This window comes from Elgaria multicarinata, chromosome 4, assembly GCF_023053635.1.
Source record: "Elgaria multicarinata webbii isolate HBS135686 ecotype San Diego chromosome 4, rElgMul1.1.pri, whole genome shotgun sequence".
Lineage (NCBI taxonomy): Eukaryota > Metazoa > Chordata > Lepidosauria > Squamata > Anguidae > Elgaria > Elgaria multicarinata.
The window spans coordinates 134,439,010-134,727,367 of NC_086174.1; the positions used below are offsets into that span (position 1 = coordinate 134,439,010).

General features: G+C 43.2%; 2 protein-coding genes across 2 annotated transcripts; one reads left to right on the forward strand and one right to left on the reverse strand.

Moving 5' to 3' along the window:
* Positions 1-24,108: 24,108 nt before the first annotated feature.
* On the forward strand, positions 24,109-33,286 carry GDF7 (growth differentiation factor 7). Its single transcript, XM_063125847.1, has 2 exons — positions 24,109-24,493; positions 32,298-33,286. Exons 1-2 carry the CDS (start codon positions 24,130-24,132, stop codon positions 33,284-33,286), a joined length of 1,353 nt encoding a protein of 450 aa, XP_062981917.1. The 5' UTR covers positions 24,109-24,129.
* A 21,297-nt stretch (positions 33,287-54,583) lies between these two features.
* On the reverse strand, positions 54,584-160,621 carry LDAH (lipid droplet associated hydrolase). The gene is made up of 7 exons (XM_063125218.1): positions 160,567-160,621; positions 157,219-157,374; positions 150,154-150,288; positions 125,656-125,825; positions 85,501-85,741; positions 66,669-66,751; positions 54,584-54,932 (listed from the first exon to the last, which is right to left on the reverse strand). Exons 2-7 carry the CDS (start codon positions 157,370-157,372, stop codon positions 54,741-54,743), a joined length of 975 nt encoding a protein of 324 aa, XP_062981288.1. The 5' UTR covers positions 157,373-157,374; positions 160,567-160,621; the 3' UTR covers positions 54,584-54,740.
* Between the last annotated feature and the right edge of the window lie 127,737 nt (positions 160,622-288,358).

The window sequence follows — 288,358 nt, forward strand, 5'->3', positions numbered from 1 at the left end:
GGGGCTTCCCTCTGCAGTCTCTCCCCTCACCTGCTGGGCGTCAGCTGACTGAGTGCTCCACCTCTCCCTAACAGGTACATCTGCAGCCTGCCAGAGGCTGGGAAGGTGGGGTGTGTTTGGCTGGTGGGGGGGAAAGAAGAACAGGGACTGCTGGGGCTTCCCTCTGCAGTCTCTCCCCTCACCTGCTGGGCGTCAGCTGACTGAGTGCTCCACCTCTCCCTAACAGGTACATCTGCAGCCTGCCAGAGGCTGGGAAGGTGGGGTGTGTTTGGCTGGTGGGGGGGAAAGAAGAACAGGGACTGCTGGGGCTTCCCTCTGCAGTCTCTCCCCTCACCTGCTGGGCGTCAGCTGACTGAGTGCTCCACCTCTCCCTAACAGGTACATCTGCAGCCTGCCAGAGGCTGGGAAGGTGGGGTGTGTTTGGCTGGTGGGGGGGAAAGAAGAACAGGGACTGCTGGGGCTTCCCTCTGCAGTCTCTCCCCTCACCTGCTGGGCGTCAGCTGACTGAGTGCTCCACCTCTCCCTAACAGGTACATCTGCAGCCTGCCAGAGGCTGGGAAGGTGGGGTGTGTTTGGCTGGTGGGGGGGAAAGAAGAACAGGGACTGCTGGGGCTTCCCTCTGCAGTCTCTCCCCTCACCTGCTGGGCGTCAGCTGACTGAGTGCTCCACCTCTCCCTAACAGGTACATCTGCAGCCTGCCAGAGGCTGGGAAGGTGGGGTGTGTTTGGCTGGTGGGGGGGAAAGAAGAACAGGGACTGCTGGGGCTTCCCTCTGCAGTCTCTCCCCTCACCTGCTGGGCGTCAGCTGACTGAGTGCTCCACCTCTCCCTAACAGGTACATCTGCAGCCTGCCAGAGGCTGGGAAGGTGGGGTGTGTTTGGCTGGTGGGGGGGGAAAGAAGAACAGGGACTGCTGGGGCTTCCCTCTGCAGTCTCTCCCCTCACCTGCTGGGCGTCAGCTGACTGAGTGCTCCACCTCTCCCTAACAGGTACATCTGCAGCCTGCCAGAGGCTGGGAAGGTGGGGTGTGTTTGGCTGGTGGGGGGGAAAGAAGAACAGGGACTGCTGGGGCTTCCCTCTGCAGTCTCTCCCCTCACCTGCTGGGCGTCAGCTGACTGAGTGCTCCACCTCTCCCTAACAGGTACATCTGCAGCCTGCCAGAGGCTGGGAAGGTGGGGTGTGTTTGGCTGGTGGGGGGGAAAGAAGAACAGGGACTGCTGGGGCTTCCCTCTGCAGTCTCTCCCCTCACCTGCTGGGCGTCAGCTGACTGAGTGCTCCACCTCTCCCTAACAGGTACATCTGCAGCCTGCCAGAGGCTGGGAAGGTGGGGTGTGTTTGGCTGGTGGGGGGGAAAGAAGAACAGGGACTGCTGGGGCTTCCCTCTGCAGTCTCTCCCCTCACCTGCTGGGCGTCAGCTGACTGAGTGCTCCACCTCTCCCTAACAGGTACATCTGCAGCCTGCCAGAGGCTGGGAAGGTGGGGTGTGTTTGGCTGGTGGGGGGGAAAGAAGAACAGGGACTGCTGGGGCTTCCCTCTGCAGTCTCTCCCCTCACCTGCTGGGCGTCAGCTGACTGAGTGCTCCACCTCTCCCTAACAGGTACATCTGCAGCCTGCCAGAGGCTGGGAAGGTGGGGTGTGTTTGGCTGGTGGGGGGGAAAGAAGAACAGGGACTGCTGGGGCTTCCCTCTGCAGTCTCTCCCCTCACCTGCTGGGCGTCAGCTGACTGAGTGCTCCACCTCTCCCTAACAGGTACATCTGCAGCCTGCCAGAGGCTGGGAAGGTGGGGTGTGTTTGGCTGGTGGGGGGGAAAGAAGAACAGGGACTGCTGGGGCTTCCCTCTGCAGTCTCTCCCCTCACCTGCTGGGCGTCAGCTGACTGAGTGCTCCACCTCTCCCTAACAGGTACATCTGCAGCCTGCCAGAGGCTGGGAAGGTGGGGTGTGTTTGGCTGGTGGGGGGGAAAGAAGAACAGGGACTGCTGGGGCTTCCCTCTGCAGTCTCTCCCCTCACCTGCTGGGCGTCAGCTGACTGAGTGCTCCACCTCTCCCTAACAGGTACATCTGCAGCCTGCCAGAGGCTGGGAAGGTGGGGTGTGTTTGGCTGGTGGGGGGGAAAGAAGAACAGGGACTGCTGGGGCTTCCCTCTGCAGTCTCTCCCCTCACCTGCTGGGCGTCAGCTGACTGAGTGCTCCACCTCTCCCTAACAGGTACATCTGCAGCCTGCCAGAGGCTGGGAAGGTGGGGTGTGTTTGGCTGGTGGGGGGGAAAGAAGAACAGGGACTGCTGGGGCTTCCCTCTGCAGTCTCTCCCCTCACCTGCTGGGCGTCAGCTGACTGAGTGCTCCACCTCTCCCTAACAGGTACATCTGCAGCCTGCCAGAGGCTGGGAAGGTGGGGTGTGTTTGGCTGGTGGGGGGGAAAGAAGAACAGGGACTGCTGGGGCTTCCCTCTGCAGTCTCTCCCCTCACCTGCTGGGCGTCAGCTGACTGAGTGCTCCACCTCTCCCTAACAGGTACATCTGCAGCCTGCCAGAGGCTGGGAAGGTGGGGTGTGTTTGGCTGGTGGGGGGGAAAGAAGAACAGGGACTGCTGGGGCTTCCCTCTGCAGTCTCTCCCCTCACCTGCTGGGCGTCAGCTGACTGAGTGCTCCACCTCTCCCTAACAGGTACATCTGCAGCCTGCCAGAGGCTGGGAAGGTGGGGTGTGTTTGGCTGGTGGGGGGGAAAGAAGAACAGGGACTGCTGGGGCTTCCCTCTGCAGTCTCTCCCCTCACCTGCTGGGCGTCAGCTGACTGAGTGCTCCACCTCTCCCTAACAGGTACATCTGCAGCCTGCCAGAGGCTGGGAAGGTGGGGTGTGTTTGGCTGGTGGGGGGGAAAGAAGAACAGGGACTGCTGGGGCTTCCCTCTGCAGTCTCTCCCCTCACCTGCTGGGCGTCAGCTGACTGAGTGCTCCACCTCTCCCTAACAGGTACATCTGCAGCCTGCCAGAGGCTGGGAAGGTGGGGTGTGTTTGGCTGGTGGGGGGGAAAGAAGAACAGGGACTGCTGGGGCTTCCCTCTGCAGTCTCTCCCCTCACCTGCTGGGCGTCAGCTGACTGAGTGCTCCACCTCTCCCTAACAGGTACATCTGCAGCCTGCCAGAGGCTGCGCCTCGGCGCGCGCCTCGGCGACGCGCAGAGTGCGCACTTGGCGCCGCACTTTGCGGCGCACATAGGAGAGACCATACTACTGTACCTGCAAGATCTCCAACCAGCCAACCAGCAGCAAATTGTCAAATACATTTTAATTACTTTTTAATATGTGCCTGGGGAGCTCTGGGGGATACGGGGATGCCCACATAACTGTGGTCACGGGTAGGGGGAGGTATGGTGCTAGGGGAGGAACAGGCCAGATGAGGAGAAGAGGGGATAGATTCCTTACAGCTATTCCCTCTTCTGGTTCCTACCCCAACCGGATAGTTCCTGGTGGCCATATCAGCTTGCTCTCGGGTCTGGTGGTGCTGCTGCTGAACGCCAGGTCAGTCCAGAATAAAATCTCCCTCATCCATGATTTGATTGTGGATGAGGGGGCTGACCTGGTATGCATCACTGAGACCTGGGTGGGTGAACTGGGTGGGGTTGCTCTCACCCAGCTCTGCCCTCCTGGGTACTCGGTGCAGCACCAGCACAGACTCGAGGGCCGGGGAGGGGGGGTTGCCGTGGTCTATAGGAATACAATCTCCCTCTCTAGGCTTCCTGTTCAGTCGAGTGCTGGTCTGGAGTGTTTGTACTGTGTGTTGGGTACTCGAGACAGATTAGGGATTCTGCTGGTGTACCGTCCACCCCGCTGCCCAACAGTCTCCCTGCCTGAGCTGACGGAGGTTGTCTCGGACCTGGTGTTGAGGACCCCCAGGATGGTGGTTCTGGGGGATCTCAACTTCCATGCCGAGGCTGCTGTATCCGGAGCGGCTCAGGACTTCATGGCTGCCATGACAACCATGGGGCTGTCTCAACATGTCATCGGCCCAACACATGCAAAGGGACACACACTTGATCTGGTTTTCTCGACTGGACAGGAGGATGGTGATCTGGAAGTGGGGGGAACTAACATCTACCCCCTTGTCATGGTCGGATCACTTCCTACTGAGGTTTAGACTCTCGGCGGCCTTTCCCCTCTGCAAGGGTGGGGGGCCTATTAAAATGGTCCGCCCCCGGAGGCTAATGGACTCCGATGGATTCCAGAGGGCTCTGGGGGATTTTCCTGCTGATATGGCCGGTGCTCCTGTCGAAGCCCAGGTCGCTCTGTGGAATGCAGAGATGACTCGGGCGGTTGACACGATCGCGCCCAAGCGTCCTCTCCCTCTGAGCAGAGCCCGGTCAGCTCCTTGGTATACATCTGAGCTGAGGGCGATGAAGCAAGAGGGGAGACGGCTAGAACGCAGGTGGAGGAAAACTCGTGCTGGGTCTGATCGAACACGGGCTAGAGCTCACTATCGAGCCTACTCTGTGGCGGTGAGGGTGGCAAAGAGGCAGTTCTTTTCCACCAGCATTGCGTCTTCTCGGTGTCGTCCGGCGGAGCTTTTCCGAGTGGTTCGTGGCCTGTTACACTCTGGGCCAGGGCGTGAGATAGTTGAACCCTCGGTAGCACGCTGTGACGAGTTTGCACGGCACTTTGAAGATAAAGTCGCTCAGATTCGTCATGAATTGGACACCACACTTAATGCAGCACCACTAGTAGAGGCGTTCAGAGCGCCGTCCGGCTCAGTTTTATTGGATGAGTTTCAGTTATTGAGGCCCGAGGATGTGGACAAGGTGCTTGGCCAAGTCCGGTCGACCACCTGTGTGCTTGACCCTTGCCCCTCGTGGCTCATTACATCAAATAAGGAGGGGATCGCCGGCTGGGTCCAGGAGGTTGTAAATGCCTCCTTGAGAGAGGGAGTGGTGCCGGCCTCTTTAAAAGAGGCGGTAATTAGACCACTCCTGAAGAAGCCTAATCTGGACCCGGAAGATGTAAACAACTACAGGCCGGTGGCTAATATCCCTTTCCTGGGCAAGGTGCTTGAGCGGGTGGTTGCAGGACAACTCCAGGCACTCTTGAATGAAACGGATTATCTAGATCCATTTCAATCGGGTTTCAGGCCTGGTTTTGGAACAGAAACTGCCTTGGTCGCCCTGTGGGATGACCTCTGTCGGGAGAGAGACAGGGGGGAGTGCGACCCTGTTGGTTCTCCTGGACCTCTCAGCGGCCTTCGATACCATCGACCATGGTATCCTTCTGGATAGGTTGTCTGAACTGGGAGTTGGAGGTACTGCGTTGCAGTGGTTCCGCTCCTACTTGGATGGCCGATTCCAGAAGGTGGTGCTGGGGGATTATTGCTCTGTGCCGTGGCTCCTAAGCCATGGGGTTCCGCAGGGCTCTATTTTATCCCCTATGCTGTTTAACATATACATGAAGCCGCTGGGGGAGGTTATCCGGAGATGTGGACTGAGGTGTCATCAATATGCGGATGACACCCAGCTCTACCTTTCCTTTTCATCAAACCCAGGTGAGGCAGTGACTGTTCTGAACCAGTGCCTGGGCACGGTAATGGACTGGATGAGGGCTAACAAACTGAGACTCAATCCAGACAAGACGGAGGTACTGTTAGCGGGTGGTTCATTTGTCCGGCGAGGTGATGTTTGCCCTGTCCTGGACGGGGTTGCACTCTCCCTAAAGGATCGGGTCCGTAGTTTGGGGGTGCTCTTCGATCCAGAACTGTCACTTGAGGCACAGGTGAACTCAGTGGCAAAGAGCACCTTTTATCAGCTTAGGCTGATATACCAACTGCGCCCTTATCTGGACAGTGATAGCCTAGCTACAGTTATCCATGCTCTGATAACCTCTCGTTTGGATTACTGCAATGCGTTATACGTGGGGCTGCCTTTGAAAACGGTCCGGAAGCTTCAGCTGGTACAAAACAGGGCAGCCCGTTTACTAACAGGGACTGGCTGGCGAGATCACATTACGCCAGTCCTTTTACAACTTCATTGGCTGCCAGTCCAGGTCCGGGCCCGATTCAAAGTGCTGGTATTGACATTTAAAGCCCTAAACGGTTTGGGGCCAGGTTATTTGAAGGAACGCCTCCTCCCATATGTACCTACCCGGACCTTAAGATCATCTACAGGGGCCCTTCTCCGTGAGCCCCTGCCAAAGGAAGTGAGGCAGGTGGCTACTAGGAGGAGGGCTTTCTCCGCTGTGGCACCCCGGTTGTGGAATGAGCTCCCCAGAGAGGTCCGCCTGGCGCCTACACTGTACTCCTTTCGTCGCCAGCTGAAGACCTTTTTATTCACTCAGTATTTTAACACTTAATTTTAACTTAAATTTAAATTATACTGTTTTAACTCTGTATTTTAACCTTATATCAATTTTGCTGCATGGTTTTATCCTGGTTGTGCTTTTTATATTGTATTTTGTATTTGTATTTTTAACTTGTTGGTTGTTTTATGATGATTTTAATTTTTGTGAACCGCCCAGAGAGCTTCGGCTATTGGGCGGTATAAAAATGTAATAAATAAATAAATAAATAAATAAAGGTAGGCATGATTGGGTATTTGCCTAAGGGTCACATCTTAAAAGCCCCCTGGGCTTGCTCCTCCTCTTCATCACGGCAGCCTGCTGGTTCGCCTGCCTCTTGCTCTGGGTCAGCCAATGGTAGCATTGAGAAGGAGGAGCAAAAGGTGCTACTGCCTACTTGCTCATTGGTAGCAAGTAGTAGCAATGACGAGAGAGAGAGAGAGAGAGAGAGAGAGAGAGAGAGAGAGAGAGAGAGAGAGAGAGAGAGGGAGGGAGGGAGGGAGGGAGGGAGGGAGGGAGGGAGGGAGGGAGGGAGGGAGGGAGGGAGAGGGAGAGGGGGAGGGAGGGAGGGAGAGGGGGAGGGGGAGGGGGAGGGGGAGGGGGAGGGGGAGGGGGAGGGGGAGGGGGAGGGGGAGGGAGAGGGAGAGGGAGAGGGAGAGGGAGAGGGAGAGGGAGGGAGGGAGGGAGCAGAGCAATAGCAGCTGGTGACAATGATGCTGAGAAGCTTGATTCACTGAGGGAGCGGGTGCATAGAGGATGCCTTGCCCCAGGGCCCTCAGAAACCAGGCATGGTAGATGAGGATGATTTGGATTGGGATTGTGGTGCTGCCCAAGCCCTGCACCTCAAGTAAAGCTGTGGGGAATGGCAAAGAGCAGGGCTATGACTTGTGGTATGTGAACTGGAGCACTATGACATGGAGCACTATGACACTATAACACCATCTTTTCGGTGGTGTTTGTCATGGTAATTAAAACTCCTTGTCCAAACGGTCTAACCTGCCACTTCCACATTTTGCATCCATTTTGCAACAACAACAGCAACTCCTTCTCCAGGCTTATTGGATGATACTACCACATAATTAGTTATAAGAGGACACATCACACGTCAGAGGGTACCACGCACAGGTAAATATGATGTTTCTGGCCACGGTGACACATGCCTTAGTTACATCCCGATTGGATTACTATAATGCACGCTACAGGGGGCTGCCTTTGAAGAGTGTTCGGAAACTTCAGCTGGTTCAAAGAGCTGCAGCCAGAGTGCTGACCGGGGCTGGTTACAGGGAGCACAAAAGTCCCCTGTTACAACAGCTCCACTGGCTTCCGGTCTGTTTCCGAGCATAATTCAAAGTGCTGGTTATGACCTATAAAGCCCTGTACAGTTTGGGTCCAGGTTATCTGAAAGGCCGTATTCTCCCTTATGAGCCTGCCCAGGCTTTGAGATCTTCAGGGGAGGCCCTTCTCGCAGTCCCATGGCCATCAAAGGGACACCTGGTGGGAACGTGGGAGGGGGCCTTCTTGGTGGCTGCTCCAGGGCTGTGGAACTCCCTTCCCAGGGAAGCTAGACTGGCTCCCTCCTTGGAGTGCTTCCGGAGGCAGGCAAAAACCTTTTTGTTCCGGCAGGCCTTTGGCGAATAGTCTAGACCTCTGTTTATGCACTGGACTTTTAAACATTGTTATTTGTATTTTAAATGTTTTACTATTAAGGCACATTTAATTATATTTTAAACTTTTGTATATTTCTATTTATATGTTTTACTTGTATATGTTTTAATTTGTAAAGCTGCCTTGAGTCCTAGTATTGAGATAAAGGCAGAATACAAATAAATATAATAATAATAATAATAATAATAATAATAATAATAATAATAATACTGATTCCTTTATTGTCCCAGACTGAGCCTGAGGAACCAAGGATTTTGACCCCTATCAAAGAAGAGTTTCCCACCCATGTGGATGCCTTAGGGAGGAAAGAATTTATTGCTCAGCTGCATTTACTTACTTATAATTCTACTTTTTGTTTTTATTTGGTTTGATTTTATCATTTATTAGCTTGTCTGAGAACTTGTATGCTGAAGAACAGCATTTGTCGTCGTCGTCATCGTCATCATCATCATCATCACTATTATTACTTAGGTCAGTGGAAGCTTAATTACCATAGTTTCTTGCATTTCTCATTAAAATGTAAGTAACTGAATATTCATCTACACCTCTTTCCAAGTGGGACAATTGTTGGCTGCTTTCCAAAGAACTGGTTTAGATATTACTTTAACAGGCCCAAACACTGTTGCTTTATAGTGAGCTTCCACTTCTATCCCGACACATGTACAAACATGCATATGTCGCATGGCGTCATCATGCTGTAAATGTCTTTTGTCCCTATTCCATATCAGCGGCAGCTGCCCTTAATGATGTTGGCTGGAGCTTATGAGAAGTTCCCTACCCTTTGGATGGGAACTTGCGACTCGATGGTGAGACAATGCACCATGAAGATAAAAACTCACCAAAAGGAAGAAGCTGAGCCTACATAACGTAACATCTAGATCAACTGTAATCTTGTACCAGATAAATTTGATGGGAGAATTTGTACATTGCTACTGTATAACGTTCGTCATGGCACCTTTGTGGAAGCAATCTAGATTCTAATTTGGTACCCTCTGGTGCCATCCTTTGGGCCCAGAAATGGAAAGGATCAACTCAACGCCTTCATCAGGAAAACAAAATAAGCACATACAAATAAATAAATACACTCATAAAAATCATTCCTAAGTGGAGGCACGCATAAAATACAGTTTGGACTCCATCAGAAATTTCACTTGATTTGACCAAAAAAAGTCACATCAGAAGAGCCCCAGACACAAAGGGTGCAGTGCTATAGTCATTTACCTGGGAGTAAATTCCATTGAACTCAATGGGACTTTCTTCTGAGTAGACATGCCTAGGATTGCACTGTAGATAATCAGAGAGACCTTTCCAAAGGGCAACGGAATAGTACTCCTAGGTTGGAGAAATCCTTTTTAGGTTCAGTTCTCTTTGAAGACTGACTGGGAGGACACAAGTGATTTATCATCTGTTCTAGAGTCCTCCAGAGAACGTGTTAGTATAAAGGGAAGGAGATGGGTATAGACTTTTGGCAGCCAATGAGACCAGAGGGAAGCATGTTTGCCTATATATGATTAAGGGCAGGTGTAGGGGATTAAGGCCAAGACTGGCAAGTCCCCACATTTGTCATCCTTGGTTGGAACAAGGTTCTGATTGTTGGCAATTTTGGATGCGTAAAAAAAGAGGGGGGAGGAGAAACATACTTTGGCTATGTGGGTTCTTTTTTCCTCTCTATGTGAACTCACTAATTGAGTTACAAAATATTTTTTTTTTAAAAAAAAGAACCTACAGCTTCTCCTCTCCAATTTCTGCTATGGCAGTCTGTTGATTAGGCTTTTGAAAGAGGGTAGGTCCAAGGACGCGGTTTGCCAATGCAACAGTGTGTGCACGCACAAAGAAAAACAAATGTTTGCATGATTACCAGAAGAAGAACAGTAGATCTGTCCAAGAAGAGGAGGCGGGAAGGGAGGGGGAGCATTGCTTCAGGAACCTCCGAGCCACTACAGCATCGGAAGGTCCTGCAGCTGGCCTAGACTGGGCAGGATGGATGGAAATTCAAGAAAACCCAAAAGGGTTGCGACGAAGCTACAATGTAGAACAGATGGGGGAAATGCCGCGTTTCTGGTTTTTTTGATGGATACCGTGGGACGAAGAGGACAGAATGTTCCATTACCACGTGCATCCCTTAGAACTGAGAGGCTATGGTTGGAAGGGTGGTGGTGGTTGGCTGTCAGCATAAATCAGAAGAAACTCCACTGAAGTCCATGGGATGTGGACTGCTGAACAACCAACACACTTATGAATCAAGTCATGTACATTCGGACCCACAACGGGCTTGCTGAACTATCAGCTGCGGCGCGCCTTTAGCTCAGTCATAAAGTAGCACATGGTTTCGTCAAAGTTCCTTCCTTAGCATCTCCAGTTAAAATAGATCTCAGACAAAAGGCCCAAGTCAAATCTCTACTTGAGAACTTGCCAGAGCTACTGCCAGGGAGAGTAGACAATGCCAGGCTCAATGGACCAATGGCTTAATTCAATATAAGGTGACACTTTGGGGATTAATTTTAAAGAGCTGTTCAACAAACAAGAATGCTACTGGCCAGCATGGCTCTTATATTCATAAAAATCAGAGAATCATGGAGTTGATGGGGTCATGTAGGACATCACATCCAATTCTCTGCTCATGTAGGAAATCCAAAGCTAGAGCATTCCCAACAGATGGCTGTCCTAGCCTCTGCTGGAAGACCACCAGACACGGAAAACCCACCACTCCACTAGGTAATTAGTCCCATTGTCAAAGAACAATCTTCCCCAACCTGGTGGCCTCCAGATGTGTTGGACTGTAACTCCCATCATTCTCAGCCACCTAGTTGGGAATGATGGGAGTTGCAGTCCCACACATCTGGAGGCCACCAGTTTGGGGAAGGCTGGTCAAGAAGCTTCTCTTAATGTCAAACTAAAACCGACCCTTCTGTAACTTCAACCCATAAAGTTAGTCCTGCCTTCTGGGGCAGCAGAGGACAACCCCTTTGCCCTCTTCTGTGTGTTAGACCTTCAGATATTTGAAGAGTGCCATCATGTATCATTCAGGACAAGAGTGTGCTGAAAACCATCTTAAAGGCCAGAAAGACCCCAGACCGCAGAACTGTTGGTTTTAAATGGATACTGTTGTTTTTATACTGTTGTTTTTATGTTTTTAAATGTTGTATACTTTTAAATTTTTTACTGTTTTTAACTTTTGTAAACCGCCCAGAGAGCTTTGGCTATGGGGCAGTATATAAATGTAATAAATAAATAAATAAATAAATAAATAAATAAATAAATAAAGGATGGAGAGGGGGAAAGTGTGTGTCCACATTTTATTTATTTATTTATTACATTTCTATACCGCAAGCTGAGCGAAGGAAGATAGATGCGTTTGAACTGTGGTGTTGGAGGAAAATCCTGAGAGTGCCTTGGACTGCAAGAAGATCAAACCAGTCCATACTCCAGGAAATAAAGCCAGACTGCTCACTTGAGGGAATGGTATTAAAGGCAAAACTGAAGTCCTTTGGCCACTTAATGAGAAGACAGGATACCCTGGAGAAGAGGCTGATGCTAGGGAAAGTGGAAGGCAAAAGGAAGAGGGGCCGACCAAGGGCAAGATGGATGGATGATATTCTGGAGGTGACAGACTTGACCTTGGGGGAGCTGGGGGTGGTGACAGCCGACAGAAAGCTCTGGCATGGGCTGGTCCATGAAGTCACGAAGAGTCGGAAGCGACTGAACGAATAAACAACAACATACCACCCAATAGCCAGAGCTCTCTTGATGGTTCACAAAAATTAAAACTATTCAAAGTATAAAACAACAGTATAAAACCATTATTATTATTATTATTATTATTATTATTATTTATTTATTTATTTATATAGCGCCATCAATGTACATGGTGCTGTACAGAGTAAAACAATAAAATAGCAAGACCCTGCCGCATAGGCTTACATTCTAATAAAATCATAATAAAACAATAAGGAGGGGAAGAGAATGCAAACAGGCACAGGGTAGGGTAAACAGGCACAGGGTAGGGTAAACAGGCACAGGGTAGGGTAAAACTAACAGTATAATATAAAATACAATGTAAAAGCTCACATATTGCTTGTTAGCCACTCATGCCCCCCTTAAGATGCCAGTCAGGACCTAATCAATGGATTCTAAGCATCAGTGTGCTAGTGCAGATGTCCAAATGGAATCACAGGGATCACTCTCTACCTGCACCCACAGATGTTTCTGTGGATTGCTTCATAGAGGAGGGTTAGATATGGAGGTAAGTTATTCATCAGTGGCTGCTGATTGGAGAGCAGATGCCCCTTAAAACCTCTAAAACTCCATGCTCATTGGCGGACCACTATCATGCCCCACGTCTGTGGCTCTCTGGCTTGTTTCTAGTATCTGTGGCTTGCGGTGAGTCTGTTTGAAGCTACCTTTAATCCAGTGGCCATCCCAACACCTTGTAGCAGTCAATCCCCTACATGTAATTTGCCCAACCTGTGGAAAAAGTCATACTTGAAGTATTGCTTTGTGAGGTCTCCCAGATCACAGATGTAGGATGTCAGGGGGAAGCACAATTTAGAGCATGACATAACATGGCATAGAGCCGGAGGCGAAAAAGTGGTTCTCTTTCTTTTTGGAAAAGGACACTCTTTAGATGGAGGGGGGTAGAGGCTCAGACCCCATCCCTGCTTTGTACTAAGTTCATGGCTTGGTTGAATCACTTGCCTCTATCTATTCCATTGAGCTGACATTGTTCATAAGAGCAGCTGCCATGGGTGGAACTAGAGTAGAGCAAGTAGGGCAGGGCTAGGGTTGGACAGAGCCAACAGAAGGCACGGCAGCAAGGGTTGGAAGAGTGGCCAGGATTTGTGACACGCGCCACTTCCTAGAGGGGCCAGCTGAAGATAGCTTGCATTTGCAGTGCTTTTGGGCTGCGTTAACAGAAGCATAGCTTCCAAATCGCACAAAGCACTGGTTCCCCTCTGTTTGGCAATGGTTAGGCCTCATCTTGAGTATTGCGTCCAATTCTGGGCACCACACCTCAAGAAGGATGCAGACAAGCTGGAGGGGGTTCAGAGGAGGGCAACAAGGGCAGGATCTACACTACTGCTTTATAACATATACCAATATTGACAACTGTTGGGGCCCAGGACACATTCCAGATACTGCTTTCAAAGTGTTATAACCTACTTGGTGTAGATGATCAGGGGTCTGGAAACAAAGCCCTATGAGGCGAGACTTAAAGGACTGGGCATGTTTATCCTGGGGAAGAGAAGGCTGAGGGGAGACATGACAGCACTCTTCAAATACTTGAAAGGTGGCCACACAGAGGAGGGCCAGGATCTCTTCTCGATCCTCCCAGAGTGCAGGACATGGAATAATGGGCTCAAATTACAGGAAGCCAGATTCCGAATGGACATCAGGAAAAACTTCCTGACTGTTAGAGCAGTACAACAATGGAACCAGGTACCTAGGGAGGTAGCTGGTTCCAAGGCATTCCAAGGCACTTGGTTCCAAGGCACTCTCCCAAGGCATTCAAAATGCAGCTGGACAGCTATCTGTCAGAGATGCTTTAAGGTGGATTCCTGCATTGAGCAGGGGGTTGGACTCGATGGCCTTAGAGGCCCCTTCCAACTCTACTATTCTATGATTCTATGACTTAAGCCCCCCCCCCCGAGAACACAGAACTTCAGATAACACATTTATCTATGTTTTGCTGCGTTTCGTTCGTTATGAATGGCAAGATGAGGCCCTTCCTGATACTGTCTTGGTCAGTCCAGTCATGGTCTGAAACCACTGGTGTAGTGGAGGCAAGGCTCAGAGAGTCAAAACACCAGGAATTTTTACTTAGCCAGAACTATGATATCATCTCCCTCTGAGCTTAACTGCAACCATCTCAGTGTCTGGGGTGAGGGGATGGATTCCCCCATCAATAATGTATTGTTGTGAGCTATCCTTGTTGAAATGCAAAGGATTTGCTGTGGGGGGAGGCTTGGTCTTGGAATGCGTAATGGATATCCATTAGCTCTACAAAGACCTGCTCCTGGTAGAGAAGAAAAGTGCTAGACCCGGCTTGTTGATATGGATCAACACAGCTGCCCCGAGACCGTCCCTGGGGGGCATGGCTATGGGGAGTGTCATGAGGAGTGCCTCCATTTCAAAATCCACCACTGCACCAGTGATGTTAAATTTGTGGTGGTGGCAGAGGCAGATAAAAGAAGGCTGTTCTCTACTGAAATCCAGAGATGTGGTACCAGCGAAAAAGAGTCCATTTTATTTGAAAACAAGGCAGGTGCTTTTCATGCACCTTCTTTGACAATAAAACCAACCCTTTTTGCCACTGTGCTTCTGAATTTTGGTGGCACATATGGCAGCACTGGAGCAAGGATGTGGCTCCTAGTTGGAGCTGGGGGGGCCAATGTGTCCCCCAGCCCCCCAGGAGTTGCCCATCCCAGGGCTAGAGGCTGCTGGGTTGCATGTCCCACTCCCGGCCACTGCTCTCATTGATATTGCTGGGATTCAAAGAGGACAGGTACTGCTCTTTGTTCTACATGCGCTTTTTGCTCCTCTCTCCCGTGCTGCTTCTGAAAAAATCAGGAGCATTTTCATTCCGGGATCTAGGAACAACTTTGAACTGATCTATGTAACTACTTGGTCTTCAGGGCTGGTGTCAGACTATTTTGCGCCCTAGGCAAGGTGAGCTACTTGCACACACGCACACACCAAAATTGCCAGCTTTGATTTAGCTGTTCAAGAAGAGTTTCTGAACTATTATATTTTCCTTTTATTATGTTTTTTCTTAAAACAGCTAATTTGTATAAAACTGTGACCCTTAAAGGTCAGTACTGCGCCCCTCTGGGGTCTGCACCCTAGGCGGCTGCCTAGTTGGCCTAATGGTAGCGCTGGCCCTGTTGGTCTTCTTAATAATATGAATAATGACTAGGGGTGTGCACGGACCCCCCGCTCCGCTTCACTTGCAGATCCGCCATTTTCCGGATCGGGCCGCTCCGCCCCGCCCCGCCCACTTCCGCTCTGCTCCGCTCGGAGCTCCGGATCCGGATCCGGAGCTCCGTTTCCCCCCCCCCATAGGCTTGCATTGAAAGCTAAAAAATTATACAACTTTTTTTCTGTTCAAGTTAGAAACCTCACGTTTGGCACCATGACACCTCATGGGGGTATACACATGCATGCCAAGTTTCAAAGCAATCTCATCATCCCCTGATTTTTGGGGAATTTTTGAAAATCGGGCACCCCATTCACACCCCTTTCCATAGCTCCGTCAATTTGCACGTTAGAAACCTCAAACACACCACCATGAAAGCTTATCCAGGGATACATACGCACGCCGAGACTCAAGGCAGTCCCATCATCCCCTGATTTTTGGGGAATTTATGAAAATCCAACACCCCTTTCCATAGCTCCGTCAATTTGCACGTTAAAAAAACCCCTCAAACTCACCACCATGACAGCTTATCCAAGGCAGTCCCATCATCCCCTGTTTTTTTGGCGGGGCTTAAACCTGCAAAATTTGGAACTTCCAAAACTCCAAGTGAGCGCAGGAAGGACTTCTCCCCTGAGTCAAAGCCACACACACACAACATCCCTTCGAGGTGGGCAGGGGAGGAGGGAGGGAAGGCAGGCAGGCATGCAGCTGGCATTTCTGGGGGCATAAGGAAGTGAGCCAAGGATAAGCCAGTAATGCATATAAAATGGAATAAATCAATAAATAAACAAAGGAGGGGTGGAATTAAAAGCAGCAGTGTTGCTCAATAAACAGAAAGAAGAACTTTTAAAAAAAGGCTATATCTGTCTTTTACCAGCAATAGGGGGACGTGCCCAGGGGAGGGGGAAGCAGCTGCCAGTTCAACTCAAGACAGCCACCAACAGCTCTGAGATTAAGAAGTAAACGCTCACTTCAACTCATAACAGGCATCGCTCCACCACTAAGAAGTAAACGCTCACTTCGACTCATAATAGGCATTGCTCCACCATTTTACTCTCTTTGGAAGGCTCTAATGGCCTTCCAGTGCAGGAGAGAGTGGGGGCACATCCACGATGAGATGCCCTAGGGGAGCTCATCCCCTTGCACCACATCTTTTCAGTTGTTCCCCAAAGTTAGGGTGGGTAGCAGTGCTGTGTTTCTATCTCTTATTCTTGGCTTAGTATATGATTTCAGGTTGTGTTTGTGCATTTGGTGGGGCTACTGTTTTAAAAAACACTGGGAAAAGCCCGTTCAGATGAAGAAAGAGAAGTTTCCCAGAATCCCAAGTTACCCGTTTTGCCTATGCCCTCCTCTAACTTTGGGATCATGTGATCATGACCGGGAGCTGACTCTGCCCCTCAGCCCTTTGAAAAAGGTATTTTTCCCGCCGTTTTTTTAAAAACTTCTAGCGCGCGACCCGTACGACACAGAAAGTTGAGAGTAGTCTCAAAATGACCCCCATCCACGACTCTCTGTGCACAAGAATTTTCAGAACGATAGCTTAAAAAACAACCCAGTTATGCCCGAGTCTTTACCGCAATGCAATCCTATGGGCGAAAAGCCGAAAACGCCGTTTGAGCCGCGCGGTTGACCCGATTTTCAAAAAAATATAGCACGCGACCCGCATGACGCAGAGAGGTGAGAGTGGTCTCAAAATGACCCCCATCCACGACTCTCTGAGCACAAGAATTTCCAGAACGATAGCTTCAAAAAGAACGTAGTTATCTGCGATTATTTGCCACAATGCAATCCTATGGCGAAATGTTTTCAAGATGGCGACCGGAGCGCTCCGCCTGAACTAGGAGCTCCGAAAAATGGTCGCTTCTCTTCGCCTTGCTTCTAGGGGTCCGCGGTCCGCTCCTACTCCGCCTCTGGGTAAGGCGGAGCAGGCCAATCCGCTACTGCTTCTACGCTCCTAATCGGAGCGGATCACACCCCTAATAATGACGACACAACCAAGACAACAACAATAACTGGGCCTTATTAGGCTATCTAGGCCCATTAGGAAGGCTATTGTAATTTGTGTGTGCGGCCACTGATCCTTGCAGAGTGAGTTTTATTAAGATTTTACCTCCTTCGCCCATCTACAATGGAAGCATTTTGAAGGAATTGTCTAGGGAAAGTTTTTCTGTGTGTGTGTGTGTATGTGTGTGTGTGTGTGTGTGTGTGTGTGTGTGTGTGAGAGAGAGAGAGAGAGAGAGAGAGAGAGAGACATAGGGCTGGAAAGAAAACGTGCCTTCTCCTCCTCCCAGCTGCCCTCCCTCAGGAAGGATATTCCTCCAAAGGTCACAGACAGCCCTTTGGTCACCTCTCACCCCCTGGCGCATCAAATGACCAGGCCTTCGCGAGCCTCTATTCCAGCGAGTGCAGGAGGTGGCGTGGCCTGTTGGGAAGCTGGAGAGAACCTCGGGATGATGATAATGAAACACCTTCGGTGGCCCGTGAGAGGCTCCCTCGGTCTCCGCCGCACTCATCACAGGAAGCACGGCAGATTCTCGGCGAGATGCAAGCGGGAAACCCCGCTGCCACTCTCCCAACCCCCCCTCCCACCACTACAAGATCTCAGATTTGTGAAAGCACAGGATTTGGCAGAGCTACGAGATTTATGCTTGTTCCTTTCAAAACCCTCTCTAGGGGATGAACTCTCCAAAACCACACACAATCCTCATCCTTCTTCAACCTGGTGCCCTCCTGATGTTTTGGACATAGAATCATAGAATCATAGAATAGCAGAGTTGGAAGGGGCCTCTAAGGCCATCAAGTCCAACCCCCTGCTCAATGCAGGAATCCACCCTAAAGCATCCCTGACAGATGGTTGTCCAGCTGCCTCTTGAAGGCCTCTAGTGTGGGAGAGCTCACAACCTCCCTAGGTACCTGGTTCCATTGTTGTACTGCTCTAACAGTCAGGAAGTTTTTCCTGATGTCCAGCTGGAATCTGGCTTCCTTTAACTTGAGCCATGCTGGATCACACCAAGGGTCCATCTAGTCCAGCACTCTGTTCACACAGTGGCCAACCAGCTGTTGGTCAGGGACCAACAAAGCAGGACATGGTGCAACAGCACCCTCCCGCTCATGTTCCCCAGCAACTGGTGCACACAGGCTTACTGCCTCAGATACTGGAGACAGCACGCAACCATCAGGGCTAGTAGCCATTGATAGCCTTTGCCTCCAGGAATTTATCCAACCCCCTTTTAAAGCCATCCAGATTGGTGGCCATCACTACATCTTGTGGTAGTGAGTTCCATAATTTAACTATGCACTGTGTGAAGAAGTACTTCCTCTTGTTTGTCCTGGATCTCCCACCAATCAGTTTCATGGGATGACCCCGGGTTCTAGTATTTTGAGAGAGGGACAATTCCTAGTATGCCTGGCTGCTGTTGGCCATGCTAGCTGGGGTTGACTGGAGTTGAAGTCCAACACAACCAGAAGACACCGATTTGGGGAAGGAATGCAAAGCAGTGGAGATCTTGGGTGGGCTCCAGACCAAGTCATACTTCGAGCAGACCCACTGAAATCAATTTCACTTGATTTAGTCGGGACTAACTTCAGGTTCATTGATTTTAATGGGTCCAACCCCATCTGTCCAGCCCTGACAATTAACAGGGCTGGCTTTCTGGCTGTAATTGACATGCACAGTTGCACTTGGCAAGCGAAGCCTGTGTAAATCTTCCTGTGGCAAACCCTTTCCCGTTTGAACAGCCCCTCCCCCACTTTTGGGTACTCCGTTTATATTTGCTTCCATAGTAGTTGAATAAGTGTTGTACGGAGGAGAGGGCAGAATGTGTGTAGATTTAGGGCCTCCTGCTCCTCAAAACTATATTGATAACTATATAGCCTCAGTGGGTAGAATTGGGGGGGGAAGCAGGGGTCTTTCTGTATATGTGAAACTTGATTTTCCATTTTAAAGTAATCTTCTTCAATAACATTCTGAATTGTCTTCTGATCTACAGAAAACTACAAAGAGTCACGTGGCACCTTAAACGCACTAACTGGAGAGTAAATCCGACTGACCTAAGTGGTCTTACTTTTGAGTAAAAATGCTTTGGATTGGGCTGTAAGCCTGCATTCCTATCCCCAGTTTCCAGGGAGTAAACCCCACTGAACCCAAGGGACTTACTCTTGAGCAGACAAGCATAGAATTGCGCTTCCTTGGAAGTCTGCTCCACTGAAGTCAATGGGATTTACTTCTGAGTAAACATGCAACGCTTTGGGCCGTCAGAGATCTGCAGTGTCATGAGTAGATGTGTGGTATACTTAGATTGACCAGCCTCCTCTCCCCTTAGTTTTAACGCCTTTGCTAAAAAGTTAATCGCATTGATTTTGTTAGGAATTCCAAGGAAAGATCATTCCAGTTTGAAGTGGGGGGATCTACACTACTTCTTTAAAGCGCTTTATAACAGTTTTGACAACTGTTGGGGCCCAGGACACACTGCATATACAGGTTTCAAAACGTTTTCAAAGTGCTTTAAAGCGCTTTAAAAGCAGTAGTGTAGATCCCCAGCTCTATTTAGGGCGCAATCCCACGCATGTTTAGGGGGGGGGGGGAGACCTACAACTCCCAACATGCTCCGGCCAGCCTAAGCTGAAGTATTTGGCTTGGGAGGGCCTTCCTGTACGTGTTGACTCAAAAATGAGTTCCGCACAGTGCTCAATGGGGCGTATTCCCAAATAAAGCTGTGCTTTATTCTTATATTAATAGGCGAACCCAATGGAAAACACCTCTCCTTGAAAGAACTTCGAAGCACTACGATTTCGGAGGGAATGTTATCTCACAGTATGGGCTTACTTAAGGATGCAATCCTAGACATGTCTACTCAGAAGCAGGTCCCATTGAACTCAATGGAGACCTACTCCCAGGTAAGGAGTGCAGCGTAAGCCCCGTAACACCCAGGACTAAACCTTAATTTCTCTAAGCAAGACCCTCTGATTTCAACGGACCATTACTTGGATCATGGAGCCGAAGGCTTAGTTAACGTGGAATTAAATTACGCTGCTTATTAATTAATAATTATTAAGTGAGACTTCTTAATTAATTAATAGTTGCCACCATTCAGTATTGCTACTCCCATGGTCGAAGTTAGTGGCAAGCCAAGCACTTACGTTCTGGATCGTGGAGTAAGCTGCGGTCTGCTGGGAAGTGTAATGGTGCCCTCCAGATGTTTAGGACTACAACTCCCATCCGGCTAATCTGATGGGAATTGTAGTTCAAAAGATTTGGAGGGCACCAGGTCGGCAAAGGCTGATGCGTAAGGGGACTGAAAAGCTGACTGGCTCATTCTTAAATTGATTTGGTGCCATTGCCTTCAACGGGGCCAGACGTCCGGCCGAAACCCAAACACAATGGGGTTGTGTTTTGGGTTTTTTTGGCTATGAGATTTTGGGCTGGTATCCTGCGCTCACTCCTTTGGGACCGATTGCACTGAATGGAACGAATGCATGGGGACAAGACTACCTTAAATACTCGTTTGTGAATGGGACAAGAAGATTCATAGTCAGTATAAACCAAGTTCATACCGGAGCATGAACTCCATCAGAGAACAAGAAATGCCAGACTCGGATGTATTTTTATATCGTTCAAATCGATGGGATTCGGTTTAGGACTGAAATGTAAAAGGATTGCTTGTGTTGTATTTAATTGTTATTACATTTATATCCCATACGTTTTAAAGGGACCCAAGGTTCTCTCCACCCTGTGTGGTAGGTTACGCTGAGATTTAGTGACTGGCTCAAAGTCACCCAGTGAGTGAGCTTCATGGCTGAGTGGGGAACCGAACCCGGATCTCCAGGGTCTCAGTCCAGCGCTCTAACCATTATGCCATACTGTCTCTCCCAACATAGAATCATAGAATAGCAGAGTTGGAAGGGTCCTACAAGGCCATTGAGTCCAACCCCCTGATCCATGCAGGAATCCACCCTAAAGCATCCCTGACAGATACTTGTCCAACTGCCTCTTGAATGCCTCCAGTGTGGGAGAGCCCACAACCTCCCCAGGTAACTGGTTCCATTGCTTCTCGTCTCTCTGTGGGTGCAAGCATCTGTCAATCATTTCTCTCTCCCACTCTCTAAACTGCAGCTTTGTTGAGGGAAAGGAAGAACTCTAGCTGGCTCCCCGAAGCAGAAAGCCGGTGAAGCATAATTTTTACAAGATGACCTTTAACTCTGAAACAGCTTAATAAAAGTGCCTGGCCAAAGGAATCCATCCTTCGCCCCATCTTCCGCCCTTTGGCGCTGTCAGTCTCTACTCCATGGCCAATTATGCAGTGATCCAAGCGGAACAATTAAACACTATTAAGACGGTACAGTTCTCCGAGGTTAACCATCCAGTAACACTACATGGAAGGAAGCACCAGAGAGATCACCCATGGGATGGATTCCTTCCAAGCAGAATATTCTTAAAGGAAACTCTCCCCAGCTCCACCTCACCTTTCAGAAACGCCGACCCACTTAGGGCGCAATCCTGTGCGTGTTTGGACGTCGTTAGCGACCTGGGAGTTGTACTGCTCCCCCGCCCCTGTCTAAGGGGGCATAGGATCGCGCCCTTATGCTACCATCCCACTTACTTTACCAGGAATTCGTCCACATACAGCTTGGTGGTAAGGAATCCAGTCAGGGCGAGAAACAATAACAGTAGCAGCAAAAACACCCACAACAAAAGCCTTCCGTGACCAAGCACCTGCGGAGTGAAATGCAAACGATATCTTAAATATGTTCGTGACCAACGCACTAGATAAATGGCTGGTTATTTTGGCTGCACAACCACATTCCCTTCAGATAAATCACCGCCGATCTTGAGGGCTTGGGTGTTATTTTATTATATGTGGAGAAAACAGACATCCCCCCCCTCCTCCCCACTCCAAGGGCTGAGAAAACTGAAATAACATCCTAGTCAATATCGCGGTTTGTTATTTTAATCAGGATCCAAGGAAACATCTGACTTTTACCAAGGAAACCCTCAAGAGAAGGGAAAACATTAGCACTCAGGCAAAGGGGAGGTGGGGGGGGGTTAGACGGGACGAGGGGAGAGAGTTTTGTTTTGCTTAATATTTTTCTTTCAGGCGAGAATCTCCTCCTAACATTAGTTGAGTTAAGCGACTTTCTCCATTTGGAGGCGGTGCCCTGATGATTAGCTATCCAAGGCACCACTTGTCCTATATGCACTTACTGGGGAGGAAGTCCCATTTAACTCCCTGACACTGACTTCCAAGTAAACATGCACTGGAAACCCAAAGCAGGATGGAAAAGAGGAGTTACTTCTGAAATACTGGCTTCTTGTGGTGGAAGGCAGGATCTACACTACTGCTTTATAACGGTATTGAAGTGCACTGACAAGTGTTGGGGCCCATGACACATTCCTTATACCTTTTCCAAACCTCTTTCATAGTTTTATATCCTGCTTGGTGTAGATCCAATTTTTTTTAAAAAAAAACTATCCTAAAAGATATATTCATCAAGAAATGTGCCCCACTGAACTCAAGTGAGAGCTACTCCCTAGTAGGTATATTTATACTAAGGGTAGTTTTAACAGGGATGGGAAGATAAGAAGACACTCAGCCTGACTCTACACAGAACCCATTGAAACTAATCTTATGTGCATTGACTCAGAGTAAGTCCCATTGTGTTCAATGCAGTTTACTCCCAGGTAAGTGTGCATACAGCAACTGTTTTTAGACTTTTGCCTAAGATCTGCATAGGATCGAGCTGCTAATCTTACTGAACACATCTGTTAGGTCAAGTAGATATAGGAGTATAATCCTATACACATTCTACACACAAGATTTAGTTGCATCTTATGAAATATTATTTTTCAAAGAGATAAGTTGGCGAAAGGAGAACTGCCCAGTTCATGTGCTTAGGGGCTTTGGTATGAATTAATGTACTAATTAATATATATATATATATTACTAATTATTACAGATATAGTATATATACAGTCCTAGAGTTAGTAATGAACCATTTTTTGTTGATAGAATTAATAGTGGTAGCAAGGATTTATGGAAGTAATAGCAGGAAGACTGTGGTAATAATACCTCCACTGCTAGTAGTAGCAGCAGTGCCAGTAGTGCCACTTCTGATGTTAATACCAGGAGTAGTATTAATAGTAGTATTAATACCAGGAGTAGTTCTTGCACACACACACACACACACACACACACATTTTAGCGTGTTTATTCGGATGTAATTTACACTGAATTAAAGGGATCTCACAGCACAAGCCTGTTTACTAGGAAGCGTGTTCAAAGGGTCTTAGTAAGTGTGTTTAGGATTGTAGACGTACTCCCATGAGACTGCAATCACAGAAACATAAACAACTATGCCACTCCTACTTCGAGTACTACTACTACCACCACCACCACCACCGCTCCTGTCCGTGCTCGTAGGAGTACATTAAGCTGTCAGTGGGGTATTCTTTAAATATGTATTTATAGTTGTAGGTTTGGGTGGTTTTATGCTTGGTTTTTATCGGAAGGAAGAGAGAAAAGCGAAAGGGGGTGGGGGTGGGGAGACAAGAAAACGAATTCCCCCTCCGAGTTCAGGGAAGTTGATCAAGGCGGTGTAACTTCCTCTGGGGTGAGTCCAATTCCTGTCACCTTGGGAGAAGCGGGACCCCCGCCCACTCAGGCTCCGGGTGAAAATCCTCCCTGACATCGCTGCCTCTTCCTTCCACCACCGCGTCCCCTCGGCGTCCGGGCTCCGGCACGCTGGCGCTGGCAGCGCGCTGGCTCCGCGTGGCCGCTGGCTGGGGAGCCCCGCGCGTCAAGACCTGGCCCGCTGCTTCTCGGCTGGGTGCGATTTCCGACGGATCCAATAAAAGCATGTTGTTGTTTTGGAAAGGAAAGAAAAATGAAACGCGGGGAAGGAAGGAGATCTTGAAAAAGCAAACACATGACTCAGAGGCGTTTGTTTGCGTTTGGGGAGATGTTGCTGCTGCTGCTCCGCTGGGCTCCCCCACCCCCTCGCCTCGCCTCGCCTCGCCTCGCCCTGCGCGCACCGCGGCCCCGAAGGAGCGCCGTTGCCAAGCGGCGGCCGCTCGGCAGGGGGCGCTGCGCGGGGTCCGCACCGCCGCCGCCGCCGCCGCCGTCGTCGGCGACGATTCCACACAATGTTCAAAAGCGGCCGGGGAGTTCGCGGAGCCCTCAAAGCCCCTGCGCGAGCCGCCCGGAGCCCGCCGAGCCGGGTCTGCCGCCGCCCAGGAGCACGCCGGCAGCATGGAGCTGAGGGCGGCCGCGGCGCTCTGCCTCTGCTGCCTCTGGAGCGCCTGCCGCCTGCGCCACGGGCAGCTGGACGCCGCCGCCGTCAGGCCCCTGGCCGCGGCGGCCGCGGAAGACGCCTCCGCCGCCTCCGCCGCCGCCTCCCGGGAGCCGGAGCGCAGCCCGCGCCTCGGCCGGGCCGCCTTTCGCAACGCCACGGTCGTGCCCCACGACTACATGGTGGCGCTTTACCACCGCCTGGCCGGCAGCAAGGAGCCGATTCTGCCGCCCCCAGCAGCCGAGGAGGGCGAGGCCGGCCGAGCCGCGGAGGGGAGCCGCGCCGACACCGTCACCGGCTTCGCGGACCAGGCGCAGCCGCCAGGTGAGCCAGCCCGGCGGGGAGTCCACCTGCACCCGGCGCTCCCAGCCCCGAGGGTCCCCCCCCCCCGACCGCGCGCAATTAGCCCCGGCTTGCGCAAGGCAGTGCGCGCCGCGCGCCGCGACGGATCGGCTCCGTTTGGTCGGAGCTGGTTCGCCCCACGCCGGGGTTGCGATCCTCCCTCCCTTCACCTGGGAGTAAGCCCCACTGAACTCAATGAGGCTTCCTTCTGAGCAGACCGGTTTTAGGATTGCAGCCGTAGTCCAGTGAATTGCGGGCTCTCTGCTTTTGCGCTTTGCTCTCCAAGGGAGTGACTTGGCTAGGATGGCTAGCTTCTTTCTTTCACATCTCCCAGGGAACGTGAGAACGAATATAGGACGACAAGCGGGTAGGGAAAGAGAGAAACGACCCTCTTTTCACTCCGGGAAGGGATTTAGCCCCGTCCATGCCAAACACCATCACCAAACCCCCAGTTTTATCGGGTGCCCTAGCGCAGATTGAAGCATCGCAGTGAACCCCGGGGCCACTCAAGCAATCACCGGGATTCTTCGTCAGAGTCCTCATCTCAAGAGTCATGATCCATTCCCAAACTGGTGAGGCAGGCTCGTCCGAATTTGACATGGGCTAATTGAAAACAAACACAACTTTCGATTCACCTCTAGCAGTCCCCAACGAATCGTATAGCATTTAAAGGATCAAGTTCAAAACTACGCCCCCCCCCTATAAGTTCCTCTTCAATTTCACCGATTCCATTCTAGTCTGTCTAGTCTCTGCGACTAATTTAACGGTGTGTCCAAACCTGATTTTATATATATCAGGTTTGGATACACACACACACACACACACACAATTATTATTATTATTATTATTATTATTATTATTATTATTATTATTATTATTATTATCTCTCTTTCTCTCTCTCCCCCCTGCTTGCTCGGTGAGTGTAGGTTTATGGTCGTAAAACATTTAAAAGCAAAAACCAGTAAAAACAACGACCCTGACATATTGAGGAGGGAAATGAACCATATACTCGCAAATTGGTGTGTGGGGGGGGGATCTTAATGTGAACCCAGATCATTAAGGCTGCAATTTTATAGCTACTTTCCTGGGAGTTCGCCCCAATGAAGTCAGGGGGGTTGACTTCTGAGTAGATATGAGTAGGATTGCACTGTAAATCAGTTTTGGCTATAGAAGAAGAAACATACCCAGAGATCTCACTGGCTGGCATAAACATAATAATGTGTGATTCGATCATACCACGGCAGAGGAAAAACTGTAACGTTGGGAGCTCGTTTCTGGTAAATCCCAGCCTTTTTCTCTGGACCCAGAGGTATGTAAATCTGCGGCCGACCCCAGGGTGATATAGGGCATCATCGCTGCCTGTCACCCGAAGTTCCCGTGGCTTCAGGCGAAGCCGCCTTTCGGAGCGCTTCTTAGACAGCGCGGCGTTTGTTCCTCTGACAATCCGCTGCTTTCGAGCGAGAGCGAGAGAGCTGAGCGAAAGGAAACGGCACCAAGAAATGCAGAGGGGAAGAGAGAGGAAAGGCAAGAGAGGGTGGAAGGAGAAGGAGAAAGAGAAGGAGAAGGAGAAGAAGAAGGAGAAGGCGAAGGAGAAGAAGAAGAAGAAGAGGAAGAGGAAGAGGAAGAGGAAGCAGCAGCAGCTGCAGCGGCGGCGTTTGTGTTTGTTTTCCACGAGAAGACGAAAGGCAAGAAACACGCGAAGCCTTCTCTGTGCTGGGTTTCCTGCCTCGATCCCAGCGGGGGCAGAGCGAAGGGGGCCCCGGTCCCAGCTCCCCCTGCCGCGCCATTCCGCTCCCCTCGCGCGGTGCGGGCCGGGCTTTGGCATCCACCCAACGGGGACAGTTCAGCGCCCTGCCTTGACTCGGGAGGCCACCTGACGCAGGGAGAAGCGAGTGGAGGTGACTGGCGGGCGGGCGGGGGGGGGGGGCGGGTGGACGTGGCTGGGTGGGAAGCAGGTGTAAAGCGAAGGGAGGGAGGCAAGGAGGGAGGGAGGGAGGGGAAGGCTGCTGCGAGGCGGCCAATCCCCGAAGGCCAAGGCAGGGGCAGAACGCCGAAGAGCGCCCTCTTCCCTGGGGACCGCGAGCGCTGCCGCCTCCTGGAGCGCCTGGCTCGGCTCTCTGCGCTAGCGTGGCGGCGAGCGAGAGCTCCCAGGTGCTGTCATGCTCAGCATCTTCCGGTGCGCCCTCCTCCTTCCTGGGCTGGTGCTGCCTCTCTGGGGAGGCGGCGGGGCATCTTTGCCTGCCACTTCCCTGCCAGGGCAGTCAGGCTAACCCAGGGAAGGTCTCTCCCCACCCATACATCCCGCCTCCCCTCCCCTCCCCTCGCCTTGGCTTTTGGGATGTTTCTGGGTGGCGGTGGCACCCCTGATCTCCCGACTTTTGGAAAAGGTAGGGCAGAGGTACGGTGGTCGTTGGGGTGTTTTGGTTTGCCGTTCGGGTCATCTGGATGGCATCCATTGCCGTGGAGAGGCAGAGAGCAACGGAAACGCAGCTCGAGTTGGAGAAGCGGAGGGCGCTTCAGCCTCCCCTCTCTCGCCTTCCCCGCCACGAGCCACCCTCGAGGAGGTGTGTGAAAGGCTCGGGAGATCCTTGCTCGGCGAAACCCCCCACCGCGCTTGCTCCGGGGCTGAAACGGACCCATCTCCTTGGCTGGAAATCGACAAGCCGAGCAGAGGGTCTGCTTTGAGCGCTCGGCTCCGTTTTGGTTTCAGAGGTGATTCGGTTTGTTTGTTTTCGAGGGCCACAACGCAGCCAGAGTCAAGCGAAACGGATTTCTGAGCATGTGCTTAATTTTTCCTCTTCGAAAGCCATGGCACATAAAACAAGTGTCTAGGGCTGCCTTTCAGACACTTGGTTATTTATTTACACTACTTGGTGTGGGTCTCCTTTCCATGAATTTGCGCAAAACCACCAAGCGTCAAAAAGAAAATAGACGGGGGGCGGGAAACCACAGGGGGGGGGGGAGAGGGCACGATCCAGCCAAAGTGGAGCACTTTTACGCAAGTGCGTTTACTTCGGCCGCGCCGTGTCCACCATAGCCTACTGTCTATCGCCGGCCAAGAAGCCTCGGGCCATTAAAATGCTGCGACAAGACCTGCTTTCACCCTACTTCTAACCCTCAGTATTTTTCATCTTTCTGTAGAAATCCTCCATTAGGCTACAATACTAAACGCACTCATTGGGGAGTGAGTGGGACACAGTGGAACTTATTCCGGAGTAAAGATGGGTAGGATAGAGCTGTACAACACGACGATTTTAATCATACAAATGTTTCGGGAGGGGGCGTGATGTCTCGGGGGAGGCGGCAAGCCAATCTGTCCAAGAGTTTGCCAGAGTTTCCCTTTATTTCTAGCGGAACGAAAACCACCGCTTTTCGGGCTGATTTAGGAAGTTTACATAGAGCGACTGGACTGTGGAAAGATATAAATATCAGGTGCTTTTTAAAACCCAAGGGAGTGAAAATATCAGGTGCTTTTTTTCACACCCAAGGGAGTGAAAACCAAATGGGATCCCCATTTGGGATAAAAGGAAGAGCGAGGCTAGCGGCGGGCGGCTGCCTCCGGTCCTCTTCCGCTTTTTGCTTTCGATTGCGAACTTTTTTCCTTAAAGAAGACGAGGGAGAGAAAGCCCCGAGCTGTCAAATTCAGAGAAGCGGCCGTCGGTAATTCCAGCGCCATTGCAAAACTCTTGTTTCCGCCTGGCAATTTGGTGAAAACGGGAGAAGAGGGCTTTTGAGGGGCTGAATAACTGAATTCATGCAGTCCCGATATTCCTTGCCACCTAGTCTTAACGGATGGGTTTGGAAAAGGACCGAGAAACCATCAAATCAAGGGGTATCACGGCTTAAATTGTATTGAAATGCTGAATGGTTGCTGCCCAAGAATTGGGTGTGTGTGTGTGTGTGTGTGTGTGTTCAGTCCCTGCCTAAAGAATTTACCACTTTATCCACAACACACACACACCCTTTAATATATCAAGGGGTAAAAATAAATAAGCCCACCCACTAGTCACGCAAGGAGTGCAAGTCATTAGGACTATTACTGAGATCAGGGCAACTTGACTTTCTAGCGAGTGTGTGTTTGGAGTGTTGCACCAACACATGAATATATTTATAGACATGACCCATGTTTCCATGATAAAGGACACCAGAACCTGGCCACCAACCGGGCAGGAGTGCTGAAATGTCCCGATTGAACCAGATTCAAAGCAGGGTCAGTGAAGTTATTAAAGTTACCCTGATTTAATAGAAATAGTCGTGTTGTGACCCGATTAAAGAACCTTTAAATTGCAGGAGTTTTAGGCTGCAATCCGATGCACGCTTACTTGGGAGTAAGTCTCACTGCACTCACCCGGAGGTATGTCTCTGAGTTCAGGGAGCACAGCAGAGGTTTAATCTACTGATTTAAATACGTCTAGATTTGCAGAAGAAAAAAACAGCACTTCTGGGAGCGATGCTGTTGGAAGGAGGGGGCAGGCCAAGGGCAAATGTCCTTTTTAGAAGACGCAGGCAGGTGTGTCCACAAAAGGCACCCTCTTCACAAAGGCGTCTCCTGAGACTCTTTCTAAGATGGAATAATAACTCTGCGTCCCAATTAATGAGAGGAAGGAGACTTTTAAAGTCCATCGGATCTGTTATTTTTTAATTAATTGATTTAACTACTAAATCTTTCCAGCCCAGTAAAGGGACTGTTTGGCTCAAGAACCAGTTTATTTCCTCCGTTTTCTACTGGAAGGTAAAACCCCAAGATGTTATTCTATTTGTATTCCAGGGCAGTGAGTTTATATAATTATACATGCAGACCCCAAGACATGTGTGGCATGCATGTATAAATGTGTGTATATGCAGACAGAGTAATCGCTCTGATTCAACGAGGGAGTTAAGCAGGTGTTTATGTATCACTTGCTGAAATCAATGATATCTAAACGTGCCTGACTTTGGCTTGATCACAGACTATCATTCATGGTAGCTGTTGTGTAAAATATATCACACACGGACACACGTTTTGTGTGCGTGTGTGTACATTTTATATATATGTACGCACGCACACATATTTTGGTCCAAACCAAAAGCAGACGTCTGCTTTCGGTTTGGACCAAAATGCTGCAGACGTGGCAGCCCGATCTCCAGCGGTGCTGAAACTGCCGCGTCTCCCACGAGGAAGGACCGACGGGTCCGGTTGGAGGGCCCTCCCGGGACGGTGGTTCGAAGCCTGAGCACAGCGAAGGGTCCCGAGACGTCCGTCCGTCCGTCCGTCCGTGCCTCTGGGAGTTTCAGAGCAAACTGAAACCAGCTGAGTTCTTCAAAGGACTCCTTGCCGCCGCCTTCCCTTATCTTGGCTCCCTCTGGGACGTTTAGATTGATCGGAGAGGAAAAGCGCACCCCCGCAAACGAACAACACACACCGCGACAACCCCGAGGTCCGCGGGGCAGGCAGCTTGTGGCTGGCCTAGAAGAGACAATCCGGAAAGGGGCGTCTTGGGTTGATTCCCCCATAACTTTGCAGAAGGGCAGGGAAGAAGTCGAGGTATCCGAAGGCATTTTCACCCTGGTCGTTTCGTTTGAGTTGGGGAAAGCCCCAGGTATATTAATTACTTAATGTGCCCCGAAGAATGTGAGCATGTACAGAGGGGGTTTTTTTTTTTGTCACACAGAGAAATAGCAGAAGCCCCCTCTCCCCCCCCCCACTTGTATCTGAAGATGCTTCCACTTCGCATCTTCTATGCAGGCTGTTTTTTAAGGTGCAAAGGAACTCCCATTCTCCTCCCAGGTCAAAACCCAGCTAAGTCGGTTTGGAAGAGTAAGGAGGACAGAATCATAGAATAGTAGAGTTGGAAGGGGCCTACAAGGCCATCGAGTCCAACCCCCTGCTCAATGCAGGAATCCACCCTAAAGCACCTTTGACAGATGGTTGTCCAGCTGCCTCTTGAATGTCTCTAGTGTGGGAGAGCCCACAACCTCCCTAGGTAACTGGTTCCATTGTCCTACTGCTCTAACAGTCAGGAAGTTTTTCCTGATGTCCAGCCGGAATCTGGCTTCCTGTAACAGGACAGACCAGAGACAGTGTGGCCTAATGGTTAAGAGTGTTGAACTGGGCCTTGGGAGACCCGGGTTCCATTCCCCACTGGGCCATGAATTTCACTGAGCATGACTCAGCCTGGCCTACTTGTGAGGATAAAACGGAGTTCAGGAGGGGACGACCATGTAAACCGCCTTGAGTTCCTAATAGTGAAAACTGATTTGGCTGGCCACAGGGGAATTTGTATCCTTTCCTGTAGCCACAGTTCTTACGATCAGGACTCCCGAATGTGATATCCTATCTCCCTTTAGATGGTGCCCAATAAATAGGATTGGGATCCTGACTGAATTCCTATAATGCCTTCCTGGGAGTAAGCTCTACAGGCTTCAGTGGTGCGTAGACATGAATAGGACGGCGCTGCAACAGACATTCGCCGCCTTTGGTGGGGGATGATTCATTTTATCCAGTGTGCGTGCATGTTTGTGTGTAAGGGGGGGCGTGAGAAGGGGAGCGACCTGTCGTGTTATTCTGGTTAGGAAGCCGCATTTAACAATCCAGATCTGTTACTAACCATTCTTTCTTTTACTTGGTCTCCTCTCTTTTATTTATTTTAACTTAATTTTGTTTATTTGTCGACGTCACATCTGATTGGTTTAATTAATCCCAGGGAAAGTTCGCGTCTGGCTGGAAACATACACGGACGGGGAGGGGTTAATAATCCCCACAAGTGATTCGACAACCATCAAAAAAGAAAAAAAGACTGACTCTCCCCTTCCCCCCCCCGCGCGCACGCGCCCCACTTCCCTCCCCAAGAATATGGATGAGCGCATACACGTGAACAAAATGATCCTTGACAGATTGGGAAAATGTTTAACTTGGCTCGGAGTACGGAGCATTAAACCGGGAGGGTGGGAAGAAAGACATGAAACGATCCTCCAGAACCTGCTCAATTCAAGGGCTAAGAAATAAATACAGATGGTCAGTGTAAAGACCCTTCGGAGTTTCTTGGTTGTCTCTCTCTAATGGAAGGCAGCGCGGGCGGGGGGCGGCCTCCACGCTCCTCAATTTGAAAGGAAATGCTCTCCAGCGTTTAATCTAGAAAATGAGCCGGGCTGCAGCCTCAAAATTGCTTTTAAAATAAATAAAATCCCCCAGGACTTGAAGGCTTCCCCCCCCCCCCGTGGTGAAGAGGCAGCACTCTGCACACGCTCAAGGGCACTATTTTTAGGGTGGCTTCACACCTTCCAGGGCTGGGTTCTTGATCTGCGTTAGGACGCGTGTTCCACAGACGCCTGGCGGGCCCACACCTCGGGAGAAACAGGCATCTTGGTGGCATTGAGTTCCCACGACCAGCTCAGCCTCCCTCCTCAGAACCCGTGTGTAATGCCGAAGCACAGCGGCAGGAGTGATCAGATGGCCCCTGAGCACGCGCAGAACGCCTTTCCTTCGTTAATAAGAAGTCACCACCAGGAGTAGACGGGACGGGGCGAGTTGGGCTTCTCAAGGGGGAATGCCATGGCTTGAGCCCCGGCACCTCATGGCCATCAGGCTGCTGCCACTCGCGCATGAGAGCAGCCCGTGGAGGCCGGGGGCGCGACGGCCTTGGCAGCTGGGCACTGTCAAGAGACCGGTGACTTTAGGCGCCCTTAGACGGGGGGGGGGGGGTGCGAGCGGCGGCCAGGAGGCTCAGGCCGAGGCCGGTCCTAGGGCTGGCGCGGCGACCTCCGCCTCTCCATTCACACGTCCTCCTCCCGCCCTCCTTTCTTGCAGATGACTCTCCGCCCGAGGGCGGCCAGCGATACGTCTTCGACATCTCCAGCCTGCCCGAGCTGGACGAGGTGGTGGGCGCCGAGCTGCGGATCCTGCGGAAACCGCCCGGAAACGGGAGCTTGGCTTCGTCCCCGGAAGGCCTCCTGCACCGCCTGCTGCTCTCCACGTGCGCCGGCCAAGAGGCAGGCCGAGAGCCGGAGCTCCTGGACGCCCGGGCGGGAGACCTCGTGGACTCGGCGGGCGACGGCTCCTCTGCGGCGCCCACGTGGGAGGTGTTCGACGTCGGGGCAGCGCTGGGGCGCCGGGCGGAGGCAGGCGGGCAGCGCCAGGCGCTCTGCTTCCTCCTGAGGGTCGTCTCGGAGCAGTCCGGGCGGCTCTTGCCCCCCGGGCAGCTGGGCTTCCGCCGGGAGCCGCCCTCGCCGCCCCACGAGAGGGCCCTGCTGGTGGTGTTCTCCCGCACCAAGCGGAAGGAGAACCTCTTCAAGGCGATCCGCGAGAAGATCAAGGCCTTGAGCGCGGCGGCGCCCCGCCTCTCGCTGGAGCCGCCCGACCCGGGCCAAGCGCCCCCGGCCCAGCAGCAGCAGCAGCGGTGGCGGCGGCGGCGGCGCAGGCGGCGGCGGACTGCGCTGGCGGGGCGGGCCGCCGGCGCCCGGAGCCCGGGCAAGAGGGCCAAGAGCCGCTGCAGCCGCAAAGCCCTGCACGTCGACTTCAAGGAGCTGGGCTGGGACGACTGGATCATCGCGCCCCTGGACTACGAGGCGTACCACTGCGAGGGCGTGTGCGACTTCCCGCTGCGCTCCCACCTGGAGCCCACCAACCACGCCATCATCCAGACGCTCATGAACTCCATGGACCCCGAGGCCACCCCGCCCAGCTGCTGCGTCCCCGCCAAACTCAGCCCCATCAGCATCCTTTACATAGACTCCGGCAACAACGTGGTTTACAAACAGTACGAGGACATGGTGGTGGAGACGTGCGGCTGCAGGTAGCGCCGGGGCCGGAGACCGCTGCCCCCTCCGCCAGACGCTAAAGCCACGTCCCCTTTCTCTCCCCACACCCCCACATCCCACTCGGCCCTTGGCGTACTGTAGCCGCGCGGCGATTCCAAGTGTGCCACCGCCTTGCTCCGCTCATAGGCCTGCGCCTTCAAGGGGAAGGGGGCCCGGGTCCGCTGTGGAAAAAGGAGGTGGGTTGGATTCTGCAGTCCCTTCCCGGGTGTTGCTGCTGCAGACTTTCTCCCCCACCCAGTGATCCGGGCCTGCTGCGTCCTTCAGTAATTCTGCTTTCCAGTCTTGGGTTAAATGTTCCACCAAACGGGCACTTTAAAAAGGAAGGAAGGAAGGAAGAAAAAAAAAAGACGTCTTGGAATTACAGTCTCCAGAATACTTTGGCAAACGTTTGCTTTTTCTCACCTGTCTAGTAGGTTAGCTGAGGCGAATGGCTGTGGCAATAATCCATAGAGGTGGTGGTTCTCAAACTCCTGGATTTTCAGCAAACCATTTTACATTTGTCTACTAATCACCCCCTGCACTCCACCTCCCCCCGCCCCCCCGCCCACTAGCCACCTCCCGTACTTTGGGAGGGGTATATTCTGGAGTATATTCTAAAGGGAACAAAGTTCTCATGAGTCTGTAGGTCTCGCCAGTTTCCTGTCTGAACTGAGAGTATGCCCTGGAACCCATCACACACATAGTACGTTGTGGGGGGATGATCAGAAGTGACGTACCATGGTCTTTTAGGGAAGCCTGTCTGCCATTACTGATAAGAGTTCAGTTGAATACAGTTTGGAAACCACTGGTCTATGCCATCTCTTTCTTCCTCTCTTTTCCCACCACCTGCACTGCTCTCTTTAGCTGGGCCACAGCTAGACCTAAGGTTTATCCTGGGATCATCCAGGGTTCGCCCCTGCCTGAGCACTGGATCCCCTGTGTGTCACCTAGATGAACAGGTTTGACCCCTGGACGCTCCAGGGATAAACCTTAGGTCTAGCTATGGCCCTGGTCTCAATTCCACTCATTTTGATACTTCTTTTGGAAGACCGTTTATTACAGACTCGTAATGCCATATTGAAGGAACACTACACCAAATTAATTGCTGGCTGTGGGGATGCTGGGAGTTGGAGGGCACCGGATTGGGGGAAGGCTGGTCTAACAGCACAAGTCCATACAGATTTACTAAGAAGGGCCACTGTGTTCAGTGGTACTTGCTCCCACGTAAATGTGCTTAGAGTTGTTGCAATCCTAAGCACACAGGCTGAAATTCTGTGTGGACATAATCGTTCGTGACCATTGAATTCACTGGGACTTCTGAGTAATCATGCACAGGATCAGGCAGCATGTGAATCAACAGACCCTTCCAAATAGAATCCCCATAGTGGTTGACGGCAGGCAAAATTGGAATCAGTCTGATTTGTTTTCTGCTGTGTTTACACAGGCCTGATTTTGGGATGAAAATCCACTGGTCGTGCTTTAAATCGAGGTAGCCAAATCCCTTATTTTCAGGTCTTCTCTGTTCTCCAGATGGTGGTCCTCTTGATCTGGAAGTGTATTTCACGGCATAAGCCTTGCTCATGCTTAAGCATTCCAACTCCGTATCTGGGGTGCAGAACCTCTTCAGCTTGTGGGCCAAATTCCTTTTTGAGAAGGATCTTGGGAGCTGCATTCTAATTGTGGGTGAGGCCAAAGGCAAAAGGGGGGATGGCCAAGAAGTAATAGGATGTCTTCTAACATAAAGCTCTTATTGCCAGTAACTAAGCCTTGGAGAGACATTTCAGTCTTTTAGAATGGGGGGAAAACTCCACAAAAGCTGGAAAACTGCCCAGCAATAGGTGGCCAGGTGAAAGGAGGTTGGTACAGGAGAAGGGGGCATAGCTATTTGGGGAACCCAAGGGCCAAATTGGGTCCCCAAGAGGGCTGAATTTGGCCCCTGAAGCTGAGGTTCTGCACCCGTGCTCTATATTAACATTGCTACTTGTCAACAAGGATTGGACAGTTATGAAACACATGTACTGAGTACTCATTGACTTACAACCCCGGAACAGAATAACAGTGAATTGTAGAATTTTCTCTCTCAACTTTGAAAGTAATTTCCTTTTTTCAAAACGGTGATCTTCAGCACCAGATTTTGATTGAAATCTGGCTAAAAAAATATTGCTTTGTGGGACAGATTGCTGCCAGTGGGCCATTCCTGCTTCTTTGCCAATGTCAGATGAATAATTATTGTCAGTCTGTGCCCAGGGAGAGATTAAAGAGCTCTTGAGGCTGAGGACCAAAAGGAACTCTCCCCGTGCCCCTGCCCCAATCAAGACAAAATTATATAACTACTAGAGAAATGTCCATTGTTATCACTAATGGAGGCAGGGAGGGAAAGTTTGCTTACTGCAAAACCATCTGGGGTTTATATAGTGCATTTCTGAGTACTTGTTGCAACCGGCCACACATACAGCATTCTTGTCTGAGCTACCCACTATTAGTGGTAGATGGCAAATTTTGTGCTCTCATTGCAACAGTGTCCAAGTGCAGTAAGTGAATAGGCGGACATTCACTTACATGGGCAAAAGTCAAGGGGTGCACTCAGGGACACCATGGTGGGGGGCGGTGGTTGTTAAACTGTGCTCATTTCCCTCCAGGGCCTCCTCAACCACTGATAATCTAGCCTGCCCCTTTTTCTGCCTTTTTTGTTTCTTGGTTATGTTCGCACAGCCTTCTCCAAACTAGCTAGGGATAACGGGAGTTGTAGTTCAAGACCACTGGTGGGCAATAGATTGTGTAAGGCTGTGCTGGAGTATAATGGAATGTTAGTCAATAGCTTTTATCTATACCTGCATAGGTGTTACAGAAAACTCAAACCCATAGCTACATTTATTACATTTACTATTAAGAGGAATGTTTTATGTTAGGGGCGAGCAAACTTTAGGCTTGTTGGGTTTTTTCTTTTCTTTTTCTTTATTAGAACCTTGAGGCACACCAACTGGAGTCAGGTGCAAAATAGGGGTTCAGGTGGGCAGACATAGTCTAAGAATTAAGGAAGAGGACACCTCTGAGCACATGCTCAGCCCAGGAATTTGTGATCAGTATGGCCATTTTCTTCACCTTCTCCAGGTCTGTGATATATTTTTGGAGGGGTGGAGCCCAAAACTGCACCCAGCATTCCTAGGCCTAGTCTACACCAAGCAGGATGTAGCACTATGAAAGTGGTATATAGAACGCAGGAGCCACACCACTGCTTTGTAGCGCACTGAAGTGCACTGACAACTGTTGGGGCCCATTGACACAGACCATATACCGCTCTCATACCATTATATCCTGCTTGGTGTGGCTTCTGCCTTTTATGTACCGCTTTCATAGTGCAATATCCTGCTTGGTGTAGATTAGGCCCTAGTGTGCTTGCACCATAAATGTGTATGAATGGTTTGTGATACTGGTAGTTTTATTTTCAGTTCCTTTCCTAATGGACCCCAACATAGAATTTGCCTAACTAGCACCACTGATATTAGTGGGGGTTGCTCTGGGGCGGGGGGAATGATTGTGGACTGCAAGTCAGCTTGAGTCCCACTATCATTCTCCCACATCAAGTAATGAAAAGCATGGATCCAAATCCCCAATATTTTTCTCAGTACTGTAAGAAAAATTTTGTTGGCTTCTCATGGTTTTGACAAGTTACTATCTTACAAAGAGATCCTTTTCTATGGAGGGTTGATTTTGAAAATGATTCGATTGCCAATACCTAATTCTGTAGCAGTGGTGAAGTTGGAGGTCTGTGGGCTTCATTGGTAACTCAATGGGTGACTAGTGAGAGCCCCCATGTCCATCACTCTGCACTTTCATAAAGGTATTAATTTTGAAACATACCCTTTCAGTAGGGCAAATTCTGTTCAAACCTGCTTCAACCAGGCGATTGAGTTTCACAGCGCCATCTTGGCTTTGTAGAATAAAAGAACAGCACTACTAGGCCACATGGCTGCAGCCAGGTTGGAAAGTTTATCAAAGGCTACAGTCCTGCACATTCTTGTCAGAAGTAAGTTCCATTGAAATGAATGGGAATAACTCCAAAATAACTAACCTGTGGATTTGGAGCGACCATTTGATTAAATAGCTGTTGATATATCCCATCTTCTGTAAATTCAGTGCTCTCCCCTTTTGAAAACTAATTTGCGGTGTGTCCCATTAGAGATCACCATAGCTCAGTGGCAGAGCACACATGCTCTGCACATGGAAAGTTCCAGGTTCAACCCCTGGAATGTCCAAATAAGCTGGGGGGAAACTCCTGTCTGAAATGCTGTAGAGTTGTACTCGGTCAGTGTAGAGAACACTCAGCTAGAGAGGCCAATGGACTGAGTTGGAATAAGGCAGCTTCCTGTGTTCTTTCCTGATACTTGTGGTTGTGGTAGAGGACGTGCTGCTTAACAGTGTCCAATGTATAGGTGTTGGGTTGGATCCAGAATCTACTTCCCACAGATGGAAGGGCTCCTTCCATCCATGAGAGGCTTCTGATCTAGCAGAAGAATTCCGCTGGCGGAATGGAGGAGGCTGCCATCTTCGTCAGTTTCTCCCCTTTCCCCTGCAGTCTCCTTTGCCCCACAGATGCTCCAGAGGGTTGTGGGGCTAGTGGGGAAGGTGGTGCTGGGCCTGCAGAGGGAAGTGGAATTGATGGAGACTGCCTCTTGGCAGGAGTGTTCTGGCAGTAACATTCTGAGTGGAATTCTGCTCCAGGAACGATCCTTTTCGTGGAAAAGAATCTAAATCCAACCCCTAGTCTTTTGGAGGTTTTGTTTTTGTTTTTAGAAGCTGGACACACTTTACTTCTAGCATTAACTGAAAGGGCAGACAACCTTTTACTATTCAGTTTACTAAAGCGACAGAAAATAGAAATGGGACTTTTCGAGATCAAAATGCATTAGATAGAAAAATGCTGCAATCCTTTGCTATGTTCTGCACGTACGGAGCTCCTTGGTGAAGGGAGCAGCTCTGAACATGCACCTCCTAGCAGATACCCCCTCAATTAAGAGGAAAGGGAAGCTATCCTGTGCTCCCTACGCAGGAGTGGCTGCATCTGCAAGGGGCACCGGAGTGGAGAATATCATCCTTTTGGCAAGATTCTTTACACGCACAGAGCAAAGCTTGCTTCCTTGCTGGGTTTACAGCTTCTGCTTGCAATTATGATCTCTCCCTGCTGGTTTTGGGTCTTCCAGATTCAAGCCTTGTTGATAACTCTTTGCCAGAGAAGAAGGTTTTACAGGCGGAGAAAATATTGTAGCAAGCATTTCAACTGGCGAGTCCACATGTTTGTTTTGACGTTTCAGTAGGAAGCAAGAGGAAATATAGAACACTCATGTGAAGGCAACTTTATTGACATGGGTGTTCTGTCTGTAAAGGAGAGGGAAATCAAATACCGGTAGTATTTGAATACCGGTAGTATTCAAAATATTAGGCACAAACATGAATTGTCCACAGATACCTCAGATCAGCCTTTCCCAACCTGGTGACCTCCAGATGTTTCAGTTTACAACTCCCAGCATTCCTGACCATTGGCCATGCTGGCTGGGGATGTACTCTCTATATGAGGCCAAGGAAGGTCCTTTTTAGTCCCAAATTATTTTTGTAACAGAGAGGCATGTAAAAAAATGGAGTTTGTTTGTTTGTTTATTGCTTCATGATGGTTACATCGTTATGAACCTGTTCAGTTGACATGCTAAGCCATGGTGGTTAAGCATTTTGAGCTAAACATTATGGCTTAGTGCATCATATGAACCATGGTTTAGAGTGTCATGTGAAATATTCTTAACCATGGTGGCTACATGTCCATGGTTTCAACATGCTCACTAACCATTTGCTGCAAAAAGGTTAGTGGCCTAACCATGGCTTAGCATGTTGCCTGAACAAGCCCTATGACTGCCCAAGGTCAGTAAAATTATGGTATAAGATAGCTGAGTCCTCCAGAGCTGCATTAACAGGATTCTGACATGACCCCGTTCTAGTGGAGGGAATATAACCCAGGCTTATTCAGATTCAGGTGGTCATTTTGTCTGCCAGGCAATTTCTAAGTTTGCTAGCTGGAAGCATAAACAGGCTTACTCCATCAATATAGCTCCATCGTAGGAAAACCAACAACTCTCACAGGCCCAGATATCAGAGGCAGAAATATATCAAGCAAGCACCTTCCAAAATGTACACAGGCAGGGCTGCTTAAGGCTTTATCTGATATGGAGACCTGGTTCACACATAATGCTAACCCCATGATTTATTTAACCCTTGGTTTGTTGCCCTATCCAGGGTTGTCTGGGAGGCAAACAAACTGTGGTTTGTTTTCTCAATTCCTGGGTTGATTGTTTTCCTCCTCCTTCACCTGCTCCTTCCCTATATCCTAAATGCCTTTACAGCACTGTAATACTGGCATGTAAAGTGGCCCATGGTTCTGGGCTCACACATAATGTCAACCCCTGGTTTAAACAACCCAGAAACAAACCATAGGTTCTCTTTTAGGGTTATCTCGCACATCACGACCACCCAGGATTATGTGCATTATGTGCAAACCAGGTGAGAGAAAATAATTGGAAATTGGACTGCTAAAGCATGCAGAAAACATGGTCTCTAACAAAGGGGATTCAGAAGGGGAAGCAGCCCCTGGCAAAAGCAGTTCATGCAGATGGTCCTCTGCATATGCATCTCCACATGCCTCATGTTGCTCATCCATTGCCCTACTGAGATGAGCCATTTGATATGGATGTAGATATGCTTCCTCACTTGGCAACTTGTTGTGCATGACTAGTTGCACACAACTAAAGCCTAAAGGGATTTTTTTTTTTTTACTTGATGGCTTCCGAGAATTCTATAACAAAAGTTGATTCACGCATTAGTTTGGTAAAGAACATCTTCCCCTTCTATGTAGAAGAATATATATATATATATTCTCAATATTAACCCCCAGTTATGGCAATATTATTCAAGTGGGTATAGCTAAATGGTCTGATTTTGATCTGAAGAGCTGTCTGAAGTCTCATCAGACTCTACAGGTTTTAGAGGTTTATATACGTGCATGAGATCAGTCAGGATTGAGTGAGATTATCAGTGCAATCCAGCTACCATAACAATGAATGGCAAAGCTCTCCTGGATTTTTTTTTGGATTTTTTTCAGCAAAGTTGGATTGCATCTCCCAGAATTGAAATACCTGGCTGGACAAATAATTTCTTTCTATGAAGTTGAGCCTAGTCTTTTTCACATAGAAATTTGTGTGTTGTGTCATTCAGAACACTGGAGGTTGGCTGACCTGCCAGCCTCATATCACTGGGACAAATCCTTCCCAAGTCAAATGACAGATGCACCGTATATCAGGTTGTGCACAGATAATACAGTGCATGCAATGGGGGTGGGAGAAAAGCATTGCTGGCACCCACAATTAGTACTGTTTGTATAGGAATGACTTCCTGTGGGTGAAGGGGACAGAGCCAGCAACGCTAAGCATCTCCTAAATTTGGAGAGGGGAGAGCGGCACCGAAATTAGCATCTGGTTAGTTTGTTTGATGTTGACCATTTGGTCCCAGGAATGCATAAAGTAAGCAAAGGGATGCTACTTTCAGTCACCTCTAACAGAACTGTAAAAACTTTTGGCATATGGGTCCTCTGAATCACATCCCCTATGACGCTATAATGATAGAGATTGGTTATCAGTCATTTTGAATCATAAAGTTCAGTACAGTCATTCTTTGCAGATATAAATGTAGTGGGGTTCAGTACTGGAAATGGAGCCTAGTATAGCAAAGTTAAGAGTGGACCAAGTGATTTCAGCAAGGAGGGAACAATTGTGCAAAGCTGGAAGGGGATGTTGCAAATGGTACTACAACCCATGAAGAAATATTAAATTGGACTAGCATCAATGTAATGTGGCAGAATGAGGCAATATTTAGTCCATGTGAAACATTGCAGGCAGGTTAATACCTATAATAAGAAAATGGACTGATGTTGAGGATTTAATGCTCATAAAAGGAAAGGAATTCTAGCATAATTATTTATTTTAAAGAACTGCAATGGAATTTGAGGGCAAAGGACACTGTTAAGTACATATCAATGCACGTACAACCCACCAAGGTCTGATCTCCCTCAGGAGTGCTAGATACACCTAAAAGCTGCTTCACCCTACAGCAGAGCATGGGTTTGTTAACCATCTCAGCTACCCATTCTCAAGGAGTTTGCACTTTGCAACCATCCACGCCTGGGAAGGGTAATTAGGGAACTGACCTGGCCCAAGTAGGGGTTGGTTAACAAGCCACCGTGACTTATTAATCCTTGTGTCATGTAAACTTGGTCTTTATGAATTTCCTACCTGGGTGTCATGTCAATACAGAAACATGCACTTTTATGATTTAGCCTTGCCTGTGATAAATATTACCTGCAAATTTTCTGCGGTGCCTAACTTCTTGTCAATTACGCCAAATTAAACGAACGGGAATCACCTAAGGAAAGTGCTTGGAGTGTGCCCTATGAAAACAATCTAGAGCAGCTTACCTACCTCAACCTGGTGCTCTCCAGATATGTTGGACTACAACTCCCAACATCCTCCAGCTGCTCAGGGATGCTGGGAGTTGTAGTCTAACACATCTGGAGGACACCAGGTTGGGGAAGGGTACACCAGTAGGATGACCAAATGGAAAGGAGGACAGGGCTCCTGTATCTTTAACAGTTGTGATGAAGAAGGAATTTCAGCAGGTGTCATTTGTACGCATGCAGCACCTGGTGAAATTCCTTCTCCAATACAACAGTTAAAGCTGCAGAGCCCTGCTATCTTGGCCAGATACAAAAGAGGGCAGGGCTTTTGCAGCTTTAACTTGTGATGAAGAGGGAATTTCACCAGGTACTACTTGCATACAAATGACACCTGCTGAAATTCCCTTTTCATCACAACTGTTAAAGGCCCTGTCCTCCTTTCCATATGGTCACCCTATACACCAGATAATTATGTAACTAACTCCACCTCTCCCCCCCCCCCCCCATGTACTCATTGACTTTTTGAAAGCAACAACTTTCTATGCTTTTGAAATTTGGGAGAATAAAAAAATGAGACACAGGTGTTCTGGGGGTGTGCCATTCCAAATAAGCAAACCAAAGATCCATTTGGTTCATGCAGGTCCTGGGGGTAATGGTTACAGAAGTTGTTCTGGAGTTATAGGACTGTAGCCTGTACAAAACCTTGCAGACACCTGTAACATATACAATCTTGCGTTGTTAAAGTCAACATTTTGAAGGTGATGTTTTTTTAAAGAAACAAACAAAACAAAATCTGTTAAAACATTCTCCAGCCTAATACAGTATGTAAAAATGTATGCATGAATACTGACAGTTGTGCCTCGCCCCACCTCTGCTGCTACACACACACACACACACACACACACTGGTTGGAATCCATCATAATTTTATTGACTTTGGTGGAGATACGCCTGATTTACTGTGGGATTGGAATCAGGTCCTGTGAATGTAACTTATCTCAAAATATGACCGGAGGGGAAGAGGGTGAAAATATCAAGAATTAAAAATAGTGTTGCACATCTTGACATTTTTTACATTGTTGGGTTCCAAATAGTTTAACTTTAACTTTGGTCAGACCTCAGGAATGCCCCCACAGTTAAGAACTTCTGTTTCAGGCCTTGGCACACTGCCTGACTTGTTATTATCAGTATTTTCTCCTGTGTCTTTTTATACGTTGATGGTTTCTTTCTGCAATGAGTGCAGCTACTGTTCACTTGAATAGCTATACAAGAGATAAGCATGCTTGGAAATCAAGCCATTGGTAATTAAGTTCTAAAACCCAGTATTAGGACCCAAGCTGTTAGCATCCAGATCTGAAAACTGTAGCCAATGTTTCAACTGTTATTTCTTGTGTTTTTCTTTCCTCTTTATCAAGAAACTAGATCCCATCTTTGCAGGAAACTGGCTGCATTCACATTGCTCCATATTTTTAATGACCCCTAGAGAAATGTTGTCGGAACATATTTATCCAATTGGCTAACTGAATACATTTACTGTCACTATACACTGAAGAACAAAAATAAATAAATATTTTTGCAGTTTTACCAAGAAAACAATCCTCCATGCTCACTAATCCAGGATTTAATATATACTCCTCTCACATTTTGAGAACCACATACAAAAATCTTGTTCTGTCTTTCCTATTTTTCATTCTTGAGAACTATCATTTACTGTATTTCCATGTGTGGCTGTGCATAAAAATAAATGCCTATTTTTCTGGATTAAAAAGTATTATTTGGGTCTGAGTGTGTTAAATGTTTGATGGAAGATAGCTCTGTAAGTGATGGTGTAAATGCTGTGTGTGTATGTATTCTAAAATTTAAATAGATTGTACATATTGGATTGTAAATGAACTGTAAACAAGCAATATATATTTTCTTGAACATATTATATAGTGGTATATATTTGTTAAATAAGCAATCTTGTATACTCTTAATTAACCTTTTAAATATTTTGTACAGATAAGATTATTAAATATTTTATTGATATGTGCTTCACTGTCAGTTTTCTTTGAAGATGATGATGATGATTATTGCATTTTATCAAGAACGCAGACAAGCTGCAGCATGTTCAGAGGAGGGTAACCAGGATGATCAGGGGTTTGGAAACAAAGCCCTATGAAGAGAGACTGAAACAATTGGGCATGTTTAGCCTGGAGAAGAGAAGACTGAGGGGAGACATGATAGCACTCTTCAAATACTTAAAAGGTCACACAGAGGAGGGCCAGGATGTCTTCTCTATCATCCCAGACTGCAGGACACGGAATAATGGGCTCAAGTGACAGGAAGCTAGATTCCGGCTGGACATCAGGAAAAACTTCCTGTTAGAGCAGTACGATAATGGAACCAGTTACCTAGGGAGGTTGTGGGCTCTCCCACACTAGAGGCCTTCAAGAAGCAGCTGGACAACCATCTGTCAAGTATGCTTTAGGGTGGATTCCTGCATTGAGCAGGGGGTTGGACTCAATGGCCTTGTAGGCCCCTTCTAGCTCTACTATTCTATGACTCTATAGGCCCCTAGTATTTATTTATGCAGCACTTTTCAGAATGCTTTATTATTTTTCACCAGATCTGTCTGCCCAGCAGCCTTGTGAGATGGCATACTATTTTTCACATTTTACATACAAAGGGCAGGGACTATGTAAGTCTCACCCAGGGAAGCTGTGGCTGAGTTGAGCTTCTTTGCACTCATCTCTTTCAGGGTTGGAAGTGCAGGAGATTAGCCACTAACCCAGACCGGTTGTACGGTCAGTGGACACCTCGTCCATAAGAGACAAAGATGCAAAGTTACCATGAGAGAAGATCCGTTTCTAACCCTCTCTTCCCCAGCCAAGGGCCCATCTCATTGGGTGCACTGTTACAATGCTGGGTGTGGGCCGGCACAATCACGCAATTTGTATCAGTTGGCCTTCCCCTGGCTCTCCATTTGCACGCTGCTCTCACGAGTAGCTGTGGGGGCTTTGGGAAGAATATGTTACTGGATGCTTCTGGCTAATGCAAGATGATCTTCAGTTGACATGAACTGCCTGTCTGTGTAGAATCTGAATAAGGGACGAGAACAGAATGGATCTCCATGGGGAATGTTGGTTCAGAATTGCAGCCGTTATTATTTACAGCCTTGCTTTACGCATGAGTGTGCTAGTTTGCTTATTATAAATTGTTTACTTATTCTTATGGATTAGGAATAGTTTTACATCAGAAACAAGGTCCTCTGGTTTAAATGAGGCTGACGTGTAAGTGTATATAGGGCTGTAGCCATAGTCCTATACACACACTGACGCTTTTAGTTCATTAGAACTTAATTATAACTGCATCCCTTTGCCCAGTTGAGTTTTTTGGTCAACGGACACCAATGGGATAAGCATCCCACCCCTAACTATAAGTAGTTGCAAGAGTGCACTAGATGTTTTGCCACTGTCAGAGCCAGTGGAATACATTTGGTTTCCAGAGGCTAAGGGCGGGATGACCCTTTCCTCAAACTATAGCTAAGGAAGCAGGCTAACTTAAAAGGGGTAAGGCAGGTAGATTGTAAGCCTATGCGGCAGGGTCCTGCTATTTATTGTGTTATCTGTACAGCACCATGTACATTGATGGTGCTATATAAATAATAATAATAATAATAATAATAATAATAATAATAATAATAATAATAATAATCCAGCGCTCACAGCTCTGTCTTACCGTTGCTCACTCGCTGCACAGCCTGACACCTGAGCACTGCCCACTCAAGCAAATGTGGGACTGTAGCAGTGGCACCAGCATATGTCATATGGGCATAGCCATCAATATTATTATTTATTTATATAGCCCCATCAGTGTCCATGGTGCTGTACAGAGTACCAATATTCACATGATGCCCGCTGGCCCATTCCCATTATCATGAGTACCAACATAGGGACTGTGCTTGAGGCAGAAAATCCCAATGGTGGTAAAGGTCATAATAAAACATTAAATAATTGACCATTTGCTGCCCTTTAGTAGCATCAGAAAAATCTGTCACCCAAGGAGGCCACTTGATCCTGCATTATTATAGGGATGGTGCTGAATGCCAATGTTGTGATGATGGTAATGATGATGTCTTCCTTAGAGCAAGGACAATGGCATTCTCCCTCCCCAGTTCTGCTTATACATGTGCTGCCCTGCTCCATAAATTCGGCATTAGTGCTGCTTAGAGCAACAGCCACATCTGGCAACTACACTGTCTTCGTACCATACAGCTTTCTCTTTCGGTCTTATATACTGTCTTAATCACTCTTGGTCACTAGGAAATTCTCCACGGATCCGTATTTTGTCTAAGTTCCAAGAAAGTGACTCAGGGGCTCATGGTAATTGCAAGGCTTAGCTTGACCCTGTAACACTGAGAGTAAAATGACAGTCTCCAGGGCATAGCAGGTCTTTTGTCCAAATAAAGTTTTAAGCAACTCTACTCACAAAAATCTTCTCTTTAGTTCAAGCAAAAATGTTTCTTGGTGGACAAGCTAATCTCCTAGAGGTGGGGAGGGGGGAGAAGAATCCTAGTCTGAAGTCTGTCAGCAAAATGAAATAGGCAAATGGGAACAATTGCAAATTATAAATTATCTGTTTAACGTTCCCCCTTTGGAAGGAATTCTTATTTAGTTGTTGAATAGCTCAGTTATATCTCTTGGGCACATATACCATATATTGACAGCATTCCCTGTAATCAAGTGTTCAGAAATCTGCCATTGTGAAATCTGGTTCATCTAGCTCAGAATCTACAGGTCCCCCACTATCTTGGGAATATTTTTTTTTTTTTTTTTAGTTCTGAAAAGCAAGTTTCTAGTCCCTGTGATTGCAAAGACTTGTCATACTTCCCACAGCTGCGCCCTTTTCTAGAGTTGGAAGACCTAAAGACAGTAGAGCACGTGCTGGTAACCAAAAGGCTAGACTTCTGCAATGTGCTGTACATAGGGCTACCTTTGTGCCTAGTTTGGAAACTTCAATTAGTTCAAAAAATGGCAGCCAGGTTGGTCACCAGTACATGTAGGGGTGAGCATATTACCCCAACATTAAAATCAATCCATAGGATGCCAATTAGTTTCTGGGCAAAGTACAAAGTGTTGGTAACTACCTTTAAAGCCCTACATGGTTTGGGTCCAGGTTACCTGTGGGATCACTTTCTCCCATACAGTGCGCCTCACACACTCAGGTCCTCTGGTGAGAACTTACTTCAGTCAGCCAAAACTAGGCTGACAACTGTTACCCAGAGGACCTTTTCTTCTGTCGCTCCCAGACTGTGGAATGGCCTGCCGGAGGAGATTCATCAACTTAACTCTCTCTCTCTGAATTTAAGACAGCTTTAAAGACTAGCCTTTTCCGGCAGGCCTACCCAGATGAATGTGAAACCAATAATTTTTAAGATGTGTTGATTTGTTGTACTAATGTTGTTCCCCGCCTCGATCCAAAGGGAGAGGCGGGTAAGAAATAAACATTATTTTATTTTTATCCCAGCTTTCTGCCAAAAAAGACGCTCAAGCTGTCTAACAATAACATCTGGATTAAAAACAAAATCTTAATTAAACAAAATCCTATTGATTTCTCTTAAAAATAGTCTGCACTTTTGTGGAGGTGGGGTTTATGGCTAGAGGCTATTTAGTAGTTAGGAAGGCATCTCTAAGTCCCCTTTCCCCTTCACTGAACACTGGCTGGCAGCTCCATCAGCACTACATATCCCATCCCTCCTTTTTATCCACTACAGTATTAAAATAATTTCCATGTTGTTGTTGTTAACAAGCTATCAAAATGGTTTACAATTAAAAACAATAAAAACATAAAACAATAAAAAAGAGGATTAAAAACTACACATTTTAAAAGGCTAAAACGAAAAGATTTTTATTTATTTATTGCATGTCTGTACTGCCTATGAGCCAAAGCTCTCTGGGCGGTTTACAAGACAAAGCTTAATAACATAAAGTACAATAACATAGTAAAACATAATATACAATCAGAGATTTAAAACAATAAAACTAAAATATTAACCAAGAATTAGTGCAAAGTTCTAAAAGCACATTAACATAGTTTTTTTTAAAAAACTGAAGGGCTAAAAAGCCTGGGAAAATACGAAGATACATGGTAGGTGCCAGGTGTGCTTCTCTGGGGAGGTCTTTCTAGAACTGGGGTGCCACTACTTAAAAGGCCCTCCTCACCTCATTCATGCTCAGATTGCAGCAGGACATGAACCACTTGGATAAGCTCTGTTGGGTGACACTAAGAAGATGCAACGGTAATGGAAAAGGATTCCCTATTTGCCACCCTCACCTCCAAGGCGTAGGCTCGATAATGAGCCTACATTGTCACCTTTTTGGTGCCAAGTTGAGAACGGCCTCTACTCCCAGGCATTTGATGACATATCATGGGGTATTTATGTTAGTTGTTTCTATCAGTCTTGTATCTTATTGTAAAAGTTTTAGATGTTTAAGTTATTTCAAATTTGGTATGTTAGATATTTTATATTACGTTTTTATTACCTTGTATGTATTGTGGTATGTGTTTTTTATGAACTGCCCAGAGAGTTTTGTCTATTAATAATTATAAATCATGATGATGACAACGACAATTTTACTCATGTTTGGTCGAATTTGTCCCAAGTTCTTTTCTAAAAGCCCTCTAGCCAGCATTCCTCTTGTTCCATTGCCCTCAACTCCCTGTTAAATCCGGGAGTTGACATGGCTCTACCAGGAGTGAGAAGGCACTTAGGAGCGACAGTGTCAATGGCCTGAGCCATCTCTATATTCCATTGATCAGCCAGGGCTTTGACAGTACCACTGACACCCGAGGCAGGAAAACCTCCAAGTGCATTCAGGGAACCATTCAGCTCCATCAGGAGCCTGGGGCAGACTATTCTAACTGGTCCTCCAGCCCTGCGAAGGTCCATACTGGCAGCCAGTCCAAAATTGCTGAAACCAAAATTACTCAGTGATTTGTCCATGACAATGGAGCATGAACTCCACCAGAGTGGAATACCAAATCAAGGGTGTGTTGATCTGGTATTGTTGCTGTTCCCCACCTCGATCCAGAGGGTGAAGTGGGTAATAAATAAATATAATATGATGCTGATGATGCTGATGATGTCACATACTAGTCTTTAGGATAGGTCCATGGTTGCTATGGTGGACATGAAATCCTGAGCCACTCCTCTCAGCATGAACACTGAAATCTCCAGAGCAATAAAGCTGGGATGATCCAGTGCCAGCCGCAAGATCGCCCTGACTAGCACAGGAAGGAAGACTATCGAATAGCAGACTGGACTGGACTCCCAACAGAATTACCACACTGTCCCAGCCACCTAACCACAGCAACACACACTCAAAATCAGCAGACTGCTGGATCGAGCATGTGGTTAGTGAAAGAGAATTGCTATAGGCTGCTGCCACGCAACCTCTCTGCCCCTTAGCTATAGTCATGAAATAACCTAGCGGGCTGCACTGGGTGGAACACAGTCCCCACTCTTCCCTCAGCCAGGTCTCCGTGATACAAGCTAGGCCAGCAACTTCATCCAGAACTGAATCCTAGATGAGTGATGTTTTATCCTGGTGTTATTTAATTAATTACATTTCTTTACCGCCCAATAGCCAAAGCGCTCTGGGCCGTTCACAAAAATTAAAACCACAATTACAGCATAAAACAATATAAAAGCTTAAAACTATAATATAAAAGTACAACCAGAATAAAAATTAGTAGCAATGCAGGGATTTAAAATAGTAGAGCTAAAAGACTAGAATGCTAAAATGCCTGCGAAAACAAAAAGGTCTTCACCTGGAGCTGAAAGGAGTACAATATAGGGGCAAAGAGAACCTCTCTAGAGAGTTCTTTCCACAATCGGGGTCCCACCAGAAAAGATCCTCTTCCGGGTAGCCACCTGCTTACTTCCCTTGGCAGGGGCTCCCAGAGAGGGACCCCTGAAGACGATCTTAGGGTCTGGGTAGGTACACATGGAAGAAGATAATCCTTCAGATAACCTGGCTTTAAATGTTAATACCAGCATTTGAATCGGGCCCGGAAATGGACTGGCAGCGAGCGCAACTGGAAAAGTAGTGGCAAAAAGATCGTGTTAAAGAACAGGACCTTTAGGCTAGGAGGACTACTTTTCCTGTTACCATGGCTTCTTTCAGTAGATTACAACCTGAAAGTAGAGAAGGCAAAACACTGCCCTGCTGTCCTTTCCCTGCAACAGCCAGATTGGAATCTTCCCCATATTTTCCCCTTCCAGTTATCACTTGAATAGTTGGTCCCAAACTGGTCCCATTTCACAACTCTCCATCTCATAAAGGCCGCTGTAGTGGCAATAAAACCACCTCTCAGGTGCTTAATTTAAAAGAAAATTAAAATAGGAAGCCAGGTGTATTATTGAATAAGTCATTCAAATAAAGAAATATTTTGTCTCCAACGTTTAGCATGTTTTGCAAAATTGGCTTATATCTATGAACAGTCCTATATACTCTGTATAACTTAATGTATCTGAATAATCTTATTCTTACTGAGCACAACAGTTCATTGTGCTTCAAGTCAAGATGGCAGAAGCACCCTTATGGTTAGTGTTTGAAAACGTAGGTGCATGGAGACCGAAAGATAAAATTCTGCAATTATTCCACTGAGATGACAGGGCAAAAAGGACTATAGGAAAAAATAACAAATATCACACTCTTGAAATAGGCTGCTTGGTCATTATTGCAAGTGGATATGATTTCACTGCGTTCAAATGTCAGAGTGATCAGTGCAATCTATCTGGGCAGCACGTTGTAAACTAATTGACAAACATTTTAAGGGTTGGATTTCCTTTTTCTGGTTCTATTGGTAGACAACTCTGTAACTATGAACACTCAAATATTTTCCTGCTAACCACATCTGACACAAATATCAAAGGTGTGTGTGTGTGTGTGTGTTTAAAGGGTTGAGAAACACTAGTGCCTAATGAGGTCACACTGAATAGTACCTGCAACGTGCCATTCAGCTATGTAAATATCTACCACTTCACAGAATTTTTAAAGAATATATTTAAAAATCCTTCCTTAAAATTAAAATATATCAACCTGTGAATTTTCTAGCACTCCAATTTCACCATAACTGACTAGTAACATTCTTCTTCGTGCAAACAATAAAATTTACATAGATGCGTCAGAATATTTAAGGCAGAAATGAGTCATCTGGCCGTGTTTTATTGTTGTCCAACATTATGCCCCCTTGAGGCAAACATCCCAGCGTAAGTCTTACAACACTTACAAAGGGATAGGCAGCCTCTCATTCCCATGGCTGCTGCTGGCACGGCCCTTTCTATCCTGGTTATAGCAGGAGTCAGCAATGCTGTTGCACTAGCGCCCTTTCTAAGCCCTGGTGAAGAGCAGATGTGCCATGGGGATATTTCAGGGTGGGGAAGTAGCGGAGCAGGAGAGAGATGACCCCAAGTGCAGCATTCCAAAAGCGCCCCCTGCCCTCTCACCATTGCATGGCTGTACAGGTTGTGATCACAGTCCGATTGTTAGTGCAGTCAAAGACAAGCGTATATTAGCCTGGCATTGCATAGCACAGCAGAGGCCAGCTTTAAACTGCTATAGAGGCAAAGGTCTATTGTGGCACCACAGGATCAGGCTGCCAAGTCAGCCTCCTAAACCTACTTCACACGGAAACCAGCAAGTGTGTTTTAGAGATAAGAACTTAAGAGGAACCATGCTGAATCAGACCAAGGAGCCATCTAGTCCAGCATTCTGTTGACATAGTGGCCAAACAGCTGTGAACCAGGAACACACAAGCAGAACCCTCCTGCCCATGTGCCCCAGCAAATGATGTACATACAGTAGCTTAATACAGTAATGTCTCTGATACTGGAGAGATTCTTTTCACTGCTTGTGGCACAAGGTTGCCCATATAGTGGGAAAACACCATTACACAGGTTAGCAAGTATATTCAGATGTGAAGGGCTTCAACTCAGTGCAAGGAACTGGGTTAGACATAATGCATATGAGGTACACACAGAATGCTTGTGATGCTGGGCAAACTCTTACATGCCCACTTTATATGAATAATAATTGCTGGTAGCTTTGTTTTGCTTAGGTTGTGGCAAGGGTGTTCATGTTAGGCCACATGCAGCCCGCGGCCTAATTTCAAAAACTCTCTGTATGGGATCAGGATCAGTTCAGACCTCTGGCAAGAGCAATCTGTCCCTCTCCTGGAAGTCTGCTGTGTGAGAAGGCCGGGAGAGAGAGAGAGAGAGACAGAGAGAAGGGGGTGGAAGAAATTGAAAAAGTGGTGACCCACTCTGGCCCTGCCCATCACTGTCTTTGGCCCTGCCCACAACTGATATATCGCCCTGGCCCTCGACTGGGAAAAAAACTAAGGATTTCCATCACATTGCAGATTTTTTTAAAAACACACACACACACAGCCAAACCAAAACCAAATGTACCCCACACTCATCTGCTTGATCTCATAAGATCACTTGTACTTCCACCAGCTTGGTCAATGAAAAGTACTAACGAATGGAACGTGCTTGAGGTTTACTTCACTCTTTTTGTACTTCTGTTCTCCAAATGGATCTCTTCTCCCATTACAGAAACTGCACTAAGCTTAAGTTATTAAGCAACATATAGTGTATTTTGAAATAACATGCACTGTTTGCTGCTAGGGTTCTGAATTTAGGTCATTAATAATTGACCTTCTCTATGCAAACCCACAGAATTCCAGAGATAATCATGGACTATTGGGTATTCTTCCCCAGGCGAATAATATACAAGTCAGCTGTCGACTGGTCAATGTCAAGATTCTGAGACTGGGAAGGGGTTATCTGCAAATGATAGGGTTACTAGGATCCTATAGGTAGTCCACAGGTTGGTCTGAGGAGGCAGCCTTCAGTATTACAGGTGTTCTGGAGAACTCCTAAACATCTCTTAATTTTATGTCAAATTAGCAGATGAGGAAGTAAACTTCTGTCTGGGCAAGAGGAGGGCTCACATGATTTAATGCTCAATTAAAAATAAATATACCCCCACTCTGCATTTGGAAACCAGAACATCAGGGAAAATGCTAGGCTAGAACCCTTCTCCCTGTTGTCTAGTTTTTAATGTAAAGGGCATGTTTTTGTCTGGAGCAACATATAATCAATCTTGTGACCACCCCAGCCATTGCAGTCTGGGGCCCCACACCTGCAGTCTCAAATAGTGTGGGGTCCAGAAACAGGTTTACCTTGCTGTGAGAAAATAGGCTTTTAGTAGTGTTCAGGAACTGGGTGCAGATTGAAAGGTTTTATCATTTCATTTTAAGGATATTCTCTCCACCAGTTCATTTTCTCACTCTTGCCTCATGCAGTGTGAATCTTTTAAAAGGTGATTTTGATACCAAAGAGATGGGAAAGGGAGTGGTAGTGTTCTTTAAAAAAAAATGAACTTCATTTATGGTTTATATTCGCTCTGAACTGTTTCAAATATTATTTTGAATACGTATGCATTTAAATTCCCGACCCCTTTGTTTCTTTTAAAAAATTTTTTTATGTAAAAACCTTTTCAGTAAAGTATTTGTATAAAAATTGATCTTACTGACTTTTAAAAAGCTGGGGATTATAAAGGATTTTAGAGCTGCGTGCTGATGAGTGACATCCAACAAATAATTTGCTTTAAGAATGTGTTTTGCTGCCTCATACTTAAGTACTTTAACGTTCTAAACCTGGGGCTGATTCACACATGCATGATACATCCCTTGATATCTCCTTACACTCAGTGATCTGCCTCTGAACTCATGCACACCTCCATTGCAGGCACTGTATCGAAGCGAACATGAAAGCTCTGTCTGTGGCTTTGTCATTAAAATCTAGGGATGTCGGAGGAATCCGTTTGTAGAGAGGAGTTTGGTGAGCTTTGTCTCCGCCCCCGGACCCCAGGTCGACATCCACCAGTTGGCTCAACTTGGCTGCTTCTCCCTTTCCCAGGACCTTGTCGGCAAGGAGGGTGTGAGGGGTTTGTGCACAGCAGGGGTGGCAATGCCAGAAACAGGGACTCCTGCCATTTTGTGCAAAAAAGCTGGCAAAGTTCCTGGGTTTCGGGAACTGGCAAGCAGCTCAGCTTGCAAATTCAAGCCGAGCTGGATCCTTCACAGGGATCTGTCAAGGCCCCAAAGGGCTGGATTTCCTTGCAATGGACAACCGTACTAAAGTCCCTTGAGGTTGAAAAATCCTCATTGCAGAATGCATGTGCAAACTCACCTTCGATCATGCCTTCTACCAATGGGATATTGCACCTCTCTCACAATTGGCAACACTGCTGCTAGTTTAGAATACAGAAGTGACTGCCATTGGGCCAGTACCTTATACTTTTTAAAGTCCAGTTTTGCATTTGGCAAAATCCAGTCCAGGCACTTCGAAGCACAACTTGAGCATTCAGCAGGGGCGGATCCGCACGTCGGCCCCAGAGCGCATTTATGCGACTCTAGGGCACCCCAGAAACGATAGTCTGTACTTGCCTGTAAAAAGAAACTAGGAAGAGACAGAGCCGCCGCCGCCGCCACCCAGCTCTCCCCGGCCGGCTTGGAGAGTTCTTTTTGAAGAAGGCGGGGGTAGAGAGCTTCTTCCGCTGTCTACCCAACCTTCTTCCGCCGAGCTCTCCGTCTCGGTCGAGGAGCCGGCCGGGGAGAGCTGGGCGGTGGCGTCGGCGGCGTCTCCGTCTCTTCCTAGTTTCTTTTTACAGGCAAGTACAGACTATCGTTTCTGGGGTGCCCTAGAGTCGCATAAATGCGCTCTGGGGCCGACGTGCGGATCCGCCCCAGGACTCTTGTCAATGGGACTGCACATTGGGCCACAAAGTTATACTACATTTTTTAGAGAAAAGAAGCTGCGATTCTCAGTGGTGAACCTTTTCAAGGACAGTTAGACACCCACAAAAAGAATTAAACATCCCCCCAACCCCTTTATCTGCTCCATCTGCATTTACAGTTTGGCCAAATCATCTTGAACCCAGTCTACAACCATTTCAGCCACCTCTTTGGAGCTGTCTAGTGTAAAAGCATGGCGTAGTCCTTTCTCGCACAATCGGATGTCTCCATCTGGAAATTCCGTCTTCATGTCTTCATAGAAGTGCACAGGACACCAGGCGTCTGTAGCTCCATAGTAAAAAGTCAGCTAAAAACCAAAGGAGAAAAATAGAAGGAGAAAAAGAGAGGGAGAGAAATAAATCCAACTGTTAGACAAAAAAACAAGAATGCGGCATCAGGATAACATTTCCAACTCAGTAGATGACCTTAACCCTAGATTCCATTTAATGAAACAGATATAACAATGACCCACACTATTGCACCATGGCATTTTACACATATAAAGCATTTTATACATTAAACATGTGTATAAAGCATTTTACACATTAGGAGTACTAAAGATAATAAATTATGATGATGATGATGATGACAATGCCCAGAATTGCTTAAATGAAGCCAAAGTTTCTAAAGCACATTTCAGCAAAACATCTCAATCAAGTGATAATCACAATGTCATAGAATGGCAGATGGGGTACACACTTGGATTGTGACAGATGTGAAAGCATATCACTATCTACAACCTGCACTACAGAATGGGGATTGCACTGGGCACTCTGCATATGGTTGTGCATTCAGTCCGCGTGCAAAGTTCCTTGCATGCAGGAAAACCCAAGTGAGACAGCTTTCTTCTACATACAGATCTTTCATGCTGGATTGGAGCACAAATTTGCACAACTAACATAACAATATGGAAGTGAAAATTCCCCTTGGAATCAAGATGATTAGCCTCCAAGGAAACATCTTTTAGGCATTATGTTGGAGAGGGTGTCAAGAGAAAGGATCGTATTTACACATGTGGTGGGAATGTAAATTTGTACAAAAATTATGGAAAATGGTGTTTAATGAGATAAAAGAAATTATAGGAATGGAGAAAGAAGAGACACCAACTGTGGCATTGTTATCAGTGTATGGAGAACTGAATTGTAATCAAGAGATAAAAGAATTGATAACGAATTTGTTAACAGCTGCAAGATTAATGATATCCAGGAACTGGAAGGTTCAATGGGATTATCATATAGAAGATTGGTACAGAGAAATATGGGATATTGCTATTAACGACAAACTAACATGTAACATGAGAGTGAGAAGAGGAATGATAAAAATGAATAATAATAATAATAATAATAATAATAATAATAATAATAATAATAATAATTTTATTTATTTCTTACCCGCCTCTCCCTTTGGATCGATTTTGAATTTGAAGTAATGATTTTAAAGTAATATGGAAACAGTTTTTGGACTTTGTATTATTAAAGGGGAGAGGGAAAACACCTCCAGAGGAATTAATGAGATTTTGGAAATCAGAATAAGATCCCTGGGTTGAGGGAGCACGTTAATGTTAATCAATGATTAGATTAAACAGAATTAAGTTAAAAATATATGTTTATTAATTTGTTTAGTATGTATTATTATGTATTATGGGATATTATCTTATATTGTATTGTTTGTATTGTTTGTGGGGGGGAAAGGACTGGTATATTCCAATGCTTGGTGTTTTTTTTGTGTTTTTTTTTTTGCTTTTAGGAGCAAAATAGATGTGAAGCTAAATGCATCATTTGAAATTATGTCCATTTTTTTAAAAAACAACAACAACAACCCCACGAATAGCAGGCACAGAGGGGGGGATTTTAATTAGACCATGACATGTGGGGATGTGAGGTTTAGCCCTTTGCTCTTCTTCCACTGTCCTAATGAAATAGCCCCCATCTCAGGATTGGTAGCAAACACAGGATAGGGCATTTTTGTCCACGCTGGGCCAGACCTACAGCCTATTCAATAAATATTCCACGATACAAATGCCCAACCGGCAACCAGTGTCGTCCACAATGAATGATGAGAATTGGAAGGGACCATGAAGGTCATCTTAAAGTGCAATTCTATTCATGTCCACTCAAAAGTAAGCTTTGGGGCTGTCTAAATGCTTGGAAAGCCCTGGGGTGGGTGCATGGTGGTGCGGCGGCGATTATGCGACACAGCAGCAATCGCACTCCCATCCTGGGACTTTCCGCTGAAGCTGTGGAGCAAAAAAGGCGGGGTTGTTACCCCCTTTTTTCTCCAGAGTAAATTGAGGATGCGCAAAGTAACGTCAAGACAGCCCCTTAAGCCCTGCTCCTGAGCCGCAGCGGAGGTGTGGCCAGGTAGATGGTGACCCCTTATTGGCTGCCATCTGCCTGGGCAGAGGACAGGGGACATGACCTGTGTGGGAAACCCTGTGCTTTCCCTGCAGGGTCAAGATTAACTTACCATTTATTTTGAGAAACCTAGCACACATCATTGGGATTCCTTCTTTCTTTAAAAGTATGATTGGCCGTGGCTATTACTTATAGGCTATTACCTATATGAAAGCAAACTCTCTAGACATACTGTGTATCCTTTAAGTTATTGCTGGGCAACGTCCCCCTGTGTCATTGAATAGCTGCAATATGAACGACTTCCTATTGTAGTCCTTAAAGACACAGGTATTTATGTAGAACTACCTTTTTTAATGCATGTATAAGATGAAATTCATGTTTTCTCCATGGGAAATAATGGTATTTGAAGATGCAGCTTAAATTACCTTTGATTGTGCTTGGTGTAACATCGCCATGAAGCCTGTGACTGGCACCCAAGGAAATTTGTTCCTGGGTTTAATGATAGTACTGGCTGTACTCTGGACTTTGCTCTGCTAATCATAAATGTATGTATGTTACTGCTAGATTAATGTATGAACAGCTTACTGGATAACTGTTGAATTGTACAGATATTGTTTGTGATATAAGGCTATGTTCTGTGGAATGTGCTTAATAAAAATATAAAAAAAGATTAGCCACTGCTGCTCTGCAGCAGCAAAAGTTCAGAGTTTTGGATAATCATGGTGGCAACTTGCCGTCCGCCATAAAGACAGCCTCACCGTTGCGTTCAGTGGGAGTATTCCCAGCTATGTGATTGCAGGACTGCAGCTTCAGCCAATTCATTTTATGTTTTTTAACCAATTAAGATCTACAATTTTTCTACAAATAATTCTCTTCTTTTTTTTAAAAAAAGACTGTTCATTAAATGAAGAGCACATTTTCAATTGATCAAACAATTTTTAATCACTTAACCTAAGTGATTAATCAGCTAAATGCTGCAGCCCTAGAAATGATCTGGTGCAGAAGATGTTCATCAGTCCCTGTCCTTCTCTAAGTGCTACTTAAATATAAAGAATTTCTGCTGAGCAGAAGTTCATAATAACAACATAGTACAATATTCTGTAATGTGAGAGCAGAAAAAAAATATATAATCCAGTTTTAACCTGAGCTGTCTCGCACCACCACTGATAAATCAAAGAAACAAATTATAGAAACAGAGCTAACTCTTCAAAATACTGTACTAGCCACAAACTGAGTCTTGTAGATAGATTTTTAATTTACCAATTGTAAGGGTAAGGTGAGGGTTAACTGGGACTTGGAACTGGAATGTCTTTTAACATTCTACCCCTAGGGGGCACTATCAGTTCACAGTGTTGCCGTTCGGGCTCTCGAATGCCCCGGGAGGCTTTCAGAAGCTTATGGACCGGGTTCTAGAGGGGTTGGGGGCCTTTTTGTGTGTTTACCTGGATGACGTGGCGGTGTTTAGTGACACCTGGGAGCAGCACTTAGAACATCTGACCCAGGTGCTGGGGCGGCTGCGGGAGGCTGGGTTAACCGTGAAGGCCTCCAAATGCCAATTTGGAAGGGGAGAAGTGATGTATTTGGGGCATCGGGTGGGGCAGGGAGCACTAAAACCCCTGGAGGCCAAGGTGGAGGCAGTCCAACAGTGGCCCACTCCCCAAACTAAAAAACAGGTCCAGTCCTTCTTGGGGTTAGCGGGCTACTATCGTAGATTTGTTCCCAACTTTAGCCAGCTAGTGGCCCCCTTGACCGACTTGTGTAAAAAGAGACAGCCAGTGAGGGTGCAGTGGACGGAGGCCTGCCAGTGGGCATTTGAAGGGTTAAAGGAAAAGTTAAAGCGCACGCCCATTCTTCGGGCTCCTGACTTCGATCGGCCATTCGTGGTGCAAACGGACGCCTCCGAAGCGGGGTTGTGAGCGGTGCTGTTTCAGGAAGGAGAGGGGGGCAGCTCCAGCCCATCGCGTTCATCAGCAAAAAGCTGCTGCCGCGGGAGACATTGGCTACTATTGAGAAGGAGTGCTTGGCCATCGTGTGGGCAGTGGGGAAATTACACCCATACCTCTGGGGTCGACCGTTCCAAATACAAACAGATAATTCCCTGCTGTGCTGGCTGTCCTAGGTGAAAAATACCAACCAGAAGTTGTTAAGATGGAGCTTGGCGCTACAGGATTATGAGCTCATCATTTCCCATATTAAGGGCAAGGATAACGTCGTGGCCGATGGGTTGTCCCGAAGCTTTGGGCGAGAGGGAGAAGTCGAGGGACGGTGTGAGAAACCCCTGCCCCTGCGTGGGCACAAACAAGAGAATAAAAGAAAAAGGGGTCAATGTGTAAACCGGGAAAAGAACGGGGGAGATAGGATGGAATTTTCTAGAAATTCCATCTTAAGGGGGGAGGTGTAAGGGTAAGGTGAGGGTTAACTGGGACTTGGAACTGGAATGTCTTTTAATTTGTAAATTTTATGGTTTCATAGGAAGAGAGATAAGGAAACCAGGCAGCTGTATGGGGGAGAAGACTGGAGCCAGGCTGGTTGTAACTGTCTGTCCTTGAGTGATTAAACGGCCCAAGCGAGAGGTGTGAAGACACTCCATGCATCAAAGCTGAAGGGAGGGGGGAAAGGAGTGAAAAGGATGGTATAAAGATGTCCCCTGTGAAGGGAACAGGGGGTGTCGGCTGAGATCGGTCTGGGGTGACGTATGAGATTGTAGTCTTAGTTTTAGCTTGCCTGCGCTGGGTTCTTATGTATATGCATGCTTTTATTATATTTTTATCCTGCTAATCCCATGTATTCCTACCCTTTTCCTAATAAATGGTCTTAAACCTCACGTTGTGAGCTGTGAGTGTCTGTGCCTGGGGATCTGTGCTAAATCCAGTCAAGAAGCCAGCTGGGTGCTGGGCGCTCTTCCTTTACACCAATTGCACTAGATTCATAAGAATACCTACATATTTTCAAACTGTAGAATAAGTTCATAATTCAGTGCCACCAATATATATTAGCCACCAACCCCCCAACAAACATTCAAAAACAAAAACTTTAAATTTTGTTCTACCAGTTAATCCCATGTACTTTCTACCGTAATCCAATTTTAAACTTTTTAGGAGGCGTCTTGAACATGTTATCAAATGCAATTTCATTAAACATTCTATAAGGATTAAGATACACACAATGATGGCAGATGCTGTGCAAATACTGAAAGAATATGAGATTGTTATCAACAGGATGTTTACATTTAAAGAGTTTCGAAGAAAATAATGAAGATTTCCTGCAGTTCATTCTAGTGGCATTTGAATTATGACCACTTAAGAAAGTGTAAGCTTCTGACAACAACAAGAAAAAAATCCCTCACCCTGTTCTATGACTGCCTCAGAAAAAGAAAATAACTAAATGTATAGCAAGCATCCATGTCTTCATAGGGTGGCCATGTATCCTCTTCTACATAGGACTGTTTTCCAGTTAAGAACATAAGAAGAGCCCTGATGCTGGATCAGACCAAGGGTCCATCTAGTCCAGCACTCTGTTCACACAGTGGCCAACCAGCCATTGGCCAGGGAGGTGTTCTCTAACTGAAGGGTTAGTCGTGTCCAGTTCTGGCTTACTGATGAAGACCATAAGAATTGTTGTCCATCCAGAGAAGCACCTGAACAGCAGACTGAACATGTAGACACACTGCTCACCTGGTCACAGAGTTCCACACTATGGTGAGATGCACTGTATTTTTGTTTAAATTATTTCCAAATTTGCATGTAGAAGTATAAATTAGCCCATGCAAATGTTATTTGGATCTCTGGGGATCAGTGATATTCTTAGGAAATAAGGATGGGGACAGCTACAGGCTGATGCAGGCCTCTGCAGAATGACCAATCTCCTCTTTTTTCCACCCGTGATAAAATAATGAAAATGAATAAAATCTTCTGCTTTTTGGGATTCTACTTTGTGTTTTGGACTCGACATGCATTGCCACTTGGCTGTAAGTTGAAGTGTTGGTGTTAACCCAAAAGCACTTCACATACAGGAATTCTCTCATAAAATGCCTCTGCCATACAGAGATCAGCTGGTGGATTTTCTGCCTCCAGCAGCAACATCTCTTGAGGAAAACTAAATTATAATTGAATTCAGCCCTATGAATTTTAATTAAAATGTTCATCAGGATCCCTGTAAAATAAAAGAATACTAGACCCCACTTCCAATGAACTCTGTTACAAAGTGACTGCAACTCACTTAGGGCTCATCTACACCAAGCAGGATATTCCACTATGAAAGTGGTATGAAAGAAGTGCACTGCAGGATCTACACTACTGCTTTATAGTGGTATTGAAGTGCACTGACAACTGTTGGGGCCCGTTGACACATACCATATACCGTTGTCATAGTGTCATATCCTGCTTGGTGTAGATGTGTCATGGCCCCCAACAGTTGTCAGTGCACTTCAGTACCACTATAAAGCAGTCGTGTAGATCCTGCAGTGCACTTCAATATCGCTAAAAAGCAGTAGTGTGGCTCCTGCCTTTTATATACTGCTTTCTTACCGCTTTCATAGTGGAATATCCTGCTTGGTGTAGATGAGCCCTTCGAGCTTACTTAGTGGAAATTTGGGGTACAAATTGAATGAATATATAACACACACACACACACACACACACACACACACACATCACAGGTAAATTTTACACATGGTTTGACCCTACAGAGCGTTGTGTGGTGCAGAGATATAAGTGGCAGTTACAGGAGCCGAAACTCTCCCCATGGCCTGAGTTCGATCCCAGCAGAAGCTGGTTCTCAGGCAGCCGGCTCAGGTCGACTCAGCGTTCCATCCTTCCAGGGTAGGTAAAATGAGTACCCAGCTAGCTGGGGGAAAGGTAACTGCGACCGGGGAAGGCAATGGCAAACTACCCCACTCCAAAATGTCTGCCAAGGAAACGTCAGTGAAAGCAGGTGTCCCTCTAGGAGTCAGCAATGACTCAAATGCTTGCACGAGAGGTTCCTTTCCTTTTTCCTTGACCCTAAGACAACAGTGCTCAAGGTGGCTAAGAACCCTGATATAAACATTTAACAGCCCATGCACATTTAGTACCCCACATCACTGCTCACGGAAGTTGATTTAAAGTAATTTGCTCACATGAAGAAACCACTATCGTGACTTGAATATAACATATGAACATATAACAATGCTTATTTTGTAACTCACAATAGCCACTCTCTTCATCTTCCGTTTCCCACAAGTTCAGTTTCTGCCTACCTTTCAATATTCCTTCTCAAATCCTGTGTGTGTCACAGAAAGACTAATTTGAGCATGTGGGAGAGAAATTTTGGATATTGCTACATGTGCCAGAGCATACTTAAAGGGTACGTGTCGAAAAATCCTCATGTGCAGCTTTCTTAACTTCCACTCCGGACTTCAGCAGTATGCAGTCCAAAAAGCATACAGGACCTGCCAAAATAAAAGGTGTTCCTGGCTGTGGAGACCATTTTAGATCTATTCATACAGTGTATTTGGAAGATTTTCCACAACTGGAGGGAAGTAATTTACTCTGGCTGTGGGCAGAGAGTATGCATCTGTAGTGTCTTCCGTACTGCTGCTTTCCAGATTATGAGCCTTTCAAGGGCAATAACTATTAAACTGCTGTGGACAGCTTTGGACACTGGGTCAAGAAAACTGGGCAACTCCAGACCAGCTGTTTCAATAAAACCAGCTCAAGATTGGTTTTGGCTGCTTCAGTTTGCTTTTTTGCTTTTTTCAAACTGGTTTAACAAAATGAGCCCGTGCTTTAAAAGAACAGAGCTTCATTAATCTGGGGGAAAGAGAGGCTTTTTCAAAAGTATTCTGCCTTAAATTTTGCAGTGCAAAATCCTTTAAAATTAAAATCCGCAGGCCATGATAGAAAAATGCCCCTTAGTTGCTTGCACTTGAAGGGCTTTTGCACACATGCAGTGCTGCTTCACCCTTTGCCTTCCATCAGCAGCTCGTCACAGAGACATAGGAAGGGGCCTATACTGTCTACACTGACTGGCATCGCCCTACTGGGAGAGGTCAGGGATTAAAGATGTATGCAAAAGACGCGCTTTACCACCATGTTACAGCCCCTTGTGCTACAATGAAGGTCACTGTTCAAGTTCCCGCAAACGATTTGTGGAGAACTAGTAGTGTAGGAAGGAGGCTTCTTCCAGAAGGCCATGAAGCCAATTGAAGGGACTCTGCGTATGGGGTTTGAGGGGCATGTGCACCATGTACTGGGTGTATACAATAATGTGCATTCACCTAGGTCTATGTACTCAAGTTACCACTATCACTGACACATTTGGGGATGGAGGAACGCATTCAATGCAAATTTGAGGCCCAGCAAACTGAATACATGTGCATATTGCTTATTTTCCATATTACATCCATATGATCTCCCATGGGAGATTCGGGACAGACAAAAAGGAAGTATTTCACACAATACGTAGTTAAAATATGGAATTTGCTACCACAAGATGTAGTGATGGCCACTAACTCGGGGATTAGGCAAATTCATGGAGGAGAAGGCTATCAATGGCTACTAGTACGTTGTCTATATATTACCTCCAATTTTGGAGGCAGCATGTCTCTATATAACAGTTGCTGGGGAACATGAACAGGAGGGTGCTGTTGCACTCATGCCCTGCTTTGGGGCTTTCCACAGGCAGCTGTGTGGCCACTGTGGAAACAGAATGCTGAACTAGATCGCCTTTGGTCTGATCCAGCCTGGCTCTTCTTATGTTCTTTCGTCTTGTGGAGTGGCGTACTGCTGCCCACTGAGAGCACAGAATCCCCAGCTAATGAGTGTATGAACTGGTCTTGAATATGCGAAATGGTCAATATTTGTTGAAACAAATGGTTATTTGTTTCAAATTTTATGTTCATCACCATTTGTCCTGTAGTAGACCTTGGTGCACCTACATTACGTGAAATGAGTATCTGGACTTCAGTTGCCTACTTAAAATCCTCCTCTTTGCAAATCATCTTGTGTGAATTGTTTCTGACTTGAAACCTAGTGACCTACTTCTGCTAATGAACGAAAGATGGTTCCGGCTCCCTTCCAGCCCCCTTACCTGTCAGCATTGCTGCATCTGGGACACCCAACTTTGAGAAGAACCATATTTTCTCTTACTCCTTGACTTGTACTAATTATGCTGTAAAACTGGGCTTGAAAGACAGGAATAATTTAGTGTCTCTTCTCTCACCTCCTTCAGCACACAACATGCAAATGGGGTCCAGGAATAACTTTTCTCTTCCACAGCAGCTGGCACTGTCAGGTGTTAAGATTGGCATTACACTTATGATCACACTGACTACTAAGCAGCATAAATTTTTCGAAGTGACAACTTGCCAACTCTATAGCAACTTGGACTCTAGTTCCTGTTCTTGTAAACTTCCAACCCTTTATTAGTCAAACCTACTTTTACTCTCAGTACACTTCAGGTTTAACTTCATGCCAACTCACATTTCTCCTCTAATTTTCACATTCCCAGAAATTATTAGAAGGAAGAATTAAAAGAGAGAGAGAGAGAGAGAGAGGGAGAGGGAGAGAGATTTAACTTTACCCTTGCATCTGGCTCTGTTGCGTACTCGCCAACTTTCTATAACGTTGCCTCAACTTCTTAAAATTTTTGTTTTCCTGGGTACAGCGTGCCACTTTAAAAGTGCAATGACACAGAGGAACCAATAAAACACAGGGTTTCAAAGCAGGTTCTCAGGTGCCAACGCACTGCCTGGATTGACATAGTCCAGAAAAACAAATAGAAACGGACGAAAGCACCTGCAAGACACTTGCTGCTTGCCATGGCCCTTAATTAAGAAAGGAAGTAAAGCATACTTTACAACTATAATGAGCATAAGGTGAATCACACTGAAGTCAACTGGGTTTTGCTTCATAGAAAGATATTCTGAGAAGGATATATCAAAGAGGAAGCAGAGCTAGAGTAATTGTTAATCTTCACAGAAGAGGTCAGTGTTTTAAAATATTCACAGAAACTCCCCAACCCAACCAAACGTAAGGCGAAATACTGTTCTCCGTGGCTTGCAAAGGTTGCTTTGAGCTCCTGAAATCTATAAAAAACAAAATTAAAAACGTACTATTTTTGTTAGTGAAATTATTCCTCTCATATCTTTGGCCCAACAGGTGTACAAGGCGGTTTACCAACTTAAAAATATAGGAATTAAAACTATCATAGACCCATTCAGAAGACACCTTAAACCATGGTTTTAACCATGATGAATAAAGCAAAAAGCCTTATTCGCTGTGGTTAAAGCCATGGTTTAAGGTGTCTTATGAACACGACCTAGCTTTCTGGCTTAACCACAGTGGTTAAAGCCATGGTTTAAGGTGTCTTCTGAACAGGCCCATAAAATCATAAAAGCCTGAGCTGCCTCTCTGCATCTGTACTTCTTGCCACCATCCCGCACCAGTGATACTGCGGGGTCTGGCGGTGGAGTGGCGGCAACTCAGCACCGTGAAGACAGGGGCTGTCTATAAGGCAGCAGGTTGCCGCCGTGATGCGTTGAAACCCTGCATTTTCGCTGCTGCGGGGCGGCAGTGGCTAATCCTCATGCCACAGCAAAAGCCCGGGGTTTCTGATACCAGGAGGACAGAGACCAATCAGGTTTTGCCATTCGCCTGGCCACGCCTCCGCTGCAGCTCCGGAGCAAGGCTAGGCAGCGGATATCTGATAAAAAGCGTTATCTTAAACCAAAAACAAACCTGAAAGCAAAATAGATTTAAGGAAACTGGTAAAAACAGTATATCAAATTTTGGTATAACTATGCCTGTTTAAATAAAATCATGTGTTGGTAGAAAATATATTTAATCTTAAAGCAAATATGTACACTTAAAATTTAAACAGAATGGACCACACACAACAAACATCAAACATAAATCTCAAACGCGTTTCAACCATAAAGGTCGTCATCAGTGGGGAAAGAATTATATGCAGATTTTTAAAAACTTATTAAGCAAATTTTAAAAGAACCTTTTTATGCCCCAGATACAGGGATTTCCAATAGGACCAAAAGTTGGCTCCTATAAGTCTTCAAAAATGTGGCAAAAAGACAGGAGATTAGGCATTCCCTCCTGTCTTCAAGAGGCTTGACTCCCAAGTTATATCTGATGAATAACTGATATCTCTGGTTCATGTAGGCTTGTGCACTGCACTAACTTCAGAGGTATATGCACAATATGCAATGCACAAGCCTACATGAACCAGAGATATCAGTTATGCATCAGATATAAAAATGGGTAGTACAGTATAATGGCTGACTGATGCAGATATTTATATTTAGATAAAATATCTGCTTCTTATTTTGGTTTTATTCTGATGCAGTTCCAATCGGTTTTAAATATGTATTTCATATTTTAAGTTTGCCATTTTTAACAACGAAGCACCAGGAGGAATATATCTTCTAACTATTTAGACCTTTACTTAACTTACCTTGAGGCTGTCAGACGTTTGTGTTATTTTAATGTTGTGATATTAATATATTTTAGATGTCAGTGCTGTGATATTGAATATATTACAAGATAAGGTGAGATACAGAACATGTTTGAAATAAATACATGCAGACATAGCCACATAAAACTGGAGGTCAGAATAGAACTGTTTGGATTCTGAAAAGCACAGCAGTATAGTAACTGTAAATGGGTAATTTATGAAAAGTGTGAAAAGCGAAGGATTACCTTCTTTAAATGCTTTCTTATATTAGCATTGTCTCTCTCTTTGATCGCCCTCATCTCGTCACTTCCCAGGTACATGGCGTTTGCTGAAGAAATAAGAGATGCAGACAAGCAATGGTAAATCACAGTTTATGCAGAAAACTACAGTCTTCAAATGAGGTTGAGGTAGGCACAGTTCAATTCCAGAGCAGCTTATCACCCCAGCCTGCTGCCTCTCCAGGTGTGTTGGACTGCAACTCCCATCATTCCCAGCCTTTTAAAAGGAACTCATTTCAGATCACATGTCAGAGGCATGGATAAAAGCAATACATTCTCCTAATGTGGGTAAAGGAAGAAAGGGAACAAGCAATGAGATAGATCCTTGCTAGCAATCCCAAAATATGATATTGGGAAAATTCCTGCAGCACTTTGAGGAAATGAAAGCAATTGACACAGAGCAGAGGGAGGGCCAACTCAAGAGGTCTGGATGCCAAAAGGCAAAGTTGACTTTCCCCATAAACATACAAGAGAACCCCAATTGCAAGATAAATGAACACTTTGCTGGAACTAATGTGGGGCAAAGAAGTGTGGCCATCGGGCCAAGAGTCTGCTACTGGAGCATGGCCTGCCACCATCTGTATGGTCTCTCAGATTATTCCTCAGCTTGAATGTATGTATTTAAGTATTTCATATCCCACCTTTTCGCCAAATACTGGTGCACGAGGCAACTTAAAATACAGATTAAAAACAAAATCTTAATTAAAATGTAACATAAAAGCAAAAAACAAACCCACAATTAAACACACACAATGAAAACACAAACAAACAATTAAAACCAATTAATGTTTCCTCATAATTTCACCAATACCAAGAATGAACTTTGACCTTCTCTATTTATTTTTATAATATATTTCTACCTGATGTCCTTTCGTTAACCTAGCAAGGCCTCCTAGGAGAATGACCCATGATGCTCTCAGGGCTTTTGTAAACCAGCCAGGTGTCCTAGTCTCAACATTTCTCTCTCCTCCACAATGCTTACATATTGCTGTTCCTTTAATCATGGAGGTTAAACTCAGCACTGAGTGGCTCATGAGCCAGTCCCAGGCTCATTACAATAGCCTATCACAGTTCCTACCTTAATCCCTCATCTCATATGCCAGGAGTCAATTTACTACATTAGTTTCAAGAGGATTTTATGTTACCTTAGTTATTTTTATTTATTTTGCATCTAGCATCACTTTTCTTACGCTCAACACAGCTAAAAATTAGGATCAATGCAGCTATTATTCCTCACACCCACACACCCACCAAAGTTGCCATTGAAAAAGATCTTTCCCATATGAGTAACCCGTGTCACAGAGTAAAGTTTAAATTAATCCATGCTGGTCACTAATATGAATCTGCATGAGAGCATTCAGTGCCCCGGGGATAGCATGTGAACCTTTCACAGAGTTTGACCAGAACATACACAATGAGGATATCTAATACTCCCTGTGTGAAAGAGAGGTTTTTGGTGGCAACCATAGTCAGGAACGAACATTTAGGTTGGGCTTCAGGGTGCTTTTGCCCAGAAGTTTTCTTTCACGACCCAAAGTCTATGATATGTTATCGTATGTCTGTCTACCTGACACTTGTGCCATAATCTGGCATCTGTAAAATTGCCACATTCATAAGAAGAGTTCTGCTGGATCAGATCAAAGGTCCTTCTAGTCCAGCAATCCGTTCATGCAGTGCCAAGCCAGCTTGCCTGTAGGAAACCCATGGGTAGGACATGACAGGACCTTCTTGACCTATTTTGGTGTTTTAGGCTAGGTGGTACTTGAGGACCTGATCAGGGGCCTGTCAGGGGGAGCGGTGGCTTTGGATGTTAGATCCACAGCCATCCTCTCCCTGCCCAAGGACACAGTTTTTGGATCTGCTGCTAACATGTGGGGCTTTCCAAAGATATATTGGGAGGCTCCATGGTGAACATGGCACCCCACCAGCAGAGCTCTTCTCTGGTGATCCAGCAGTATTCCTGCCCCACCCTCAGTTGACCTTCAGCAGCGGTTAGGGCTGCTCCAGTAGTCTAACAAAATATATCTATTTATTTCTTACAAACAGCTACACTGCAATTTTCATTTTCTTAAACGTCATAGTCTTTATAAAATAAATTCAAAGCAACTTAAAGATTTATTTTAAAACTGGAACCTACAGAACAAAGAACCATAGAGAAAAATATATAGCAGCAGCAGCAGCAGCAGACAAACCCCAGAAATACAGCAACAGAAAGAAGGCCTCAGCTACACCCAAAGCTTTCTGGAAAAGCCAGATTGTCACCTGGAGCTTCAAGGCGTATGGCAGGGATGCACAACTTTTTTGGTCTCAAGAGCTACATAGTAGGTTGGGAGCTGCAAACACACACTCATATGTTCACACCTCACCCTCATCCCAATGACCCTGCTCAAGATTGCTAGGGTGGGCAGAGAGGCTGCTTCAGTGTTGCTGAGGGAGGGAGCCGCTAAAGCCCAATCAGAATCACTGCTTCCATGCCATCGTTATCTACAGCCTCCTCCACCACTTCCTCCCTCCAGTAATTCCACCTGGGATTGATGTCCTGGCACTTCCGTCAGTGGGGCTCCCCTAGGCCGCACATGGAGCAGCTGGAGGCCGCATGTTGTGACACATTAACTGTACAACCCTGGCATAAGATGTCGGGGCCAGACAGGCCTCCCTAACAAATAATAAATATGGAGATAAAAAAACCACAGGTTTTTGGGGTTGGGGTGGAAGGGCAGAAGCTTTTCTTTGATTTTGGACTAGATGGTGAGGTTCAGTCTGTTTCATAGGTCTTGGTCCCACAGAAGTGTTAGGAAAGATTAGGATTTTCAACCATAATCTTTAACGCAATGATTAACCACTCTGTGAATAACGATTAATCAGTCCATGGCCTATGCAGTTCAATAACTTGGCAAGGCCATTTTAAACTGATAAGGCTTGTGAAGATCATATATTTCTAATCATTATACAGGCCAAATAGAAAGAGGCAGCAAAAACTACTAGCTTGAAAGCTTTCATTTGCTCCTAGGGTCAGGTCTAGTGCACTTAGGTGTAGAGAAAATTTCACTCCATGATCATGCCAGCGCCCTCTCTCTTCTGACCTGGAAGACCAGGCTGCTCTCTCTGTCCCTAACCCAGCACCCCTCCTTTCACCCCAAGTCTAGATGATTAAGCAGTGGTGTCAGCTTGGTCACAGGCCTTTGCTAAGCAGACACTGCTAACGGTGCCAAAAGTGCTCGATTTATTTGTGATGGTGCAACATTGATGGAACTCAAAATCAAGGACCAAGAGAAGAAAAGAGGGCATTATATCACTGGTAGCTCTTTAACCCGAAGTGTCACAGCCAAAGCTTAATATCCACATCAGCTAAATTAATAGCGCCCGCCCTGCCCACCCACCCACCCACCCCTTTACAAAGCTTAATGACCAAAATCAATCAAGCTTTTTCCAATCTTTAGGGCTATATGACACCGATTCAATTAAGGCAACGATTGCTAGAAAAAAAACATCTGCATGTACAGTGCTGAACTTTAAAACCATTCATACACTCACACGACACATGGCAAGGCAGCAAAAAGCAAAGCAAAACAAAAAACAAACAACTCCCAAAATAATTAAACAAAAGATGACTTGTGTTTTGAAGCAACGGTCAAATGTATTAAGATTTAGCAGTCAAGTGCTCAGTTGGTATATCTATAATAAGAAGCAATGAAGAGACATTGATGGACTACCTTCTTTTCTTTTTTTCTAAGTCATGTTCTTGCTCAGAGAGCAAATAAGAAACCTTTTACGTTTCAGTTCATTCCCTGGAGGGCTGCAACCTTAGGAGAGAGAGAAAAACCCTCTAACGTTTGCCAATTGATAGTTTCAATTTGCATACATTTTAGTAACTTGTCCACATGAACAATTTCTATTTCTCTTCCTCTGGGAGAAGTGGTAACCTTCATTCCATCTACAGAGAGATCCATCCAGTGATTTAATCTACAGTCTGAACCCGCCTGCACGGTCCATAGTTCTATCAGCCACAGCACACATGTCATTCCCTGGAAGCCCTCAGGTTTTCACTTGATTACTGCAATGTCCAAATGCCACCTGGTTGCTGGCTTGCAGCAGAGAAAATTGCATTAACGGAGAAGTTAACTGAAAACTCTCATTGGAAGTTGAACAGTCATAATGCGTTGCTTGCGGCTATGTGCACTGAAAGTTAGAAACTTGTCAGTTAATGAAAAAGAAAAAATCCAAACAAATGTGGTCTACACATGTCAAACCAATTTAGGAATACAGGACAGCTCAGCATGACAGACTTAACTCAGTTAAATTTAGAAGTGGACGTGAGCCCCAAGTTAGGCAAACATAAAGAATGTTTGATACCACAACCCTAGCTCTTGCTCCACACAGCACCACACTGGAACAGCACTGTAAATAAAGAAACAAACACTATAATATCTATTTGCTAAGCCAACCATCTGGGCTTCTCTGTGACATAAAACATTGATACAAAGTGATGTCACAGCAATGGAACAATACAGAAGTTCCAAGTAAGATTGTTTTCCACTTGGTTAGCCAAGCATTTGAAGAGAAAGAAAACACACACACACACACACAAAATACATTTCTTTTCCAACAAAGATGATCACAAGGATAGCCCCAGCCTTCTGCCTTTTCTAACACATCTTTACAGATATATTATACACACACTTGGAAGTTTGCTTGGTAGATTTAAGACATGAGAGAAACCAAAGAGATACTCAAAAACACCAATAAGCTTCCTTTCCTTTGTGCAAGTCAGATCCTTAGAGTTCCTGGGACTGCTATTCCTACGTAGCCAAAATGCATGCATAGTGAAGATGTATTTGGGAGGTTGATCATTCATTATACTTTGTTATTTAGAACCAGTTGTGTCCAGGTGATTTTCTTAAATTGTCTTATACCACCATCTTTTGTTGCTGTGTTGATTAGGACACATATGAGTGGGTCAAATGATGATTCAGGCAAGTAATGATGGAGAAATTGACAGTGCCTTAGAGGGAAAATGTACCAGCTCCTGGGTAGAAAATATTTTTCACGTCACACATATATGGAAGTATTGATGGTGGACTTGGTTTGAACCTGAAAGGAACAGTCAAAATGCCGTCAATGCTCCACTCTTTCTTTTTAATGAATCAAAGCTATGGAAGTGAGCGGCAGGAAAAAGGCACCCCCACTATCTTGCATAACTTCACTGAGAAGGTGGCCCCTGTGCACACAATAACATTAGGAGTGTTGAATTATATGCTGTGTTAAAGCAGGGGTTGTAGTCCAACAACATCTGTGCCCTTCCAGATGTTTTTGGACTACAAGTCCAATCACCCCTAGCCATAGGCCATGCTACCTGGGATGGATGGAACTCACGACACCGGAGATATATTCATTGCATTGCTCACTAATCATTTGCTGCTAAAGGGTTAGCGACCTAACCATGGCTTAGCATATTGTCTGAAAAGGCTCCATGAAAATTGCACCAAAGTACAACTATGCCTTCAGTATATGGTTTGGTTCAACCTGAGTCAACTTGTTCTCCAAGCACTTTTCCTCTTCTTGTGGCAAACTGTGGCCCAAATTATATAGCTGGATCTTTGAAGGGCTAGTGAATAGTTCTGTCCTTGAGGCTGCAGATGGGCAAATCACATACTGGAATGCTCCAGCACATTAAAAGGTGTGGGGAGAGCAACCACTACCCAACCTCCCTGCAAATAGAAAACTAGCAGGTCGGAAAGGCTAGGTTAGAATTGCTCTCTCTGGCATGCTGGCTTTCCACAAGCAGGTATTTCGCTCCCATTTAATTCAGAAGACTAAACCATTCACAGGACTTGCTTTGGACCTGTCCGAATTATTGGTCTTTACTAACATGATAACCATTGCCCCAGGAATAGAATTTGTACTTTTCTTGACAACTTTTCAGCTAAGGACCAATTTGCATTGCTATTTTTACATGGAAAAAGTAAAGAAAGTTGACACTTATAATAATGGCTTTTTGGGTTCTGTTGGTTGTATTGAACCAGTGTTGTAACCATATTCCCAATTCTTGGATCACAGGTTAATTTGCCCTGGCTCAACAGAGATTCTGAATTCTTTTCAGAACCCAGCAAGTCATGATACAAAGCAGAGTTTAGAATACACACACACACACACACACACGGCAAATGGGCCATATGTGCTCATTTTTGCAATCTTCCCATCTCCTCATGCTTCTCTTGAGCCTTCACAAAACTCCAACCCAGCCCTCAGGCCTATTGGAGCTTTTGCTGTTTACAAAAAAGGGTGCTCTACTGGTTCTGTAGCCTGGTTCCTTGGGCTTTCAGGAAGGAGCAGGATGGGGAAGGACTACGTCCCACCGGCATAGGAGATCAGGTCAGCATTCTTTTCTGCTCTTCTATCTTGCTCTCCTTCTTGATGGATAATGAAGATGCCAGCAAGGAGGCACTATCTGTATCAGTTACAACAGTGACAAGAGCAGTGGTGAACTGGGCCTTACTGGAATTCTTCTCCCTGTCACACTTGAGCAGTCTGGCCAGCTACTTGTCCTGCTTTGACCCTGACCCTTAGGCCAATCTTGATATTTAATTCAGGTGAAAAAACTTTGAGCACAGAGTTAAATTGTCACGAACATTATAAACAAGGAGGAACCAGCAACTCAACAAAGCCCTGAAATGCTAAAATCTGTGCATGCTTATTTCAGGATTTGCATTCTTTTGATTAACTCTTTTTAAAATGTTAAATGCCGAAGAGTTCAGGAGTCAAACATGTGAAAACGGAAGACTATAAATGCAGGGTGGGACAGAGACATTTTGCTCCTCCATGGATATACTGCTCAGTCATAATGGGGTTTTCTATTTATTTATTTAAAACATTGATAGCCCGCCCTATATCAATAAGATCTCAGGGCGGTGTACAGATAAAAGCATATAGTATAAAACAGTAAATATACACAGCTAAAAACAAATTAAACCATAAACCAAGTTAAAACAATATATAATTTAAAAGCAGTAAAACTATTAAAACAGTTAAAACAATGTGCCAACTTGGTGAATTCAACCATTAAAACCTTTGTTAAAAAGCCATGTTTTCACCTGGCGCCGGAATAAAATCAGCATTGGCACCAGTCGGGCCTCCAAGGGGAGAGCATTCCACAATCGGGGTGCCACAACAGAGAAAGCCCTCTCCCTTGTCCCATCATAGCAAATGTGTTGTGCTGGTGGGATGTGGAGAAGGGCTCCTCCAACAGATCTCAAGTCTCAGGCAGGCATATATAAGGAGGGGCGCTCCCTCAAGTATCGAGGTCACAAGCCATTTAGGGCTTTAAACGTCATTCAGATCACACATTACTTCACCGGCTTCCCTAATACGACTGCCCCAAGTGACTGCTTGGGCTGGTTCTGCCTAATGACCCCTTATTTGACATAAGTGTTTTTGCATAGGAATATATATATATATATATTCCATCTCACCTCTCTCTCTCTCTCCTCTCAGTCTTTTAAAGCACACTGCATGAGTCATGCCAAACGAGTTCTCCTCCAAATGACAACCTCAGGAAGGATGTTAGAAACCCCCAAACTGTGCTTTGTATTTCTTGGAAGTTATGAAGAGTTTCATTATCAAAGCATTCAAGCTTCATGAGTAATATTTATGATGGAAATAAAACTGACAGCCTTTAATTTTTATTTTATTTTAAAAAACACATAATTATGGAAACCAAACCAAAATGAGATTTTTTGTTTTTGTTTTTTTTGCACACAGGGCATCTGTAGGGAAATCAAAGCTGTTACAGGCAGCAATGAAGTGACCTTGCTAAAACCCTACACCCTCCCCCACACACCCCTTTTCTCTCCTTTGGAAACAGGGTAAATTATAAAACAGAGTCACTTTAACAAATGAACAGGTCTGTAAACATAATAAATGCTTTAAAAGCCATTTGTTTCTCTTCACTAAGTTAATATGAGCATCCTACTCTTAAATAGGGGAAACTTTAGTTCATTTGCAAAAAGGAGAACAAAGCACATGCAGAGTTCTTTCAAGCTATACTTAATAAAGGTTGTCTTGGGAAGGTGAGTCATCAGACAACATTAAGCAAACATTTAAGTCAGGCATTGCACAGGAAAAAAAAAACAGTAGCAGAGGAAACGTGAAAATAGTCAAGGCTGTTATTCCTTTGCCCTCCTTTCCTGGAAGGCAGGTGATAAAATATAATGTTTCCACAGGTAAGGAAACACTCTTTTTAAAATATATATTATGGAATAGCATTTATGTCAAATGGTACACGGCACCTGTGTGACAACAACTGTACACTAAAGTAATGAGGTTGTGGGTTTTGCTTTGATAGATTAAACTGCTTTAATCTAGGCAGTCCAATTTGGAGAGGGTGGGGACATTTGTAGATCAAGGGTACACACTTTGAGGAGTGCTGGGTACGCTTGTACGATTTCTCACTTTGCTGAGATGTAGGTTTGAGGATGGGTATATGCTGCATCACTCTGAAAGCAGAGAACATGCTAAGTGGAAGGATAACTCAAGATATTTGTGCAGAAGACATATGACAAAATAACACAGGAATGGCCATGCATGCTTCTACCACCATTGGGAAGGCCATTTACAGCAAGACTATGAAAGCATTTCCTGAGTTTATGTATGCCAGCCCATGAAAACACATGAAATCTTTCCAGCGGGTTACATGAAGCTCAGCTCCATGTTTAGATACTTTTCTAGAATTCTCATTTTGGGGTGAGGCTAATCGTTAGGGCATTAGGGTCAAGCTGTATAAGCCCTATCATGGAAGCTTACTAATTCTATACACCCCTTGCGATGGCATACAGACTGTGGTTGGCTGCCTTCTTTTAAGCCATGAACCTGGGCGGAACGTTAATAATAGTGTGGTGGCGTGATCACTAAGCTGCTATCTGAAATGCACAGCCATCTCTAAGTAAGTTCCACTGAAATAAGCTAAATGTATGTAAATGTATTGTGCCTGAGGTACCGAGGTATTAGTTATCTCATAGTGTGGAGCATTTAATTAATTTTCACAATGCTCCACGATCTCTTAATGCCACAAAAGTGACTTATTTCTGCACTAAAAATATATTGCTGCTGGGTACATGAAATTAGCAGAAAGTTAAACTATGCATTAAAGAATCATGGAAAAACTACAATGATATACATAATGCTTTATAATTAATGCACACACAAAAACACCTGGCAAAACTTACATTTCTCGCCCCCCTTTTCTTGTTAGGCTTCAGTTAGATACATAATTAAATGAAAAATAAATAAAAGGGACCTATGTTGCAAATATGATTTTCAAAAATTATATGCTCCAAGATAGTTTTTCAGATTTTTTTTTTAATCTTCTGCTACCATCACTTTTAGTAATGGTAGCAACAATAGTGCCACTATATGATTATTATTTTTAATCAACTACTGAAAAAAGTTTTCTCTTGATAAATCGTTCCATACAAATGTCACTTTAAAAGTACTTAAAATCTTATCTGAACACTTGCAGTGTTTAAAAAGCTCTGAACTAGAAAGGTTAACATCCACCCAACATTGTTTCATTCTAGACAAAGCTATCTGCACTTGAAGTATAGGAGTACCAATACATATCACAAAACTAGCATATTGAACATGGGCTGAACAAATCCACACAGAGCTGTCTATGTGATGAAGCAATCACCTATTTGTCCTGTCCTGTGTTCAACACTTCATTTATTCTTCATTTGCTATAGCTATACAATCAAAAGCGTTGCCAAATGTACATTCAGCAGAAGCACATTAGGAACACAGAAAGCTGCCCTATAAAGTCAGACCATTATGCCATTTGGAATTGAACCTGGGATATTTTATATGCTCTACTACTGAGCAGCAGTCCTGCCCTTAAGTACACATTGAATGCGGATCGCACAGGGGTTGGATAGAAAGCAGGTGCAGTTTGTAAGGTATTCACAGTGGCCTGGTTCAGACAACACACTAAACCATGCTGCTTAACCAAAAAATGGGTAAGGGAATCCTTAACCATTTTGAGGTTAAGCAGCATGGTTTAGCATGTTGTCTGAACCAAGTCAGTATTTGCTTCCATGTGGCAAACAAAAAGGGGACCCTACATTACACTGTGCATTGCCAACTATTCTGTGCATACACAAAGGGATGACTTGCACAGACATAAAAGAGATTCTCTTTCAACCTATTTCTTCTCTTTTTTCCGATCTTTAATCTCCCATTTCAACCAACTCCCAAGTCCTTGGTAATGACTATTTTTATGCTCACAGATTTTCATAGCCCCAATTTTTAATTCACCAATGTTCATTTAACACATTAAGTTGGAAACTTTCCAGAAAATGAGTACAGTTGTAGCAACTTAACTCACTGTATGCCCGGTTTACCCAGTAATTATACCATTCCAAGGGCGTTAGAGTTATTACTTTTATTATTTATTTATATAGCACCATCAATGTACATGGTGCTGTACAGAGTGCCACACAATAGTAATATTTGAATGATTTACAATTAAAAACATCCCAAGTGCACATTTGTGGACTGTCTCATGATTCTCTTCTTCCTTATATATATAACACCATAATTAAAACCATATAACCACAAGTTCTGATTCCTGCTTTAACTTAGCATACAACACACCCTTCGTCTTGATGCTAGTGATAGGCAACCCTGTGGTCTATGTACAACCACTTGCCACACCAATAACTCATGTCTTGTACTGAACCAATGAAACTTTTAAGCCTTAACTAATCTCTTAACTCCTGGCTTCATTGGATGACAAAACTGACAGAAGCATACAAGCTTTCAAAGTCCCTAGCCTCAATCCAAGAAAAGCAGTGTCCTGGCTTTCAGCCTCACCCAAGGGTGAAAAGTGAAAGATGTAGGGACAGTAGTACAAGGGACTGTGTCCCTCATTCCTATACTCTTTCCAATACTGGCCTATCGAGTTGCTAACTACTAGGTTTCCTTTATACCAGTAGTTAAACTCTTCTTAATATAAATTAGGAAGGAAGGATGTTTTTCCACTCCATTTTTAATAACAATTTCAAATGTTGTTTCCCAAGATAAGATTTTTTTTTCAGTCCTTTCCACCATTTCCAAGTATCATAAAATAAACCATCTCCATTACTCCCCTGGTCAATAAACAGGTTAAGCAAACAAGGAAATTCCTCAAGAGAAGCCACAGATTCAAGATTGCAAAGAAGGACCACATTTAGGCTATTCAGAGGGAGGTGTTTTTTGTGGGGTTTTTTTGCTTACTGTGCTTATCTATATCTTCACTGTCATCCAGACATTAACCTCTGACCTACAAGCCTGACTCTCTCAAAAAAAAAAACCTTGCAATGTTTACCCATTATGTAATGTCTGTGCTTTTGTGGAAATTTTACAGAAACAAATGGAGGAAGTTTGCCAGTCAAGCTCGTGGACAATAAATCCTGTGCTGTACAGATGCAGACCCCTCTGCCCTCACCTTAAAACCCCTACTTACATGTTCACTGGAAAATTTTCACTGGAAAATTCAGACAGTAAAATTTTAAAACTCAACAACAACAACAACAACACCCACTTACCATTGTGTTAAAACATGATGCAAAGTAAGTATATTGCACCCTCTCATTTTTGGGTACTTGTTCTTAAAATCATTTCTACTGCTTCTATAATCGGGGGGGGGGGGGGAATCTAAGTCTTGCATTTGGACGAAGATGTTTTTGGACAAAGTTAATAAGTTCCAATATTTTTCAAAGGGAAAAATCTTAGGGATCACACCCGTATCATAAGATAAATAAAACTGGAATGTTGGAGGGAGGGTTTACATGATATTTTCCATTATGCCTAAACTTTGTGAAGATTACAGAGACCACTGAAGAACAGGACATGTGTTCAATCTATACAGCTAGCTTTCCAGCTCAATACTCAGGTACAGAGGTATCCCACACACATGTCTTTTTTCACACTTCCCACAATTTCTGTAGTGTGTCCCTTATCAGAAACGACAGTGCCCCTGTAGGAATATGGAAGTGGAGACGATGGAGCATATCCTTCTGTCCTGTAGCTTTTATAATCAGGCCCATCATCTTATGAACACCCCGTTGTTGAGTAAACTGTCCAGAAGTTCAGACAAATTTATGTTAAGTTTCTGTTGGAAGATAAGTCCTCAAAAGTAACTTTGTCTGTTGCTAAATTTCTTACAGTGGCGGCCAGGATTAGAGCTCTCTGTATATTAGATGAAAGTTGACAATAGCTCTAACTGTCTGATGTTTCATGTTTGATTCTTGTTTTTTTATAGATCTATGGATCACAATAAAGATGTATGGTATTTCTGTAGTGAGCTATAGCAACATGGAGGTCTGCCTTGTCACTTGCCCTCCAGTCCTACCTCATGAACCTGTTTTAGTTTCCCCCTACATTTGCCTTCGTCACAAGATATACAAGTATACTGCAGAACTTACATTAAAGTTCTGTAAGATTTAAAACATAGAGAAAACTCCCAATAATTCTTAAAAATATGAAAAATAGATATTGATGCTGTAATATATACTTTTTCTGTTCCTTCTTTCATGGCAGCTTGGCAGATATTTTGTTATAAATGCAATGATTAGTTTACCGTGCATATTATTGTTGTTGGCCAAAAAGCCTGTTAATCCAGCTACCTCCCCATATCATTCCATTTTCATGGTTTGTCTGGTTTTAACACTTCAAAAATGCTTTAAATGTGCATCTTATAAAACCTGTTAGTTTTTGTTGTCTCATTCTCTTGGATTTCTCTTCCCTATTTTTCTACTACTACCATTACTGTGGTGATATACTGTAGGTGAATAGTACTTATTACTACAGTATCATTATTTTTGTTGTTGTTAATGCATGCAGTAAAAGAAAGTACAGCACACCTAGATTCTGACACACTAAGTCACAGTGGTTAAGTATTTTGAGCTAAACATTATGGCTAAACATGTCATGTGAACTCACTACCACAGGAAGTGGTGATGGCTACCAATCTGGATGGCTTTAAACGGGGGTTGGATAAGTTCCTGGAAGCAAAGGCTATCATTGGCTACTAGCCCTGATGGTTGTGTGCTATCTCCAGTATTCGAGGCAATAAGATTATGTGCACCAGTTGCTGGGGAACATGGGTGGGAGGGTGCTGTTGCATCATGTTATGCTTGTTCATCCCTGGCTGATGGCTGGTTGGCCACTGTGTGAACAGAGGGTTGGACTAGATGGACCCTTGGTCTGATCCAGCATCAGGGCACTTCTTAAGTTCTTATGACTTAGCATGTCATGTGAACCATTCCTAACCATGGTGGCTACTTAACCACGGTTTAAACACACTCACTAACCATTTGCTGCAAAAAGGTTAGCAGCCTAACCATGGCTTAAACGTGATGTCTGAACAGGCCCATTAAGATAAAAGAAGAAGATCTGTATCTGCTGGCCTGTTACCTTTACCAGTCAATGTCTTAATGGACGACAACATAGCAAAAATACAAGGTAAGTTAGCTGGTAAAAAGAAAGCCGTTAAGAAAAAGGTCGCTTTATCTGCTGCCTTCGCTACTGAAACTGGAGTAACAATTCTGTCTAATCTTTTTGTACCATGTCTGATATAAGGTATCCACATTAATGATTTGAACTCTAAAGAGCTTCACATACTCTATTTCAGTAATCCTTCTAACAATCCTGAAAGAATCATAGAATCATAGAATAGCAGAGTTGGAAGGGGCCTACAAGGCCATCGAGTCCAACCCCCTGCTCAATGCAGGAATCCACCCTAAAGCATCCCTGACAGATGGCTGTCCAGCTGCCTCTTGAATGCCTCTAGTGTAGGAGAGCCCACAACCTCCCTAGGTAGCTGATTCCATTGTCGCACTGCTCTAACAGTCAGGAAGTTTTTCCTGATGTCCAGCCGGAATCTGGCTTCCTTTAACTTGAGCCCGTTATTCCGTGTCCTGCACTCTGGGAGGATCAAGAAGAGATCCTGGCCCTCCTCTGTGTGACAACCTTTTAAGTATTTGAAGAGTGCTATCATGTCTCCCCTCAATCTTCTCTTCTCCAGGCTAAACATGCCCAGTTCTTTCAGTCTCTCTTCATAGGGCTTTGTTTCTAGACCTCTGATCATCCTGGTTGCCCTCTTCTGAACACGCTCCAGCTTGTCTGCATCCTTCTTGAATTGTAGAGCCCAGAACTGGACGCAATACTCTAGATGAGGCCTAACCAGGGCCGAATAGAGAGGAACCAGTACCTCACGTGATTTGGAAGCTATACTTCTATTAATGCAGCCCCAAATAGCATTTGCCTTTCTTGCAGCCGTATCGCACTGTTGGCTCATATTCAGCTTGTGATCTACAACAATTCCAAGATCTTTCTCGTTTGTAGTATTGCTGAGCCAAGTGTCCCCCATCTTGTAACTGTGCATTTGGTTTCTATTCCCTAAATGTAGAACTTGGCATTTATCCCTATTAAATTTCATTCTGTTGTTTTCAGCCCAGCACTCCAGCCTATCAAGATCACTTTGAAGTTTGTTTCTGTCTTCCAGGGTATTAGCTATCCCACCCAATTTTGTGTCATCTGCAAATTTGATCAGCGTTCCCTGCACCTCCTCGTCCAAATCATTAATAAAAATGTTGAAGAGCACTGGGCCCAGGACTGAGCCCTGCGGCACCCCACTCGTTGCCTCTCCCCAGTTTGAGAAGGTTCCATTGATAAGTACTCTTTGAGTCCGATTCTGTAGCCAACTGTGGATCCACCTAATAGTTGTTCCATCTAGCCCACTTTTAGCTAGTTTGTTAATCAGAATGTCATGTGGATGCAGTTCATCGGGCCCTGGAGATTTGAACTCATTCACGGAAATTAGAAAGATCAGTATTATTTACAACATACTGCAGCAAGGGGCAGGGGCAGAGAAAATTGTGACTTCCCGAAAGCCATCATGTGGATTTCTGAAAAGGTGAAATTTGAACATGGGATTTACTGACTATAAACAAGTAATATGACAGTGAAAAGCTCAAAAATACTTAGAAACACTGGACTACCATGCTGCAGTTGCTACTAATATTGCTAAATGTATAAATATATAAATATTAGCACTAAAAACTTGCTAATTGCCATACAGAACACAAACACAGCCAGTGAAAGAGCACAATGTAAGAAAATATATAGATTCCATATGGCTTTGAAAACAATCATTTCAATGTGAATATATTCTGGATAAGCACTTAGGTACGTAATAAGGACGACAGTGACTGTCTACTCACACAGCAGAGAAGTTGTTGAGTCTTCTCATGTACATTGGAAGCAAAATTTGTGTTAACTACAACACAACCAGGGTTTTGCTCCAGGCCTTTCTCCTTCTTAATGGTGCTTTGCTTTTTGGCCTTGGTGGAAACAGGGCTAGGCACTTAGGTCTTGTTATAATTAAGTTTTCTAAATCTCATTTCCTTTTTAGAGGAGAGAAAACATATTGTTGTGAGTAAGCTCCGGACGTGGTAACAAGTCCCTGGCAGGTTAGTTTGTTCTAACAAACACATAACTTTTAAGGAAACTTTTGCCATCTTTTCTGCCCTTCATCATGGGTTTTATTGCAATTACAGCAATGAGACAGATGCTAATGCCAAAGGTAACACACATACATTTTTTAATGAGTTGACACAAAGTTCCCGGAGACGAGGAATAAATTCATTTGCTGAGTATTTCTGAACCATATCTAACGGGTTATTACAGGGCAGGAGGACATGTTTGTTCCCATTTTCTTTCATTGCACAAACTCACAGAATAGTGAAGCTGAGTTAGAATAGGCAAGATTGTTGACCAAGATACTGTCAGTTATCGCTAATCTGAAGCATATGCTATGGGGTATGCCACTTCCTAGATTACTTACCTATACGGGAAGGTCTATGAGCTTGTTACTATATAAAACTCTTTCTCTCTCAAAGTCTTAATGTTTGTGGGCATTTCCTTTGAACTCAGTCAACCACAATGATTCATTTCCAAAGAAGGCCACTCATTGAAATCAACGAGTACTTAATTTTATTTAAAGGCAGCTAGTAAAGTACAGCCAAATAAAACTAGTCACTCTCAATATGGACTAATTACATAAACAGATTTTGGAATATGTCAGAGAGGACCAAATCCCCAAATGGTGTAATATTACTAGAGTCAACGATCTTCTTCACTGAATTGCACCAGCTAAGCTTCCAGTGCTTCATCCAAATATTATAAGGTTCTCGCTCCTTGGGTCTGAAATCATTCTCCTAGTCAGAACAAAGCAATTTCTGCCCTTTGTTTTGGATCCCTTGTGCTTAAACTGGTCTGGTTTGTTTTGTTATCACCAGGTTGTCAATCCATGCATGGTTGTCAATGCCCAAGCAGTAGCCTGTGGGCCAGGTACAGTTCCCAAAGAATCTTTATTTGGCCCTCCCTAACATACGAATCAAGGTGTGGGGGAAAAGAAACCGCTCACAGTTTCATTTGAGCAATAAGTCTGCATGTATAATTAAATTCATGACCAATCTGCCCTTTGAAGGGGTCCTTCCAGAAGCACGTTTGTTCTTCCACCAGCCCAATCAATGACACATGTGGTCCATACCTTGCAGATTCTTTACCAATTTCATTATAAAAACTGTAGGGTCAGCTTTTCCCAGTATCCATACTATTGACGGGATAATATAGCACCTCTGGAGAATACAGACATTGGCCATGCCTACCCCTCATATGAAGCTCCTTGCCTTTGGTGAACAGCATGTTTACATTTGGTTTGCAATAGGAAAGGTAACAACAGACAACCAAAGATAAAATAAAACTGCTTCCACACCTATAAGTTAGATAGAGCCATAGCTAGTGCAGGTAAGGCAAACGTTTGCCCCAAGAGTTGCATGCCGGTGGTGGGAATGGGTGGGGCCCTCCCAACAGACCTCTCTCACGTGCTCACTCACATACATGCACACAAGCACATACACGTGTATGCACAAACTCACCCTTCCCCCCATCTTTGCACGTGGGGATGGGGAGGTTTAAACCTTCCCACCCAGCACAATGGTATTTCATCCTGCAGCTTTCATCCTGCAGCCTCCCCAATGCCCAGGTGATTCACACTGGAAACAGCCAATGAACTCCTCAGCTGTTTCCAGCGCTAATCAGCTGGGATGTGGGAAGAGGGATGATAAGAAGTTATCTTAGCAGCACCGAACACGTTTATTGCTGCTAAGCAACACATTGAAATGAAAAATAATCAGTATAACACACGTAGTAAAGATATGAAAAATAAAACATAAAGGAACTTTCTTAGGGAGGTATCCAATTGATGTCCCTCTCTTGACAGAAAGCAGTTTGATGCACTGGAGGCTTATATCTATGGATGGGGGAATTTTGGCAATTCTCTCTCCCCCCTGTGCCATTTTCTATGCTGTTCTATAGGATCCCGTTACCTTCTGGAGTAGATTGCAGGGGACTTGCCAAAAACTGCCCCCTCCCTAATCCACTGACTGAACCCTCTGTTGCATCAAAGAACCTTTTAGCAACTGCAAGATACCAATTGGATACAACCCTGAAGATTTACAAAAGTAAATAAAAACTCTAATACAGTTTTTTAGATGCATTCCACATCTTCCTCAAAGTTCCTATTTCATCACTATTCCTATAAAAAACCCAACCTTTTCTCTTATGGCAAATTTCCCCAAATCCTCTAGCTAGTCATACATTTCTAAAATGGTAGTGGCTCAGATTTCTAATTACATATATCAATCTGCTCAACTACAAAACAAAGGCTCTGGACAGCCAGGCCTGTTGTTGTATGGACAAAAATCTGTGATTAACCAAAATATTAACTCTAAGAACTCAGAATCTGCATTAACTGATTCTAATGAATTTCCATGGTGCTGCTGCATAGTACTGGGAATACTGTAGTAGTACATTGGATCATATAGATGGCCCAATGCACAAGTGCAACCTGGAAACAATGTTCACATGATCATGGGAGGGGAAAATAAACCACAGAGGCTTATTTCCCCCACTGCATGTGCTGATCATGTGCCCGGGGGAGGGATTTGCATAATTACTCCTGCTGGGTTGTACAAACCCGACACAGGTGGCTTGTTACCATAACTAACAACCTGCCCCAGAACGCTACAGCAACCCATGGTTTCTGGGTGGCTTGTTAACTTTGCTGGGTTCGTACAATGTGGCAAGCTGTGCTGGCAAAGTAATTATGCAAATCCCCTGGCACATAAGTGGCACGTACGACAGGGGAAATGAGACACTGGCTTATCTCCCCCTCTGTGATAATGCAGATCCAGTCACTGTGTATGTATGAAGCCACAGAAGTTGGCTTTGGCCACTAAGGATAGTCTCTAAGATCCCCCTTATCAGGTAGGCTGCATTTCTAAAGGCTCTCACTGTTCTCATGGCCACATTGCATTATAAGGGAACTTGACAGTCAGAACTACTATTAAAAGTACTCAAAACGTTTAAAAACATTTTTTTGTTGTTTATTCATTCAGTCGCTTCCGACTCTTCATGACTTCATGGACCAGCCCACGCCAGAGCTTTCTGTCGGCCGTCGCCACCCCTAGCTCCCCCAAGGTCGAGTTCGTCACCTCCAGAGTATCATCCACCCATCTTTGTTGATCTTTAGAACATCAGATTCGTCGTTCACCACCAGCACCGTATCACTAAATTACTGCCAACATAGCGTAAAATAACATTTTAAAGGAGTAATTTCTTAAAATTGCCTAGCCATCAAAGCATTACGTTAGGCAGGAATATTTGGGGAAAGAGAGAAATATTATATCCGGATTTTACTCACCAACACAGTTCATGTTAAGCATATCTACAGCAGTGTTGAATACAGATTCATCAAGGTGTTTAACTGCTCGTAATACAAGGCGTACGAAGAACTTTTTAGCTGCTTCTGGGAGACACATCATCAGGTATATAGGTATGTATAGAGCGTAACGGAGATGACAGAGCAGGGGTGTTGCAGTTTTGCCGTTTGGGGACTGAGCTAAGTGCTCTATTGTAGGGAACAGCAGCACACTGCGGAGAACCTGAAAAGCCATGAAAGGGAAAATTCTGTAATGCAGAGAAAACATTTTCTTAATAAAATTCATATCATTTGACTAGTCCTCTCTCTATAGCAAGTTGCATAATTCCTGGGAAACGAATCTAATCTAATTACTAAAGGCTGCAATCTTATACACACTTAGCTGGGAGTAAACACATCAGATTCATTGGAGCTTACTCCTGACTAGACATGTATAAAGTTGAGTTATAAAGCATTTAAAAGTCTTCCACGGCCTCCTCTCCACACAGTAATGGTCCAATTCTTCAGGGTGCTCCAATCATAAGAGCCAGCTGTTCATAGTGTACTTTAAGTTCTTAAAAAACAAGCCCTTCTTCATTCCCCCCACCCCAGAACTACATAAGAAATATATTTGCTTGCAAAGTAATCCACCCTTCTGTTCTCTCCATAAAAAACTATAGTGCAATCTTATGCCCGTCTACTGAGAAATAAATTCAATGTGCCTTACTCCCAGTTCAGTATGTATAGAAATGCAGCCCATGAATTGAATCCAACCCTCATGTAATGTTAATTTGTTTATTACATTTCTATACCATTCAGTAACAAAGCTCTTTGAGTGGTTCGCAACATGATAAAATGTAATACAAAACTTTTAATGTGCAAAAACATAATGCAGTTTGAAACAGTTCAAAACAATTAACAATAACATTACAATAGCCCAATAAAAACTTACATTAATAGAAACGACATTTTCTCTTCTCCCCCCATGCACCCCCCAAATCTGCTTCGGAGAGTCCCCCAAATCTCCAGAGTAGTCTTGGGGAGACACAAGGGGAGAAGGGGAAAACCTTTCCACCAGCTGTGCTCTTCTGTTGGCAGAATGACACAATTGGATACAACTCTTAGAATTGCATGCACCTCTGCACCTTGTGATTCAGGCATAGGTGTGCATATACCTCTTGCACATGGGTGCAGAAATGCAGGTCTTCCTCTGAATTCCTCCCCTGTTTTACTAAACTCCTCTTGACTGAATAAGCTAAATCTCAAATCCCAGTTGACCTAGTGGCTCACTAGACGGGAAATATTTATAGAAGAAAATGCAACGTGCTTTTCGTTTACTTAAACAGAATTTTCAATGTGTTCATTGAAAAGTACGTTTGTTGTGTTTTACTAATCCCAACACATTTCACTCTCTGATATGTTAGGCACCACCCCTTATCTTTCATTTTTCACTCCTAGTATCTCAAGATATGAACCTCAGGAGACCTGGCAATCCTAGAAAGTGGCTTGCCAATGACTACTTGAGATTCCTTCCAACCTTAGTGGCAGGGAAGCCCCCCGCAAGTTATATCCTTCTTGTGCTTTTTCAGTATGATGAGGAGCTCACCTAAAGGGGCCCACAATTTGGCTGATTTCATCCCCAGGGTGTGGGAGGGAGGGAACCCATTGCAGGTTCTCCCATGCAACCTGACTTTCCCAACTTATCAGAGCAATGTGGGCCAGACATGCTGCACTAAGTGCCCCTAAGAAGCCACTGATGACTTAAAGGCTGAAGTGAGATATCCTGTCTCAACGCTCACACCCTATGCCACTAAAGTTTATGAGGTGTCGCTTTTTCTTTCTTTCTGGCATGGTGCTTTCTGAATGATTCCGACACCCATTGAGATAATAGTTCTTCACTTCTTCGCTAACCCACATTTTGAATACCCCACACACTCACCCCAGGATCTCCGCTTGAGATAGGGCAAACATTTTCTGTCAGGATGCTCAACCATGTGAGCATCCTTGCTCCAATTTTTAAGCAGAATAGCTTCCACCTTGGGGGAAAGGGACAGAGTAGAAGTGGGACCCAGCAAGGCCCACCTAGCTTCTTTTCCTGGGGAAAACAATGCTCCAGCCATCTTTTCCAACTGGAAGTGATGGAATCTAAACTAAAAGCTCCATCATCCCATGCAGGAAAGGATGCTCAGAATGCTATTTCCAGCTGGAGCTTCATGGGACTTTATTATTTATTTATTTATTCTACCAAAAAAATGGCACGCAAGACAGATTGTAGTCCAACCCACAATTCCTTGGTGGGAATGCTACCAGTTCCCCCTTTGCCCAAAGTGACCAAGGAGAGGCAAAAGCCAAAGGAGGGCTAGCACTTTCACCCTGAGTGTAAGTCAAATGCTGAGAGAGCCACCTCAAGCCTTTTCAGCCATTTGGCTCTTAACGCTCAAGGGGCACAAATGCCTTTACAGGGTGAGAACACAGCTGTGGCCCATCTCTCATCTCAGCCCATGTCAGGTCATTCATGGGATTGGTGCCGTAATTTAAAAAACAACAACACATCTGGGCTTTCACCATGTCAAACTAGCAGCATAAATGAGCCCTCAGCGACAGGAGGATAACTGAACCACTACTGAGACGGCTGGCTAATATTTTTTTTTTGGAGGTGGGGGGAAGTTTACTGAAATGCTATTAGAGAAGGTGATGAATTATGGAAATGGAGGGTTAAGAAGATGAACTTCACTAGTCTGGAAATCCATGTCTTATTGTGAACCGAGCCCAAGTGCCCTCCGAATTTGGGCCTGGCTTGTAATGCGTTATCCACCACTGCCATGAGCCAGGAAATTCTCCTGAGCATGTTCAGGCATGATTTAGGATGAAGCCTACAAGGTGCTGCCTATCTAAAGAGAGCACTGCTTACTACTGCTTCCCACCCCGGGGGACGACGACGACGACGACTAAGGGCAAGCAGTAGTATTCTGAACTACAATTCCCAGCGCACTCCAGAAAACGTATACAGTAGTGGATATAGTTTTTTCAGACATTATACAATTCTTCCTTTCCCAAGCTGACCCTCTCCCCTGAAATATCACAAGACATGAGGGGGCTTTCTTGAAATGCAGCTCTGTCTGCACCTCTGCATAGTGGGGCCATTAGTTTCAGTGGAAAGGACAGTCCCTTGTGCACAAAAGCACACACAGATTGGCTATCTCCATCAGAATGAATAGGATAGCTGGTCACGCAGAGAAGCTCATGCATGTTACCAGAGAGTTCCTATACCAAGAACAAATTGCAGATCTGGGCGCTGGCAGCTCCAATCCTGTTTGCTGACACTGTGCACATGGTATGTTTGTCTGTGTGTCCTGTTCCATTCTACAAGTGCAAACTGTTTGGAATACGAAATAGAAAACATCTGTGGATGTGCAGATCATTTCCCTCTCATAGAAGGGAGTGTAAAGCTTCGCTTTTGTTAGACCTAAAATAAAATTTGGCTGGGGTGTATGAAGGAGGAAGCTTGAAGTAAAATCTTCCTAGCTCAATTCCCCCCGCCCCCCAGAAAAGTTTTAATTTTATATACTTTTCATTCAAATTCTTTTCACAAATACAGATGATTTTGGTTTAGATTTAACATTAAATGCCCTCTCTGCAGAACCACAAGGTGCAACGGTATGAAATTGGGCAACCTGATATGTATTATTGCCTTAAAATTAATAAAGATTTGAAAATGCTTGAAGATTGGTATAAATCCTGAAAGCTTGCAGGTTTCCGAATTTGTATGAAATTTTGTTTTACATTTTGATCGTTCAAAAATCTTGGATTGTAACCACTTGTTTGTCCTTCCAACGTTAGGTGGCAAACTTTTGAAAACCACGATCCTTTTCAATAAATATATATTGATAATAATGTCAATAATACTACCAATATTGGCAAACCATTTTAAAATTATTTTTCAGGATTCATAGCTGAAGCAAGCAAGAGCCTCTAGTTAATAAAAACTCAGTAGATAACCTGTTGGACAGTTCAGCTATCAAGAATAGGGTCTAACAACTGGGTGGAGGGAAAAACCTGAAGCTAGAACCTCTGACATCCATTTAATCTTGTTCTCTAAAAGACAGCCGAAACTGAAAAGTCTGACATTATTTCTAGAAGACATGTGCTGGAGCTTCACCTTGAAGGGATTCAATAACAACACAGGGGCAACTCAGAACATCTTATTTGCCTCTAGCGGGAGAGGCTCGTTATACAGATGGCACACATGACGAGTTCTTGCCAGATGTGATGGATCACAATACGGAAGAAGACAATTGCCCAGATACTAATTGGCCTAAACTTTTATTTACCCTTTTTTTCACCCTGTGGGGAAGAAGATGCGAGTGGGGGCTGGAGCAGGCAGGGACCATCTGAGCCTGCTTCAGTTGGACCCCCCACCCCACAGGGCTAACATCTTCATTTTGTGGGGAAGAAGAAGGAGCTGTTGGTTTGCCCCTTCATTGGGAGTTGAGAAGAAAGAGCAAGGCCTTCCCACCAGCCTAAACAGTCTCCTTATTTTATTTTTATTTTCTCCCTCTTCCCTACCCATCCCCTTTTCCTTGTGTGTAATGTCTTTTTTAGAATGTAAGCCTGAGGGTAGGGACTGTCTTCTTTATCAATAAATTGTAAGCCGCTCCGAGAGCCTTTTGGCTGAGGTGCGGGATAAAAATATTCTAAAATAAATAAATAAATAAATAAATAAATAAATAAATAAATAAATAAAATTTAGTGATAGCCTTCCGTCATGATTTCTACAACCTCCATCTTTGGCCTTTCCCTTCTTACCTCTATTCAAACTCCATAAACAAAACTATTCCAGTAATTCTTTCACTGGTTTTCGATCCCCTATGCATCAAGCACAATCTCATTTTCTTTATATTTAAACTTCTCCATGACATTGCTCCACTTTATCTTTCTGTTCTAAGCTCCTGTCCTATGATGACTGAGGATGTCTACCAGCATTTGCCCACAATATCCTCTTATTAACCCTGTTTCTGTCCCTATTCCCAATTTTTATTTTGTGCAGCTCATTGTCAAAAAATAGATTATAGGGTGAGGTCCTGCCTTTTCTGTTCATGCTACACTGTAAAACTCTATGTGATAGGGGTAAATAAATGTGCTAGGCATAGAAAAGGCAGGTGATGTGGCTTTACATCCAACTTGAATTTGTTTTTTGTATTACCTAGAGATCTGGAGAACTCAAAACTTGAACACACTTTTCTGACATTTGGTTGATTCTATTAAAGGTATTGCCCAACTGTGATTTTAGGTATCATGTTGTAGGTCTACAAACAAAATCTGCTCAAATACCACATTTCTAACAATGGCCTTATAGTTTATAATAATTTTATAAACCATTCGGTTTCATATAATCTATTATGAATATTTCAAAAATAGTTTGGGCACCGTCTGTCCCCCAGCAAACACAGCTGAGTGCAAAGGAAGAGATATTCACAAGGCAGATAACTGGTAGGACATAGAAAGAAGAGGTATAACTAGATATAGATATGGGAGATGTCCCATTGCAAGTAATGGCTGGTGTGATATGGCACCTGTGTGTCCAAGGGGCAAGGATCTGTTGAATTGGATAGGAGGGAGGAGTGTCCCATTGAGACTTATGCTGTTGCTGAATTGTGTTCTATGACTTCTGTTTATGTTATATTGTCCACAGTGATTCAAGCATCTAAGTTAATAATATTGGGCTAAAACCAGTGTTACATAAGCAGACCTCTGCTTGCTCTATGGGAGCTTCCCTTCCACTCTTTCCCCCTGAAGCCTACTGCACACACCCAAAATCAGGTCTGGAGAATCCCCCAAGCCTCCAGAGCAGATTTAGGGTCTGCAAAGGGGCTGTGGGGGGAGGGGAGGGGAAATTAGATCCATTCTCTTGTGTAACTGAATGCTAAATTACATGTGCGTCCAGAGCAAAGCCTATGGATTTCAGTCCAGATTATTCAAGAGTCGTTTCAGCAGGGTTCCCCACATCTTTGAGGTCTTTTAATTCCATCGTTATGAATGACTTCCTGAAGAGCAATAAAGGGGGAAGGATAAATATTAAAGATATCATCTTGATGTATGCATGTCCTTCTGGCTTACAAATTTCTTCCACATGATCACGAGAATGGATATATGAATGCATATCCTAGCAAGTTATTTCCAACAGCAGTACTAATTATGTGAACTGGGCCCTAGATAATTCTTGGAACTCTTTCAAGTACAAAAGTAGCAGAACCCTAAAGAAGTCCACATGCTGACTTGTCAATGGAAAAATGGCTTTCATTTGGAAATTCATTTCTCACGAATAGGATGAAAGTACACTCATCTCTAGAACTCTGGCACATATAAACCCAATAAATCACTATCATCACCACAAGTTAATGCTCATTTTAATAATCTTCAGATTTTGAGCATTTGCCTATTATGAACTGAATCTCAGTAATCTATACACTGGGGCAGTATTTTATAGAATATTATAATATTAATTTGATCCTCCATTCATGTCTCTAATATATTTTCATTATTGATTTGTTACCCTCTAGTGGTTTGGTTCTTGCCTCTGGGTTTATGTGTAATAACCTCCTTTTTGTTCTGGTCTGACTCACCTGAAGAAAACATGGGGCATTGGAATAACCTATGCATGAAACTGGTTAGTTACATAGTGAAGCTTTTTCAAGCGCTGTTGTATTATGGTTGGATCTCAGATTCTGCTTTTTTTGTTTTCTGTGACTACACCTTAGAAATTATAACCTGCAATAAGGATAAGTATCTCATATTTACTGAGGGTCAATGTTTTAACAGTCAGTGTGCATAGGGGTGGATAGATGGGATACATCATATATATGCAACTACACCAGTGAGAAAGGTGAACAATTTTCCTTTGAAGAGACTAATTTGTAAAGTCTGCAGAAATGGTGTATCGCCATCCAGCCTACTGTATTTGCACCATTACTGACAACACCTTGTTCTGTTCTAATTGTGCTTTCTTACCAATTGCATAGCCTCTCAGAGAAATGGGCACAATCCTGTTTTCTGCCTCCTAAGCTTATCCCACAGCTGCTGATTTAGAGGTATGTGTACTGAAATTTAGGCCTGGCAGTGCTTCTGAGTCCACTGACAAGATTTAAACTACTCCCTACTTCGTCCGAAACTGGAGACAGCTCAGAAATAGCTTGTTGGCTCACTCAATGTTAGTAACAGACTCAAGGATGGTTGAGGTTCACTTCCACTCCTGAGGAGGAAATTACTTTGGAGCTTGTTTGCTTTTGCTGAATAACCTGCTTTAAATTATTTGGGTGGGTTTGCACAAACAGTTAATGTAATCACCATCAACCAAAAAGAATGCAGAACCTGGATTCCATACCATGTATGTAACTTGCAGTTCCCAATAAACTTCAGGGTCTGATCAGATCAGCTGACAGAAACAGGAAGCAATCCATTATTTTTATAACTGATCCACTGCAATGCCCTTTAGAAAGAAAAGCTCCATCCAAGTACAATTCTTATAGCTGCAGAGCACTGAACCATATCAAAATATTCCAGCATGTAAAACAAAGGCGTAATTTAAAATCGGAGAGCTAGGAAGAAATTTCATAAGCACTCATAAAAGATTAATACTGATCACCGACTCTTTGGAAAAAGAAAAAAAACACTATGGAAAGCTTGTTTCTATCAAATATTAAGTCCGCTTGATTTTGCTATGTTTCCATTCATCTCCCTATTCATCAGCTGCTTTGGCAGAGAGAAGGTTCTTAACCGTCAGGCGAAACCTTTGCAGTTTTAAAAGATAACATAATGATGGATTTAATGGCAGTTTATAGTTCACTTTTGATTCAGGGAGTAACATTAGTTCCATGTAGCGTGTGAATTGCCCCCCACACACACACCCCCCCGTGGTTTAAAGCTTATAGGAATCTGTAGGGAAAATCCTTAGGATCAAGGAAATACACTTTGTTTTATTTTGAAAGTTGTGTGATGAAGGCTTATTATACATCTCAAAGCATGCCCTAAACTCTGATTTCCTATCAGGACAAGGTTATCGTGGATCAAAACAAGATTGAAACCTGATCTACCATTCCTATGGCTCCATATGGGATTCGGTGATGACACAAGTCCATCAGTTGTGTCTTTCCACCTGTGCTGGGAACTGCAGCACCTTTTCCCATGAAGTGCTCGAAGTGAACAGCAACACTCAACCTAAGAAAACAAGTTACTACAGTCTCATCTAATATGTATCAATTCAAAGATGAAATCTGTAAGTAACTTTTGAAAATAGAATGAATACTCTGTTTCATTCTTAAAATTACACTTTTCAGAATCAATGTCAGAGAAGAGACATGGTTGATATACAGGAAGATGCTCAGAAGAAAAAATAACATGGTCTTCTAAGTGCAGGATCTAAATGAATATTTGAAGTACCTTAAATACTTGCTCAAGTGGCAAGACCTATACACTCTGACATTCAAGTGACGGATAGACTGCATGGGCGAAACTCATGCACTTAAAAGTTTTTGCATGCAGGACTCAACAATACTTTATATTTTAAAAGTGCACAGGAGGGTCAAAGATTTACTCCCATATCTTACTGCATAAAGTACATGCATGCCAGAGTCATATGTAAACTGTGGAGCAAATATTATTAAGGTAACAATAAATTATGTTTATAAATATGTATTTTGTCTTATGCCAATACTTTATGTCAAAACTGCAATTAAATTATTGGCAGATTTCACGTGCTCTTTATTGTTACAGCCTCGTGGAACTTACACTATAAATTCCTTATAGTAAGTGCCTTCTCTTTTACATGCAATGTGAGAAACCAGCAAAATGATGTCTCCATGCAAATAAATACCACCACCATAGCACAAATCAAAAAATTGTATTTGCATCTGGGTTCATATGCTAGGCTATCAAGACATGTTTATAAACAATAAGTCAACCGGACTTCACTCTGCCAAGGAGTGATCCAAATGTTAATGTGTTCGGAACATGTTCATCCAACTAAAGAAAATTTGTTTGTTTTTCAAAAGCAATCAGTGAAGATTTCCATAAAATGAGAAACATTTACTACTGTTAAGACAATCCAGGCCAGTTAACAAAATCTGCAGCTCTTAGTCACTCTCAATCATCCACTCATTTGTTCCTCCTGTGTTTCTAGAAGGTGCAGCTATTTGATTTTCTTTCAACCTCAGTCTTTGTACAACATGTAAAACTTAGATTAGATTTCTTGGGATACCCTTAGGACATACACACCTGTGATTCAGTGGGCTTTTGACAATACATTTGCTACTCTGTGCTAGTGAACATGAAAGAAATGTATTTGGCATAAAACCAATTCTCCTGGAATCTGACCAGAAAGCATAAAATCTGTCAATTTCAAATACAGTATTAATGTAAAATGACTACTATTTGTTTTACAGAAGAAACAGTTCTCCTATTGGAAAGGTCTGCTTGCAAACCATGAATGTATTATACTGAGTAAGACCATTGTTCCATTAGCCCAATATTGTCGACACTGACTGGCAGTGGCTAGCCAGGATTTCAGGACTCTTTCTCAGCCCTACTGAGAGATACCGAGGAGCAAACCAGGGACCTTTATGCATGCAAACATGTATCCTACTACTGAGATGCAGCCCTTCCCTGACTTGCCAAGGATGAAAATGGGGTTTCCACAAATGGGGTTTCACTACTGATATTACACCACTGAATACAACTCTAGATGCAAACACACACACCAAAATTTGATGACTGTTGACATTCACATGTGAATTTCGACAATCCATAATTATTTGTTGATTGTCCGGAAACACAGATAACTACTAGTGAATCAATGTTGATAGTCATAAAAATGCTTTTGTCAGCATTCACCAGTGTATTCTGAAATGCAGGAACTGCTAATTTTTGTGCAATTCATCTGGGATTCTCAACATTTGAAGGTGGTGCTGGGGGATTATTGCTCTGTGCCGTGGCTCCTAAGCCATGGGGTTCCGCAGGGCTCTATTTTATCCCCTATGCTGTTTAACATATACATGAAGCCGCTGGGGGAGGTTATCCGGAGATGTGGACTGAGGTGTCATCAATATGCGGATGACACCCAGCTCTACCTTTCCTTTTCATCAAACCCAGGTGAGGCAGTGACTGTTCTGAACCAGTGCCTGGGCACGGTAATGGACTGGATGAGGGCTAACAAACTGAGACTCAATCCAGACAAGACGGAGGTACTGTTAGCGGGTGGTTCATTTGTCCGGCGAGGTGATGTTTGCCCTGTCCTGGATGGGGTTGCACTCTCCCTAAAGGATCGGGTCCGTAGTTTGGGGGTGCTCTTCGATCCAGAACTGTCACTTGAGGCACAGGTGAACTCAGTGGCAAAGAGCACCTTTTATCAGCTTAGGCTGATATACCAACTGCGCCCTTATCTGGACAGTGATAGCCTAGCTACAGTTATCCATGCTCTGATAACCTCTCGTTTGGATTACTGCAATGCGTTATACGTGGGGCTGCCTTTGAAAACGGTCCGGAAGCTTCAGCTGGTACAAAACAGGGCAGCCCGTTTACTAACAGGGACTGGCTGGCGAGATCACATTACGCCAGTCCTTTTACAACTTCATTGGCTGCCAGTCCAGGTCCGGGCCCGATTCAAAGTGCTGGTATTGACATTTAAAGCCCTAAACGGTTTGGGGCCAGGTTATTTGAAGGAACGCCTCCTCCCATATGTACCTTAAGATCATCTACAGGGGCCCTTCTCCGTGAGCCCCTGCCAAAGGAAGTGAGGCAGGTGGCTACTAGGAGGAGGGCTTTCTCCGCTGTGGCACCCCGGTTGTGGAATGAGCTCCCCAGAGAGGTCCGCCTGGCGCCTACACTGTACTCCTTTCGTCGCCAGCTGAAGACCTTTTTATTCACTCAGTATTTTAACAGTTAATTTTAACTTAAATTTAAATTATACTGTTTTAACTCTGTATTTTAACCTTATATCAATTTTGCTGCGTGGTTTTATCCTGGTTGTGTTTTTTATACTGTATTTTGTATTTGTATTTTTAACTTGTTGGTTGTTTTATGATGGTTTTAATTTTTGTGAACCGCCCAGAGAGCTTCGGCTATTGGGCGGTATAAAAATGTAATAAATAAATAAATAAAACATTTATCATGTCAGCACTCACCAAATTTTGGATGTTCAGGTAACTATACACACTATATACACATTACAGAATATGCCTATCAGTTAAAGCAGAATTTGAAAGCCCAGATTTTAATGGCTAATGTAGAAAAGAATAGTATTTTTTTCTAAAATGTCAAGCCAAGTTTGCTTTCCCATCCCAAAGGACCAGATCACTTCTCTGATAAACAGGCATTAACACATTTTGCATTTGGTCAATATTTAGAGACATGGGCTAGATCTAAACTAAGAATGATGTAACACTTTAAAAGCAGTTTGAAAATGGTATACAGACCATAGGGATCATCAGACGAATATTTTTTAGTGTGCTCGTTACTGGGCGCTGACAAATTTTTGCAGGTCCTGTTCATGACGCCATCCACTTCCCATGCATCTCCTGCTCTTTCTAGCCTTTTTCCCATGACAAAAAAAGACCCCGGCAAGTCTGATTTATAGTTAGAAATGGAACTTGCTGTGATGTCCTGCTGTCTGCAGGAGAAGCGACATAATAAAAATGCCCACTGAATGGGCAACGTAGCCATTGTTTACTTCCTCTTTCTTCTCAGTTGAGAAAGAGGAAGTATTGTGTGACAGAAGCATAGGGTGGAGAAACGATGGTAGGGAGCTATGATTTCCCCCCATCTGATGAAGCTGTCATGGGCCGCAACAGTTATCAGTGTGCTTCAATACCTCTATAAAGCAGTAGTGTAGATTCTGCCATAGTCTATAACCTACAGATCGGCATTCCTAAGAAGAATTTCCTAACTGCAGTCACTAAATTCCTTTTATTCCCACTGCAGTGAAATTTCACCTTTTAATGAATGCAGTTCTTCAGTAAATCCCAAAGCAACTCTTCAAGGTGCCAACTTGAGTACCTGTAACAAGATGCTTAATCCCTTTCCTTTAAGCAAGAGGAAAACTAAAATTGTTCTCTTCACAATGCAAGCAAATGGAATGTATTATGTGCTGCTGCACATAAGGAAGAAGAACATAATAGGAACTTATATCCACTGGCTTAGACCCTAACATCTTCTCCATGAACAAAACTGAGTGCCTAAATTTAAGGGTGCAGAATACGTGAATCTCTCTCATTCTCTCTTTCACACATGCAATGCCACATTTCCTACAACCTCGTCATCACTATTACAGACTTCTTTTCTAATGCAACCAGCTTTTAGCTCCTTTCTATAAGCTAACAATAGACCAGTATGTATCATACAGGTGTGCAGTTGAAATGATAACTATCTTCACAAAATTCCCATAGTTCTTCTTCAGCAAGACTTTCACTTAACGGTCAAAGTGGAGCAAAGTCAACTAGAGCAGAGGGAAAGGAGAGGTGGTAGCTAAAAGCAGGTCAGTCACTGCTCTAGAGCTTTGAAAAGCAAAGTAACATGGAACACATTACCTGCTTTTACAATAAATGGTCTGCGTCCACTATATTGCCCAGCACACATTGCTGAAACTTCCAACTGTCTGTATGATTTCCTCCCCTCTGCTTGTTGTGTACCTCTACTTTGGCTGGTGTCAGAGATAGAAAAATAGGGATCTACCTTATATATTGGTTAGTAAATGACATCTTGTGCACTATTTATATATATCCCCTATCCTTTGATTCCCGCCATTTTGTGCCTTGGCAAGGTTTCTGAAAAGCACCTTATTCTCCACTGTCATTCTTCTGCCACAACGAGCAACAGCAGGTAAGTACTGACTGTGTTCAAGGACACATTCTCAGTTTGTACAAACCAACAATAAAACCCAGCAGGCACAGCTTCTGCTTCCTATAAACTGACCATAGAAACGACCCCAGAGTGTTCAGCAATGCAGTGGTTTCATGGCAGACATGCAGGGGCTCCTTATCACAGGGGTTGGACAACTTGTGGCCCTGTAGATGTTATGGCCTACAACTCTATCAGTATAGCTAATGGTGAGGCATGATGGGAGTTGTAAACCAGAACATCTGGAGGGCTATAAATTGCCCACTTTGGCCTTAGAAGATTGAGTCAATATGGAAAGGTTTCCTTGAAGCAGAATGTTTAATAACCACTGAATAGGTAAACTAATTCACAGTTGCTTTCTGTTGCAGCATATGTTTTCCAGAACACATAAGGCTCTGTCCACAGAGTGCAGAAGAGCCAGAAAGGGCATACCCATGGGGACAGTAGGAGATTAATATAGGGGTTAATGGAAGAAGAAAGCGAAGGAGAGCAAGGCAGCACCTTGAGTTCCTTTGCTGGGGATTCTGCTCCTTTGTTCATGTCTTTGCAGCTTGCTTTGACATCAGATATCTTTTACCCCGTTGCCAACCCGTGTAAAGGTGATAAAAACAAGTTACGTACATGAGACTGTCAATGTGCACATCCCCCCTTTCCATGAAGGCAAAAAATCATTAGTAGTCTACTCAATAGTATTTGAAATCAAGGGACCAAAGTTTGTGTAGTGCATAGATTAAGAGGCGGAGGATGGAGTGGGGAACAACTAAAGAGAGAATTAAAAAAACACAACTGTAAATGAAAGTACCTGGGGCACAGTCAGCCTAGCTTTTAACTTCATACTCTTTTTTGATACATCAAGCCAAGTTATTTTGCAGTCCCTTATGCCATGTGCTGACTTTATCAGATGATCTTTCTGCAGAACTTGGCTAACTAAATCAAATTTTGCGTATATATTAATCACACTTTAATTCATCCCTTATGGAACCCTGAGTTTTATTATTAGATTCTTTTTTAAAAATCTACCTGACAATATAAAATAGTAAGTAGCATCCTGTTCAAAATCTTCACAAAAAGCTTAAGGTTTTAGTTCTCTGGGAGCTCATGGGATGAAGTTTTCTATCATACCACAATTGGCCAATGAGAAAAAGAAATTTTGTTTCCCTCTGGGTCACCTCACACATTACATTTCCAACAACGAATATTAACCCTGGCTAGAAAAGATGTAGAAATAATTCTACATTCCAATACTGCCCCATAACCAAAGCTTTGCTTCCTTCCAACAAATCTATCAAGGATTCTCCCAATGGCTTCTTCAGAAGTCTACTGGGAAGGGAACGATCATTACTATTCTGACATTATGCATACGTATACACTTTCCCCCACAACACAGATAGTAATTTCTGAGTTTGAAATAGGAACATGAAAAGCAGCTCTCAGCAACACGCTGGTGGTGGTCAACCAGGCTTGAAAATAGTCACTTATCCCTTCCCCTACGACAAGAATAAATAAGAATTGCCTCCAGAGAACCAAGTTCTTTCCTCCTTGCATGCCACTGATGTGTCACAGATAACCAATACTACCAGTTGGGCTATTACCTCCGTGGTCTCATTTGACCATTTGCTGCAGCTTACAGTCTTTAGCTACATAGCTTGTGTGGATCTTACAGTACAAGAACTTGGGCAAAGACAGGGGCCAAGATAAGGATGCCTGAATCCTGGCTGTAGATATCTACTCACAAAAATCCTGATGCAATCACAAGTAGAGGCCAAGCCCAGGTAAGGCCCTTTTCCAGGGGAACATGGCACAACTATCAAGTTATGTCTGGTGCTGGGAGAATCACAGGGTTGGAAGGAACATCAAAGGAGGACATCTATCACAACCTGCTGCTGATGCATGAAATCTAGTATTACAGCAATCCCCACTAGCTGGGAAATTTAGAACACCTCTCTATGCCAATACAGTTGAAATCTGTTCTCTTTGCCCCCAAATTCCAGTGCCCAGATATATTTTATTACCAACTGCAATTTAAATTGTATTTAACATGAGTTAACAACAAAGCATACGGTAGCTTTTAAAAAACACACACCTGGGTAAGAATATATAAAAGCTTTGTGGGCATGCTCGCACACACACACGTGTGTATATACACACATTTCCACTTGGTGCTGTTATGAGTTCGATTCTATTCTTCTGTCTATAGACAGATGCTGCAGTTTCATCATTTATATCAGTGGTATGTTCAGGAAACCCATTTCATATTGGTACATATACAAGAACCACTGCATTTCTGCCGTAGAACCCTGCATTTTATGAAAGAATTTAGTTCTAGGATGCACAGTCAGTTCATACAATGCACTGGCCAGACCTCTTGGGTCTCACAGTTGCCCTGTGCAAATTGGGAGTGCACAATACAACTCTGTGGCTGTGCATTGCAAGAAAAAATGATAGCGGTCGGCAAACCTGTCTTTCAAGTAAGCTTGTCTGCCATTACTGATCTTTTAGTTGTAAAGCTCCTGATCAGCTTCCAAAGAACCCCAGGGCTTCTTGGAACACATCGAAAATGTATTATGTCACTACATTATTCAGGCAATACTCAACTGTTGGCAAATTATGTGTATGTGTGTGTCGATTTTAATGGAGAGGGAAGCTGCATGTCAGAAAATGCAGAGGCTTGTGCGACCCACCACTGCAGTGAAGAGATAGAGGTGGATTCTGAAGGTTTCCCCTTAATATTAAAGCTTCCCCATGCTGGAAGGTAGAATGACACAGAGTATGTATTATGTCTGTGTGGTATCCATCTATCTATCTATCTATCTATCAATCAATCACACCCACCCACACCCACACACCCACAGAGGCTACATCACATCTAAGACTGTCCAGCTATGGTAGAAAGATCCTGTCAGGTGCCCTCTCAGCAGGTGATCAGGTGAGAAGCACAGATTATTTCTCAGACTGGTCCATTGTTTGGAGCCAGAGTGGAACTGACAAAATAAGGAGACAGACGAGTTTGCATGTCATGCTAAACCACGCCACGAATAAGCCACTGTGGCTTGTTTGTTCACAGAACCCACAGTGCACCTGACACTGTGGCTTCTTCTCCCCCTCCTTCCACCTCAGTCTTCCAGCCAGCTCTGGCATGTATGCCACGTGCCTTTGTTGCAGAATCTGGCTTGTCTCCTCACTCCCTTCCTGTTCCAATCACTGTCCCTTTTTCTTTGCTACTTTTTTTCGGTTTTTCAGGATTATGCAAATATGTTTGTAATCTTTTTTAATCATTCTTTTGTCAACCTTCCACAATTGTGCAAAAGCCCATTTTTGCCTGTCTGATATGTGTAGTCTTGGGTGGTCAATTTCCTTCTATGTTTCAGTTGTTATAGGGAGCTCTCAAAAGGAATGGGTAAGATACATGGAAATGTACAAGACGCGGCTGCATATAGGCTAATTTGCACACAGTCACAAAGGAGGGATCCAGCAGCTCAATTCAGAAGCCCCAAAAATGGGGGGATGGGGGGAATGGAGCAAGTGCACCAAAAGGCGTGGGGCGTATTGCCCCCGTGGTAATGTGATCCACTCGCTTTTAAGTCTTAAACTGACACTTCTCAGTGTCCTCCCCTTTTCTAGAATAGTCTCCAGCTATTCCAGAAAGGGGAGATATTAACTCCTCACTCTTTTCGCTGCTCCTTTCGCAGTTACTGCAGGTGCACAAATCTCCCCTCCACTTACTTCCCAGCCTTTAAATTTGCGCAAATATTCCCAATATTTTTTTTTAAAAAATAAACCTCTTAAATAAACCTCTGCAGAGGCCACCATGAGGGAGGAAGCAGCAGCCAGGCACCTCTCCACCGTGCCTGGGTCCAGCTCCAGCTGAGAGCCCCCTCCCTCCTGCTACCAACTGTCTCTGCAGAGGCCACCAGTGAGGGAGGAAGCAGCAGCCAGGCACCTCTCCACCGTGCCTGGGTCCAGCTCCAGCTGAGAGCCCCCTCCCTCCTGCTACCAACTGTCTCTGCAGAGGCCACCAGTGAGGGAGGAAGCAGCAGCCAGGCACCTCTCCACCGTGCCTGGGTCCAGCTCCAGCTGAGAGCCCCCTCCCTCCTGCTACCAACTGTCTCTGCAGAGGCCACCAGTGAGGGAGGAAGCAGCAGCCAGGCACCTCTCCACCGTGCCTGGGTCCAGCTCCAGCTGAGAGCCCCCTCCCTCCTGCTACCAACTGTCACTGCAGAGGCCACCATGAGGGAGGAAGCAGCAGCCAGGCATTTCTCCACCGTGCCTGGGTCCAGCTCCAGCTGAGAGCCCCCTCCCTCCTGCTGTCCCCTGTAACTGCTGAACTTTCCAACTAAGATTGTAGTGCCTGAATTTGCTTTCCTTTTCCCCCTCCTCCTCCTCCCTCCCAATCCCCTTTCCTTTTGTGTCATGTCTTTTAGATTGTAAGCCTGTGGGCAGGGACTGTCAAGAAATACTTTTGTAAGCCGCCATGAGAGCCTTTTTTGGCTGAATGGCGGCATAAAAATACTTAAATAAATAAATAAATAAATAAATGGTGGCTGAATAGGATGGAGAAAATGGGGGCAAAAGCAAAGCAAGTTAACAACAGGCTAATTCAACACCATCATAGATGCAGCTGGGAGGACATCTCTCCCACTGATCATGTTCACATGACAGGACAACCCACCATGGCAGCCAGCCATGGTGGGTTGTCATGTCATCCGAACCTTGCGGGTTCCTCACAGGTGCCTTATTTTTCATGACAAAACCACACTGAGAAATGCAGGTTGCTTACCTGTAACTGTAGTTCTTCGAGTGGTCATCTATGCATTCACACATATGGGCTTTGCGCCTGCGCAGAGACCAGACCGGAACCTTCTATAGCTAAGTGGAACGTTTTTGGCGGGAACCCCTCCCCCACGCTACTGCGCATGTCCATGGGGTTCCCGCCCTACCCTCAGTTTACAGGAGTCCGACATCGTGCCCCCATAAACCTGAGTGTAATTTTAATAAAGTACATTTCACATATAACTGTGTCATTTGTAAGTCTCACACCACCAAGTGGGGATGGTGGGTGGGTTGTGTGAATGCATAGATGACCACTCGAAGAACTACAGTTACAGGTAAGCAACCTGCATTTCTTCTTCGTGGTCTCTATGCATCACACATATGGGCGAGTAGCAAGCTGACATACCTTTGGAGGTGGGTTGGTGCATCATCTGAAGATCTCTGAAAGCACTGTCCTCCCAAACGAGCAGTCCTGCCTCGCACGGGTGTCCAAACTGTAGTGCTTGACAAACGTGGAGGGAGTGGACCACGTTGCGGCTCTACAGACTTCAGCCAGTGGAACACCTCTGGTGAAGGCCACCGAAGTTGAAACAGCTCTGGTGGAATGAGCTGTCACAGGTTTCACTAACTCTATTTTAGAAATAGAGTAGGCCAATTCAATTGCCTCCACTATCCAACGAGACAGTCGTTGGCAGGAGACAGGGAGTCCCTTAAAAGGCTCCCCATAACAAATAAACAATTGCTTTGTTTTTCTAAAATTGTCTGTTCTGTCTTTGTAAAAAGCAAGAGCCCTTCTTACATCGAGAGTATGCAAAGAAGACTCAAGAGGTGTAGATGGATTAGGAAAGAAAGCAGGCAAAGTAATATGCTGGGACAGATGAAACGATGACACTACCTTAGGCAGGAAGGCTGGATCAGTGCGTAGCACAACTTTATCCTTATGAAAGATAGTGTAAGGGACATCTATCCTAAGAGCTTTAAGCTCACTTGCACGTCTTGCCGATGTAATGGCTACTAAAAAGACAGTCTTTAAAGTTAGAAGCCTAAGGTCTGTCGAAGCCATGGGCTCGAAGGGCTTGCGTGTCAGTGCTTGCAGCACAACCGATAGGCTCCATGGCGGCACGATACTTTTCACAGTTGGTATCGTATTCTTCAGACCTTTCAAAAATTTCTTGGTTGTTGGATGGGTAAAAGGTGTAAAACCATCTATGCCCCGATGAAAAGATGTAATCGCAGCTAGGTGAACCCTGATGGATGTAAGTTTAAGTCCTTGCTGGAAAAGTGTCAATAAATAATTGAGGATCAAGGATAAGTGACAAGATTCTGGTGTTTGGTTCTTTTCCAATGCGAAGTTCTGGAATCTCCGCCACTTTGCTGCATAAGATTTCCTTGTTGAAGGCTTTAGAGCTGCCAATATAATGTGGTCCACAGTCAAGACTCTGGCTCTAGAGGAGGAGTGGTTGCTATCCTCCATGCAGTCATCTTGAGGGTCGACAGATCTGCGTGTCGAACCCTGCCCTGGTGTCGAGACAGTAGCTTCGGTGTCGACGGGAGCCTGATGTAATCCCCTCTCGATAGCCGAAGGGCGTGAGAGAACCACGTCTGTCGAGGCCACCACGGAGTGATGAGGATGCAATTGGAGTTGTCTATCTGGATCTTGGCTATCACCCTTGTCAATAGTGGGAAGGGAGGAAACATGTACAGGAGATTTCCTCTCCAAGTCCTGGTGAAGGCGTCTCCTAAAGATTGCTCCCCTCTTCCTGCCCTGCTGCAATACTTGGCGCAGATTGCGTTGTCCTCGGTAGCGAAGACATCGACAACAGGGCGGCCCCAGTACCGAAAAAGGCTTTCCCGCACTTCGACATCGAGCTCCCACTCGTGGTCGACATGGAAGGATCTGCTGAGAGAGTCCGCAACGACGTTTTCCTTGCCGGCTACATGGATCGCAGTCAGGTAAGTCCTTCTCTTTATGCACCAGTTCCATATTCTGAGTGCAGAACGATTCAGGGGGTGTGATCTTGTTCCACCCTGTCTGTTGATGTATGCCACCACGGTAGTATTGTCCGTTGCGATCAAGACATTTCGGCCCTCGATCATCTGTGCAAATGCTTTTACTGCATTTTCTACTGCCAGGAGTTCGAGATGGTTGATGTGATGCTCCCTCTGTGATCGAGGCCAACGACCCTGAGAGGTTAAAGAGCTGCAATGGGCTCCCCATCCTTCTAAAGATGCATCCGTCGTGATCGTTACCGAAGGCGCGTCCTGTTGGAATGGAACGCCTTCGAGAAGAGTCGACATCGAGAACCACCATCTCAGTGATGCCCTCACTTGCTTCGGTATCGAAAGGTAAGTTCGTCGAGCATTGAGCCTGAGATCGAAAGTCCTCAAAAACCAAGCTTGCAATATCCTCATTCTGAGTCTCGCAAATCTGATGACTGCCGTAGTAGCTGCCATCAGACCTAACAGTCTCTGAACTGTCCATGCCGAAACTTTTCGGCGGCTCTCGGTATCGATGGCTAACTGTTGAAGGGTTTTTGCCCTGGTAGAAGGTAAGTATGCCCTCCCGTCTCGAGAGGATAGGGTTACCCCTATGAAGTCCAATCTCTGCTGCGGAGTCAAAATGGACTTTTCGAGGTTGATCCACAGCCCCAACGAGTCCAACAGGTTGAGGGTGGTTAGTATGTCTGACTGGAGCGCCTCGCTGCTGTCCGCTACGAGGAGCCAATCGTCCAGGTATGGATAAATATAAATGCCTTTCTGCCTTAGGTGGGCGCATACCACCGCCATGACCTTCGTGAAAACCCTCGGTGCCGTGGCCAACCCGAACGGAAGAACGGTGAACTGGTACTGGGATGCACCGATCGAAAACCGCAGGTAAGCTTGATGCGACTTCCTGATGGAGATATGGAAGTACGCATCCTTCAGATCCACCACTGCGAACCAAACTCCTTTTTGTAGAAGCTGCAAAATTGAAGTAACCGTTGTCATACGGAACTTCTTCGGGGTGATGAACTTGTTCAGTTGTCTTAAGTCCATAATCGGTCGAAGACCTCCATCTTTCTTCGGGACCGTGAAGTAACGGGAGAAAAAACCTTGGTTGATTTCCTCTGTAGGTACGGGAGAAATGGCTCCTTTCGCCAGCAAGGTCTGTACCTCGAGCAGCAGAGGAGGGGATGGAGTCGTTACTTTCACGCCGGAAAAAGGAGGAAGGGCATCGAGCTCGATGGCATAGCCCGAATTGATGATAGTGAGCACCCAGGAGTCCGATGTTATTGACTCCCATTGATGGTAATGGGGTGCTAGGCGGTTCGCAAAAGGGAGTGGATCTGGGGCCGAAGAGTCAAACCCGCTGCTTCTTAGAGAAGTCGGGTTGCCTCTTGTCCTGCTGGTATCTGCCCTGGTAAGGCCTCTTCCTCTGCAGCTGTTGTTGTTGCTGTCTCTGTTGGCCTTGGTAATGAGGCCGCTGCTGATATTGTTGTTGCATAAGTGGTCTTGACCATCTTTTAGGTCTGTACTGCGCTGGAGGAGCAGAAAAACCCATCTTCTTCGCAGTCGACCGAGCCTTATAGATGTTATCTAGGGTCTCGTCGGTCTTGCTATTAAACAAGCCTTCGCCATCGAAAGGCATGTTTTCGATCCTAGATTTAGTTTCGGTAGCGAGATTGGCAGATCTTAGCCATGCGTGTCTCCTCAAAGATATGGCCCCCATCATGCTCTTTGAGTGACAATCAACTTGATGTCTTGCAGTCGATAGTTGTTGTCTTGCAATCGCTGATGCCTCCGATTGAAAAACTCTCGCCAAGTCTCTTTTATCCTCTGGGAGGTAGTCACATAGTGACCCCACTTTCTCCCAGAGGAAGAGCTGGTATCGCGCCATCGTTGCTTCGTAAGTTGAGGCCTTGATACCGAGAGATGCCGCGGAGTAGATCTTTCTACCTGCCAAATCCAACTTTCTGCCCTCCTTATCTACGGGAGCGGAATGGGCTCTTTGTGACTGACCCTGAGCTGACTCCACCACGATCGAATTTGGTTTTGGGTGCTTGATTAAAAATCCAGCATCCCGCTCTTGAATCCGATAAAGAGTCTCTAATCTTTTCGAGGTGGGTTGTGTCACAGACGGTGTCTCCCATGAGAGTTGCGCTGCTTGTTTGAGAGCCGGCGGAAACGGGATAGCAATTGTTGAGGTCGTTTTTGTTTGAAACACATCGTAGATGGGATCGATTACAGGTTCGTCTGCTTGCTCAAGGTCTAAACCGAGTGCACGGGCCATTCTTAACATGTGATCTGAGAACCTCACCATATCATCCGATGGCGATGAGGGATCCTCTCCATGTACAGCATCATTTGGTGATGGTACCGATGCTACTACGGAATGAACTGAATCGGAATCAGATGGGTAGTTACCCTCTGGAGACGAAACAGTAACCAGCTGCATCTGATGTTGTGCTGGATCAACTAATACCTGCTGCGTCGGTAACGTAGCCGCTGCAGTGATTGGTGTCGACGAACGGCTATGGCGTCGAGCAGGAGATTGGTGGATAGAAGAAGGAGGCAGTGGCAATTGGCAAATTCTGGATGTGGGTGGAGGCTGGGCGAAATATTCCTCCGGTGGATATTGATCATAATATCTCTGAGGTCGGTAGCGATCCCAGTCATAATAACCTTGTCTGGTTTGGGGCTCAGAATATTGAGAGATTCTGTCCCAATCACGCCTCGGTGTTCGTCTAGGCGAAGGTTGTAGTGGAATTATATCTTGAGGTACTTGAGGTCTAATAGGCTCTCTCAATGAGGCTGCCGATGCCGAATCACGTAATTCACCCTCCGATAAACTGGGAGGGTGCGTCGGTACCGTCTTCTTCGGTATCGACTGGGGTCTCGGCGTCGAGACATGCCTCGATACCGAAACAGCCGTTACGGTAGGAGGGGTTGTTTGTCTCCGAGAAGACTCGGATAGTCGAGGAGAACCATGAGAGGTTTTCTCAGTATCCTTTTTCTTCTTTTTCTTTTTCTTCTCCATTTCGGAGGAAGATTTTGGCGTTCTGGCCTTTTTTGAAATTTTCTTGGCTGCAGAACTTGCCAATGACCGGCCAGGCGTCAGGGGTATCTGTGCCCTATCAATTGCTCTGGCTTGCACACTCGTCCCTGTGCCTCGGTCAGAAACGGGCTTATCAGTTGCCGTTTTATCCATTGGAGCCTCCGTAGCTCTGAGGGCTTTCTCCCAAAGTATTGAGCGAAGACGGTCTGCCCTGTTCTTTCTGGTCTGTTTTGTAAAGGACATGCAATGGTGGCACGCCTCTACAATATGACCTTCGCCTAAACAAAGGACACAAAGGGAGTGTCCGTCCGTAGGAGGTAGTTTGGCTCCGCACTTGACACACTTGCGGAACGGGGCCTTTATTGCCATGCGGCAGTCGCGACCGTAGTCGCTAAGATAAACTATCTACAAGAATATAATACTTTTTTTTTTTTTTTTTTTATAGATAACAAGAGAAAAAGGACGAAAAAGGACGAAAAAGAAGAAAGCTGAAGAAAAAGGTAGCTAGAAAATATTTTAAACAGATTTAACAGAGAAACGCTAGAGGTTTGGTCTTTCGGTCTAGGCACGATGGCGGACGACGAAGAACTGAGGGTAGGGCGGGAACCCCATGGACATGCGCAGTAGCGTGGGGGAGGGGTTCCCGCCAAAAACGTTCCACTTAGCTATAGAAGGTTCCGGTCTGGTCTCTGCGCAGGCGCAAAGCCCATATGTGTGATGCATAGAGACCACGAAGAAGAACCCAAGGCCTCTCGTAGGGATGGTTGTTGTATCGTCCAAACCCGGGAGAGCAATTTTATCAAGGGTAGCCAGGATCCACTACAGATCTGCTTGGCAAGAATGGCAAAAGAAACCTTTCAGTGAAGTTACTGGTACAGTTACTGCACTTCAATGGATGTACGCAAATCTCCCTGACAGTTTTTTTTAAAGAACACCCTCAGAAAGCAGCTCCATTGGACCAAGTACATGAGGCCCCACTGGTGGGGAGCAGTGTAAGTACTGCTGGTGTGGGTGTCTCATTTGGTTGAACAAGACACCTTTTACCATCAAAAATGCCTCAGGATGCTCACCAGGGTAGCCTCTGCTTAATTCTCTTCCAAGCCACACCTGACCTCCTGGCTACGACCAAGTTAACTAAGTCAAATCTAATAATTCTATATATATATTGAAATTGCTCCCCAGGGGGCAATTGGAGGAGACACTCCCAAATTTCCTAATCAGTCCCATCAGGCGGCTAGCTAATCCCATCATGTGTGAGAAAGAAAATGAATGGGGTTGCTGCTCCAGAAGAAATCTGGTACTCACAACATGGATGGCAGGTTGTTTCACTGCCCATCTTTCAAGGAAGCCCAAAGCCTCCTTCCCATTGGCAAGCATGCCAATGCCTTGCTCTCCCTTTCTCAAAGGAGGGAGGGGCAAAATCACCCCCACCACAAGACACAGATTGGGGAGAGCTCCATTTATGCAGTCAATCATGGAAAACCTCCAGCTGTGCATGTGGGGCTGAACTGCCGGATCATGGTCAGAATGTACCTTACAAAAATCACAAATCGGAATATGAGAATTGCACTACATAATAAACATTTGAGTAACTGTGAGGAATTGGTGGTATATATAGTATTTAATCCTTCTGGAGTTCAGATAATACAAAGAAGGAAAAACATTCTCTCAAAAATCTGACCTGGATTGAAAAGTAATTTATGGGAGAAAGTGCTATTAACTGAATTACATTTTACATCCAGAGCTAAGCCCACTCAAAAAATGGGCAACGTCAGCCTGTGGAATGTGGGGGAAAGGGCCAGAATTTGCAATGGTATGATATCGTCAACCGAGAAGGATTTGTTACTATTATGATTAAAATGTATAAACAGTAAAAGATTAGAGAGAGAGTCAGAGTGAAAAAGGGGAGGAATAGTAGTTTATTGGCTGGAAGATGGGCACAGAGAAGCTTATGTTGGAATGTGGTGTCACAGTTACACACCATAAAGCTTTCAGTCACTCCCATTATGAAAGTCCAAAAAAAGAAAGAAAATCAGCCATCACTTTCCAGGAGACATTCTTTCCACTTTCATTTTGAAAGTACATGTCGGGATTTTATTCCCCCACCCTACCCTCTCAGAATAGCACTCCCATAGGATCCCTGTCTTGGTTTTTACAATACTCAGAAAGTGGATGTAATGGCAAAGAGGAGCTTACACGTATTGCTCTGGCAGAGTCTTTCTGTAAGAGCCTCTACAGTGTGTCTGATGGAAAGGATGCACAATATGCATTTACAAAGATAAACATTTAAGGATCAGCTCTGTCTTACATTGTTTGTTTTGTTTTGTTGTACTTATCCTTACAGAGCTGCAACGAATGTACAAGGCAGCCCATGAACGCTCATGCCATTGATCATAGGCAGCTGTGTTCAGGCTTAAACTTTCAAACTTTCCTTCAGCGGACTAAGCTTGGTGTCTTCCCCCCTCCATAAAAGAGATCACTCAAAGCAAGTTACAAAATGGAAATACAATAACTAATAATTAAAACTCACTCAACAAGCTAAAAGCAGCAGCAAACACAAACGAAAAAGAAAATTAGTAGTAAACCAATCAAATTAAGCAATGGCAGAGACAGATGCTTGTTTAAAGAGAAGTAATAGTACCGAGGAGAGAGAATGCGCTTTTCCCTTCTGTAATTAGAACTAAGTAATCTATAAAATAGACAAAGAAGCTGGAAAGAATAAAGGGGGGAAATGTAAGGAGAGAGGTTTGCTGAAGAGAAAGCTGAAAAGCGATTTAAGGAGAATCAGAACCAGCTGCTCTTATTCTTATGTACCTGGAAAAGTCAAGAATTAGTTATTCCAAATTTCAATTTAAATGGGATATTATGAAGAACTTATTAACTGAAAGCAATGTAACAGGCTGTCTTGTAGCATGGTAAAAAAGAAGAGCTCAATTAACTGAAACAGCCACCTAATACAGAAGTCCATTTGATATAATCCAACCAAATTTGTGTCAATCTTCCCTTGGGTCAATTCATACATCATTAGAGTGCTCTGGTTGTAATTTCTTCATGGCTGGACACAATAATACTCCAGTAACACCTAAAGGCCAAGTTCACATGAGTTAAAGCCGTTCTAGCCATCCTGCAAAATCTGGAGGATTGAAGCTGGTATGGGTTAGGGATGTTGCAATGGATTCAAATAGATTGGGATTTCTCTGAATCTGACCTCTAGTTTCTGCAGGGGCATATGCATCACAAAGCAACTGTCTACAAAGCTTGTGTATAAACCTCTGCCTTATTTGTGTCTTAACCTTATGATGAACCCATAAGATTCTCACGGAGACAAACAAATAAAGAAACCTGTCCTTTTAAATATAATTAACTACAATGTATTTTCCCTTTGAACTTTACTTCCAAAAGCCTGAGAGCTAAACAAAGTTAGATGCTTTTCACAATTGGCTACTTCACTCTCCTTCTCCCAATTTTCTGAATTTGTGAAAAACCTATCTGAAGTTGCAGTAGATGTTTGCAGGGATGTGGAATAGAGAACAAGACGGTCTTGGGAAAGAGAAGCACTTGAATCTTCACCCTGCCCCCTTAATTTACTGATAAATTACATCAAGAAGAGCATGTGCACATGAAAAGTGCCATCTTCCACTGGGCTGTGAAGTTGTTGCCACGGTTCACCTAGTGACTTATTGCTACGGCTTAGAGCTCCTTGTCTGTAAACAGGACTTATGTCCTTTAAATGATATATATGCAATTATGCTTATATTTACTTATTACAAGATTTTTGTTACTGTGTTTTGTCCAAACATATGCAAAGTAGTTCACAACCCATTTACATAAACATAATACACAAAAAGAACCTTAAAAAGAAGAAGAAATTGAATATCAACAGTAAAGCCAAAAGATTATCACATCAAACCTTAGAGGATATAGATGAGCACTACAAACTCCCCCCCCACCCCCCCCCCCAAAGAACTCAGCTTGGAACTGAAAGCTCTCTGAAAGAGAATTATCTTTACCTAACACTAAAATGACAGCAATGAAGGGACAGAGTAAATCTCACCTGGAATGTTGTTCCAAGCTCTTGATATCATTGTCAAGAAAACCCCATCCAAACCAATCCGCTCCCAGATTGTGGAATGGCGTGCTGGGAGAGATTCGTCAACTTAACAGTCTTTCGGAATTTAAGAAAGCCATAAAGGCTGATCTCTTCCGGCAGGCCTACCCAGATGAATTTTAAGATGCCTTTTAATAATGTGCTGCTTTTAATAATGTATTAATTTTATATGTTTTAATTAATTATATGTATTTTATGGAGTTTGCATTTGTGTTGAACCCCGCCTCGATCCAGAGGGAGAGGCTGGTAACAAATAAAATTATTTATCATCATCATCATCATATAGAGCCACCAGTTTGCATGCTCTTTTAGTTCCAGCTTTCTGCTTATGACATATTTGAGTCTGGGTTGTGTTGACCTCACCATTGTTTATTAGAACATGTTGCTGGGCTGCTGAACTCTGTTGGAGGGCACACATATGCATGAATACCCAACTGCGCACATGCTTACTGCCCCACCAAACAGGATTTTCAGTTCAGGGAAAATGTGTGACTCAACTCTATCATTCAATTAAAAAGCAAAGCAAACTGATTCCTGATTTTAAAGAGGGGATGGGGGAAGATAGGCAGAAAGAATATGACATGCATGTGTCAATCGGGGAAACCATATTGTGTTCTGGAAAGTCTCTCTTCTCATTTGAGTGTAAGCTTTTATATTCCCCTCTAGGCTAAAATGGCTAGTTTGGAAAGTTTATTCTCTGAATGAAAAACAGCTTCCTTATGTGCCTGATTCAAGTTAATCTCCACTTATCCTTCTGTTCCTCTGTGCTATGCATTAAAATATTCAGTGGTATCCACATTAGCTACAGTTTTTCTACTCTGATAGACATTTAAGGGCTTCTTTTTCTTCTATTTTAATTACAGAAACAATCAAATATTACGGTAAGACTTTAAGCGCTCAGTATGTTAATGATGCTAAAAAATCCACATAATTTAACTAGCAACCGTTTGCAAGCCTGTTGTGGAAAGTATATTCTAGGCAGACTACATGGCTCTAGTAAATGGGCAAATGAATGCTCTGATCCACAGAACTTTTGTTGCCATGTCCTTAACACTCTGAGAACTTTAAAAAATGCTTCTCCCAGTATCAGAATAGTGTTTTGGGAGTTCTTGTTCAGGGTGGGGAATCACGTACTCTCCACAAATTACCCTTTCAACCCTATAAAGTCTGTACTTCAACAATCCACCTTTCTCTTTTCTCCTTCACTCCCCTCTGACCTAGCTGTTTTTCCTCAAATACTCTTGTTTCAGGTAGAGTGGGCAGTGACCTGAAGTAGGGACTTTCCAATGGTTGTGCCCCATCTTTATGATTTCCTCCCCAAAGATGCTTGTCTGGCACCAACTTTTACTTTTTCTATACCTGGTGATGACTTCTTTATTTGTGGCGCAGAGAGGTAAAGCAGCAGTTTCTGAAGCTGAAACTCTCCCCATGGCCTGAGTTCAATCCCAGCAGAAGCTGGTTTCAGGCAGCCGGCTCGGGTCGACTCAGCCTTCCATCCTCCCGAGGTCGGTAAAATGAGTACCCAGTTAGCTGGGGGAAAGGTAATAACGGCCGGGGAAGGCAACGGCAAACCACCCCGCTTTAAGGCCTGCCAAGAAAATGTCAGCGAAAGCTGGCATCCCTCCAAGAGTCAGTAATGACTCAGTGCTTGCACGAGAGGTTCCTTTCCTTTCCTTCTAGATGGTGTAATCTTGTTTTATATTTTACTGGATTGGGCTTTAAGTGGCTTTTCCATCAGCACTGTTGTTAATGTTCTGCCCCTTTGGGCTGTTTACTATTTTAGTAAGAGGGCTGTGTTTTAAAATTGCTGATTTTAATTGATAATCACCTTGCAAATGTTTTTGGCATTGAAAAGCATGGCAGAAATGTTTTGTAAATAAATAAGTCACTTTCTCCCCTACCTTCTTTTCTATAAATGTGATCAAAACAAATGGAAATGCATAAAAGGAAGATGCTTTCTTTCATGTAAAAGTTAGAGCAATAGCTCCTGCTGATGGGCCCGGCTCTCACTCGTCTTTCTTTGCCCTATGACTTCCATGTACTTTAGAAAAACCTAAGACGCATCAGTGCCACATCCATATTTATTAGTTCCTTTTATACTCTCACACAGCCCGAAGAAGCATATTCAAGAAAGAAGTGTTGAGAAGCATGTCGCACTGTTGCCAATACAGACAAGAACAAAATCAGATTTTAGTTACACAATTTTTGGAAATGGCTAATCTGCCATTCGTTAATCAGTCACAGGACATTGAGCAGATTAAAAATGCAATAAATAAATAAATAAATAAATAAATTCTAAAAAAAAACTGCTAATAGCCAAAGGATGAGTCATTTGATGTTGCAATGGCTGAACCTGAGTCTGTAAATCCAACTGAGAAGAGTCCAGTTTGGAAGTGCTTCTATGCCTGACAAACTGAACTGGTTTTCACGACACACATTGTCGTGCTGTGCAAAATCAGCCACTGTGGGTTATAGGAGAGTTAAACAACTTTCGCATAACCTACAGTGGCCAGGTTTGCATGACACGACAACCACTGGTCGGGGGTTGAATGTCACGTCATGTGAACTAGTCCCAATACTTGCTTTTCTATTTGTTGTTATGCATTTTGTTATTATTATTGCATTTATTGCATATTATTATTGTTGTTGTTGTATTATTTATATCTCGCCTGTTTTCCTGCAAAGAACCCAAAGCAGTGTACATAATCCTCCTCCTCTCCACTTTATCCTCACAACAACCCTGTGAGTTGTGTTAGGCTGAGAGTCTGTGACTGGCCCAAATTTACCTAGTGGGTTTCCATGGCCGAGTGGGGACTAGAACCTGGATCTCCTGACTCCCAGTCCGACACTCTAGCCACTACACCACACTGGCTCTCCATCATCATCATCATCATCATCATCATCATCATTATTATTATTTTGTAACACATTCCCTAGCTCAGCATTCTTTATGTTTTACTTTTTTTCATTTATATAAGATCTTTCTGTTCCTTACCAGCCCTTGCTCAATGAAAGGTATCTTGACTGAGCAATGTTAACCTTTTAGAAGAACTCCTGCAGAAAACTGTCTGCTCTTCTGCGATTTGCTTCTCAGGAATTTTGCAAAGTTAAGCAGTTGCTTTTTCCTTCAGGTCTCTGGCAAGCATCTCTTATTAATCACTTTTATCCATCCACCAATTTGGACATTACATTATTATTTGGCAAGAAGCACTCCCCGCATCTGCATACTCATTAGTAATGTAACATCTGAATTGCTGACACAAAGATCTCAAATGCTGTCAGATCTGTTTGCTCTGGAGTTAACTTCAGGAGATCCACAAGTCAGCAAACCAAGTGTTACTTTAACATGCTTTTAATAAACTTCTGAGCATTCACTGAAGCGTAAATTTGCCTTAAATGGATATGATGACTGAGAAAAAGGTGGTTATATATTATTAATAACTCAAGCACTTATCACTTGCACAATCCTATACGTGTCTACTCAGAAATAAGTCCAATTGTGTTCAATGGGACTTTATCCAAGGTAAGTGGAGAACACCTTAATCACTTGAGAGCCAGTGTGGTATAGCAGTTAAGAGTGTTTGACTAGGTTTGGAGAGACCCAGGTTTGAATTGCCTCACAGCCATGAAGGTCACTGGGTGATTTTAGTCCTGTATTTCTCAGCTTAACCTTATTTACATGATTGCTGTGAGGATAAAATGATGTGGGGGAGGAATACCATGTATGCCACCTTGAGCTCCTTGGGAAAAGGGAGAACATAAATGTAATAAAATAAATAAGATCAAGCACTAATGTGCTTTATTTGCGGCATTGAAGTTGGGATTCATGGACCTAAATGCCTTTAAGTTAAACTTATAGTAATATGCACACCCCACAAAAAGAAAAGCTAGCAGAGGAAGGAAATAATGACTTCAAATCAATCATTGCCCCATTTCACACATCACAATAATCCAATTAAAAAAATACCTAGGTTACTGTGAACGAGCGACCGTGCTGGTGCACAGTGCCCGATTCCTGGGGTCTAACTCTGGCATTTTAGGTGAGAGACAAGCCAGAGTTCTTAGTTAAATGGGACTTGTATGCTAGCATGTTCATTTGTTCACATATCAAGCCAAGGCCAGTGAATACAACTGGCTAATAGAAACTGAAGACAATGCAAGCTGATGAACATCCAAATAATATTACTTGGTAAAAGGGCAATTTATTTATCACCAATGTTGTCATAATCCCATTCATGTCAATAGGACTGAACACAAGTCATTGTTAAATAGATTGCTTAGTGAATTTTATTTACTACTATTTATTCTACCAGTCATTTGGATTTTAATTCTTCATTTCCTCTTCAGTGTAATGTTGCACTTGGACTAATGCAGCGGAATAAGAGACTTTTGCTTTTATGTTCTATTTTTGCATGTTTTGCTATTTTAATGTCATGTAACTTCCTAGAAAAAGTGTTTTAAGTGGGTTTTTAAAAAAATCTCACTGTGAATAAATTTCGAAAGAAACCAGATGAATCACGAGTAAGATTTTATTGAAAGAATTTGAGAGTTCCAAGCATTTCCCCTTAGGTAACACCTATTCTAATACTTTTTTTGCTATTTCTAAGGTCTCGCACCCTTTTGCTATATGACTTTAAACTGTAAGCACCATATTTTTTTAAATGCAGAAGTATCCAAAAACCTTTAACAGTATATTGACCATGTATCCTTTCCTTGCATTTATTTTCTTAGGTTCACAATGTGATCGCCTATTCTTATTTTCCAAATGGATATAAGAACCAGCTCTGTCGCCAAACAATATACTGACAATCTAACTAAGGAACCAATCCTTCCATTTATCTCCATTAGAGAGTACTGAAAACCGTTTCTGTAGCATCTGCAGCAATTTGAATGTGATATTCAGTAAACTGTGCCAACTCTGATAAGTTTTTTAAAACTAAGACGTGTCTTGTCTGACTGCACCTATTTCCAACAATATTCTAAAAGCATTTGTAATGCATGAGTAACTGATAAAAATTGATAGGCAGAACCCAATCAAATCAATGAGACCTGGGCTCACTCTTAACAAATTTGGTAAATCATGATCTAATTGTCCCTAATTTATATGTGGTTATATTAGTTAGGCCTGTGATAAGATTGCTGTTTTAAGAAAAGTTCTTATTCAATATAGCCCTTAACCTTGTGCCAGCTGTTTTAATGAGGCCCTCTAGAATATCAAGACCAAACTTGATACTTGTTAAAGAGGTGGGAATAGAAGAAATACATTCCTTGCGAGTAGCTTGGAGGTGAATAAAGTAATCAAATAATAAATTAATGTAATGCTATAATTCATCTTCAGCAGGGCCGGCATCAAGGGTAGGCACCAGCAGAGGACCCACACCCCAGCAGAGGCCCAGTAACAAGAGCGCCTCTTGACCGCTGCAACCTGCTTGTTCACCTGCCTCTTATTCTGACCTTGGCCCAGACAATGACGGTGGTGAAAAGGAGACACAGTAGATGCTACTGCTAACTGACTCGCTGGCTCTCTGCCTGTCAAGCAAACAAGTGGGAACAATGATGAGAAAATGGATGAGGAGCATTAGCCGGTGGTGATATTGGCAGTCATAAGGTAGATTCACTGAGGGGGTGCGGCATTGCAGGTGTCTTGCCCTTGGGCCTTCAAAAACCTGAAGCTCACACTGATGCTCAATCATCTACAAATAAATGCTAGCTTTTGAGTGGTCAATCTGCAGCACAGGTATAAGGCACTCCTGGTTATGTCATGGAATAAGTTAACTATATTGGGCTGAGCTGAACAGTCCTATTTAAAAAAAACACCCTCAAAACCTAGAAAATGTGTTCTATTCAATTCAAGTGGGATGTAGCCCTTTCACTTAAGCACTGTATCTCAAGAACCATCACATGTTCAAACAATGAAGTGAATTCCTTGTTTGGAATTTACTATTGCAGTGATGATATCACTGATATGGGCCACATATCATCAGAGTAACATAATCTTCCACTTATTCTTCTATGCTGCTAATAGCGTTTTCTTGGAATCTCAGGGAAAAGGACTTCACATAAAGATAGTAGCAGATTTCTTTTATTATCTGGTCTTTTGGACTTACAGCAATTCTGCACTAAAGAATTTTTCTTGTCAAATACTTACATTGAATGTTTAGTGACTTCTTTCTTTCCTGTCTTTATTCTGAAATAATTTCTAGGCTTACAATGCAAGTCAAACATACATTATTTTGCCTAGTACATTAAAATGAGATTTGGTTCTGAATAAACATTTCTAAGACCAGATCAGATAATGTGCATAAAATGAAAAAAGATTCTTCCATTGTCTTTTGAAAAAGAGAGCGCCATATGCTTGCTAAAATGAAATGGTGCCTTCAATTTTAGACACACGGAGTGTAATCCTATGCATTTTTAGACAGGAAAAAAGTCTAAATATCTGGCTGGGGCATGCTGGCACCTGTAGGACTTTTTCTGTCTAAACATGTATAAGAGCACACTATATGAGATAATGGCTGCATTTGGACAACACAATAGTCAACAGTGGGGTATTAATCAACTCAACCGTTGTTTCTCTAGGGAGCACTCGCCATACAAAATGGTAATAATAACCAGTGGTGTGGATTAGGATCAGTGTTGAACTGACTATTAGTCCATACTGAGTTGACTTAGGCCATAGCTAGACCTAAGGGTTATCCCTGGATGATCCCAGGATAAACCTTAGGTCTAGCTGTGGCCTTACTCATCCCTCGCCCTCTCTCCCACCCTCATTCCTCTTGATAGTCTCCCATCATCCATTGCTGCCAAAAAACTATCCTGCCAGCTGAACTAGAGCGGCAGCTGCTGCTTTGACCACTGTTGCCTTGCGACTCTGTGCCTGATGAAATAACTAATCATGGACAAGGAAATAACCAACGGTGCCCTCCATACAACACGATAACCAACGGTGGTTCAAATAGCCAACTCTGCACAGCGTTGGATATTTGTGTTGGTTATTTCAGCCAAATAACCAAATGTTGGTTAAAAAACACCCCAAACAAAACCATAACCTATAGTGGGTTAAATAACCAACCATTGAGTATTTAAACCACTGTTGGTTATTGTGTTGTCTGAACCCAGTCAATACTTTTCTTCTTCCCTTTCTATCTAGTTCACCTGAACAAAGTAATTTTTCTTGTCTTTTGTCTGAATTTTATTTTAAATCGTATGACTATATACTACATGGATCACTAAAAGTCAAATACAATAACTGTTCACAGCACTAGTACAAAATGTTGAGGAGTTTAGTAGTAGTTTTTTAAAAAATCAACCAATCTAAATTTTACAGTGTACATTGTTGCTGCCAGATAGCCAGAGGTATCTTTGAAGAGCCTCTAACTATCCTCATTTAAGCAAAGTCCTAGTGTCACCCTAGATGGAACACAACTGTACTACTCATCAGCTTTAACACTACCCCCACCACTCCAAAGGTACCCCTATTGACTGTAAGAAAAAAAGAAATCCAAAATCCATATTAGTGTAATACCTTTATTAGGCTAAGCCAAGGATCATAAAATCTGTGCAAGCTTTTGAAATATTTAACAGAATGAAGCATGGGGAAATATTATCCATGGGAAATCCAGATCAGTTTCCCACAATCCACTGAGTTAATTCTAGCAGTGAAGAAAAAAACGTAGTTTGTTTCTATGCATGAATGCCACTCATGAATACATGTAATAGCAAGCATGCTTGTCAGTTATGTAAAACTCAAGACCTCCAAACAAGACCTTGAAATCCACTATCTGGCAACTTGAAAAATATTACATCATACAGTGCATGTGACTTTGGCCAGTTGTTGTCCATTTCCCATGACGACTTCGTTGGAAATATACTTAACTAGCTATAGGAGGCTACTGAATGAAAGGAATAATGCAGAAAAAGCATATTGCACCGCATGGAAATTTGTGTGGTAAGGAACGGGACCTATAGGTCTTTGATTAATCTTAGTGGCTTTTAACCTGTATAAGGCACAGCAAATTTAGCTAACATACTGTATATACTAGGATCCAGACTTTCATTCTGCCAACAGTTGCAGGAAAGTCAACTGCTGCCATATCTCCCATCCCCCTGCAGCCCTTTGTGCCTACTACGTAAAACTCTGCTACACAAGGTTGTGACACCCTGTGGAATAGTGTGGGAAGTTGTGCTGGAGGCTGCAAGGAAATGGGAGGGGGAGGAAATCGGCCAACGATGCCTCTCTCCTTCCACCAGTGGAATCCCGCTACTGGATCAAAAGCCCTTCTGCTAGTGGAAGGTGAAGTCTGTATTCAGTCTATAGAATGACTAAAAATGGTTTGACTACAGAGATGGAATATGCATAGGTATCAACTTTGGCACTGAAGCGGAGGCTGCAGAATAGTGAAATGACTTTAATTGCAGCCCAAAAGACTTTAGTATAACAGAAATAGAAATATAAAACACTAACAACAACAACAAGTACATATATCCATTTTGCCATAAATGTACATTTGTATCCTATCCTTCTTCCACAAGGAGGTGAGAGCAGCATTGTGGCCTCCTTACAACAACCTTATGAGGTTGGTTGGGCTGAAAGATAGCCATTTACCCCAAGTCACCAGCAACTGGACCACACAAACAAGGTTTCTCATGTTCAAGCCCAAGTCAGTATATCATACCTAAGCTTCCTTTCTCCAGCAGTACTGAATTAAAAGTCAATGGATGAAAGATGAACTGTGATTATGACTTGACTGTGGTGTAAACAGTTTTGAAATTAGAGCCGGTTTTCAAGATACCCATGTGTTGGATGTCATGTTTGCACACATATAGACCACAATGTGTGAGAACGCTACAATGCACAACTGTAGTACAGAGATCACATGACTTGAAGCTACACATGTTAGTGTCTACTCTCACAGGTCCTTGTACAGACACAATAACCAACATGTGTGAATGTCAGGTGAGCTGAGAAAGCTGGTGTGATGACAACTCCCAATACATTCAGTTAGAATATTTGCACGGGGTGCACATGAGACTCAGAGGCTCAAAGAATTGTTTTGCTTCATAAAGCCAACCAAAGGGTAATTCTGAACTTCCACATTTTTTAAAAAATGCCCTCAAATAAAACTTTTAATAGGTGCACAGTGAGCACAAAAACCTAGAGAGCTACTAAAATAATAAATACAGCACATTAAGTTCTAGTTCAGAACAAGAAAACATAGCATTGAAAGCCTCTTTAAAAAACAGTGCATTTAAAGACCAAACCAAAAACCAGAATCCTATAATAAAAGGATATGGTGAAAGTACTCACAAACACACAAATGATCCAGCTACTAAACTACACATATGTGCTTGGACTCTACTGGGAATAAAATATTCCAGTAAAAATAAGAGAAGAGATGGAAACACAAGTTTCTTATTATCACACTTCATATGTCATAAAACATAACAGTTAACTTATTTTTGGCAAAGGGACAGAAGTTGTGCAACAATCTGGCTTACACAAATATTTTCTATTGTTGAACACATCTTAAATGCAGCATGTCATAAGTTAACTTCAAGCACACAGTGCTTTCTCAATGTGTCCTAAACATACCTATAGTTTCAACACACTGACAAATCATTATTCTGCCAGCAACATCCATGGGGTCAGGTGAAGGGAGGGGGGGGAGACAATTCAACAATTCAAATCTAATTGAAACCAGGTAACCATTTCAGCAAAGGAAAAAAAAAACCTGACCATTTTTTGGTATTAAATACAAATATCAAATGAAACTACACATTCATAAAATGCAATTTAGCATTCCCCCCTCCCCCACCTGAAGATTAACTCTTTTGTGGTAAGTGAGCTTTCAAGTTGGACAAACCACCATTCTCATACGAATGGTCCAACCTGAAGGCTCCATTACAACGAAAGTGTTAATCTTGGGGGAGGAGGGGGAGGAGGACGCTAAATTGCATTTTATGAATTTGCAGTTTCACTTTTTAAAAAATGTAAAATGTAAGTAGATAGGAGAAATATCTACCACACACACACAAACGTTTATTCGATATTATAATCTTTTTATCTTACAGGTAAGCAGAATATTTGGTGAAGCCAAGAGAAGGAATAATCTCACACCATTTATTTTGTCTTATGCTTTAAGCACCATAAAACATACTACGTACATTAAATAGAATGGACAAAAATTCATGTCCTATCTTCTTAATTTCTGTTCTGCCTGCAACCTAGTGTCACTCTTTTTGGCAAGAGAACATATCTACTTCCTTGTAGATAGATGTTGCATAAGGAGATCCATGGATTGAAGTTAAACTAGTCTCCAAGGTTACTTTAGAAAGGGTTCTCTCACCATCAATCTCTTGCCCAACTCCAGATCAATCAGACAAACTAAATAGCATGGACTTCACTACACATGCAGCAGCTTAAACATAACTTTAACCCTAGACACTAATTGTACCCCTGTCCACTGATCCAATCTGTATGTCAGAAGGATGGGGTCAAGTACCACAGATTGGTGACTGGAGTTACTACACAGCCTGCGGCAGAAACACAGTGGACTGAGAGGTAAATGTTGAGGCACTTTTGGCTCATCCTACGGGAGTTCCTTGGAATGACTGGAAGCTGCTGTCCAATGCAACAAAAAGATTAAGGAACCCCCTTTCTTCAGGCAAGCAGGGTTGCTGGGGGTTGGGAGGTCAGAAGGAGGGCAAGGAAGTGGTGATAACAGAATCTAACCTTTTGGTATTAGGAACTGACCTGAAGGACAGGAACTGAGGAGCAACTTCCTCAAGCTGCTGTATGTAGAGTGTTTGGACTTAGAGGGAAAAAATAAAACAGACACGCTCCTGCAAGGAAATGTTCCCCAGACACCTCTTGTTTTCTGAGAGAAGCATATTACAGTGGCAGTAATTGTGAGCTCCTCCGTCCTTTCCACCTTTATTCCCTTTCACATGTTTCAGGGTAGAGTACTAATACTATTTTCAAAAACTTAATACCTTTCGTAAATTCTTTTAGGGTTCCTCTCCACCAAGAATATCCCTGAAAAGGATGCAACTTCCAATCAAAACTGCTGGGTGTGGCTTTCCTTGCTATATACCATCAGGTTTATTTTCTCACCTGCACCAAATTCCGGTCCTTTCTACTTAGATTCTATTTTCCACCTTGGTCAGTTTTGAAATCATCATGTTTGGAGCCTCTTTCCAAATGGATGGCACTAAGTTCTCGGCATATTAAAGTGAAATGGGCTCCCCCCCACAATCTTAGCAGTTAGAGATGTGTGGCATATAACGTCACGCCAATTACAGTTTGATCCATTTTCTCATGCTAAACTAACTATAAGGAGAAATCCAGATTTAAAAATAGGAGAGAAAATGTTTTTATGGTGGATTTGGACAGACAGAATGATTTTTATCCTGGATGAATTACTGGGTGCAGATGATGAGTTTATATTATTTTCAGCTCTACATGATAAATTTAAATTACCTGCCACATCTGAATGGCAGTATTTGCAACTGCAACATTTGTTAGAATCTAGATTTGGCCCTGCAGCTTCCACTGCTTCAGAATCACCTTTGCTATTGGATGCACTAATTGAGGCTGATTGGGTAAATCGACCCACGATACATGTTTATAAATACTTATTATCTGTGAATAAATATGATACAATGAGGCTTCAGCAGGAATGGAATAGGGAATTGGCATGTCCTATTTTATTGAATCAAAAGACCACTGTTTTGGCATCGGTATCTGATATGTCAATGGATGCAGCAAAAATTACTGTTTCGGGTATACTGGCCATCACAGCGTCTGTTTAATAAAGATTTGTCCAAATCAACTAATTGTTGGAAGTGTCACATAGCTAATGCTTCTTTTGTTCATATGTTCTAGAAAAGTCCAATAGTCGCTGCCTTTTGGGAGAAAATTATCAGATGCATAAATTTTGTATTGGAAATCTCTTAAATATTTTCTGATGTACTTGTCATCTACATACCAGCTTCTTGGAAAATAACACACAGTCAATGTATTATTATTATTATTATTATTATTATTATTATTATTATTATTATTATTATTAATTTATTTATTTATATAGCACCATCAATGTACATGGTGCTGTACAGAGTAAAACAGTAAATAGCAAGACCCTGTCGCATAGGCTTACATTCTAATAAAATCATAATAAAACAATAAGGAGGGGAAGAGAATGCAAACAGGCACAGGGTAGGGTAAGCAGGCACAGGGTAGGGTAAAACTAACAGTAAAAAGTCAGAACAAAATCAAGTTTTAAAAGCTTTAGGAAAAAGAAAAGTTTTTAGCTGAGCTTTAAAAGCTGCGGTTGAACTTGTAGTTCTCAAATGTTCTGGAAGAGCGTTCCAGGCATAAGGGGCAGCAGAAGAAAATGGACGAAGCCGAGCAAGGGAAGTAGAGACCCTTGGGCAATGCATTATTAATGTATTATTAATGTAAATGCATTATTCGCACCCTTCTGACTGCAAAAAGAATTATTCTACAACATTGGAAAGATAAAACCACACTCCCTATAATGCAATGGATTGAAGACTTAACAACATTAACAACATTTGAAAGAGTGGCATACAGGCATCATTTGAGAATGGACTTCTACTCAGACATTTGGTCTGCCTTTATGGACGTGTATGTATAATATACGCTACTTTACTTTTTGTTCTTTTTTCATTTAGAAATTGTGATATTTGAAACTGAGGCTTTTGAAGTACGTAGTTGTATATGTCTATTTTTATTATTTTATTTTATTTTTTATTTTGTTTAAAAATTCACAATAAAAATCGATAAAAAATGTTTCAGGGTAGAATATGGATAAACAATGTTCTTGAGGCATGCACTTTGGAAGGCAGTCTTGATGTCTTAGAGCCGATGCAAGGTTTACCTTACCTAAAACCAAAATGAAGTGCTGCCGGTTTTGAATGGTGCACCCATTTAAATAGCCAGGCTTCCCTCCATTAAACACAGATGCAATGATCAGCAAAGGACCAGCCCCCTTGTATTTACATTCATTGCAAGGAACCTGGCCATTTAAACAGATGTGTGCTTCTCAAAAGGCAGGTGCACGGCTATTTGGACTCGCAAGTTCAAAAAGTAAATTGTGAATCACCTCTCAGTCTCAGTGCCAACAGGAACTCTCACGGTATTTTTAGATTTATATCCCACATACTCATCAGATTTTAGGTGGCTAGCAACAAATATCAACAAAAGCATTGCAAAACCATTAAATAAACCAAAAGACCCCTCAATCATCTTGAACAAACTAAAATCATTGCTACAAAAATACAGACTAGGAGAGGGGGGTTGGAGAGACTTCAGCATGTTTAAGCATCTTTGACATACCTCCAGTTTTGGTGCATGCTTCATCATTTCAAGGGCAATATAGCAACCAACTGAAGTGCCAATAAGTACAAGCTTCACATCTTTCGGCACATTCTTTTGGAGGAACTTCAGTTTATGTCTTACTTGCCCGTGGATTCCAAAGACATCGTCTGGTTCATTAATATCCTTCCCTATAAAACAACCCAAAACTTATTTTATATAATTTTGATTTGAAGATGTTCGTTTTCATTCACTCTATTTTCTTGCAACTCCTCTTAAAAGGCATTTCAAACATTATTTTCAGGTAACATTTATTTATTTATTGTTATATTTATATTCCGCCTTTTTTCCTCCAAGGAACCCAAGGTGGCATACATAATCCTCCTCCTCTCCACGTATCCTCACAACAACAACCTCATGAGGTGGGTTGGGCTGAGAGTCTGTGACTGTCCCAAAGTCATAGCTGAGTGGGGACTAGAATCTGGATCTCCCGACTCCCAGTCCAACACTTTAGCCACTACACCACACTGGCTCTACATTAGTGATGTATATCCTTTACCAATGATTGATTGTGGGATGACAGACGGAGGTCCAAGCAGAGAGGCTAGTTTTCTGCCATGAGATTAAATGTACCATATGACCTGAAATGTGGCCCTTCCTCATTCAGGGATTTTCTCCTTGTTACTTGAGTAAAAACTCATCCTACTTTAGTAGAATGTATTCGGTGTGGTGTAACGGAGAGAACTAAAACCCAGGTTCAAAGCCACTCCATCATCAACCTCAGGGTGACTTTGGGCTCATTGCCATTTTTCGGCATACTGCACCTCATAGGTTGTTCATATGAAAGAGTGCAGGGGATGACAGAAACAACTCTGAGTTAATTGGAGGACATGCTGCAATCAGTTGCACAATTCTACCAGTGATAAAACGTTTTGTAATTTTCACACTGTTCAGCACATGAACTATAGTTACTGTGTGTAGTCTCACAAGGTCCCATACAATCTATCAGAGTGTGTGTTTGTGTGTATGTTTAAATAGCATATTAAATGAAACTGTTGGGTATAAAATGGTATGTTTTTAATCAGTTTTTAATGTGTATTTTATACCATGTTTTTATACTGTTTGTTTTATACTTTGAATGGTTTTAGTTTTTGTGAACCGCCCAGGGAGCTTCGGCTGTTGGGTGGTATAAAATGCAAATAATAATAATAATAATAATAATAATAATAATAATAATAATAATATTGCTTTAAGAAAACTATCTTCTAATGTTTTTTCAACTTTTTTTAAAACTTAAATACTTTAAACAGAGGTTGCCACAGAAAGAGCTCTGAGCAAGCCAATTAGTATTGCTAGTAAAGTATTGCATCGTGGTATGATTTATGTTTTGTTAAATGAGAACTGGCAGGGTGGGGAAAAGGAATGAGAAATATAGAAATGGAAGCAACCTCCTATGATCTCCCCCCATTCAAAAACAAAAAATAGATGAGAAGTAACAACTTGCCCATAAGGTAGGTAGGGGTGTGGGTGAGTGTTTTGAACAGGTAATGGAAAATGAGAAAACGAAGGCCTAAGGCCAAAACATTGTTTTTAAACAAATGTCTATTTTTATCCACATTGCTCTATTTAAAAAAAATCTATTCCATAACCTGGTCTTGTGCATGAGTTAGCTGACCTTCTAATTCATCCCATTCAAAATGTGTGAGGGATGCAAGTTACATTATACATGAGACTTGTACAAGATATTAATATGAGATTCATGAGTTACACCGTTATTAAAGAGAAATTTCCACCCACATGCTTCATTGAAAAATAGTCTGATCTACTCTCATATGTCTCTTTTGCTTGGCCAAACCAGCAGTCTAATTTATTTGAATGAAATGTGATCCACCCAGAGAACCAGGTCTTTGGGTTTCTCCCAGTTTGTGGGCTTCCTATAAGAAATCTGGTTGGCCACTGTGGGAACAGAACGCTAAACTAGATTGGTGTTTCGTCTGCTCCAGTATTGTTCTTCCTATGTTCTTATGGGTAAAAAGAAAAAAAGAAATCCTATGCACATTGAGCAATGCATAAAACTCCACAGAATCTTGTAGCTTTTACTTACAAAATAAACATGCATAGAATTTTAGTGCTAGTTATACATGATGACAACAATATGGGAAGAGAAGAATCTATGAATGAAAGCAAATTTGTACTATTATAAGAGTGATATAACTGAGATTTTAATGGAAGTACTACAGTACATAAACTGGCAATCCTTTGGGACAGGAATAGAAAGTCTAGAACAGCGGCAGGCAACCTGGCACTCACTACAACTCCCATAATCCCTGGCCATGCTGGCTGGGGCTTATCTAGAGGGTGAGAAATTGCCTATCCCTCATCTAGAACATAGGTCTCATCTATACCAAGCAGGATATTACACTATGAAAGCAGTATATAAAAGGCAGGGGCCACACTACTGCTTTATAGCATTATTGAAGTGCACTGACAACTGTTGGGGCTCATTGACACATACCATATACTGCTTTCATACTGCTATATCCTGCTTGGGGTGGTTCCTGCCTTTTATATATTGCTTTCATAGTGCAATATCATGCTTGGTGTAGATGAGCCCATAGTCTTCAGTTAGCAGGTTGTGAACTACAACTTGGTTGCATTCTAAGGTGGGACCCACCAGCTTCTCTATTTTATTTTATAATAGAAGGAGAGAAAAGAAGACAAATAAAATAGTAAGTTAAGAGGTGCGTTTCCATGTTGGAGTTGGTGTTAAATGTGGATGCTGGAGCTACCACTCTGGATGATAAACAATTATGTTACAAAGCAGGGTAAATCACCCCACCCTCTAAAAGTGGGAGAAACTGAGGGTATCCAGCCCCCCGTCTATACTACAACGGAATTACTCATTAAATATAAACCCTAATTTTCGTTGATTCGAATGTAGGTAAATAGCGTCACACTGCAGCAGCAACACCAATTTATTTCCTCAATTTATTCCTTTTTTAGTGAGTTATAAATGCGCACATGCACATTATTGCATACACCAAGCTACGGAAGAGAGGGGAGCGAAGCTATAAATTTTATATATGGAGCTCCGCAGATTCATATAACACACAAACCGGGGGGGGGGGGAGGAATGAGGCAGCAGAACACATCTCCTTGGTCTGGCTGCCCGTTTCCCCCTCTTTGTTTTTGTGAACCACCCAGAGAGCTTCACATATTGGGCAGTACAGAAATGCAATAAATATATAAATACAGAAATAAATTTGTTTTTTCCCTGCGAAACTCCACAGAGAGACTTCAAACTAAAATCAGCGTGAATGAACGAGGCAATCGATTGGTGCGAAATCGGGAAATCAGCCAATCAAGTTGTCCTACCCTCAAAGCTCCGCCCACATGTCAAAATCCGATTTAACTCCCCCAAAGACACATAGCCATAACGCGGTGCAAACTCGGACGTGATCTAAAAGTCGCGGTAAATCGCAAATGCGAAGATGCGCATTATCGGGTTAAAAATCCGGCACTGCAGCGAATGGACAGCTGCATCATGTAACCTAAAACGTGAATATGCGCATTTAGGTCGGGGTAATCAAGCCGTATAGACAAGCTCCAGCATATGGACTTCTTCTGTGATATGGAACACTGATCTGAGAGAGGTTCACTTGGCACCTAGACCTTTTTACCTTCTCATGTGCTTTAGATGTAACTTTATTCTTATGGATTACTTTATGCTTGATTTTATGGATTTGTAGCATTTAGCTTTTTTTGTCTTTACATTTTAATTGTTTTATTGTTTTTCTAAACTGCCCTGTGAATGTAATTCAAGTACAGTCTATGAATACTTAAAACAAATGAAGTTGAGTATTCACAAATTAAACGAATGGCACAATTCACAGTCTCCCCATAAGTAGTAGCGTCTCTCAGTAACTGTAGTGCTAAATCCAGATGAGGAGGAAAAGATACCTCATCTGAAGAAAAGGGTTGACACAATCCCTTTGTGGTTTGTGGTGTCAATCATACCAATCTAATGTACCAGACACTCAGAAAACCTGCTGTCTGGAAATTCCATTAGGTTACTGGAATGTGAAAGGGAGTCCAAGACAGAGTAATTCTTAAGTGCAAACACAACAAGGCTAGAGTAATTGAAATGATGTTTGGTTGCTTGCTGAAAAAAAGTAAGAAAACAAGCGAATGGGGTTTTTTGTGTGATACCTTGCCTTGTGCACCTGCATAGTGACAACATCCTATCTAAAATAGTATCTGAAACACCACCTGCTTCCACACGAGCCTGCCTAGAGTAGTTTAAGATGGCCTATTTCATGTCCCACCACCAAGTGATGGCAGATTGGTGGAATATGACACAGAATGATTTCTGTGGAAACCTCTCATTTGTGAAACTCTAGGGGCATCAAACTAGCTCCAGCACTGTTCACCTTTTGGGGGGGGGAATGAAGGTTTTTTTGGGGGGGTTGCTCAGCTTTTAAAGACTATTAGAAAGAGATGCTGTCTCACTCTAATGTATGGGCTGATATTTTAAAATTGTGGTTAAATTAGTATAAAATGTTGTATTGTACATTGCCCTGAGGGTCTACTGGCTGAAAAGCAATATTGAAATGTTTTAAAATAAAAATAAAATCAAGAAAACAGCACCTATTATTAACAACTATGCAATCAAAAGGCAAGTGTGGCCAACTCTATCTGGACAATTGCATTACCTGTTCCATCTATCACTTGTGCTTAAAAGTTTACCTCCTTATAGTATTTTTTCCCCCTGACAAATCCTGAAGTGAAGGAGCTCTCCATTTTGATTTCTACAGAATTGTGGGTGGGTGGTGGGGAACCATTGGTAGAACTTTACTTGCTTTCATTTTTGAAAGTCATAAGCCAACATTTTCATCATGCAAGGCACCAAGTATCACAGGACTCCCAGAAACAAGAGAAGTGCAGTTTGCATGTTATTTAATGGTCACATTATGAAGTAGTCATAAAAGATAGAGTTTAGGCACACACTGATGTTGGAAATACCAATTTGTTGTTTATACTTGCATGCACACATTTAGCGGGTGCACACTGGGAGGGGGACATGTATACTTTAACCTTAAAAGATCACCTTTTTTTAAACCTAATTCTCAGTTTAGTTATTGAATGCTAGTGGGGATTGAGGATAAGGAGAAATCAGCATGGTCAATAAATGTTCTTAAACCCTTACGGATATCAGGGGAAAAGGTCTAAAAGCACTGTGTTTTAGATTAACACTTTAGGCCTCCGAATAGTCCTCTTACTCCCGGGAAATGTTCCTGTGACTTTCAATATATACACACTTTACACTGTTTACTGGAGTAATTACTTTTTTTGTAAAGGTATCCTCCACAAATAAATGGACATTTGCTGCTCAGCACTCTGAAATAGTGTGCCATGGGAATGGTCTTTACTGATGAACGCAATAATCCATTTATTGATCTCTCTTCCTGACAAGCAATCTCTATTTTTTGATATTGATTAAAATGCAGTATTAATAGCTACTTTGTATAGATTGATTCAAAATCAATTGTACTGCTTTGAATCTATAGAGTGTCTTTTCCTATGTTCTCAAAGCACGTCATACAAACTACCTCAGCGTTCAACAGAGGAACACAGTAAGGTAGGCCAGTGTTATCACTTCTGTCTTAAAAATAGGAATTGGGGAGACTGAGAGATAACCATGAACTAACGGAGCAGATAAGCCAGTGAGTTGGGATTTGAACTGTGACTTCTTGTTTCTATATTACATACTAGGTCTGGCAATTTAAATATCAGCCCTGTGCAAATAGAATAAAATAAATAAATAAAGGCTACAATGGATGCAATATTATCTTGCAGCCTAATGATGTCCCCTCTGTATTGTGTTTTCAAATAACACTAGTCAATTTATTCCTCTACTTCATTGCCTCCCTAGATGGCGCTCCTTTGGGGAGATTTATGCACATCTAACATTACTTTACCCCCACCACACCTTTGGGATATTTGCAAATATTTCACATTATATTTTCACCTTCAGGGAGATTTATGCAAATGTAACTTTAAAAAAAAACTTTCAGGGAAATTTGTCCTATTTCACAGTAACTACTGTGCTTTAGTGAATTTGTGCAAATGCCTCGAAAGTTTTTTTAAAAATTTGCACAAATTTCCCCTAAGATGAAAAAGGGTATAAAATACACTCCATTCTGCTAATGAGCATGTTTGCTCATAGGGGGGAGAATCAATTATAAAATTTATTAAGTGTTACTTGCTTGGCTATAATACATGTTATAATTAACAAATAGCTCAACACAGGTGAGCATAGATACAATCATGGATTGTACCTATAGCTGAAGAAATCCAAAGCAGATTCAACAATTCATAGGGCTTTGTTTCCAGACCCCTGATCATCCTGGTTGCCCTCCTCTGAACACACTCCAGCTTGTCTGCGTCCTTCTTGAATTGTGGAGCCCAGAACTGGACACAATACTCTAGATGAGGCCTAACCAGGGCTGAATAGAGAGGAACCAGTACATCACATGATTTGGAAGCTATACTTCTATTACTTTTTTGTGAACCGCCCAGAGAGCTTCGGCTATTTGGCAGTATAAAAATGTAATGAATAAATAAATAAATAAAATATTAATGCAGCCCAAAATAGCATTTGCCTTTCTTGCAGCCATATCGCACTGTTGGCTCATATTCAGCTTGCGATCTACAACAATTCCAAGATCCTTCTCATTTGTAGTTTCTCATTTATACTGTTAGTTTTACCCTACCCAATGCCTGTTTTCCCTACCCTGTGCCTGTTTGCATTCTCTTCCCCTCCTTATTGCTTTACTATGATTTTATTAGAATGTAAGCCTATGCGGCAGGGTCTTGCTATTTACTGTTTTACTCTGTACAGCACCATGTACATTGATGGTGCTATATAAATAAATAATAATAATAATAATAACACACCTCTTCCCCACATTCCTGTCACTAATTTCCTACCAGAATATATATCACACCCTGTTCTCACTTAGCCATTTGTGATGTGCTGGTCTCCTCTCAAAAGCTGGTGCTTTGTCTTGCATTCTCTTCAAAAGGCTCAAAGCTACCATTTTAATATATCACTGATATATAGAGCCCAGACTAATTGTAATTGTGGGGCAAAGAAATGAAATGAAGGATGTCCTGCTCATTAAAGTATGGGAGGGGAGGGGGAAGAACATGATGTGGACAAATTCCTATCTCAGAAACAGCCTTCCTGAGTAATTGTGCGAAGGTAATAAATCTGTTTGCCCCAGTCCACTGTTTTAATATGGTATTAATTGTGCTTCCTTTATGTCATCTGCTTAGAAAACAGACAAGTACAGGAACAGCCTATTATATATTAAGTGCCTGGCCCAGCAATTTGGGGCCTGGTTGGGTTTGGCTACCTGATAGAAAAGTAATATTAAATAAAGCATGTTCAAAATGCCAGGGTTTGGTCACTTCTCCATCTTATTAGCTAAATTTGACAAGAATAATTTTCATTTGGTATCTCATTGCAAGGGTACCTTGCCAGAAGAGTTATTTGAACCAGCTGGACGAAAAAGAATTAAGAAAATAAATTATCTCCTTGCTTTTGCTCCTGAATCTGACTTCGGAATTCAAGGTTCAGTAGGAATTTGGTGTATTTATTATCCTATCTAATACCTTTAGGAATTATCCTCTTTCTTTCATAGTTGAGCTAATATAAGCACCCCCCTGTTTTAACCAAGAAATTTGTATTCGGATATCCAAAGCTATAGTAATTAACCCAAAGCATGCAATGTATTATTCCTGGAGTGATATCCCCATCTAGATATATATACATAGTGCAATCATTCCATTCCTGTCCCTAAGAAATATTCTGGTTAGAATAAAACACTGATTTTCAAGCTTTATTTTTTGTTATTTATTATTTATTTTTTCAAGCTTTATACTTGAAAAATGCTAGGGTTCTCAGTAGGCCACTTAAACCTTTTCTGTCCTATAAAGGTCCAGAGATCATTCCTGACATTGACAATTAGTACAGAAGGCACAAAAGTGGAAACAGATAGGAAAATCATATACATAGTGGCAGCAAACCATATTTGTAAGAACTGATAGGAAAGAAGAGGTGTTGGGGAAGAGAGGGAGGAGTGTAGAAGTGGAAACTTTCAAAGCACGCTGATTGTCCTTACTTTTTGAGTTAATAAAAAATATAAATATTTATAATGCCCCTCAAACACTAAGTGCTGTACAATAATTAAGTTAAATAGGACCACATGGCATGCCAAGCACAGGGCTGTTCCCACCTTGTAAATATAATGGGGGGCATACCTCTAGACTGCAGCTTTCATTTTTAGGAATATTTCTATAATCAGGAAGATTTATAGCCACTTTTTTCTTTTAACTATGTGCACAACGAACATATCATGGTGAGTGGCATATATACAAACAACAACAAGAGAGATAAGCATGGTTCTTGTACGCTACAGGAGCATTGCAAGTATACACAATACACAAGTGTGGGCTGGCACTTTAAAAATTGAAATGCATTCGCAAAAACTCCAAGTTGTCCTTTTTATCTTCATGTACTACATTTAATACCCATTCAACTGAATCAGCAGTTACCACAGAATCTGAACTCTAAGATATAGTATAAAGTCTTATATACTCCCATGGAAGGGACAGCAGTGAATTTGTCAGCTATAAAGACACATACAAAGGTGGCTCTAGGACTATATTTGTAATGCTAATCTATTATTATTATTATTATTATTATTATTATTATTATTATTGGTACTGCATAGTGCTTGTGTATGTTTTGTTTAAACCATGGCAAGTACAACAGAAGCACACTGAAATAACACCACAGCTCATTTCAGTGAACTGTGACATGCCTTCTGAAACTGGGATACAAAACACATAAATACTCTTTTACCATAGGGTTCAAATTTCCTTCTCCTCCCACTACTTAGCATGCCATCTGCGTCCAGTTACAAGTGATGCTATCAGCTGGAGAACATACCTATATCATGGAGAAAAGGGTTGAAATTTATACCATGAAAAATATCTAGGCCTGAAACTGTGAGAAATGCATTCAGTGAAGACCTTCGACATTACAACAGGGAGGGAGACAAAAAGCTATATCAATCCAGACACTTTCTTGGGAAAATCCAGTGGGAGTGGTGGCAACAAAATTATATAAGCTACTGGCAAAATGTATTGTTACGCATTAATATACTTTGATTGGTACAAGGAATATGGACTTAATCAGGCTAACAAAGTTGAGGAAGGGGTTTAAAACAGAAATGGTCTGTTTATTTTTTTATCTACAAAAAGCATGATGTTAAGTGGGAATATAACCTGCTGGTGCTTATAACATAGCATGGCTGACATTCAGAATGCTGGGCTATTAATTTTTTATATAATTTAATCAATAAGGCGTTATCAAGCATGTAGTAGGCCAAAAAAAATGCTTCAACTTGTAGTGTTCTAATATTATTTGCAGTGCTTCTAAAATAAAACGTTTCAAAATATTTTCAAGGAGTGGTCACAGTTATGAAGTAAAGCTGATATCCTTGTACATATGAATAATCCACACCTTGCTGTTAGTTGGCCCTTAATTATCTGGCCATGAGGCATGCTGGGATAGCTGATCTTTCAACATTTACAGAACACTTACAACACTCAAAATTAAATATGCTTTACAATCCGCATGTATCACACTAACTTGACATTTAAACCCTTCGAATTACTTGGTTAGTGCCCTAGAACGAATATACTTGTCTGCTGCACTATTTAAAGTGTGAATGCTGGGGAATTTATATATAAATAAATGTAATGGGCCATTTCCTTAGTTTGGCTGCAATACTGCATAGAGACTTCATTGGGTTTAAACCAGCGTAACTGCACTGAGGTCTGTGCAGAGTCCTCAGCCCATTTTCACTCTTGATGACAAGCCTAAGGCAAACTTTATGTTGTTATGTATAAAGATGATTTACAGGATTTTATCAAGTTGGTTGTAATAAATAAATCTTAACACACACACACACACACACACACACACACACACACGGATCAAAATGGATAAATTAAGGCCTGTAGCAACTTCCAAACTATTTGCTTTCACAGATGGCAGCTTAACACTTAGGACAAAATATTTGCCCCTTTCCTTACAACAGAGATCCAGTAATGAAATCCAACAAGAATAGTAAATAGAATCCCAGGTGGTGTCAATAAATATCTTATTTAGATCAGTACTAATGATTCATTATGACCGTTGCAGCTTTCAAGTGTCCTCTAAGCTTCTGAAGGGACAAACTGAGCAGCAAAGGCTGAAGCATCAAGGCGGGCAATACGACTGTGCTGAGGCAGTTCCTGACACACTTTATGAAAACAACCAGTTCCTCTACACACACATTGATGTGGGATACCTCACTGTTGACGAATATCTTGCAAAATGTTCAGAGTGAATCATTGCTTATAGCAGACAGTTCTATAAACAGGAATCTCACTCTGTATTGAGATACTGAAAATATTTTGTAGTAAAAACATGATTTTTTCATATGTTTGTGGCACAAAAGCAGACATTATTAAAAACACACAATATTTGTTAGTGTACCAAGAATAGCACCATAGCAGCATACAGAGTTCATGAAAACCCAGGGGGCCTTAAGCATGAGGATCAGCATAGTTAAATGTATATGGCTTGATATTACCATACAGTAGTTACGTTAATTTTATTTTATTTATTTTTTCGCATTTATATCCCGCCTGTCTTCCTCCAAGGAGCCCAAGGCGGTGTACATAATCCTCCTCCTCTCCATTTTTATCCTCACAACAACAACCCTGTGAGGTGGGTTGGGCTGAGAGTTAGTGACTGGCCCAAAGTCACTCAGTGGGTTTCCATGGCTGAGTGGGGACTAGAACCCAGATCTCCCAACTCCCAGTCTGACACTTTAGCCACTACACCACACTGAATATATTCAGTGCTTCTAGAAAACTCTGGCCACTATATTTTATTTATTTATTTAGAATATTTATATACCGCTCCTCATTGAAAAAATTTCGGAGCGGTGTACAAGGTAAAATGAAAATAAAAACAGAATAAAACAGTTAAAACAAAATTTAAAAAGAAGCAAAAAACAACAACACAGAAATCCAAGGCTGCATGTTAAAGAAAGGCTTCTTGGAATAAAGATGTTTTCAGGAGGCGCCGAAAGGAGTACAAGGTTGGAGCCTGTCTGACCTCCAGAGGCAGGGAATTCCACAGGAGGGGCGCCACCACGCTGAAGGCTCTTCCCCTGGTGGATTCCAATCGGAGGATGGATCTAGGTCAGCGGTTCTCAACCTGTGGGTCGGGACCCCTTTGGGGGTCAAATGACCCTTTCACAGGGGTCGCCTAAGACCATCGGAAAACACATATTTCCGATGGTCTTAGGAAACTGTATTGACTGAACTATGTCATGTATCATCTTTTGTATTATTAAAGCTATTGTTATGTATTATTTTCATTAGCAAACCATCCCATGACAATGGATCGTGTAGAGAAGAACGAAAATAATTTTATGGTTGGGGGTCACCACAACATGAGGAACTGTATTAAAGGGTCGCGGCATTAGGAAGGTTGAGAACCACTGATCTAGGTGGAACCACCAGGAGCAGGCCCTCGGATAACCTCAGTGACCGGGCAGGTTGGTAAGGGAGAAGGCGCTCTCTCAGGTATCCTGGTCCCAAGTTGTTTAGGGCTTTGTACACAAGTACAAGAACCTTAAACCTGGCCCGGTAGCGAATAGGCAGCCAGTGCAGTTCCCTCAGCAGAGGAGTTACATGCTGGAAAGGGGCAGCTCCAGACAACAGCCGAGCTGCAGCATTCTGCATTAGCTCCAGCTTCCGGAGCAGCTTCAAGGGCAGCCCCACATAGAGCGCATTGCAGTAATCCAATCTTGAGGTTACCAATGCCTGTACCACAGTGGTCAAGCTATCCCTGTCCAGGAGAGGCCGTAGTTGGCGAACCAACCGAAGATGGTAAAAGGCACTCCGAGCCGTGGCGGCTACTTGAGCCTCCAACGACAGAAATGGGTCTAAGAGTACCCCCAAACTACGAACCTGTTCTTTCAGAGGCAGAGCAATCCCATCCAGAACAGGCAATGAGCCTGTCTCCCGGACTTGGGAACCACTCACCCACAGGGCTTCCATCTTGCCAGGATTTAGTCTCAGTTTATTGGCCCTCATCCAGCCCATTACTGAGTCTAGGCACTGGTCCAGGACTTGCACAGCCTCACCTGATTCAGTTGTCACAGGGAGATAGAGCTGCGTGTCATCAGCGTATTGATGGCATTTAGCTCCAAATCCCCTAATGACCGCTCCCAACGGCTTCATATAGATGTTAAATAACATTGGGGACAAGATGGTGCCCTGCGGCACTCCATAGCTCAATTGCCAGGAGGCCGAGGACTGGTCACCCAATACTACTCTCTGAAAACGACCCCGTAGGTAGGACCGGAACCACTGTAAAACAGTGCCTCTGATGCCCATCCCACAGAGATGTAAACACAGTGCTAGACTAGATGGACCCTTGGTCTGATCCAGCATGGCTCTTATGTTCTTAAAACCCTTCTTTCACCATTGTTCTTGGGGACAAACCAGAGGTGATGGCAAACATGTGGTGGCAGCAGCTGTCAATTTATCTATGTTCTGACAACATGACTTTCCAGGTTTCTCTGCCCCCTGCTGACTACAGCCAATGTAGGGGAAGGAAAACACCTCAAGACACACATATGTTCACTGCTAGAGTTATGGTGAAGGAGAAACTAGATATGCAGCTGATTTCTGAGTATGGCACTTTTAGTACTAGCTGCAGATCTAGTTTGGTTCTCGGTCTCCTATTCTTTCTGTTCCTATTAATTCTCCTGTTGTGGGGGCGCTGCTTGGGGGCTTCCTATGTGATTGGCCACTGTGGGGAACAGAACGATGAACTAGACAGGCCTTTAGTCTGCTCTAGCACCGTTCTTATATTTCCTTATAGCACAATCTGTAATTATGTACGTATTCTGTTTATCATGCTCCTTCCTCAGCAGCCTGCTGGGTGGGCAGGAAGGAAAGGGAGTGTCAGAAAGAGAGAAAAAGGGCATCCCTACCCACTTTGGGCTCTGGCCCTGTCTACCATTGCCATGAAGTCAGAGACCAATAACCACCAACAGAATGTAGCCCTTAACAGGGAAAACTTTCCCCCTCTTCTCTGCTTGACAAACCCTGCACAAAATAACTTACAGGTACAATGGAGTAACATTTATGGTAACGACAGAGCCTGACAGTAAAAACAACTGCTTCTTAATAGCTCCTCCGTTTTTATAAGGAAAATAGCGATGAGATGTTCTGTGAAACTGGGCCGTGGTGGTGGTGGTGAGGAATCATGGTGAAAGTTATAGATCAGGATAACCAAGGAAATGTGCACGACCTGACTAAAGTCAACGGGGCATGAAATTGAAGAACTGAGTTGAGTTCAGGATCGCTAGCTGTTCTATTTCTGAACACCACAGAAAAGCTGAAGTGGAAAATAATGGGCTTGGACAGCCTTCCGCAACATGGTGCCCTCCAGATATTTCGTACTACAACTCCCACCTTTCCTGACCATAGACCATGCTGGTTAGGGCAAATGGGAGCTAAAGTCCAAAACATCTGGAGGCCACCAGTTTGCATTAAGTCTGGCATAGGGAGTTACAGGACTATTAGCTCAACTTTAAGGAACCAAAACTGATGTGAAGGTGGCCACACATTGGCAATATAAGTGCTCTACAGTTGCCCTATCCTGTATAATGCACACTTGCCGCACCAGTCAACCTATCTAAATGGGAAGACACATAGGTTTTGTTTTATATGTAATAGATCTTGCTTGCTTATTTGAGTGAGGGTTTGAGTTTCCAAATTTGTTGGAAACATTTTTTTTCCTGCAGGTTAAATATTGCTAGCAATATTATAAGGTAACTTGGAGTTAGATCTCTGCCAATTTCACTCCTGCACAAAAATAAGTAGGAAAACCACTTTATGCAATATTTGCAAACTTGGAAGGTTGAGATGTGAATAGGCATAACACATTTTATTAAAGCCATTTGTAGGATAAAGAATTTGAAACAAATAACATCTGATGATGACTGAAGGAATTTGTGGTGCCCTTGTTGGGACTACTTTTATGAGCTGCATGTTTGCATTCTAAAAGACCAAAGCAAGACAGTACATTTGGTCACTGTAGTCGATAGGCGTTGGCACGATGGGACCAAGAGGGCTTTTGGCCAAGAAAGCCTTACACAGGTTTGTAGCCTCTCAAAGGTAACTTTCAGCTATCTACCAATAACTCTTCCTATTTCTCTACTCACTGCCCCCAATGTATTGCTGTAAATAAAATGAATGCTGCACTCCATTTAAGTTGCTTTGTTATTTCAATGGAACCTGCACAATCCTCTCAAGTCTTGTCTATGGAATTCTATTTTAGCACCTCATGTTCTGATACCTTCAAATCTACTATCTGAGTTAGACAGCCTCTCGCTTGCAGTGCTTTTCTGCAAAAAATACCACTTTTTGATCAATGCATTTATTTTACATCATTTGTGCTTAGGAAGTGGCTGGGCTGATATTCAAACACGGAGTGCATAGCCCAGCAACCAACCGTTTGGTTTGAAAACTACTGAATTCTATTATATAGCCAATAGAAATTCCTACACCGGTTCTTAATGTTCAAGAGAAATGACACTTGCTTAGCCAGTTCAAAACAGGAAGAAAAAGACTGAACTATATCAACATTGAGCAATCACCTCTGTGTGGCAACTGTAACATTCCTCCAATACCACTTAAGAAAAAGCACCTTATTACTTTTGTTATTTTTCATACACATTTTTAGGCAGTACTGTCAACCCTAAGGCTATAGTAGTGAATATATTCATATACCCTTTCTTCAATTCATAGCAAGATTACGTTTTCTGTCATTTGGAAACCAGAGTCAACATTTTACATCACTAGTCACATACTGCAGTGACAACTGTAGAGGAGCTTCACTAACTCCAATTAAAATTATTATCTGGGTGTAGTAGACTTGGGAGGGAAACTGAAAATACTATTTCAGATTATTGTACATGTTCACAAATATAGATATAGGACATTTAGTCAAACTAAAGCATATGTTGCTCCAGCAACACACACATTTTACAATTTATATCTAAGAGTGGAAATAAATAATAGTTTGGGTTATATGGTAGCATCAAATAAATTTATCTGATCATTCCCACTTCTGACACTGTGATTTTTTTTTTATGGTGACTTCATTGGTTATTAACAGCTAGACCTCTGGTACGGCTGCCATAAAGAATTAAGCTGTTTGGGCACACAGCACCTGACCTTCCAACTACTTTGAGTAACTATTCATAAGTAAGACATATGAGGAAGGCAGCTACTACAAAGTTCTAAGAAGGGCACATTAAATCAGGTATATATGATGGAAGGGAGCCACATTATTTACAAAATGACTGTGCTTGTGCAGTAGGAATTGGAAGGAATAGACTCTCCAACTCACCCCCAAATCTTCATTTAGTTTTATACAAAATAACTTTAGTATCAGCACCTCAATAACAAAACAATGTCCTTCCATTCACCTCAATTCTGAGTTATACCAAAGGTTTTTAATGTGATGACTATTGAGATCTCTTTGAGATTACTATATTGATGTTTTTATAATTAAAGATGCTGATAAAAGTTAGAGGTAAATGAATGCTAATTTAAAAGAACAATTAAAACGAAGATCAGTGCCCTGTGTTTTTAGTAGGCAAAGACTAGCTTACTGACACCCATTCTTGATTAGTAGTGTCTGTTTTGATAGCCAGGGCTCTGAGCTGCAATGCATTTTTAAAAGCCTCTGATAGGAAGTACTAACCTGCAGTTTAAATAAACTTTCACCAAGCTATTTCTCTAAGCTTAACAGCAAGAGAGTAGATTACTTCACCGCCACACCACCCAAACAAAATGTGACTCAAGAAAATTAATGAGAATTCTTCTAAACATTGGAGACATGTTAAAAGAAGCCTTAAAATCTTGCAAAAATAAATGCACTGTAGGCAAGCTTTGACTTCATATTTTAAGTTAGTGACAGAGAACACCATGCCTTGATCATAACCAAATCCAAGAGAATATGACAACTTTGCTCACCCCGCTTTCTTTTCAAGTCTTCCTTTTCATATCTAAGTCCACCAATAGTGAGTGGCCTCTCAATGTTTTAGGCCTGACTCACACGTCACAATAATCTAGAAATTCTTTCAAGTCCGGGATATTGTGAATGTGGCAGTGTGCCAGTGCGTATTTTGTGATCACTTCTGCTGCAAGTGGAAGAGGTTAAACAGCCCAGGGAGGGAAGAGCCAGAGTCCCCTGGTTCACACGTCATAGCAAACAACTCAGGGACAGAGCATCTCTGGATTGTTTAGCCTCGCTCGCTCGTAGTGAGAACAATGCAGCAATGTGCATTAGCACACTGTCACGTTCACAATAATCCAGAATTTTTAAAAAACTTATTTTGGGTTATTGTGACTTGTTAATTTTATAAAGGAGTGACCTGAACAAAAATCATAACGCACTACTTGTAATGGACAAAACTACAGGATATAAGTAAGTAGCCGGTGTTTACGAGATTATAAAAGAAGCTGTTCATAAGTAGCATCTGCACACTGAGTCAACCAAACAAACCCTTAGGAAAACTTAATGAGTCAAAGTGTCAATATTAGGCAGCGCAAAGGAAAAAGCAACATTTAAAGATTCTCTAATGTTTAGTCAGCATGTATAGATTGTTGTTTTTTAAGCAGGATGACAGAATGCTGGTAAGTTCCTGTCTTCCTTGCCATCTTAAATACTTTAATATGAGCCTGGAAGTGTGTACATAGAACTCTACAGCTGTATATATAGATGTAAAAATACAGCTGTAATCTATACATAGTTCTGTAACTACCATTCTATGTGCAATAACTTATTCATGGCATGTCAAATGAGCATATCTGTTCGAGGACAGGAACTAGTTGAAAAGTCATGGGTAGATTTTTCATGGGTAGATTTTTTTTTTATCAATCAAGTCTAGGTAACAATTATATAAAAAAATATACTAAGTTGTTCCAAAGGGAAGCATTAAAGAGGTGATTAAGAAAAGGTGCTAGTAGACTTTAATCAGAAACATAAAAATAGAACAACACCTTGCCACTGAGTTTCCAGCAAATTACTATCCCAATTCCTTTGGAGAGAGGCTGAACAGGTGGTTGCTCTACATCTCTTATACATTAAAAAAGGATAAGGGAAGACATGACAAGAGGTGTACAAAATTGTGGAGAGTGTGGATAGGGAGGCATTTTTCTCTCTCTCTCAAAATACTGGAACCCAGGGTCATCCCATGAAGCTGATTGGTGGGAGATTCCGGACAAATAAAAGGAAATACTCCACACAGTGCATAGTTAAATTATGGAATTCGCTACCACAAGATGTGGTGATGGCCACCAATTTGGATTGCTTTAAAAGAGGGTTGGATAAATTCCTGGACAAGGTCACCAGTGGCTACCAGCCCTGATGGTTATGTGCTACCTCCAGTATCTGAGGCAGAAAGCCTGTGTGCATTAGTTTCTGGGGAAGATGGGTGGGAGGGTGCTGTTGCACCATGTCCTGGTTGACAGCTGGTTGGCCACAGTGTGAACAGAGTGCTGGACTAAATGGATCCTCGGTCTGATCCAGCAGGGCTCTTATGTCCTGGACACTTGTGGATTTTCAGTCCACGAAACACTAAGTACAATCTCTGGCAGTGAAATTGCATTTTGTGGTTTGATTGCTCTCGCTATTGAAGAGTCACAGATTTTTCTGAAGTCGTTGTTACTGGTGATCATGTTCTTATATTGTCAATGGAAAGATTTTTCAGCTGTTTATGAGACCTCTTCCAAGTGGTCTCAATAGGGAGGTCACCAACTATGGCAATAAGAGGCTGCTTATCAGCTTTCTTGGGGCCTTCTCTGTGATCAGAGATATTTGAACAAGTTTCTAGAGACCAATATAAGACAGCTTGGAGGGATTGGAACATAATGGATACATATGATTTGTGGGAAGCCAACGATTGCCTAAGAGTTACTGAAACAGTGTCAATAGGAAAGCCTCCACTGAAAACAAATCTCCAGCAGATAACCTAGCCCCAGATGTGATGACGCAACAAGCTCAAAGCCGAAAGGACGGCTAGCAGCCGACGGTGCTGGTGGTGAACAACGAATCCGATGTTCTAAAGATCAACACACCATAGGAACCTGGAATGTAAGATCTATGAGCCAGGGCAAATTGGATGTGGTTATTGGTGAGAAGTCAAGATTAAATATAGGTATATTGGGTGTCAGTGAACTGAAATGGACTGGAATGGGCCACTTCACATCAGATCACCACCAGATCTACTACTGTGGACAAGAGGATCACAGAAGAAATGGAGTAGCCTTCATAATTAATAATAAAGTGGCTAAAGCAGTGCTTGGATACAATCCAAAAAATGATAGAATGATCTCAATTTGAATTCAGGGTAAGTCATTTAACATCACAGTGATCCAAATATATGCCCCAACCACAGATGCTGAAGAAGCAGAAGTAAATCAGTTCTATGAGGATCTGCAGCACCTACTGGATAATACACCAAAAAGAGATGTTATTTTCATTACAGGAGACTGGAATGCTAAGGTGGGTAGTCAAATGACATCTGGAATTACAGGTAAGCATGGTCTAGGAGAACAAAATGAAGCGGGACATAGGCTGATAGAATTTTGCCAGGACAACTCACTGTGCTTAACAAACACTCTCTTCCAACAACCTAAAAGACGGCTTTATACATGGACTTCACCAGATGGCCGACACCGAAATCAGATTGACTACATCCTTTGCAGCCAAAGGTGGCGGACATCTACACAGATGGTAAAAACAAGAACTGGAGCTGACTGTAGTTCAGATCACAAACTTCTTATTGCACTATTTAGAATCAAACTAAAGAGAATAGGGAAGACCCACAGATCAGTTAGATATGAGCTCACTAATATTCCTAATGAATATGCAGTGGAAGTGAAGAATAGATTTAAGGGACTAGATTTAGTAGATAGGGTCCCGGAAGAACTATGGACCGAAGTTCGCAACATTGTCCAAGAGGTGGCAACAAAAAACATCCCAAAGAAAAAGAAAACCAAGAAGGCAAGATGGCTGTCTGCTGAGACACTAGAAGTAGCCCAAGAAAGAAGGAACGCAAAAGGCAACAGTGATAGGGGAAGATATGCCCAATTAAATGCAACATTCCAGAGGTTAGCCAGAAGAGATAAGGAATTATTTTTAAACAAGCAATGCGCGAAAGTGGGAGAAGACAATAGAATAGGAAGGACAAGAGACCTCTTCCAGAAAATTAGAAACATCGGAGGTAAATTCAAGGCAAAAATGGGTATGATCAAAAACAAAGATGGCAAGGACCTAATAGAAACAGAAGAGATCAAGAAAATGTGGCAAGAATATACGGAAGATCTGTTTAGGAAGGATAATAATATCGAAGATAGCTCAGACGGTGCGGTCAGTGAGTTAGAGCCAGACATCCTGAAGAGTGAGGTTGAATGGGCCTTAAGAAGAACTGCTAATAACAAGGCAGCAGGAGACGACGGTATCCCAGCTGAACTGTTTAAAATATTGCAAGATGATGCTGTCAAGGTGATGCATGCCATATGCCAGCAAATTTGGAAAACACAAGAATGGCTATCAGACTGGAAAAAATCAACTTATATCCCCATACCAAAAAAGGGAAACACTAAAGAATGTTCAAACTATCGGACAGTGGCACTTATTTCACATGCCAGTAAGGTAATGCTCAAGATCCTGCAAGGTAGACTCCAGCAATTCATGGAGCGAGAATTGCCAGATGTACAAGCTGGGTTTAGAAAAGGCAGAGGAACTAGAGACCAAATTGCCAATATCCGCTGGATAATGGAGAAAGCCAGGGAGTTCCAGAAAAACATCTATTTCTGTTTTATTGACTATTCTAAAGCCTTTGACTGTGTGGATCATAACAAACTGTGGCAAGTTCTTGGTGGTATGGGGATACCAAGTCATCTTGTCTGCTTCCTGAGGAATCTGTATAACGAACAAGAAGCAACGGTAAGAACAGACCACGGAACAACGGACTGGTTTAAGATTGGGAAAGGAGTACGGCAGGGTTGCATACTCTCACCTTACCTATTCAACTTATATGCAGAACACATCATGCAACGTGCTGGGCTTGACGAATCCAAGGCTGGAGTTAAAATCGCAGGAAGAAACATTAACAATCTCAGATATGCAGATGACACCACTTTGATGGCTGAAAGTGAGGAGGAGCTGAGGAGCCTTATGACGAAGGTGAAAGAAGAAAGTGCAAAAGCGGGGTTGCAGTTAAACCTCAAAAAAACCAAGATTATGGCAACCATCTTGAGTGATAACTGGCAAATAGAGGGAGAAGACGTGGAGGCAGTGACAGACTTTGTATTTCTGGGTGCAAAGATTACTGCAGACGCTGACTGCAGCCAGGAAATCAGAAGACGTTTACTTCTTGGGAGGAGAGCAATGACAAATCTTGATAAAATAGTTAAGAGCAGAGGCACCACACTGACAACAAAGGTCCGCATAGTTAAAGCAATGGTATTCCCCGTAGTAACCTATGGCTGCGAGAGCTGGACCACAAGGAAAGCTGAGCGAAGGAAGATAGATGCTTTTGAACTGTGGTGTTGGAGGAAAATTCTGAGAGTGCCTTGGACTGCAAGAAGATCAAACCAGTCCATACCCAAGGAAATAAAGCCAGACTGCTCACTTGAGGGAATGGTATTAAAGGCAAAACTGAAGTAGTTTGGCCACATAATGAGTAGACAGGATACCCTGGAGAAGAGGCTGATGCTAGGGAAAGTGGAAGGCAAAAGGAAGAGGGGCCGACCAAGGGCAAGATGGATGGATGATATTCTGGAAGTGACAGACTTGACCTTGGGGGAACTGGGGGTGGCAACGGCCGACAGAAAGCTCTGGCGTGGGCTGGTCCATGAAGTCACGAAGAGTCAGAAGCGACTGAACGAATAAACAAAGGTTCTACCATGGGACATAAGGAATTCATTGATCGGAGAAAAGTTGTCTGAAATCATTCTTATGGTATTTGCCTTGTCAAGGGAGAAAAGGGACAAAATGCTTTAGAATGTTAGAGACTGATGGCAAAATCCTACACATGCTACACAGATATTATGCCCATTTCAATGACGCTTATTCCTAGGTAAGTGGGCATAGCAAGTGACCCAATCTTTGTGAACCAGTGGGCACAGTTGGAATTTTGTGGCACTCTCACAAAATGGCTGCCATATTGGTGTGGCTAGTCACACCCATTTCACAGAAGGCAAACTAGTGAAGCTAAAAAAAAGTACCTTGCCCAAGAAAGTAAGTATAAGGCAGAAGTGAAAATTATAAAGCTTGAACTTGCAAACACAGACAAGACACATGCGCGTGTGCACACACACACACAACACCCCCCCAGGTAAAATAGTGCATGCACATGCACACACAATAAATTCAGCCAACACATACATGCATACATACAAACCTAGGCAAAACATACATACCAAAACAAAACAAATGAAACAAGCCCCATCCCCTCCTGAAAAAAGCAGAACATGAAAACACACACACACACACAGTGCACAGACAAGATGAGTCCTGAGTAGGGGAGGCTGGCTATGAGATTTGGTCCTGATCCTACAAACCCTGAAGGTATTATAGGTGTCATCCCCTTTTTGGTGCACCTGAGATTTTTGCTCCTTTCAAGGCACACAGGGTTTTGTCAATGGGTGAAACTCTGTCATGGCTCAGGCAGGAGGACTGCAGCAGGACAGGGGGCGGGAAGTTGTCTCTCATGACGCACAGCACAATGGCTTAATAAACTACTTACAGTAGCTTATTCGCCCACTCATGTGGTGTGGGATCATGGATTATTTAAAAAATAATCTACTGAGAGTTTAAGCCACCGTAGCTTAAAGTGATGTCCAAACGCGGCCTATGAAAGTAGAAGTAGAGATACAATGGCTGTATTAAAATTTCTCTTGGAAGCGATTTGATGAATAGGCTCCTCTCCACTTCTGAGATCAACGATCACCGTATGAATCCAGATTAGACAAACTCAGTTATAAGATGTAGCGTTACTTTTCAGAACTTGTGTGTCTACGAGCAGGGTACATCTTTGCATGTTTCCTAAGTAAGTTAAAAACCATGGAGAGGATTTTAGAATACTCTAGCTTCCTACGTACAGTCTGAAATTTTTCAACTCTATCTGTATGTGCATATCAGCTGCAGCTGAAGATCATGACATTTGTACTTATAAACATTTCACACACATCAGGAAACCCTGGGATTTTTTTCAGCCTTCCACTCAAGTTGTGCTTCGTGCCAGTAATTTGGAGCTTTCTCTGCTGTAGGAAATTTTACATGGTGTGCTGGTTTGTTACTACTCTCTGCCTGTGGCATACTGATGCTTGGATTATGCAAGTTCCATTTCATTTATTAAATTAACATGTGGAGGACCCTGCCTTGGGGGTTGGACTAAATTTTCTATTTCATTCCAGCCAAAAGCATTCTACTATATTGTAGGTCAGTGCCAAATGCAAGATAATTGAGCCCACAGCAAGGAAACTCTGTAAACAACCACAGGAAAATGAGTTTGCATGGTTAAAGATATATCACTTTTGAAAAACCTAAAATGTAGCTATAAACACAAACACAAGGATATGGGAGGGAACAGAATTCTCTTATAAGCTATCACACATGCAATTTGTGGATTCTCACGCTCTCTTGCTTTCACTTTCCATACTTCTGTACATTCTCCAAGACATAAATGTGTGTATCACCAAAGCATTTTCCCTGGCTGGTATACCTCCCTCCCCCATTATTAAAATACTTTTGTACTGCCCCTCATTTTATACCTGGGCAGTATACAAAACATAATAAAGACTCCAAACACAATATGCAACACACACAGTGATCCCATTTGCATGTCACAATTCAAAAGCATTCTGGTTTATTGCAAATGATCCGGCAGGCTGCTGCAAGCTGTTCAGTCATTCCCTGTTTTACTCCTCCTGCAAGTGGGAATTATTTATTTATTTATTACATTTCTATACCGCCCAATAGCTGGAGCTCTCTGGGCGGTTCACAAAAATTAAAAACATTCCATGTATAAAACAACAGTATAAAACCATAGTATAAAATACAATATAAAATGACTAAATAAATTATGGACCTTCCATCTGTGGCTTGTTAATCATAACACGATTCCCCAGACAAGCCAGAGTTCCTAGTTTGCACGTCACAATTAACAAACCACAGATGGAAGGTCTGCGGTTTGTTTAGCCGCTCCCGCTTGCATTGTGAGCTTGCATTGTCAGGCAGTATGCACTAGCATGCTGGCTCATTCACAAAAAGCCAGAATTCTCTAGCATTCTGACTTATTGTGATGTGCGAACACAGCCAATAAAGCATCAACTGCAACAAATAAAAGGCAGGGAATGCTTAAAGTAGGCAGCTCACATCGACCAGCATAAAATAGATTAAAATGACTGGGCAAACAACTAGGTTTTGACCTCACGCTTAAAAATGTCAGCACCAGTCACACCTCCATGAAGAGAGAATTCCACAACACAGGTTAGAGAGGAGATTAAAAAGGCAGTCCAAATTCTGTTGGGGGTAGGACCAGAAGAGCGGATACTTTTCAGGTGTCTTACCATTTTATGTGCAACTGCTGCAATATGAGTAGCTAAATACTTACACCTATCAAGATAAAGAATAACGGAGATCTGTGCAACCACTCTCTTAAAGCCAAGAGCAACTATTTTATTTATTATTGCATTTATATCCTGCCTTTTTCCTCCAAGGAACCCAAGGTGGCCTATACAATCCTCCTCCTCTTCATTTTATCCTTACAAAAACAACCTTGTGAGGTAGGTTGGGCTGAGAGTCTGTGACTAGCCCTAAGTCATCCAGTGGGTTTCCATGGCCAAGTGGGGACTAGAACCCACATCTCCCGACTCCCAGTTCAACACTTTAGCCACTACACCACACTGTTGCTACCCAATCAACACTTTGCACCATGCTTTATGCTTAAACTTCATGTCTCAGAGATGTCTAAGGTGGGCCAATTCCATAATGATATTTTAATGTTGTTTAGAAGAGATGTGTGCTCCTTTCAACAAACAGTACCCAATGGTCTTAGGATGTATATTTTAAGTTTTATATTCACTGTTATTTAAAGAAAATGGTATTCTTACGCATGCAAATGGAAACAGCAATAATATCTATAGAACTCAGCAAATTGTCAAATAGTACAGTTAAAGAAATATGGGCACCAACACTTCTGCTAATGCGAAGTATACATGAATGCCAACTGATTTTAAAGGAGAAAATACCAATATTGCAAAATGGCAGTATATTAGCAAGTTAGTTCATAGTACCTTCCACCATTGCCATGCCATTAGGGAGTTTACATTGTCCAGCTTGACTAACAACCCAAACTGGATACTTCTGATTCAGGCCAGAATACAAACATTGAATAAATGTTTGATAGTAGCCAGCCAATCCTGGATTACCTAAAAAACAAAAAGAAAATGTGTGTTAAAACTGCAGCCCATAAACAGAAACTCAATAGTTGCAAGATAGAAAAAATAAGAAACATTGCTGACTTGCGTTATTTTTCACTAAACTAACCAAATGTCCATTATACTTGAATTCAACTACTTTAAAACGTATGTTGTTACTCACAGAGGTTAAGGGTACCCCACCCCCAAGCAGGCTACTTTGTCCAAAATATAATTTCTGGGCCTAACAGGCAACTTTCCCCTTACCAAAAGACCACACAATAACAAAGACATTTTTACAGAGAAATATTCCTTTTGGAAGTGCCTCCATTAAGCATTGAGCAGGGGGCTGGACTCAATGGCCTTGTAGGCCCCTTCCAACTCTGCTATTCTATAAGTTTATATGGTATAGAAAGTTACGATATGCTGGGTGATTTAGAGTAAATAAGCTAATTTCACCATTATATATATTTTTAAAAAATCACATACATTTTTCTACTCCTTATTATGGGAACCAAACTGTTAGAGGTAGTTATTCTACTAATGTGCAATAAACCCTTTAGACTTCAGGCAATACTGAAAAAATATATTTTTAGCAGCATGGAAGATCAAAGCATCTATTTGGAAATATAATATATCTGGGCACTAAGAGATGCACTTGTACTTCAGCTCTATTTATTTATTTATTGCATTTTTATAGCGCAGCAAAGTTAAAATTAAATTTATAGAATGTTAAAATGCTGAGAGAATAAAAAGAATATTTGAACAATAACACTGTTAAGGTGCATCACTGCCCAGAAACTAGTTTATTGCAAACAAATGTATCTTCCCAATATTATTTTAATATCTCATCTAAAGCTTTTATGTTTTTTCAGTCTTACTCCTTTGAAAGTACCAGAGATACATTCATGTATTTATATTGCCAAATCTTTCACACATTTTCACCCATCACCATTAATTCCACTGGATGGTATATAGAAATACTCTCACTTCCATCATCACCTGAACAGTGAAAATAAAAAGTGTTTATATAACCCTTTGTCATGCTATGTGTTCAATGCTCTGCACAGCTTACAACACCTATGACTACCGTATTTCTTCGATTGTAAGACGCCATCGATTGTAAGACGCACACTAATTTCAGTACCACCAACTGAAAAAAAAAACCCTAAGGCACACCAGCGATTCTAAGACGCACCCCATTTTTAGAGATGTTTATATGGGGGGAAAAGTGCATCTTAGAATCGAAGAAATAGGGTAATGGTTTAGCGTGGGGTGGAGTGAGACAAACGAAGACTTCTATCTCCTGATAAACGGAGTCACTACCTGATATTTACTTCAGTCAGGAAACAGATAAGATCCCAGAAAAAACAGATCCAGGGAAGGGGAGATGAGGATACCATGTGCTAAGGCAAAGCACTAGACACATATGTCACTCATTAGAACTTCTACTGACACTAAGAAATGCCTCAAAGAGAAAGAAACAAGAGCCAGTGCCATGAATTAAATGTTTTAATTAATTAAAATATCAATTATGAATGTATGAAAGGAAGCCAAGAAATATTTTTAATTAATTAAATAAATGAATGAAATGGCAACCCCAAAATGCCCTCAATACATTGCTTATTGAATTACCTGTCTGTTAGTTTAGGTTGGATAAATGTTTCCTAATGTTTCTGCCAAATATCTACAGCCACAATACATTAACAAATCTAATGCAGCACCTGGGAAGATGATACATGACCAAAACAAATCCCAACACTTCACCCTATGGTAGCTAGGACAATTATATGGAGCCTTATTCAGAAAACTATAGTTTTGGGTGGCAAAGATTTGAACAGCCTTCCCTTCTCAGGATGCTGGGAATTCCAATTTGAGTAAAAACTGGTGTTTCCTTGCTTGTGGAAAGCTAATCTGCCTTTGGCACCAAATCAACCACCAAAGCAGCAACTTCCAACTCTCTTATGTTAATGCATGGAAGCAAGCCCACGCAGATGTCAGAAGAATTTAAATGGAGCATGTACAGAATACAGCAGTTTTGTCACACATGGAGAAATTGGGGGATGTTGACAGACTTATTAGAAACAACTGATGATCAGGGCTTAAACGAAAACATGACGTGCATATTTTGGAGGACTATGCGCATGATTTTTTCCACTACACAACAAAACTACATGTAGAGGACATTGCGTAAAATGTCACATGCAAAGAACATACTTCTGTTTTGCTTAGTTTACCCAACAATTTTTACAGGATAAAATGGGATACTCCCCTGCCACCATGTACTCTTGGAAAGAAGGACAAGTTATAAGTATTGAAAAAAGGGGAACATATTTGTTTGTTAATGTACAATTGTATAGGTTTTTTACATTGGATTTATTTGCCCTGGGATCCCTTGTAGATGAAGAATGGCTTACAAATTTTGGAAATAAAATACTTAATATATGTTTAGATTGTTTCGTTCCAACAGCTATCATTAGAACAACTGTATAGGTCTGTCCCTTTGGAGATCACTCTCTTCCAACCTCCTTTAAACAGGAGTCAGTACCAAATTAAGCCATAGCCAAGACAAACTGCTCAACTACCCATTTGCAATCTTGAGCTACCTCTATTTCTCCTTAAATAGAGAATGACACGAGAATCATAGCGGGAACACTTAGGCCAAGTCTAATATATGTAATTTAAAAACTCCTTGTTCCAATTTATGACAATACTGATAACACCAGAAGTAGCTGAAATGATGTTAGCCCTTGGACTGGGTATCACAAGCACTTGAGACAACTTTTGTTTGTTAATGGGATACATTTACTTTTAAAAGTAAATTAGTTCAAAATGCACAAGCATCAGGGCAGTTTTCAATATGAAAATGTATTACTACTCATGAGGGACTTCTTAGCTAATAAACTCCAACAATCACTGCCCACCCTAGACAACACCACTTCCCTCTCACAGCCCTGGCTGGCTTATACTTGCTTACAGACAGCTGTCCAACCTGAAATGGCTACTCACCAGTAACAACAGACCATTTAACAGAGATACAAACACAGAAACAAGACCCTGTGGCAGATCCAGATGCCAACTCTGTTCCCATATCTACTCTTGCAATACTATTGCATGTCCTAATAATGTCATCCACAAAATCAGCACAGTCATGAACCTCCTCATTTACCAATGTGATTTAGAAAGATTAAGAACATTAAGAACATTAAGAACATTATTAAAACACATCTAGCCACCAAACTATGCCACTATGTACTCACCCACAATTATTTGAGCTTTGGAGATAACATTATTATTATTATTATTATTATTATTATTATTATTATTATTATTATTTATTTATATAGCACCATCAGTGTACATGGTGCTGTACAGAGTAAAACAGTAAATAGCAAGACCCTGCCGCATAGGCTTACAATCTAATAAAATCATAGTAAAACAATAAGGAGGGGAAGAGAATGCAAACAGGTACAGGGTAGGGTAAGCAGGCACAGGGTAGGGTAAAACTAACAGTAGAAAGTAACAGTAGAAGTCTGCACAACATCAAGTTTTAAAAGCTTTAGGAAAAAGAAAAGTTTTGCAGTACTGCCATGTGAGCTCACATGGGCCCACAGTATGACACCTACACTGAGTTTTGGTGGACCGCCTATTCTAGGCGAAGTCATGGTTGTGCCATATTCTTTCCATTTAGTAATAATGGACATAACAGTGCTCCAGGGGATGTTCATAGCTTGGGCTATATTTTTTTTTTTATTACCCGACCCTTATTGATGCTTCTCCAGAACTTTATTCCAGACTTGTTTTGATAGCTCCTCGGTCTTCATGATGCTGTTTGTTTAGATATGCTGTCCAACAAACTGTGCGGCTGTTCAGAAACAGGTATATTTTATGAGATCATGTAACACATGAACTGCACAGGTGGACTCCATTCAACTAATTATTTGACTTCTGAAGGCAGTTGGTTGCACCAGAACTTATTTAGGGGTGTTTAAAGCACAGGGGGTGAATACTTACAAAACTGAGAGGTCTTATTTGCATGTTTGTAAATCATTTTGTAAAACATGTAGATTCTTTCCCCAGTTCAACATTATGGACTATTTTGTCTAGATCAGTGAGAAGAGGTCACTCCATCTTAATTCCAGATTGTAACACAATAAAATGTGGACAAGTCAAAGGAGGGTGAATATTTATGCAAGGCACTATATATTCAATAGTAAACTGCAAAAAGGCAGTTTATTCAAGAACATATGCTATGCCTACTTTTTATACATTAAAAGTTACCCAAGATGAACACACAATTGTAAGAACACACTCACCAAAATGTAGAAAATATATTTGTGCTTGTCTTTAAAACAGCACCATCTTCTGGCATATCTGCTTCCACACTACAGTCAGAAAGCACAATTATCTTGCTTTTATCATTACACCCCCACTTGGCTTGCAATAAATGCTGCTTGCAAAGCATGTTTTATTTACAGTTATTGCTGTACATCTGATTCCAACTCTTGAGAGTTTAAAAATATTTATTAAATTTATATCCAGCCTTTCTGCCAGACCCTGGCACCCAGTGCGATTTCTGCTGGAATTTTTCAACAAAACAAAGTGGACAAATTCCCCTTAAAATGGTTCAAAACTTGAGAAATCTCCCTGATTACTAGCCATGCCAATCATATTTGCAGGCATATAATGAAAAATCCCTGGCAGCGCTGAGACAGCATAATAAATTGTGGTTTATTGTGATAAGAACGACCTTGGCCTCCCCCAGTTACCAACTAACCACAATTTACAATGCAATCCTATGCATGTTTAGACAGGAAAAAAAACTCTATATTTCCCAGCATTGCCCTAGCCAACTACACTGGCTGGGGCATGCTGGGAGTTGTAGGACTTTTTTCTGTCTAAACATGCATAGGATTGCACCCGTAGCGTTACATTTGAACTCTAAAACTTTGCTTAATGTTAACTATTGTTTGTTGAAACCAGCTACATCAGTGATTCCTAAAGTGGGCAGTACCACCCCCTTGTGGGCGGTGGGATTGCATAGGGGGGTGTTAAGAGGCAAGGGGGTGGCAGGGGGGCGCTCATGGTGGTCTTTTCTGAGAAGCGCCTCTCTAGAAGGTCTTAAAACCTAGGGACATTTTTATAGGAGAAGGTAGTTTGGTCCCAAGCCATATAGGGGAAGAATCCACACAGCTCCTCCGCCCAGCTGCCGCCACCGCTGCTCAGCTCAGGCGCCCAGACCAGCAGGATCCAGAGGAGCACAGCCCCTTTAAATGGGAAGCACCCGCCCCAGGCTTGCCGAGGGAGGGAGGGAAAAGAGAGCAAACGCCTCTGTTTGCAGCCGACGTGGCAGGGCACACCAAGCAGGGTATGTCTCTTCATTAGCGTTTTGGTGCTTTTGAAACATTTCAATTCACCGTTAAACAGTATTATTATTATTATTATTATTATTATTATTATTATTATTAATTTATATAGCACCATCAGTGTACATGGTGCTGTACAGAGTAAAACAGTAAATAGCAAGACCCTGCCGCATAGGCTTACAATCTAATATTAATAAATGTGTGGATTGAGGAGGGTCTTGTTGGCAGCATGGCTCCGGACAACTCGGGCTGATGGAGCGCCTCTCCTGGCATGACCCTACCCAAATATACTATAATCATCATCTAAGGCCCTGTGATATCTAATATTCTTGCTACATGACTATCAGACGTTGAAAAGATGATATCACTGGATCGAGTTCATCAATTATGTTTAATTGAATAAACTAAAAAAATGTAATTGGGTTTTGAATAAATATTCAATTAATTGTTACTGTTTTGAATTTTATTGTTATTATCTTCCTTAGTGGGTCCTTGAAAACCGCTATTCTGAATAATGATTTTTATAGTATAGGGTAGGGGGCACTGGGCATGAGTTTGTGGAACCAAAGGGGCGAGTACCTGAAAAAGTTTGGGAACCACTGAGCTAGATCATAAACTACAGTTTGAAACTGTCCTGAAAGACCAGCACGGGTTGCCAATTGCTTTCTGGCCAGAACACAAAGTGTTGTTCTTAATCTTTTAAACCCTAAACAACTTAGAAGATAGCTAATGGACTGCCTGTCTCACTACGAACCTGCCTGAGTTAAGATCTGCAGAGAGTCCCTTTCACAGGTCCCATCACTCACGGAGGTCCGTTCGTCAGGCACACATTAAAGGACTTTCTTCTGTGTTACCAGCAAACTATAGAATATACTTCCTCAACTATTAAGATAGGCTCCCACTCTCTTGGCCTTCAAAAGACACATCTTCTCCATTTAGCCTTTTATTAAATATGCAGTTTTTACTGTTCTTGTTTTTATGGTTGTAGGGGTTTAATATACTAAATTCATATACACTGCCTTGATAGCTTTTTAGCAGATAAGGCAATATAGAAACAGTTAAGAAGAATTAGACAGGATCTTAACATAGAAGGAAATATTTTCTAATGCATTCATGCATTTTTAAAACAAGCAAACTAAAAATTAATACTGCAATCCTAGACACATTTACCTAGGACTAAGTCCCATTGAACTTGATATGCTTTCCTACTAAGTAGACAAACATAGAATTGCACTTAGTTATTAACTTCTCATATTTAATCAATTAGCTTTAGACACATATTTCAAAACAAACCCTGATGAAAGCATCTCTGAAGATCTGAAACAGAGGATACTATCTTCCTTTCTCTCAAGAGCCATTCATTGATTTCTGTCTTATCTAAGACTTTTTGGATCCACACATGCTCCACCACTTTTCCTCAAGAGTTCCATTCTGTATATGTTCAGACAGAAAAAATCCTACAGAAAAAAACCTACAACTCCCAGCATTCTCCGTTTCTCAGAATGTGCACTACCATAATTCCTCTATCAAAAGAATACACATTTTAAAACAAGCAAATCCCACTCATTGAACTTACCCGGGATAACTAGAAATAAGACTTTGGGAGCACTTTTATTTTTCCAGAGATCCGTCCAAGGGCCACACTTGAAGACCTCGGTAGCAACTCCATTAATGTAAGTGAACTCTTTATGTACCAGAACTTGCTCTTCAGAATCTACTTTCATGGTCATTGCTGAAAATAATAAGAAAACGTAAAAACGTTACTAGCTAGGCATAAATAATTAGAACCTATGATATGTGCTTCTTTGTAACCAAAGAAAGGAACTCCTCAGCTCTTTCCTCAACAAGGAATATCAGCTTTAACAACTCATATACCACACTTTCTTGAGAAGCACAGAGCAGCTTACATGCAGCTTCCTAAGTCTCCAATCCAAGCTATGGTTAAGGCTCCAGCTACTTAGTTCCAGTTTTATATATAACCCCAAATCATTAACTAACTCAGTTTCATCACTCTAGAACAGGTTATTTAGAGTTGCACCATGACAGGTTATAATATTCAACTAAGAGATGTGGCAAAGATGTGGCAAAGATCAGCTTCATGGGATGACCCCGGATTCTAGTATTTTGAGAGAGTATCTACATTCACCATACCATGCATAATTTTGTACACCTCTATCAGGCGTCCCCTTAGCCTCCTTTTTTCCAAACTTTATGTAACCTTCCCTCATAGGGGAGATGCTCCAGTCCCTTAATCATTTTATTTGCCCCTTCCTGCACTTTTTCCTGCTCTACAATATATTTTTTTTAGGTGTGGTGACCAGAACTGTACACAGTATTCTAAGTGTGGTTGCACCATAGATTTGTATAAAGGCAGTATGATACTGCCCGATTTATTCTCAATTCCTTTTCTTATAATGCCTAACACTGAGTATGCAGCGGCTGCACACTGGGTGGACATTTTCATCCAGCTGTCCACCACAATCCCAAGATCTCTTTCTTGTTTGGTCACCGCCAGCTGTTGTGGAAATGTGTGAATGGGCTGTTTTGTCTGTGCCCACCCTGTTTTGATGTAAGCCCTTTCTATTAGAAATTAAGTTCTATAGCAATTTGATGCAAACTGTAGCTGAAAATATATTGAGCAACACTTGCTCAACCAACAAGAAGTGTTGACACATTAATCTGAGTGTGAGCGTCCCTGCAAGGACAGGAAGAGTAGTAACCACAAAGGAACAGATGTTCCAGGATTGCAATACCCATCTACATATTGGTTTTCTAGTCTTAGAATTATCTGTACTTTGCACATGCAGAATTGCCATGTCACAAGACGGTGTCAACACCGGCAGTGGGAAGGTGGAGTAAGATGTCTGCAAAGCAAGATAACCAAAAAAACCGAAACAGATAGAGATGTATTTCCTGTAACTATTGCAATACCCATATATGTATGGTATTCTAGTCAGAGAAGTACTTAAACTCTGTGCATGCCTAAATGCTTTGCTTCTCATTGGTTATTGCATTGCAAAACTGTATTATAATTGGTGGGAAAGTTCTGCCATTGTATCTGAGGAGAACTGACCCTATAAATATGTTAACCTTTCCTGAAATTGTTGGGCAGTTCCTCAGGTCTTTTGGGACTGTCACCTTGCAGCACTGCAGGCTGCTCGTAATAAACCTTCTAAAGAGAGAGAAATTGTGTCTTGAGAGTCTGTGACCACCACTCAGCGAACCACGGGAACCCGCCCTTTCGGGTTCCACCACACAGCTCAGATCCCATTAGGTTATACTTGAAGTTGTTGGATTTTTTTTTTTTTTTGCCCCAACATGCATCACCTTACACTTGCTTACATTGAACCACATCTGTCATTTGGATGCCCACTTGAAGAGATCGCTTTGGAGCTCTTCACAATCTCTTTGCGTTTTAAAAACCTTAAATAATTTGGTGTCGTCAGCGAACTTGGCCACTTTACTGCTCACTCCTAATTCCAGATAATTTATGAACAAGTTCAAAAGAATTGGTCCCAATACTGATCCCTGTGGGACCCCACTATTTACTTCCCTCCATCGGGAGAATTGACCATTTATTCCTACTCTCTGTTTTCTGTTCTCTAACCAGTTACTGATCCATAAGAGGACCTCTCCTCTTATTCCATGACTACTAAGTTTATTCAGGAGTCTTTGGTGAGGGACTTTATCAAAAGCCTTTTGGAAGTCCAAGTAAACAGTGCCCACTGGATCACCGTCTACATGTTTGCTGACACTCTCAAAGAATTCTAGTAAATTAGTGAGACAGGACTTGCCTCAATGAATATTTCACTTGAAAGGAAAAGCCTTTCATTCCCATATTATGAAATGCACCTTCATTTCATTGATTATATTTCTATATTGCCCCATAGCCGAAGCTCTCTGCGCAGTACACAAAAATTTTAAAACAATTAAAATACATTAAACAAAACTTCTTGAAAAGCTGCCCAAGCACATTGTTCACAATCAAAAATGTCCCACATTTGCATTTCTGTCATTTCAAGGAAAAGCAAACAAAATTGACAGCAGCACAGGAGGAAAAAGTTAATTTACCTCCCGAAGCCTGCTCTGATGCCATTATCAGCGCTCCCCTGCTAATGCAGTTAGCACTTTAAAAAGATGCAAAGACACATTTATCAAAAAGCACAGTTTGCCCCTATCTTTGTGAACCGCCCAGAGAGCATTAGCTATTGGGCGGTATAGAAATGCAATAAATAAATAAATATCTTTAGAGAGAAGAGAACGCTTCCATGTTGGATACAGCTCCACCCCGTGGGAACAGCATTATATAAGGCACCTTCAGAAAGATGCTGTATAGCAGCTTTCCCAAACCTGGTGTCCCCCAGGTGTTTTAGACTACAACTCTCATCACTCCCAATGGCCAGGAATGCTGGGAGTTGTAGTCCAAAACATCTGGAGGGCACCAATCCAGAGAGGGTTGCTCTGTATTCTACAGCCACCTTTACTATCTCCTTCTCCATCTTGGGCCATTCTACTGCTTTAACAACTTGAATTAAGTGTCAGAAAGCAGAAGTTGAAATCCTCCCTCGCTGGGGGTCAGGAGAGCTTCCCCTGGTGAATTTCTGCCTGCTGGACAATGTGAAAGCACAGGAAGTCCGGGGCGGGGAAGGAAGCAATGAACCTGCTCTCACATCTCCCTATGAAGCAGGCCACGCTGCCCTTTGCTCTTTGAGCTCTGGGCCTCTTGCGCTGGGCGAATTAATTCCTTTGCTGCTGTCGCTGCCATAAATCAGCCTCATTTATTACCGTCCTATGAGCATTTCACAATGGGGAAACGACTATCAGAGGGCAATTAAAGAGAGACAAGCCCAACTCCAGATGAGAAAGGGGGAGGCGGGAAGACACCGCCCCCCATCATCTCAAGTGGTTCCTTTCCAGCACGTACCTTCCCTGCTCGCGCCCGGCTTCCCACGTTTCAAAGACAGGGAGCCCGACAGCAGCTTGGCTCCACCCTTCCTCCTTCCCACAGCCGGGCGGAAAAAGAAGTGTCAACCCTAATACGAAGGCATGGTGACGGGGGGGAAAAGCAGCTGTACGTCGGCTCTACTTCCACCAGGGTAGGAAATGGCGGTCTGCTGGGCGGGCCGATTGCCCTGAAGCAGCCAATGGCGAGGCCACGAGAGTCCTCAGAACCCCGCCTCCGCCGGCAATTGGATACGATTGAAAGGACACGCGCGCGGCCCCCGCTAGGTTAGGGTGACCGTTTCTATGGTTTGGTTGTACTTCTGAGCTCATGGCAACGGCACCCCCACCCCTCCTCCTTCACTATTATCGTGTGGGGAAGAGCTTCTTTGGGTGCTTTTCTGCCTCTGGTATAAATACGTAAAGTAGGGTGACCATATGAGAAGGAGGACAGGGCTCCTGTATCTTTAATAGTTGTATTGAAAAGGGAATTTCAGCAGCTGTCATTTGTATATATGCAGAATCTGGTGAAATTCCCTCTTCATCACAACAGTTAAAGCTGCAGGTGCCCTGCCCTCTTTTAAATCTGGTCACTCTAGTATAGCTCCTGCATCTTTAACTGTTGTGATGAAGAGGGGATTTCACCAGGTTCCCCATATATACAAATGACATCTGCTGAAATTTCCTTTTCAATACAACTGTTAAAGATACAGGAGCCCTATCCTCCTTTTCATAGGGTCACCCTAGCAAAAGGCGGGATACAAATAAATATAATAGGGTGACCCTATGAAAAGGAGGACAGGGCTCCCGTATCTTTAACAGTTGTATTGAAAAGGGAATTTCAGCAGGTGTCATTTGTATATATGGAGAACCTGGTGGAATTTCCTCTTCATCACACCAGTTAAAGCTGCAGGGGCCCTGCCCTCTTTTAAATCTGGTCACTCTAGTATAGCTCCTGCATCTTTAACTGTTGTGATGAAGAGGGGATTTCACCAGGTTCTCCATATATACAAATGACACCTGCTGAAATTCCCTTTTCTATGCAACTGTTAAAGATACAGGAACCCTGTCCTCCTTTTCATATGGTCACCCTACATAAAGGCTCGCACCTATGCGTGTTTAGACAAGAAAAGAAAGTCCTACAGCTCCCATCATGTAGGATGTTTTTCCATCTAAACATGTATAGGATTGTGCCCTAAAGGAGGCTTGGGAGCAACAGTAGCTATGCTTCTATGGGGAGCAAATCCGGAGTGTAAAAGTGTTACGCAGACGTGTGTGTGTTGCTTGTATTGATTCACAGAGAAATGATAGGTTGACTGTGTTATCACCAATTACTGCTGTTGTGAATAGTTAATTTGCTTAGTTAGTGTTTCTAGAATTTTAACCTGCCTTTTAGGGCGCAGCTCTCCCAAAGCAATTCACCATTAACATAAAACAATATTCTCTGGAGGAAACCACAACAGCCAAACTAGAAGCAGTTCACCTTAACCTTTACATAGAAATGAGTCAGATGATCTTTTGAAAGTAGGGTGACCATATGAAAAGGAGGACAGCTCCTGGATCTTTAACAGTTGTATTGAAAAGGCAATTTCAGCAGGTGTCATTTGTATATATGGGGAACACAACAGTTAAAGCTGCAGGTGTCCTGCCCTCTTTTAAATCTGGCCACTCTAGTGTAGCTCCTGCAGCTTGAATTGTTGTGATGAAGAGGGAATTTCACCAGGTTCTCCATATATACAAATGACACCTGCTGAAATTCCCTTTTCAATACAATTGTTAAAGCTACAGGAGCCGTGTCCTCCTCCTCTTCATTTGGTCACCCTATTGAAAGACACCACAAAACTATGTTATTTGTTACAACAGATTATTAAAATGGTTATGAATCTCTGGGAAATGGAGTAGGACCAAGTAACCCAGGTTTCCATTTATGAAAACTCCTTACATTAGCCTATAATAGGGAGTTAACAATGAATTCCAAACCAACTCCGCATGATTGGAGAGACTTCCTACCTAGAAGCTTGCAATTTAATTTCTGCAGTGTTTTTTTTTAAGCTTCTCATTCTGACCAATTGTAATCTACCATTACATATATCCAATTCAAATGGGCAGGGCTTCCAGTACAGAAATTAGCTATGGACTTCTACCAGCACTGAGGTCCCCTTTCCAAACACACACAAATAGGGTGCAATCCAAAGCACATTTACCAGAAAGTAAGGATGCTTCCAGATGGTGAATTATTGTGGAATCGACATGGCTCATTCACAAACATTTGACCTGAGGACCACAGCTCACATTTATTCAAGTTTTTCTCCATCTTTTTTCTTAATGTGGATAATAAGTTTAGAAAAGAATTTGGAACAGTCCTGCAAACTACCCATGTGTGCAAGTTCTCTGGTGCTGTCTTCCCATAATTGTGGAGGATGTGTTAGGGACATGTACTATAACAAATTTAGGGGCATGATTCCTTCTTCTTGCTCAAGTTAACCATTTTGTTTCCGTCCTCAAACACCGAAAGTAACCAATAGCTGCAAGCAGTAATGCAGGAGCAGGCAATAGCCACAATGGTTGTGGGGTTTCCCGGATGAATTAACCACCAATAGTCATCACCGCATGGCATTGGAGTGTCACTCTAAAACAAAAGTACTAAGACTGGAGTACAAGTGTGTTGTCACAGTTCCAATTATCTTATCCCAATGTCTTAGAGAAGTTATTACAACATCTTGAAATAGCCATAGCAAATGTCCCCGAGATTTCTTGGTTGCCAGTGTTTTTTATGATCTGTTATACAGTACAAACTGTGCTACATATTGTAATGTCTTTAAGAAAATATTGCCAACTTCATCTAACCATGTATTGCTTGTAATCTCACCTACCCAGGACCCAATCCAGAAGAATCGAGAAGAAGCGAAGAAATTCATAGAGATGAAATACTTTGGTCGAGGAGTAAAGGTCTGCTCTGTAAGCAGGTTAAAACCTCGAAGGGGGGAGATGATGAACCCAGAGAGAGATTTCATCTCTCTAATGAATGCAATGTGCCAAGGGTTAAAGATGGATTCTCTGCCAAAGAGTTGCTACATGTGGCTAAGTTTTAGGAGTAGAGATTCTTAAAACTGCAGGCAAGGAATAAAATGGGGGGTGACAGTGGTTAAGCAGGCTGTGTGCAGTATTACAACCTCTGTACATACCAACAAGTGGTACACAGAATGGGGGGTGGGATCCTAAGGGCGGATTCCGACTAGTGTTTATACAGGAAAAAAAGAAGTCCTACAACTCTCAAGCATTCCCCAGCCAGCCAGTTGTAGGACTTTTTTCTTTGTAAACATGCATTAGGATTGTGTCCTAAGAAGTCTCTTTTCCTAGTTTTTCGAGATATTCTGGCGGGATACAAATAGCGCGCACACACAGGTGCGCAATGAGAGGACACGCTGGCAGATGGCACACGCGTGCGCGCAGCCCCCCAAAAATATACACGTGTTTGCAGCACGTGAGCACACCCACAACGACATTAGCTGCAGCGGTCCTTTTACCTTTGGCTTCAAGTAGCCCGGTCTGTGTGCACTTGAGGCCTTGGAGCGCCGCAGGGATGTGTGTGCGTAGAGAGCCTGGGAGGGGCCAGAACATTCAGCAATGGGAGGTGTGTGTGTATGTGGTGGGGAAGTCCCCACACTCGGCCTGGCACATGACGTAGGAGGCAGCAGGCCTAGAGGCAAGGACACTTTCCTCTTCAGGCCTTTACATCGTTTTCTCGCCCTGTCAGCTGGGATTCCACAAGCCCTTCCACGAGCCCCACTGATGCAGCAGCGAGGAGTCCGCTCCCTGCATTTACCTGGGGATTGGGCCATACAGCGCCTGCTGCATTGAACGAGGTAAGGTCAGTACTGCTGCGCCCCTCTGAGGTCTGCACCCTAGGCCGCTGCCTTGTTCGCTTTAATGGTAGCGCCGGCCCTGCATATCTGCCTTCTGGACATACAGCCACACCTTTGCACCAAAGTTCTTCAGGAGTCAATCTCCTCTCTCAGGTCTTTAGAAGTTCAATCTCTGTGCAGGGGACAGTTGCATGATAAGTGCTTCACAGAGATATAATAACAAACATGGATACAACATTGGGGGAAATGTGGCAATGTTTGGGGCTGTTTAACTTAGGGAAGAATTATGCACAGTATGGAGAAAGTGGAGGGTGACTACAAAACAATATCTCTCTTCTGCAGAAAAGGGTTGGAAAAGGCTGTCCTAAAAGTAGGAAAGAAATCAATTAAACAAATGAATATGTTGTGGTGTCTTACCTTTCCCTCTGCTTCAACCTACTGGAATGGAAAAGAGAGTCACATGTCAATTAATTCCAGCAGAGCCTACGGAGTGGGTTGTGCTATCTCACCTCTCCCTCCATTACAGCACTTCTCTTCGGTTCACCGGGATAGCCCCTTTGGATCCTGTAACAGTCCTGCCAATTTCCCACCCTGTTCATTAGGCCCCTGTCTTGACGATGGCGCTTTGGTGCTGCGAGGTCTTGGGTTACTGCACTTGCGTTCCTTCCCAGTATCTGCACAGGAAGGAATGCAAGTGCGGACTTTCTGCCGCAGCTGCTGCTGTGCTGAGCACTGGGAGGGATCGGGGAGGAATGAGGCAGCCGGGGGAGGATGAGGAGAGGAACACAGGGTGCCTAAACCACCTCTCCAACCTCTGACCTTCTGGCTGCCCATTCCTCCCCCACCCCATTTTTATTATTATCTGTATCTGCTCAGTTTTGCAGATGCAGATAAAAAATAATTTTAAAAATTGAGGGGGAAGAATGGGCTCCATTCCTCTCCTCCCCATTTTTTTAATCATCATCATCATCATTATTTGTATCTGCACAACTTCGTAGATACAGACAAAAAAGTTTAAAAAATTGAGAGAGGAATGGGCCCTGTTCCTCTCCTCCCTCCCCATTTTATTTTTTTTCAATTTACCATGGGGCTCTCCTGAGCTCCTGGAGGTCCGCTTCCTTCCCTGTCCAGCCGATGGCAACCAGTCAGGGGGTGCCATCGGCTGTGACACGCCTCCGCAGACAAAAAAGTTGGGGTAAGTGCCCAACTTCAGTGGAGTTGTTGGGGTTTGCTCCTTGTTGGCTTCGCAATGGTGGCTGCGTCATGTAGATGACCTGCCGCTACTGCGAATCCACCCCGGTGCAAACCCTTGGTGTAGACAAACCCTAGTACAGGTATGGAAGTAGTGAGGTTAGAAAGTGACCAGATTGTACAAGAGGGAATCCACAGTCTGGTCTACATATGCAGCAGAATTATCATTTGGGACTGGAATTGTAGAATCAGCTATTCCACTTCAAACTGCAGATGGAGGGAATTACATTTTAGAATGCTCACGTAGAACATACTTGGGCAACTTGTAGGCCAAAACATCTGAAGGCCTACAACTCCTATCAGACCTAGCCACCATAGCCAATGGTGGGGTATGATGGGAGTTGTAGGACAAAGCATCTGGAGAGCCACTAGTTGCCCACCCCTTCCCTAAATCAAACTACCACATCAGGAAACAGACTGGCCTAGAGGGGCTGTAGATCCGTGGTAGAGCACCTGTTTTGCATGCAGAAGGTCCCAGGTTCGATTCCTAGCATCTTGTAGGGTTGGAAAAAATCCTGCCTGAAACCCTGGACAGCTGCTGCCAGTCAGTGTTGACAATACTGAGCTAGATGGACTAATGATTTGACTCAATATAAGGCAGCTTCCTATGTTCCTAGAATATTTCTCCATGATATGTTAGAGATGTTTTCCTTACTTTCAGGGAGATTTAAAAACAAACATTAATAAACCAGCATCCCATACTTGTGGCCTGAAGTGATATACTCTTCCTTTCCGCCTCAGGATTCTTCCTTCATGTTCTGCCCACTAGGTCCCACGTATTCTCAAGGTACTAAATCTCAATGGAACACAGCACAGGCAAGCAATGAACCAAGACCAACCCGACCTCCTTAATCAGCAACTCCTGTTACATCAGCCCACTGGGATTTTTTGCATGATTTCAGTGCCAGCAGGGCTCAGTTTGAACATTTTCAATGCTCCACTACCAATGAAGGCATGAGAAACATCAATGTCCTAACAAACTAGCTTGGGGTATTTTTCCTGGCAAGAAACCACAGGCACAGTGGCATACAGAACAGTTTCAGAAGTTTGCTGGTAGTATCTCAAAGCATCAAATCTACAGGAGATGGGTTATTCTGGCCAAGGCTCTGGGGGCCATAGGCTCAATGTGTTTGTAGTTTCATAATGTAAATAATGCATTAATTGCTACAACCTATACATTTAACTCTATTTTTACAGTTCAGTGCAAAATACCAAATCCAAAGAAAGCACAAGTGGGGTCCAAGCAAAATACTAAACTCCCTTTACATGTCAACAGTTGTGACAGAAAACTCCGTTGAGGCACAGATGGCAGTCGCTTTGTTAATGTTGCCCCATGGATGTGTGGAAAATAAATTTAAAAGCAACATGGGCAGAGGGAGAATTGAACATATGTGGTAAGAAACATGCAGAATGAGCAAGAACTGAGTCAATACATAATAAAATAGCAGCAGAGAGAAACATTTGGTTCTTCAAAGCAACCAGTGATATAAAATGTTATGTGGAGATTGCTGTTTAATTAACGCAGCTGCATGTGCTGGAACAACTCATATATTAACTTTTCTGTATTTATACCAAAGAAGTGCTGAATGAAATAAGACACTACATACATGCTTTAGGGGCGCTATGCTTCCAGCAGATTTGGACTTTATCACCCCCTCTGGGGGCAAAACTGATCCTGATGAACTGAACTATTTTTGTTCGATTTTAGGTGCACATGGAAGAGCTCTAATATATATATATATATATATATATATATATATATATATATATATATACACACACTTCATTCAGAATGACTCAGGACAGCCACACATGATTTAATCATGATTGCTGTGGGAACACTGGCATTACAGCAAATGCATAATGTGGCTGGAACACACACAGAAAATGTATATAAACGAATAATTTGGACATCTGAATCTCGATTTGGATTCGGATCTGAGGCGAGGTGGACTGGGTCCAAATTGATCTGAAGTGAATCGGGCTCAATTCAGAAGGTCCGAATTGGGATCCGAAGCAAATTGGGGGGGTCTGTGCACAGCCCCAATATTTACAAAGGTAGCTGTGTTGGCTGTAAGAAAAATGTCCAAAACCCATATTAGTTTAATGACTATATGAGGCCAACCAAAAGATCACCAAAAATGTGCAAGATCTCAAATGCTTGCACATTATTATTTTTTGTGATCTTCTAGCTGTACTAATAAAGGTATTACACTAATGTGAATTCTGGAACGTATATTTAAAGGAATGTGGAGGCACCGTGGTGGCTTATTTGAAGTTCATTATGAGCTTCTGTTTCTGAGTGCTGCTGAATGGGGGAGGGGATCCAAGTACCCTTACCAGAGTGTATCACGGGTTGTTGGTGGTGTAAGCAATATTGCTGCCATTGTTCATTCAATACTATGAAAAACTACTTCGTATCCTTACCAGGCTGTCCTAAAGATTATGCCCTTTAACGGAGGTATGCCACACTGAGACTCAGTGCAAATGGTCAAATGTCATCTAAGGCAGTTGTTGGGGGTTAGATTTATTGATCTGAGAGCTGTTTAATTGCTCCCCTCTTTACCAACATAAACCAGAGTCCTTCTTAGTTTCAGCAAACCAGATATTCCTACTCTTCTAATTAGAAAAAGGTTTTTGCTTAACTCATTTGGTATTTCTCCTACAAGAGTCTTTAAAGATCTATCCCTAAAGCCTCTCTTTCCTAACAGGAGACATAGTGGTGTTATAAGAGGTTCTGGGATCAACTTTAAAACTACGGATTCTAGTTGCAGATCAGATAGTATCAAAAATAGGAATCAATCTACTCAGAGTATTCTGTCAGGTGGTGCAGACCCAAAAGCTACTGAATTTATCCAACAAGCCACTGTGAAATCTCTGCCTACTCAACAGGTAGCACCTAATTTACAAGATTTAATCCTGTTAAAAGAAATCTTGTTAATTTACAAGATTTAATCCTGTTAAAAGCCCAGACTTAATCAGATGGGATGATCCAACATCTACTGACTCTACAGTTATTTCTTCAATTCCACCACAGTTGAAATTAGAAAAGGCAAAATATATACCTACAATAACTCATTCGTTATCCCAGGCTAAAGATGACTTCTGGGACTTGGAGGAGTCTCATCTCTTTGGTTCTTTCTCTGCACTCCCACAGCCAGAGCAGATTAACATCATAGAGAGATTAAACATAGTGAAAACTAAGCTTCTGAGACTTTTTACAACTAACGGGAAATTAAATAAATCACATGAGGATCCAACAGCTCTACCATCACCAACCTCTGAAGTGCTCTCTCCAGTCTGTATAGTTAAAAACTCAGAGCAAGTTGGAGCATTTAAAACTATTGATCCCCATCCTGAGGAAGGACTGGTGGTTAAGCCTAATGCCCCCATACTAAATGTTGATTTTACTTGCTCAAAGGTCTGGCTTGGTTTCCAGTTTCTGCAACCTCATGAATTAGGTTTACCTCTTACCTCTAACTCTCCTCCTAGATCTCTTAAAAAGCAGATTTTACCAACTAGGAATGGCAGTGTTTTTTTAGACCAGGAAGGTGTGTTGGAGGAACTTAACCCTACCAATTGGCTCCCTAAGACACGCAACCTTCCACACATGCTCAAATGTCTTCCTTGGAACATAGCAGGCTGGAATGGGAAGATTAGGGACAGATCATTTATTAATTACATCCAATCCTTTGATATTGTTTTGCTCCCGGAGACTTGGGCTTGTGAACAGATAACTTTCAATGGGTATATAGCTACATCACTGGCAGCAACTAAATCCTCGAACAAAGGCAGGCCCAAAGCAGGATTGCTTTGTCTGGTTTCTACATCTCTTAATGTGGAGGTGGTTGCACTCCCTAATTGTGGAACTGTTGCTATAGCAACCCTAATTAAGAGTAGCTACCTTCAAGTCTTATTGTTCAACGTCTATGTCCCTCCAATTACATGCAATTCTGGCAAGAAAGCCCAATGGGAAGAACTAGAACAGTATATTACTCATACTGAGGCAAAGTTTCCATCAGCACAGGTCTTTATGGCCGGTGACTTCAATGCCCGGATGATAATATATTAGCAGAATCTCGACATCTTAAAGGAATTGATCACACAATAGGGAAATCTCCATATACCAGACGTTCTAAAGATGCTACAATAAATTTTGCTGGCACTTGTCTAGCTCTTCTTGCATGCCGACAAAATAAAATTATCTTGAATGGAAGCAGTCCAGGTGATTCAATGGGTGAGTTTACATTCAGTTCTTTGTTAGGGAGTAGTGTGGTTGACTATGTCCTTTTTACCCAGTCATTTAGAAGGGCAGTTCAAGCTTTTTATGTTGATGATTATACAGATAGTGATCACTATCCTTTAGTGACATTAATTAACCCTCCCTCAAAGATTCAATTGCCTATTGGACTCCTCTCTGTCTTGTGTGAGAAGGATTAAATGGACTAATAGGACAGAGGGTAAGTTTGTCTCTTTTATAAAATCCTCTGCCTGTCTTCAATTATATGAAAATATTCTAGCCTCTACTGGTGGAAAGCTGTATCATTATGAGGTGCTTATTTCTGATATCCAAAGGAATCTAGGGACAGATAGTTCTCTGGCTAGTGCTAAATATTATAAGAATAAGACCTGGTTAGACCATGATTGTATGTTGCTCAAGAAACAGATTAGCCAGGTTTATTCTATATACCTTAATAGGGGTAATAAATGTCTTCCTGAAGTGTATTATGAACTGAAACGAGAATACAAAGCACTTATTATTCAAAAGAAAAGAGCTAAAGAGAGAGAGAAATGGAATGAACTACTATATGCTACACAAAAGAAGGATAGCAAAGTATTCTGGCAAATTGTCACAGGGACTCTGTCAGAATGACAAGAACATCCTGCTTGTTGTATCTCTAACTGTGAGTGGGAAAGATACTTTTCTGCAATTCTCCAGGATCCAAATAATTTTTTAGCATCCAGTTTCCAACTGTCCCCTGATGTCCCAGACTGGCAATCTGTCACTTATTGTGAAATTGTCAATTTGATCACTGAACTTAAATCTGGTAAAGCTCCAGGCCCAGATTCTATACCCCCTGATCTTTTAAAATTTAATCCAGAATGGTGGGCTCCCCTTTTAGCAGCTCTATTCACTTTTATTAATAATTCTGGAAAGATCCTAGATATCTGGAGTAAAGCGATTATAGTCCCTATTTTTAAAAGAGGTGACAGGACCAATCCAGCAAATTATCGTCCTATCAGCCTTCTCTCAGTCATTGGGAAACTTTATGCCAGGTATTTAAAATGTAAGCTTCTAAATTGGATGGAGGATAATAATAGGTGAGGAACAGGTTGGGTTTAAAGTTGGTTGTTCAACCTTAAACCATTGTTGTGTATTAGCTCACCTGGCAGAGAAATATACCTCATTTCCTGATGGTAAGCTTTTTACTGCCTTCATCGATCTTAAGTCTGCCTTCTACTTAGTTTCAAGGGAACTGCTATGGTCCAAATTATACAAAAGTTCTATGGACAAGCGCCTACTGTTTCTCATTAGATGTCTGTATAATCAGACCTCTAGTCAAGTCAGATGTGGGCAGCAGGGACAACTTTCCAATTCAATCCTGGTTACAAGAGGTGTAAGACAGGGCTGTATTTTGGCCCCTCTTCTTTTTAATCTATTTTTAAATTATTTGGCTTCTTATCTTTGTAGTGTTGATTCCCATGCTCCCAAATTGTCAAACACCAAGGTGCCTTTACTTCTGTATGCTGATGATGCTGTACTGTTATCACTTTCTAGAATTGGGTTAAAACAATTACTCTCTGCATTTGGGACCTATTGCTCTGAGGATAGTTTGACTATCAATTATAGCAAGTTGAAAGTTTTGGTGTTCTCTAAAGCTCGGAAGCAATACAGATGGACTTTAAATGGCAATATTATTGAGCAAGCTGCCCATACAAAATATCTAGGCATACAAATGCAGAGCACTGGAGCTTGGTCTGAACAAAGAAGGCAGACAATTAATTCCACAAATTCTAGTCAGCAGCTGATCCTAAGATTCTTTTTCATGCAAGGTGGTCAATTCATCCCTTCTGCAATTCAAATTTACAAAGCTAAGATTCTGGCCCAACTTACTTACGGTATTCCTATTTGGATATTGGGATTTAATGCCCAAATTGAAAGAGTCCAATCTGTATTTCTTAGAAAACTACTGGGCCTCCCTTCCTGTGTGGGAAACACAGCTATTTATCTGGAAGTGGGTATTAGATCAGTTGAATGCAAGGCATGGATTGAGGCCTTTAAATGGTGGCTACAGCTACACTTCCTTGTAGCTCCTGGTAGCTATCTCTTTTTACTGCTCTCAGATTCCTATGTCACTCGTTGGATGAGAGAGATGGAGAAGAAGCGACTTAGGCTGGGCTTCTCTGTGGAAGCTGTAGGCAACTATGGGCTCCAGAAGGCCCAATCTCTTGTTGTTCAAAGACTAATAGATCTAGATCTACAGCATTTAAGAACTGCTGCTAACAAATCTTGCTCTCCACTGCGCTACAATAATTTTAATAACTATGGGCTCACTACAGCTTCATATCTATATGCTTTAACCATTCCCAAATATAGGAGAGCATTTACCCTTGCTCGCTTTAATGTGTTGCCATCAGCATTACTAGAAGGACGATTTAGTAAGATCCCGGTTAATGAACGGATATGTCCCTGTGGTTCTGGAGCAATAGAATCTGTTGAACATGTCATTTTGCATTGTAACATGTATGAGGAATGCAGAAAAAAGTTAATCTTTCCTTTTTGAACAGACTTTTCTGGTTATAACCCCACAACGTTGGTATTAATCTGTTTAAGGGATGTGTCCTCCCATATTACTGAAAGGGTCTCTAAGTTTCTCATGACCTCAATGCAAATTAGAAAAATAACATTGCAATCCTTCTGAGAGAAGCAACTCACCAAGCTGTATTTTGTTTTTATGTCACTTTTTATCTATCCTTTGTATGTTTTGATATTGATTTTGTTGGTCTGTGACCGTAATAAATAACAATGTATGTACTTCGTATCCTCCCAGATGACAGAGGTTTGGGCTTGCTTTGCTGAAAGTTCTCTTTTCTCTGAAGAGCTTAAGAACAGATTGTAGATATTTCTGATTGCATGGAGAAATTCACCCGTGTAAACCAACCATAGCTATCCAGGAATTCCTAACATCTGGCTACATATATAGAGAATATCACTATGCTGGTGTGGGAAGGAATACACTACTAAATTTATTGTTAGTAGTAGTAGCAAGGAGAAAGCTCTCTGTATGTGTTAAATATAAGAAACACACTTAAAATTGCATGTTGTGGTATAAAAGATGTTTTAAAAGTTCTCATGAGTTTTTGTGATTATAAATGTATCATTAAGAGATCATTAGGACATTAAAATAAATCTTTCCTAATCTATGTGTGATCTAAATTTGGCAAGTCAATATAACTCTGATTTACTGTATAAAGAAGGTGGCTTCCCTGGCCCAAAATCTGCTCAGATTTCACATGGTAGCATTTCAATTTTCAATAATATTACAGATGAAATGCAAACTTTGATTTTTTGGAAACTATCCCTTTCTGGTCCCATTACTTTTTCCTGAGTTTGATCCAGTGCAGTTGTTGTTTCTGGCACTGATACCTTTGGAGATCAGCTTCATACACATTACTTTGAGTTTGAGGAGGTCTTTATGCATAAAGTGCGAAAGATTTTTAGCAGGTGTTCCAGAAGAGATGCTTGGATATGCATCAGTAGATTTGCAGGGGGAAATCCTTGAGGTAAACAGAGCTCTTTGGTAAACTTGTTTTAGAAGAGCAATTCTGAAAACAAGGTATAGACAATAGGTTGGATCCGGACTTGCCCCTCTGCAATTAGAAGGTAACTGGGGGCACCCTGGGGGCTGGTGTCCATTAGGGCTGGTGGGGTGGAGGGCAGCATAGTTGCTCAATAGTTTACTGAGATTGGTGGTGGAGGACACAAGAAGATAATGTGTAGCACTTAGAAGCTAGACACCGCACTATGGAACAAATGTACTTTGTTGCAAGAGGGAGCATCATCAGATGGAGAAATCACGTTTCCTTACTGACACTTCCCCCCCCCCCGCTTTTGTCAGATGATACTTCCTCTTTCTTCACACAGGCAAAGAAAGAGGAAGTAAACAATAACCATGTGGCCCATTCAGTGGCTGTTTTTATCGCACCGCTTTTCCTGCACACAGCAGGAAATGAAGGCACATTTCGTTTTAAAAAATAAATCGGATTTACCGGGTTCTATTTTGTGATGGAAAGAAGGCAAGAAGGAGCAGGAAATACATGGGAGGTGGACATTGTTGTCAAAAAGACTGCTAACATCTATAAGTGGGCAATAACAAGTGGGCAATAAAAAGCTTGTCTGATAATGCTCAGGATCTCTCTGCTACAAGTGGTTGGGAAGTCGCTGCCCCATTTGCTCCCAATATAGAGCCAACTCTTGGGTGGGATAGAGATTTTCTTCAATCCCATTCTTCCAAAAAATTTTTTTGGGGGGTAAACATTTTTTCCCCGTTTCCCCCGAAGCATTTTTTTGTTTTGTTTTTCAAAAAAATTGAAAAAAAATGAATTAAAAATGGATTTTGGGATGTTTTATTTTAGTATGATGTTAGGGGGTGGAGCCTAACAGTCGGACAATGCAGTGAGATTTCTTCAGAGCTCTTGGGACAGAAGCTTGAAAAATGCAATTATCTCCAAAATAAACAAAAAGTGAGTAAAGGCAATAAATAATATGGAAAAGAGGTAAAATTCTGGGTGTTGGCAGCTTGTTAAAATAGATTTCTAGCATTTTGGTGATACATCTTATCTTTTTTCATGATTCATAAGTGGTCAAACTAAGTAAGATGCTTAGAGCTGTGAAGAGTGAGAGTGGTGCTGACTGAGAAGCTGGGCCAAACAGCACTGCAGCAGAGCTAGGGTGACCAAACATCTGGTTTCCCTCGGACAAGTCCGGAAATGTGCGTCCAATCCAGAGTCTGGGTGAAAATTTCATAATTTCTTAAATGTCAGGGAAAGTTGCCCTCCCCCGTGTCAATCTGGGCCTTTTCTCTTGGCCAATGCCATTGCGCCGGCCACAAAGAAGCCCGGATCGGTGCAAGGAAGGGGCTTGAAGGACACATTCCTAGCACTTCCGGAAACACATCCTCCAACCTGTCCCATTGCCAATCTGGCCCATTTCTTTGCTGGCACAATTGCACAGGCAAAGAAAATATCTGGACTGGTGTGGGGGAGGGGCTTGAAGGATGTGTTCCTGGTGCTTCTGGGACATGTCCTCCACCCCCTCCAAGTGCTGATCTGGCCCTTTTCTTGGCCGGCATGATCGTGCAGGCCAAGAAAATGCCTGGATCAGCATGGGGGAGGGGCTTGAAGGACGCATTCCGAGTGCTTCCAAAAATGCATAATTCATTTTTTTAATAATGCATTTTGACCCATGGACCTTCCTCTCCAATTTGTTTGATAAAATTGGCATGACACATATTTTGTAACAATTGCTGATAATTGTTAATCCTTCTTTAAAAATATCTTCAAAAAAATTAACCAGATTGCTGCTGTTGCTATTATTATTATTATTATTATTATTATTATTATTATTATTATTATTATTATTATTTCTAGATGAGAATGATTTTACCAACTCATGCTGTCTTTTACTGATTCAGAAATTTCCTGACTGTTGAACATATTTTAAGTATGACTGCTTTCTGGATGTTGGTATGGATATATTTTGGTAGGCCCCATTTCTGAAGGTTTTCTGTATAGTTTTTTTAATGCGATGCTCGTAACTGATTTGACTAATGGAATAATTGTAACTTTTTCCTGCTGCCGCAGTTCTTTAATTTCCATAGCCAGTGGTGTATATTTTTCTCTTTTCCGCTTCCATTTCTGCAACATTTTTGTCTTTAGGCACGGATATGTCAATTAGGTAGTTGTGTTTTTCTTTTTTGTTTATGACTGTTATGTCTGGTCGATTACTAAGTTTTGCCTTGTCCCAGAATTGTTCTGTCCCAGCATGGTGTGGCTTGGCTTGACTTGTTTGATTGTGTCTGGATATAATAGACTTTGAAACCATCTTTCTGTAGAGCACCTACTGGTTGCATGATCCAGGAGATCAGGTTCTGTGAATGCATAGTTGTCCTTGAAAGGAGGGGCTTGCACTTGTAAGGTGAAAGATGTGAAGAGGCTACAATCTTATATTCATTTATCTGGAAGTAAGCTTTATTGAAATCAATGGGACTTTTTTCTGTCATTTCTTTGGGCAGTTTTCTTTTGATCCCTGATTAGGATTACTGTTCTTTGCACACTGAGGCAGTGTAAATTCAGGAGATATTTGGATAAAAGGAGGGAAAGATCATTGTCTAGCATTGTGATAATGAGCATCTGTTCTGGCTTTTCTATTTATTGCTACTGGCCATAGTTGGTAGCAATACATGGCTAATGAACCATAGATATAGCAGCACATTTTTAGATTCGTTTCTCACTGATAAACCAGAAGTTGAAACAAGCATTCGCAGGATCCAGTGCTGACTTCAGGCTTTTGAGAGTCTTTCAGCAAAACACCCTCATCACAACAGTTCAAGTTGCAGAGTGACCAGAGTGACCAGGTACAAAAGAGGGCAGGGCTCCTGCAGCTTTAACTGTTGTGATGAAGAGGGGATTTCACCAGGTGCTGCATGCATACAAATAACACCTGCTGAAGTTCCCTTTTCATAGAATCATAGAATAGCAGAGCAGGAAGGGACCTACAAGGCCATCGAGTCGAACCCCCTGCTCAATGCAGGAATCCACCCTAAAGCATCCCTGACAGATGGTGTTCCAGCTACCTCTTGAATGCCTCTAGAGTGGGAGAGCCCACAACCTCCCTAGGTAACTGATTCCATTGTCATACTGCTCTAACAGTCAGGAAGTTTTTCCTAATATCCAGCTGGAATCTGGCTTCCTTTAACTTGAGCCCATTATTCCGTGTCCTACACTCTGGGAGGATTGAGAAGAGATCCTGGCCCTCCTCTGTGTGACAACCTTTTAAGTATTTGAAGAGTGCTATCATGTCTCCCCTCAATCTTCTCTTCTCCAGGCTAAACATGCCCAGTTCTTTCAGTCTCTCTTCATAGGGCTTTGTTTCCAGACCCCTGATCATCCTGGTTGCCCTCCTCTGAGCACGCTCCAGCTTGTCTGCATCCTTCTTGAATTGTGGAGCCCAGAACAGGATGCAATACTCTAGATGAGGCCTAACCAGGGCCGAATAGAGAGGAACCAGTACCTCACATGATTTGGAAGCTATACTTCTATTAATGTAGCCCAAAATAGCATTTGCCTTTCTTGCAGCCATATCGCACTGTTGGCTCATATTCAGCTTGCGATCTACAACAATTCCAAGATCCTTGTTTGTAATATTGCTGAGCCAAGTATCCCCCATCTTGTAACTGTGCCTTTGGTTTCTATTTCCTAAATGTAGAACTTGGCATTTATCCCTATTAAATTTCATTCTGTTGTTTTCAGCCCAGCACTCCAGCCTATCAAGATAACTTTGAAGTTTGTTTCTGTCTTCCAGGGTATTAGCTATCCCACCCAATTTTGTGTCATCTGCAAATTTGATAAGTGTTCCCTGCACCTCCTCATCCAAATCATTAATAAAAATGTTGAAGAGCACTGGGCCCAGGACTGAGCCCTGCGGTACCCCACTCGTTGCCTCTCCCCAGTTTGAGAAGGTTCCATTGATAAGTACTCTTTGAGTCCGATTCTGTAGCCAACTGTGAATCCACCTAATAGTTGTTCCATCTAGCCCACTTTTAGCTAGTTTGTTAATCAGAATATCATGGGGCACTTTGTCAAAAGCTTTGCTGAAGTTAAGATATATGACATCCACAGCATTCCCACAGTCCACAAGCGAGGTAACCCAATGAAAAAATGAGATCAAATTAGTCTGACAGGATTTGTTCCTGGTAAATCCATATTGGCTTCTAGTAATCGCTGCATTGATTTCAAGGTGTTTACAGATTGACTTCTTTATAATCTGCTCCAGAATTTTCCCAGGGATGGATGTCAGACTGACTGGTCTGTAGTTCCCAGGTTCCTCCTTTTTGCCCTTTATGAAGATAGGGACAACGTTAGCCCTCCTCCAGTCATCCGGCACCTCACCCGTCTTCCATGATTTTGCAAAGATAATAGACAAAGGTTCTGAGAGTTCTTCCGCTAGCTCCTTCATTACTCTAGGATGCAGTTCATCGGGCCATGGAGATTTGAACTTATTCAAGGAAATTAGGTGTTCTTTGACCATTTATTTATCAATCTCAAACTACAATCCTACCCCCTCAACTTCTGCTTCACTTTTCCCAGGGGGATCATAGACCTGCTTTTGGGAGAAGACTGTCTGGGAAAGCAGCCAAAGGCTGACAATGATAAACGAGGGAGATGCAAATCCAAGCAACGGTGTGTTTATTCAAAGAACACGGGCAAGTAAGGAGGGGAAATGCAGGAGGCTTGAAGGCAACTTAGAGGAAAAACAAGACAGGAGTCCAGCCTTACAGCAGGTAGAGTAGTTGATGTCCAGTCTGAGGTCCAGGGCTTTGGCAGGAGACGTAGTTGAGGGTTCAGTCCAGGGTCAGCACAACCAGCAATCAGCGAAGTCCAAACAGCAGTCCAAGGGTCCAATAGGGCAAGAGCAGGCAACGGTGTCACAATCCAGACCAAGTCAAAGCAGGAGTCAGGAACAGAGAGAGAGGTCATCACGAAGCGGTCCGGAGTCACAACAGGAAGCATGAAACAGGAATCAAGATGCACGGGGGGCGGAGCCTGGCAGCCATGAAACCGGTAAGAGTTTCGTGAAGTTCTAACCGGCCACGCTGGAAAAGTCAATTATCTGTCTTTAAAAGGGCATAAATCTCAAATGAATATGTTGGAAAAGGACTATGAATGCTAATTGTTGGTGTTGTTGATATTTGCGAAAGTGGAAATGCGATAAGGAGTGAGAAAATTGATGCGGTCTTGGCTGGTGGGGCAGTCTTTCACGGAATGGAAATCAAAAGTGAGCTGTCTGTGTGCCGGGACTGTGTAAGCTGCTTGTTATTGTAATGAGATTTCACAGCGAACGTTGATTTGATTTATGGTGTATCTCACTCCTTATTGGAGAAGAATAAACTGTTAATCACTGGAATTACAAAGAGATAAAAGCATCCTGGGCAGGACTGACAGACTGTGTTGATTACAAAGAGATAAAAATAGCCCGGGCAAGGAGGGGAGCTGGGACATTAAGAAAGATTTATGCCCTATGTCGAATACAAAGAAAAAAATTAAAACCGAATGTGAAAAAGTTTTTTGGTCAAGGAAAAAACCCAGTAATCATAACCTCCCACGCCTGGAGAACTTGGCTTTGGAAGAAGTGCAGGGAGAGACAGAGATAGCAGCGGCAGATCTTAAAATGGCGGAAGGTGGCAAGGCACCAGTTGGCAAGGAGCCAGCCACCATGGCTGAAATTAAAAGCTTTATATTAGAAAATAATGCAAGTATCTTCAAGAAAATGGATCAACAGGCAGATAGATCAGATAAGCGAATGGCAGTGCTGGCTGATAAGATTGCCCAGAACGTTAAAAGTATAAAAGAATTGGAGGCAGGAGCAAATTTGATGGAGAAAAGACAGGACCTTTTTGAAAAAAACTTCTAATGTGCAATTCCAGGACCATGAATTAAGGCTGATCCAATTAGAAGACCAGAATCGTCATTCATTGATACGCGTCAAACATCTTATTCAAGTACCAGGAGAGAACTTAAGAGATTTAATCCTGCAATGGTTCAAAGACATGATGCCTGATTTGGAAATAGAGGACTGTGATTTGGACAGAATCCATAGAGTGGGGGGGGCAAAATTATAAAGGAGCTAGTAGAGACATTCTGGTGAAATTTGGCAACTATTATAAGAAAGAGCAAGTTATGAAGAAATTGAGATCCATGGCCCTGCTACAATATAAGGGTAAACCAGTGCAAATTTACAATGATCTTTCTCAGCACACACTTAATTGGAGATGCAGTGTCAAGCAGATAACGGAAATACTAGTGAAAAAAGCAATCAAATATGCGTGGGGCTATCCTGTATTTTTAAGATTTACATATGGTGGGGGGGAGCACAGAGTAACCTCTTTGGATCAGGGTAAAGAACTGCTGAAGAGCTTGGGTCTGTATGATGATGCAACTTTGGCTGAAACAGGCGGGGGGAAGTGAGGCTGGGGCATCTGGGATATAATAGAACTGATAATTGCATTATGAAATAATTGTTGATGGAATTGTTAAAGTATAGAGACCTTGCCAGCCAGGCGAAGCACTGCCTCCCCCCTAAGTAGATGGCTGAAGTGATAGACTTGCGGGGATATGGGGGGGGAAGAGGTGGGGGTGGGGTGGGGGAAGGGGGGGAAGTGGGTTGGAGTAAGGGATTTGAGGGTTTTTTTATGGTGTTTGTGTTTTTATGTATGTGAATTTGAGTTACAGAGCACAAGGGATCGGAAGAGACATCAAAAGGGTGATTATGGATAAAAAAATAAAAGTATCAACACTCAGTGTTAAAGGTTTGGGGGCAGTCGTGAAAAGGAGGAGAATAGAACAAATGCTAAATAAAGAAGGATCTGACATAATTATGTTGCAAGAAACACATCAGGGGTTCGATAATGTAAATCAGTTAAAAATAAAGTGGTCAGTTTATTATGAAAAGTCATTGGGGACTTCAAAAAAATGGAGTGGCCACTTTGATTTTAAAAAAAAGTGGATTTATATTAGAAACTATAAAAAAGGATGACAATGGTAGATTCCTTATGATAAAAGGTCAAATTGAAGGTAAAGTATATACATTAGTCAATGTTTACGCCCCAAATGAGAGACATAGAGACTTTTTTATAAAATTATTTAAAGAAATAGACGAATTCAAGGAGGGGTATGTTATCTTAGTTGGGGATTTTAATATGGTTATGGATAATAGATGGGACAGGTCAAACCCCACTAACGTTGAAAAGAGAAATAATATCACTATAATGAATAAACTAGTAAAAGAAAATGACTATGTGGATTGTTGGCATCTAACTAAGCCTGGATTCTCATATTACTCCCCAGTTCATCATACATACTCCATGATAGATTATATATTTGTCTCAAAAGAGTTTGCAACTAAGATTTGTAAAATGGAAATGGGGGTAATAAAGGTAACAGATCACGCATTGTTAAGTTTAGAATATACAGTTAAGAAGAATTACAAAGAAGCGTATAGGTGGAAAATGAACACAAAAATATTGAAATATAATAAAGTGGTAGAAAACATTCAGAGGGAATTGTCAGAGTCCTGGGAGATTAATGAAAAGGGAGGAACAGCAGGGTCAGTGGTTTGGGACACCATGAAGGCCATAGCAAGAGGAATTTGTATTAGAGAAATGTGTAACTTAAGAAGACAACAGTATGCAGAGCAGGAGAAGTTAGAGATAGAGATTAGGAGTTTGGAGGAAGAATATTGGCAGGGTAAAAATAAATATAAATTAATAGAAATACAAGCTAAGAAAAAAGAGTTAGAGAATATAAATATAGAACAGGTTCAGAAAAACATAATTTATATGAAAAGGGAGTATTTCAAAAATAGTAATAAAAATTCTAGATTGCTTGCCAGACTCACACAAAAGGAAAAAGCGAGAAATGGGATAGGAGCATTGAAGGATAATCAAGGGAATTGTCATACAATGAAGGATAAAATAAAAAAAATTCAGAAATTTTATCAGGAATTATATAAGGGTAAAGATATCCAAAAAAAGAAGTTGGAGGATTATATAGAAAGGTATATAAAGAAGGGAATAAAAATAGAACATAAAGAGCTAATGGAGAAGGTAATAACTCAAAGAGAAGTTGAAGATGTAATCGATAATCTAAAAGTGGGTAAATCACCGGAAGCAAATGGCTTAGGATCAGAATATTATAAGGTCTTTAAAGGGTTTTTAGTTCCAAAATTATTGAAACTTTATAATGCTATATTACAAGGAGAGAAGATACCAGAATCATGGGAACATTCATTGACAATATTAATTCCAAAACCAGATAAAGATTTGACTATCCCTGACTCATATAGAACTATTTCATTAATAAATCAAGATGCTAAATTTTTTTCATCTATTTTGGCTAAACGGTTAAATAAATTTATATCTGAATATATAGGAGAAGACCAATGTGGATTTGTGGCGGGGAGGCAGATGCATAGTTTAGTGGGAAGAGTTTTAAATGCAATACATGTGATAAAAAAATCTAAGATCAAGGCAGGAATTTTGGCATTGGATATTTTTAAGGCTTTTGATTGTGTGAGCTGGCAGGCATTAAAGATTATTCTATATAAAATGGGATTTGGAAATAAATTTAAAACCATAATAGAACAGTTATATTCCCAAAATACAGCTGTAGTGGTGGTAAACGACGGACTCACCAATAAGATACGACTAGCCAGAGGTACAAGACAAGGATGTCCTGTTTGTAATGGTTATGGAAGTATTGGCGAACGCAATAAGAGATGATGGAGAGATAGAAGGAATTGGTGATGTAAGAAAAATAAAATTGAATATGTTTGCGGATGATACCCTATTGACTATTAAGAATCCAATAAGAAAAATAGATAGAATTAAACAACAATTGAGAGAATTTGAAGAAGCTACTGGATTAAGAATAAATTGGTCCAAATCAGAGATGATTTTGTTTAATTATACTAAGAAGGAAGAAAAGGAATGGGAACGAAAGGGAATAGAAATGAGAGTTAAGGAACAGATTAGATATTTGGGAATTAAAATTACGAAAAATTTAGATAATTTAGAAAAGGAGAATTTAACGAGGTTAAAAAAAGAGGTTTTAGCAAAATTGGAAAAATATAAAAGATTAAATTTATCCTGGTTTGGAAGAATAGCATTAATAAAAATGAAGATTTTAGCAAAGATTAATTTTGTGTTTAGGATGTTACCAATAAAAATTTCAGAATTAGAGATAAAAAGTTGGCAAAATATTATAAACAAATATTGTAACGGAGATAAGAAAGCGAGGGTAAACAAGAATAAATGGTATTTAAGCCAAAAAAAGGGAGGAATGGGTCTCCCAAATATAAAACTATATTTTGTAGCAAATAGGTTAAGACATATTGTAGAAGCAATTATAGGAGTAGGAGATTTAGATTGGATGGAGGATAAAACCACAAGTAATGTAGAGATGAGTTTGGAAAATGTTTTTTTTTAAGGAAGGAGGGAGGAAATGGGTTGAAAGTATAGATAATCCACTCCTGAGGTCTCAATGGGAAATTTGGAGTAAATTTAAAGGGGAGCTGCTTCCGAGCAACTCTCCTTTGTCACCGGTAATAATGTTAAAGAATTTCCCGGAGGAACTGAAGGGTAGATTAAGTAAAATATTAAAAGAGAAAAATAAAATGAAATTAAAGGATTGGTTAAGAGAATTAAATACAAGAGAAGATATGGAAGAGCTTTTAAAGGAGAAAAAATTAACTTGGTTAGAGTATAGACAATTAGGACAGTGGAATAAAAAGTGGATTAGAGAAAATAGAGTTTGTAGAGAATTGACGAAGTTTGAGGAATTAATAGTTAAAAGGGAAAAGTGTAAGGGAGGAAGATTAACATTAAAAGGGTTAATGAGTGAAATATATAAAATATTGCTAGAGGAAGACAGATTTGAAGGTACAAATAGGATGACAGAAGGTACAAATGGGAGGGACTCTGGAAACAAAGAGTATTGAGAAGGATGTCAGTGAGAATAAAAGATAATTATTTTAAAATTTTAAAATTTTGTGGAGGTGGTACCTAACCCCGATTAGATTGAATAAGATAAATAATCAGCATTCAGCAAACTGTTGGAGAGGATGTGGGGGAAAAGGAACGTATTTACATATGTGGTGGGAATGCAAATATGTACAAAGATTATGGAAGATGGTGTTTTTGGAAATTGAAGAAATAGTGGGAATGAAGATAGAACAAACACCAAAAATTGCATTACTGTCACTATATGAAGATTTAAAATGTGGAAAAGAAATTAAAGAATTAATATCGAGTTTGCTGACTGCAGCATGATTGATGATAGCTAGGAACTGGAAGATTCAAGGGGAATATTCTATTGAAGAATGGTACAAAGAAGTATGGGATATAGCTATTAATGATAAATTGACTTGAAATATTAAGTGGAGGAAAGGTATAACTAAAATTAACGAGTTTGAAGGAATTTGGAAACAGTTCCTAATATTTGTGTTTTCTAAGGGAAGTGGGAAACTGCCAGCGGAAGACAGTATGAGATTTTGGAAGCAGGAATAGATCCCGTGGTGTGGGGTGCACTTATATGTTAAGAATGATTTGATTATGTTATGATATGTTATGTTATAGTTAATATCTGATCAATATATATGTATTCAACACTTACTCAACATGTATGTAGTATGTTGTTGTTGTTGTTGTTTCTTTATTATAATGGTGTATGTTTAATTATGTGGAAAAGCAATAATAATAAAAAAGGAATCAAGATGCACGGAGCCGAGGTCAATAGATTCAGGAACAGAAGCTTTCGTCAGCAAGCGCAGTTAATCTCTGACAAAGCTACCTCGGCTGACGGCCGCGTATTTATGCTGAGTCAGGGTGCTGAGTCACGGTCCTTCAGCTGTTCTTTAATTGCTTGGCATTTTAGATAAAGGCGGCGTGGTATGTCTGTTTCTTCCCCTGACCCATCCAGATTAGCAGAGGTCTCTGCTGGCACTGAGCCATCTGAGCTGGCAGAGGTCCCAGCTGGCACAACTGTGCACGGCTCTTCCCTCTCGGGCTCTGCAGGAATCTCTGCCGGTCCAGACTCCCCGCTTCCCAGGCTGGGCTCCTTGGTACTGGGTCCTGGTTCCACCAACTCCTCATCCCCTGACTCCATGTCCACGCAGGGCATGACACTACTCCCCTGTCCATTATCCCCTTCCCCCAAGCCCAGAGGGCCCGGCTTCCTAAGATAACGGCGGTGAAAGTTGCGAACCAGGAGTGGAGCATGGACATCAGAGGCGGGTTTCCATGAGCGCTCCTCGGGGCCATAGCCCACCCAGTCAATGATATACTGGAGCCGACCACGATGTCGCCGAGAGTCCAAAATCTGCGCCACCTCGAACTCCTCCTCCCCATCCACGAGCACTGGACCCGGAGGGGGCCCTGCCTCAGAGTCCGGCTGCACCCCGGTAGCTGGGACCAGCAAAGAACGGTGGAAGACAGGATGGATGCGCAGAGACCGAGGAAGCTGCAATCGGAAGGCCACCGGATTGACCTCCGCCGTGATCAAATAAGGTCCCAGAAAGCGAGCGTCCAGCTTCTGACATGGGCACCGGAGGGGCAGATGCCGGGTAGACAATCAGACCCGGTCCCCGACCTTCAAGCGAGGTCCTTCCTGCCGCTTCCGGTCCGCCCCTGCCTTGTACGCCTCCTTGGCCACTTCCAGTTGCTCCTGCAGCAAGGAGCGAGCGGCCTGCAACTCCCGCAGCCACTGATCAGCCGCAGGAACTGCCGAGGATGGGACGACTGCCGGGAACCAACGAGAATGATACCCCCCAGTAGCAAAAAAGGGGGTCTGCTGGGTCGAGGCGTGGACCGAGTTGTTATACACGAACTCCGCCAAAGGGAGCAACTCGGCCCAATCATCCTGCTGGTAGTTGGTATAGCACCGTAGGTACTGCTCCAATGTACCATTGGTGCGCTCAGTCTGGTCATCCATCTGCGGGTGATATGCAGATGACATGTGGGCGGTGATTTCCAAAAGCTGGAGCAGGCTTTTCCAGAACCGCGCTGTGAACTGGGAGCCCTGATCAGAAATGATGCCCTCCGGGAGGCCATGACTCCAGAACACATGGTGCACAAAGAGCCGGGCTGTCTCCTTAGCAGTAGGGAGCCCCGAGCATGGCACGAAGTGGGCCATCTTTGAAAACAAGTCCACTATCACGAAAACGGTGGTGTGGCCCGCAGAGAGAGGAAGGTCCATGATAAAGTCCATGGATATGACCCACCAGGGCCCAGAAGGGGTAGCTAAGGGGTGCAACAACACCGCCAGCTGCCCCTGGAGGTCCTTGGCTCTGCAACACACTGGGCAGCTCTGGACGTAGCGAGCAACATCGGCCCTAACCCGAGGCCACCAGAACTCCTGAATGAGGAGATGCAGAGTTTTGTAGAGTCCGAAGTGCCCTGCGGGTTTAGAGTCATGGCACTGACGCAAGACGATCTCCCAACAAGGACCGCCTGGCACATAGAGCCGGCCCCTGTGGTACAGAAGATCCTCCCGCATGGAGAAAGGAACAGCAGACTCCTCCCCTGAGTGTTCTGCCACAAACGAGTCCCTAGCCTGGAAGTCCTGAATCTGCTGAATCAAGGCAGGAGTCCTTGGTGCAGCCGCGAAATGCTCCAGACGTAGGATGGTGGAGCGCTGGTCGTCCTCCGGCTCCATCTCATATTCCAGCTTGTGACACAGGGTGTCCACCTGCCGGTTCTGAGTGCGGGGAATGTTGAACTTTAAAGTTGAAGTGGACGAAGAACAGGGCCCACTGCTTTTAACGCTGCGTCAGCTTATGCGCCGTCTGAAGGTATTCTAGGTTGCGGTGGTCTGTTCGCACTTCTATGGGATGCGTTGCCCCCTCCAGCAAATGCCGCCAAGTCTCGAACGCCGCCTTGATGGCCAGGAGCTCCTTCTCCCAGATGGTATAATTGCATTCTGGAGGCGTGAGCTGCCTGGAATAGAACGCACAAGGCAGCAACCAGGAGCCATCGGTGGTGGGCTGGAGCAAGACTGTGCTGACCGCGACATTGGAGGCGTTGGTCTCCACTATGAAGGGCGTATGGGGATCAGGATTCTTGGGGATCGGGGAGGATGTGAACCGAGTTTTTAATGCCTCAAACGCCTGGTGGGCCACTGGTGACCACTGGAACCGAGCCTTCCCCCACAGCAACTGGGTGATGGGTTCCACGAAGGACGCAAAACCCGCTATGAACCGCCTGTAGAAGTTGGTGAAGCCCAAGAACCTCTGCACCTCCTTCCGTGACCATGGAGGCTGCCAAGAAAGTACAGCTTCCACCTTGGACCAGTCCATCTCTATCCCCCTAGCCGAGATCCGATAGCCCAGGAAGTCCACCTCTGCCAAGTCGAAGGTGCACTTCTCCAACTTCGCATAAAGCTGGTGCTCCCTGAGCCTCTGAAGTACTGCCCGCACTTGAGTATCGTGGGCAGCCTGGTTAGGGGAATAGATCAGAAAATCGTCCAGGTAAATTATGATGAACCGATCCAAGTGGTCCCAGAAGACGTCATTGACGAAGTGCTGAAATACCCCCGGAGCATTGCAGAGACCGAAGGACATGACTGTGTATTCATATTGGCCATACCTGGTCATGAATGCTCTCCACCCCGCCTTCTTCTGCCGAGCTCTCCGAGCCAGCCGGCAAGGAGGGAGGTGGGTGGCGGCACCGGCACCGGCAAGGATGCCTCTTCCTTTTCTCTTTTACAGGCAAGCTACACGATCGTTTTTGGGGTGCATTGGGGCCGCATGGAAGCGGCCTCAGTATGACGTGTAGATCCCCCCTAAAAATACATGTTACTTTCAGATACTTGTTCTTTATTTTAGAGATTTTAACATCAACATATTATGTAGAACAGTTTTGTCTTAATTGTGAACTGTAGAATTAAACAAGCCACGCCTCCCCTTGGGGCGGTTATGTTAGGATGGGCATGTCTCCTTGGGGGCTGGACATGTTGGGGTGGGCACGTATCCTTGGGGGTAGCCATGTTGTCCTTCTTTTTGGTTTCCCAAATATGGTCACCCTAGGTTTGTAAGCAGTCTTCTGCATTGTGATTTGTCAGATATTTTCCTATATGGGTCAGGTTCAGTGTGTAGGACAGCCTTTCTCAACCAGGTGCCCTCCAGATGTGTTGCACTTCCATCATTCCCAGCCAAAATCAGAAGGGCTACCAGTAAAGACTGTTATAGGAAAATAAAAATCCCCACTGGCCTCTTAGACATGTTTTAGTGAACTATAGTTCCTTTGCAACATTATTCAGCTGCACATATTCTGTGCAGCAAAAGAAAGATGCTACTTTTGATATCCCAGCAAAATCTGACTTTCTATGGCAATCACTAGTGTGTGTGATGAAATTGATATACACTTTACAGATGTTCTCTGAAAGTGCAGAAATGAGTAAAGTCTTTATAGAAGCCACCAATCCTTCCAACTAAATACAAGGGCATCTTGACCGATCATGAGCCCAGAACTACACAAAACAAGTCATAAACCTCTGGACCTTGGAATGATGTATTCTGGCACTATCTGCCTAGCTGAAGTCATTATGTTAGGTCTCTCCCAATCTCTTTTATAGAACTGTACAGAGTCCAAACACTTCAGGAGTGGAGATAAATAATAACCCTAGATCTGGGACAGGTAAGTGTGTGAAGAGTAAAAGGCCTGCGGTTGCTTTGGCAATAGGGAAATTGTGTGAAATGTTCAGATATAATGTGGATGTCTTGTATACAAAAGCTGGAGACAATCAAATAGATCACTAACGAAAATGTAAGGGTTTCAAAAGGCATTGAGAGATACACTGTTAATCCGTTTTTCTTTAAGCAATCTTGATTTTTATTTATTATCAGTGTTTATATATCATCATCAAGGTTTTGTACAACAAACAAATGCTGTTATTATGTTTTATTTATATGTTATTAATTTAAAGCATTGTTATTCCATTTCGTGGCCAAAGCATTTTCCAGAGTGGCATGCAAATCAATAATAAGAAAGTCCCTTACAATCTAAAAGAGGTGAGGAGGATGGGCCTTTTGTCATTCCAGGACCGCCATCACCTATGGGGAAACTACTCCTTCACTGGGAAATCCCACTTGTGGTGTTGCTGTTTTTATCTGGTTGAGCTTTTATATTGTATTTTATATTACGGTTTTATACTATTGTTTTATACTTTGAATGTTTTTAATATTTGTGAACCGCCCAGAGAGCTCCAGCTATTGGGCGGTATAGAAATGTAATAAATAAATAAATTCTTATTTCCAACAAATGCTCATATTTGTAGGGCCTAAGGAAGTCTCTGACACTATAACTCAGGTTTCCCCAAGCTAGCCCCTTTCTGCTGACACCAATTCTTTTAAAATCTCCTAGTAGGCTTAGGTATGGTATGGGACAAAATGAACGATTAAGCAAGTATTTGACAATAAGGATTACTAATTAGGGTGACCATATGAAAAGGAGGACAGGGCTCCTGTATCTTTAACAGTTGTATTGAAAAGGGAATTTCAGCAGCTGTCATTTGTATATATGGAGAACCTGGTGAAATTCCCTCTTCATCCCAACAGTTAAAGCTGCAGGTGCCTTGCCCTCTTTTAAATCTGGCCACTCTAGTATAGCTCCTGCATCTTAATTAAGATTTAAGGATTCAAGAGATACTGTTGATAATATATGCTTCTTAAGGACTTCTTTTACCTCAGGCCAAATCTCCACCCCTGCTAAATACACTTACAACCAGGTCAAGTTTGGTGAGCGGTCTTCCTCTGACACCAAAGCTCCTCCTTTTGTATTTCTGTCAGCTTGGACAGTTTATCTAGTATTTATTTATTTTTGCCTGCTTGTGTAACCTTCCTCTGATAAGGTTTTAGGGCACCCCCCTGGCATAACACAGCCACTTGCTCCCTACTCTGGATCTTCACCAGCCATGTATGATTATCATCCCGCTGGGAATGAATCACTTACTATTCAGTAGGGGTGTGATCCGCTCCGATTAGGAGCGTAGAAGCAGTAGCGGATTGGCCTGCTCCGCCTTACCCAGAGGCGGAGTAGGAGCGGACCGCGGACCCCTAGAAGCAAGGCGAAGAGAAGCGGCCATTTTTCGGAGCTCCTAGTTCAGGCGGAGCGCTCCGGTCGCCATCTTGAAAACATTTCACCATAGGATTGCATTGCGGCAAATAATCGCGCATAACTAGGTTGTTTTTGAAGCTATCGTTCTGGAAATTCTTGTGCTCAGAGAGTCGTGGATGGGGGTCATTTTGAGACCACTCTCACCTCTCTGCGTTGTGCGGGTCGCGTGCTATATTTTTTTGAAAATCGGGTCAACCGCGCGGCTCAAACGGCGTTTTCGGCTTTTCGCCCATAGGATTGCATTGAGGGAAAGAATCGGGGATAACTGGGGGGGGGTTAAGCTATCATTCTGAAAATTCTTGTGCACAGAGAGTCGTGGATGGGGGTCATTTTGAGACTACTCTCAACTTTCTGCATCCTGTGGTTCTTGTGCAATATTTTTTTAAAAATCGGGGTTTGGGGTTTTTTGTTTTTTTTTGGAAGCGATGACAGGCACATTCAACTCCCAATCCTGATGAGAATTGATCTCCTCAGAAAGCATCATCCTCCAATCCCAGCGTTGGAGGGGGGACTAAGGCAGACCCACCCTGAGAACTTTCTGTTTTGTGTCTCTTTGTGGGTTGGCGTTCGTGGAGGGAACACTTAGTTAGTTAGTGCTCCTGCTTTGGACTTTGGAGATAGATTAGGATAGATTAAGTTTGGCGCGTGTGTGTGTGTTTGTTTGCTTCTTTCTGACTTATAGCTTAGTTTGCCCTGTGTTTTTCCCTTACTTTGATTTAATATAAACTTTATTTTTAAATTTTGGAGTGTGTGTTTGGTGGGTTGGGTTGGGTTGGTTGCCCCCCCCGACTGTTCTGCTTTTGTGAAAGCTTTCTTTTGAAAGCATACACACACTTCTTGTCCCATTTCCCTACATTTATTAGTAATATTCTTAAACATATTTTATTATATTCTTTTACATAGTCTTAGTAGTATATTAGTATCTCATACATATTATTAGTAGTATTCATATTTTATTCTTCTTATACATATTAGTAGTAGTGTTTGTTTGGTTCATTCCCCCCCTCCCCTCTCTTAAATCCTGATTGTGTTTCCTTCTATCTTCTATATACCAAAAAATACCAAAAAATACCAAAAAAAATTTATTCTCTTTTTATTCTCTGTTTAACTTGGACTGAGTGGGCTGCTTTTGTGAAGTGCAACAGGCAGCCACAGATTGAGCATTTTGGGGAAAGCATACACACACTTCTTGTCCCATTTCCCTACATTTATTAGTAATATTCTTAAACATATTATTAGATATTCTTAGTAGTATATATATTAGTATATTCTTAGTAGTATAATATTTTATTCTTTTTATACAGCATACACACTTCTTGTCCCATTTCCCTACATTTATTAGTAATATTCTTAAACACATTATTAGATATTCTTAGTAGTATATATATTAGTATATTCTTAGTAGTATAATATTTTATTCTTTTTATACAGCATACACACTTCTTGTCCCCTGCCTGCCTGCCTGCCTGCCTGCCTTCCCTCCCTTCTCCCCTTCCCGCCTTGCAGGGATGGTGGATGTGTCTTGCTTTGACTCAGGGGAGAAGTCCTTCCTGCGCTCACTTAGACTTTATCAAGTTCAATAATCCCTTTTTCAAATGTGCCAGAAGATTTAGGGTTATCTCGTGGCATGTTGGGATTGCCTTGGAACTGGCCCCATTGAGCTGTCTGCAATTGCAACTTTAAATCCCTGACATACTGGAGTGTCCGAATTTCAAAAGTTCCCCTAACATCAGGGGATGATGGGATTGCCTTGAAACTTGGTGTCCATGGGGACACATGGGTAAGCTGTCATGGGACCAAAGGATAGGTTTCTAACGTGCAAATTGACGTAGTTGTAGAATGGGACTTGATTTGGGGTGAGTTAAAAAGTTTAAGCCGCGCCAAAAATCAGGGGATGATGGGATTTGCTTGCAACTTGGCGTGCATGTGGACACATGGATAAGCTATCATGGTGGTGAGTTTGAGGTTTCTAACATGCAAATTGACGGAGCTATCCCAAGGGGTGTGAATGGGGTGCCCGATTTTCAAAAATTCGCCAAAAATCAGGGGATGATGGGATTGCCTTGAAACTTGGCGTCCATGTGGACACGTGGATAAGCTATCATGGTGCCGAGTTTGAAGTTTCTAACATGCAAATTGACGTAGTTGTAGAATGGGACAATTTGGGGTGAGTTAAGCCGCGCCAAAAATCAGGGGATGATGGGATTGCCTTGAGTCTGGGCATCCATGTGGACACATGGAAAAGCTTTCATGGTGCTGAGTTTGAGGTTTCTAACATGCAAATTGACGGAGCTATCCCAAGGGGTGTGAATGAGGTGCCCGATTTTCAAAAAATCCCCAAAAATCAGGGGATGATGGGATTTGCTTGAAACTTGGCGTCCATGTGGACACGTGGATAAGCTATCATGGTGCCGAGTTTGAGGTTTCTAACGTGCAAATTGACGGAGCTATCGAAAGGGGTGTGAATTAGGGTTATGGGTGGTGCGTTAGAGGTTAGAGCCGCGCCAAAAATCAGGGGATGATGGGATTGCTTTGAGTCTGGGCGTCCATGTGGACACATGGATAAGCTTTCATGGTGCCGAGTTTGAGGTTTCTAACATGCAAATTGACGGAGCTATCCCAAGGGGTCTGAATGGGGTGCCCGATTTTCAAAAATTCCCCAAAAATCAGGGGATGATGGGATTGCTTTGAAACTTGGCGTGCGTGTGTATACCCCCATGCGGTGTCATGGTGCCAAACGTGAGGTTTCTAACAGAAAAAAAGTTGTATACTTTTTTAGCTTTCAATGCAACCCTATGGGGGGCAAAAACGGAGCTCCGGATCCGGAGCTCCGAGCGGAGCGGAGCGGAAGTTGGCGGAGCGGGGGTGGGGCGGAGCGGCCCGATCCGAAAAATGGCGGATCTGCAAGTGAAGCGGAGCGGGGGGTCCGTGCACACCCCTACTATTCAGGCCTAACTTATTCACTTACTTTCTGTTCTGCTTTCTCTTAGTCCTTTTCAAATACTCCACACCAACCAGCAGACCTCCCTCCTTCCCTGTCCATAGGCTTGCTCTTAACTGCTTAACTGTCATTTCCAAATTGCTGCTTTCCACATACTTATAATTTCCCTCCAATCTAGGCCCCTCTTCCGGCAGGCCTATCCGGTAGAATTTTAGGATACTTTTAGTATGCATTTATTTATTTATTACATTTATATACCGCCCCACAGTCAAAGTTCTCTGGGCGGTTTACAACAGATAAAAATAGTAAACATTAAAAAGTATACAAGATTTAAAAAAACATCAGAAACATAAAAACAGTATAAAAACATAGGATTTTTTAAAATAGTGTATACTATGTTTTTAATCAGTATTTTATGTATTTTATGCTTGCTGTTGTTCCCCACCTCGATCCAATCGCAGAAGAGGGTAAGAAATAATAATAATAATAATAATAATAATAATAATAATAATAATAATAAATCTAGCAATATTCAAAGCAATTATCTCTCTCTCTCCTCCTTTGGTATATCACTGAACAACTATGACACAGGCCTCTAAATGTAACAAAACAAGGCCTCAGGCCTACTCCAATACATTATTGTCTCACAGAGGCCACACAAAGTAAACTTTACATAGCAACTAGTTTGGCACCAGTTCTTAAAGTTACCACCATGACCAGTTATTATAAACATGTTATAAAAAATCTGTTATTTTATTTATTTATTTATTTATTTATTTATTACATTTCTATACCGCCCAATAGCCGAAGCTCTCTGGGCGGTTCACAAAAATTAAAATCATCATAAAACTGTTATCTCAGTTTAGACCACAGATGATAAAACCAATCTTGATAAGTTGTGATTCAGTGGTTTTGTATTTGGAGTCCATCTTTGACACATCTTTGTTCAATGTTCTCCAAGTGGTTTCTCAATATTGCCCTTTCCTTCTGATATCAGATTTCTGTCCATTCTTTTGTGTACCGACTTGACCTATATAGAATACAGAAGGGCAGGATGTAAATGTAATAAACAATAAGTTGCTTAACTCTCTCACTGAAATTAATGAGACTTGAACATCTTATGTTTAGGTGTATAGTGCCTACAGATATTTGTGTATGCTTGCATCAATATGACAGATGCAAGATCTATTCTATTTCTGGAGATTGGGAGGAGATGGGACAACAAATGTGCCTGAGATGCCTGTCTTACGGCTTTACGCCATGAGTGCTATATCAACCTACTGCCATCTGCAAATATTAAACATTTTGCAACTATTTCCATTATCTAGTGCTGAAGAGACATAACCTGAAGATTCTGGACCAATGTGTCTTATGTTATGAATTGAAAAGGGAGGCAGGGAAGAAAAAGGTTGCAGATGAACTTTAAGGTATCTGTTTTTCATCTGGAAAGTTACAAAAGCTCTCTATAAATATCATGCAATACCTTTTTCTTGTTACGTTGTCTTGTGTTAAAATTAAACACTATTAAAATTACGCAACACTATTAAAATTACATGCAACACCTGCCATCTTTTATTAAAATTAGAAATCCAATCCAAACATCCTGTGTTCTGTAAAATAGTATGTCATAAACTTCCCTTCCCTTCTCAAAGCTAGTTTGGGGTTCCCATGTTTATTTAATTTCCTAACCTTTCCAGGCTTTTGGTTTTGCATATTGAATAGAATTCTGGATGCATTTTAGTAATGCCCTGATTAGACTACATGTCTTCACTGGTTGCAACACTGAGTGCTTTTGCAAGTCAATATAAGTTAACTCTCTTGAAACTAGGGCTGTGCAGCGCCTCGGGCCAAGGCCCGAATCTGAGCCAAGGCAGGCTGATTCAGCCAGCCTCGGCTTGGTTCTGAGGCGGTTCAGCCAAAGCCAAAGCCAATTGCCTCCAAAGCTTTGGGGTGCTTTGGAGCAGCCCTCGGTGGTCCCTTACCTGCTGCCTCCACCACTGCCTCCATCCTTGCATCTGGCAGCTTCTGCTGCTGCCAACACATGTGACCGGAAGTAGGCCACACGATTTTAAGGTATCATGGGGGCTCTGCTGATTAGTACCTCTATGGCCATTGTAGTTTGCTTTAGATTTCCAATGTAGTTTTAAAATTTTAAATCAATCACTTGATTCACATGTTACAGCCTTAAATTTTTTAAAAAAAATAGAAAAAGATGGCTTTGGCAATCTTGATGATATCATAAAAAAATTAAGCAACCAGCCAGAATGGGCTATCACATGAAAATACAATCCAGAGACATAGACCTTTCAAAAAATCCTAATGAAGTTTTGCCGCCTAACTTGATACTATGGGCTAAGTGGGAGATTCAGTCATTAGAAACATAGGCAGTTGGGTTTCTGACAGCATAGCCTGCCTGGTGTGGAGATTGTGGCTATCACCTGCACAGCATAATCAGACAAGTGTTTTATTGCACGCTCGTTACTGCGCACTCATGGATTTTTGCAATTCCTATTCACAATGTTGTTTGCCTCCTGTGTGTCTCCTGCCCCCTTCTAGCCTTCTTCCCGTGACAAAAAAGGACCCTGGTAAGTCTGAATTATTTTTAGAAACAGAACTTGCAGTGATCTCCTGTGGTGTGCTGGAGAATCGGCATGATAGAAATGGCCTATAGAATGGGCCATGTGCATGTTATTTACTTCTTCTTCTCTCTGAGAAAGAGGAGGTATTGAGCAACAAAATTGAGAGCAGAGAAGTGATGGTAGGGAAGCGTGCTCTCCCCCCATCTGATGGAGCTCATATTCTTCATAGCCTGATAGATAGTGCTGGAGTCAGCAGTCATGCTCCAGCGAGATGGTGCAATGTAGTCATGAGATCTTGTAAGCCAAATTTAAGTTGCTAGGTAAGGAGTTGAAAGCCAGGACATCCAAGGTATTTTTCTTTGAAGTGCTATCTATTCCACCCACAGAAACAGGTAGACAAGCAAAACTCAGCTGTTAAAGAAGGACATTGCAACAGAGAATCTGCATAATTTCTATCTTTCTTCACTACAGAAGGTATAGGGTGTAAAGGAAGAGCGCCCAGCAACCAGCTGGCTTCTCGACTGGATTTAGCACGGATCCCCGGGCCAGACACTCACAGCTCACACAAATGAGGTTTAACACCATTTATTTGGAAAAGGGCAAGGATACATGGGATAGCAGAATAAAACTTAGTAAAACATGCATAAAAGGATAAGAACCCAGCACAAGCAAGCTGCAAACTAAACTACAAAGTCATACGTCACCCAGACCAGCCTCAACCGACGCCTCCCTGTTACCTTCACAGGGGGATCTTTATACTATTCTTTTTACTCCTTCCCCCCTCCCTTCGGCTTTGATGCGTGGAGTTTCTTCTAGGGGTGTGCACGGACCCCCCGCTCCGCTTCATTTCCAGATCCACCATTTTTGGAGCGGCCCGCTTCGCCCTGCCCCCGCTCCGCCCACTTCCGCTCTGCTCCGCTCCGCTCGGAGCTCCGGATCCGGATCCGAGCTCCGTTTCCCCCCCATAGGGTTGCATTGAAAGCTAAAAAAGTAAACAACTTTTTTTTGGTTCAAGTTAGAAACCTCATGTTTGGCACCATGACACCTCATGGGGGTATACACACGCACGCCAAGTTTCAAGGCAATCCCATCATCCCCTGATTTTTGGGGAATTTATGGAAATCGGGCACCCCATTCAGACCCCTTGGGATAGCTCCGTCAATTTGCATGTTAGAAACCTCAAACTCGGCACCAGGACAGCTTATCCATGTGTCCACACGCATGCCAAGTTGCAAGCAAATCCCATCATCCCCTGATTTTTGGCGCGGCTCTAACCTCTAACGCACAACCCATCACATCCCTTTCGATAGCTCCGTCAATTTGCACGTTAGAAACCTCAAACTCGGCACCATGATAGCTTATCCATGTGTCCGCATGGACGCCAAGTTTCAAGGCAATCCCATCATCCCCTGATTTTGGGGGAATTTTTGAAAATCGGGCACCCCATTCACACCCCTTGGGATAGCTCCGTCAATTTGCATGTTAGAAACCTCAAACTCGGCGCTATGACAGCTTATCCATGTGTCCACATGGACGCCCACACTCAAGGCAATCCCATCATCCCCTGATTTTTGGCGCGGCTTAACTCACCCCAAATTGTCCCATTCTACAACTACGTCAATTTGCAGGTTAGAAACCTCAAAGTCGGCACCAGGATAGCTTATCCACGTGTCCACATGGACGCCAAGTTTCAAGGCAATCCCATCATCCCCTGATTTTTGGGGAATTTATGAAAATCGGGCACCCCATTCACACCCCTTGGGATAGCTCGGTCAATTTGCATGTTAGAAACCTCAAATTCGGCACCAGGACAGCTTATCCATGTATCCACATGGACGCCCACACTCAAGGCAATCCCATCATCCCCTGATTTTTGGCGCGGCTTAAACTTTTTAACTCACCCCAAATCAAGTCCCATTCTACAACTACGTCAATTTGCAGATTAGAAACCTATCCTTTGGTCCCATGACAGCTTACCCATGTGTCCCCATGGACACCAAGTTTCAAGGCAATCCCATCATCCCCTAATATTAGGGGAAGTTTTGAAAATCGGGCACTCCAGTATGTCAGGGATTTAAAGTTGCAATGCAGACAGCTCAATGGGGCCAGTTCCAAGGAAATCCCAACATGCCACGAGATAACCCTAAATCTTCTGGCACATTTGAAAAAGGGATTATTGAACTTGATAAAGTCTAAGTGAGCGCAGGAAGGACTTCTCCCCTGAGTCAAAGCAAGACACATCCACCATCCCTGCAAGGTGGGAAGGGGAGAAGGGAGGGAAGGCAGGCAGGCAGGCAGCACTAATGCATAGCAAACCAACCCGTAAGCGGGCGTAAGGAACAAGTGAGGCAAAGATGGCTGGTTGTTTCTTTCTAAGCCAGCAGTTACGCATTGAGGGGCACAGAGGAGGACGACTGGGAGCAAGCGTGCCGGAGGGTGCTGGGCACGAACGGCAAAGCCCATCTCCCAGGCACCAGGCGGGCAGAGAGGCAGGCAGAGTAGGCGAGGAGTCAGTCCTAGCAGATGCCCCACCACAGCAGCACCCCGGGGGAGGTGGGCAGGCAGGCAGGCTGGCAGGCAGGCAGGCTGCGGGCATTTCTGGGGGCACAAGGAAGTGAGGCCAGGATGGCTGGTTTCTAAGCCAGCACTGCAGTTAGTCACGCATTGCAAACGCAAACCATCCCAGCGAGTAGGTCACCGAGGAGGAGGACAGGCTAGCAGAGGGGTAGGCAGAGAGACATGTCATAGATCTAGTATTGGGCAGGAGTCAGTCCCAGCAGATGTCCCACCACAGTAGCACCCTGGGTGGGCGTTGGAAAATGCCATCTTGTGGGTCCATACTTCCCCCACCCCATTTCCGGCAGGGTTGCCTGCTTAACCCTTGCGGGGATGGGAGATGGAGAGCTTAGAGTGGCAGTGCCAGCAGCAGCCTTCGGCTTTAACCTGGAACCAGTCGCCTTGCCCGCCTCTTTCCCCAGCAAGACCGACTGGTGCTTCCTCTGAAGATGCATCTTCATGCTGCTGGTTCCATAATGCCCTGTAGATGAACCCCTGCTTAGGCTGAGTTTGCAGTGGCGACAGACAGCAAAGCGGGGATCCGCTCCCAACTCAAAGTGGTCCCACACTATGCTTGTCTTTCGCTTCCGTGGTGACACCACCAATTGCCCGCCTGAGCTCTCTGGTGTTGCTACAGAAACAGGGGTGGCAGCGGAAGAGGGGTGGGATGAGACTGGGGAGAGAGCCTCGGCCTGCTGCTGCTCCTCCTCAGCCCCCACATCCTGGAGGACCACCGCCTCCTCCTCCTCCCCCTCCACTGTGCTGAGGACCTTGTCTAGGTCCATCAGCGGGCTCATGGGCTCAAAGGATAATGAAGGAGATACTCCTCCTCCTCCTCTAATGGCACTGCTGCCACCTGCCTCTTGCTGCCACCTGCCTCTTGCCACCTGCCTGCTTACTGGTGCCAGCCTGAGCCTTGCTGCTTTCAGCACGCCTGCTCCCTCTTCTCATGATGACTAATAAAATATTAATACTACTAATAATATGTATGAGAATATACTAATATATATACTACTAAGAATATGTAAAAGAATATAATAATATGTTTAAGAATATTACTAATAAATATAGGGAAATGGGACAAGAAGTGTGTGTATGTTTTCAAAAGAAAGCTTTCACAAAAGCAGAAGGAACACAGTCAGGTTTTAATAGAGGGAAGGGGGGGGACAACCAACAAACCCAACCAACCAAACACACACTCCAAAATTTAAAAATAGAGTTTATATTAAGTCAAAGTAAGGGAAAAACACAGGGCAAACTAAGCTATAAGTCAGAAAGAAGCAAACAAACACACACACACGCACCAAGCAAAATCCTAATCTATCTCCAAAGTCCAAACAAACACACAGCAGCCAGCAGCACTAACTAACTAAGTCTTCCCTCCACGAAAGCCAACCTACAAAGAGACACAAAGCGGAAAGCTCTCAGGGTGGGTCTGCCTTAGTCCCCCCTCCAACGCTGGGATTGGAGGATGATGGTTCATGAGGTGATCAATTCTCATCAGGATTGGGAGTTGAATGTGCCTGTCATCGCTTCAAAAAAAAAATTAAAAAACCAAACCCCGATTTTCAAAAAAATATTGCACGTGAACCACAGGACGCAGAAAGTTGAGAGTAGTCTCAAAATGACCCCCATCCACGACTCTCTGTGCACAAGAATTTTCAGAACGATAGCTTAAACCCCCCCCAGTTATCCCTGATTCTTTCCCGCAATGCAATCCTATGGGCGAAAAGCCGAAAATCACCGTTTGAGCCGCGCTGTTGACCCGATTTTTTAAAAATTCTAGCACGTGACCCGCACAACGCAGAGAGGTGAGAGTAGTCTCAAAATGACCCCCATCCACGACTCTCTGTGCACAAGAATTTTCAGAACGATAGCTTCAAAAACAACATAGTTATCCGCGATTATTTGCCGCAATGCAATCCTATGGGCGAAATGTTTCCAAGATGGCGACCAGAGCGCTCCGCCTGAACTAGGAGCTCCGAAAAATGGGTGCTTCTCTTCGCCTTGCTTCTAGGGGTCCGCGGTCCGCTCCTACTCCGCCTCTGGGTAAGGCGGAGCAGGCCAATCCGCTACTGCTTCTACGCTCCTAATCGGAGCGGAGCACATGCCTAGTTTCTTCACACTTCAGCCTGGGATGGTTAATCACTCAAGGACACAAGACAGTTACAATCAGCCTGGCTCCGGTCTTCTCCCCCTCATGCAGCTGCCTGGTTCTTATCTCCCCTCCTAAAGAACCATAAAAAACCATAAAATTCATACATTAAAAAACATGCCAGTCCCAAGGTCCGATTAACCCTCACCTTACCCTTACATAGGGGAGATAGCCCATGCCTGAAACCATGGATGGACAGTTTAGGGCAAGACAAAAGAAGGTACTTCTTCACACAGTACATCAGTAAACTATGGAATTTGCTACCACAAGCTGGAGTAATGGCCTTCAACATGGACAACTTTAAAAGGGGGAAAGACAAATTCATGGAGGATAGGGTTATCAATGGCCAGTAGTCATAGTGGCTATATATTAGCTCCATTATTGGAGGCTGTATACCTCTGCACACCAGTTTCAGGGGAACAGAAGCAGGAGGGTGCTATTGCATTCATGTCTTACATATAAGCACCCAACAGACCATGGGACAATGGACTGGTTTATGTTTGGGAAAGGAGTATGGCAGGGTTGTATACTTTCACCCTACCTATTCAACTTGTACCCAGAACATCATGCAACATGCTGGGCTTGATGAATCCAAGGCTGGAGTTAAAATCGTGGGAAGAAACATTAACAATCTCAGATATGCAGATGATACCACTTTGATGGCTGAAAGTGAGGAGGAGCTGAGGAGCCTTATGACAAAGGTGAAAGAAGAAAGTGCAAAAGCTGGGCTGCAGTTAAACCTAAAAAAAACCAAGATTATGGCAACCAGTTTGATTGATAACTGGCAAATAACTTGCATAAGGTGCTCCTTATCTTTCTTGCTTCCCTCTCACTGAGCATTGCAGATAAAGCTACAGGCACAAAGGTGATAATTAGTGAACAAATACTTATTCCTGAAAAACTTACTGAAAGGTTTCTTAAATCTTTTAATAAGGTAGGGTGACCCATATGAAAAGGAGGACAGGGCTCCTGTATCTTTAACAGTTGTACTGAAAAGGGAATTTCAGCAGGTGTCGTTTGTATATATGGAGAGCCTGGTGAAATTTCTCTTCATCACCACAGTTAAAGCTGCAGGAGCCCTGCCCTCTTTTAAATCTGGTCACTCTAGTATAGCTCCTGCAGCTTTAACTGTGGTGATGAAGAGGGAATTTCACCAGGTTCCCCATATATACAAATGACACCTGCTGAAATCCTTTTCTATGCAACTGTTAAAGATACAGGAGCCCTGTCCTCCTTTTCATATGGTCACCCTATGTAATCATATGTGTTGACAGAGCTGAAAAAACTAGCATTTTGAACCACCCTGTAATTCCTTCATAGTTTAAGGAAGGGGTCTACCTACTGAATGCCTCTTCTTTTGAAATATCAGAGTGTGGTAGTTTGGTTTGGCCTGTTTTTTGTTCTTCATTGCACTAACAAAATAAAAGTCTGGCTTATCCCTGTTTATCTTAGGAAATCTAACAAGACCTCAGCACATTAAATATGACTGCAGAGTAACAGCTGTTTAAAAGGAAGAACAGTCCAACTTTGGGATCTGTGTACAAGCTTTGCTGCATATGTTAAACAGTTATTGTGTGCAATGGAATGGGTTTAATTGTATTTAGGCATGCTGTAATTTGCAAAGGCATTGTTCAAACATGCTGCAAGATGTCAAACTCGTATTTTTAATATGTTGGGCAAGCCATCAAATACTCAGTGTTTTTTGCTTCATCCTTTTTTGATTAGTAGCCTTGCAGACAGATTTGGAAAGGTATATGGAAACAATACAGAGACGAACAAAGGAGGAAATGGAGTGATAATTTGAGAGAGAAGCAGGGAAGTAAGTCAAGTGGGTGGGAGGGATCATGACCTAGATGGGATGCAGCATTTTTTTTTTTAAAAAAAAACCTGTTTAACATTATGTTGTGTTTTATATTTGGTTGGAGCCTGTTAATTTCTGTTTGGGTTATGCAGGTACCTGCTTTCCCCAAATTCCTTAATCATTTTATGGATATCAATAACATCTGCTGATAATCGCTGTAAACAAAAAAAAATTCACAAACTGATGTTGACTACTTATATCTCTTCATCAGGGTGACCATATGGAAAGGAGGGTAAGGCTAACAGTTGTATAGAAAAGAGAATTTCAGCAGGTGTCATTTGCATGCATGCAGCATCTGGTGAAATTCCCTCTTCATCATAACATGAACCCTACCTAGTGTGACCAGATACAAAAGCTGCAGGAGTCCTGCCTAGCATGACCAGATACAAAAGAAAGCAGGGCTCCTGCAGCTTTACCTGTTGTGATGAAGAGGGAATTTCACCAGGTGCTGCATGCATACGAATGACACCTGCTGAAATTCCCTTTAACATACAACAGTTAAAGATACAGGAGCCATGTCCTTCTGTCCTATCTTCATAGACTGTGGATACTGTCCAAAACCAACAATATTTAGCACTTCTGTATTTGTGTAGCATATTTCAAATGCTCAGTGTGCTTCACATCATTTATCTCAGTAGTCCATGCCACAGGTGTGTACGGCAGGTTAGCATATTTGAATGGTTACATGTGTGGCTGAAGGATATTGTATCCTCTCTAGTAAGCCCACGGTGAGGTGGGAAAAGAAGGGAGGGTTATGAATGAAAGACAGTTATGCAAAATTCTGTGAATTAGGAAGGTAATTGCACAATAAAAGACACATCTGGAAGCAACCTAAATCACACCTGTACAGCATCATGGAGGAATCACTGGGGCATCGAAACAAAATTAGCTTTCCATCTTGCAAAGGCAGGATGATCTCTGAAAGAACCTTTATCCTGATTTCTTTTACTTGACTATAACAACAGGTGCAGAAAGCCATATCTTGCAACTGCAGTGATGAATGGTCTGCAATGTAAATGCTTTCCTGAACGGCTTTCAAAATATCTTAACTTTAAAAATTATTGGACACCTCTGTGTTAGAAATCTGTTCAAATGCAAAGCTACTGAATAAAAATGTGTGGTGGTGTGTTTGTGTGTGTGTGTGTGTTTCTGGAGAAGCTTTATAAATGAACTCTTGTTATCTTGTCCATTTAGGCCTAGATCCAACTTTTTCAGCTGCCCTGTTTGGAACATCCCCATGTAAGGAGAAAGAGCTGCCTAAAATATAGCAGAGGATTCTGGCCGGTTGGGGGGGGGGGGTTCATTGTCAATACACCCAGTAATAGGGAGACCATATGTGGGAAACCAAAAAGGAGGACAGCATGCCCAGCCCCCGAGGAGGCATGCCCATCCTGACATAACTGCCCCAAGGGGGTGTGGCCTTAGTCACATGTCTGATTCTACAGTTCACAATTAAGACAAAACTGTTCTACATAATATGTTGATGTTAAAATCACTAAAATAAAGAACAAGTATTTGAAAATAACATGGTTTTTTAGTTGCTGTACAAATTTCTTTGCGGTAGTTCTTTTTGCTATCATCATATAAGATCAATAGAATAGAAAAGAAAAAGCTAAAGAACACTGTGGTTAGGAGGGGGTACACCAGTGCTAGACTAAACAGGAAATGGGAAATACGCAGTAAAGAAAGATTAGAAAGGGAGGCAAAAGGTGCAGTCCTCTAGCCAGAAAAAAAGTCCTACAACCCCCAGCATTCCACAGCCAGCACACATAGGATTATTCCCTAACCCGAAGCAAACCTCACTGAGTTAAATAGAACTTATTTCCAGGTAAGGGTGGAGAAAGAAGAGAGAAAGAATGTTTGGGTCCCTGGAGCAATCTTTTGAAAGTCTTAATATCCTAAAATAAACCCCAGAGATTTTGCTACTTATGTGACAAGTGAAGATCCCAAAGTTATCCTATCAACATTTGAAAAAGCAGCACATTTGTGGGACATTCCTAAAGAGGAATGAGTATGTGAAATATCTTCCCAGTTTAATAAAAGCAGAATTGATATATATATATATATATATATATCTATATATATATCTATATCTATATCTATCTTTACCCTAAGCAAAAGAAAATGACTGACAATTTTGTCATCAATCCTTCTGTAAGGATCAGTGCCAAGAAGGTTTGGGGGTGAAAGCTAGGAAAGAGAGGGGGAAAGGTGAGAGGGAAAGGGTTGCATATTTTCATGATCTCTCGCCCTGTCTCTAGCACCCAACCTGATGGAGCAGGGGAATTTAGGGATTCCAGAGGAGAGTTTTGGGTGAGGGGCAGGAACTCCGTCCCAGGGTACCTGATGCAGCGTTGTCAGCCCATCCACATTGGCGCTTCATCGCTGTCCCCATCAGAGCAAGCAGCCAGGAAGACAGCACCATCTTCAAGAGAAAGCAGGCTGGAGGAAACACGTACTCCCATTGCCTCCCCTGCGCTGATCCGGGCGCTTTCTTGGCATGCGCAATCATGCCAGCCAAGAAAAGGGCCGGATCAGCACTGGGAGGGGGGGTGGAGGATGCATTTCCAGAAGTGCCAGGAACGTGAACTTCAAGCCTCTTCCTTGCGCCGATCCGGGGATCTTTGTGGCTGGCGCAATGTTGTCGGCCAAGAAAAAAAAAGGTCTAGATCGGCATTGGGATGGGCAACTTTCTTGGACATTTTAATAAATTATGAAATTTTCCCCTGGACTCCAGATTAGACTCCCATTTCTGGACTTGTCCAGGGGAAAATGGATGTATGGTCACCCTACCCAGAAAGCCAATCATGAGCCTGGATGCATACATTGCTTCTGGCTAGTCAGGCACCCTTTTTTAAAATATGGTATTTTGCATTTGAATAAGCTGTAACCACGAGCAGGTTCTTGCTCCATCAAAATGCACATTTCAACAATTCAAATGGCCTATGTCAGTGGTTCTTAAGCATCTTTTTCTCATGGACCATGGCCAGTTCTACACCAAGCAGGATATGACACTTTGAAAATAGTTTGAAAACTGTGTATGGAAAGTGTCATGGACTCCTACAGTTGTCACTACTGTTATAAACCATTTTAAAGCAGCAGTGTAGATCCTGCCCACCTGAAAACTGCTGAGGGTGTCAGCAGACTCCTTCACTTGTTTTTGTTCTATAACACATATTTGAATGTTTTCTTCAGCAGCGGTACCATAGGCAAAAACAGCACATTATGAAATCAAGGTCCCTAGACTAGAACACTGTGCAAAACCACTTAACTGGTAATTTTGTAGGGAAAAATGTGAAGGGGTTTATCCATAGGAAGTGTTTCCAGTAAATAAATAACAAGAAAGGAAAGAAAGGAGTAGTTGCAAGAGATTTGTACTGCTTTCATAGATCATAGAGAGCTTAATGAAAGATTTAGAGTGTCATCACGTGGGGGCGGGGGGGGGAATCACGTTTACTTACCATCGCTTCTCCACCCACACGTTTGTCCCTCATTACTTCCTGTTTTAAAAGAGGAAGTAAACAACGTGCACGTGGCCCATTCAGTGGGCCATTTTGATTGTGCTGCTTCTCCACACAGCAGGAGATAAAAACAACTTTCGTTTTAAAAAAATAATTGGACTTACTGGGTGCATTTTTTGTCCCATGAAGAAGGCTAGAAGGGGTGGGAGGTGCGCGGGATGCAGACAACATCATGAGAGGGACCTGCGAAAATCCATGAGTGCCCAGCAATGAGCCTGCAATAAAATGCTTGTCTGATGACGCCCTTAGGGAAGAGTCTACAAAGTGAGGACAAGAACAGAATAGAATAGAATAGAATAGAAATGAGGCAGCCTTTAAAATAAAAAAAATTGGGTTGTGTTCTAAAAGACTCCACTGAGATTTCTGAGCATGATGCAACACCTCTTGGAACAGAGTAGGGATGTGCTCTGCTTCTAATCGGACCGGAGAAGCAGGAGCGGAGTGGGGGGATTCGCCTGCCCTTAAGGCGGAGGCGAAGAGGATTGGGGGGCCGGCGGAGCGTGGCGAAGAGGATCGAGGTGAAGGCGGATCCTTCACCTCGATCCAGAGCTCAGCCGGAAAGGTAAGTGGGGTTTACCGGGCCCTGCCGCTGTTGCTGTCGCCCATGCGGCGACGGCGGCAGGGCCCGGTAACCCCCTCCCCGCCTTCCTCTCCCTTACCTGCCTCCATCTGCGGCCCGTTGGTGTTTTCAATTGAGCCTGCGGTTCCACCAGGAAGCCTGGGCCGCTTGCGGCCCAGACTACCTGGTGGAACCGCGGGCTCAATTGAAGATGGCGACGGACCACGGACGGAGGCAGGTAAGGCCCCCCACTCCCTTGGTCCCTTACCGGGCTCTGCCGCCGTCGGCGCATGGGCGGCGACAGCGGCAGGGCCCGGTAAACCGCCCCCGCCCTCCTCTCCCTTACCTGCCTCCGTCCGCAGTCCGTCAAAGTCTTCAATTGAGCCCGCGGTTCCACCAGGAAGTCTGGGCCACTTGCGGCCCAGACTTCCTGGTGAAACCGCGGGCTCAATTGAAGACAGCGACGGACCACGGACGGAGGCAGGTAAGGTCCCCCTCTCCCTTGGTCCTTTACCGGGCTCTGCCGCTGGGACTGCCTTGAGTCTTGGCATGCGTATGTATCCCTGCACAAGCTATCATGGTGGCGAGTTTGAGGTTTCTAAAGTGCAAATTGACGGAGCTATGGAAAGGGGTGTGAATGGGGTGCCTGGTTTTCATAAATTCCACAAAAATCAGGGGATGATGGGACTGCCTTGAGTCTTGGCGTGCATATGTATCCCTGGATAAGCTTTCATGGTGGCGAGTTTGAGATTTTTAACATGCAAATTGACGGAGCTATGGAAAGGGGTGTGAATGGGGTGCCCGGTTTTCATAAATTCCCCAAAAATCAGGGGATAACGGGACTGCCTTGAGTCTTGGTGTGCGTGTGCACCCCTGGATAAGCTTTCATGGTGGCGAGTTTGAGATTTTTAACATGCAAATTGACGGAGCTATGGAAAGGGGTGTGAATGGGTTGCCCGGTTTTCATAAATTCCCCAAAAATCAGGGGATGATGGGACTGCCTTGAGTCTTGGCGTGCATATGTATCCCTGGACAAGCTATCATGGTGGTGAGTTTGAGATTTTTACCGTGCAAATTGACAGAGCTATGGAAAGGGGTGTGAATGGGGTGCCCGATTTTCATAAATTCCCCAAAAATCAGGGGATGATGGGACTGCCTTGAGTCTTGGCGTGCATGTGCACCCCTGGATAAGCTTTCATGGTGGCGAGTTTGAGATTTTTAATGTGCAAATTGACGGAGCTATGGAAAGGGGTGTGAATGGGGTGCCCGGTTTACATAAATTCCCCAAAAATCAGGGGATGATGGGATTGCCTTTAGTCTTGGCATGCATGTGTATACCTCCATGAGGTGTCATGGTGCCAAACTCAAGGTTTCTAACTTTCACAGAAAAAAAGTTGTATACTTTTTTAGCTTAATGCAAGCCTATGGGGGGGGGGAAACGGAGCTCCGATCCAGATCCGGAGCTCCGAGCGGAGCGGAGTGGACATAGGCGGAGCGGGGGTGGGGCAGAGCGGCCCGATCCACAAATCGCAGATCTGGAAGTGAAGCGGAGCGGGGGGTCCGTGCACACCCCTAGAACAGAGTTTTGCCATCTGGACTACACAGGAGCCAAATGAGCTCTTTCCCCAACAATAATTAAATTCTTATACATTAATAACAGGGGCAGCTTTGATTTTAAAACTGAATCAGATAAAAAGGGTGTGATAACCTCCTTGCTATTTCACAAACAGAACTTGTAATATACAACCCTTCTAGAAACCAAATGCTGAAAGGTAACGTCTCACATATGCTACATCTCTTAGATATGCTATATCTCTATTCATTTCTGTATTGATTCCTGCATTGAGCAGGGGGTTGGACTAGATGGCCTTGTAGGCCCCTTCCAACTCTGCTATTTTATGATTCTATGATTTTTTCTTTCTTGCATTTGTTTAATTGGTTGAGGTGGGGTGGGGGGTTAGAATCTTACTTTAATGTAATGTTATGTATTTCTTTTCTTTCTCTTTTCTCGTTTATCTTTCTAACATGATGCCACCATTTGTTTTCTCAGGTTCTGTGTTTCCACACTAGGGATGCTTCCAGATGGAGAGCTCTGATCCAAAACATTGTACACGTCTCCCATCTTTCCCATAGATTTTCTATGGTAAGGGAAAATGTAGAAGTGTTGAGAAAACACAGGAGGTATACAAATGGAATAAAAAGTCATCGGGAACCCCAGCCAGAATAAAAATCTGTGAGTGAAGCGGTGCAATTGTACAATAAAAGTGTCATTTGGAAGCAGCTTGGGTTTACTTTGGAACAGGCATGGCTTGTTTATTCACTTTTTCTGGGGCATCTTCACAATGTTATTATTAGGGGTGTGCACGGACTCCCCGCTCCGCTTCACTTCCAGATCCGTGATTTGCGGATCGGGCCGCTTCACCCCGCCCCCGCTCCGCCCATGTCTGCTCCGCTCCGCTCGGAGCTCAGTTTCCCCCCCCATAGGGTTGCATTGAAAGCTAAAAAAGTAAACAACTTTTTTTCTGTTCAAGTTAGAAACCTCACATTTGGCACCATGACACCACATGGGGGTATACACATGCACACCAAGTTTCAAGGGAATCCCATCATCCCCAGATTTTTGGGGAATTTATGAAAATCAGGCACCCCATTCACACCCCTTTCCATAGCTCCGTCAATTTGCACGCTAAAAATCTCAAACTTGCCACCATGAGAGCTTATCCAGGGACACACACACACGCCCAGACTCAAGGCAGTCCCATCATCCCCTGATTTTTGGCGCGGCTCTAACCTCTAACGCACCACCCATAACCCTAATTCACACCCCTTTCGATAGCTCCGTCAATTTGCATGTTAGAAACCTCAAACTTTGCACCATGATAGCTTATCCACGTGTCCACATAGATGCCAAGTTTCAAGGCAATCCCATCATCCCCTGATTTTTGGGGAATTTATGAAAATCGGGCACCCCATTCACACCCCTTTCCATAGCTCTGTGATTTTGCATGTTAGAAACCTCAAACTTGGCACCATGAAAGCTAATCCATGTGTCTAATCCTACTGTATGTAGGGAAATGGGACAAGAAGTGTGTGTATGCTTTGCCCAAACAGGATTTGAAATGCTCAATCAGTGGCTGTTGCACTTCACAAACAGTGCACTACACACACAGCATGCTCACACAATCACACAGTCACACACAGAGTCCATGTAACAGAGAGAAGAAATAGAGAATAATTTTTTTTTGGTATTTTTTTGTATTTTTTGGTATATAGAAGGAAGGAAGATGAAACACAGTCAGGCTTTAAGAGAGGGGAGGGGGGGGGACAACCAACCAACCAAACAAACAAACACACACTCCAAAGTTTAAAAATAAAGTTTATATTAAATCAAAGTAAGGGAAAAACACAGAGCAAACTAAGCTAAAAGTCAGAAAGAAGCAAACAAACACACACACACACGCCAAGCTAAATCCTAATCTATCTCCAAAGTCCAAACACAGCAGCAGCACCTATAACTAACTCCTCTCTCCACGAACGCCAACCCACAAAGAGACACAAAGCAGAAAGCTCTGAGGGTGCCTCTGCCTTAGTCCCCCCCTCCAACGCTGGGATTGGAGGATGCTTCATGAGGTGATCAATTCTCATCAGGATTGGGAGCTGAATGTGCCTGTCATCGCTTCAAAAACAAACAAACAAACAAAAAAAAAACACCAAACCGCCGGTTTACCGCGCTGTCCCTGTTTGTTGACCTGATTTTTAAAAAATTCTAGCACGCGAACCAAAGGACACAGAAAGTTGAGAGTGGTCTCAAAATGACCCCCAGTTATCCCCGATTCTTTTCCGCAATTTAATCCTATGGGCGAAAACCGCCGGTTGACCCGCGCTGACCGTTTGTTGACCTGTTTTTTTAAAAAATATAGCACGCGACCCGCATGATGCAGAGAGGTGAGAGTAGTCTCAAAATGACCCCCATCCACGACTGTCTAAGCACAAGAATTTTCATAACGATAGCTTCAAAAACAACCCAGTTATCTATGGGCGAAATGTTTCAAGATGGCGATCGGAGCGCTCCGCGGAAAGAGAAGCGCTCCGAAAATGGTCGTTTCTCTTTGCCTTGCTTCTAGGGGTCCGCTGTCCGCTTCTACTCCACCTCTGGGCAAGGCGGAGCAGGCCAATTCGCTCCTGCTTCTGCGCTTCTAATAGGAGCAGAGCACATGCCTAGTTATTATGAAGTTTTTGTTCTTTTTTCCCTGTAGTTCTGAAATCTCTTTTCAATTTTTTTTTTTTTACTTCTTTGGCAACAGTCGAACAGTAGCTCAATCTTCACAGATGTAAATAGCCTTAGCACTAGTCTTCTGTTCCCCCACCCCTAAAGAGATAGCTTTGATATGTACAGTTTCACATATCAGGTAGGTGAACCTTCACCATGCATGTACTTTGGTGAATTTTTACCCATACCTTTTCTGTTGGTGTGTTTTTATCAATGTGTTTGTTTTTTTAAATCAATCTTCTAATCTTATTTCACCTAATGCAGCCTTCCTCAACCTGAGGCGCTCCAGATGTGTTGGACTAGAACTCCCAGAATGCCCCAGCCAGGTGGGGCATTCTGGGAGACGCAGTCCAACACATCTGGAGCACCCCAGGTTGAGGAAGGCTGACCTAATGGCTTTTCACCTGGATTTATTTTTTTTAAATGTAGTATTTCTCCCATAGCACTTAAATGAAAAAAAGCATTTTAATCCAAGCTTAACATTTTCAAAACAAAACAAAACAACAAAACACTCTGTCATTTAGGTTCCTTCTGATTTCTTTGTTTTCATTTGTTAATGTAATGCACACTAAAACACTTTTTAGGCTATGTTTTATTAAATAATTAAGTAACCACACCAGAGTGTCTACATACAAATTTGAAAAAACAAAATTAGTGCATATTAAAGAACTGATTAAAATTGATTTTAAAGTATTGTGCTCAAAATTGTCCTTTCCTCGCCCTACATGTGTAAGACGTGTCCAATAATGTGGACACACACAGGGTAGTATACAATGTTACTCTTACTTAGATTAGATCCATTGAAAAGAATGAGGCTTAAGTAGTTATGACCTATTCGTTTCAATGGGTCTACGCTACGAAGGAGTAACATTGGATATTACCCACAGTGTGACCTACCCCTCAAAGTATGGAGAGTTGCAATTTGCACTTACCGTATTTCTTCTATTCTAAGACGCCATCGATTCTAAGGTGCACCCCATTTTAGAGATGTTTATATGGGGGAAAAATATTCTGCCATGCATTGGGAACGGATTGCAGGCAGGTAAGGGAAGAGATGTGGGTGGGAGCCAACCGGGGAGCACATGCAAGGGCCCGGAGGCTTTACCAGCTGCCACCACTTCTTGCAGGGAGCGGGAGGGGATCGTTCGCGAGGCGCAGCTGCGAGTCCTGGAGCGCGTCCCGCCTGCTCCCCGGCCCAGCAACTCACCTCCCGGGCGTCGCCTCCGTCTTCCCGGCCGGCGCTGCTGCTCCTCCTTTGCTGCACAGAATCAGTAGCCACAAGAAGCCGGTGGCACCCGCCCGCCTCGCACAACCCTCCGTGAGCCCTGCAGTGCCCGAATGCGAGGCGCGCGCCAGGCCCGATCCGAATGGAGCCGCATAGCCATGCCCACTAGGCCCAACCGGGCCGGCTGTGCTCGTGGTGCGGTGGACGGGGCCCGCTTAGTGCTTGGAGCTCTGTTGGTGTGTGTGTGAGCCCGGTTAGCTCTGGGGAGCACAAATAGGCCCAGGGCAGCCGCGGATCGTCGCTGAGGCCCCCAATCAGGCCAAGCACATTCCCCAGGCTACGTGGTGAGTGCAGAGCTGCTTAGGTGCTCAACAAGCCCTTTAGCCGCCTGGGCATCGAGAGCAGGGTGGAGGGATAACAGCGCACTTTGCAGGCGATTCTAAGACGCAGCCCGTTGTTAGAGATGTTTATATTGGGGAAAAAGTGTGTCTTAGAATCGAAGAAATACGGTAGTTTACAGAAGAAAAATCAATATTTGGGTAATGCTAGGAGCCGCCAGTGTGGAAGCACCATCCATGTTTACACTGGTGTTTTTTCTTTTCTTCTGAATGCCTTTTTAAAAGCAACAACACAAGACTACTTTGATTTTAGATCGGTGGTTTTGCTTTTTGGTTTAAGGAATGTGGACCTAAGATATCTCTCCACAATTTGATTTAAGTGGTAAGAACCATTTCCGACATTGCACAGAAGTAATCTCAGGTTTGGCACCAAATGTACTCTCCATAAGGGGCTGTAGCCAACCCTGATGATGTAGAGAGTACAAATAGAGCAATTGTGAATTGCTTAATAAATGAAATAGAACTGTCTTTCTGGATCAGACTAGAAAGTCCATCCACCCCTCTGTCTATAGCAGCCTTCCCCAATGTGGTGCCCTCTAGATGTTTTAGACTTCAACTCCCACCAGCCCCACCTAGCATGGCCAATGGTCAGGAGTTCAAGGAGTTGTATTTCAAAACATTTGAAGAGCACCTGAATGAGGAAGGCTGATATATGGCAACAATTCACTGCATTTCCTGAAGATGTTCACAGACATAATGCTGACTGCAATCCCCTGATGCTTGTTTACACGAGGGGTATATTATCTCTGCACATGGAAGTTTAATTTTTAGCAGACTTAGAAAGTGGCTATTGATAGAGACTCACCCTTGATTATATTCCTGATACAAGGAAAGACCCATCGCTTTGAACTGATGCTAATCATTGCAAAAAGACCCCTGTATCCATGGAAAAGATCCCTGTATCCATGGAAATGCCCATGCACCTGAAACACCAGGTTATTTTTCTCCCCATCCACAAGGGCACCAAACAGAGGCTAAACAATACATTGTGACTTTTAATTTGCTGCACTTGGCTTGCAAACACACGTAACCTCATTTTCTAAGGTCGTGCATGTGTTTGGGATGATATCATAACAACTGAAAGGGGCTCTCTATGAATGAATTGTTTCTACTCACCTGCCCGACACAGTTTGCAGCAGAACTGAGGTTCAGCGTTGGCGCAGCTGCACAATTCACAGCCTTTAATAAACACAATAGTGAGAGAAGAGAACGAAGACAGTCGCCCGGTTGAAAGCAAAATTCTTCACAACTGATTGGTTAATTAAAACCTAGATGCAGCTTACCCCTTGCTGACATTTTTATAGTCTTTTCATGAAACAACCTTTAGGGATGGTGGGAAAGAGAGATAATATTCAACGGGAGGACCACTGGCACTCGATCACAGAAAAAGAAGGGATTATATATTCTCTGGGCTGTGTGAAACTTACCATACGAAAATAAACCAGTGGCCTAAAAATAAACATCAAGGAGCATTTCTTACATTCGAAAGCCACAAGGAAAGCAGCATATGAAACAGCGAGGACAAGAGTCGATTTATCATATATAGACACTTCTGTAGATAACAAAGGACAGCTGGCTGGGTCATTGGGAGGAAAAGAAGATGGAGGGCATATTACTAAAATCCTTATTACTAAAGATCCAGGGATAGAATGAATCTTGTTCTGTCATAATGATAATGAAATGTGCTGAGATCCTGCAAGCATGGCCAGTTCCAGGTTTTCAATGGCCCTTACCCAAGACACCCTCACTGGGTGGGCTCACACAATCAGAGTGAGGGAAATAAGCCATGGTGGCTTATTTCCCCCGTCGTGCATGCTGGTCACGTCGTAGCCAGAATTTCTTAGGCCAGATCTACACTAAGCAGGATATAACACTTGAAAATGCTATATAGAATGTGTTCTGGGCCCCAGCAGTTGTCTATACTGTTATTTATTTATTTAAGGATTTTTATGCCGCCATTCAGCCAAAAAAGGCTCTCACGGCGGCTTACAAAAGTATTTCTTGACAGTCCCTGCCCACAGGCTTACAATCTAAAAGACATGGCACAAAAGGAAAGGGGATTGGGAGGGAGGAGGAGGAGGAGGAGGGGGGAAAGGAAAGCAAGTTCAGGCACTACAATCTTAGTTGCAAAGTTCAGCATTTGGCATTTGGCAGCAGGAGGGAGGGGGCTCTCAGTTGGAGCTGGACCCAGGCATGGTGGAGAGGTGCCCGGCTGCTGCTTCCTCCCTCACTGGTGGCCTCTGCAGAGACAGTTGGTAGCAGGAGGGAGGGGGCTCTGAGCTGGACCCAGGCGCGGTGGAGAGGTGCCTGGCTGCTGCTTCCTCCCTCACTGGTGGCCTCTGCAGTTATAAACCTTTTAAAAGCAGTAGTGTAGATCTTGCCTCAATTACCCTAGCTGGTACGGCTTGCTGAGTTGTCCAAACCTGGGCAACATTGCTTGTTGGTGGAGTGTGGGCAGCAACCTTCAAATAACCCATCAACAGCCCATGGGTTATTTGTGGGTTGCTGCTCCCTCAGAAAGGCCATGCCACCTGGATTTAGGTGACATGGCAAGCCATTCCAATAAGGGTAATTCGGGAAATTGGGCTAGCACACAGCTGGGTTAACAAGCCTACCTTAACAAGGCACTCTGGCTTATTAACAACACTGCAATTCTGTGGTTAATAATGCTCACCAGCTGCTTATTGCTCCTCCTGTTTCTCATCACTGCTACTGCTTGCTTGAGAGGCAGAGAGCCAGTGAGCAAGCAGGCAGTGGCATGTCCTGCTTTTCCTTCCCACTGCCACTCTTGTCTGGGCCAGAGTGGGAGGCAGGTGAACAAGCAGGTTGCAATCCTGAAGGGAGTAAGCAGCTCCAGGGAGCTCTTGTCAGTGGGCCCCTTTGAGGAAGTGGGCCCTCAGCGGGTGCCTGACCATGCCTACTCTTGATGCTGGGCCAGCCTGCAATTCTGTGCGCAACATACATCCCACTGAAATCAGTGATGGGGTGAAAATGGACATCTAATGTGGCCACTGGCAAACTCCATGCAGGGTTCACATTAAGTGGGTTTATAACTGAAGCTGCTGGTTTCATAATCTGGCAGATTTCCCCTGCATCCCTTTCAACCTATCAGAAATGTGCATGGATTCCTCACCATGTAGGTAAATGGTAGGGAAGGCCAAATCCTCTCCATGGCTATATCTGTATCTACCCGATGTAGGATGACCATATGGAAAGGAGGCTTGTGTATCTTTAACAGTTGTATAGAAAAGGGAATTTCAGCAGGGGTCATTTGTATGTATGCAGCACCTGGTGAAATTCCCTCTTCATCACAACAGTTAAAGCTGCAGGAGTCCTGTCCTCTTTTGTATCTGATCACTCTCATACAGCATACAAATGACACCAGCTGAAATTTCCTTTTCTATGCAACTGTTAATAATACAGGAGTCCCGTTCTCCTTTCCATATGGTCACTCTACTTAAATGGGAGTTACTGAGCATAACACTTCAGAGATAGTTTGGAAGGCTTAAATGCTTTAAGGATGTCACAAGTTCTGGTGAACATGACCTGTAATGAGAAATATACAGTAGATGGATAGAATTTTTCTATGGAAAATTGACAAGAAGCTACCTTCTTGTGTGCAAATCATAAAAGTGCAAGTGAATACCTGAAAAAGGCCCTGCTGGAAGGTATTTTAGTATGAGGGTGGGGGCTGTTAAATGGTTTGTGTTCCTCACTTATTCCTTACTTGCCCAAATCCACTAGCAACAGGCAGAAATTTCCTGCATGTGGAAATCTGGCACATCAGTGAAAAGAGATCTAGACTAACATATGCTAGGTTTCTACATGCAGGTTGTTTCATTTTTGACATGTCAAATATAAAACCTTTGATCCTATTCCCACATGCATTCTAATGTATGAACCGGCTCTCAGTTCTGATGAACACCAATATAGTCTAGGAATGCAGCATCTCAGGACCAGGGGCTTTATAAAGTCATCCTGCAATCCAAGCATGGCCCTCCAGGGTTCCCAAAAGAACACTGCCCCTTCCACACCCACCCACAGATCACTTGGGGGTTTCCCAGCTTTTGGGCAGTTGTTTCTCCATTCTGAAAGGTTGAAATCCCTCTCCTAAGGCTTCAGTATGGGCAGTAAGCACTTTGAGCTAAAATAGGCTGGTAATTTTAGCCCCACCCCCTTTTGGATTAAGCCCCACCCATGACTAGAATTGGGGAATCTATTGAGTCTTTGGTATTACCTGATACATTATCCTTTTTGACTGAAAATGAATATAGTATGATTTTATACTGTTGTTTTATACTTTGAATGTTTTTAAATTTTGTGAACTGCCCAGAGAGCTCCGGCTATTGGGCGGTATAGAAATGTAATTAATAAATAAAATCAATCAATCAATGGGATTTGTTTCTTTCATTTCTTTGGGCAGTTTTCTTTTGGTCCCTGATTAGGATTGCTGTTCTCTGCACACTGGTGTAAGAGCCAGAGTAACGCCATTAGCTCTAAGCGAGAGAGGCACGTAGCAAAACCAAGAGATACATGCATAGAACAGGGCTATTGTTCGCCAGAGAGAAGAAGAGTTAGCAGCATAGACTAGAAGAAAGGAATGCAGAAACAGAAACATATTGAGCTAGATAAAACAGGGACATGCGTAGTATAGACAAATGCTGACCACCAGAGTGTTGTTTACTTCGAGGTATAAAAAGTGACCGCACCCTACCCCTTTTGTCCGGTCTGCTATAAGCTTCCGCACCCTGACTTGCAAGCAGTTAATCAATAAATCAATTTGTTTTGGCTTCCACTTTTGCATGCTGGCTGATTTCTTAGGGCTTCAATTGGCTTCGCCCACAGCGGATGTTTGAGTAATTCGGCTCATGCCCCAGGAAGAGCCGGGAAGAGGGGGGGGGGGGCGTCGCCGCCCATTGCAACTGTATTGTGGCAGGTTTAAGATGAATTGTTTAGTAGACCAGTGAACCTGTCTGGAGTTTTTGAGATCAGACAGGAGAGGGGCTGTAAGCCCTTCCGGTTTTTTTAGATCAGCTGACGGATGTTTTCAGAGTGTGTTCTGACGTGGATCCCTTGGATGGTGCCAGCCGGGAAGTGAAGTGAACCGGTTCACAGAGAGGGCACAGCCAGATATTGGAGGGAAATCATTTGACACACGTGCATTTGATTGTTAAAAAGATGAAGAAGTGTGTTCAGAAGATTGTGAATTTGCCAAAGTTGCAGAAAGTTAGAAGTGTCATGAGCTAAAGAATTGAGAGACTCATTGAAATTGCAACGAAAGCAAATAGATAGAGTGTAGAAGACGTATATCAGTGGAATTTTAGAAATTGTTCAAGTTATGAGAAAGCAGCCACCAGGAAGCAGGCACGCTTCATTGCAGCAGTGTTTGATGAGAAAGGCCAACAACTGTTTGCCTTTGAGTGGGATGACCCCTGCACAGGGGAAAAGACCCAACTAGCCTGGTGTGTATTGCCTCAAGGGTTCAAAACCTTAGAGCCCTGAGGATGTTTTTTTTAAAAGTTAACAGGCTTCTGTCGATTATGGATACCTCAGTATAGAGAAGTTGCCAAACCCCTTTATGAAAGCCTCCAGAAGGAGAGAATAAAGGAATGAATAAAGCTTTTCTGACTCTTAAAGATGCTCTTGTAAGTCCACCTGCTTTGGCTTTATCAGATCCACGTAAGAGCTTCGGCTATTGGGCGGTATAAAAATGTAATAAATAAATAAAATAAATAAATAAAACTCTATGTCCATGAGCGGAAAGGAGTGGCATCAGGAGTGTTGTGCCAGAAATGTGGCTCCTCCTGGAGACCAATAGAATATTATTCTAAAGTTTTGGATCCAGTAGCCAATGGGTGGCCTGCCTGCTTGCGGGCAGTGGCAGCCACAGCGCTCTTAGAAGAAGAGGCTGAGAAAATGACTTTAGGAGCACCCACAGAAACATGGGTCCCTCATGGAGTCCCCCAGATCCTGGGATCTGGAGGAGGTACGAAATTCTTGAATCCAGCCCGACATTCTAGATATGAGATTGCTCTTCTCCTGAATGAGAACCTGACTTTTAGGCCATGTCTCTCATTTAATTTGGCGGCCTTCCTGCCTGTTGATGAAGAAGCCAAAGAGAGAATTGAGCATGATTGCCTAGAAGTACTTAATCTGGACACTAAATCTAGACAAGATCTTGAAGATGAGCCCTTGAGTGATGCAGAAGATGTGTATGTAGATGGCTCTAGCTATGTAAAAGAAGGAAACAGATAGACTACTGTCAAAGGTTGTCTGTATATCCAGGCCTTCCAATGGAAGCCCAGCGAATTGTGGCATCTTGCGAGACATGTCAGAAAGTGAATGCTCCCTGTAGACCCCCCACCCCGCACCAATGGGAAAGAGACCATGGGCTTATTTGAATCGGACTTTGAAGGAAACAATGACAAAAATCAGTATAGACACTAGTTTAAATGAGTAGATGCTTTGCATATAACACTATCCAAAGTTAGAAGGATGCCTCGAGAAAATTTTGAAAGTGTCTCCCTTTGAATTGATGTTTGGGTTTCCCCCAAGGGTTATATACCCCAGAAGAGAAGAAGAAAATGGGAATAGGAGATCAAATGTTGAAGGAGCAATTAACTGCCCTACAGTTTACTCTTTTGCAGCTCCTTGTGTATACTGTGCCCCAGCAGCAAGTTCCATTGGATGCACCCATCCATCCCTTCCAGCCCGGAGACGAAGTGTTCCTGAGAAAGTGGAATAAAGAGACATTAAAAACTAGTTTGAGAGAGAGACTATATATATTGTGGGGCTAGTGAGCCATTCTTGTGTGAAATTGGTGGGTTCATCCTAATGGACATATTGTAGTAGACTTAAAAAGTACAGAGGACCTCTGTTTCCTCCTGTAACCCAGGCACAGGGGGACACAGGTGTAAGGATGGGGTTAAATCATACAAAGAATGGTTGTTTTAAAATGTTTAAATGTTTTATTGTTATGATTTTTAGGAGCGGAACAGATAAGCGCCAGCTGCATGGGGGCGTTCTGGCACATCCTGGAACCGCTTGGGGCAAGGCCGATCGGCCTTGAGCGAAAATTAACATCTCAGGGAAGGTGTGAAAGATCTTCGCAAGGGAGGGAGGAAGGAGCAGGGGAAACTATCTATAAAGAGTATGCTTTTGAAAGGGGCTTTTTGTTCTGAGCTGGATGACCACATGGCGGGGTGAAGTATAGTTTGCAACTTAGTTATTTAGTTTGCCTAGACTGGGTTCTTATTTTGTATCTGCATGTTTTATCCGTTGAATGCTAATCTTGTATTTCCTACCCTTATCCTCAATAAATTTGGGCCTAACCCTCCAGTTTGGAGCTGTGTGCGTGTGTTCTTGGGATCTGTGCAAAATCCAGTGGAAAAGCCAGCTTTGCTGGAGCGTGCTTCCTTTACAACAGGTTCGAAGAAACCCTTGCTCCTTGGCGCACCGGAAGCCGCCTTGGACACGGGGGAAGAATCCAGCAAGGAGCCAAAATCGCCTGTATGTTATAAATCACAACACTTAGGCAAGGCCCGAATAAAAATAGCTAGATTCACATAGCTAATGTCTGAACAAGACCAGCAAGAAGTGGTAGCTGTTCTGTTGTTAATTGGAATTGGGATAGCAGCATTTATACTGTGGTAGTATCAACTACTTGAGTGAAAGATGAAATATCTGTGGGTATTTAGAATGTTAACAATAGGGTGGGCCATATTCATTTTGGGCCCATCCGGGGGGAAAACAAAGAACCAGTGGGCAGAGTTGGCTGAAGATGTAGCTAAAGCTTGGAATAAAACCAAGTGCTTTGTGTGTACATTGCCTCCTTTTGATGCCACTGGAGGAATACCATTTTTGCCAATACCCCTAAACGCCACCGGGGCTTGGACTGACGTAGGCTTTACCAAGGCTGAATTAACAGCCTGGCCCACCTTGTATCATAGATCTCAAGTTATCTGGGTGGTGCCTACTCAAGGGCATCTATGTATAAAACAAACCCTATCAACAGGGACCGGTTACTAGGCATGTGCTCCGCTCCGAGTAGAAGCGCAGAAGCAGGAGCGGATTGGCCTGCTCCGCCTTGCCCAGAGGCGGTGTAGAAGCGGACTGCGGACCCCTAGAAGCAAGGCGAAGAGAAGCGACCATTGGCGGAGCGCTTCTCTTTCCGCGGAGCGCTCCGATCGCCATCTTGAAACATTTCGCCCATAGATAACTGGGTTGTTTTTGAAGCTATCGTTCTGAAAATTCTTGTGCTTAGACAGTCGTGGATGGGGGTCATTTTGAGACTACTCTCACCTCTCTGTGTCGTGCGGGTCACGTGCTATATTTTTTAAAAAATCGGGTCAACAAACAGGGACAGCGCGGGTCAAACGGCGGTTTTCGTCCATAGGATTGCATTGCGGAAAAGAATCAGGGATAATTGGGTTGATTTTTAAGCTATCATTCTGAAAATTCTTGTGCTTAGACAGTCGTGGATGGGGGTCATTTTGAGACTACTCTCAACTTTCTGTGTCCTTTGGTTCGCGTGCTAGAATTTTTTAAAAAATCGGGTACATTTACAATACAAACGGTAGGGTAAACCCGGCTGCGGCGCGCGTAGTTTATTTGAAGCGATGACAGGCACATTCAACTCCCAATCCTGATGAGAATTGATCACCTCATGAAGCATCCTCCAATCCCAGCGTTCGAGCGGGGGGGGAGACTAAGGCAGAGGCACCCACAGAGCTTTCTGCTTTGTGTCTCTTTGTGGGTTGGCGTTCGTGGAGAGAGGAGTTAGTTATAGGTGCTGCTGCTGTGTTTGGACTTTGGAGATAGATTAGGATTTAGCTTGGCACGTGTTTGTTTGCTTCTTTCTGACTTTTAGCTTAGTTTGCCCTGTGTTTTTCCCTTACTTTGATTTAATATAAACTTTATTTTTAAACTTTGGAGTGTGTGTTTGTTTGTTTGGTTGGTTGTCCCCCCCTCCCCTCTCTTAAAGCCTGACTGTGTTTCATCTTCCTTCCTTCTATATACCAAAAAAATACAAAAAAATACCAATATATATATATATATATATATATATATATATATATATATATATTCTCTATTTCTTCTCTCTGTTACTTGGACTCTGTGTGTGACTGTGTGATTGTGTGAGCGTGCTGTGTGTGCAGTGCACTGTTTGTGAAGTGCAACAGCCACTGATTGAGCATTTCAAATCCTGTTTGGGCAAAGCATACACACACTTCTTGTCCCATTTCCCTACATACATTAATTTTCTTATACATATTCTTATATTCTTATACATATATTCTTATACATACTATTATTAGTATTAATATTTTATTCTTATACATATTAGTAGTAGTATATTAGTATATTAGGTACCAGCTTTTCTGGGCCCGCCAACCCATGCCTGCCTCACTTCCTTGTGCCCCCAGAAATGCCCGCAGCCTGCCTGCCTGCCAGCCTGCCTGCCTGCCCACCTCCCCCGGGGTGCTGCTGTGGTGGGGCATCTGCTAGGACTGACTCCTCGCCTGCTCTGCCTGCCTCTCTGCCCGCCTGGTGCCTGGGAGATGGGCTTTGCCGTTCGTGCCCAGCACCCTCCGGCACGCTTGCTCCCAGTCGTCCTCCTCTGTGCCCCTCAATGCGTAACTGCTGGCTTAGAAAGAAACAACCAGCCATCTTTGCCTCACTTGCTCCTTGCGCCCGCTTACAGGTTGGTTTGCTATGTGTTAGTGCTCAAGCCATCCTTGCGGCACTACAATGCATGCTGCCTGCCTGCCTGCCTGCCTGCCTGCCTTCCCTCCCTTCTCCCCTTCCCACCTTGCAGGGATGGTGTATGTGTCTTGCTTTGACTCAGGGGAGAAGTCCTTCCTGTGCTCACTTAGACTTTATCAAGTTCAATAATCCATTTTTCAATGTGCAAGAAGATTTAGGGTTATCTCGTGGCATGTTGGGATTTCCTTTGAACTGGCCCCATTGAGCTGTCTGCATTGCAACTTTAAAATCCCTGACATACTGGAGTGTCCGATTTTCAAAACATCCCCTAACATCAGGGGATGATGGGATTGCCTTGAAACTTGGCGTCCATGGGGACACATGGGTAAGCTGTCATGGGACCAAAGGATAGGTTTCTAACATGCAAATTGACGTAGTTGTAGAATGGGACAATTTGGGGTGAGTTAAGCAGCGCCAAAAATCAGGGGATGATGATGATTATTATTATTATTATTATTATTATTTATTTATATAGCACCATCAATGTACATGGTGCTGTACAGAGTAAAACAGTAAATAGCAAGACTCTGCCGCATAGGCTTACAATCTAATAAAATCATAGTAAAACAATAAGGAGGGGAAGAGAATGCAAACAGGCACAGGGTAGGGTAAGCAGGCACAGGGTAGGGATTGCCTTGAAACTTGGCGTCCATGTGGACACATGGATAAGCTATCATGGTGCCGAGTTTGAGGTTTCTAACGTGCAAATTGATGTAGTTGTAGAATGGGACAATTTGGGGTGAGTTAAGCCGCGCCAAAAATCAGGGGATGATGGGACTGCCTTGAGTCTGGGCTTGTGTGTGTGTCCCTGGATAAGCTCTCATGGTGGCAAGTTTGAGATTTTTAGCGTGCAAATTGACGGAGCTATGGAAAGGGGTGTGAATGGGGTGCCCGATTTTCAAAAATTCCCCAAAAATCAGGGGATGATGGGATTCCCTTGAAACTTGGCGTGCATGTGTATACCCCCATGAGGTGTCATGGTGCCAAATGTGAGGTTTCTAACTTGAACAGAAAAAAAGTTGTTTACTTTTTTAGCTTTCAATGCAAGCCTATGGGGGGGGGAAACGGAGCTCCGATCCGAAAATCGCGGATCTGGAAGTGAAGCGGAGCGGGGGGTCCGTGCACACCTCTACCGGTTACAATATATCACATGTGAGAAAATCAATGTGTGAAGAAACATGGGAGATTAAAGTTGCAAATTTATATGAGAAATAGATATGTGGAAATGAAAGTGAAGTCAGCTTTGGAAAATGTTTGTGCTCAAAAGGGCTGTCCAATCCCTGGAAGAAAGTTTGGAATGTTTCTAGCAGCACAGGATGGAATGGTACTCACTGTGACTATAACAAAAACTTGATAGGGCTCCCTAAGAAATATAGCTTGACTATTCAAGTGCTTGAAAACCACAGATATATAGATTATGGGCCTAATTTTCTTTAGTAGATACGTGGAAAGTATGCGTATAAACATCTATCCTGGAGATAGAGTAGAAGTTGTTATTTAAGAACCTTGATACCCCCCATGTAGATAGCTGAAGAGCCCAAAATAGAGCGTAAGAAAAGAGAAATTGAGAAAATTGCAGGAAGATCAGCTCAGTCATGGAGTAGCACAAATCGAGCACTATGGCCCCGCTTCATGGAATAAGCATGAAGTAGTAGCTGAGGCTCGAGGACCTATCTATAATTTAAATCGCATAATTCGGCTGCAAGCCATTGTAGAAATTGTAACAAACAGAACTGCACAAGCCTTGAGACAGATAGCCCAACAATTAGATGAAAGCTGAAATGCCATCCTTCAATTAAAACTAGGTCTTGAATATGTATTAGCAAAGGAAGGTGGCTTATGTAAGGCCATGAATTAGACTGGCCCAGAACAATGTTGTTTCAACATCTCTGACAATGGGGATGCTATAAGAGTGTTTGCTGATGAAATAGAAAAAGTTGGCCATGTTCCTGTGCAAACATGGGAGGGATGGGACACAGGTTGGTTAACATCTTGGCTGCCAAATGTTAAATGGTTAAACGGAATTGTTATAGTAATTGCTGTAATGCTAATAGCTTGTTTAGTAATACCATGTTGTTTACCTTGTTTAATGGCGCTTATAAAACATATGCAAGAAAGCTTTACACATAGACAAATGCTTGCCCTATATATGGAATTGCAACAGCAAGATACAGGGCTACATGCACAGCTTTGAAGAAGTAAGAAAAGCTAAGGAGGGAATTGTAAGAGCCAGAGTAATGCCATTAGCTCTAACCGAGAGAGGCACGTAGCAAAAGCAAGAGATACATGTATAGAACAGGGCTATTGTTCGCCAGAGAGAAGAAGAGTTAGCAGCATAGACTAGAAGAAAGGAATGCAGAAACAAAAACATATTGAGCTAGATAAAACAGGGACATGCGTAGTATAGACAAATGCTGACCACCAGAGTGTTGTTTACTTCGAGGTATAAAAAGTGACCGCACCCTACCCCTTTTGTCCGGTCTGCTATATGCTTCCGCACCCTGACTTGCAAGCAGTTAATCAATAAATCAATTTGTTTTGGCTTCCACTTTTGCATGCTGGCTGATTTCTTAGGGCTTCAATTGGCTTCGCCCACAGGAGAAAGAACATGTTTTCTAACACTGGGGCAGTGTAAATTCAGGAGATATTTGGATAAAAGGAGGGAAAGATCATTGTCTATCATTGTGATAATGAACATCCGTTCTGGCTTTTCTATTTATTGCTACTGACCATAGTCGGTAGCAATACATGGCTAATGAACCATAGATATAGAAGCACATTTTTAGATTCGTTTCTCACTGATAAACCAGAAGTTGAAACAAGCATTCACAGGATCCAGTGCTGTCTTCAGGCCTTTGAGAGTCTTTCAGCAAAACACCCTCATCACAGCAGTTCAAGCTGCAGGAGTTATACTAGAGTGACCAGGTACAAAAGAGGGAAGGCACCTGCAGCTTTAACTGTTGTGATGAAGAGGGGATTTCACCAGGTGCTGCATGCATACAAATGACACCTGCTGAAGTTCCCTTTTCAATGCAAGCGTTAAAGATACAGGAGCCCTGTCCCCCTTTTCATATAGTCCTATTGTTGTGAGGGTAAAATGAAGAGGAGGATTATGTACACCATGCTGGGTTCCTTGGAGGAAAAATGGCAGGATATAAGTGGAATAAATAAATTAAATGTAAACCCTGAAATCTTGTCACTTGTAGCCAGATGTTTTGATAGTAGTATAGTAACAGGTTTTGGTAGAAACTCACTACTGAGCCCATATTGGAGGTGTTTATCACCAGTTCTCCCAGTAGTGTACACATACAAATCTGCAAAAGGCTCTGCCTGGAGCAAAATATTTAATAGAAACTGACGTGTGAAAATCTAGCTTATATTACAACTCAAGAGTTACAATGTTTTAAAGAGAGCCAGGCTGGATCTACACTTATGAAAAATCATGTTGATGGGTTACGATACCTCATTGGGACACATAACGCTAGTTTTGTAATGTTGTATTCTTATTGTTTTCTCCTCCTTTCTTGTGAGACATATTTTCTTTTTCGTCATTGTAAAAGCACTGCATGTGGTTGTATGTGCCCCCTTTCATCATGATCACTTTGGGTCTTTTAAATGTCAAACCTAGGGTGACCATATGAAAAGGAGGACAGGGCTCCTGTACCTTTAACAGTTGCATAGAAAAGGGAATTTCAGCAGGTGTCATTTGTATATATGGAGAACCTGGTGAAATTCCCTCTTCATCACCACAGTTAAAGCTGCAGGAGCTATACTAGAGTGACCAGAGTTAAAAGGGGGCAGGGCACCTGTAACTTTAACTGTTGTGATGAAGAGGAAATTTCACCAGGTTCTCCATATGTACAAATGACACCTGCTGAAATTTCCTTTTCAATACAACTGTTAAAGATACAGGAGCCCTGTCCTCCATTTCATATGGTCACCCTAGTCAAACCTCTTTGTTCATCCATTCGTTGACATGGGGGCATGTTCATTTGGTTTTGGCGCCGAAAACAACAGTACTTCCTGCAGTTCTCCTGGTGGGAGGGCGAATGCAGAAGAACAGGAAGTGGGCGGAACACTCCAAGCTAGAACTAGAAAAGAAACAGTCTGTCCTGCTTTAATAACTTAATAACGTCACAGCGAAAGCTAAGTAACGCTTTAATCCCTCAGTGTGCCCAGTTAAGTTTAAAAATGGCAGGAAATGTAACATTTTCAGTGGTAATATAGAAATTGTGATAAGCACTGGTGTAGATTCCCTCCCACTTGTTGTTGCTTAATCACTCTGAATAGGCCTGAGAAAAGATTGCCCCATTCTTTCTCTCTTCTTTCTCCACCCTTACTTGGGAATACGTCCTTGGCAGGATCTACACTACTGCTTTATAACAGTTCTTCATCGTGGTCTCTATGCATCACACATATGGGCTCTGCGCCTGCGCGGAGACTGGAACCGGAACCTCTAATAGCTAGGTAAAACGTTTTAGGCGGGAACCCTTCCCCCACGCTACTGCGCATGTACGGTGGGTTCCCGCCCTTACCTCAGTTCTTTGTCGTCCGCCATTGTGCTCAGACTGAAGAAACCTACCTCTAGCATTTTTCTCTCCCTTTTGAATACTTTTTTCTCAAAATCTTTCTATAGATAGCTCTTTCTTCTTCTCTCGCTCCAAGTTATTATTCCCCCTATTAAAAAAAAAATCAGTGTAGTTTTTCAATCCCCTCATAAAGCGATCTCTGGGTCGCGGGCGCCTTTAGGCGCATGGCAGTAAAAGCGCCATTTAGGAAGTGTGTGAGCTGTGGGTCCAAGCTCCCACCAACTGACGGACATTCATTGTGCGTTCTCTGCCTCGGTGAGTGACATGAGGTGGAGTCTTGCCACCATTGTATGGCCTTCACAAAACAGACAAGGAAAAATCGAGCAGATAGACTGAGGTCTATCCTATGGGAAAAAGCCCTCAGGGCTACTGATACTACAACTCAGAGGAAAATGGATAAGCCTACTCTGCAAAAGACCACTGAAGACGAAATATGCTCGTTCGTCGTATCAGAGACCATAATGGCGGAAAATAGGGCTCAGATTCCCCTCACGCCAGGTCAATCATTGGCTACCTCCGTGGCTAAAAAGATTACAAAAAAAGCCCGGACGCCAAAACCAGCCGAGACGCAGAGAAAGGAGAAGAAGAAGAGGAAGGAAGCTGAGAAATCCTCCTCGATATGGCACGAGTCGATGCCGTCCTCGATGCCAAGCATGTCGAGGCCGAGCCACTCGGTATCGACCTCGGTACCGACATCTACCGCACCAAACCAATCTTCGATACTGACTCCTTACCGAGACCTCTAAGCTCAATATCGGAGGGAGAAATTAGGGACTCCGTTTCTGCTGCCTCACTACAGGACGCAGCAATACCTAGAGAGACACAAGTGGGCGAAACGAGACAATACAGGTCTCCATCGCCATGACCAGTAACCAGCATAGAGAGGGCACACTCACCAAGATCAGATTGGGACAGGGCATCCCAGTACTCCGACTCCCGGTTTCGACAACATGAATTCTACGACTGGGAATACTATCGTCCACGTGGTTACTTCCCGGATGATCATAGATATCACCAATATCCACCAGAGGCGTACTTCGCTCAACCCCCGCCTCCATCTAGAGTCTTCCAAGTTCCTGTGGCTCCACCTCCACCACAAGTTCTCTCTCCGATACCGAGCCATCGCCACCAAGATCATACACCCTCGATACCGACAGCAACCATTACTACCTCCGCTATATAGGAGCAAGCCTTAGAACCGCTCCAACAACCGCTGCATTTAACTAGGCCTACCTCCCCGGACAATGATTATCAGTCCGACTCTGAGTCAGCAATTTCTTTTGCCCTCTCAGTACCATCTCCCGAGGATGCCGTAAATTCCCAAGACCCAGCCTCTCCATCTGAGGACATGGGCAGGTTTTCAGAACACATCTTGCGTATGGCGCAGTCTCTAGGCCTTGATATACAACAGCCTACAAAAACTTTGGATGATCCTATTTATGATGTCTTACACACCAAGGCTAATGCATCAGTGGCCATACCTTTTCCTCCCACCTTCAGATGCATGGCTCAGTTATCTTGGAAAACTCCATCTTCCACACAACCGACCTCAAAGAGATTGGAGGCGATGTACAAGATCCAGGAAAAGGATGCTGAATTTCTCTTTCAGCATCCAAAACCGAACTCCATAATCGTAGAGTCTGCTCAAGGCCGGTCACAAAGGATCCATTCAGCCCCGGTGGATAAGGAGGGCAGAAAGCTAGACCTTACAGGAAGAAAGATCTATGCCTCCGCATCACTCGGTATGCGTGCTGCGACCTATCAGGCAGCAATGGCGAGATACCAATTGTTCCTTTGGGAGAAAATCGGATCCCTATGCGATTATCTCCCAGAGGACAAGAGGGAACTCGCAAGAGTTTTTCAGTCTGAAGCCTCCGTTATCGCCAGGCAGCAGCTAAGCATGGCCAGGCATCAAACTGATTGCCATTCTAAATCTATGATGGGCGCCATCGCACTAAGGAGGCACGCCTGGTTGAGGTCAGCTAATCTAACTCACGAGACTAAATCTCGTATCGAAAATCTACCTTTCGACGGCGAGGGTCTGTCCAATACAAAGACTGATGAGGCAATGGACTCAATTTATAAGGCTCGTACTACAGCAAAAAAGATGGGCTTTAATGCACCTGTGGTTCAATAAAAACCTAGACACTGGACAAGACAACCAGCCCTGCAACTACAGCAGCAACCTCAATTTGACAGGCAGCCGCAACAACAGCTCCAGAGGAAAAGGCCTTACCAGAGTCGATACCAATCTAACAAACGCCAGCCTGACTTCGCAAAGAAGCAGCATCTTTGACTTTCCCAATCCAGGTCTACCACCATTTGCGAACCGCCTGCAACAATTCACCCAAAAATGGGAGGAAATAACATCAGACTCCTGGGTGATCACCATCATCAAAAGGGGGTATGCCATCGAGTTCAATGCCCTCCCTCCTTCTTCGGGAGTGAAAATAACAGCGCCTTCCCCTCCTCTGCTTCTCGAGGTACAAACTTTACTAATGGAGGGAGCCATCTCCCCTGTACCAGCAGACCAAACCAATCAGGGGTTCTTTTCGCGTTACTTCACGGTCCCGAAGAAGGATGGGGGTCTTCGACCAATTATGGATCTCAGGCAATTAAACAACTACATCACCCCAAAAAAATTCCGTATGACAACGGTTACTGCTATTCTCCAACTCCTACATACGGGGGTCTGGTTCGCTGTGGTAGACCTGAAGGATGCCGACCTCCACATTTCCATCAGAAAGTCGCATCAAACTTACCTTCGTTTCTCCATCGGGACTCATCAGTTCCAATTCACTGTTCTCCCCTTCGGATTAGTGACAGCGCTGAGAGTCTTTACAAAGGTGATGGCGGTGGTATGCGCACACCTAAGACAAAAGGAGATCTACATTTACCCATACATAGACGATTGGCTTCTGGTGGCGGAGAACTGCCTCACGCTCCAGGAAAACATAGCCACGACCCTCCAACTTTTAGACACCCTAGGACTCTGGGTCAATCTCGAGAAGTCTATCTTGACCCCACAGAGAAGGATAGACTTCATAGGAGTCACCCTATCATCTCTAAACGGAAGGGCATATCTCCCTGTGTCCAGAGCGAAGACCCTTCGAGATCTGATCCTCGACATCGAGGGCCGGTCAAGGCTTTCAGCATGGACAATTCAAAGACTGCTGGGTCTAATGGCAACGACTACTGCAGTAATCAAGTTCGCAAGACTGCGAATGAGAGCTTTACAAAGTTGGTTTCTGAAGTCGTTCGACCTTCGACGCAACACCCACCGAACTTACCTGTCGATCCCGACACAAGTACGAGCGTCCCTGAAGTGGTGGCTTTCAATGGACAATCTGTTAGAAGGAATTCCATTCCAGCAAAGAATGCCTTCGGTAACGATAACGACCGATGCTTCCATGGTTGGGTGGGGAACACATTGCAACTCCCTCGCTGCCCAGGGTCGATGGTCTCCTCACCAGAAGAAGGAACACATCAACCACTTGGAACTTTTGGCAGTGGAGAAGGCGCTAAAGACTTTCTCCCAAATCATAGAGGGCAGAAATGTCCTGATTGCATCCTGAGAGCACCTTGGTGGCCTCGACAGGTTTGGTTCCCTCACGCCCTTCGGCTATCGAGACGAAATTACATCAGACTCCCATCGATATCGACGCTGTTATCTCGACACCGAGGCAGGGTTCGACACCCAGACCTTCCTACACTCAAAATGACGGCATGGAGGATAATACCAACTCCTCTCCTCACACCGTCAACTTAACAGTAGACCACGTACTGCTGGCATCACGCAAACCATCAACGAGAAAATCTTATGCTAAGAAATGGCAAAGATTCACAAGATTCGCCTTACAGAATAATCAAACACCAGACTCTTGCTCAATTACAACAATACTGGAATACCTACTGTCATTGTATCGGCAAGGACTCAAATTATCCTCAATTAAAGTTCACCTAGCCTCGATTACAGCCTCTCATAGAGGTGTCAATGGTTTCTCGCCTTTTTCCCATCCTATGTCAAAGACATTCTTAAGAGGCCTAAGGAATACAATACCGACAATCAAAGAAATCGTTCCGTCGTGGAGCTTGTCAGTAGTTTTACAATCACTGACAAGAAAACCCTTTGAGCCTATGGCCACTGCAGATCTTAGACTTTTATCCCTCAAGACTGCCTTCTTAGTGGCTATAACTTCTGCAAGACGAGAGCTTAGGGCTCTCAGGATAGACCCCCCCTTATACTATATTTCATAAGGACAAGGTCATTCTACGCACAGACTTGACATTCCTACCTAAGGTAGTGTCAACCTTTCATGTATCACAGGACATCGTCCTACCAGCTTTCTTCCCTAATCCCACAACAGTAGTGGATACATCACTTCACATGCTGGATGTGAGGAGAGCTCTCGCCTTCTACAAGGCCAGGACTGAAAGTTTCAGAAAAACCAAACAACTATTTGTTTGTTATGGAGAGCCACGTAAGGGACTCCCTGTATCGTGCCAACGATTGTCACGATGGATTGTGCAGACAATCGAGCTGGCATACTCACTTTCAAAATTGAAACTGCAACAACCAGTGACAGCTCACTCAACCAGAGCTGTAGCAACGTCTGTTGCATTCAACAGAGGAATTCCTCTGAGGGACGTTTGTAAAGCGGCAACGTGGTCCACTCCATCCACGTTTGTCAAGCACCACTCGTGCACGGCAAGACTGCTCCTTTGGAAGGACGGTTCTCTCCGAGGTCCTAAGATGACACACCAACCCACCTTCAGGTATGTCAGCTTGCTACTCGCCCATATGTGTGATGCATAGAGACCACGATGAAGAAATGCAGGTTGCTTACCTGTAACTGTAGTTCTTTGAGTGGTCATCTATGCATTCACACAACCCACCCACCATCCCCACTTGGTGGTACATAGGGTTTATGTCTGTATATATTGTTGTAGAACGTACATTTTTATTAGATAATTATATATGTTCATGTTTATGGGAGCGCAATGTCGGACTCCTGTAAACTGAGGTAAGGGCGGGAACCCACGGTACATGCGCAGTAGCGTGGGGGAGGGGTTCCCGCCTAAAACGTTTTACCTAGCTAGTAGAAGTTCCGGTTCCAGTCTCCGCACAGGTGCAGAGCCCATATGTGTGAATGCACAGATGACCACTCGAAGAACTACAGTTACAGGTAAGCAACCTGCATTTTTGAGAACTGTTCAGGCTCATGACACATTACATAAACTGTTTTCAAAACGTTTTCAAAGTGTTATAACCTGCTTGGTGTAGATCTGGCCCTATCTAAGTCCTATTTAACTCAGTGAGACTTGCTTCTGGTTAGGGAACAATCCTATGCATGCTGGGGGTTATAGGACTTTTTTTTTCTGGCTAGAGGACTGCACCTTTTGCTTCCCTTTCTAATCTTTCTTTACCATTTTCTTTCCCATTTTCTGTTTAGTCTAGCACTGGTGTACCCCCTCCTAACCACAGTGTTCTTTAGCTTTTTCTTTTCTATTGATCTTCTATGATGATAGCAAAAAGAACTACCACAAAGAAATTTGTACAGCAACTAAAAATACATGTTACTTTCAGATACTTGTTCTTTATTTCAGTGATTTTAACATCAACGTATTATGTAGAACAGGTTTGTCTTAATTGTGAACTGTAGAATCAGACATGTGACTAAGGCCAAGCCCCCTTGGGGCGGCTATGTCAGGATGGGCACGCCTCCTCGGGGGCTGGGCATGTCAGGGTGGGCACGCCTCCTTGGGGGCAGCCATGTTGTCCTCCTTTTTGGTTTCCCAAATACGGTCACCCTAAGCAGAGCAAGCTGGCCAGATCACCTCTGGGCTAATGAAGCTACAAGGGTTTGCATGTTGGAAATGTCAACTGTGTGCCTGACAGCTCATTGGGCCCCATCTACAGATTCAGGGAAAGCACACAGGATGGTTCTCCTGAGATTTCAAAATGCAGGGAGGGAGTGAATGAGGCTACAATTTACCTCCAAGTCAATCATCCTTTATCTGTGAAATGGTAACATGTGCCAGCAAGAAAGTTTCTAGCCCTGCCTAATGTGATATCTGATATGGTGCCTGAAGCTTTATTTATTTATTTGTTTATTTAAAAAAAGTATAGGGAACGTGGGTGGCATTGAAAACACATTCTCTTCCTACACCCTAAAGTAGGACTGCTTTTGGCCAATTGTTTTTCCTGACCATGTAGATCTGTTCACAGACATTAATTGATATGTCGTTTGAAGCCACCGGGAGCCCTGCTAATATGTAGACCAACTGTATATTCCCTATGGCTGTTCATAACATGATTCAGGGTAGTTCTATTGCTTTCACTTGAAACGTTGGCTCTTGAAAACCTTTAAAACCGGCCTACACAGCTTAGACTTCCATCCACACATGCCATTGCGATATGTACTTAAAAGAATCCTTTAAAGTATTAATCAACTTTTCAACCAGTGAAAAATGTGGAAAATTAGACAGAGGCTGGATCCCAAGGAAATTACATGAATTAGCTTCATTCCATGTGGAAAATTGGGGAGAAGCATGCATGCATTATGGAAATGTGTGCACTAATGATCTAGCTGTTTATTGTTTCCATGTGCTTATTTCTAAACAGCATAATTCAAGGAATATGCATTGCTGAACTTTTTGCAGATGTGAAGCCATGAATGAAATAGAATGGAATACACCTAAAATCCTGAATGTCATTTGAAAACTAAATCCCCCCCGAGTATTGTATACTTATAGATGAGCTAATTCTGGGGTTCCTTCTCTTTGTCACAGTCTAGCACAACAGAGAAATGGAATAACTTGTGGATCTGGCTATCAAGATGAAGGGCCAGAGCTATGTCTATATTGGTTGTCAGTTGATCTAAGTGAATTTGAAAGATGTTGCATAGTGGGGTTGCATTTGCTGCAGGATTTCACAATACTTCATGATCAATGACATCAGAATCCTGAAACAGAGATTTTTAAAAACACACTGCTGTAGGATAAGTGGTGGGAAGTATAAGTTTTGAGCCACGGAGTCCCTGGTTCAAAGCCATAAATTCACTACCTGGCTTTATGGACAAACTAGACGTGTATTTTATCCACATGCCTCTTCCATTACTGTTTAAAGCAGGAGTCAATGCAATGAGTGCATTGGAGGAGAATAGAAAAGGCCACCACTCTCATACAATGCTTCCATTGCTTTAAGCAGTAGGGAAAACCCCTCCCCTTCCTCATTTTCATGTAAAGAATAGCACTTTCACCCCTGCTTTAGATGTGGATAGGGGATATAAACTGCCCCATCATACCTAGTTTGTCCTTCATATTCCAGTTTATAGGACCTTTCTGCACAAGGCATTTTTTATCTGCTTGTCATTCCCTACTCACACTTAGGTTCTTTAGGCAGCAACATGACCCTCTGGTTTCACTTCTGTGTCTAATGAGCACTTTGGGGGGAGGTGTTTTTTTTTGTTTGTTTTTTAGAGCAGGGAAAATGTGGCATTAAATTGATAAAGGAAAAGAAAGTGCAATTCCCTCTTATGTATCTTGCCCTGTTCTGCTATAACACAGTGCCACCTAAAGGCTACATAGCAGAACAGCAGGAAAGCAGGAAAGCAAATGCTCCTCTGAGTGCTCAGAACTCAGTTCGAAACTGAAAGTAGATACAACGAATTAAGAGCTGATTAACAGCTTCATGTAGAAATGCTCATAGAATGTCCAAAGTGCTTAACAGGCTTTATTTTGTTGTAATCCCTACAGCAAACCTGTAAAGCAGGGCAGAATTACTGTGTCCATATTGCAGGAGGGAGGTCTGAGGCTTTAGAGAATTCATTGCAGAGTGTTTCATAGCTCAATGTTATAACTGCTATGCCACCGCAATTCTACTAGGCTCTGATTAGAAAATGGTGTACCCAGAGAGGGTTGCTCAGCAATCTTCCTTTGTATGCCATTCGTAATTTTAAACATACTATTATAAGTGTTGCAATTCCAGACTTTTAAAGACATTCTTTTACATTTTGCCAATCCTCTTTGATAAAGGTTGGTTACAGCTGAATTCAACCCAGTTGAATTTTAAGATGCCTTTTAATAATGTGCTGCTTTTAATAATGTATTCGTTTTAAATGTTTTAATTATATGTATTTTATGGCATTTGCATTTATGTTGTAGGGAGGGAGAGGTGGGTAACAAATAAAATTATTATTATTATTATTATTATTATTATTATTATTATTAAAGATACTCAACATTCACGTGATTTGTGCTTAGTAGGATTGCCAAAAGTTTCCACATGATAAATGACACATGGGGTTGGATCCAGACTTAGTCGTACTTAGAGTAGACTCAATGAAATTAATGGAGCTTCATAGAATAGTAGAGTTGGAAGGAGCCTATAAGGCCATCAAGTCCAACCCCCTGCTGAATGCAGGAATCCACCTTAAAGTATACCTGAAAGATGTCTGTCCAGCTGCATCTTGAAGGCCTCTTGTGTGAGAGAGCCCACAACCTCCCTAGGTAATTGGTTCCATTAAGTTCGTCATCCGACTTACATCCCATTGATTTCAATGAGTCTACTCAAAGTCCTGATCCAACCCAGTGTTTTTGGTGCAGAGCACTTTCAGGGTAATCATGTGCCTGTTAGAATAATCACAAATGACTATTTGTTTCAAAATGTTCCAAGGAATGATTGCCTGGGAAGATAATGCAAAGAAGACTTCAAACAGAATGCAACAGTGAAGGCATACACAAGAACTGTGTTGAGTATGGAACTGAAAAAAGATAGGTTCGATATGGAGTCTTGCTCTGCAGAGTGCAATGTGAATTTCCAAAAAAGCTCATTCTTGTAGTTACCCTGACACCATCCTCAGGAGAAACATTAGCGGTTACACATTTACTTACTTACTATTATTTTAGCAGTCCCAGCAAATCATTTTGGCTGAACTTAAGAAATCAGGAGAACAAACTGCACAATAAAAAAATAATTAGGATGGGTATAAAGATCAAGCTGATATGAAGCTCTAGACTGAGTGTAAAGCTTTCCTTTAGGAACTTGCGGTTTGGATAATGTTGAGGAACCATCCATCATGCCTTTAAAATAGGCACTGGAATGTATTCATATGCACAAAGAAACAAGTTGCTGTTGTGAATTTAAATCATTGCATTTCACTTGTGCTTCAGGATAGATTGAATGTGTAATCAGTAGGGGTGTGCATGGACCCCCCGCTCCGCTTCACTTGCAGATCCGCGATTTTCGGATCGGGCCGCTTCGCCCTGCCCCCGCTCCGCCCATTTCCGCTCCACTCCGCTCGGAGCTCTGGATCCGGATCGGAGCTCCGTTTTCCCCCCCATAGGGTTGCATTGAAAGCTAAAAAAGTAAACAACTTTTTTTTGGTTCAAGTTAAAAACCCCACGTTTGGCACCATGACACTTCATGGGGGTATATACATGCACGCCAAGTTTCAAGGCAATCCCATCATCCCCTGATTTTTGGCGCAGCTTAACTCACCCCAAATTGTCCCATTCTACAACTATGTCAATTTGCATGTTAGAAACCTCAAACTTGGCACCATGATTGCTTATCCACGTGTCCACATGGACGCCAAGTTTCAAGACAATCCCATCATCCCCTGATTTTTGGGGAATTTTTGAAAATCGGGCACCCCATTCACACCCCTTTCCATAGCTCCGTCAATTTGCACGTTAGAAACCTCAAACTCGCCACCATGAAAGCTTATCCAGGGATACATATGCACACCGAGACTCAAGGCAGTCCCATCATCCCCTGATTTTGGGGGAATTTATGAAAATCCAACACCCATTCACACCCCTTTCCAATAGCTCCGTCAATTTGCACGTTAAAAAAACACCTCAAACTCACCACCATGACAGCTTATCCAGGGATACATACGTCGCACGCTGAGACTCAAGGCAGTCCCATCATCCTCTGTTTTTTGGCGGGGCTTAAACCTGCAGACCTCTCAATGGGGCCATTTCAAAGGAAATCCCAACATGCCATGAATTGGGGAGTAGAGATCAACCTATATGAATCTTCTTCCACACTTGAAAAATGGATTTGGAACTTCCAAAACTCCAAGTGAGCGCAGGAAGGACTTCTCCCCTGAGTCAAAACCAGACACACACAACATCCCTGCAAGGTGGGCAGGGGAGGAGAGAGGGAAGGCAGGCAGGCAGGCAGCAGACATTTCTGGGGGCATAAGGAAGTGAGCCAAGGATAAGCCAGTAATGCATATAAAATGGAATAAATAAATAAATAAATAAACGAAGAAGGGGTGGAATTAAAAGCAGCAGTGTTGCTGAATAAACAACAAGAAGAACTTTTAAAAAAAGGTTATATCTGTCTTTTACCAGTAATAGGGGGACGTGCCCGGGGGAGGGGGAAGCAGCTGCCAATTTGACTGGTCCTAGTAGTGACCAGTCTTTTAAGAAGCAAGGCTGTCAGTTCAACTCATGAAAGCCATTGCTCCACCGCTAAGAAGTGGAACTGTCACTTCAACTCATGATAGGCATCGCTCCACCACTAAGAGAAGTCAACCACTCACTTCAACTCATGATAGGCATTGCTCCACCGTTTTACTCTCTTTGGAAGGCTCTGATGGCCTTCCAAGTACAGGAGAGAGTGGGGGCACGTCCACAATGAGATGCCCTAGGGGAGCTCATCCCCTTGCACCACATCTTTTCAGTTGTTCCCCAAAGTTAGGGTGGGTAGCAGTGCTGTGATTCTATCTCTTATTATTGGCTTAGTATATGATTTCACAGGTTGTGTTTGTGCATTTGGTGGGGCTACTGTTTTAACAAACACTGGGAAAAGTCCGTTCAGACTAAGAAAGAGAAGTTTCCCAGAATCCCAAGTTACCCGTTTTGCCTAGCCCCTCCTCCAACTTTGGGATCATGTGATCATGACCGGGAGTTGACTCTGCCCCTCAGCAATCGAAAAGTTAATCTTTTTCCCGCCTTTACCGTACTTTTTAAAAATTCTAACGCGCGACCCGCACCACGCAGAGAGGTGAGAGTATACTCAAAATGATCCCCATCCACGACTGTCTAAGCACAAGAATTTTCAGAACGATAGCTTAAAAATCAACCCAGTTATCCCCGATTCTTTTCCTCAATGCAATCCTATGGGCGAAAACTGCCGTTTGACCCGCGCTGTCCCTGTTTGTTGACCCGATTTTTAAAAAATTCTAGCACGTGACCCGCACAACGCAGAGAGGTGAGAGTAGTCTCAAAATGACCCCCATCCATGACTGTCTAAGCACAAGAATTTTCAGAACGATAGCTTCAAAAACAACCCAGTTATCTATGGGCGAAATGTTTCAAGATGGCGATCGGAGCGGTCCGCCTGAAAGAGGAGCTCCGAAAAATGGTCGCTTCGCTTCGCCTTGCTTCTAGGGGTCCGCGGTCCGCTTCTACTCCACCTCTGGGCAAGGCGGAGCAGGCCAATTCGCTCCTGCTTCTGCGCTTCTAATAGGAGCGGAGCACATGCCTAGTAATCAGCCTTGGTTTCCATGAGCTGATGGTGATCTGAATGGTGGGTCCTCCAAACCTTAGTGCAGAAATCAAACTGGAATACATTTTCAGCCTCAAAAACTGTACCTACCTACCCCACCCCACCCCTTAATTGTTTAGGGGATGAGCTGTAACATGGCAGCTGGTGCAAAAGACCCTCCATTGGAAGAACTAGAGAAGACAGTACAAACCATGTGGTCTCCCCTCTCTGCCTATGTAATTAAGGCCAGATCAACACCAAGCAGGATATAACACTTTGAAAGCAGTTTGGGAATGGTATGTGGAATGTGTCGTGGCCCCCCAACGGTTGTCAATAACATTATAAACTGTTTTAAAGCAGTAGTGTAGATCCTGCCACTGTCTTTGATAAAGCTGATAGTTCTTTATTGCCCACTTGAGGTTAAGCCACCCCAAGATCCTTCACAAGAGAACAGGGAACAATATATTGTTGTTGGGAAAATTCATCCCCCCCCCCAATGCTATGAGGATTGCAGCTAAGCTCTGGGGAAACTGAGGAGTCTGGGGTGGGATGAGGGTGGCAGATAGCATCAGCATCCCTGCTGATAAAAGTGTTGGTGCTCAGTCCCTGTGAGTCCCGGCTGCACTACACCCCTGCTTTCTAACAGCTCCTCTACCAAGAATATGACATCTATACCTCATCCTTGCCCAGAGAGTACTCTCTTCACACACATCTCTGCATAGTGTCCTATTTATTTATTTATTTAGTAGATTTATAGTTTGGGGGTGCTCTTGGATCCAGGACTGTCACTTGAGGCACAGGTGAACTCAGTGGCAAAGAGCACCTTTTATCAGCTCAGGCTGATATACCAACTACGCCCTTATCTGGACAGAGATAGGCTAGCTACAGTTATCCATGCTCTGATAACCTCTCGTTTGGATTACTGCAATGCGTTATACGTGGGGCTGCCTTTGAAAACGGTCCGGAAACTTCAACTGGTACAAAACAGGGCAGCCCGCCTACTAACAGGGACTGGCTGACGAGATCATATCACGCCAGTCCTTCTACAACTTCATTGGCTGCCAGTCCAGGTCCGGGCCCGATTCAAAATGATAGTATTAACATTCAAAGCCCAAAACGGCTTGGGGCCAGGTTATTTGAAGGAACGCCTCCTCCCATATGTGCCTGCCCAGACCTTAAGATCATCCACAGGGGTCCTTCTCCGTGAGCCCCTGCCAAAGGAAGTGACGCAGGAGGCTACTAGGAGGAGGGCTTTCTCTGCTGTGGCACCCCGGCTGTGGAACGAGCTCCCCAGAGAGGTTTGCTTGGTGCCTACATTGTTTTCCTTTCATCGCCAGCTGAAGACCTTTTTATTTTCTCAGTATTTTAACACCTAATTTAACTTAAATTTAAACTCTGCTGTTTTAATCTCATATTTTAACCTATATCAATTTTTGCTGTGTGGTTTTATCCTGGTCGTGCTTTTTATATTGTGTTTTGTATTTGTGTTTTTAAATTGTTGGTTGTTTTATTATGCTCTTCATGGTTTTAATTTTTGTGAACCTCCCAGAGAGCTTCGGCTATTGGGTGGTATAGAAATGAAATGAAATGAAATAAATAAATAAATAAAAATTATATATCGCCAAATGTATTTGAAAATATATCTAAGCACCTCACAAAATACATTATAATATACATTAAAATGCTAAAAAAAATAGATATAAAACATTAAATTAAATTAGAACAACACCATAATTACAAACGGACTGGGCAGCACATTCATTAAGGAGAAAGCCTAGATGGGCCTTCAGTTGGCGTCTAAAGCATGCTATAGTTGGCGCCTCTCAAATACCGGGGTGTGTGTGTGTGTGACATTCTGCAAGGTGGGTGCCACCATAGAAAAGGCCTGATTTTGTGGTTGATGCAAGATGGCAGTCTTCATGTTGTGGTACAACCAGCAAGTCCTCCTCCAGCAGCTTTCCGCGTTTTTCTTCAAACCATAAACAGACAGGCTGCTTTCAATTGGAGGGGTTTTCTCCCCCGCGAGAAAGTTTTTAAGGATGAATATTTCATAACTGACGGTTTAACCTGATATGGCGTTTGTTCCGAGGAAGCTTGAGCAGCGAAAATGGGAAATATATTGCAAAATCCTGTCAACAACTTACAACGCTGGAAAGAACAAAATATAATAAGAACAAACCTTATTTATAATATATCTGTGAATATATGTTTACGTACTGATGTATTGCCAAATGTGTTTAATATACTAAAGTGTGTTAGTGTGATTTTGTTGGGCTATATTATAGATTTGTATAGTCTTATAGTAGGAATATCATTCCAATTATTGGTTTATTGTATTATTACGGGTGTGCACGGACCCCCCACTCCGCTTCACTTTAAGATCCGCCATTTTTGGATCGGCCCGCTCTGCCCCGCCCCCACTCCGCCTGTGCCCACTCCGCTCCGCTCGGAGCTCCGGATCCGGATCGGAGCTCCGGTCCCCCCCCATAGGGGGGGGGTTACCAGGCCCTGCCGCCATCGCCGCCCATGCGGCGACAGCAGCAGAGCCCGGTAAGGAGGAGGGGGGCCTTACCTGCCTCCGTCCGTGGTCCGTCTCCGTCTTCAATTGAGCCCGTGGTTCCACCAGGAAGTCTGGGCCGCAAGTGTGGCCCAGACTTCCTGCTGGAACCACGGGCTCAATTGGAGACGCTGACGGACCGCGGACGGAGGCAGGTAAGGGAGAGGAGGGCGGGGGGCGTTACCGGGCCCTGCTGCCGTCGCCGCATGGGCGACAGCGACAGCGGCAGGGCCCGGTAAACCCCACTTACCTTTCCGGCGGAGCTCCGGATCGAGGCAAAGGATCCACCTTCACCTCGATCCTCTTCGCCACGCTCCGCCGGCCCCCCAATCCTCTTCGCCTCCGCCTTAAGGGCAGGCGAAGCCCCCCACTCCGCTACTGCTTCTCCGGTCCGATTAGAAGCGGAGCACATCCCTATGTATTACAGTACCCAACACCACTATTGTTTAACAACTATGGGATACATCAGCTTTTTTGTAATTTTTGTATAATAATAAATGGGTTTCTTGTTAATAATCTCTCTCCACTAGTGGTTTGGGTAGTTGTGTGCGTTCAGGCACCTTATATATATATTAGTCATTTAAAAACTACTGCCTTCTATTTGTGGGTCTTTTACACACAACCACATGATTTCGCATTGAAAACTTCCCTTCTTGGCAAGGCCCTATTGTGTTTAATGAAACAGTGCCATTTAGTGGCAGAATTATAGCTCAGAGGCAACTTTACACACTGGAGCGATCTTGTGGTACCTGTCGTGTTTCTCAGAACACTCTTGCTTTTGAAGGGAGGCAAATGACTAGGCTTGCTAAGTAATCTACAAAGCTTTTATTAAGCAACAGACGTCTCTTCTACCTGAATAGAGTCTAACTTCTTGGAAATGTCTCCTTAGGCAAAACTATGCAAACTAAGCAAGACAATTGTACATTCAAGAAGAATAGGAAGCCACTTCTCAAACACCTGTAACTTCTAAGAGCCTGGTGCGGAGGCAGGTTCTGGTGTAACCAAACTGACTTTCTCATGCCTTCCTTCCACCCAGTGCATTTGAGCTTCCAGCGGACTCTAGCATCAACTAGCTTGTCAGGATGCTCACCTCTGGAAGAAACTTCACTTCCCACTGAGTGTGTAAGATTTGGCCTTGAGGAGATAAGCTCTGGAGAGGGCTGACTCCCAGCTGGGAAATCGCCCATGAGAGCTTCCTCCCCCACTGGTACTTGAAACATCTTCTCCCAAAACAGGGGCAGTAAGGTTAGACATGACAATATTCCAGCAATAACTTGAAATACTGCACTATCTTTGAACTTTTAAAGATCAAGGATAATGGAGGATAGTGCAGTACTGCGGTAGACACCCTGCATGTTGATGACTTTGTGTAATGGATCCTCAAACTTCCATGAATGGTCTGTCACAAGCATGCAATGAATCGCTTGTTTAGAGCCCTGAGAACCCCCATTCTAGTGGGTTAAAAACTTCTCAAGAGTCTTCCTGGATACTGCTGATAAGGCAGGCTATGCATCAAGGGGAGGAGAGGGTAGTAAAGGTATGACAAAGGAGGGATTCAATATTGTCTAAGGACATTTGTACACGAGGCTGTTAATCTGCTGTTTCTGCTTTTGGTTACATTGCAGAACTGAGATCCTAGCACTACATGAGAAGTGTTTCCTTTCCTGCTTTTTTGCTACATAGCCTCTAGGCGGCATGGTGGTATAGCAGAATAGCACAAATACACACGAGGAAATAAAGTTTTCTTTCATTTTCACAATTAAATGCTGCATTTTACCTTCTTGACAAAGACTCACCGAAAGTGCTGGTTAGACACAGAAGTGAAACTGGAAGGTCATGATGTTGTTTAAAGAATCTGCAACCTGTGAATAGGGAATGATGAATGCATGACAAATTCCTCATGTAGAAAAGCCCTATAATGGAGCAAAGTATAACCAATTAGGGAATGTGGATAAAGGGCAGTGCAATGCTATGCATTCACTCTAAAGCCGTGCCAGGACGGTGGCAATCAGAATGGAATTGGGGGTAGTTTCCCCCCTCTCTTTTCTTCTTCTTTACCCTCCCACTGCTTCCAATGAGAGGAAAAATAACTACGTCCTCTCCACAACTGGAGTAGCCCCCCCCCCCCGGTCAGGTGTGTGTTGTAGGAATGAGAAGGCTTTGCATCCAGCAGTATCAAGGCCTCCCCCAATACATCCCAGGCATGCCTCCAACATGGCCATTTTCAGATGCTACCATTGCAATAGACCCAATAGGGGAGGAATGACAGTGGAGTGGGAGGGGGGCAATGGTAGATCTCATTCTCTGCCTACAGACCATAATATCCATACAGGTCCATAATCTCCTATCGCCCCTGGGATAATGTTTGAAAACGTGTATAGTTTTAATTAATTTATATCCACCACAGCACATCTTTAGATTTCCAAAGACGTGTCAAAGGGACCTTTACATAAGGACAAATTAAGTTTTCAAACTATGTAATGGAATCCAAGATATAAACAGGTTACCTGTTATTGACTATATAACCTGAGCTGTGTAAATACCTTGTTGCTTTAGATAAACCATAAGAAGAAGTGGATTATAGGATACATTTTAATAGCCCCACTGTCAATGAGAGTTAATACACGTGCTCAGACTTGCAGCGATTTTATTAAATCTTTATAATGCATTATGTTTTTGTTAAAAAAAGAAAGAAAACCCTCTCCTTGTTCCATCAGCCCTCAGGTAGTTGTTTGATGCTTCATTCGCCAATGAAATATTTATGAAGTTCTTTGTTTAGAAGTTTAATTGTAACTGTAAATGACTTTCATATGGTTACAGTGCTTCACAGTCCAATATAAATGCCATATGATGCTCTATCATACTGTCCGGAATAGTCATTATGCATTTCACCATCACAACTGTTACATAACAATAAGCAGAGAAAAAGGACAAAAGGATAACTTAATTTAAAACAGGCCCTATACATACTTATTTTGTTGGTAATACAGATCATATCTGCAGCAAAATGTGCTTCCAATCAGGTAAAGTTGCACAGTTATTTTAATACTTTCCATATTTGAAGTTTCAGCAAATACATACTATGATAAAAGGTACTAAGTTCCTAACCTGTGCATGGGGGATAGAATTGGACATGGGGTGGCCTGGCTCACGGAGGACCATGGGCAAAATCCTACTTAGAGTAAACCTGTTGAAATAAATGGAACTTAACTTAGACAAGGCTAACTTAAGTCCCTTTCATTTCAATGAGTTTACTTTAAGTAGGACTTATGCTGGATTTTGCCTCAGGTTCCCTTGCTTCAGCCCCTGTACTGAAGCAGCCACCAGAACTGGCTTAAGTTGAGCACAACCCTTTTATACTCTGCCTTCTGATCTTCAGTGTTGGTCTACCATAGTAGTGGGGCCATGGTGTCTAAAGACTGCCTCTTTCCCATCATCATCATCATCATCATCATCATCATCATCTAAATACCATCCATGACCAAAGATCTCTAGGTTTACAAGGATTAAAAATGGTTATTATTATTATTACATTTGTATCCTGCCTTTTTTCCTCCTTCAGGAACTCAAGGTGGCGTACATAATCCTCCACCACTCCATTTTATCTTGACAACAACAACCCTGTGAGGTAGGCTGGGCTGAGAGTATGTGACTGACCCAAAGTCGCCCAGTGAGCTTCTATGGCTGAGTAGGGACTAGAACCCGGATCTCTCGACTCCCAGTCCAACATGCTAGCCACTACACCGGCTCCATTTTATAATCATTAAAATACAGTATACAAAGTTTAAAAACCATTTACATGCAAATACATAACAAACAGTAAACACAGAGACAACATATATCTAAAAACAACTTTGAGCAATCAACCATAACCATAAGACAAATCCAGGACTGCTTAAAACATTACTGCCCATGCCCTGAGTTGGTCTTCTGAGGCCTAGTCCAGGTTCCCCCATACACTGAGTTTCGGCGGGTGGCTACTGCCACGACACAGACTCTGAACAACAGGCCCGGCCGCGGACACTCCCTGCTCAAGCCAAGCACCACCGCTTGATACGCCTGAGGCGAGGGACAAACACCGCCTTTCTGCAAACGATGTGGAGAAAGGGGTTAAATGGAGAAGAAGGATTTCAATAATAAAATAATGTGCTGTGAACTATATGTGCTGAGGTGAATTATTGTCAGAGTGGGTGTTAAATGAATAAACTTCAGATGATAAATGCCAAACAGACACGTGGGATTTTTGTCGTAGTTAAAACAAAATAATTAAAATTTATTTTAAAAGTTCACAAGCTTTGTTTCAAAATAAAACATTTAAAAACCTTTTTGAAACCTCTCATCCAATCCTTTCACCCATTCACATACACGCTTTCCTGTCACACACACATTCACTCTTGAATTTTATTATCAGTATTGTTTATTTTACACAAACTGTCTATCTGCACACCCCACTCAAAAGACACCACTCTCTATACTGAACCTCAAACTCTCCAGAACAGAGAGCTAAAGCTCTAAAAACTAAAGACTCTAAGGCCGTAGCTAGACCTAAGGTTTATCCCAGGGTCATCCCGGGTTCGTCCCTGCCAGAGCGCTGGATGCCCTGTGTGGCACTTAGATGAACAGGTTTGACCCCTGGACAATCCTGGGATAAACCTTAGGTCTAGCTATGGCCTAAGAGTACCTAAAAGTCTCCCTCAATCCCCTCAGTCATTCCCTTATATATCACTTCTTCCCCCTCCTCAGACATTCTAACTTTACCCACTCAGGTCAACATTCTAAGCACCACAGACTTACCAATCATGCATTAGGGAACTGACTTGTGGGGTGTAACGCCACAGCTACTCATGAGCATGCCTTTCCTGTGGTGGCCCCCAGATTGTGGAATGCCTTCTCTAGAGATGTCTGCCTGGCACCTACTTTGTTGACTTTTCAGGGCCAAGCAAAAACCTTGTTATTCTTCCAGGCCTTTAAACAGTGTTTTTAACTGCTGCTTGCTTTTTTTTTGTGAACCGCCCAGAGAGCTTCGGCTATTGGGCGGTATAAAAATGTAATAAATAAATAAATTAATTAAAAAATGTTTCACGCTGCGCTTGAAAATAATATTTTCCATGTTTTAGCTGCTCAGCTATTTCTCTCTTTTAAATGCTGATTATTATTATTTTGGAAATATTTTGGAAATATTATTATTTAGGAAATTGAAACCAAATGCACAGTTACAAGATGGGGGATACTTGGCTCAGCAATACTACAAACGAGAAGGATCTTGGAATTGTTGTAGATCACAAGATGAATATGAGCCAACAGTGCAATATGGCTGCAAGAAAGGCAAATGCTATTTTGGGCTGCATTAATAGAAGTATAGCTTCCAAATCACGTGAGGTACTGGTTCCTCTCTATTCAGCCCTGGTTAGGCCTCATCTAGAGTATTGCATCCAGTTCTGGGCTCCGTAATTCAAGAAGACAAGCTGGAGCATGTTCAGAGGAGGACAACCAGGATGATCAGGGGTCTGGAAACAGAGACTGAAAGAACTGGGCATGTTTAGCCTGGAGAAGAGAAGATTGAAGGGAGACATGATAGCACTCTTCAAATACTTAAAAGGTTGTCACACAGAGGAGGGCCAGGATCTCTTCTCGATCCTCCCAGAGTGCAGGACACGGAATAACGGGCTCAAGTTAAAGGAAGCCAGATTCCAGCTGAACATCAGGAAAACTTCCTAGCTGTTAGAGCAGTACGACAATGGAATCAGTTACCTAGGGAGGTTGTAGGCTCTCCCACACTGGAGGCATTCAAGAGGCAGCTGGACAGCCATCTGTCAGGGATGCTTTAGGGTGGATTCCTGCATTGAGCAGGGGGTTGGACTCGATGGCCTTGTAGGCCCCTTCCAACTCTGCTATTCTGTGATTCTATGATTCTATGCTGTGCTTAACACAGTACTTTTTAATATGTTTTATTATTGGTTTTATCACTGATTTTATTGGATTAGCTTTTATTTATGTACATCACCCAGAGAGCTTCAGTTATATGGCGACTCATAAATCATCATCATCATCATCATCATCATCATCATCATCATCATCATCATCATCTACAGAGGGCTCCAAAGTGTACATGAGGGCAAATCCCTAAGAATTTGTAACACAATGAAGACTGGGACTAGGTATCTCCCCAACTGTAGTTCAGATTCATATATCTTGTGCTATTATTAATGTAGACACCCATTGGATTAATGCGTCGTTAACTAGATTAGGGCTGCAATCCTATACACACTTGCCTGGGAGTAAATCCCACTGAACTCACTGTGTTCTGCCATTTCCGCTCTTTTGTTATGTTTTGTTTACAAGTAGGGGGTCACACGAGTGAAAAAAAGAAGAAGCTAATATCTATTTTCTTCCATGGAGGTCCTTATATCAGGTGTAGGCAGGTTCAGATCCTTTATCTCCCTCACCAGTTCTTACCCATCAGTTCATGAACTGGGCTTTGTTGGTTTGGGGGAAAGTGGGAAGAGCGTAACAAGGGGACAGCCTTAGAGCTCTGTCACACCTAATTTTTTTTGCCTGGTGTGCACCAGTGATTTTGACCTCCATTTCTTTAGTGCTGGTCTCTATACCAGGGGACTCTCTTTTCACTTGTTTGCTGTCCCGTTATTGCGCCCACCTCACCCCACCCCTTCTCCTTCCCCCTCCACTTCATTGGTTCTTGTTGGGTGATGGATGTGGCAGCCTCTCCTCCCCGCCCCGCTCTGGCTTTGTTGTCTAGCATTTTGCGGATTCAATGTTTAATCGGCTGGGCGCCATTTCTGCAGGCAAGGAGGGTGGGGTTGGAGCAGCAAAAGTCCATTCAACTTTTGGCTCAGTTCATTCAACACAGTGTGCTGGGGGAGAACCGCCCTGCTCTCCTCTTTCATCAGCAAGTACACGTTCAAGGCACATGCCCCCAACAAAAGAAAAATGTGAGGACAGCAATACCATGGAAGCTGGAAGGGCACTTTAATCCCGCTTGGAGGAAATAAACCACTTTCCCTACTCCAAAATAAGATGGGAAAGGGAGGGGAAGAGGCGAGATGAGTGCCGGACAGTGATGATGTGAGTACCGCGTTGCAAAACCACAGACCAGGCATGACGAGGGTGTGATAAGATGCTGGTGTGATGGAGCTCTTCATGTTGGAGGTATATACAGCCAGGAGGTCTTATGTTGCCTGTTCAATAGCAAACAAAGAATATCAACCTCTGTGTCACAAACCTGATTATGAATCAGACAGAGTGGGGACCTGGTGACAATGTTAAGTGTTCAGGCAGGGATCTCTTTGTCTTCTAGGCAGGGATCTCTTTGTCTTCTTCCTACCCCAGATCTTTTTGTCACATCTTTTGTCTTTATCTCCAAACTGGTGCCCTCCAGGTGTGTTGGACTGCAACTCCCACCATCCCCAGCCAGCCAATGCCCATGCTGCCTGAGAGTTGCAGCCCGACACACCTGGAGGACATCAGGTTGGGAAACCTGCTCTAGAGCCCCCCACTACATTAAGAGACGTGGTTTTAAATGCTGTGTTAATCTAAAACAGCTTCCTCTTGCATTTGGGAAGCAGTTGGGCTTGAGGGACGCTACAAATCATGTGTCATCTCTTAACTCTATTTGTTTTAGGTGTGCAGGGCTTCTCTTCTGCTTTTTCTTTCCATGTAAACATTGCTGTTTCACTTGAGCTGTGCCAAGCCAACAGGATGAATTTTCCAGCCTTTCTCACTTCTTAAATAGCCACTGGTGTGTGTGTGTGGGGGGGGGGGCTGGTATTATCCTCCACAGCAATTCTGTGGAAGAGTCTGCCCCTTTCTGGGTTTTGAGTTCGTTTGCTGACGAGAGGAACACCATCCTCAGTAAGCCCTTGTCTGCCTTTCCTATAGAGAATCTCTTTCTGAAAGGGCATCAGTGTGGTGTAGTGGCCAGAGTGTTGGACTGGGAGTTGGGAAATCCATGTTGGAAGCTCACTGGGTTCAGTCACAGAGTGTCTTCAGATGGGGGGGAAATCACGTTTCCTGACCATCGTGTACCATCGCTCTTATTTCCTGCTTTCTTCCACATTAGGAACAAGCTGAAATTACATGGGGAAAGACAGCAGAGACCACACATGGCCCATACAGATCAATGGGAACAGCGCTCTCTAGTGGGCATTCTATAGCACAACTTTCCTGCACAAATAGAGCGGGAGATGTGCAGGAGGATTACTGCATCATCAAAATGACCTGTGAAGATCCATGAGCGGCCAGCCACGAGTGTGTGATAAAACACCCCTCTGAAGAAGCTCACAGACTCTCAGCCTTTGGGCCGGTCACTCTCCGAGATGTTGTTGTGAGGATAAAATGGAGAGGAGGGGAATAATGTATGCTGTCTTGGGTTCCTTAAGGAGGAAAAAGGGTGGGGTATAAATGTATTAAATACCTTATTCCAGTCATTTCCCCCCATCTTGTACTAAAGCGCCCTTTAAAAACAGTAGGCAGCATCCAATACTGTTGCTGCACCTGCAGGAATAACTGCTAGTGCAACAACAACAAAAATAGCACCTGCTAGTGCAACTGGAAATTACCTGAAACTACTTTTGAGTGGGACAAGATGGCTGAGGTCATGGAAGGGAGCTCTACTGACTTGTCTCTACTTGATTGCAGAACTGGCAGTTTCAGGTAATTTCTTGTGTTGTGCTTGTGATGTTCAGTTGCCTTCAATGTAAATATTTGCAAAGTTATTGTTTATGTTTTGCATAAAGTTCCAGGAAGTAAATAGGCCTCAATGTACTTAGAATTTGTACTCACAGGTCGGGAAAGTAGTAACAGAAGAAAGGGGTGGTGGTGGTGAATGCCTGAGTGCTGATTGGATGGTGGAGGGGGAGTGCTTGGATTGGCTGGCTGTGTGAGAGTGGGAGGAGCTGGAGAAATGGAGTTCTCTCTCTATATACCCTATTTCTTCGATTCTGAGACGCACTTTTTTCCCATATAAACATCTCTAAAAATGGGGTGCGTCTTAGAATTGCGAGCGTGTCTTCTCCTGTTAACCTTCAAAGCTTTTCACGGTCTAGCTCCTTCCTATCTCTCCTCTCTCATCTCACACTATTGCCCCGCTCGTGCTCTTCGCTCCTCTGATGCCATGTTTCTCGCCTGCCCAAGGGCCTCTACTTCCCTTGCTCGGCTTTGTCCATTTTCGTCTGCTGCCCCTTACGCCTGGAACGCTCTTCCAGAACATTTGAGAACTACAAGTTCAACCACAGCTTTTAAAGCTCAACTAAAAACTTTTCTTTTTCCTAAAGCTTTTAAAACTTGATGTTGTGCAGACTTCTACTGTTACTTTCTACTGTTAGTTTTTCCCTACCCAGTGCCTGCTTACCCTACCCTGTACCTGTTTGCATTCTCTTCCCCTCCTTATTGTTTTACTATGATTTTATTAGATTGTAAGCCTATGCGGCAGGGTCTTGCTATTTACTGTTTTACTCTGTACAGCACCATGTACATTGATGGTGCTATATAAATAAATAAATAATAATAATAATAATAATAATAATGTCTTAGATTTTTTTCTTCTGTTGGTGGTACTGAAATTAGTGTGCATCTTACAATCGGTGGCGTCTTACAATCGAAGAAATGCGGTAGTTTTGAGCTGACAGGAAGACAGAAGTGGATGATTCTATGAGAGAGGTTTATGATTTTGTGGAAAGAAATATATCACAGTAGTGTGTGGGTGATTATGTGAAGAGAGTGAAAGGCAGATACTGGATAGGAAGGACTGGGGTGGGGTATTGTTGAGAATAGATAGTACAATCCTACAGTGGAACCTTTTAAGAAAGAACTTACAGAAACAAATACGCTTAGAAGCCTTGTGATCACATGCACTGCGACTGAGGAAGCCTATAAGCTTGTTGACACACAATTACTTAGGTTAATAAATACCAATTAATTTCAAACAACTGGTGTGGTCTGTGGAAGAGTGATTGAGGAGGAGGGAACAGTTAATGGTGGCAACGGAATGGGAAACTGAGGGCTAGGTTGCTGGGCTGTGGAGCTGTGGGGTCTAAAAGAATAAAAGTGAGACAGGAGCAGCAGCAGTAGGCCTAAACCCTCACAAGTGTCATCAGCACAGGGGGGGATTGAAGTAGGTCCTGAGTGCTTGTGGCATGGATAGTCCTGTCAAGTCGCCTGTGGGTGGCACAGGTGAAGGTAAAACCTCACAGTGGTATCGAGTACTAAGCTCCTGTTGTGCTAGCTGTTGTTCCCATTAGCATGATTTATTTAGAGTTGGTGGCTTGCCGGCATTGGATACTGCCCTGTGTAATCCACTACCATTGTGGGCTAATTGTTCTGATATTGCATGCCTCTCACGTAGGCATTTTGGACTTTTACTCCTTACGTTCATTTTTAATTCTTAGTTGGAGAATTAATTGGAGCCTTCACTTTTCAAAGTAAAGATGCTTTACTCTGAGAACTGGAACATGCAAGTTCTTATTAGCATTAATTGCCTTAAGTTCCTCCTGTGTCAATTAGCATGGCTAAACTAATCAAGGTTATTCTCTTGAGGAAACGACACAGATTCGTGCTTTTTTAACATGTTCATTAATTTCCATTCCTGATGCCATGCCCATGGCAGAAAGAGAGAGAGAGAGAGAGATCACCCTGCAATTTCTACAGTCATCAAAGCAATTCACACTCCTCAGAATGTGTATTTCCAGTTTTCCCTCCCCTGTCCTCCTGTCAGCTGTTTTCCAAGTCTCCATTAATAGAGCTGACATCACCCCAGCCGGAATTTTGGCACGGCTGCAATTTAAATGTTGGTTGCACCTGTACCGAATGAGTGCTTTGATGATGGTTGTTTTTTCCTTCCTCCGGGGTGGGGGTGGGGGGAGGAATAGGCCCCAACCCTTGAAGTGATTCCACACTCCTCAGTTCAATTTGTTTTTAAAACAAATTGCGGTTACATTTACTTTTCAAATGTGACTTTTTTTATGGTGTGCGAGTGCAATGCTGTTGATACTTTCCTCTTTGCTCTTGAGTCTGGCCCAGATTTCAAGCCATTGAAACCACTGGAAAAGACTTCTTGAGATCAGAGGAAATGAACTGGGGGAGATCCACGACACACAGATAATAAGGTGCTTGGAGAAACAGATACTTGAAGAAATGGAAGTCGTACGTACAGATGGGTTACGAAGTGAGTGTAACCACCAAAGGGTTGGGATAGCGGTATGGGCCTGGGTAGCACGAGTTCTTTGTGACAGGTCTTTTGAGATTGGTTTCTCAGGATTTTTATTGGAGCTGCGGCAAATCCAAAATGGCGTTGTTCTACTGCATCTCTGCGGATAAGAACTCTGCCCCCCACTCCCTAGCAGTTTTCTGTTTATTTAGCAGTTGTATAATATGCAGAAACTTAGCAGGTAGACTCCGTAGCACGGAGATCTAGAAATTGGAAAAGTCAACAAAGTGACAGAACGTTTAACCCTTTGTAGCAAAATCCTTGTAGAAATCCCCCCTCCAAACTAAAGCAGAGGGGGGGTTATTATAATTATTATTATTTATTTATATAGCACCATCAATGTACATGGTGCTGTACAGAGTAAAACAGTAAATAGCAAGACCCTGCCGCATAGGCTTACAATCTAATAAAATCATAGTAAAACAATAAGGAGGGGAAGAGAATGCAAACAGGTACAGGGTAGGGTAAGCAGGCACTGGGTAGGGAAAAACTAACAGTAGAAAGTAACAGTAGAAGTCTGCACAACATCTTCCTGGAGTGAGTGAGTAGTGTTTCAGAGGCCCCTTTGGTTTCTCTTTTTTCCTGTCACTAGGGAGTCCTCTACATGAGGCTTTTATCCTGCACCTTTACCGGGGCTTCTGCTTCAGGATTCTTTGCAGGATTAAGATCAGCTCCTTTCCATGTATCTTTTTCTAGGATTTTCTCTCTCTTCCTTTCTACATATTTCATTATACAACCACTAGATGGCACTGTGGTATAGCAGAATCGCTCATTTTCACAAAGGTTCTATTGCAGGCTTGAGAAGAAAATACCAAACTTTCCTTCTGATTTTTTTTTTTAAATATCTGATAATGGTTACAAAGAGCAGGAGATGCCCTGGAAGATGAGACCATCATCTAAAGGACCTACAAACTACTGTGAGTGCGCAATCACAAAAGCAAAATAAAAGCCTTGTGTAGAAATGCCCTAGATGTATCACTGCAGTGGCACCTGGCACTGTTTTCCAAGTCTCCATTAATAGAGCTGACATCACCCCAGCCGGGTGACATTAACCTTCAAGAGGTAGGTGTTACAAAACATACACACACTGAAAATTCTCACCCAGGAGTAAAGCAATATATAATCCATGAAGATCCAGTTCTAAATCCAACCAAAATATATAACTTCATATACTGATTGTGTACATGCAGTTATGGCAAATTTCTTGCTTGGATATTCAGATCCAAATGAATGAAATCAAACATTCTGCAGAAATGTTCGTACGACTGCAAAATTTTGAAATTGCATCAGTTTCAAGTGTTTGATGGCTACGAGTTTCAGGTGCGATAACAGACTAGGCAAAAATACTTTGTAAAATAATCTAGTTACAAGTCATATACATTCTGATGTGCCTAAGTTTTCTTTCCTGTGTTGATGGTGAGTAAAGCTTAATATTTCTCTCTCTCTCTCTCTCCAAGTGCTTAGATGTTATCAGTAGTGCAGTTAGAGCTCCACCTCGGTGCTGAAGGTCAGGGCCCCACTGCTCCAGGGAGCGGGAACGGTCACCCCAAGAGCAGCAGCTGATTAGGGCAGTGGCAAATAGGCCCTGTCAACACTTGGGACACATGTCAGGGCTCACTGTAGCTGACTCCTGCAGCATCCCTTCTTATTTTAAAAAAAATACAGCCAGAGAGAAGCCAACTGAGCATGTACATGGCTGCAGAAGTTCATTTTATTTTTATTTTTAGCTTTCAAAATATGCTCTCCTTCTCTACAACAAAATGGTGCTTATTCCCAAGTAAATGTGTTGAGCATCAGGGCAGCAGAACAAAACTCCATTTCATTCCCGTCGTTATGACGGTGCTGTGATTTAAGTGAGTTCACAACATGAAAATGCACATGCTCAGAGTGTTATCGAACCACACCTCTAGATCTTGCGCTGCTTTTAGAGTCCGCAGGGATGCTTCCATATGGGCGGCTCCTAGCGCTACCAATCAAAAGACACTGGGCAGCTACTCCATCTTTCCCTCCTTAATAAACTTTCTGTGGTTAAAAAAAAAAAAAAAAAGATGGAAGAAGTTGTGGCCAAACACAAGCGGACTACAAATAAAAGATGATGTTATCTGTCCCCCCCCCTTGCCCAGAAAATTCTATGAATGAGGCAGAGTGATTGTAAAATAAATTTTAAAAAAACTCATCTGGAAGCATCCCAAATACCAAGATTGTCTGTTTTTGTTTGTATTTTATGCTTTTTATGGTTTTAAATTTTGTATATTTATTTTTAATGTTCACTGTTTTTAACTTTTGTAAACTGCCCAGAAAGCTTCGGCTATGGAGCGGTATATAAATGTAAATAATGATGATGATGATGATAATAATAATAATAATAATAATAATAATAATAATAATAATATGAACTGTTCAGATCTGTTCTGCTTTTCCCAATGTGAATTGCTGGAATGATGGGGCGACAGGATCTCAGGACATGCAGCAAGTCTAATTTCTGCTCTTGCAACCCCAAATGGCATTTGGTTTACATTACCTTCTTTCCCCACATTCTCACCATGGCAGGAACTATGCTTTGCATGGATCTATATCAAAGATTGACCTAGGGCTGGTTGTGTTCACATGTGACAGTTATGGACAAAATATTCATACCAGGTTGTGTCCATTAAAAGGCAACACTATTCAATGGAAACACTTTCCACATGCGACCAAGAATTGTCATGCGAATATAAGAGGTAAGATGAGAAAATAGGTTATAACACACACACACACACACACACACACACACACACACACACGTACGTGTGTATGAGCTGACCATTAGTCTTTACATCAGCCTTCCACAACTGGGCATTCTCCAGATGTTTTGGACTACAACTCCCATCACCACAGCCAGCAAGGCCAATTGTTAGGAATGATGGTGTTGTAGTCCAAAACATCCGGAGGGCACCAGGTTGGCGAAGGCTGCTTTATGTCAATGAGTCAGACGGCATCTCCACCCACTGACACACACATACGCGCACCCTTCATCTGACTACTGCAGATTGTTTCATTTAAACCGTGCATTCTTGGAACTTTTCCTTAAAACAATCGTAATTGTCTTTTAAGTAAAATGATTAAACTGTAATTATTTACAACGAAAGACATTTATGTAATCCTTTCATGGCTGTATGGGAGCTTGCACTTGGACCACACTGCTCAAATCCGTCACGTGTCATTTGTTCTGCATTTGTTCTTTAGCTGGTTTCTAGCTGCAGCTCCAAATTACCCCCAAATTACATGGGAATAGTTCTCTCAGTTGGTGGATTTTTAAATGACCCTAAGGACCAGTTTATACAATAAGAATCAAGTGGTATACCTTTTGCCGGACTGTACTTCAGGGTGTAGATGGGGATTTCATCTTTAAAATCTGCTTCTATCCCCTTCCCAAATATTTATTTATTTATTTAAAACATTTATATCGCACCCTATATCAATAAGATTTCAGGGCGGCATACAGATAAAAGCATATAGTAAAAAACAGTAAATATACACAGCTAAAAACAAATTAAACCATAAACCAAGTTAAAACAATATATAATTTAAAAGCAGTAAAACTATTAAAACAGTTAAAACAATGTGCCAACTTGGTGAATTCAACCATTAAAACCTTTGTTAAAAAGCCATGTTTTCACCTGGCGCCGGAATAAAATCAGCATTGGCACCAGTCGGGCCTCCAAGGGGAGGGCATTCCACAATCGGGGTGCCACAACAGAGAAAGCCCTCTCCCTTGTCCCATCATAGCAAATGTGTTGTGCTGGTGGGATGTGGAGAAGGGCTCCTCCAACAGATCTCAAGTTTCAGGCAGGCATATATAAGGAGAGGCGCTCCCTCAAGTATCGAGGTCACAAGCCATTTAGGGCTTTAAACGTCATTACCAACACCTTGAATCCCGACTGGAAACGTATAGGCAGCCAGTGCAATTCCTTTAAGACCGGTGTTATGTGGCCTCTGTAGGATGTGCCTGCCCGCAGTCTAGCTGCTGCATTTTGCACTAGCTGCAACTTCCGAGTCGTCTTCAAGGGCAGCCCCACGTAGAGTGCATGCACAGTTAAAGTACTCCTATGCTGCTGCATTTTGCACTAGCTGCAACTTCCTATGCCTAGAAAATTAAGCACAGCAGGGAAATGGCCTAATCTTTTCTATATAACGTATTTTCTAAGCGAAGGGATTTTATACATGGCTAAATATTCAAACATGCAGCCCCTTCCACTCCCCGCATCTGTTACAGTCTCCCCCAACCTGGTGGCTCCAGATAGGTTGAATTACAACTCCCATCAATTAACTATTAATTTTGTGGCCATGCTAGTTGAGGATGATGAGAGCTGTAGTCCAACACATCTGGAGGCCAAAAGCCAAAAGAACCCCAAGAAGGCAGCCAAAAAAAAAAAAAAAAAAAAAAAACCAGAGGCAAAGGGGTGAAAACAGAGATGTGGTTTATTAAAAATAATTACAAATGCATTTCGGACCCTAAGGTCCTTCCTCAGGGTAATTCAAACAAAAGTGAGATATCAATTCTCTTATGGACCCTCCATAAGAGAATTGATATTTCACCTTTGTTTGAATTACCCTGAGGAAGGACCTTAGGGTCTGAAACACGTTGGTAATTATTTTTAATAAACCACATCTGGAGGCCGCCAGCTTTCGGGAGGCTGTCATAGAGCAATGAGAAGGATTCAGTACATGGGTTAAATATCCCTTTTTACAGAAAAATGAACATTCTTAGTACAAACGTATGGCAGTGCTAAAAATCTGAATTTGGCCTAATAGAATGTACGTGCCTTATCTAAAAATATTAGCATGCCTCTTAGTGCTTTTTAGCACTAACAATTCTAAAGAGTGCCATAAATGTTTTTAGATATTATTTGTTACCTAAATCTTTATTTTCATTACGAAGTAACTTGTGGTGCCTGTTCGAAAAAGAAGATGTGGCAATAACTCAATAATAATGGGTGCCATGTGGGGAAGGGGGCGGGGAGAGGCCATATTGCCTACCTAAGAAACATAAAACGTGGTTTATATTTTCAGCCGTTTGAAAGTGAAATGAAAACGGAATATTTGGTGCACCTGTAAAAACACATTTGATCATAGCAGCAAGTACAGCATTCTTTGTATTGGATTCATATTTCAGAAATTGTGTTCAAGCAAGAAAAACGATGATAATATTAAGTATTTCCTGAGTTTATTTTGATGGATGGCAGCAGAGGTATCTTTTACTTATTAAAATACGGATTGGTATAATTTAATAGATGAATGTAATACACAGATGTTCAAGGCTGCTTGAGTAGGGTGCTTATTAATCAACTTCTTCAGCACACCTCTTGTTTCATATTTATAAGGATATATGCTGGAGCCAAATTTTTATTAGACTTGCATGCTGTGGGCTGGTATCAGATATCACGTGCCTTGTTTGAATCATGTAGGGGATCAAAGTGACTTGTGATTAATGCACCTGTAAACATCCCACCACTTGCACATCTCTTACTTTTACTCCTGGCTGATGACACTGGTGCATCCTTTAGAACAGCAGCAGATTTTCAGAATTCACTACCATTCATAAGAACCTAAGAAGTGCCCTGATGCTGGATCAGACCAAGGGTCCATCTAGTCCAGCACTCTGTTCACACAGTGGCCAACCAGTCATCCAACCAGCCAGGGGTGAACAAGCAGGACTTGGTGCAACAGCACCATCCCGCCCATGTTCAACAGCAACTGGTGCACACAGGCTTATTGCCTCAAATACTGGAGACAGCACACAACTATCAGGGCTAGTAGCCATTGATAGCCGTCACCTCCAGGAATTTATCCAACCCCCTTTTGAAGCCATCCAGATTGGTGGCCATCATTACATCTTGTGGTAGTGAATTCCATAATTTAACTATGCACTGTGTAAAGAAGTACTTCCTTTTATTTGTCCTGGAACTCCCACCAATCAGTTTCCTGGCATGACCCCAGGTTCTAGTATTTTGAGAGAAGGAGAAAAATGTCTCCCTGTCCACATTCTCCATACCATGCATCATTTTGTACACCTCTACCATGTCTCCCCTTAGTCTTCTTTTTTCCAAGCTAAACAATCCCAGTTGATGTAACCTTCCCTCATAGAGGAGATGCTCCAGCCCCTTAATCATTTTAGTTGCCTTTTTCTGCACTTTTTCCATCTCTATAATATCCTTTTTCAGGCATGATGACCAGAACTGTTCACAGTATTCTTAGTGTGGTCACACCATCGATTCTGAAATCCTCTACTTCCTGGGGTTCCTAGCAGTGGGTTGGATCTAGACTAACACTGCAATCCTCTACCCACTTACTGGGGTGAGGGGAAAGCCCCAGTTAACTCAATGACACTTACTTCTGAGTAGACATGTATAGGATTGCACTTAAGTCATGATTTAGTCCCACTGAAATCAGTGGGACAAGTTAATCATGATGACCTTAAGTCTAATTGATATCAGCGGGATTAAAGCATGACTAATGTAGATCCAATTTGTGTTGTTGTTGTTTTAAGGAAATTGTATTTTTCAGGAAACGCTGAGCAGTGATCACCACAAAAGCAAACTTTGTTTTGATGCTTTGCCAACATCAGAAGTCTATCTGACAAGCATTGATTAATAAGCGTAAGTTATACTTCTGACCTCATTCATTTAAATTCATTTGTTGCAGAAATATTTTTTCACTCTGATTTTAGCAGTATTTCTGCATACGAACGCCCACAATGAATGAAAGCACATGGAGCTGTAATTCCCATCAGATTACTGGGTGCCAGTGTAGACAGTTCCACCTAGAAGCCTTGGCTAGATCTTCACCGTGATGGGATCATATCAATATGACACAAAATGTAGATCTGCCCCAAGAGGGCATGCTTGAATTGGACCATAAGGCCAGTTGCACATTACACATACAAGGCAAGGTCTACACTAGTGCTTTTTATCCATTCGGAAGTCCACTGATAACTGTTGGGGCACATTTTACATTCCATATGCTGCTTTTCTAGTGTTATTTACTGCTTTTTATTCTGTATTATCCAAGATACTGCAAGAGAGGTCATTGTGTGTCCTATGAGAGGGATATAGTGTCACCCTGATGGGATTGTATCGATGCTTGAATTGGTTCCACATTACATGTACCACAGACATGCCACTGTTAACATCCTTCCCATAACAAGTGATCCTTGCCCCAGCTTTTCCATTCTTACCAGCAAGTCATCAATATAATGTTGGGATCTCTATATTTCAAAACCCTCAACAGATATTCTTCTTGACAGAGATTCTTCTTGTGGTCTTCTAAATGTTAAGGTGGTTCATCAGTGGCTGTGATCACGTTCCAGGGGAAGGCTGTTTTCAATACACCCAGGTTGCAACTCTACCCATGTTTAATATGCCACCACACTTCATTCATGTCAACTTACATTTCATCAACCCATATCCTACTGACATGCTGAAAAAGTACTTCGATGATTGGTCTGTAAGTGCTTCACAGGTATTTCATACAACCAGTCTCTTGCCCATGAAATACTAACATGATGTGATAAATCTCTGTTGAATCCACCTTTATACATCCCAATTCAAAGACATTTATATTTTTGAAGTTCTGCTGCATGTCTGAAGTCACAGTTGAAGTAGGCTATGAGTTTTCCTGTTCAAATAAATATATATTTTTTAGTTTAACATGTTTTGTTACAGGCATTCCAGATTCACTCAAGCTCCAAAATGCTGGAAAATTATGGTTGTTAATGGCCAAGCCCTTAAGAAACTTATTATTTAGCACTATGGATATGGTATGGTATAGTATCCTATGCTGTTTATGCCCCAGAAAGGGGTTCAGCAAGTGCCATTTTGGTTGGCTGGTAGCAATAATGTTAGATATTACCTACATACATGAGAGATTATTTGTTTAGGTATGCCTTTGATGCTATCTGACCCCAGAATTTATTGACAACGTAGTTGTTTTATTACATTAGTTGTTTGATTAAAAATATTGTTACTATTGCATCATTGCTCTGTTTTTAATTTAAACTGCCAATCTGTTTTTATTCTTATGTTAATTTTGGATTGTGCCAACCTTTTGCTACAAACAATAACATTTGTTCACTATTTTATTATGTTTGTCAGCACTCTGGAGGACCCCATATGGGACTGAAAAGCAGCAAATAAATATTTATATTCATAAATAAATATTATGAGCAATGGCTTGGATCCATGTAATGGATTATTCCTATCCTGTCCTTTCCCCTGCAGTCCTCGGCACCTGGAGGGTTAGAGTATTTCTGAAAAGCAGGGATTGTGTTGAGATGAGTAACTTCTCCTCCCTCCATCTGATTAGCTTGTTTCCCAAACTTGAATAGGCGTATTTTAGGTTCACCAGATCAAGAGAGAATACAATGGATTTAAGGACAGACCGCACTCAGTGATAGATGTACAAATCTTTACCGGGTGTTTTTGGCTTCAAGAATTAATATATGGGTAGTGGTCCCGGAAACTTTTCTCAAGCCAGACAGCAGAAATTTGGTATTAAAGAATATAAATGCTGGGTTTCCCAAAACCTCCCACTTGATAGGAAGACGATAAAGAGGTCTGCCACATAATCCTCAAAGCTTTATTCAGGCAATAAAAATCTCTTCCCACCTGAAGAGAGTCTAACCTCTAGGAACTTTCCTCTAGGCAAAACTATGCGAACTAAATGAGACAATTGTCCTTTCAAGAAAAAGGGAAAGCCTTTTCTCGGAATGCTTTAACTTCAAGGAGGCTGGTTCTGAAGAAACCTTTGGTGAGAAGCTAGCTGGGCCAACCTTCTCTCGCCTTCCTTTAGCTCCTCCTGTTTGAGTCTGCGGTGGACTCTAGATCAGCTAGCCCTGAAATGCCCTCCCCCTCTGAAGAATACTGATTCCCCACAGTCTGTGTGTTGTTAACGTTTCAGTGATAAGGTCTTGTGAAGGTTCAGCCCCAGCTGGTGAAGAGCCCATGAGAATCACCTCCCCCACTTCCCATGTAGGCTGGTACGTTTCTAGTGCTGTCTCTTCTGCTTCAGAATCGGATTCTGATTGATCACCTGAAACTCCTTCCCCCAGCCTACGGGGAACAAGCCTATTCACGACAATATATTTATTGCTCAACTGTCTAAGAGAATAACATATTTTGCTATAATAAGGCAGATTACAAATATCTCCCAATACACACATTATAATCTGTAAAAGTATAATGAAAATAGTAGCAAGCATATTGTTAACACAGTAAAGTCTAAGTTCCTCTCAATCTAACAGTTCATATCAAACGGAAGGCATGGTGGCAAAGCCAGTTTAAGTATGTATGGTGAGTTTCTCGTTCTCCGAGGATTGCTCTCACAAACAAATCAAACCCTGGTCCTTTATAACCCCCATGGTATTGATAACCTCATCCCTACTTTATATCACTTTATATCACTATAGTCATATCACTATTCCCATTTTTCTCAATGTACCCAGGTTTGCCATTGACACCAGTAACGCTTAGGTAAAGGAATCCCTACTAAGCAGTTTGCTGCTTCCAATATTTGGTTATACCACTCGCAACTGCCTTTCTTCATTTCCAAGAACACATTTCATTACTGACTGTTATCTCACAACACAGAGAGAACTAGTCACATCTAAACAATACAATAAATTCTTATCATTATACTGCATATTCTGCTACAGTGGCACAGAGGGACAGTGGAATCAGCCAAAATCAAGCAAAGTTAATTTGATCAAGCTTAGACAGTGTGTGTGTGTGTGTGTGTGTGCGTGCAGTAAAGTGGCCGGGGGGTGGGAGTCTAGTGCAGTGGCGTGGGATAATTCCCATTCTTCGAGCTGTCTTGCATGAACAGGAGCACTGGAGAAAACCCCTTATGAATTTGGGAGTTCATTCCCTGGACAACTATATGAGTCACTCTAGAATTTTCTTCTTTTTATTCCCACAGCATTGAGTAATCCCAGGGCTATTAGAGTTTTAAACAAAACAAGGGAATCCCCTGAGTGGGTAGAAACCACTGTCTATGAATAGATAGGTACTTCTCCATCCATGTTCACTATTAAATGGAAAGATTAAAAGCATTATGTGCGCAAGGGAATGATGAGGGAGTGAGGAAAAGATGGAGAGTTAGTAAGAGATCTTAAACTCTTCGGTCAACTTTGAAATTCCTTTTCTAGCACAACCCAGAGCTTTATTTTGCATTTTTGTATTGTGTTTTTGAAACATAACTAAACAACATTGAGTTAGATCCAGAAGTAGTCCTACCTAGAGTTCAGCCATTGAAATCAATGGGGCTAACTGAAATCCTATTGATTTAATTGGTCTGTTCTAAGTATATATCTAACCCACGTTCTGCAGTGTATTAGAAAGTGCTTATTTCTACAACATATCTGAATACAGACATGCATTTCCATCTTCCACTGTTTCTGCTTATATACAGGCAGACATGAGTCGCCTCACCCCTATACTAAGAGTTACCCTTACGTAAAAAAGGTGCAATATATTTCGGCAGATGAAAAAAACAGTTCCAGACACACACTGCTGTACCACTCACATCTATGAAAGTGGTACTAAGTACTTCTGGAATTTGCCTGGGAATAACAGGGGCCAAATTAAGCTTGTGAGTGGAATTCACAACAACAGTAATATTTCCTGAAAGCTAGTTCTTGTAGCAGAGCTCTTTCAATGGCTGCATTCTTTGGCAGTTGCCACGGGAGATTAGCTCTTATTATATAATGATAGCACTCTTTTATAAACAAGGCCCTTCAGTACGCCTGTTGATTGATTCTTTAATTATTATTTTAAATGCCGAGCAGAAACTAGCACCCACCCGCAATTGTATGAAGTTGCAAGGCATGAACAAATAATGCATTATAATGCATGGAATGCCTAACTTGGCTTCTGCAGTATTTGTTCCTGTCTTCCCTCTTCATAAAGGCGAGGAAAATCACCAACAAGCTATATATCAGGGGTGCAGAGCCAAATCTGGCCTGCCTGGGGTCCTGATCCACCCCTCTGGGGTTCTCCAAATAGCTGCATCCCCTTCCCCATGCCCCAGCTCCTTTCACCCAACCATCAATTGTTCTGTGGTTCCCCAGTTTTTGTGCAGTTTTTCTACCCATTCTAAAAGGTTGATATGCCCTTTCCTGTGGCTTAGTTTTTGGCTGTAAGATCTTAAGCTAAAATATGCCGGAATCTGAGGTATTTTGGCCCCACCCACTACCGAAATGTGCCAACAGAATTCTTCTCCAAAATAGAATTTGGCCCGCAAGCTGAAACATTCTGCACTCCTGATTATATATATATATATATATATATATATATATATATATATATATGAATCAACAGGTATACTGGATGACCCAATTTACCAAAGAATGAAGGCATGGGAAAACACAGGTGGATTGTTTTGTTTCAACTGCACATAGAAAGATCCACAAGTGTCTCCTTTGGACATTTCACAGTAAGTGCAATCACAGGATGTGTGTCTTGCTTAGAGATGTAAAGGCCCAGGAAAAAAATCCAGAAAAAAATGGTTGGGGGTGGGGGGAGGGAGAATATTTTTTTCTGTTTTTCCCCCCCAAGGAACGTTTTTGTTTTCCCCCTGAAATTGAACAGCTTTGGATTATAAAATATTTATGAATGCTGTGGAGTGTTTTGCTTCCAAATTTTAATAACAAATCATCAATAAAAATAAATTTGGGGGCGCCTTGCAGACTGTGTATATAGTGCCCTGTGGCGTACGAGCCCAATCATGGGACGGTGTCCTAGGGGGTGGATGCCCCCAGATCTCTCACAGCTTCCCAACCCTGATACAGAGCCTTATAAATAATATCAAGAAAGATATTTGATTATTCCAGTACTAGATATTTTTGACCCAAAATGAAGAAAGGAAGGAAGGCCAACCATAGGAATGCAAACCTTCTTGGTCATCTGAATGTGATTCTGGGGTAGCAAATGGCAATTTAAAACCTGGCTTAAGTGTCCAGGATTGGGTACAGGATTATGGTCTTTCTGCCCATTTCTGACCCAACAGCTCAGTGGCCTTTCCTTCCTATGGCAGCTGTTAGCCTTAATGGCCCGGTTCAGACAACACGCTAAACCATGCTGCTTAACCACAAAATAGTTAACGGAATGCATTAACCTTAACGCAGTCCATTAACCATTTTGTGGTTAAGCATCATGGTTTAGCGTGTTGTCTGAATGGGGCCAACGTTAGATACAACCAGGGCTGTTTCAGAGCCAGAGTGGAAGCAGCTGATGCATGTTGGATGTCTTTTTAAACTGTTGTCTTAGCATTCTTCTAGTCAAACCAGTGGGCCTCTTCTCGACATTGTGCATTGTTTTTAAATGAACTGAAAAGGATTGCTCTTGAAGGGTGAAAGCATGAAGAATTACGTGCAACCTGATTGGCCCTGGTACTCCTTCCCCCACATCCTCTTGCGTTCTGGTAGCTCTAAATCATGTTGTTGGAGGGGTCTGAGCTCTGTGAGGAGTAGCAGCGATGCATCTCACTTTTCATCTGCTTGGCTAATCTGGAAGCCTCTCTTTCCTTTGTCTCTTTGTATCGGCCAGCGATTCCTCTACTGACATCCACTGATAGTTGTAGGACAGCAGGGAGGAGGCAGCAAATGACACTACTCCCGCCTGTTGTGACAACTCATTGATTAGAGCGCACTGGGGCCCAGCTCAAATATAAAGCCAAAACAATGTAACCCTCCCCATTTTCCCCCCTTCTTAGAAAAGCAATCCCGCTTCTTTTTGGAATGCTAGATAAATTCCAAAGTGGGAAACCTGTTAGCAATTTCTCTGGCTATAGTCGCCAATTATGAAAAATAAAACAGAATATTTCTAGGCGCAGCGGAATTTAAACATACACACACACACACACACACACACACACAGAGAGAGAGAGAAAGCTACCAGTGACCTTAAAGATGAATTAGACAAATTCATGGAGGATTAGGTATATATATATATATAGCTACTAGGCATGATGGCTATTTTAGGGTGACCATATGAAAAGGAGGACAGGGCTCCTGTATCTTTAACAGTTGCATAGAAAAGGGAATTTCAGCAGGTGTCATTTGTATATGTGGAGAACCTGGTGAAATTCCCTCTTCATCACAACAGTTAAAGCTGCAGGAGCTATACTAGAGTGACCAGATTTAAAAGAGGGCAGGGCACCTGCAGCTTTAACTGTTGTGCTGAAGAGGAAATTTCACCAGGTTCAGTTACAAAGTTCTGATCATGAAATCAGCTGGAATGGAAAACCATTCAAGGGGAAGAGGGGCCAAAGTTTCCTAGTCTTTTAGCTAAGCCAGTGGAGTGAGTCTGCTTCCCTTTGCTTCTTCCATCTGCTACCAGCAGATGCTGCAGCCGGGTGATAACTGATGGAGGGAGAAACCTGGTGGAGCTGGGATGTGGGTGGCCTTGTTGTTCCCTTTTCTCCCTCTGCTGTTGAGCGATGGAATGGCTGGTGACTGTGGGAACAGGATGCTGGCTAGAGAGGCCTTTGGTCCAATCCAGCAAGGATCTTCTGTTCTTAACTTTTCATGCTTCTTGCCGATCTGTTTGTTTCAAAGTAAACTATCATAACTCAGGGGCAAGGGTTGGCAATTCACAGCTAATAAGGAATGGATTAACCCCTTTAAACCGTAACCCCCAATACATTTTAACTTGGATGTCCTATTGAGTTAAATGGAACTTGCACAATTCTTTTAATGGGTTGTGTGGTGACTGAGTTTGGGGACAGGTTTGAAGTGATCAAGTTTACCATTAGAAGAGACTGTAGTGCCATGGTGGAGCACCTGCTTGGCAAGCAAAAGTTCCCTTGAATAATCTCCAGCATCTCCAGGAAGGGCTAGGAAGGAATCCTAACTAAAACCCAGGAGAGCTGCTGCCAGCCAGTGTTGACAATACTGATCTAGATGGATCAATGGTCAGATTCGGTATGAGGCAGCTTCATATATTCCTGTGTTTCCTATGTACCAAGCAGACAAGACGCAAGATGCAATGCCAATCAATATGCAGAATGGAAGGCAAAGGCCAAAGGGTGCAAATTCCATCATCTTCTTCAAGCAAGAATACTGGGCTCTGTGTGCATGTTTCTCAAATGTTCTCTGTGCACAACTCTGTAACCTTCTCAGACTGACAATAAAATTCACAGAGATAGTATATGAAGTAAGTCCTTTTCCTGGCCATAAAGGAGCAAGTTTGAAAGTGTTCCTCTCAAAGTCAAAAGATATTTTCATGGCAATATACCTACATCCATGTGCACACCATGAGTCTGCACATTACTTTAAGACAACATTAGGACTAGTCCTGATATTACTTTGCAGTATATTAACATTTGAGGAACTCTCATTGAGACTTAACAAAGTATCTGAAGCTTTGAAAACTGTTGCAGGAATTGGCGAATGAATTGGGTTCCTCAGAGAGAAACGGTTTTAGCAATTGGTCTCGGCTTTTTACATTAGCTTGAAATGAAATCTTGGACTGGAAGCAGGGAACCGACACGTCAGTGCTAGATACCCAATAGGCCATTTGTGGGATATTCATTAGTAGTGGAGACGGAAAAGGAATCTGTACAATTTAGGCACAGGATCTGAATGGGGAAATATTACATTGCCGAGGGAGAGACTGAAACACACACACACAGAGCGCGCATGTGGATTTGAATGTGCCTTCTCCTCACAGAAAGTTCAGTGCTTGGGAGTTCTTAATCAAGATTGTCAGATGTTTCCTGCTCCTTTTCAGCCACCAATAGGAGGCCTAGGCGACTCCCTCCTTGCTGCCGAGGGGCGGACCAGGCAGGGCTGTGTGATCTGCTGCCCACTGAACCACCTGCAAGTCATTTCGCTCCAGCTGTGGTAGACCTCATGCAGAAAAGTGGTCTAAAAAAGAGCTGGCATCTGGCCAATGACACTATGAGGTTTTTTTTTGTTTTTTGTTTGCAGCTTAATTCTTTTGCTAACCTCCTCCTGAGGAGCATAATTCATTATATACAATGTCATAGAGGCCATGGAGATTAGAAACAGAAGATGCTTTGCCACCAGTGAAGACAGTAACAAAATGATCACCAGTAACCTTTGTGTGGAAGCATGTGTGCAGATGTATTTTTTCCTTCTCCTGTTATTAGCAAAGAGTGTGGGGCAAATGATCTTTTCCATTTTTGCCCATATACACATGATCTACAGGTACATAGTCAATACAAACCTATATCATTCACGGCTAGATGTCGTAATGCTTGTGCAGCCTACCTCACGATGGGACTGGTCAGACAACGCACTAAGCCTTTTGCAGAAATGGTTTGTGAGCGTGTTTAAACCATGGTTATGTAGCCACCATGGTTAGGAATGGTTCACACAACACACTAAGCCATGGTTCACACCACATCCTATCACATCCTCCTGTGTTATCCCACTGCCTCTTCCACCTTTTCTCTAACTGCAGAAAATCCATTAAGGAGAGTAAGATGGAATAGTGGCACAATGCTTTCTCATGAGTAGCGCTAGGTGCCCTCCTTCTGGTAGCATCCGAAGCTAGAAGTCCCATTCTGTCCTCTAATAAGAGGAGCAATGGTTCACTTCTTCACAGCTCCAGCCCAGAAAACCTTGCAGCATGGGGAAAACTTGAGTAGCTAACGGCTCCGGCCATAAGACAGTTCAGTGTATCTCATTTCTTTTACTCCCATTGCCTTTATAAGTCATTTCCAAGCGAGATCATTTAGCACATGCATTAATTAAAGGTGTGCACTGGTGTGGAAGCGCCTCATTTCTTTCACCACTCCTAAGTGCAGAACTCAGAGTAGGCTCGGCAATTTTCAGGAAGGCAGATTGGAACAAGCCATTCCCAGTTTCATTACCTGATGTGAGTTGAGTATCTTCATTAAAATGATAAGTCTCTCTAAAAGCTATGGGTGACATGTGACCTTCTAATGCAATGTGGTCCCGTTTAGCCTGCAGGAACATATTAAATGTCAGGACATTCGATTCCAAGGATTTGATATTTATGAAGGTCAGCTAAAGTGTGAGTAATATAACATAGTATTCAATTTAAAGTAAGATTTGTGTTCATAGAGATTTTTTCTTTAAAAAATGCACACACGCAAGTACGCAGCTGCCGCTGCTGAAACACCACAGTGATAGATGATTTCCCCCTATTTAATGCACGATATACATTTGCAATCCACTTAAATTAAAACTGACCCCATATTTCAATTTAAATAAGGGTTAGGATATTACATCTGGCCAGCATCCAAAGTTTGTCATTTTTTTTTAAAAAAAAGTACACAAATATACATTAGGTGTGTGTTTTTAGCAGCATGGGCAATGAGGCAATGTATTTCAAGATGTACATAGTTTTCCGGCTGAAGATCTTGCAGGAACAAGCCCCCCAAAATTGAGAGAGGCAGGATGAGAATCACTATTCAGACTCAAGGCTGTTTTAAGTATCTGGGGCCGTAGCTAGACCTAAGGTTTATCCCTGGATCGTCCAGGGGTCAAACCTGTTCATCTAGGTGACACACAGGGGATCCAGTGCTCAGTCAGGGGTGAACCCTGGATTATCCCAGGATAAACCTTAGGTCTAGCTGTGGCCTGGGTTTGATTGCATCGGCTGCCCTTGGAGAACTAGAAATAATTCTCAGCAGGTAGTCGAAGAGAAACCTAATCACCCTGGAAGTCATACCTAGTGCCAAATAACTGATGCGAAGGTTTCAGGGCCGGCTCTACCATTAAGCAGAGTGAGGCAGCTACCCCAGGCGGCAAGTGCTGGGGATGGAGAGTGGTGACAGAGTGTTGGAGGACAGAACGGTATCTGTCACACAGCCTGTCCTCACCACCTTTGCTGGTTTGTTTCCCTCAGTGCTGGAAGAGGTTTCCCACACTACTTTAAAGGAAATACACTTTGGTTCACAGCCCAAGGAGTCTTTCTGTTACTACTTTAGTATGTGGGATGAACTGGTGTACGTACCCTCCCCACCCCTCTCTGCTAATGTTTAAAACACCAGGTCACATGGGAGAAGCTCACAACAGAGTGCCTTCCAATGCCAAGCTCAAATAAATAAATATCCCTTCTGGTAGCTGTAACAGTGCTACAATAGGAAGGAGCTCTGTCACAGACTCTTCCCATATGCAGAATGGCAGAGGTGAAAAAAGGGAGAAGCAAATTCTCAGGATGCTGAACTTTTTATTTGTAGGTTGAAGAGCCTGATGCGTTTCAGCCTGTATCTTTTCAAGGCCTTCTTCAGGGGGCTGTAAACATTTAAAATACATATTGTAAAAACTGGTAGGGACAACAAGTAGTAAAAATATACTCTTATTGTAAAGTTAACTTGACAGGCAATAAATTAAAAAATGCAATAAATTAAAAATGCTTCAAACATTTTACATATGTACATAGGCCCCTGTGGCAATATGTCAAAGGACAACGTAAGCACAGTGTTGAGCACCAGGCAAAGCACCAAGACAGAATAGACCAGTAGTAAACATTAGCACAACTTTACTATGATCTAAGGCAGCAGGGGCTTTCAAAATATGTTTCTGGGAATCCTGCTGTTCCTTGTAAGCTGATCAGGGTTTTCTCCGTAAGATTAGTAATGGGAGATCAGCAATTTGTCCACCATTATGAATCTTTTCCTGCAATCCAGGTGCAGTGGGCTGATGCGCACATTTGTAGGCCACACTCGTGAATTTCCATGGGGAATAGTGCTATTCAGCTCAGGAATGACTGGCACCTCCATATCCTCAGAAAGACCCTAAAATGTTCTGCAACTCAATGTAGAAAGGGTTCTCGAATAGAAAGAAATGCCAAAACTGCGTTTCAGTTCCTTTTGACCTCAGTGTTTACAGTCCCCCCTGCACCCCACAACCATAGGTGTGTACAGGGATGATATCAAGGAGAGGCATGGTGGGGTACCTGTGACAGGACCCACACCCCAGCAGAGGCCCCCTGACAAGAGCCCCCTGGAGTTGCTGCTCCTCTTCACTATTGCAACCTGCTGGTTCACCTGCTTCTTTCTCTGGCCACAGAAGTGGCGAGAAGACGGAGGAGCAGATGCCGCTCACTGCTTACTCAATCACTGGCTCTCTGTCTGTGAGTTAAACAAGTGGCAGCAATAATGACAAAGATACTTTTCAATACAACTGTTAAAGATACAGGAGCCCTGTCCTCCTTTTCATATGGTCACCCTAGAGGAGGAGCAAAAGGCGCTAGTGGCAATGAGAAGGTAGGCTCACTGAGGGTTTCTTGCCCAAGGGCCTACTAAAACCTGGGCCAGATCTACACCAAGCAGGATATGACACTTCGAAAGCAGTTTGGAAACTGTATATGGTATGTGTCCTGGGCCCAACTGTTGACACTACTGTTATAAACCATTTTTAAGCAGGAGTGTAGATCCTGCCTTGGAATTATCAGTGTGTGTGTATAATTATTATTGCATTTATATCCTGCCTTTTTTCCTCCAAGGAACCCAAGGTGGCATACATAATCCTCTTCCTCACCATTTTATCCTCACAACAACAACCCTGCAAAGTGGGTTGAGCTGAGAGTCTGTGACTGGCCCAAAGTCACCCAGTGGGTTTCCATGGCTGAGTGGGGACTAGAACCCAGATCTCTCGACTCCGTCTGACACTTTAGCCACTACACCACTATATGAGGAACTATGGGTAACATTTCATGTATCTGATGAAGTGAAGTCCACAAAAGCTTATGCCGTAATAAATATGTTAGACTTTAAAGGACAACAAGACTCTATTTTTAAGCTAAGGAATGCAAGGCTTAACTCTTCATTTTCCTGGCTTTTCATTCCAGCAGTTTCCCCTCATTTTTTTTCTTTTGTCTTTTCCATTAACGTATTTGAAAAACAATGATATGTGTTTATATTTAATCCAAGAATTCCTTGGCGAGCTTGCGTGATTTCGCTGAACTGGCTAATGACTGTGATGCTGATAAAAGACACCAAAAGCAATGCTACCATGCTTGCTTATTATATAATTGCTAACTTTTAAAATGCCTGTCAGTTAGTCTGAAAGTAATCAGCATAAATGAAAAAAAAATGTGAGTTACTTGTCACCCTAGACAACATCATTTGTTTTTCAAATGAGTTTGGAATAAAACTCACAAGTTTGGAATAATTTGGGCCATTTGCAGTAACTATATGTCTCATAATCCCTCAGGGAGAAATTAAGGACCATGTTCAGCATTATATTTATTTACGCAGTGTCTGGCTTGTTTTGTTTTGCTTTACTTTACTAAAAAAAAGTTCTCGGTGGGGTGGGTGGGGTGGGGAAGGTATGGCCTTGAAAGTTGGTTTCCACGCATTTTCAGTAAGAAGGCCTGCAAAAACATTTTAGGATTTTTTTTTAATGAAGCTCTAGAAAACTCTTCAGAAATAGACAGCCAATGATCATTAGCCAGAAGGTCCATAATTAATTTAAGAAATGAACTGCTAGAAGATAGCAAGGCCAGCCTAGGACATTCTGTTGAGTCGTTCTTCAACATTACAACAGGACGGCACCCTCTACCACACCTGAGGGCAACAGGCTAGTTTAGGGGACACAAGGTCCCTTGTGTCTGACAGCTCTCCCAACACCTTACTACCACTCCCCAGTTCCAGCAGCTGCTGCTTGAGGTGACTGCCTTATTATGCCAGCCCTGCAAAACGGGATGATGGTCACTAGATTAAATGGCTTTAAGAAGGAATATTGATTGTCATCAATATCCTTCCAGCAGAAGACTGATTCTGGCATTACTATTCCCTCCGTACATTTTGAAGAAAATCTGAATGGTGAAAAGCTTGCCAGTGCACTATAGTGGATAAAGGATTGGATTTGAACTGGGACAACTTCTACACAAATCCTCACTCAGTCACAAAATTCATTGTCTTAGAGCATGGATTAGTGGAACAATATTTACTGCTCACAGATGCCCACCAGCATAGGAAGCTACCTTATATTGAGTCAGACCCTTCGTCCAACTTGTCGACACTGATTGGCAGTGGCTCTCCAGAGAGGATTCATTCCTAGCCCTACCTGGAGAAGGTGGGGGTTGAAGCTGACACCTTCTGCATGCAAAGCAGGTGCTCTACCCACTGAGCAACAACCTCTTCCTTTGGATGAAAGTTTGAAAGAGAGAAGGTATGCGTTGCGTGTGCTCTACAAACCATGCTAGTTGTTGATGTTTTAATTAAAAAAACTGTGCTCTGCAAAAACGTGAAATAGCTTTCTTTGTAAACATTTGTGTTCTGTGTGTAGAAAAATATTTGTCAATTAAAAAGAAAGAAAAGCACAATAACATTACTATACGATAAAGCACAAAAGCAAACTTTCATTTTAATTGAATAAAATACAATAAAGGAGATTTTCATCTGGATTTTAAAACACGCACACACACACACACTGGCACAATCCAGCTACTAATAAACACTTTAGCTACCTAACTTATGCATGTTTAATTAGAAGTAATTTTTGCAGAACTCACTGGGACTTACTTCTGAGTAGATATGCAGTAAGTCCCATTGTCTACAGTGGGCTTGCTTCCAGGTAAATGTGCACATAAATCCTAAAGCTTTTAAAACTTGATTTTGTTCTGACTTTATACTGTTAGTTTTACCCTACCCAGTGCCTGTTTGCATTCTCTTCCCCTCCTTATTGTTTTACTATGATTTTATTAGAATGTAAGCCTATACGGCAGGGTCTTGCTATTTACTGTTTTACTCTGTACAGCACCATGTACATTGATGGTGCTATATAAATGAATTAATAATAATAATAATAATAATAATAATAATAATAATAGGGAAAAGCAGGCATTTAGCATTCTCCCATTGAAACCAATGAGATCATAGAACCCTATGTATGTTTGGTCAGACATAAGCTCCACTGTGTTCAGCGACTTACTCCCAGGTAAGCATGCATGGAATTGCAGCCTTAAAACTGCTTAACTTTGGCTGGATCATGCCTTAAGTTTAATTTGGACTCTTGGGGGGGGGGATGTTGCATTTTAAATATTTCTAAGAAAATCAACGTTATTATTGTTGTTATTATTTACAATTCATTTTGATCTCTTCAGCTAGTGGCACCACTTCTGCTAGAGCCACCACTTGAACACAATGTAGATGGCTACTTTGAGGTTAAAAGATACCTTTTAATATCCTATGGTAACTACTTGAGGGATTGGGGTGCAGGGTAAGTCTCCCTATTGAATTACATTTCTCTAATGTAATTTAGTGTCATTTTTCTGTTTGATTGCTTAAACTGTTCTTTGCCTGTTATTTATTTGCAGGTGCTTAATTACTTTAGGCTGCAATGCTTTACGTACTTACCTAGAAATAAGTCCTATTTAACTCAATAGGATTTATTTCTGAGTAGACACACATAGGATTACGCTGTTAGATAACTAAAGTTTAGATTTTTCTTTTTCTTTCTTTCCCTAGACCTTTACATATTGCTGTTTTTTTTAAAAAAAATCCTAGCCAAAACCTTTACATATTGCTGTTTTTTTTAAAAAAAATCCTAGCCAAAACCTTTACATATTGCTGTTTTTTTAAAAAAAAATCCTAGCCAAAACCTTTACATATTGCTGTTTTTTTTAAAAAAAATCCTAGCCAAAACCTTTACATATTGCTGTTTTTTTTAAAAAAAAAATCCTAGCCAAAATATAAAATAAAAATTGTCTGGGTTTTGTGGATTCAGAATATGGCAACCAAAGTCCTGGCTTTGAAAACGGTACATATAATGTGTCCTGGGCCCAAACAGTTGTCAAAACCATTATAAATCATTATAAAGCAGTAGTGTAGTTCCTGCCCAGCTGTCATTATGTTTAAATAAAAAGGCGAAACATTGAAAGGTGGTTGTTGTTGTTTTAATGTATCACACATTATTTGCAGTAGACAATGTTTATGTGGTAAATAGAAAGACGCAGTGAAAGCTAGGCCTACGACCAAAGCTTTATTGAAAATGAAAGTAAAACCTCCTATGAGGCTGGGAGCTGTTCCTTTGTGATCCGATTCCCCCCAGGGAATCTGTTCCCCTTGACTTCAGTTCCTCTAATCCCGTTAGAGGCAAAAGCAGACAAAGACATTTCAGAGGAAGGAAAATGAAACTTGTACATCAGTACGTTCTGAACATTCGAATATCAAAGGAAAATGGCTTTTCTGTCATGTTTACTGACATAAAAAACAGGAACAGGGAGTGAACACCGTTTTGCGTATTGGTGGAGTAAGTCAAGGGACTTGTTATTCATTGCGCTAACGGGGCTTGCTATTGTTTCATCAATAAGCAATTTCCTAGATTTCTACCAGCTGCACTTGAATGCGTACAAGCAATCTTGACTATAATTTAACTATATTTTTGGAAGGGGGTAAAGTGAAACATTAAACACACACACACACACACACACACACACACACACACACACACCACCCATCCCAGTCACTTCTGTTTTAACAGCTTGTCATCAAGGACACAAGAATTTCCCTGCAGTTGGGTTTTAAAAAAGTATTTTACAGCATTCAAAGGCTTTCTGCGACCTGTAGTCTTTTGTGTGTGTGTGTGAGGTAAGGCTACATACAGCCTTGGAAATTAAAGATTTTTATTTTCAAAACAAAACCAACTTAAACACAATACACAGAAAAGAGAGAGAGAAACAACAACAACATATACAAATTTAAAAAACACAAAACAATTAAAACATAAAATTGATTTCCGATTTTCTCCACAGGCCAAATACATAACCCTATTTTTTCTTATTCTACTATTACAAAAATCCAGATTCCCTTCTTTATTTCTTTTATGTTAAATTTTCTTCTCAATCATTGAATCCACAGTTTCTTGTTCGTGCAAAAAGTCTATAAACGGTTTCCATTCCATTAAAAACATAGAAGATGTTGACTTTTCTCTAATTATTGATGTACGTTTTGCCATCTCTGCCATCTACACCATCTTCAATAGCCAGTCCTCCATTGTGGGTACATCCTTTCCATTTTTGTGCATATAATCTTACCGCCGTTATCATATATAAAAATAGTGTCCCATAGTTCTTTTTCATCTGATCATGCATCTCTTGGTTTTTTTGCTTGCCATATGAATCTAGTTATATCTTTCTATATAGCTCTGATGTCACAATAGGTATTGTCTGAAACAGGAACAACATCCTTGGTAAAACATTCATCTTAATTGGGGCAATTCTCCCCAAAAGCTATAGTTGAACCTTATCCCATCTTGCTAAATCTTTTTAAAATCTCATTCCACACCTTAACATAATTATTTTGAAATAGCATACAATTCATGTTAGTCAGGTAGACACCCAGGTATTTTACCTTCTTTTCAATCTTAAAACCATTTTTCTTCAACAATTTTATTTGCTCTTGAGGTTTCATATTTTTTGTTAACATCTTTGTGTTCTGTTTATTCACCCTAAAACCTGCTACTGCTCCAAATTCCTTCAATTTACTCATTAAAATTTCAATTCCCTTTAAGGGATTTTCCAAGGTAAGTACCAAATGATCTGCAAAGGCTCTCAACTTGTATGGTAGTCTTGCTTTGATGCATGGGAATGATGTCTTTCAAAGAAGGTAGATCGGTATTAGCTCAGTACATATGTGCTTTCCCCACCTTTGAGCTTTATGCCATATTTGTGGATTTAATGAAAATACATGCTCAGGGTTACTTGAACGGAACATGAATAGCACAGCAGCAGCACTGCTGTATGTTTGAGAAGCTTCCGTTTGTCTCAGCAGGGCTTGGTGCATGATACCCATTTGAGAGTTACAGAAACTTCAGCCTCTTGCGATTGGGTGCAAAATAAATAAAAATAAATAAATAAAAGATTGAGGTTTTAATATCTATTTCAATCTCTTCTCTGTCAGGCAGCAATTGTGTAACTGAAAGACTTCCAGTTGATAAAAAGAGCATATTTTTTACTGGCGGCACAGTAACGTGAGTTCAAAGACTGCACATGCCAAGGGCGCATAACTCTGTAATGGCTGGCATACTTTTACAAGTGTTTAGTGGTATTACTGACAGGAGGATTGCTTTGGTCCAAGACAGATGTAAAATACTTCATTTACCAAATATTTACTCCACAATTATCTGTAAATGTAGAATGTACAACTTGACATGGTCAAATATCTAAAGAACCTGCTTAAGGGATATTATTCCTTCGTAATTGCCCCAGAGTATAATTTTTGTGGAGCTTGGATGTTGGTAACGGGATACCTTGCTTCGCACCTCCTGGACAGTCATTCACATTTGCACCAAGTTTGTACTGACTGCAATCTCTGCTTAGAATTGTGACTGGTTACTGTGTGACCTCTGTCATGTTTTGATTCCACAGAGGTATCACTGTATCTGTCCCTCTTTTTATTCTAAATTATTTTTTAATTTACTAATGTTCTTTCTTTCAATTTCAACAGATGCATTACACAGAAGTTATATACATTTAATAAATGTATTACTGAAATATACTCTAGCATCTCTCCCTTATATGGTCTAATCCTAATCCTGGATTTACATAGCTAAAATGGAGATGATCGAGAGAAAAAAATCAAACAAAGAGGAGAAACACCTTTTAATATTAAAAAGGTCTCTAAACACCCACTTTATCACACGATTCTACTTTCTCATGTTTAATAAGACCGCCTCCTTTCACCCTGACAGAGTAATCCTTTGCATATTTACTTGAAAGTAAGCTCTCACAGCCTAAATGTATCACTGTTTTATCCTGTCCTGTTTGATCAGGAAAGCGAGGTCTTTTTAAAAAAAATATTTTTATTTTAATTTGCAAATATAACAATAAGGAAAACAAGACAAAAGTGGAAGCCTCTAATAGAGGAGCAGGGAAAAAGAAGAAAGGGAGGGAGTAGGAACATGCCATAAAGCATTTCCATACATAATAAACATTTGTACAGCTCTTAATAAAGAAAAAAGAATAATAATTATAATACAAATAATTATGATACAGATTGAAACAAAAACATTTCAAGTCTCTGACTCCAACAGTTTCCTGAAGCACCTTTACACATTTTTGCCAGTTTTGAAGGATACTGTATACCATCTATACATGATCTTATAAAAATTTTCTTTAAGACTAGAGCTTAATGTAAATTTTAAACCTTTTAACCATATATTTTCCCATTGTTCCATTGATATATTATATCTAAAATTCTGGTACCATTTTATCATGCAATCTTTTACTTGTTCTTCCTCCGTCTCAAATTTCAACAACAGTTTATACATTTTTGCAATAACATGTTCATCATTTGCACACATTTGAAAGGGTTCTGAAGACCTTTTTATTCTCTCAGTATTTTAACACTTAATTTTAACTTAAATTTAAATTTTACTGTTCTAACTCTGTATTTTAATCTTATATCGATTTTGCTGCGTGGTTTTATCCTGGTTGTGCTTTTTATACTGTATTTTGTAATTGTGCTTTTAACCTGTTGGTTGTTTTATTATGGTTTTAACTTTTGTGAACCGCCCAGAGAGCTTCGGCTATTGGGCAGTATAAAAATGTAATAAATAAAATAATAAAATAAAGGGTGGGTAGTTTCAGCTCAGTCCAAGTGTGGATCTTTTCGAGACCACACAACACGCTCAGAGATGAACCCAGATATGAATCCCAGTGTCCTGTGTTTTAAGCTCCACAAGCACCTGCCGCCTTTTGGACATTCCAGCGCTCATATTTCTGCTGATTTTATCTTCATATATGTGTGTTCTAGGAGTTACTGGATGAAGCCCCAGTATTTCATGCCAGGCTGGAGGGAGGATTTAAGCACCAACCTGACTTTTCATACAATTGCTGACTGGGACTTTCTGAAACTGTTTAAATATCCTTGAAGGTTGAGCACTCAAAGCACCATTTCTCAAAAAAGCATAAATGGTATTGTCTAAGTCTTGTTTCGTCAATTATATAAAACATTTCAGAAGCAACACATGTCCCTAGGGGTACAGGTTCTTCAGATATTTCCCCATCTGCTAAGTTATAGGAACATTTGAAGGTCAGGATTAAGAAATATCTCACATATTTGGTTGGTATAGTTTAGTCAGGGGGCTTAACTACAGCTGCAGCCCTTTGGGGAGTGTGGAGGGACGATCATGGAGTTTTCCACTTCTGGGATCGTCCCTCAGGGGCCACATGCCAGCAAATTGTCCCAGAAGTAAAGAGGGATGTTTGGGGGGATTTTTGTTTTTTTTTAAAAAAGAGGAGACGTTTGCGCAATTGAGCAGGCTTGATCTTGCACAAAGGAACAATTTTTATAAAAACAAAACAAAACAAACTCAGTGCTGGAAGATGCCAAGCACCATCCCAAAGATGGTGAAAATCCTCTTCCCCTCCCCCTGGGCTCCCCCCCTCACATAGCTCCATGCTTGTTTCCTGAGCCTTGCTACTCGTGGGGAAGACAGAGGACCCTGGGAGGAAGAGCCACACCACCCGCAAAGCTCGGGATGGTCCTGACATGGCAGGAAAAAATGGGAAAAAACAGTCCCAGCTATCCCAGGAGAAATGAGTGCTCATCACTAGTTCACCCCGGGATCAGCTGTGCATCATTTGGATGTGCAGGAATGACCTCATGACCACCCTGGTATAAATGGCAAGTGTAGAAAAGCCCAGGGACTAAACTGCTGTTGTAGGAAGACTTAGAGCAGGGATGGGCAGAAGGTAGAGCTCCAGATGTTTGGAGTGCATTAAAACACTCGTCGGCTGGAGCTCGAAGTCCAAAACATCTAGTGATCTACTTTCTGCCCACACGTGAGTTAAAGAAAGCCAGACAGTCTTCTAAGCCTTCCATAACATGGTAATGAAGTGAAGCTTTAAACCTACACATTCCTAACAAAAACAGAACAGCAAGAAGAAATTCCCGTCTCCACCCATGTACAAGTCCCATGCCACCTAGTGCCTTAACTATATAATGGCAGTATCAGCCTTCCCCTGTGTTGCGGAACATTCTGAGGCATGCTCTAGTGCAACAGTTGGGCTTTACCTTCTTCCTGCATGAACTGAGATCAGAGTTGGCTCTAGAATTTGGGTGGCCTTCCAACATGGCATCCTCAATGCTCCCCTTCACCTGGGAGAAGCAGGAGACATGCAAACTGAGAATTGTCGGGCTGCTTCTGATTTCTTTGATACTCTGTGGAGCACTGTTTGGATGGTGGATCTTCTGCTGGAATTGGGGCTTTAGCAAATGGCCAAACCTGACTCTGGAGCTGGCAGTGATTGCGATTGTACCCTGGAATTGAGTGCCCAATAACTCCTTTCTGAGGTTGAGTCTTGTAGGGAAAGATGACCTTTTAGGGGAAATGTATTCATCATTAGCAGAGTGGCTCGCCCATAATGACAGGCTAATAGCCTGGAGAAAGGATCCAATAGATTCCTACACTTTCACATGCAGATCCAGGGAGGGTTGAATTTCCCTTATTAAATAAAGAGGCCCTAGTTCACCCCAAAATCCGGTGTCTTTGGTTCCGCCTCCATTCGCAATAGTCGTCTCAATGAGATACCCCTGAGAAACTGTACCACATGGTTCCCAGAAACGTAATTTAAAACTCCCCGAATAAGTACAAACCCATTTGAATCTGCTTGATAACACCCTGTTCTGAGACAATGCAAAGGCGGATCCAGAGAAGTTGCGCACATGTAACGTCAGCGGTAGTTTTGCCAGTAGAGTTTCTGTTTGTTTTTCCATGTGGAAATGGGGGGGAAAACAGATACCATTAAAAGATGAAAAGCAGACTAGAAATAAGGTCTACTTGAACCCAAAAATAGTTATACCCGCAGAACTTATAAAAACATTCCAAAGTAATGTAGTGTGATGACCCTTATTCATAATCACAGCAAATCTGTCCAACTTTTTGATTTTTTAATAACCCTATCATTAATCTTCGTTGAAAATAATAGCGATTTTATGAAGAAGGTTCAGCAAAGAACTTGGAAAACTTACAAGACATTTAACAGCTGAACAGTGTATCTTTCAAACAGTCTTTAAAGGTGCTTTTTCAAAATAAAGCCTTTTTGATCTGGTTTTATAGTCAGCAGTTGCTTTGGTCTAAAGCCTCATCCATCCTTTCCAACTAATAAGGAAATGATCCCGCATCGTAGCACTCTCAGGACATACAGAGATGCAGTTCCTACACCCATTTGTATTATACTTGTGCTATTGACATTGAATTTATTGGTTTTGGTGGGGGATCTTGTTTTAAAAAGTAGTGAATATTCTTTAAAATGAGTTTAGGAACCAATGCTGCTTGTCTTTGAGTGCATCCCTTGTACAAAAACAATCATTGTATAAGATATGGGCAATGTTTCCTCCTATAACTTTAATCTGGATTTCCTTTCTGATAAAGGACTGCTTGTTTGAAGATCCACCCTTCAGTTTTATGAGGATATCTTTCAGACATCACATTTGTAGAGCAAACTTGAAGGTAAGCCAGATGCACTTATAAACAAACATCACAGGCACAATTAATCCGCTTAAAGGTTTTACGAGGGGAAACATAAAATATCAAATAAAGGCTAATTGGAAGTATTTGAAAAATCCCTGAGCTAGTAACAGTCCACAGTGCTGACCAGTCAATGGATGTTCAGAAAACAAAATGTAACTTAACAACCCGTTCCGATTTTAATCCACTAAATGTCTTACCTCCCATCCTGAAGTGTATGCTTCAAGTTTAAGGATGTTTTGTGACTCTGTAATAATGATGGTCCTTTTGTCACTTTATGATCTAACTCTAAAATAGGAGAATACAAAAGCTGAAACCTCCATAAAATGCTGACTTTCTGAGTTCATGTTAAATTTAGAGCTGCCTCCTGTTTCTGTAGCAAAAGATAATCTTTGTCTGTCTGTCTGTCTGTCTGTCTGTCTGTCTATCTCTATCTCTCCCAGAAAGATAACGCATGACTCATTGCTGGACATTCCAATTCCAGAATCAATCAGATATTCAAATGACTGGACAAATTTGACCACATCTTCTTTAAATTGAAATAATTGCTGATTTGGATGTGGTTCACAAAGCATCAGATCTTCAATTACAGTTCAAGAAGTGTATTATTGGACTGCATGTGTGGTTATCCTATTAAGGGCTACTGCTTTTGATCTAATTTTATACATGAGTTTGGATGCCCAAGTTTAGATACCCAAGTTGGGTTGTAGGGCTGATTTATCCTTGAGTTTGGATACATAATTGTAAATCCTGCCTGGGTTTGCATGTCACAATAAGCCACAACACCCACCCACCATGGCTTGAATATTCACAATGGTGGCCAGCACATGCTGCAACCCACCGTGGCTTATTTAAGCCACGGTGAGCACCAGCAATCACGCAAACTGGCCCATTGTGTTTGTGGCAAAGAAAGCCATTTCTGCAAGTTAGGTTGTAGCAGCAGGAAAGACAGCACTGATCTATTCATTTATTTATTTATTACATTTCTATACCGCCCAATAGCCAGAGCTCTCTGAGCGTTTCACAAAAATTAAAAACATTCAAAGTATAAAACAGCAGTATAAAACCATAATATAAAATACAATATAAAAGCTCAACCAGATAAAAATAGCAGCAATGCAAAATTACAAATTTAAAACACCAAGTTAAAATTTATTTATAGACTGTTACAATGCTGGGAGAATAAAAAGGGCTTCACCTGGCGTCTAAAGGCATATAACGTAGGTGCCAAGCGAACCTCCTTAGGGAGCTCATTCCACAGCAGAGAAGGCCCTCCTCCTGGTAGCCACCTGCCTCACTTCCTTTGGCAGGGGCTCGTGGAGAAGGACCCCTGAGGATGACCTTAGGGTCCGGGCAGGTACATATGGGAGGAGGCGTTCCTTCAGATAGCCTGGCCCCAAGCCGTTTAGGGCTTTAAATGTTAATACCAGCACTTTTAATCGGGCCCGGACCTGGACTGGCAGCCAATGAAGCTGGAAAAGGACTGGTGTGATGTGGTCTCATTGGCCAGTCCCTGTTAGTAACTGTATCTTTCTTTCTTTCTTTCTTTCTTTCTTTCTTTCTTTCTTTCTTTCTTTCTTTCTTTCTTTCTTCAGCTGGCTCAAAATTAGGATCTGGGGGAAGGACACCCAAAGCATACTACTTGCTTTGGGGAACTGATGCATTTTGTAGACTACCTGCTCCTCTATGCTCAACATGTACATTTGGAATAAAGATTACATTACACAGTGTGGGGGCCTTGCTAGACCATGCTGGATAAGCCGGCAGGGAAGCGGGGCGATGGCGCGCTAACTTTAGCACGCGCCGCCCCGCCTCCTACACGCACGACGCGCAGGGACTCCGGAAGCCCTGCAGCGTCGGCCATTTGTTGTTGTTGTTGTTGTTAAAGGGGCCACGTGCGCCCCGAAGACTCCAGACAAGGTAAGTGTTTTTTTTTAAAAAAACTATCCTTCCCTCGCCCCCATCCCATCCCTGGCTGTCCTTCCCTCGCCCCCATCCTGTCCCCGGCTGTCCGTCCCTTCCCCCCGTGCCATCCCTGATGTCCGTCCCTCGCCCCCCCCGTGCCATCCCCAATGTCCGGCTTCCCCCCTCTCTTCTGGCGGGTCCGGCCTTCCCCCTGCCCCTCTCTTCCCCCCCCCCCCGGGCCGATGTGCCCAGTCCGTGGCTTTTCCCGGCTACTCGTGAGTAAGCAAGCAGCCACAAAAAGCCACGGACCCCGGATTTGCTTATGGCGCGTTAGGGGAGGTCTCAGCGCGGCCTGACCCCGGATTCCCCTGTGCGTCATCTGGACGCACAGCAGGGAAACCGGGCCTCACAGCGCGCTAAGACCTCGTCTAGCAAGGCCCTTAGTCTCTCCCTCTCTGTCATTAAAAGGAGCTAGACCCTGTCAAGAGGAACCTCACCAAGTTATCCTGTTGTTTGGGATGAGGCAGCCCTTTTCCATAAATGCATTTTGTGGCCCTTGATCAATTTGGGCACAATCTAACTACAGGATTGTGAGGTTTAAGTCCCACTAATTCCACAGTTGTGCTTTGAGTTTATTTGTTGTGTCTTTATCTTATTAAAGACTCCTTCAGCCCATTTGGTATTCTGCTCCCGATCGCTGACTATAAAATATATGGGAGGGAGGACGACACTTGGAATCATTAGCCTTGTTGTGATACCATATGGTCTGTAAGTTATAGCCTGTATGCCTAGTTTTAAATGTATGCACATGCTAAAGGGAATTTAACTAGTGGAGAGGGAATGCTAAGAAAACATACAGAGAGTCAAGGACCAGTAGGTTTCCAAGACGGAGAAGATGAAGGCACGGTGCCTTTGGATTCCTTCCTCATAGTGCACATGGGGGAATTCAGTTATCCTGGGGTAACCATGCTCCTTCTCATGCATTATTGTTTATATGGACTCAGAACTGTCATCACAACCCACACAAGCATATTTTATTTTCCTCACCTGCTCATGTGGTGAACACCTGGGGGTTTGACATGCAGCACGCTTAGCTCCAAGAAGCGCAGGTGGGCGGCCAGTTTGGAAAGCCGGCTTTGTCCCTTCATGCAGGCTTTTCTGAATTAATCCACTGTTGTTTTTACAGAATGATAAAAGCCCACAGCTGAGAAAACCGGGGAAAGTGTGGTTCTATTGCAAACCTAAAAATGAGAGGAGTGTTCATGGTGGTGGGGAAACCCCACGATTTCTTTGTTCACAGTCTCTTTGATCAATTTTTCTAACAGGCATCCTTCACTTTTCTTTAGAGAAATCAGCTTCCAATTCATAGAATGCACTCCATTACCTACTAACAGGGCGCAGGGGAGGGGCAGTTTCAGCAAAATCAAGTGGGAAAGCTTGTCCTGGTCTGAACCATTTCCAACTGCTGGTGGGAAAATGCATGCTTGAATATGTCCCTGGAAAATAATCTTCCAGGATGTAGAAAATGAACATGTCTACTACAAAGGATCAGCCAAGTCTTCTTCCAGAAATCTTCTTTCCAAGTGTACACCGGGAACTTTTTTTTTACCCAAAGCTGTTAATCTGCTGTATCTACTTTCAGTTTGGTTACAGAATTGAGATCCAAGCACTAAATGAAGATTGTTTCCTTTCCTACTTTTCTGCTACATAAACTCTAGGTAGCACTGTGGTATAGCAGAATTGCTCAAATGCACAAGAGGAAATCGCACTTCTTTTTTGCTTTCACAATGAAATGCTGCGTTTTCACTGCTAAAGGACCTATAAACAACCGTGAGTAGGGAATGATGAGCGTTCAATAAATGCCTCATGGAGAAAAGCTTCAGATCTTTTCCTCGCAAGAGAGCATTCAAATATTAAATCCACTCCTCACCTCAGCCTGAGGCTTTACTGGTTGATTCAATTGAATGAATCAACTAAGCCTTACTCTGCAGCCATTCAGTTTCTTTCAATGAGATTACAAGAATAAGTGGAAACTACAACAAAATGTGTGGAGTGTTCTTGTTCAGGGTGCCAACCAGCCAGCCATGTCCTTTTCCAGGATATTCTCTCCAAACCCCATTGTTCCATTTTCCTGTTTTTCTGGCTACTAAGCATGCTGTCTCCCATTCCTTAGGTTTTGGTGTGTTTTTTTTTACTTCTGCAAATGTCAGGAACCCCCCACCCACCCCAGGCCTGCTAATGCCTCCCTCTTGTGCATGGATAGTGCCATTTATGTAGCAGTTACACAACAAAACAGAAACAAAACAACAAAACCCTTGGTTGGATTCAAAGTTAGTCATACTTCGAGTAGACTAATTGAAATCAACAGGATTTAAGTTATTCATGACTAAGTCCCATTGATTTCAATGGGTCTACTCCATGTACGACTATGTCTGGATCCAACCTGGTATCAATCCATATCTTATCAGTATGGGGCTCATTTAAAACAAATATAAACCATTGTATATCAACTTTAGAACAGGTGGTTGAGAAAATGAAGGCTTGGGAGAAGATTTCATCAGCGATGCAATCAAGAGGAGCAATAGAAGCACATCTGTACATCCCCAAGTTGTGGGAGTCTGGCCAGTTTTAAGAACAGGGACTATTTGCAAAATGAAGGTCTGTTTTATTTCTCTTTCAAGAACCCTTTCAGACTTACAATTCAGATTTTTATAACTCCCTGCTTTAATGCTGAGTAGATCCATGATTGCCCAGTTCACACATTATACGTGTGTGTCCAATATGTGTGTATGATGTGTACATAATATATATTAGCTGTATATACCTGAATTTGTTTGGAACTGTTGATGGTGAGGACTGTTTAATTGTGTTGTACAAATAAGCCCTAAGATACACTGAACTCTTTTTCTTGCTGCTGTCTTTTCTCAGCTCTTCATAGCTTGATGAAGGATCTCTCTCTCTCTCTCTCTCTCTCTCTCTCTCTCTCTCTCTGTGTGTGTGTGTGTGTGTGTGTTATAAGGGAAAGGATGAGGGGGGCCTCAGCTAAGAATGCCAAAGGCTGCATTCCAAAAAAACAACAACTAGAACTTCAGTGCTAATAAATTGAAATGGCCTGGGTTGATGCTACAGATAGGCTAGAATGTAAATATAAACTGTTTAGAGAATGCAGACATCCAGGCCTATCTGAAAAGTGTTGTTCATTTCCTAAACCTGTCTCTGGAGTAATCTCCTGTAAGTTATTGCCACACTGTGAACAGCAAGTTCTCCTTTGTTGGGTACTCATTTGTTTGAAATATTAATCAGTTCCATGAGAGGAGTTGCGCTTATGAATGGTTCCCCCTGATAAATGGCAAAATCTGAAGCCATTTTTCTTTGCTGTGGTTTCCCCAAAGGGTGTTAGCTCCACATTCAAGCATCGGCGGGATGGAAAGTTTTTTTCAACACCTGCTACTGAAGCTCCCAAGCAAGAAGCCAGGACACCATCTGCCTGTAGGCTTCATTTAGGTACACCCAAAGGGCTCACAGTATGTGTGTGTGGGGGAGATAATCCCTTGCAGTGGTGCCTTCAAGGCAGGATTTGGGGGCAGAAGACCACAGCCCCACTTAGTAGAACGAGCAGAAGGGTCATCAAATGCAGCAAGGCTGGCTTACCCCATTTTAAAGTAAGTAATACTCATTACCATCTAAACTTTATAGGAGTGGGGACCTGTAATACCATTATATCCAGAGTTTAAAATGGCCTAACTGCACCACTGATTCCTTGGAAGCTCTTATATTATATCAAAGGAGGTGGTGGCTGGCAGTGCTGAGGAGCATGGGAGGTTGTGCCAGTACACCAGGGGACAGGGCACTTAATGGCCCAGTTTGCATGATTGCAGGGTGGCTAATAACTGCATAACAGTCACGTGCCAGGCAGATTAGCATAATTACCCTTGGCAGCACAACTTCCTGTATGGTGCCAACTCTGCCAGGGTCGTTGTAGGGACATGGAATGGCTTGTTAACCATGGCAACAAGCCATCCTTGCCAGGTTCACACAACTTGGCATATTTCCCCCATTATGATCCTGCGAACCAGGTCAGTAAATCAAATGGTCAAAACCTTTTAAAGACTTGGAGAAACTCTGAATAGGTAAAGGTGAGGCCCTTGTTCCTTCTCATTGAACCCTGTTTTAATTTCACCCCCCTTATTTGAAAAAAAAAGCATTTCTCCCCCCAGAAATATTGTCTATATTTGACATCAAAATCCAACACTGCCGTATGTTATTGGGTTGTATCTTATGTCAGTCTAATTGACGTCTCATTCATTTCAGTGAGTGTACTCTAAGTAGGACTAACACTGGATACAATGGAGGGAAGCAAATAGTGGGGTCCCACAGGGATCAGTATTGGGACCGATCCTTTTCAATTTATTCATAAATGATCTGGAATTAGGAGTGAGCAGTGAAGTGACCAAGTTTGCCGACGACACCAAATTATGTAAGGTTGTTAAAACACAAAGGGATTGTGAAGAGCTCCAAAGGGATCTCTCCAAGCTGGGAGAGTGGGCATCTAAATGGCAGATTCAGTTCAATGTAAGCGAGTGTAAGGGGATGCACGTTGGGGCAAAAAAATCCCAACCCTAATGGGATCGGAGTTGGCGTTGACTGAACAAGAAAGAGATCTTGGGGTTGTGGTGGACAGCTTGATGAAAATGTGAACCCAGTGTGCAGCCACTGTAAAGACGGCAAACTCCATGTTAGGCATTATAAGAAAAGAAATTGATTATAAATCTGCCAGTATCATACTGCCTTTATACAAATCTATGGTGTGACCACACTTAGAATACGGTGTACAGTTCTAGTCACCACACCTGAAAAAAAAGATATTATAGAGCTTGGAAAAGTGCAGAAAAGGGCAACTAAAATGATTAAGGGGCTGGAGCATCTCCCCTATGAGAGAAGGTTACAACAGCTGGGATTGTTTAACTTGGGAAAAATGAGGGTAAGGTGTACAAAATTATGCATGGTATGGAGAATGGGCATAGGAAGACATTTTTCTTCATCTCTCAAAATACGAGAACCCGGGGTCATCCCATGAAGCTGATGGGTGGGAGATCCAGGACAAATAAGAGGAAGGACTTCTTCACACAGCACATAGTTAAATTATGGAATTCACTACCACAAGATGTAGTGATGGCCACCAATTTAGATGGCTTTAAAAGGGGGTTGGATTAATTCCTGTAGGAGAAGGCTATCTATGGCTACTAGCCCTGATGGTTATGTGCTACCTCCAGTATCCAAGGCAGTAAGCCTATGTGCACTAGTTGCTGGGGAACATGGGTGGGAGGGTGGTGTTGCATCACATCCTGCTTTGTGGGTCCCTGGCCGACGGCTGGTTGGCCCCTGTGTGAACAGAGTGCTGGACTAGATGGACCCTTGGTCTGATGGAGCATGGCAGTTCTTATGTTCTTACATACAACCAATTCAAAGAATGCTACTGAATTATCTTGTGAAGTACAGTAACCCTTCTGCACGTGTCTTTTCATGTTTTGCCAACCTATACAACAGTCTTCCACAAACTGGTACCCTCTGGGGCTGCTGGATTGCAAATCCCATCATTCCCAGCCAGCTTGATGGGGAGTTGTAGTGCAGCACACCTGGAGGGGAACCAGATTGGAAAAGGCTGCTATAAAGACAAAGTTAAAGTTTTTAGATGTACCAGTAAGTTGCTGTGACTGGTCAGCTTTATTTATAAACCAAGGGATGGTTATATTTAGAGCCCTTTAACCAAGCTATTGGTGTCCCTGAGGTTGTTGGGGAAAGTAAGGGGGGAGAGAAGTGAATGGGCTATAAATGTGGACTAAATTTGCAAGGCAAACCATAACAGGACCATAGCAGCTGATCCCTCCACTGAAATCAATGGACCAATACATGGAGTACTGGTGGAGGAAACCCGGCATATATTGGAATTACTCCTGGCCACAGGATTCCCTTTTCTATAACTGGTGTTAGTGCCTTCGAAAGCAAAGGATCTGATCATTTCAAACAGTGCTTGACACTGGTGATGCCAGGGACCCTGATAGTGTTGTTAAAGATCAGAAGCAGGGCTCAAGGCAGTCCAATATTAAGTTCACAATTAAATGCCAAAGGGATGCAAAGTGTATGCAGGAGAAATATAAGCTTTGTCTCTTCACTCTCAACATCAACTATGGCCATGGCTAGACCAGGCCTATATCCCGAGATCATCCCTGTGCATCCAAATGACACACAGGGGATCCCGGGAGCAGGCAGGGACGACCCCTCCATTTGCCTGGGATAATCCTTAGGTCTAGCTAAGGCCTTAGTCTCCCCCACCACCACCATTATGCGACTTCATGCACATTTATTTATTTATTTATTACATTTTTATACCGCCCAATAGCCGAAGCTCTCTGGGTGGTTCACAAAAATTAAAACCATAATAAAACAACCAACAGGTTAAAAGCACAAATACCAAATACAGTATAAAAAGCACAACCAGGATAAAACCACGCAGCAGAAATTGATATAAGATTAAAATACAGAATTAGAACAGTAAAATTTAAATTTAAGTTAAAATAAAGTGTTAAAATACTTAGAGAATAAAAAGGTCTTCACCTGGCGACGAAAGGAGTAGTGTAGGCGCCAGGCGGATGTC

Excerpts from the sequence above, each read along its gene's own strand:
- GDF7 (XM_063125847.1), top strand. The coding sequence starts at position 24,130 with ATGGAGCTGAGGGCGGCCGCGGCGCTCTGCCTCTGCTGCCTCTGGAGC. Across the intron at positions 24,494-32,297 it reads GGACCAGGCGCAGCCGCCAG|ATGACTCTCCGCCCGAGGGC; the intron begins GTGAGCCAGCCC and ends CCTTTCTTGCAG.
- LDAH (XM_063125218.1), bottom strand. The coding sequence starts at position 157,372 with ATGACCATGAAAGTAGATTCTGAAGAGCAAGTTCTGGTACATAAAGAG. Across the intron at positions 150,289-157,218 it reads CTTATTTCTAGTTATCCCGG|GTAATCCAGGATTGGCTGGC; the intron begins GTAAGTTCAATG and ends TTTGTTTTTTAG. Across the intron at positions 54,933-66,668 it reads TAAGAAAGCATTTAAAGAAG|CTGACTTTTTACTATGGAGC; the intron begins GTAATCCTTCGC and ends TTTGGTTTTTAG.